The sequence below is a fragment of the Microcaecilia unicolor genome, chromosome 4 (assembly GCF_901765095.1).
Source record: "Microcaecilia unicolor chromosome 4, aMicUni1.1, whole genome shotgun sequence".
NCBI classification, from domain to species: domain Eukaryota; kingdom Metazoa; phylum Chordata; class Amphibia; order Gymnophiona; family Siphonopidae; genus Microcaecilia; species Microcaecilia unicolor.
The window spans coordinates 97,112,227-97,400,584 of record NC_044034.1 but is presented as its reverse complement, the minus strand read 5'-3'; the positions used below and the strand labels follow the sequence as shown (position 1 = coordinate 97,400,584).

General features: G+C 43.8%; 2 protein-coding genes across 5 annotated transcripts in view; both read left to right on the top strand.

Moving 5' to 3' along the window:
* SLC25A30 (solute carrier family 25 member 30) overlaps positions 1–113,922 on the top strand; it is a 133,296-nt gene extending 19,374 nt beyond the window's left edge. For all 4 annotated transcript variants that reach the window (XM_030200516.1, XM_030200517.1, XM_030200515.1 and 1 more), the window contains exons 3-10: positions 10,215–10,362; positions 30,668–30,762; positions 41,695–41,780; positions 61,577–61,672; positions 75,416–75,540; positions 87,477–87,615; positions 89,283–89,363; positions 109,650–113,922. In XM_030200516.1, coding sequence (XP_030056376.1) covers positions 10,215–10,362; positions 30,668–30,762; positions 41,695–41,780; positions 61,577–61,672; positions 75,416–75,540; positions 87,477–87,615; positions 89,283–89,363; positions 109,650–109,691 — 812 coding nt within the window. In that variant the 3' untranslated portion in view covers positions 109,692–113,922. The remainder of the gene's footprint in view (positions 1–10,214; positions 10,363–30,667; positions 30,763–41,694; positions 41,781–61,576; positions 61,673–75,415; positions 75,541–87,476; positions 87,616–89,282; positions 89,364–109,649) is intronic.
* Positions 113,923–128,629: 14,707 nt separating this feature from the next.
* On the top strand, positions 128,630–284,252 carry COG3 (component of oligomeric golgi complex 3). Its single transcript, XM_030200514.1, is given in 24 exon segments — positions 128,630–128,876; positions 151,552–151,698; positions 156,912–156,973; positions 159,658–159,823; positions 169,444–169,518; positions 173,736–173,828; positions 175,629–175,754; positions 176,609–176,689; positions 181,786–181,833; positions 193,730–193,855; positions 196,477–196,566; positions 197,328–197,329; positions 211,111–211,250; positions 215,415–215,575; positions 218,127–218,235; positions 222,963–223,084; positions 231,686–231,775; positions 240,129–240,249; positions 256,308–256,396; positions 256,507–256,641; positions 270,312–270,387; positions 271,353–271,480; positions 278,887–278,985; positions 282,285–284,252. Coding segments are annotated over 24 exon segments (2,463 nt in total). The 5' UTR covers positions 128,630–128,729; the 3' UTR covers positions 282,315–284,252.
* Positions 284,253–288,358: the final 4,106 nt, after the last annotated feature.

Genomic DNA, 288,358 nt, shown 5'->3' with positions numbered 1-288,358 from the left:
GCTTCGTCTGGAGTGCAGGTGAGGGCTGTCCATTCCCCTGCTGGTGGCGGTGAGCCTTCGGGTGGGTCTCCCCCTACCCTGAGGGCTCCTGCGGTACAGCCCCCCCCCGAGACTGACCTCCTTCGGCCTCGGCCCCGAGGAAGCGACGGCTGGATTCTACGTCCTCCTCGTCGGTGCCGGGAAGCTCCGGTGACATGCTTCGTTCCAAGAAGTCGAAGAAGCATCGTCATCGGTCTCCTTCCTGTGTCGGCACCGAGAGCTCTGGCAGTAGGCATCGGCACCGAGAGGACCGCTCACCCTCTGTTCAGGAGGTGTCGATGCGCTCCACTCTGGACAGCCCGGAACAGCCTCCACGCCCGGAACAGGTTCTGACGTCGACGCCTGCATCGACCTCCATGCCTTTCTCTGCAGCCGCTCTGAACGAGAGCCTCCGGGCCGTTCTCCCAGAGATTCTGGGAGAGCTGTTGCGCCCTACCCCTCCAGTACCGGCGGTGCTTGCGCCACTGGTACCGTCGAGCGTGGCGCCGGCTGGTCCATCGCCCGGGGTGAGGTCTCCGGCGTTGGTGCCGCGTGCGGTACCGGCTGCCGTCGCCTCCCAGGAGGGCTCCCCGACTACGTCGGCGGAGGGAGCTTCGCCGATGCGGGCGAGGGAGTCTACCTCTCGACGCCCCCATCGTGGACGTGGCTCCACAGAGTCGAGTCGGGCACGGTTGCAGACACAGGTCCGTGAACTTGTGTCTGACACCGAGGGTGAGGCCTCGTGGGAAGAGGAAGAAGACACCAGATATTTCTCTGACGAGGAGTCTGAGGGTCTTCCTTCCGATCCCACTCCCTCTCCTGAGAGACAGCTTTCTCCCCCCGAGAGTCTGTCTTTCGCTTCCTTTGTCCGGGAGATGTCTACGGCCATCCCCTTCCCGGTGGTTGTGGAGGACGAGCCCAGGGCTGAAATGTTTGAGCTCCTGGACTATTCTTCTCCACCTAAGGAAGCGTCCACTGTACCCATGCACCATGTCCTAAAAAAGACATTGCTGGCGAACTGGACCAAGCCTCTAACTAATCCCCACATTCCCAAGAAGATCGAGTCCCAGTACCGGATCCATGGGGACCCAGAGCTGATGCGCACACAGTTGCCTCATGACTCTGGAGTTGTGGATTTGGCCCTAAAGAAGGCTAAGAGTTCTAGGGAGCATGCTTCGGCGCCCCCGGGCAAGGACTCTAGAACCTTAGACTCCTTTGGGAGGAAGGCCTACCATTCTTCTATGCTCGTGGCCAAAATTCAGTCCTACCAGCTCTACACGAGCATACACATGCGGAACAATGTGCGGCAGTTGGCGGGCTTGGTGGATGCGCTCCCCCCTGAGCAAGCCAAGCCTTTTCAGGAGGTGGTCAGGCAGCTGAAGGCGTGCAGAAAATTCCTGGCCAGAGGGGTGTATGACACCTTTGATGTTGCGTCCAGGGCCGCTGCTCAAGGTGTGGTGATGCGCAGACTCTCATGGCTGCGTGCCTCCGACCTGGAGAATAGAATCCAGCAGCGGATTGCGGACTCGCCTTGCCGTGCGGATAATATTTTTGGAGAGAAAGTCGAACAGGTGGTAGAGTAGCTCCACCAGCGGGACACCGCATTCGACAAGTTCTCCCTCCGGCAGCCTTCAGCATCTACCTCTACAGGTAGAAGATTTTTCGGGGGAAGGAAGACTGTTCCCTACTCTTCTGGCAAGCGTAGGTACAATCCTCTTTCTCGACAGCCTGCGGCCCAGGCTAAGCCCCAGCGCGCTCGCTCTCGTCAGCAGCGTGCGCCTCAGCAAGGCCCCTCGGCTCCCCAGCAAAAGCAAGGGACGAGCTTTTGACTGGCTCCAGCAGAGCATAGTCGACATCCAAGTATCAGTGCCGGGCGACCTACCAGTCGGGGGGAGGTTAAAAGCTTTTCACCAAAGGTGGCCTCTCATAACCTCCGATCAGTGGGTTCTCCAAATAGTCCGGCACGGGTACACCCTCAATTTGGCTTCAAAACCTCCAAATTGTCCACCGGGAGCTCAATCCTAAAGCTTCCAGCACAAGCAGGTACTTGCAGAGGAACTCTCCGCCCTTCTCAGCACCAATGCGGTCGAGCCCGTGCCATCCGGGCAAGAAGGGCTGGGATTCTATTCCAGGTACTTCCTTGTGGAAAAGAAAACAGGGGGGATGCGTCCCATCCTAGACCTAAGGGCCCTGAACAAATATCTGGTCAAAGAAAAGTTCAGGATGCTTTCCCTGGGCACCCTTCTACCCATGATTCAGCAAAACGATTGGCTATGCTCTCTGGACTTGAAGGACGCCTATACGCACATCCCGATACTGCCAGCTCACAGACAGTATCTGCGATTTCAGCTGGGCACACGTCACTTCCAGTACTGTGTGCTACCCTTTGGGCTCGCCTCTGCGCCCAGAGTGTTCACGAAGTGCTTGGCTGTAGTAGCAGCGGCACTTCGCAGACTGGGGGTACACGTGTTCCCATATCTCGACGATTGGCTGGTGAAGAACACATCCGAGGCAGGAGCCCTGCAGTCCATGCAGATGACTATTCGCCTCCTGGAGCTACTGGGGTTTGTGATAAATTATCCAAAGTCCCATCTTCTCCCAGTGCAGAGACTCGAATTCATAGGAGCGCTGCTGGATTCTCGGACGGCTCGCGCCTATCTCCCAGAGACGAGAGCCAACAACTTGTTGTCCCTCGTCTCGTGGGTGCGAGCGTCCCAGCAGATCACAGCTCGGCAGATGTTGAGATTGCTAGGTCACATGGCCTCCACAGTTCATGTGACTCCCATGGCCCGCCTTCACATGCGATCTGCTCAATGGACCCTAGCTTCCCAGTGGTTTCAGGCTGCTGGGGATCTAGAAGACGTGATCCACCTGTCCACGAGTTTTCTCGAATCCCTGTATTGGTGGACGATTTGGTCCAATCTGACTCTGGGACGTCCCTTCCAAATTCCTCAGCCACAAAAAGTGCTGACCACGGATGCGTCTCTCCTGGGGTGGGGAGCTCATGTCGAAGGGCTTCACACCCAAGGAAGCTGGTCCCTCCAGGAACGCGATCTGCAGATCAATCTTCTGGAGTTATGAGCGATCTGGAACGCTCTGAAGGCTTTCAGAGATCGGCTGTCCCACCAAATTATCCAAATTCAGACAGACAACCAGGTTGCCATGTATTACATCAACAAGCAGGGGGGCACCGGATCTCGCCCCCTGTGTCAGGAAGCCGTCAGCATGTGGCTCTGGGCTCGCTGTCACGGCATGGTGCTCCAAGCCACATACCTGGCAGGCGTAAACAACAGTCTGGCCGACAGGTTGAGCAGGATTATGCAACCTCACGAATGGTCGCTCAATTCCCGAGTGGTGCGCCAGATCTTCCAAGCGTGGGGCACCCCCTTGGTAGATCTCTTCGCATCTCGAGCCAACCACAAAGTCCCTCAGTTCTGTTCCAGGCTTCAGGCCCACGGCAGACTGGCATCGGATGCCTTCCTCCTGGACTGGGGGGAGGGTCTGCTGTATGCATATCCTCCCATACTTCTGGTGGGGAAGACTTTGTTGAAACTCAAGCAAGACCGAGGCACCATGATTCTGATTGCTCCTTTTTGGCCGCGTCAGATCTGGTTCCCTCTTCTTCTGGAGTTGTCCTCCGAAGAACCGTGGAGATTGGAGTGTTTTCCGACCCTCATCACGCAGGACGAAGGGGCGCTTCTGCATCCCAGCCTCCGGTCCCTGGCTCTCACGGCCTGGATGTTGAGAGCGTAGACTTTGCCTCTTTGGGTCTGTCAGAGGGTGTCTCCCGTATCTTGCTTGCTTCCAGTAAAGATTCCACTAAGAGGAGTTACTTCTTTCTGTGGAGGAGGTTTGCCGTCTGGTGTGACAGCAAGGCCCTAGATCCTCGCTCTTGTCCTACACAGACCCTGCTTGAATACCTTCTGCACTTGTCTGAGTCTGGTCTCAAGACCAACTCTGTAAGGGTTCACCTTAGTGTAATCAGTGCATACCATTACCGTGTGGAAGGTAAGCCGATCTCAGGACAGCCTTTAGTTGTTCGCTTCATGAGAGGTTTGCTTTTGTCAAAGCCCCCTGTCAAGCCTCCTACAGTGTCATGGGATCTCAATGTCGTTCTCACCCAGCTGATGAAACCTCCTTTTGAGCCACTGAATTCCTGCCATCTGAAGTACTTGACCTGGAAGGTCATTTTCTTGGTGGCAGTTACTTCAGCTCGTAGAGTCAGTGAGCTTCAGGCCCTGGTAGCCCAGGCCCCTTACACCAAATTTCATCATAACAGAGTAGTCCTCCGCACTCACCCTAAGTTCTTGCCAAAGGTTGTATCGGAGTTCCATCTGAACCAGTCAATTGTCTTGCCAACATTCTTTCCCCGTCCTCATTCCTGCCCTGCTGAACATCAGCTGCACACATTGGACTGCAAGAGAGCATTGGCCTTCTATCTGGAGCGGACACAGCCCATCAGACAGTCCGCCCAATTGTTTGTTTGTTTTGATCCCAATAGGAGGGGAGTGGCTGTGGGGAAACGCACCATATCCAATTGGCTAGCAGATTGCATTTCCTTCACTTACGCCCAGGCTGGGCTGGCTCTTGAGGGTCATGTCACGGCTCATAATGTTAGAGCCATGGCAGCGTCGGTAGCCCACTTGAAGTCAGCCACTATTGAAGAGATTTGCAAAGCTGCGACGTCATCTGTCCACACATTCACATCTCATTACTGCCTGCAGCAGGATACCCGACGCGACAGTCGGTTCGGGCAGTCAGTTCTTCAGAACCTGTTCGGGCTTTAGGATCCAACTCCACTCCCCGAGGGCCCTGTTTGTTCTGTTCCAGGCTGCACTCTCAGTTAGTTGGTAAATTTTTTAGGTCAATCTCAGTTATGTCCTCGCCGTTGCGAGGCCCAATTGACCATGGTTGTTGTTTTGAGTAAGCCTGGGGGCTAGGGGTACCCCATCAGTGAGAACAAGCAGCCTGCTTGTTCTCGGAGAAAGCGAATGCTACATACCTGTAGAAGGTATTCTCCGAGGACAGCAGGCTGATTGTTCTCACAAACCCGCCCGCCTCCCCTTTGGAGTTGTGTCTTCCCTTGCTTTGTTTGCTACTTATGGGACTGACAAACACGAGCCGGTTCGGGCGGGAAGACGGCCGCGCATGCGCGGTGCGCATGAGCGCGCGAGGACTAGCAAAGGCCTTTGTTAGTGAAGTTTCCGATTGGAGGGGGCTGCCGTGGACGTCACCCATCAGTGAGAACAATCAGCCTGCTGTCCTCGGAGAATACCTTCTACAGGTATGTAGCATTCGCTTTTGTTCAAGTAAACATACAAACTTATAAAATGTGGTGGTGATAGAATTCAACATCAGCTAGTAGCTGATGCAGACCCAATTCAAACCGAATGGCATGTAGACAAGATGTGGCACTAGAAGAACATCTTGAGTGTCCCAGCTAGTCTTCTGGATGTGTGAATTAATGACGTCTATAGAGCAAGTAAGGGAAACAAGTAACCACAATCAAAATACTAATTAATCCTCTTGTAATTATATAACTTTTCATTTTCAGTTCTTATATTACCTAAAAATACAAACATACCGGCAGCGGGAGAAAGATATACAAAAACGTATGTATAGCAACAGGCATAGGGTCTCTTATAGCGCCAGCTATACCAAACCCATGCCACAAATTGCAGTGTTCTTATCGTATGTCAGAAAACTCCCATCAGATGAATAAACCTTTATTATAATTATAGGAATGTCTTTAACTATATTACTAGAGTCATTCAAAGAAGTCACCAAACAAAACTCGCACAGGCTACAATGCCTTATTGAAACAGCTCAAGAGCTGTCTTGCTGGCTCACTGTCTGCTCTCTCTGAACTCAAGCTTAAAGCTGCTCCAGCCCCAACATGATTTCAACTGGCAAGGGGTAGGACTTGCACAGCTGCATTTCCCTAGTCTAAGCTCTCGACTCCTGTGCTTAATCAGACAGTGGGTCTGCTGCTGACATTACTGTGGGAGCTGGCTTTGCTCCCTGCAGTGTTTCCAGTCCCTGGGGATGGGCTTGCCTCGACTGATTCTGCCAGACTATTTTCAAAGAGGCTGGGCTGAACAAGCAATCCTGCTAGTTGTGGTTGAGCAGGTGGGTGGGAAGGAACTAAAAGGGGTTTCACGAGGTTAAGAAGCAAGGAGAGTGTACACAGTAGAGCCACCGATTTTTCATATTCAAATTTAAATCACTATTTGACCAAATACGGTTTAACAGCTCTATTAATGAGGCTATTGGCCATTCAAATAGGTGGGAAAATGTGGGATACAAATGTGACAAATAATAATAATTCAACCCCGATATAGAGAAGTATGCAGAAGGCTTAAAATAAGCAAACTATACGATTCTAGAGGCCAAATTGATTTTGGTCTAAGATTCTCCCTAGATTATCTGTGCAAGATGCAATTTAATGCTAATTTTCCAATGGGATGTTTTAAGTAGAGATTCGTTGGATTTGTTTGAGATTTCTCCCTTTAAAAAGAAGAAACATCCACTGAAGTTTAAATCTCCTTCATTAATTGAAGGGGGTGTTACAGATGTCAAACAAGTGTAAAGGTTGGTGAATACCTTTTATATAACAGGCTCTGCTGTCTTTGAACGTCTTCCATCAGCAGATGAACTGGCAGAGTATTTTAAAAGTAAAATAATTAATATTAGGAAGGGTTTGTCTTCAACATAGAGGTAGTTGATTTTTTTTTTTTTTTTGAAGAACCAGATGGTAAATTGGTAAATATGAAATTGGTAACATACGAATTGGTATGTTAGTAGATAGAGGTTGCCTTCTTTGGCTGTAGTAAAATCTTGTCTTTTTGAAGTATTCAGCATCTTGTGTTTTGGATAGTTCTAATTACTTACTGAAAGATGCCACAGAATAATTTGTATTATATTTTATGCACTGCATCTATTTTATGTTGGTACAGGGTCTCTTTCCTATTGCTAAAGGTAAAATTGTGCTTACCCCCATTTTGAAGGATGTAGCAGATAGCAGGAATGATGTGACCAGTTAGACTGGTGGCTTCTGTACCTTAGATAGTGAAAGTTATGGAGGCTCTGGTAGCATTTCAACAGGTAGAGATTATTCTAGTTTACATAAATCTCAATTCAGGGTTTAGACCCTGATATAGTACTGAAGCTGTGTTGGCTACATTGTTGGCAGAGCTTACGAAAGAAGTTAGTTTTGGTAGCAATGTGATTATTCTCAGATTTGATATTTCCAGTGCCTTTGAAATTGTAGATCTTGAGGTGTTATTACTTTTGCATTCCTTGGGCATTAATGGTGTGATCCTTGAATGGTTCTATGGCTTTTTAGCTAGCAGGTCATATCAAGTTAAATTCAAGGGTCATTTTTCGTCTGAATGTGGCATTCCTCAGGGTTTGTCAATTTCTTCTATTTAATGTAGTTAGGTTATTGTTAGGGAGAAAACTGGATGATTTTGGCTTCTGGAGTTTTATTTATGCTCATATTACCATCTATATTCCTTTTGATAATGCGTTGGAGTATATTCTTTTGGAGGTTAAAGAGGGTTTGGAAAATTTGGAACAGTGGGCTAATGCTTTTTAAAGTGAAACCTAACCCCTCCCCCTTTAAAACCACACTAGCAGCTGCTGGTGTGGTAATGCCGATGCTTCCCATTCAAAGTGAATGAGCTGTCTGCATTACTGCACAGTTTTGTAAAAGGGGTTGGGGGTTAGAGTAAAAGCAATATTTTTGATAGCTAGCAGCCTATTCAAACCAGTTTTTGTTGACAGTTTTATGATTATTTGCTATATCCTACAAGGTGGTTAACTGTTTTTGGGGTTACTATAGATAATCATTTTTTTTTTAATGTGCATGTTCAAAATGTGGTTTCGAAATGTTTTTAAGACAGTGTGGAAACTTTGTAGAATCTGTCCTTATTTACCTTGTGGAATTTTTCACATGGTTAGTACAGTCTTTGATATTGTCAGCTACTGATTACTGCAGCGTTATTTATCTAGGTTGCAAAAAGTAAGTGGTAGGGTATGCTTCACTTCAGAATACTGCTGCTCGCCTAATTTTCAGTGTTTCTAAATTTGAACACGTCACCCCTCCTTTTTAAAATTGCATTTACCAGTAGAGGCCCGTTATCTTTTTTTAAGATATGTGTTTTAACTTATTGAATAGTGCAGGAGGCATAGAAAGGTTAACTGAGAGGATTTAATGTTGATTTTTTTTGGATTTAATTTTGCAAGGCTATTTATCTACAAAATAATATTCAGCCCATAAGCAGATATGTGCTGACACTTTGTTTTGCTCGGATGTGTGTACAGTACTAGCTGCCTTCAGCATAGGATCTTGGGCTCGTGTCTGATAGGCTTAACTCTGTTTAGCTGAGAAGGCTAGGGCTTTTCAGCTTGGAGAAGAGACGGCTGAGGGGAGATATGATAGAAGTGTATAAAATAATGAGTGGAATGGATCGGGTGGATGTGAAGCGACTGTTCACGCTATCCAAAAATACTAGGACTAGAGGGCATGAGTTGAAGCTACAGTGTGGTAAATTTAAAACGAATCCGAGAAAATTTTTCTTCACCCAACGTGTAATTAGACTCTGGAATTCATTGCCGGAGAACGTGGTACGGGCGGTTAGCTTGACGGAGTTTAAAAAGGGGTTAGATAGATTCCTAAAGGACAAGTCCATAGACCGCTATTAAATGGACTTGGAAAAATTCCGCATTTTTAGGTATAACTTGTCTGGAATGTTTTTACGTTTGGGGAGCGTGCCAGGTGCCCTTGACCTGGATTGGCCACTGTCGGTGACAGGATGCTGGGCTAGATGGACCTTTGGTCTTTCCCAGTATGGCACTACTTATGTACTTATGTACTTATGTAGCACACAAGTTCTGTGCACTTTGAATTTGCATATGATTAGCTTACTGCATTGGTGAGCAGTGAGCAAAACCTTGTTAGTTTGCACTAGAAGCCATGTGTTCAGCCATTGGCATACGGCGCTAACATGCGTCTTTCTGCATCAGCCTCTTGGTTCCACCAGTCTATTTCTAACAGTCTTAATTTTTCTTCCCGCTAGCCACCTTCAGCCAGCAGAATATCAGTCCTTCTCTCGTACTTTCTGGCTGTCACCACTAGACCAACTACTGTCTTAGTTAGCATCACATGGCTCTTATTGAGTTTGAGTTGAGATGGCATTGGAGTTCAGCAACCACATATGACTTGGATTGGTGCCTGAACTCCCATGCCCTGTCTCATGACTTGGATGCACACTATGTGGTATCTTATTGCAAAAACAGGCCAGAGCTCTTGTTTTGCAATACAGGTATTGAACTGGTATCTGTAGTGATGCAAGTTATTTTCTACTGATTTTTGTGGCTGCTACATAACAAGGCTGCTGCAGTTACAAGCGGGGTTGAAAGCTATTCTGTAGTGTAGACTCTTCAATGACACTTGCATACACCAGTTAAAAAGATTATAGTGAGGTGGCTAGGAAGAAGAGCGGTCACCAGGTGGAATGAAACTGTCCTATTTTGTTTAGGTCTGTGAAGGACAGCCCAGGAAAATCCAATTAACTTCTCAGGGTGGGAGATTTGTAGAACAGGAAGATGAGGGATGATGGGAAGCATAAAAACTAGGACAAGGCACCTTGAAAAATGAATAAAAAGAATTATATAGGAGACTGCACAGAGAGGAAAAGACATGACGGAGGTCTGAAACAGTGTTTATGGTGCTTGCTGCTACACAACTATTCAGCTGCCTTTGGAGTTCCCCCCTCCCCCCCCCCTCTTATGATGTGCTTAATGAAATAAGTAGGTCTTCTCTTTTAACTAATTTCCCTGTGGAGAGGTAAAATTGTATATTGTGATGTTTCACCGAGTAACACAGTCCTTTACCATAATTCTTAGAAGATGAACTCTTAAACTAGCTTTTATGCACCAGACTCTGTGAAAAGTACTGTGGGTTTTTTTTTGTTTGTCTAGCTAAACACTAATAGCTGTTTGATTATATATAGATGCAAATGAGTTGCAGTTCAGTATTCTGCTTGTTCAGATGCACATGAATTGTAGTTCTATATTCTGCTTGTTCAGTTTTTTTTTTCTTTAATGTTTCATGGTTTCAAAAATGTGTTCATGAAAAAAAACTTGTTTCCAAATCAATTTCACTGTAATATGGGGTGTTTTTTGTTTTTAAGGCACTTTTCCCATTGACTTGACGAAAACACGCCTCCAAGTTCAAGGTCAAATAAATGATGCAAAATTCAAAGAAATAAGATACCGTGGAATGCTACATGCACTAATGAGGATAGGCAGAGAAGAAGGGATGAGAGCACTCTATTCAGGGTAAATTCAACCTGTTAACAGAATTCATTTGTATTGCAGAATGCAGTATATTGTAACCATTTGATTAAATACAATATTTTATGGGACATGCTTGTAGCAACTGTTAGGTTTTACTTACATTGTAGACATCAAAATGCAAAGTCAGCTGTAACACACTTGTTTGAGTACAATGCTTTGCATTCAGAATTGAGCTTGAATTAAGAGTCTGGAAGGTTAGTTCATATATATATATATATATATATATATATATTTTTTTTTTTAAATCAGTAATGACATTTACTTTTTGGCTATTATGACACACTGGGCAGTGTGTCATTGGTGTTTAAAGCAGTTTGTTACAAAGAGGGCAGGATAATAAGAGTTGAATGGAAGTGATCTCGGGGTAATTCTAGATGTAGTCCCCAAAAGTGCTGAACTAGCAGGAAGTGAGCTCCTGTTTGGAGGTAGCATAGTAAGTACAGCAGATAAAGACCTGAATGGTTCATCCAGTCTGCCCAACAGTCACGTTCATTTTTAATTCAAGATTTAAATCAACAATGAACGTGATATTATATACTTGCTTATGGTCTTTCTTTGGTGTTTATGGGACATAGACCATAGAAGTCTACCTGGCTCTGTCCTTATGTTCCAACTACTGGAGTTACCGTCAAAACCCGCTCCAGCCTATCCAAATCTGTCATTTGTAGGACAAAGACTGTAAGTCAGTCTGGCACTGTCCTCACATTCGAAATTACTGGAGTTTCGTTGAAACTGTCTCCAGCCCATTCTAAACTGGATTGCTATATGCGGGACTCAGACCGTACAAGCCAACCCAGCATCAGCCTTAGTTGATGCAGCCAGAATCGCCATCTAATCACCACTTAACATGCAAACTCATATGTAACCCTTTAATTTTTTTTAATATCATTCATTTTCTAATTAGAGATCCTATGTGTTCGTCCCGCGCCTCTTTGAATTCTGCCACAGTCTTCCTTGGAAGGTCATTCCTGGCATCCACCACCCTCTCCGTGAAAAAGAATTTTCTGATATTACTCCTAAGTCTACCACCCCACAACCTCAATTTATGTCCTCTAGTTTTACCACGTTCCCTTCTCTGGAAAATATTTGTTTCTATATTAATACCTTTCAAATATTTAAACTTCTGTATCCTATCTTCTCTGTCCCTCCTCTCCTCTAGGGTATACATATTCAGGTCTTTAGTCTTTTCTCATATGCTCTTTGGCGCAAGCCCCAAATCGTTCCTGTTGCCTTCCTCTGGATCGCTTCAAGTCTTACATCTTTAACAAGATATGGCCACATCTTTAACAAGATATGGCCTCCAAAACTGAACACAGTACTCCAGATGGGGTCTCACCAACAACTTGTACAGAGGCATCAACACTTCCTTTCTTCTGCTGGTTACACCTCTCTCTGTACAGCCTAGCATTCTTCTGACTACGGCCACCACCTTTCACACTGTTTCGTCGCCTTCAGATCCTCAGATGCTATCACCCCAAGATCCCTCTCCTGGTCTGTGCATATCAGCCTCTCATCGCCTAGCACATATATCTCCCTTGGATTTCTACTCCGTAAGTGTACCACTTTGCACTTCTTTAGCATTGAATTTTAATTGCCAAATATTAGACCATTCTTCTAACTTCTGCAGATCCTGTTTCATGTTTTCTACTCCCTCCAGTGTCCATTCTGTCACAAATCTTCGTATTGTTGTAGGAGGTGGAAGGCCTCGGTATCAACCGCAAAAAGACAGACCTTACCTTCTAAACGTACGGCAATGTCACTCTCACAAATATATTGAACAGAATTGGCTCCAGCACTGATCCTTGAGGCACTCCACTACTCGCCTTTCCTTCCTCTGAGTAAATTCCATTAACCCCCACCCTCTGGCATCTCAGTATAAGATGCAGCAGTGGCTCAGAGCATACGTGACGGTAACAGAGTACCTAGAACCCTGTTTGCTGATGAGTGAAACAAAAAAATAATAATCCATACTGTTTGCGGAGAGGGAGGAGAGGCAGCAAGACAGTTCAGCACATGGAATGCATTCAGCTGTAATAGAGTAGCCCCCCCCCCCCACCATGGGTGTAGAGTGAATGAGGTCCAACAAAGCTTGATGGTTGTGTGCTTGGCAGTTGGAGTTCAGTTCCCAAAAGTGTAAGTTATGCATGATAGCTTATAGTTTGTTTAAGTTTGCTAGACCACTCTAGCTACCAAGGCATAACAGAGCGATGTACAGATTTGAAAGAGAAAAGAACTCCATTTAATGATAGGAAAGAGAGGGAGGCACACAAAGGGAGGCAAAAGCAAAATACACTATAAAACAATAAATGAAAGATATAAAAGAAAATAGAATAAAAGAAAGGAAATATTAAAAAAATAGAATTTAAAGAGTGTTAAAAAAAAAGTCTCTCTTCTGGTAGACGGCCCCAGTCTTGTCTAAACAACCAAGCCTTAATATTTGCTTAAAGTGATAATTCACTACGAAGCGAGATGGGAAGATTGTTCCACATATAGGGGGAGAGAGAAAAGAATGCACAGTGTCTGGTTGATTTATGGTGAGCAAGTTTTGGAAGTGGTGAACTAAACGATGATTGTTAACCGAATAGAGGATCCTAGCTGATGAATAAGGAATAGTGAGATGGGAAAGATAATCAGGAGTACCTATCCTAAGGGCCTTAAATGCTATTAATGCAATTTTGTAAGTGATCTGCAAATTGACAGGTAGCCAGTGATGTCGCGTCAGTAACTGTGTAGTGTGATCCAAATGATGGGCATGACTAATCTTATGGCAGTGTTCTGAAGGATTTTTGTAATTTTTTTTTAAAATAATAAAACAAGCTTTGTGTTGGGGTAACACAATGTAGGGGTCTTTTGACCAAAGGACAGCGTTTTTTCCTATATAAAACATGCGTGCTGGGGGTGAAGGGTATTTTGCAGACTTGGTGTGTAAAAGATGCTCCTACTTGGTGGCATTGGAAGCAAGTGATGCAGATGTTGTGCACTTGGGAAGCCTGCTCTGCTTTTTTGACAGCGAAGTGGAGGAAGTGGTTTTGGATGTTTTGGGAGCCCTTGGTACCAAGTCTCCTAGGGTACGTAGTCTCATACTTAATAACCTGCCCTTGTAAATATTGCTTTGATAATGTTCTGGCCCCTTGACACCTGACCTCATGATGGGGACTTTCTGTTAAAATGGGAGAGGGTGGGGAAGGGAGGGAGAAATTTGTTAAAATGGTTGATGACAGATCTTGCCATTCTTTGTTTTTTCTTTTTTGTTGCTGGCTTTACTGTACTTGATGTTTTTTTTGGATGTACATTATGGGGTCATCAATAAAAATGAACTATAAAATAATAAAACAAGGTAAGCCTGCATAAATGATATTGCAGTAATCCAGACGTAATATAAACAAGGAAAGAAGTGCAAGGAAGCTATGATAGGGATGGAAGACAGGGTGCTGAGACTTCTGTGCACCACCATAAAGATTAAAATGTGGGTAGAAGGTGAAAAATCCACAAATATCATCAAATATACAATGCTCAATCAAATAGAAATCTGTGTGTGCAGAAAGTCTATAAAAGAATAATTACAGTGGGTGGAAAAAGCCACAAAGAGCTCCAGGGAAGCCTCTTCAGAGCTAAAAACTCTTCATCACTGGCAAAAAACCCAAAAACCCACCACATATATAAGTGCAAAAACTACCTTCAAACTTGGGGCCCCTTTTACCAAGCTGCGGCAAAAGAGGCTGGCGCTGGTATCTGTGCATGTTTTACACGCGTGCCAAGGCCCCCTTTTACCACACCAGGTAAAAAGGAAGTCACTCTTTCTACAGGAAATGGCCGGGCGGCAAATAAAGCACTTGCCACGTGGCCATTTTGGGGGGGAGGGGGAGCCCTTTCCACCACCCATTGAGGTGGCGGTAAAGGCTCCCTCGTTAACCCGGTGGTAACCGGGCAGCACATGGCACTGCCCGATTAGCGCCGGGTACACTCTTTCTTTATAACAACCAGAAAAGAAGTGCTTGGTGACTCTTCTTTCAGGGTAGTGAAACAAAATAAGACACTAGGTCAAAGGGATGCTGAGGCATATAGGTAGTTGAGACCTCACCTATAATGTTGAACTCTAAAAATTATATCTCTAAAATGATGTAGGTAGTCCAGAGATGCTACAAAAGTGGTGCAGGAGCTGAGCTCTCTTGATCTCCTCACCCCAATCTGCCATTCTGTTTAGACTTAATGCTGAAACGGGTAATCCTGTACTGGGATACAGCCAAGGCCGTGTTTCGGGGAGACATTATAGTGTATTGTGCTGCTAAGAGGACGTCATAGGTCTGTGCTAACCTTAGGCTTGAAAGAAAATTGATAGGCCTTTTGTAGTCTCACAGGACATTCTTGTGCCCCGGGATGCTGCCAAGGCGGTGTTACGGGGAGACATTATAGTGTATTGTGCTGCTAAGAGGAAGTCGTAGGTCTGTGCTAACCTTAGGCTTGAAAGAAAATTGATGGGCCTTTGTAGGCTTGCAGGACATTCTTGCGCCCCAGAATCCCAGACACAATTGTTAGCGACTCAGGCGTTGCTTAAAAAGCTTATTCATCACAGGGCTAAGAAATCCGTGGTTTACTATCAATTATACAAACACAGGGACAAGCGTGGGCAGCTGTTAGCACGCTTGGCGAGACCCCCAGCAACATCGTCTAAAGTACTGTCATTTCGTTGGAATGGAGGACGTATGATTCATGGTATTCGGGGCATCACCAACGCGCTTACCTGCTTTTATCGGACCTTGTGTGAAGGGGAAGCCAACCAGGGCTTGGACCCGGACGTCTATCTCTTTAGTATTGACTTGCCATCCTTAACACAATCTCAGATTGATTCCCTTAACCGTCCTGTTGGAGAAGATGAGGTAGCTTGGGCTATAGGCCACAGTTCCCAGTTTAAAGCACTAGGCCCGGATGGCTATAGAACAGAGGTTTTTTTTTGTTTTTTTAAATATAAACTCATGGCTCTGGATATAGTTCAATCCCTTGCTGTCATGCTCAATGAGTTTATTGTATCTAAACTGCTCTTGGATTTCTTGACTATGGCTTACATCATAGTACTCCCTAAACCCCCTATGGAATCCTACCTTGCCTGCCTCATATAGGCCTATTTTACTTCTGTGTTTTGAGGCTAAGCTACTGGTCAACCGGTTGGTTAGGGAGCTAAGTTGGATTTGTGTGTGGTCGTCACACAGAGAAAAATATTAGATTTCGGCCTCTTTGGAGACAGTCCATGCCAGTCATGAGCCAACACTTCTTATTAGTTTTGACGCAGAAAAAGCCTTTGATAGAGTGATGTGGCCTTTTATGCTTAAAGTCCTGGAGAGAGATGGCATCCAGGGTGGGTTCTTTGATGCGGGGTGTGTGTGTGTGCTTTTACCATGCACCCAAGGCTTCCATACTGGTTAATGGCACAGTCTCCCCTTCCTTTCCTATTGGTAGGGGAATGACATGGTGCTGTCCCCGTTGTTGTTTGTCCTGACCCTTGATCCTTTGGTTTGGAAGATTTTGGCTAATCCTGAGATTAAAGGCATACGGGTGGGAACAGATGTCTTTTAAGATTTCGGCTTTTGCTGATGATCTTTTGGTACATATTGCCTCCCCCTCTGCGTCTCTTCTAATACTGCTAGAGAGTTTTCAGGAGTATGGGGAGTTTTGGGGGTTCCGGCTGAACATGGATAAATCAGAGACATTACTGACTACTCCAGCAATACAACGAGACTGGGTGGGTCCTTTTTCCTTTGTCTTGAGCTACAACTCAATTTACTTATTTGGGTGTCCAGCTCCTGGTTGACCTTGAGGGGCTATATTCAAAAAAACATTAAGAAATTATGTTTCAAATCTGTTTGTTGAAAAATTATAAATACAACAATATGAAAGGAACAAAAAAAATTTCGTGATCTGAAAGTCCAATCTCCCAACAGAACCTTCCCCCCATCCCTCCTCTTTGGCTGACACAATAAAGAAGTTACATTTTCAACAATCAACTGCGAGCAACTGGAGAAAATGTGTTCAAAAAGTGAGGCCAAACATTTTAAAAATGTAAGTCTGCAGGAGAAGTTATATCCCGGAGAGCGATGCGTTCTATCCGGAGAAGGGAGGTCATTTGGATACGCCATTGCTGCAACTTTGGAGTTGTGGGAGAAAGCCAGCAAAGCAAAGTGAGGGTTTTTATGCCGTTAATATTGACCTAGCTAAAAAAGAACTCCAAGCCACAAGGAACCCTTAAGCCACAAGGTACTGGAGGGGCAATGGTAGACTGATGAAAAAGTAACAATGGATCTTGATGAATTCTACAGTTCCAGATATTGAAGTTAAAAGCTTGTGCCAAAAAGCAGAAATGAGGGGACAACTCCAGAACATATGTCCTAATGTCGCTCGCGATGTGTGGCATTTTGGACAACAATCAGAAGTAGTTATATGCATACAGTAAGCTCTGTAAGGAGCAATATGCAATCTTAAGGCAAATTTGTACTGCAACAACAATGACGGCGGATACCCGGTACATATTCTTGAAAATGTGAGGTCGATAGTCATTGTAAGATCAGTGCTCCAGGCGGTGGACAAGTGACCATAGTCTAGTTCAGTAATTGAATCTCTGATGTGCCAATGATGGAAAGACAAAGGAACAACTTTCTGTGCTCCTAACGTATATACTGAAGACAATTCTTCTTGCACATCTTCACTCAAGACTTCCCATGTCAAGCTATTTATGTAATGTCGCAGTTGAAGATAGCTACATAGGTCCATATCAGACAATCCAAATTCCTGTTTTTTAAAGCAGAGAATGGTTTAATGTGGCCATGGTCAATGAGAACGTGAAACAAATAGGATATGCCTTTCTGCCTCCACTGTTGAAAGGGACCATTCTCCGGTGGAAATGCTGGGTTATTACAAATAGCCATAAATGTCACTTTAGAGCCATAAATGTCACTTTAGCTGAGAAATGATGGTTACAAATCCAGTGTCATACCGCCATAGCTGTGGGCAGTAAATGAGAATCTTGCAGAATGGTGGGCATCCAACCTCCCAGCAACATATGTAATAACTAAAATGAGTGTCCTCTGTCAGCTGGCTTTCCAAAGTAGTGACTGAAAAATCTGAGGTATTCTGGAACCAGTCATTTATGTCTCACTAGCCGTTAAGCCCGTTAAAACGGGCGCGTATTGGAATGTTTTTTTTTTCCCAAGGCCCCCCTCCCGTTGCAGCTGCAAGGCCCCCTGCCATCCTCCTTCCCTGCCAGCTCCAAGGCCCCCTCTGTCCCTCCCTCCCAGCTCCAAGGCTCCAGTCCTCCCCAGCTGCAGGGCCCCCTGCCCACCCTCTCTCCCTCCCAGTTCCAAGGCCCCCTGCTCTCCCTCACAACTGTAAGGGGCCCCATTCCCTCACAACTGTAAGGGCCCCCCTGCCTCCCCCGTGCCTTCTTCCCAGCCAGCTGGAAGGCCCCCTTCAGTCCAGCCATCCCAGCTCCAAGGCCCCCCCTCCTTCTGAGACCTCCCATGTCCCCTCCCCCCCCCCCAAGGTAGCTGCTACCGCCCCCCCACCCCGGAGTCGCCCCCGCCCCCGCCCCCTTCACCCGGCCCGGGCCCTCTCTTCGTTATTCAACTTACAGCAGCGCCAAAACAGCAGCAAGCAGCAGCTCCCGTTGGCCTTCCTTCACTAGCTGTGCCTCGCCCTCGTGTGACGTCACGTCGGCGAGGGCGGGGCACAGGCAGGGAAGGAAGGCCGACGGGAGCTGAAGCTGAGCTGCTTGCTGCTGTTTCGGCGCTGCTGTAAGTTGAATAACGAAGAGAGGGCCCGGGCCGGGTGAAGGGGGGTGGTGGCGACTCCGGGGGGGGGGGGGCGGTAACGGCTACCTTGGGGGGGAGCGGTAGCGACGTCAGCGGTTCCCTCCCTCCCCTTCCGCGCAGTTTCCCTCTCTGTCCTGCCCCCCTCCCCCCGTCATCACGTTTTGACGCGGGGGCGGGACAGAGAGGGAAGTCTCTACTGCGCATTTGCAGGTGAATCGGTCACTTGCCATTTATAGGTTTGATTCCACAAGCTACTGTTAGATGGTGTAGGCTTAGCATTCCCAGACGTCCACATTGTGATGGAGTTTGAATAGTTGCAATGGGAAGGCACTCTCTTCTCATGCAATAAATATCTCTGTAGCAAGCAATTGAGTTTTCGTTCATCAGATCTTTTAAAAAACAAAGGGCGGGGGGAGGAAGTGACGTCACGAAACGGCATGGCTGCATGCTAGCTGAGCTCCGTATAATCCGCGGAGATTTATAAGCTAAATAGCCTGTTTCAAGCGGCGAAATAACTGCAAAACACGAGCGGAGGAGAGCGCAACAGAGTGGGATTAAATTTCCGATGCAGACGGAGACGGAGAGACTGAATTTCTCCCGCTTTGCATTTACACCGTTGGCGCGTGGCGAAAACAAAATGGCGGCCGCAACATCGAATCGCCCGGAACGGGCGATCGCGGTAGCGGAACTGGTAGAATTAACACCCGCAGGGGAAGCACACACCAATAAAGATCAGGAGGAGCCTGAGGAAGAAATGGGTCCGGAGTGGCAGAAGTGGCTTCAGGAGATTCGGGCAGACCTGAAAGCAATGCGAGGTGAGCTGGTGACTATGGGGGCAGATCTCAAAGGTGAAATAAGAGAGCTAGGTTCTCGATTGGAGGAGGCAGAAAATCGGCTTGATGCCCAATCAGATGCACTCGAGACCTTAGATCAGCGAACCACGGAAAGCCAGCTGGCCCACCAGCAGGTCCTCGACAAGTTAGAGGATCTGGAGAACCGTAGTCGCAGATGTAATTTGCGGTTTCGTGGCCTGCCAGAGTCCCCTGCCTACATTGACTGTGAGGATACTATACAAAGACTGACGAGTGATCTGCTAACAGCTGGAGGTACAGCAATAGAACCAACCGCGATCCTCATTGAGAGGGCTCACCGGGCATTCAGCTCCCCACGTGCCAATCTGCCTAAGGACATAATAGTGTGCTTTAGAGACTTTAAGATGAAGGAGCAGGTGGCAAAAGCGGCACGACAGACCCCAAATTTTAAGTGGGATACATACACAGTTGAAGTGTATCAAGATCTGGCAGCCACTACATTGAAGCGCAGAGCGGAACTCAAACCAGTCACTAGAAGACTTCAAGAACTGGGGATCCGGTATAGATGGAGACATCCATTTGCGCTAGTATTTTACAAAGAGGGTAAAATGCAGCACATAAGAACACTTGCAGAGGCGAAAGAAGTGCTGCCAGAGGAAGTCGAGATGGAGACATCAACCCCGACGACAGCAGCAAAGAGAGGCCCAACCCGGGTGATACCGCCTAAATGGCAACGAGTAGGCAATGGTCAGCGACGCCTAAAACGCCAACAGTCGGCAGCAAAAGTGACCTGATTGAGAAGCACTTCACTGGGAAGCCTCGGTTAAGGAGCAATTGTTGAATTGGCAAAAAGACAGAAGTTGATTGAACGTGCGCTCAGTGGCAATGCTGCAAAAAAAGAAAAAGTTGGACCTTAGGAAGTGATTGGGTGATGTATTTTGTTTTGTTAATACTATGCAAACACCTGTTATGTTGTTCTGTTGTCACTTAAATTTATAGAAAGGTAAAAATTGCAAAGAGATAAGGCTTTACTCAAAGATGTAGGAGCCTCCGCGGAAACACGGACTGAACAGCTTACACTTCCTTCTAGAATGCCCTTAGTGATATACAGGGGCAGCTTTCTAAAGAGGGGAGGGGGGAGGGGGGAGGGAGGGAAACCCTGGGATAGGGACAAGAAAGAGGCCTATCAGGATGGTAAGGGGAGGGCTCATCAGAGGAAACCACTAGGAAATAGGCAAAGAAGCATAATGACTCAGAGATTAGCAGGCAATAGAGCAATTTATTATGACATCTTATGGCAGATATCAACCTACTACTGATTAATGCCAGAGGGTTGAATATCCCGAGAAAGCGACAACTCCTGTTTAGGGAAATGCTCCGTTTGCGAGCAGATGTGGTCCTGGTGCAGGAGACCCACTTGCTGTCCAGACATGAATATTTGTGCTACCATAAGAAATATCCCCATATATATTTTGCGTCCAATAGCGACAACACAAAGAGTAAAGGGGTAATGATGGCATTTGTAGGTGATAAACCTTGGAACATACTTAAAGTGACCAGAGACAAGGGGGGAAGATACCTCCTGGTAGTGTTGTCGCTGTTAGGACAGATCTTTACTATAGTAAACGTGTATGGGCCGAATGCACAGCAGGAGGGTTTTTTTTCAGAGTTGGACCAACTGCTCCAGAAACATGTAGAGGGCTCCCTATTGGTGGGGGGGGATTTTAACCTTACCATGCAGGCTCATCTAGACAACTCCTCGAGTAGCATACAATATGGCCGAAGAGATAGAGCAAAATTGTACGAATTTGTGAATCACTGGCACCTAATAGACCTGTGGCGGCGGGTACACCCAAGAAAGCGCAGCTATACTTACTATTCTGCAGTACATAAGTCATCCTCCAGGATTGACTACTGGCTAGGAGAAGCAGCGATAGCAGGATTGGCAGGGACACAGCAGATTTTACCTAGAACTTGGTCAGACCACTCTCCGGTTCTGATGCAGCTGACATTACCCAATACGCGAGGGAGACAGAAAAGCTGGCGTCTGGATGATGCTCTTCTGCAGGATCCGGCTAATCTAGTTAGCATTGAAACCAATATTAAAGAATATATCCAATTCAATGATAATGGGACAGTTTCACCGATAATAGTCTGGGAGGGATTTAAGGCAGTTATGCGGGGTCACCTCATAGCGCTGAAAGCACACACTAGGAAACAGCGGATGTTAAAAGAGGCGACGCTCCGGAAACAACTAGAACAGGAAGAAGCCAGGCTTCATAGTGGTGGATCGGAACATAAGCAGGCGAGCTTAGATAGAGCTAGCCGGCTGCGGGATCAAATCTGTGATTTGGAGCTGGCGGATATCTCCGAGAGTCTTCAGAAGGCTCAACAGACTCACTATGAATTTGGTAATAAGGCTAGCCGTCTGCTGGCCTATAGGCTAAAACAGCAAGCGAACCGCAACATAATTGCGAGCCTAAGGGATGAGGGAGGGGACACCCACACAGACTCTGATTATATAGAACTAGCATTCAAAGACTTTTATGAGAAGTTATACACCAGAGGTGAGGAGACAGATCACATAGAGATAACAGATTACTTAGAGGGGTTGGAGCTTCCAAGACTGACATCTAGTGCCACTCAGATGTTAGCGCACCCTATTGAAATGGAAGAGGTTATTCACGCTATTAAGGAGCTCCCGGCAGGTAAGGCTCCAGGACCCGATGGCTTCACTGGCAAATTCTATAAAACATTTGGGAAGCTGTTGGCCCCGCTGCTATTGCAAGTGTTTAATTCCCTAGAGGATAGTCCGGGGCTCCCCCCAACCTGGAATTTGGCTAATATTACGGTCATCCACAAGCCAGGGAAGGACCCACAGCTCTGTGGATCTTATAGGCCTATCTCACTGTTAGGGATGGACTATAAGATCTTCACAAAGATTTTGGCAACACGACTGCAAAAACATTTACCCTTTCTAGTTCATGAGGATCAGGCAGGTTTCGTGCATGGGAGACAGACATTCGATAATATACGTAGAGCACTACATTTGGTATACCATGCACAGGACACGCGGTCTCCATTATGCATTCTGTCACTAGATGCCGAAAAGGCGTTTGACAGAGTGAGCTGGTCCTTCTTGTTTGGAGTGCTAGATAAAATGGGATTCACTGGGCGTTTCCTCCGCTGGCTTCGTCTAATATATAAAACCCCTCAGGCCTCCATTAGAGTAAATGGCAGACTGACAGAGCCCTTCAATTTATATAGAGGAACAAGGCAGGGATGTGCAATGTCCCCCCTGCTTTTTGCCATTGTAATGGAGCCGCTGGCGGTTAGGCTTAGGGCACATCCAGAAGTAAAGGGGCCACGATTGGGAAGAATTGAAACGCGGACGCTTCTCTTTGCAGATGACGTCTTGCTGATGCTAAAAGATCCTGAGACCTCCTTTCCGAAAGTATTAGAGATGCTAAATGCATACGGGAAAGTCTCGGGGTTTAAGATTAATCTGGACAAATCTGAAGTGCTTGACATAAATATTCCCATTGAACAAAAATCCCGTCTGCAGCAGGCAACTCCGTTTCGATGGGCATCGCGATACATTCGATATCTAGGGGTTAATATTCCCAGAGACATCAAGGAGCTATACCAGGTTAATTTCCCCGAGATAGCGAAGCGTTTGCTACAAGACTTGCAAAGATGGGGGGGTCTACAGTTGTCCTGGGTTGGGAGGATAAGTGCAGTAAAAATGGTAGTACTCCCAAGGATACTGTATCTCTTTATGGCATTACCAATCTCCATCCCAGATAGCTTCCTACGAGGCCTCCAGAGGGACATCTTCTCCTTCATCTGGAAAAAAAAGACCACCACGAGTTAAAAGAGAAGTTATGTACCAACCAAGGCAGCAGGGAGGGATGGGGGTCCCCTCTATCACCCTATATTACCAGGCGGCACATCTTAGAACAATAGCGGCTTGGTTCACAGACACAGAAAAATTGAGTGTCAGGATGGAGCAGGGCTGGGTGGGCCCCTTCCCGCTTAGGGCTATTCCATGGCTAGCTAAACAGGAGTTGGATGAACTTATCAAGGGATGCCCGCCGCTGATGCAGTGGCCCTTGCACACCTGGAGTGGGGTGCGAGAACAGTTTTTTCCAGGACGTAAGTTTTTTCGGCACATGTACCTTAGATTTGCTCCACACTTTACACCAGGAAGACATGACACGGCCTACTGTGGCTGGGAAGATATGGGTCTGTGCACGTTGGGCCAAATGTGGGAAGAGAATACGACAATAGCGTTTGAAGAGCTCTGCAGGGAACATGGTTTATCCTCCTTACAGGCTTTCCAATACTACCAAGTACAGGACTTTATAAGGCGAAGGGCAAGAGATGAGCTTAACTTATCAGAAACTAAGATAGAAATGTGTATGATGAGAGGGGGAGGTAAGGGGAGCATATCAAGACTCTATGAAGCATTGCTTCTATACTCCAACCCCGTAGAACATTATTTAGCTATATGGAATGAAGCCTTGAAGGAAACATATACTTTTCAACAATGGAAATTAGCATTTAAATCTTTGCTTAAGGTCTCGATTTCTAGTTCTATGATTGAGAATGGACACAAGATATTATATTGCTGGTACTATACCCCGCATCGCATTGCAAAGATGTTTAGAGGATGCTCAGCTACATGCTGGCGACAGTGCGATGGAATAGGGGACATGTTCCACATCTGGTGGGCCTGTACACACGCTCAGACATACTGGACAATGCTTCTGAAATTTCTGACTGAGGTCACTGGGATAACCTACCCAATGAAGATGGACTATTGTTTGCTACATTTTAAACCCGAAGGAGTTCCAAATCCAATACACCAGTTTGCTGGACAACTGTTTGTGGCAGGCAAGCTGGTATTAGCAGCGGCTTGGAAACAACCATCACTGCCGGGCCTTCATAGAGTCCTGCAGAAATTAGACTACATTTGCCTTATGTCCAAACTCACAGCGCTACGGAATGGACATTTAATACAACATCAAAAGACTTGGAAGCTTTATGAACAGTGGTTGTCCTCCCGGGACACTAAGAGCCAGTAAATGTTAGGCACGCATGAGTAGGTCGAGAGGGGGGGGGGGGGAGGGGGAGGAGAGGAAGGGAAAGGGTGAGAGGGGTTCTGAGAAATTGAATGAGTGGAATTAGAAATGGGGAACAGCCCAGAAAAGGTGTTAAGCAATATGGTTGTATTAAAGTTGTTCTCTGTTTTGATATGTTTATATCTGAAAATAATAAAATAAATGGTAAAAAAAAAAAAAAAAACAAAGGGCGCATTTGAATTACATACAGCTAACGAGGCACCAAAATCATATTATATAGGTGAATTTTCCCTAGAAGTGAGAGTGGGTATGCCCGCCAGGCTTGTAAATGCTCCATAGTGCTTCTGAGGAGTCTCCCCACATTCACTGCATATAGTTGTGATTGACAGGAATTAGGACACCCAAATATTTAAGGGAATCCGTGGTCCATGTTAGGGGAAATTCACCAACCCATGATGTATGGGTGTGTTCTAACACTGAAAGGGCCTGCGATTTGGTTAAGTGTGAAACCAGAAAGTGAGTCAAAAGTATGAATTGAGTGTAACAACCTATCCAAGGAAATGTGGGGATCTGTTAATATTACCAATAAATCATCAGCATAAGCAAGCGTTTTGATTAAAACATCCAATACCTGCACACCAGGAATAGTCTGGTCTTGTTTCAGGGCATGCAACGGGTTCTAAGGAAAGTAGAAAAAGCAGTGGTGACAATGGACATCCCTGTCTCGTGCCCCTGTGGATGTCAAATGGAGCAGCTCGCACCCCATTATTTCAACAATTTTTATTGATGACATATTCCAAAACAAATATACAATTTCACTATATCGCATACAAAAGCATTGTATCACAAACGTCATCAGTATACATCCATAATAATTGTCATCAAAATTAATATTTTAGCCCCTCCCCACAACAGCTTGTTCCTTGTAGTCATCAAATTTTTTCCCCCCCTTTCCTCTTCTCCTCCCTCCCCCCACCCTCCCTCCCCTCCCCTGGAAACAGTGTGTTTGAACAATTCAATCAACTAAAACAATTTAACAGGCATAACTATATAGGAATACGTATATTCAGCTCACACTTATCTTCAAATTTCCAGCTCCCACTCCACCTCATCGATCGCCCACCAGCTGGGCATTATTGAGCCTATTGCGAGCTCAAGGTTACGCTGGAAACAAGATGAATATATACTTAAAACTCCCATCAATGTCTCTAGCTTATAATGTGTCCAGTATATTTTCCATTTAGCATCCTTTGTCTTTCCCCTTATTTCCTTTCCCTCCCTCCCGTTCCCACCCAATCGCCATCTCCCTGCATCAATTTTTATTTGACATTAAACCCCAAATCACTACCATCTAAGACACATCACACAAAAAAAAAAAAAAAAAAAGGAAAGGGGGGGGGGGGGACCTCATCCCCCCTCCTATACAAATCATTTGTCTTCCTGGAGTGTCCTCTTTTTAGTCCTACATTTCTCAACCCACATTTAGCAGCAAACTTCTTGCTCTATGTGGCAGAGAATCCACGTATGCTCCCCATACTTCATGGAATTGCTTCAACCTCTTGGGTATGTGTTTGGCATATCTATGTTCAAAAGCCATTAAGGCATGAAATTTATTTCTCCACACCCAAAAAGATGGGGCCTCATCTCCCACCCACACTCCTAAGATCACTTTCTTCCCTAGAACTCCTGCTTTCCGCATTAATAGCGTGTATGCTTTTTTCTCTAAATGATAATCTTCATAGCAATCTAGCAATATGGCCCTTGGTGAAAGCCTAACCACACATCCAGTTAACTGTGCTAAGTATCCAAATATCTCTTTCCAAAAAATTTTTGTTTGAGAGCATTCCCATAGGGAGTGAAACAAAGAATTAGTCTCTTTTTTACATTTTTGGCATATAGGTGAATCTACTGCTCCTATTTTAAATAATCTCTCCTGTGTAAAGTAGGCCCTATGTACAATTCGAAATTGACATTCCCTCAGGGTTGCATTAGTCGAAATCTCTGGAATTCTCTTTATTAGTTTCAATGGTTCCAGTCTCCCTGCTACTTCTGGAGTCCATCTGGCGACAAGGTCCTCAAATGTCCTTTCTCTAGCCTCCCTTTGTATTGCCCTATGCAACCCTGATATTGAAAGTTCCCCTTCTTGAAATGTGTCAAAGAACCCCCGTAATTTTAGTCCCAAAGACGGGATCAAGGCCCCTCCCTCTATAGTCCTTATGTAATGTCTTAATTGCAAATATGCCATCAAATCTTTATGCTCTACTTTTCCCGTTTCCAATAAAGCACCCCACTTATATAATTTTCCTTCCTCATCTATCACATGTTGTACTAAAGTGAGGCCTCTTACTGCCCATCTAGCAAAGCTACTATTGTCATTTCCCGGTATGAAATTAACATTTCCCCTTATCGGGAGTTGATCTGATACATCTGCTCGGCCCCCCAACAACATTGTCAAAAATTTCCATGTCTCTCTCATTGCTCTAAGTAATCTACTCTGTCGTAGTCTATTTGGCAAGGATACTTGTGGGCAGTGCAATAATGAGTTAAAGTGCCATGGGGAGTAGTATGCCGCCTCAAATTTCCTGGGCGTGTACTTTTCTTCTCCCAGGATCCAATCCCCTAGGTGTCGAAGTAGGCATGCATAATTATATAGGGATAGATCTGGAATGCCTATTCCACCATATTTCCACGCTCCTACCAAATATTTAAATTGCATGCGTGGTTTTTTTCCCCGCCCAGCAGAACCGCGAGATCAACCTCTGAAATTTCTTCAAATCTTTCCTCAGTATTTTAAAGGGTAACAGTTGTATAATGTATAACCATTTCGGAAATAGCACCATGTTGAACAACTGAACTCTGCCATGTAATGAAATAGGTAGTTTTTGCCAAGATGTCAAAGTCCTTCTGCAATGCTCCAATAGGGCATCTATATTTATTCTATATAAATTCCAAGTGCACCTCGATAGTTGAATTCCCAGATATCTAAACGAGTTGTATTCCCACTTTACTGGAAAAGATCCTAACCAGCTCGCTTTCATGGCATGCTCCGTGGGCATTGCAATGGATTTTTCTAGGTTCAATGTAAACCCCGAGTATTCGCCATATTCCTTGAAACACTCCATCAGCGCCGGAAAGGACACTCGGGGGTCCACCAGATGCACTAACAAGTCATCTGCGAATGCAGAGACCTTAAACATCTGTTTCCCTATCTCCACCCCTCTAATTTCTACATTGTTCATAATTTCTCTAATCAGGGGGTCCATTGTTAATATAAAAAGCATAGGCGATAGGGGACATCCCTGTCTAGTCCCCCGATGTATGTTAAATTCAGGTGATAGCATTCCATTCACCTGAACCCTAGCTCTAGGAGATCTGTATAGCACTCTCAGGGCGTCTAAGAAGAATCCTGAAAAGCCATATCTCTTAAGTATTGTAAACATAAATTTCCAATGTACACGGTCAAACGCTTTTTCAGCGTCAAAGCTGACCAACAAAGATGGCTTTTTCGTTACTTCTACATGTTCCATGGACAGCATTATTTGCCTCATATTATGCGCTACCGTGCGTCCCGCCACAAATCCCACTTGCTGTTCTAGAACTAGTTTAGGCAGCACTCTGGCCATTCTATCGGCCAGAATCTTCGCATATAATTTCATTTCGACATTTAACAGCGAGATTGGTCTATATGATGATGGTTTTTTTGGATCTCTCCCTGATTTCAGTAGCAATACTATCTGGGCCACTTGAAGTGATTGCGGTGCAGTACCATCTATCACAAATTGCTTAAAGTATGCTTGCAATGTCTGCATAATCAGGGGAGAGAGCAACTTATAGAATTCTGCTCTAAAACCGTCTGGCCCTGGTGCCTTGTATAATGCACTTTGTTTAACAGCCAGTTCTACTTCTTCTATTGTAATATCTTCATTCAGTTTGCTTATTTCCCTCTCTCCCAACTCTGGCAGAGTTAAATTATCCAAATACATATTTCCATCCATGGGTTCCTCATGGGTCCTACCATACAAGTGTTGATAATATCTACTGAATACTTCAGCTATTTCTTTATCAGTTCTCACCAATTCCCCGGTTGTTTTTTCTATGTGGGTAATGATCCTTGATCCTCCTGCCTGCCTATCAACCTTGACATGAGCTTGCCTGCCTTATTACTATGTAAAAACAGTTGATATTGATAGTATTTGACGGATTTCATTGTCCTTTCATGGAGAAGCTCATTCAAGCTAGTCTGTAGTGTCAGTAATAGAGCTCGCACCCCATTAATGAGCAGAGAGGTTTGTGGAGTACTGTAAAGGGCCAAAAGGGCTTGATAAAACCAACCTGTAAAGCCCGTATGCCACCCTCATTAAGATGGAGTCCATCCTTCCAGAATAGGCTCCCCCTTCCCCAGAATGTTGCCTAGTTCCTTACAATTCTGAAACTCTCCTCCCTGCACCATTGCCTCTTACACGCATTGAGACTCCATAGCTCTGCCTGTCTCTTGGGCCCTGCACGTGGAACTGGGAGCACTTCAGTGAGTGCTACCCTAGAGGTTCTGGATTTGAGCTTTCTACCTAAGAACCTAAATTTGGCTTCCAGAACCTCCCTCCTACATTTTCCTATGTCATTGGTACCCACATGTACTAAGACAGCTGGCTCTTTCCCAGCACTATCTGTCACCAGGCAGGCAAGTGACTTGGCGATCCTCGTCTCCACCAGCCACCCAGCTATCTACATGCCTAATAATCAAATTGCCAGCTGCAGCAGCCATTATGTCCCTTTCCTCCTGGGCATAAACTCCTGGAGACACATCCTCGTTGCGAGAGGATATTGCATTCCCTTGGTGGACTGGTCCTGGGTACCGGATAACTTCCAGCTTCACCAGGATGATACTCTCCTTTTAGAAGATAGCCTCTAAGGCAGCACAGGGCTGCCAGACTGGAGATGGGACTTCTCTACAACTTCCCTGTAGGTGTCCTCTATGTACCTCTGACCTTCCTTGGCCTCCTTCAAGTTAGACACTCTAGCCTCAAGTGAACGGACTCGCTCTCTGAGAGCAAGTTGCTGTTTGCATTGAGCATACACAAATAAACTCTCACCAACTGGGAGATAATCATAATGTGACACTCAAATGTAAAAGACTGGATAGCACCCCTCTTGCTGTCTGCATCTTAGTATTATAAGAGTTTTTTAATTTAAAACTTCTTAAGGTACTAGGGATATCAGATGAATACAAAGAGCCTTAAGATTATCTCTATATATAAAACGCACCTCCAACGTTCTAATGAAGCCTCAGCCGGAAACTTGAGGTGGCATAGATATCCGGTTTGCCCGCCTCGCCCTTGCGTCACAACGTTATGACGTCGAGGGCAGAGCACTGACACTCGAGGGGCAAAACGGACAAGGCACAGGCGCAGAGGTGGAGCAACAAAAACAAAACCAGCGTCCCGAAAACCCCCCCAAAATATACGGTATCACTGTTTCACAGACAAAGCCAGCCACAACGTGTGAGGTAAGGAGGGAGACAGCAGCCTCTCGAGTGCCGAAACACACAAGGCACAGGCGCGGAGGTGGACCAACAAACATAAACAGAGCGTCCCGACACAAAAAACCATCGCGAACTAAATAAGACACAGGGTAACAGTGATTCACGGAGCGAACCTGCAACAACGTGCGAGGGAGGGATGGAGGCAGGCAGGCAGGCAGACAGCCTGAACGTCTGAGAGTGGGAGGGAGGGAGACAAGTAGCCAGACAGCCAGCCTGAACGTGGGAGCCAGGGAGCCAGCATGAACGATGGTGGGATGGGAGCCTGCCTGACCGTCGCAGTGGGAGGGAGGGAGGGACAGTGGGAACGACTCTGAACGTGGGTGGCAGGGAAGAAGGAAGGAAGGGGGGGCACGACCATGACAGCTGGAGGTAGGGGAGCCAACCACCCTGAAGCTGGGAGGGGGACACACTCTGTCTTTCTCACACACACACTCTCATTCTCAGACACACAAGTCTCACACACACACTCACACATTCACTCTGTCTCTCGCTCTCTCACACAGTCACTCTCACACACACACTCTCAAACATACACACACAGAGGCACACCTTGCTAGCGTCCGTTTCATTTGTGTCAGAAACGGGCCTTTTTTACTAGTATGGTATAATATGTAATTTATTTGGTGTTTGCTTCTCAGAAACTAATTAAATGTAATTAAAACTCTGAAAACTCTTCTCTTGTTGTCTTAATTAGAATACTTGACTATAAATGAAAGAGTTGAGCTGGGGGGAGGGGGGTAATGAGGACTGAACTAGGCCCAGCTGTGCCTTCTAGAATATGTTGGTGCTGTGGCAGAAAATTCAAGTTTTAAAACTATGGGTAAAGGGTATGGAGACTAGTTAGTTTGCTGCCTTTTTTTAAAAAAATTCTGTGTTTTATCAATAACCTCTCTCTTAAACCCAATCTTTGTTATCAAGCACAGAGCAAAATGCCACTTACCCAGAGAAATGTCCTCTTCTCTCAGAACTTCTGGCAGAAACATTTTATGAAGTTGACTGAGGATATGCAGTCTTCTGAGTAGGCTTATTCTTTTGAATGTTTTTTTTTAATAGGATTGCACCTGCAATGCTACGACAGGCTTCATATGGAACCATAAAAATAGGCACATACCAAAGTTTAAAGCGCTTGTTTGTTGACCGTCCAGAAGGTGAGAATAATTAGTGTGTGTGTGTTTTGTTTTGTTTTTTTCTTGTGCATTTAATGTTTTGCTTACGTTTGTCATTGGTATTGGTTGCTTACGTGACTGTCAGCTGAAAGGGATAGTGTTTCCTAAATAATATTGCTTCCAATATTGATTGTCATTTTTGCCTGCTTTTACTTTGTGTCCACAATTTTTTTAACCATTTAATACACTTTTTCATCCTTTGATAATGTGCTTGTGGTGCTTATATGAATGTCTGATTAGAGTCCCACTTGGTTACACAATGAAAGGAGCAGTTAAATTGGTGACACTTAAAAGAAAACTTGATGCTGTTCTAATCATTTGAATAAAAACTGGACCTCTGTGACTCTACTGACCTGTAGACATCTGATCATTTGATTAGTTTAATAGCAACAATACTGTTTCTGTAGAGTAACTTATTTTGATTTGCTTAAAACTGTTTTCTGCCTTGCTGCCCTTTATTTAGTCATAATCACAGCCCTCAATCTGTGCAAGTAGAGCTAGGAGAGATTTTCTGCTTCTTTTTTCTTCTCTGGACGTCAGCTCACAAACTTGCCCCTCATTTGTAAATACCTATGATTATTATTATTATTTATTTATTTTTTTGTATCCCCCTCCTAACTCAATTAGCTTGGTCCTTACAGAGGTCTTCCTTGACTAGAGCTCGCATGCAAAAGCTACCTCTTTGGCATCCTGCATTCATGGGCCCCAAATCCAGGTATTCTTTAACCTCTGCAGCAGATGAATCCAGAAACTGATGGGTTGTGTCTATCTACCAGCAGGTGGAGATAGAGATATACTGAGTGAAAAAGGGTCTGGCCGTCTGGTACCACTGCCTTCAGTTTAGTAATCTATCTCCAGCAGGTGGTGGACGGCTTCTCACCAGCTCCTGGATTCTTCTGTTGTGGGACTCCTCCTGGGCTCTTTTGTCCAGTTGAGGTTTTGGGGGCGTTTGGCCAATCAGAGCCAGCTTTAGGGGCATACCTGGTAGCCTGGGTCCCTGCTTCACCCTGTGGTCCCCTGCCTCCCAGTCTTGTTAGTGCTGAGTTGTCTTTTAACCTTACTCACTTAAATATCTATTAAATCAAAGACTGCGCTATACCCTGTAGACTCACTCCAAAATGCTATACAGTGTTACATTCGGTTCTAAATTTTCACAATAATACTCTCCTTACTTTTTAGAAAAACATCCAACTGATTGGGGTTCAAAAAATTGATAATGTTTTGTGTGGAGTAGAATCCTACAAACACAAGGAAACTTCAAAAGAAAATTTGCACCTAGGGCAATAACTCTTGGGCGGAGAGCTAGAAATAATTTACGTCGTCTTTGGGTTTCCCTAGATAAATCTGGGAAAACCCTTACTTTTGAGCCCAAAAATAAAGAATTTAAATGTCTTAGGGAAAGCTTGAGTACTGCTTCTCTATCAAGCTCTAACGCAAAGGTCACTAACAAAGTACTCCTTTGTGTGACCACCTCCAGAGAAGATTCCAGAAACGCCGTTAGGTTCATTGCATTCTGAGGGTTTAAATTTTCTGGGACTTGCCCAGTAGTTTGAATATAATAAGCCCTTGTAATTGGTGGCAATGAATTTTCAGGCATTCCCAGAATATCAACAAGATATTTCTTAACCATCTGTATTGGAGATAAAATAGGTGACTTTGGAAAATTTATCATTCGCAGGTTGTCTCTTGGATTGATTTTCCAGATATTCCATGCGTCTAGAAGCAAAGTTCCTTTCCCTAATTAATGCTTGATCTATAAGTTCCATTTTTTCCATTTTTTGAGAGAGGTCTTTTACTTCAGTCGCATGAGTCTCATTAATTTGTATTTGTTTAAGAGCAGACTCTGCCAAAACTTTAATGAGTTCAGAGTTCTTCGAAATAGCAGACTGCAAAGATAGAAGAGTTGTGGAATTCAGATCCCAAAGTGACTCTAAAGTCACTACAGCAGGTTTTTCAAATTTCCCTATATTGAATACCAGGGGAGACGCTTGAACAGCTTGTTCCAGGATACTCACTATCGTAGAGTTCACAACAGGAGCAGCTTTCTTCTCTGGAATATTCATTTGTTCAAGAGATGATCGTTCTGCAACCGACAGGTTCCCTCCCTGCTCGCCTCCTTCTCCTCTTTGGGTGGACGCTGCAGGACTTGTCTGGAAGCTTGCTCTTCCTGGTTGAGGGGACGCTGCACGAAAGATGGCTTAGGGAAGCCCCGTCACCACTGTCGGTCAGCGCTGAAACGGTGACACCAGCTGCAGGAGTGGAAGTCATCAGAGCCCCAGACTCTATCCCAAAGTGCTCAAGCGTCGGCTGGGAGAGCGGGGGCACACCGCCAGAGCCCGAGGGAAGAACTCTAACTTTCCCACGTCGTTTACCCATCTCACCGACGGGTAACGTACCTCTCTCCTGCTGTGCTCAGACAACCTAAAATGCGTCTGATAGCGCTAAGTCACACAGTCGCCATCTTGGATCGGGTCCTGCTCTTTGATAGGGGTTCCTCCAGCGCTGCTAGCACCTGTGGGCTTTCCTGACTTGTTTTCCTGGTTTCTTGCTTCTGCACCAGGCTTATTTGTTAGAGGACCTTATCTCAGTCTCAGCCTCTGCCTATACTTCCCCCCCTCTGGAGACGACCAGGTTTGCTGCTCTTCACTGAGGATCCAGGCAGTTGGCTTCCACTTCTGAGGAGGGATCGTTGGGCCTCATGTCTGCCCCCCCCCCCCCCCCACACACACTCTCTTGCTACTTTTGCTGGGGACTCCTTATGCCTATCTAGGGTGGCTGAACTGGAGGAAAGGGAATTGCTAGCTGGATGACCCTTATGCAGTGCGCCTTTTTCATCGAGAGGAATTACCAACCCTTATTGGCAGTGTCCTTGGTAGTTTTGGAGTATGAGGCATGTAAAATTATTCAGTGATCCTTCTGTTTAGCAAGGAAGAAATGTTCTCCTTCATTTCTCTGGGCCATCCTTGGTGTCTGTTTTAAAAATCTACTCTAGAACGTATCTAAGTCTTTTGAAGGCTTTTTCCTTTTTAACTTCTGGGTGAGTGGAGGGTAGAATCTTGCATAAACTTTACCCCCTTTCTCTAGAAGATCACAAACGCCTCTTTTTGTGTGTGTGTGTGTGTGTGCGCGTGCTTTGGGTGGATGTCCCAGTTCTGCCATTATCAGAATTGGAAGATTTTTGGTGCTGCTGAAGCAGATACTTCCTCAGCAGCCTCTCAGGTGGCCATTGGTGGTGGCTCTAGCTTTGGTGGTAAGTGTAGAGGCCACTATGGCTCCTTTCATTGGTCTGCAAATACAGCTTTCAGTTCTCAGGTCACTAAACTTCCATATAAGAAAAAGCTATTTGGTGGGAGACAAGGATCAGTTGGATGCTAAACCCCAGAAATGATGTGAAGATGGAAGTGGATGAAGGTAACAGTGTAAACCAGTGACTCATGGAGATTGTATGGAACAGTTACTACCTGGATCTCACCACTTGCATTTGAGGTGCCTATGCAGAATCTCCCTGTAGTTTCTATGTTTTTTTGAGAGAGGTGGTAGAGTCCACCCTGGAAATGTTCCTGCAGTTAAAGGTGGTCACAGTAGAGGAGAGGGGTAGAGGTCATTATTCTGTCTACTTTGTGGTAGCAAAAAAGAGCTACTTTTTGGTTTGGTCTGTTCTGCCTCGGAGGTCAACCTATACCTTCAGGGTTTTCATATGAAACCAAATATATGGAGCCTGTGATCATGGCAGTCAGAGGAAAAAATTCCTTTCCTTCCTGGCGACTAAAATAATAATACTGTACACAGCCTTGAGTGAATTCCTGCAAAAAGGGGAGATATGATAGAGGTCTATAAAATAATGAGTGGAGTGGAATGGGTAGACGTGAATCGTTTGTTTACTCTTTCTCAAAATACTAGGATTAGGGGGCATGCGATGAAGCTACAAAGTAGTAAATGTAAAACAATCTCCTTGCGCTACTAAGCGCTAACCCGGAAGTCTCTCCTGCAGAGGAGAGACTTCCGGGTTAGTGCTTAGTAGCGTAAGGAGATTGAGCGGCAGCCGGTACTGGCAGGCAGCGTGTGGGAATCGCTGCGACTGCGAGCGGAGCCTGTGACTGGAATCGCCATCAAGAACTTTGCTGCTGGGCGGGCCTGACCCGAAATTGGGTGGGCCCGGGCCCGCCCGTGGCTACGCCCCTGCAACCAAGGTTGTTCTTTTGGGTAACAACTTCAAGAGATGACCCGAGAAACTCTGTTAAGTTCATTTGATCTGTTGACTCCCTAAACTCTTCTCAATCCCCTTATCCTGTTTTCTGGGACGTATTTGGGGAAGTCTCTGGCTAGCCATCCAGATGTGGTATGGTTTTTGCGGGGGACGAACCTTATTCATCCTCCTTGGTTCGTCTTTCCTCGTGGATCTTGATTTTGATGCTCTCTGTTCTTACGAAGTCTCCCTTTGAGCCTTTGTCTTCCTGTACTGTAAAAGATTTGACGCTCAAGGTGGTGTTTTTGGTGGTTATCACCTTGGCTAGGCGAGTCTCGGAATTGTAGGCTCTATCTTGTAGGTCGCCGTTTTTGGAGTTCTGTAAGGTTCGGGTGGTATTACACCCAGTTCATCCTTTCTGACCAGGGTTTTGATTTGGCTCCATTTGTCTCATCCAGTGGTTTTGACTGTGCTCTGTTCCTCCTTAGTGATGGAGGACCAGCGTCACTTGAAGTGTATTGATGTTGAGAGAGTTCTGCAACATTATTTGAAGTCTATGGAGGAATTTCATCGGACAAATCATTTATTCCTTTTGATCGGAGGTTCGCGCAAAGGACTCATGGATTATTTCCTCTTGGCTTAAAGAAATGATAGCCTCAACTTATCTTCTCTCTGGGAAGCCCATACCAGAGGGAGTCAAAGCCCACTCTACGAGAGGTTAGGTGATTTCTTGGGTGGAGCGTTGTGCCCCCTGTGGACATTTGTAAGGCGGTGACTTGATCTTCTTTGCATTCGTTTTCTAAGCATTCTAGGTTGGATGTCCAGAGTTGTCGGGAGGCTGTTTTCGGTACAAAGGTTCTCACAGCGGGGTTGCTTGGATCCCTCCCATGATCATACTGCTTTACTTTCCATCAGTCGCATTCTGGGCCGGTCCGGAGGGACCCTAAGGAAGGAGAAATTAGACCTTACCTGCTAATTTGCTTTCCTTTAGTTCCTCTGGACTGGCCCAAATCCCTCCCTCTGTGTGTTCTGTTTTTTCTATTTTTCAGTGGTTCAGGTTCCCTGGGAGCTGTGTTGTACGTTTGCTGTTCCGTTTTTTTTTTTTTTAACAATGTAACATAAGAATAATATTGATAATAATGAAGACATCAGTGCCTTCATGTCATTTGGACACTTTCATTACACGGGATGGGCTCTGTGTTAGCGAAGTGCCGGTGGCTGCTCAGGCTTATGGATGCACCGACGATTTTTACTGCTCTCTTCCTTCTGCATTGGTATGATAATACTGGATCTTTCTCTAGCTGGCAAGGGCTCTTATTGGCTCTCTCTCTAGTCAGTTTCTTAGTCTCCACCTGCTGGAAGGCGTGCACAACCCATCAGTCACATTCTGGACCGGGCCAGAGGGACTAAAGGAAAACAAATTAGCAGGTAAGGTCTAATTTCTCCTTTTTCCTTCTGATTTTGATTCTCCAGCTATTCAATCTTCTTAAGAGAACAACAGAGCTATATTAGTAACACGAAGGTTGGCTAACGTAGCCTCCAGAGATCCAGTGTGTTTGAAATGTTGCTCTAGAGTCTTACCATGAACAGCGATAGCTCCAGACACCTGATTCATCAATAGAAAAAGTTTCAGTAACCTTGAGAAAAGTATTGTTGACAGTCTTTAAGGCTTCACAAATAGAATCCATAATCACAACAGTAGATTTTACTAACTCCAACAACTTCAAAGGCATAAACAGCAACTCCTCCTCTCTTCAGCTTGTTGTATCCATTGCACTTCCTCTCTTGATGGCAAAACTTGCAAAGCAGAAATTGCTGCCAGGCAGTGGCGTACCAAGGTGGGGGTGGTCCGGCCCGGGTGCACGCTGCTGGGGGGGTGCCGCAGCGCGCGCCTGTCTGCTCCCAGTTCGCTACGCTCGGTAAATTCTCTCATTCGCTGCAGCTCCCTCCTTCTGCCCCGGAACAGGTTACTTCCTGTTCCGAGGCAGAGGGAGGGAGCTGCAGCAAACGAGAGAATTTAGCGAGCGTAGGAGCAGACAGGCGCGCGCTGCGGCACCCCCCCCCCCCCCAGCGGCGTGCACCCGGGGGGGGGGGTGTCATTTCGTGGGGGGGGGGGGGGGGCATCGATGATCCGCCTGGGTGCCGTCGAGGCTAGGAACGCCACTGCCGCCAGGGCTCCCTCTAATGAGTCTGGAAATGGTCCACTTCCAGCCAGCACTTGACTCTGTCCACCAGTATGCAATTGCTGGTTACGGAGGCATTTTCTGCACAATGGTGCTCAATGAAGCTCTGACCTGCTTCTGCCGTTGATTGAGTCTGGAAGAGGAACCAAAGGGGGAACTGGAGTGGAAGCCGCTGTAGCTTCTTCCTCTTTAACATCAGCAAAATTCGCCCTTTCCTCTCTGAGCACACCACCCGAACCCTCATCCACGCTCTCATTACCTCTCGCCTTGAGTACTGCAACCTACTCCTCACTGGCCTCCCACTTAACCATCTATCCCCCCTTCAATCCGTTCAGAACTCTGCTGCACGTCTTATATTCCGCCTGAACCGATATACTCATATCACCCCTCTCCTCAGGTCACTTCACTGGCTTCCGATCAGATACCGCATACAGTTCAAGCTTCTCCTTCTTACCTACAAATGCACTCAATCTGCAGCCCCTCATTACCTCTCTACCCTCATCTCCCCTTACGTTCCCGCCCGAAACCTCCGCTCACAGGACAAATCCCTCCTCTCAGTACCCTTCTCCACCACCGCCAACTCCAAGCTCCACCCATTCTGTCTCGCCTCACCCTATGCTTGGAATAAACTTCCTGAGCCCTTACGCCAAGCCCCCCTCCCTACCCATCTTCAAATCCTTACTCAAAGCCCACCTCTTCAATGTGGCTTTCGGCACCTAACCTTTATACCTTTCAGGAAATCTAGACTGCCCCAATTTGACAACCCCTACTTGACTGACTGTACACTTGTCCTTTAGATTGTAAGCTCTCTGAGCAGGGACTGTCCTATGTTAAATTGTACAGCGCTGCGTAACCCTAGTAGCGCTTTAGAAATGTTAAATAGTAGTAGTAGTAGTAGCACCTGAGCTCTCAATAGTCATCTGCCGTAATCTGGAGGGGGAGCGGGAGCAGAGGGAACCTATCACACCCCTTCCTCTTCCTCCCTATACCGCCAAAGCATCCAGGGATCAGAGATTGACCATGCACAGAAACAGCCTCAGTAAGCAGGAGCGTATAGGCAGTGAGACTTATGTTGCCGCCATCTTGGTTCCATCAACTGTTTCTAAATCTTTGATTCCTTTTTTTTTTTTTTTTATTTGAATTACTGTGATCTGACTCGATATGCCTTACTTTATAAAGAACTTATCCTTTGAGTCCAGTATCCTGCCTCCAATAGTGGCCAGTCCAGGTCATAAGTACTGGCAAATTCCTCCCCCCCCCCCCCCCCCCAAAAAAAAAAAAAAAATTCTCATAGCTCATTTCCAAGGATAAGCAATAACTTTCTCAAGTCTACCTGGCTTAACATTTTTATGGATTTTCCCGCTAGGAACTTGTCAGAAACCTCTTTTAAACCCTGTTATGTTTGACCAAGTCCTCCAGCAACAGATAACACAGCTTAATTATGCGTTGCATACTTGTGGTGGTTTACTTTTGAGGTTTAAAAAAAAAAATCACCCTGTATAACTGGATGTATGCCAAATATTTGTAGCAAGTTATAACTACTGAAATGTGTTCTGTAAAAAAGCAGCAATAGGAGACTGATTCAAGATGGCGTCACGATAGGACATGGGAAATGCACTCGGAGGAGAATTTTTCTTTAAAAAATATTTTCTTCAGCTAATATGTCTAAGAGGAAAGGGAAAGTTAGAGGGGGATTCTCCCCACCTTCGACAGAACTTACCCGACGGCAGCCTCCGATTACAGACTTCACGGTCCCAGCAACATCATAGGGCATTCCGCTGCCTGAAGCAGAGAGGAGCTCGGGCCTGGAGAGTGAAGTTTCACTCAGCCCCAGAAGTCCACGTTTTGTTCTCGAGGTAGGAGGCAGTGTCGACGGAAGTCCCGCCCAGCAGCCAGAGTGCGGAGCTGTGCAGCGTGGAGGGGAGAACTCCATCGGCGGTTTGCAAAAGCCTCACCTTGAGAGAACTCCGGAAGAACCGAGCCAAACTTCTACTCCCAAATGCAGCAGTGGAAATTTCTCCGAGCAGACTTCTGCTGTGCAACAAATGGCTGAAGCACAGCCAGTTCCAGAGCTCCAACTGCAGCCCTTGGAGAAACCGACGACGGTGACGTTAGATTCCCTTTGGGGCGCAATGGAATCTTTGCACAAGGTATGCCTGAGTTTTGTTAAGACTTCTAATGCAAACACGATAAAAATGGACTGTTTACAATCAGAATTAGCCTCCCAAGTGGCAAGTTTAAAACAAGTGGAACATTCTGTGACTCAAATAAAGGAACAAGAAAATAAACTACTTCAGAATATCTGGTACACAGAAAAATTGAAAACTTAGAGAATGGGGCAAGAAGCTTAAATTTAAGAATTTTGAATTTTCCTTTTCTTAAATTTACCCCTTTGAGAGACTCATTTAATAAGTTTCTTAAAGAAGTTTTTAAGTATTCTGAAGATAATTTTCCTCCCATTCAAAAATTGTATATGTTGCCTAATCGTGGTTTAAAATCAAAGGAACCAGTTTTAGAGACTTTAGATGTTTCTGCTCTATTGGAACAGTCACAAGAAGATATTGAATATAGATCTACTTTACTGGTGTCTTTTGTTTTCCTTATGGATAAAGAGGCTTTATTGAGACAATACTTAAGACAAATTTCTTCTGTTATATATATGGGCGAGAATATTCAGATTTTTCCGGATGTATCCAGAACCACGCAAGAAAGGAGGAAGAAATTTCTTCTTTTATGACAAGAGACAATACAATTGGGGGCTAAATTTCAGTAAGATTTCCGTGTAAATGTGTTGTATTTTTTGAAAATAAGACATACCATTTTTTTGATCCAATACAACTTAGATCCTTTTTAAATGCGAGAGTTCCAAAACCCCCTCAGGTATCTAACACAGGACTTTGATTTATGAGATGTAACATTCTTGACGCCTTATTTTCCTAAAATATATGTTTCTTTGTGAGATATCCTTATCCTCTGTATAAGGTTTATGTATATTCAGTCTCCCACGTTAGAGGACTATGTAATAAGGAAATTATTTTCTTTTTAAGGATTTTCCATAATAAGTATATTTCTTTGAAATTTCTTATATTTCTTGACAAAGTTCAGCTTTGGGTATTGTAGAAATATGCTATCACTTGCTTTCAGTGAAGTATAGGCAAAGGGCTCAGGCTTACAGCTAAGAGCCAGGCCTCAAAGAAAAAAATCAAAAACCATATCTCGCATGAATTAGGTCACTGCAGCTGAATTAAGCAGGGGGGGGGGGCAGAATTTGTTCTCTGTTCTCAGAGCAGCAGGTGCACAAGGAAATTAACAGGATGGTAATAAAAGTTAGGAGAAAATATATTTTGGCTTACCATAGTGGGTCAGACTGACATAAAACCGGAATATCCAGGAGGGGGGCTAAAAGGGAGACTTGGAGACATGTGAACTCATTATGATCAAAAGATGCTGATGTTCAGAAGCTATTAACGTGTGAGCTCATTGTTGTCACAGATGTTGAGACTTGGAAGTTACAGGCATGTGAACTCATTGTTAGTGGGGATGTTGATACTTAGAAAGTGGAAATATAATTATCAATCGATAATATGCAGAAACAGGTGGTGGGAGAGTAAGGTTCCATAGGAATGAATTGTGTCATGAGGGTATGAAAACAGTCTGCTAGGGGAGAGGGCATTAGGCTGAAGAGGGAAGACAGACTGCATCTACCGTATGAAGCATTGTTCCATCTTGTTCCAGAGATCAATGCCTAATTTGCTTGAACTGCTGTGTGCTGCTGTTGGGTAACATATTATCCAAGCAAATAAACTATATCATCATATCTACTGAACTCTTGAGTTTCTTTCTAATTATTGAACTTACTACTGCACAGTATGTGTGAAACTATCATGAGCAGATACAAGGTTGGGGTAATTGGGTGTCCAGAGGGGATGTGCAGTTCATTCCAGGATAGTGGAAAGCCCAGGGCTCCACTGCTGCCCAAACGGGTGAGGCAGATCCAATAGATAAACAGTATGTAAATGGGAAAAGATATAAATGAAGAATTAAAAAAAAAAAAAAAGCAGCAATAACACACAACCTTGGAGTATATCAACTGATATAATTCTCTCAAACCCACAAAAAAACAAACCTGTTCAGCTATAGTCTATTTTTTCTGGATTTGTTTCTGGATGGCTTTATTTTGGGCTGCTGTGTAAAACTTGTGTAACTTATGTAATTTGTAGGAGCATGACAGTCTTCTCAGGGTTTGGAGTACTACCAAGGAAGTAATTAACACCTTATTGGGTACAAAGTCTGTGCTTGCAGAGACTATAAATAAATACATTTAGGGTGTCTTGTAGTGTTTTTTTTTTTCTCCACACTTCTAACGTAGCTTATCAGTTCACCTGACTAGGTTGCAATACTACTTAAAAAGACGTTTTTTTTTGTTCTTGATCACATGAATCTAGAGTTTAAATTTTATAGTTGTTTTGGTGAAATGATAGTATTGTTACCCTATATAAACTATTTTTATTTATTTATTTATTTTTTTAATTCTTGTTTGGCTAGATGAAACCCTGGTGCTCAATGTATGTTGTGGCATTCTTTCTGGTGTAGTCTCTTCCTGCATTGCTAATCCTACAGATGTTCTAAAGGTAAGAAATGACTTGTCATGCTTTTATATCCCCCTAACTTATTTCCCTCCCTCCCCATCCTGTTTACTAAGCCGGGTGGCAATGCTGACGACCCATTCAAAGTAAATGGGTTGTGTTGGCATTAGTTCATGGCAGCCGCTAGTGCGGCTTAGTAAACAGAGGGGTTGGTTAGTAATTAAAGGTCAGAATAAAGAATAGTATTCAAAAGCTAGATGATCTCTAAACGTATATGTTTTTGGTGCCTATAATGCAATATTTGGACTTTGTACTGTTGAAAGCCAAAATTGTAGGCACCCCGGTAAGGCTGTTTTAAATGAATCTGTAAATGAACTGAAGCTAACACAACCTCTATGTGGTAGATATGTTTTGCAATCTTTATAGCAGGTGCAAAAGTTTAAACACCTTTCAGCCACATAGGGATGGGCAGCCAGAAAATGTTCATGTCTGTTGAACAAAAAATCATGAGTGCCCACTCTTAGAGCATGTATGCTGTTTGCACATAGTGCACACTTCGAGTTCACATTTGTTGTTGGCGAATGACACTTCATCGCAAACAGTTCATCCCTAGTGCCACAGTGTGTGTGAATATATACATACATACACACACACTGTGGCACTAGGGATAAACTGTTTGAGATGAACTGTTTGCGATGAAGTGTCATTCCATGTAACTGTTTAGCTTCTCACATTACTCTTGCATAACTCAGACCTGTTCTTTCATATGTAACTACATAAGTATTGCCATACTGGGACAGACTGAAGGTCCAGCAAGCCCAGCATTCTGTTTCCAACAGTGGCCAATCCAGGTCACAAGTACCTGGCAAGATCCCAAAACGGTACAATACATTTTATGTTGCTTTTTCCTAGAAATAAGCAGTGGATTTTCCCCAAGTCCATTTTAATAATGGCTTATGGACTTTTAAACTATCCAAACCTTTTTTTGAACCCTGCTAAGCTAACTGCTTTTACTACATTCTCTGGCAATGAATTCCAGAGTTTAATTACACGTTGAGTGAAGAAATATTTCTCCAAATCGTTTAAAATTTACTACTTTGTAGTTTCATTGCATGCCTCCTAGTCCTACTATTTTTGGAAAGAGTAAACAAGCGATTCATGTCTGCCCATTCCATTCCACTCATTATTTATAGACCTCTATCATATCTCCCCTTAGCCATCTCATCTTCAAGCTGAAGAGCCCTAGCCGCTTTAGCCTTTCCCCATAGGGAAGTTGTCCCATCTCCTTTATCATATTTGTCGCCCTTCTCTGTACCTTTTCTAATTCTACCATATCTTTTTTGAGATGCGGTGACCAGAATTGCACACAGTATTCGAGGTGTGGTCGCACCATGTAGTGATACAAAGGCATTATAACAACCTCATGTTTTTTCCATTCCTTTTCTAATAATACCTAACATTCTATTTGCTTTCTTAGCCGCTGCCGCACACTGAGCAGAGGGTTTCAGCGTATCATCGATGACACCTACATTCCTTCCCTGGTTGGTGACTCCTAATGTGGAACCTTGCATTATATAGCATTACATAGTGTCCACATGCATAAGAAACATAATGCAGGATTAAATGAGATAAAGAATACACAAACGTGAAAAAAAATCAGTAGTTCATCCTTAGATTAATCAGACTACAATATAAGGAAGGGGGTAGAAGCCAACTGAAATTTTTTTTTTTTCATTATGGCACCAAAACTGGGCCAAAATCCTTTTTCTGCCTGGTTTTGGTTTTGAACATGTTTTCAGTTTTTTTTGGCTGAAAATGACCACGTCTGGAGGTTGAAAAAAATGTGCTATGTTCTATTTTGTTTCCCGCCCCTCAAGTGCCCCCCCACCAAAAAACCCCCCCATAGGCTGCCCCTACATTACATAGCATCCTCTTAGGCAGTCTGACTCTAGACCAATAGGTTGTGTCCCTCTATCAGCAGATCGAGAAGAAAATAGTTCTTCTGCCTGTCATTAAGGGTATTTATGCAGCATATAATGTTCCGTATTTTCTCTGTCTCCAAGCGAATGGCTGACTAGCTAACATACCTTCTCCTGACCTGGTTGTAACTACTTTCAGTTGAGATTTCTTAGCATCCCGCCAGACCTGCTTAGAAAAATAGGTTATACACTCCTACTAGCAGGTGGGTGGAGACTGAACTACAGAATTCTGGTGTAGCCTATAAGTTAACTGTGCAGCCCTCCCAGAGTCAGTATTTCTCAGTCTCCTAGCAGGTGGGTAGAGGTATGCGTCTTTGCAGTCTTATCTAATCTGTTAGGCCTGGGAATTCCTAGTCCTAAGGGAAGAAAAAGGTTACTGGGGTCAGGAGTGTTTGTATTCATTCTGGCGCCTAATTTTTCTGCTTCTCTCCCTGAGGCTCTGGGGAACTGGGTTTGATTCCCACTGCAGCTCCTTGTGACTCTGGGCAAGTCACTTAACCTTCCATTGCTCCAGGTACTAAAACACACACACAACCGCAAAAATACCTGCATATACTGTGGACGGTAGTGTGAATGTCTAGTAGCACTATAGAAATAAGTACCAGTAGTCCTTCATTCACATAATTCGGTTGTTGCTTATTCTCTGGAGCTGCTCTCATTCTCCTGCGCCACTGTTATTTCCTTCTCATTTGAGCCCATGAAAGCCATGAGAAGAGTTTAGCCTTGTGGCTTCAGCTATTTTTGCCAACTTCTTCTGCTCAAGTTATTTGAAGCCTATTTTCTAAGCTTAAGATCATAGGTTCCGCTGAATTGTCTTCTCAGCATAGTTTCTGCTTTAGTTCTTCCAGGTTTACCAACTCGAGCTCAAGCGAGCTTGGCTGCCTGCTAAGGAAGGAGAAATTAAACCTTACCTGCTAATCTGCTTTCCTTTAGTCTCTGCAGACTGGCCTAGAACCTGCCCATACTGTTATGATCTGGTTATCTGCGTGGGGGTTTGTTTCGGTGTGCTTCATGAGGGGCGTGCTGCCCTTTGGATGGAAGTGCGTTTTTGTTAAAAAAAAAAAAAACAAACAAACCTCAAAGTGATAGAATGCGTTATACAGCTCGTTTGAGGCAGCAGGTTCTCTGTGACTGCTCTTGCTGTTTCCTTTGCAGCACAGCATTCCTGCACATCATGTGATATTTTGAAGCCATGGGAGAGCAGGGTTAGGGGAGATGTTTTGGTCGTTATTCTTTATGCTTATTACGTTCATACTGACTCTGGGAGGGACTGCACAGCTAACTTACAGGCTCCACCAGAATTTTGTAGTTCTCGATCTCCACCCACCTGTTGGTAGAAGTGCATAACCCATCCATCTAGTCTGGTCTGAAGGGATTAAAAGAAAGCAAATCAGCAAATAAGGTCTAATTTCTCCTTTAACTGCCCTTTTGGGGTTTTCTGCTCCTGAGCCAGTGTTGTACTGAGACTCAGTTGAGTTTAGAGGTGCCTATTTGGCTTGTTCTCCTGAACCAGTTTCTCAGCTTTGTTCCAGCTGAGTTGGGGTGCTCTCCTGACCCAGCTTAATGCATAGGGTTCAGTTGAGTTGGGATGCCTTCTTTGGCATAAGCTCCTGTTTCAAAAAAAGCAAAACAAAAACAGCTGTTCTATGGAGCTGAGGTACTTCTCAGAAATCTGAGATCCTGCTCCCTCTCTCCCCCACCAGCATCTCCTGTGGAAGTGTGCCTGCATTGGGTGAGCCTGTTCTGATTTATTTCAGCGATCTGGTTTTAGTGCCTCTGTTCCTTATTAAGCTCTCGCTGGTATCTGGCTTGACTTGTTCTCACATCAGGGATTAGTCACTAACCAGAGCCTTTGTTCTACCAGTTTCTATAAGTAGTGAAATGTTCTATGTGACTATCTATAAGCAGAAAATATTTCTTGGATTAACTATGTAAGAATAGCCATACTGGGTCAGACCAGTGGTCCATCTAGCCCAGTATCTTGCATCCAAGTGGCCAATCCAGGTCACAAGTACCTGGCAGAAACCCAATTAGTAGCAACATTCCATGCTACCAATCCTGGGGCAAGCAGTGGCTTCCCCATCTCCATCTCAATAATAGACTATGGGCTTTTCCTTCAGGAACTTGTCCAAACTTTATTTTAAACCCAGATACGCTAACTGCTGTTATCACATCCTCTGGCAGAGATTTCCAGAGCTTAACTATTCTTTGAGTGAAAAAATATTTCCTCCTATTTGTTATTTCCATACAATTTTGAGTGTCCTCTGGTCTTTATGAAAGAGTGAAAAATCAATTCACTTTTACCCGTTCTACACCACTCAGGAGTTTATAGAACTCAGTCATATCCCCCTCAGCTGCCTCTTTTCCAAGCTGACGAGCCCTAACCTGTTTAGCCTTTCCTGAAATGGGAGGCGTTCCATCTCCTCTATCATTTTGGTCGCTCTTCTTTGAACCTTTTCTAATTCTGCTATATCTTTTTTTTGAGATACGGCGACCAGAATGGAAAGCAATACTCAAGGTGAGGTTGCACCATGGAGCGATACAGAGGCATTATAATATTCTTGGTCGTCTTTTGCATCCTTTTCCTAATAATTCCTAGCATCCTGTTTGCTTTTTTGGCTGCCGCCACACACTGGGCAGAAGATTCCAACATATTGTCTACAATGACACCTAGATCGTTTTCTTGAATGCTGACTCCTAAGACGGATTCTAGCTTCAGGTAATGGATTCTGTGCAACATTAAATTTTCTTCAGTGTTCCAGACAGTTATAATTTTTCTGCCAAAATTCTTTTTCTGTTTGTCAGCTGGCGTTTTATTTTTTTCAAGTGTTCCTTAACTGTTTCAAAGAAATGTCTGGATTTGCTTAATTGGCTCTCCTTTGTTTTGTTTTTTTTAACTTGCACAAGCACTCCTATTCTTTGGTTCATTGCTGAATGCTAGAATTTGATTTAATTATGTAATTTCTGGTGCAGTCACCATAAAGTCACCAAAGCCTGAAACAGACATTGTACAACTCCTCCTCTATAACACATGAATCTTCTGAATCTTCTTCGACCACAATAACTCTTTGTATTTGTTTCCCTGCCGGAGATGGCGAACGCCTCTACGGTAATATGTAAGCCACATTGAGCCTGCAAATTGGTGGGAAAATGTGGGATACAAATGTAACAAATAATAATAATGGTTACAGTAGTTGCCTGAATATTAGATACAGATTCTACAACTTTTCTGTGTTTAATTTGAATATCAGGCTAAATTTGTTTATGTGCAGTCAGTCATTAATTGCAGTTAACTGCATTAAGTTAATTTGTAGGAATTCCAAAAAGGGAAAACTAATAATCTTTAACCAGCTGGCTATATTTGTCATAAATAGCCAAGCTTGCATTTTTGTCCACCATTACCAGTATTAAAAAAAAAAAAAAAAACAACAACAAAAAAAACAACCTAGTAAAAGCTGTACAATGCAACTCTTGGCTGTGTTACTTCTACCAGAATTCTTCACAACTGCGGACTGCAGAATTTGCACAGAATTCAGCACTTTTGCACAGAATTTGTGCTCAGGCCGTGGTAAAGGATGGCCAGCTGATAGGCCCTCCCCAGCTTCAGGGAAGGAAGGGAAGATTGATTGGGCTCCCCCTCCTATCTCCCTCCCTGGGCCTTACCTGAGCACGCTCTAGTGGCCTCTTCAGGGGCAGGAAAGAACCCCACTATTTCCTGCCTGCAGCTGCTGCTACTTCAAAATGGCTGACGAGACTTCAAGCGGTAGTCTTGTGAGACTGCCGCAGGACGCCTCAGGAGCCATTTGGAAGAAGTGATGGCACCAACCTAGAGCAACAGCAGTGGATAGGAGAGAGTGGGGTTCTTTTCCTGCCCTGAAGACGTACTCCTGATGCAGAGGGCCACCGAGATTCACAGCTGAGACCGGGGCAAGACCTCCAATGTGTCTGACTGCTCCTGTGTGCCAGGACCCAGATGATTGCATTAACGCGATAACCCGGGATATCGTGTTAATGCAATCATATGGGTCTTGTTTGGTAGGCAGGAGAAAGACGGACCTGGAAGAAGCTTGCCGGCACCAGCCTCCCTTTGGAGTCTGGGCCCGGGGAATCCCCCCCCCCCCCCCCAGTGGCCCTGCTGATTCAGCTTCTATCTCATGGGTGAGTGCGGGGACAGCTGAAACAAAAATACGGATAGTGTGTGGGTGCAGGGAGGAAGGGGGGGGGCTGTAATATTGGTTAAATTATGACACTTGCAGATTTTGTGCACAGAATTTTGTGGGGGAAATTTTTGCGCAGAATTCCGGCAGGGAGTATGGTGTTGCACCAAATTTGATGGGTGCACTCTGTTTCAACATGAGTTACTCATCTGGTTTTCCGGGTTGAGTATAGTTGCATTAGTATTTTTCAGTTACAGAAATTGTGCAGCCAAAGAAGTTTGATAGCCGCTGTTGATAGCCCAATTGCACAATTTTTTCATTCAACTGTGGTTCACTTTCACATATAGAGCAGTTCTGGACTTCTCAGCCCCTGTGTGTGTATTTGTCCACTTGGGTTGCAAATTGTACCAAGTACCTACATTGCACTGACTGCACCTCTGTTGTGTAGTTGCAACAGTCACTGTTGCTTACCTGCAATAAGTGGCTCATTCATAGTGCATCAACACTAGTACTACTCACTATAAGCAACTACTTATATTCTGGGCCTCCAACAACCGCATGGGTTGCACAGTACTGGTATTTGCAAGCCCCTACTCTTTCACAATTGGGGACATCAATGTCTGATAATTCAGATATTGCAAATTTATTAGAAGAATACAAAAAGAAGATGGCGGCTCGAGCTTGAGGCTCTGTGGAGGCTAACGCTGAGCTCTGTTCAATTATTACCTTTTTCCAATATGCCGCATACAAAGCGAAAAGGTGCAGTGAAGGGTGTCTTGCCGTCGGCCCAATCACTCCCTCCGGGCCAATGAACGCTCCTACAGTTTGCCACGAGCATCCCTGTGGATACTGGCATGAGGAAACCCGCTGTTGGATCCGCCGAAGGAGCGGCGTTTCCACTAGGGTCGGAGACATCGCTATCCCCGCCAGATCTTAATCCACCGCTTTGCCCTGCAGCCCTTCGGATGAGCGATGAGGACTCGATGGGACCGGAAGTCGGTAACCAAAGGGCCTCAGACGGTAGAACTCTTCCCCAGGACGCAGATGGTTCGAACATAGAGCTTCAAGCTCCCCAAGCGGTGACTCTACACTCTCTGGGCAGCAATTCAACAACTAACAACTACGGTCACAAAAACTTCTCGAGATACAGCATTGCTGGTAAGCTTGATTCTTTAACATTAACCTTAGAAACTGTTAAGACTGAACAATTTGCTAAAAAAACTGAAATAACATCGCTAAAATCTGTCACGGATGCTTTGATAAAAGACAAAATGAAATCTTCTTTAAAATTGGAACATTTAGAGAACTATAATAGAAGACTAAATTTGAGGTTACTGAATTTTCCTTTTCAAATTGGAGTTACTCCAGTGGATTTCCTTAAAAAATACTTAATGGAAGTTTTGGCTTACCCTCAATCAGCAATACCACCTATTAACAGAGTTTACTACTTGCCAGATAAAATCTCCAACGCGAATCCATGTGATAATAATCAAGGTCCAGAAATAAACTTGAAAGACTTATTAGCATTTCTGGAAGAATCTATTTCAGAGATAACTTGTCGAAGGACTCTATTAATATCTTTTGTTTTCGACCAAGACCTAAATGCATTATTAAGACTTTACTTCAAGAATGCTACTAAACTTTTCATGGTCAAAAAATCTGGATTTTTCCAGACGTGATAAAAACTACTCAGGATCGTAGGAGAGCGTTTCTAGCTTACAGAGAAGAGGTTAAAACTATGGGCGCTACCTTTTTGCTGGCTTATCCCTGCAAATGCTGTATCAAGTATTTAGGGAATAAATATATATTTTTTGAACCAGACCAGCTAAAAAAAGTTTATAGATGCTAAAAAGCTATCCAAGTAAATGTGTAGAAGACATTAAGAAAATGGAAAATTGACGGGGGAATATGAGCCAGGCTATTTACTTTTTGTCTATCTTCTTTTATGTCCTTAATTGCTTTATCTCTTCTACCTCCTTTTGATTGTTGTGGTCTAAGAAAGTAGACTATGTTTCATAGTTAATATCTGTTAGGTATATTGAAATACTTAGTTTGAGATTATGTTGAATTGTTTCATGGTAATATTAACCTATGACAATTTTACTGCTGTATTTCCATTTATAAGTCTATCTTGTAAAAATGAAAAATTCAATAAAGAAAAAATTAAAAAAAAAAAAAAAAAATACAAAAAATTAGCACGATGGGAACTCCACAGTAGAGTATTGCAAATTGGAAACCATCCCGAGAGGCCTACGGATGCAACGAGGCCCTAAATTGTTCCCGGACGATGAGGCTTTTGTCAAGAACTGGAATAGCATCTTGAATCAATGTTCATTAGATCTGATGCTACTCTTAATCCAAACATTACAACAAAAATTAAATTTAGAAAAACCGGACATAGAAGAACGTAAGAAAGTCATGTTCTCAAAAGAAGGATTAGAGAGATCTTTAGTAAATTTATCTATTTTGTTGTTAAAATCTTCCAAAGATCTTCAATCTGTTAAATTTAAGAAACTCATATAAGATATTACTCGGATGGATACATTTACACATGGATGAGACGAGAGTCAGTTATCTGGGAATAATAAACCCATGAGTGACTTATCCTCAAGTACATCTAGTGGAGATAACACAGTTGAGAAGTCGGGATTGGCAAATATTCGAGCAAGAGGATGCGGAAGAGGCACATGGAGAAATCGAGGAAGAGCAGTTGTCATTCAAACATATGAGGACACGAGGCAGACAATGAATGAGAGACAACTCCTTGTAATTAATCTAACTGGCAAATAATTCTCTACTATATAATTACAAGTTCTTGCAAAAGGTTTAACATTTGTACCTTCGTTCTATCATGATTCATTCCAAACAAGAGTAGATCTGGCTAAATCATCAGTACAATACAATTACGTGTTCATTTTGGTGACATACATTCAGAACATACAGGCTTTTCGAATGTCCATCAAAAAAGTAAATGGACTCCTCCGGGACCAATGGACCCGATAATTGACATGTTTTATCGTCATGTATTAGTGGATCTCCGAAGTTTGGAACAAAAAAGGACATTTGTTAGACATAATATTACGTTGCAAGAAAGGAATGCTATACAAACCCTTGCGAATGATCCAGATACCATAATTCGACGTGCTGATAAAGGAGGGGCGGTGGATTTATTGTAGTTGCAATATTCCCTTAGTCTGTCATTCCCCCTCTTTTGCAAAGGAAATAGCCAAGGCTATTCCATTTTATTTGAAGTGGAGAACATCCAGGTCTAAGATGCTCAAGGTCCTGGACTATGAATCCCTTCTTAGGGAGGCTGTGACTGTCCTTCTCAATGAGGTGCTCAAGGAAGTGCTCCGTAGGAACTGGGAGTCCCCTCTGTCGCTCCCTGTCCTGCCCAAGAAGATTGGCACAATGTCTCGGATCCACAGCACACCTGGATTTGATAGGCCCCAGTTGCGTCACAATTTTATGGTGGTGGAGTCTGCTCTCTAGAACTCCTGGCTCTCTTGAGAGCGGATGCCACCACCATGGACTATACTTCAGCCCTCCTAGGCAGAGAAGCTAGGACCTTGGACTCTTTTTGGGAGGAAGACGTTCCAGGCCTCCATGCTCGTATCCCGTATACAATCTTACCAGCTGTTTACGAGCATGTACTTGTGGGACTCTGTGCACAAGTTTTTGGCAGACTCTCTCCCACCATAGCAGAAGGTGTGTCGTACGTTCTTGGCTAGGGGCGCCAAAATTTTCAAAAGAAATTTGACAAAGTACTTCATGAAAGACTCCAGAGGAAATTGGAGAGTCGTGGGATAGGAGGTAGTGTTCTATTGTGGATTAAAAACTGGTTAAAAGAGGGTTAAATGGTCAGTATTCTCAATGGAGAAATGGCAGCTTGTAGGGTTCCCCAAGGGTCTGTGCTGGGACTGTTGCTTTTAACATATTTATAAATGATCTAGAGATGGAAGTAACTAGTGAGGTAATTAAATTCGCTGACAACAGTTATTCAAAGTTGTTTAAAGGTCTTCTTGTCAAGGCTATTCATTAAAGAACTGTGTTCCATTTTTAAAGGCCCGTGGTGCTGTTTTTTGTTTGGACTTTAGTTTGTACTTCGTTCCCTCTCTTTTGCTATATATATGCCTTGTACCTTGATGCGACCGCACCTCGAATACTGTGTGCAGTTCTGGTCACCGCATCTCAAAAAAGATGCTGGAATTAGAAAAGGTACAGAGAAGGGCAACGAAAATGGTAAAGGGGATGGGATGACTTCCCTATGATAGGCTAAAGCGGCTAGGGCTCTTCAGCTTGGAGAAACGACGGCTGAGGGAGATATGATTTGAGATCTATAAAATGATGAGTGGAACGAGTAGATGTAAATCGCTTGTTCACTATTTCCTCAAATACTAGGACTATGAAGATACAACGTAGTAAATTTAAAACAAATCGGAGAAAATATTTCTTCACTCAGTGTGAAACTCTGGAATTCGTTGCCAGAGAATGTAGTAAAAGCAGTTAGCGGGGTTTTAAAAAGGTTTGGATAGCTTTCTAAAAGAAAAGTCCATAAGCCATTATTAAAATGACTTGAGGAAAATCCACTGCTTATTTCTAGGATAAGCAGCATAAAATGTATTGTACTTTTTTGGGATCTTGCCAGGTACTTGCAACCTGGATTGGCCACTGCTGGAAACAGGATGCTGGGATTGATGGACCTTCGGTCTGTCCCAGTTTGGCAATACTTATGTACTTATGTCACATGCAGGGGGGGATAACCTTTTTGGACAGAAGATTGAGGTCTCTGACTAAATTTAAAAAACAAAACATTGATACGATCTCTTCTCTCTCCCGCCGGGCGCCTTCTGCATCAGCCTCCTCATCTAGGAGGCCTTTTGGCAATTCTAGGATGGATGCCTACTACCTACAGAGAAATAGATACGCTACCTCTTCTCACCAACCTGTTCAGGCTCAGCACACTTGTTCTAATCAATAGCGTGCACTTAAGACCCCTGCTGTTCCCCAGCAGAAGCAAGGAACAGATGTGGCGCTGGGCTCGCCACCACAGCATGTTCCTTCAGGCCACTTATCTGGCAGGCAAAAACAGTCTGGCTGAGCAGGGTTATGCAACTGCACACGTGGTCACTCAACATGGGAGTTGCCCGCGAGATCTTCTGAGTGTAGGGCGGTGGATCTCTTTGCTACTCAACTGAATCACAAAAAACCCTCAGTTCTGTTCCAGACTTCAGGCAGCCTTCCTCCTGCATTGGGGGGACAGATCTGCTGTATGCATATCTTCCCATTCCTCTTGTAGGAAAGATTTTGCTGAAACTCGGGCAATACCATGGTCTTGATCAAACCTTACTGATCACTGCAGATCTGGTTCCCTCTTCTTCTGGCGATATCCTCTGAAGAACAATGGAGATTGGAATGTTTCAGACTGTCATCATAAAGAATGAGGGATCTCTTATGCATCCCAACCTTAACTCTCTGGCCCTCACGGCCTGGATGTTGAGAGCCTAGAATTTGCTGCTTTGGGTCTGCCAGAGGGAGTCTCCTGGGTCTTGCGGGCTTCCGGGAAAGATTCCACTAAGAGGTGGTGGTCTTTGAAATGGAGGAGGATTGCCATCTGGTGTGAGGGCAATCCTGTTTCCTGCCTACACTGACCCTGCTTGAATACCACCTACACCTCTCTGAGTCTGGTCTCAAGACCAACTCCGTAAGAGTTCACCTCAGTGCAATTAGTGCTTATCACCATGTAGAGGGTAAGCCCATCACTGGACAGCCTCTGGTTGTTCACTTCATGAGAGGTTTACTTTTATCAAAGCCCCTTGTCAAACCTCCACCTGTGTCATGGGACCTCAGTCATTCTCACCCAACTGATGAAATCTGTAATTGGCTGGCAGATTGCATTTCTTTCACTTATGCCCAGGCTGGGCTGACCCTGAAGGGTTATGTCAAGGCTCACAATATCAGAGCCATGGCAGCATAAGTAGCCCACTTGCAGTCGGCCTCCATTGAAAGTTGCAAGGCTGCGACATGGTCACACATTCACATCTCATTACTGCCTTGAGGAGGATACTTGGTGCGACAGTCGGTTCGGGCAGACAGTGTTACAGAATCTGCTTGGGCATGGGGTCTAGAATCCAACTCACCCCCCCCTCCCCAGGCCTATATTATTCTGTTCCAGGCTGCACTCTGTATACGGTTTCAAGTTGATTGACCAATGTTTATTTTCGGTGAGCCTGGATGCTAGGGATACCCCACTGTGAGAATACATATGCCTGCTTGTACTCGGAGAAAGCGAAGATACTTACCTGTAACAGGTATTCTCTGAGGACAGCAGACCTTATATTCTCACAAACCCTCCCACCTCCCCTAGGAGTTGTCTCCTATTTTTTATTTTATTTTTTTATGCTGTAGTATTTAACTGTGGTGGGCGAGCACTTGCACATACGTGATGCAGCATGTCTCACACTCCACAAAGCTCTGTAAAGCTTTTTCCATATCATCAAGCTGATCAATCCATAGACTGGTGGGTTGTGTCCATCTACCAGCAGGTGGAGATAGAGAGCAAACTTTTGCCTCCCTATATGTGGTCATGTGCTGCCAGAAACTCCTCAGTATGTTCTCTATCTCAGCAGGTGGTGGTCACACACAGCAGCAGCTCTGGCTAGGCCTCCAAGCCTAATTCTTAGGTTTTGTTGAGTGCCTGGGGTTGAGGGCTCTTTTGAGCAAGTGCAAACCTGGTGGTGCCAGGTCCCTCCTTTTCTCCCCCCTCCCGCTGGCTCCGTTAAAAAAAAAAAAATTTTAAACGTCCTTAAAGGCGTTTATTTCGACGTTTATTTAAACGTTCATTGCAGCTACTCACTGGGACACCAGGTCGTTACAGCTCGGAGCGGACAGCAGGTAATTTTTACCTTTTTATAGCGGGCAGGGGGTTCCTCGATTCTTCTCCTCGTGGCATATGGCGTCGGAGGGCGAGGGCGCAAAGGGTCGCTCCCCGGATCGCTTGAGCGCTTCTAGAGGGGATGCGGGGGTCTTACAGCCTGATTCGCCCTTGTTGGGTGACAGTTTCGTGACCGATGAATGTCCCGGTCCTTCCTCCGGCGTGGCGGTTTTTCCCGCCATAAACGCCCATCCCCCGCTCCTCGCTTCCGCCATCTTGGCCGGCCACGCGGCTCGGACGGCTTCTTCGTGGGCCGCCCTTGAGGTTGGAGACATTAATGCCATGAACGCCCTTAATTTGGGCGATTGCACAAAAGCGGCTAAAGTTAAGCGCCGTTCTTCCCGCGCGGCTCCTTCGCGGAGTGTCGCGCCGGACGCCATTTTGGATGCGCAGCATGTCTCTCCCCCGCTCTTGCGAGCGCCGGTTGAGGGTGCGTCTAGGGCTGTTGCCCAGGCTGCGGAAGTACACAGTCTGGGGGGTTTCTCCCCCGAGTTGTTTTGCTGCTGCATCAGGCTTTCCTCATGCAAAACGCTGCCCCTGCTCCCTCGTCTGGTAAAGAGGTTGAGGTTCCCAGAGGTAAACGCCCTCGGGTTGATTCCCAGGCCTTGGAGGACTTTGTCTCCTCCGATGTAGATGAGGGCAGCGTGTCTGAGGTCTCCCAACGGTCCTTTGCGGATTCCTTGGAGGAGACGGATCCCCGCTCGGATGGAGCGGATGACCCCTCTGCAGCGCGGCTTTTTAGCCCAGAGGATTTGCCCAACCTGTTGTTACAGGCCATGGACACTTTGAAGATTTCCTCTCTGGAGGACATCTCTCCCTCAGCCCCTGTTGGCTCTGCCATTCTGCTGGGGACGAAGCGCCCGCCTAGAACCTTCCACGTGCATGATGCCATGCACACCTTAATTTCGGCTCAATGGATGTCCCGGGGAAGCGAGCCTTAAAGTGGCTAGGGCTATGTCCCGCCTCTATCCTTTGGCTGTGAGTGAACGTGAGGCCTATCTGTGGCCTACCGTGGATTCTTTAATCACTGCGGTGACTAAGGAAAACGGCGTTGCCGGTGGAAGGTGGCACGGCCCTAAAGGACGCCCAAGACAGAAGATTGGAGGCGGCCTTAAGGTCGTCCTTTGAGGCGGCTGCTTTAAGTTTGCAGGCCTCAGTTTGCGGCTCCTATGTGGCCAGGGCGTGCCTGACTATGGTGCAGCGGGCTTCCCTCTCGGATCATTCCTTGAGGGCTGATTGGCCGGCCCTGGAATCGGGCTTAGCCTATTTGGCAGACTTGCTGTATGATGTCTTGAGGGCCTCAGCTAAAGGCATGGCTCAGACAATCTCTGCGCGGCGGTGGCTTTGGCTGAAACATTGGTCTGCTGACCACGCCTCTAAATCCCGCCTGGCTAGATTGCCTTTTAAAGGCAAGCTGCTCTTTGGGGTCGAGCTGGACAAAATCGTGACCGATCTCGGCACGTCTAAGGGCAAGAAATTACCAGAGGTCAGGGCTCGGGCTAGTACTCGTCCCGGTACCTCCAGAGGACGGTTGCAGGAAGCCCGTCGGTACCGCCCGGGCAAGTCGGGTTCCTCTGCCCCCTCTTCCTTCAAGAGGAATTTCTCCCCCAAGCAGCATTCCTTTCGCAGAGACCGCCGTCCCGGAGGTGCTTCCTCCGGTCCTCCCCCAGGGTCTCGTACCCAATGACGGGGCCTTGGTCCACGCCCCAGTGCAGATTGGAGGACGGCTGTCCTCGTTTCTGGGCGAGTGGACCACAATAACTTCAGACGCGTGGGTGCTGGAAGTCATCAGAGACGGCTACAAGCTAGAGTTCTGCCGACCCTTAAAAGACGGGTTTGTACTCTCTCCCTGCAAGTCTCCGGTCAAAGCTGTGGCAGTGCAGCAGACCTTGGACAATCTGATCCGCCTGGGCGCGGTCGTTCCTGTGCCAGAAAGTCAGCTTGGCAAGGGACGTTACTCCATTTACTTTGTGGTACCAAAGAAAGGAGGTTCTGTCCGGCCTATCCTCGACCTCAAAGGGGTCAATCGGGCCTTGAAAGTGCGGCATTTTCGCATGGAGACTCTCCGCTCTGTTATAGCGGCAGTGAAGGCAGGAGAGTTCTTGGCTTCCTTGGACATCAAGGAAGCGTACCTGCATATTCCCATCTGGCCTCCTCATCAACGCTTCCTGCGTTTTGCAGTCCTGGGACGACACTTCCAGTTCAGAGCCCTCCCATTCGGGTTGGCTACTGCTCCGCGGACCTTTTCCAAGTAATGGTGGTCATCGCGGCCTTCCTACGAAAGGAAGGGATACAAGTCCATCCTTATCTGGACGACTGGTTGATCCGAGCCCCCTCTTATGCAGAGTGCGGCAAAGCTGTGGACCGGGTAGTTGCTCTTTTGAGCTCCCTGGGATGGATCATCAACTGGGAGAAGAGCCAGCTGCGCCCGACTCAGTCCCTGGAGTACCTGGGAGTTCGATTCGACACCCAAGTGGGCAGAGTGTTCCTGCCAGACAATCGGATTGTCAAACTTCAGGCTCAGGTGGACCAGTTCCTGGAGCCTCTCCTCTTCGGGCTTGGGACTATGTTGCAGCTGTTGGGGCTCTATGACGGCCACGATGGAAGTAGTGCCCTGGGCCAGGGCTCATATGAGACCACTTCAACACTCCTTGCTGCAGCGCTGGACTCCGATGTCGGAGGATTATGCTGTGCGACTTCCCTTGGACCCAGCAGTGCGCAAGGCGCTGAGCTGGTGGATGCAGACAGACAAATTGTCTGCGGGAATGCCTCTGGTGACCCCAGAGTGGATTGTCGTCACGACGGACGCCCTCTTTGTCGGGCTGGGGAGCCCACTGCTTGGGAAGGACAGCGCAGGGGCTCTGTCTCCTGCAGAGGCAAGTGGTCTATCAACCTCCTGGAACTCAGAGCCATTCGGTTGGCGCTTTTGGAGTTCATCCCGGTACTGGTGTGGAAGCCTGTACGGGTCCTGTCGGACAATGCCACGGCTGTGGCCTATGTCAACCGCCAGGGAGGTACCAAGAGCGCCCCTCTAGCCAAGGAGGCCATGTATCTTTGCCAGTGGGCGGAAGCGAACCTGGAGCAGCTTTCAGCGGCCCACATTGCCGGAGTCATGAATGTCAAGGCGGACTTTCTCAGTCGCCATACCTTGGAGCCCGGAGAGTGGCAGCTATCTGCTCAGGCGTTCTTGGACATCACGAAGCGCTGGGGCCAGCCGAGCCTAGATCTGATGGCGTCATCGGCCAAGTGCCGCGCTTCTTCAGCAGAGGACGGGACCCTCGATCCCTGGGAGTAGATGCTCTTCTCCAACAGTGGCCGACACAAGAGCTCCTCTATGTGTTCCCGCCCTGGCCCATGTTGGGCAGGGTGCTAGACCGGGTGGCAAAGCATGCCGGCAGGGTAATCCTGGTGGGTCCGGATTGGCCCAGGCGTCCCTGGTATGCGGACTTGATCAGGCTCTCAGTGGACGATCCTCTGCGACTGCCAGTGGAACAGGGCCTGTTACATCAGGGTCCCGTGGTGATGGAGGATCCCTCCCCCTTTGGTCTTACGGCCTGGCTATTGAGCGACAGCGTCTGAGGAAGAAGGGCTTCTCAGACAAGGTCATCGCCACTATGCTGAGAGCGAGGAAGCGCTCTACTTCTACTGCTTACGCCAGGGTTTGGCGTATCTTTGCAGCATGGTGTGAAGCAGGCTCTCTTTCTCCCTTCACTGCTCCAATTTCTTCAGTGTTGGCGTTCCTGCAAGAAGGTCTGGAGAAAGGCCTGTCGCTCAGTTCCCTTAAAGTCCAGGTAGCGGCTCTGGCTTGCTTCAGGGGCCGCCTGAAGGGTGCTTCCCTGGCTTCACAGCCAGATGTGGTGCGCTTTCTCAAGGGAGTTAATCACCTGCGCCCTCCTCTGCACTCAGTGGTGCCTGCGTGGAATCTCAACCTGGTGCTAAGAGCATTGCAGAAGCCGCCTTTTGAACCCTTGTCGAGGGCATCTCTGAAAGACCTGACGTTGAAAGCAGTCTTTTTGGTGGCTATCACTTCAGCCAGAAGAGTTTCCGAGCTCCAGGCGCTCTCATGTCGAGAGCCTTTTCTGCAGTTCACTGAGGCAGGAGTGACTATTCGCACAGTGCCTTCCTTTCTGCCCAAGATTGTTTCTCGCTTCCATGTGAATCAGCAGCTCTGTCTCCCTTCCTTTCGTAGGGAGGACTACCCAGAGGAGTACTCTGCTCTTAAATATCTGGATGTGAGACGAGTCATCATCAGATACTTGGAAGTGACCAATGATTTCCGGAAATCGGATCATCTGTTTGTCCTGTTTGCAGGTCCTCGTAAGGGTCTGCAGGCTGCTAAGCCTACAGTGGCAAGATGGGTCAAGGAAGCCATTGCAGCGGCTTATGTGGCCGCGGGAAGGTGCCGCCTATCCAGCTGAAGGCTCACTCCACGAGAGCTCAGGCGGCCTCGATGGCAGAGGCCGGATCCGTCTCCTTGGAAGAGATATGCAAGGCGGCAACTTGGGCTTCGGCTCATACATTCTCCAAGCATTACCGGTTGACTGTGGCTGCACGGGCGGAGGCCCGGTTTGGAGCTTCAGTGTTGAGGTCAGGGATTTCTATGTCCCGCCCTGGGTGAGTACTGCTTCGGTACATCCCACCAGTCTATGGATTGATCAGCTTGATGATATGGAAGGTAAAATTATGTATAATCATACCTGATCATTTTCTTTCCATTAATCATAGCTGATCAATCCATAGCCCTCCCAGATATCTGTACTGTTTTTATTCTGGTTGCATTTCAGGTTCAAGTTAGTCTTCAGTTACTTCAGAAAGACTTCGTGTTCAAGTTCTTCACCCAACGTGTAATTAGACTCTGGAATTCGTTGCCGGAGAACGTGGTACGGGCGGTTAGCTTGACGGAGTTTAAAAAGGGGTTAGATAGATTCCTAAAGGACAAGTCCATAGACCGCTATTAAATGGACTTGGAATAATTTCGCATTTTTAGGTATAACTTGTCTGGAATGTTTTTACGTTTGGGGAGCGTGCCAGGTGCCCTTGACCTGGATTGGCCACTGTCGGTGACAGGATGCTGGGCTAGATGGACCTTTGGTCTTTCCCAGTATGGCACTACTTATGTACTTATGTACTTCACTTGGATTCTTCAAGAGTTGAGACGAGTTTGTGTTACAGTGAGCTGCTGCATTCCTCTCCCCTCCGTTTTACGGGGCTGGATTGAGATTTAAATTCTGCCGGCACTCCCTCCCGCTTCGTGCGGCTGTAGGGCAGCTTTGTACCCCTCCCGCTTCGGCGGTGTTAGGGTCAGTCAACTCCTCCCGCGGTTGCAGGATAAGCCAGATCCCCCCGCATCGGCGGGTGTGGTGTCCCTCCCCCGCTCCGCGGGGATGAGCTGGACGGATTCCCCTCCCCCACTTGTGTGGGGATGAGCTGGGTTAATTCCCCTCCCCCGTTTCGGCGGTGGTGAGCTGGGCAGAGTGTCCCTTCGTGGGTGTAATTCTCTAAGTGCTGAGTCCTGCGGATGGAGCTTTGATATCGACATACTGAGGAGTTTCCGGCAGCACATGACCACATATAGGGAGGCAAAAGTTTGCTCTCCATCTCCACCTGCTGGTAGATGGACACAACCCACCAGTCTATGGATTGATCAGCTATGATTAATGGAAAGAAAATTATCAGGTATGATTATACATAATTTTACCTTATAAGCAATGTTGGTATCTAAGGAACTAGATCTAATATGTACTTTGTTTCCACCTATTCCTGTATCCTATTGAATTTTTTGTGTGCAAGCTAATGTTCCTTATTTGTATTATATTCTAAATTCAAATAAAGAGCTAAAGTTGAAAAAAAATGTTCAACTCCACAATTTTTATTTGCCCTTCACACACAATTTTTTTAATTTCATGTTTGGCAGACAAATGTTTTATTCCTTTAACACATATGTTAATAATGTCCCCTGTGAGAAGTTTATCTATGATCTTTAGAATGAAAGGCTAGAGAACAACCCTATAAGGCTGTCCTGAGTTTTTGCCTGCTATGAGTGTGCATGTGCAGTTATGCAAATATTGGGTCTTGTAACCTTCTCTCCCTTACCTTCCTTTTCTTACCTCCATCTCCCCTCAAAGCTCTGTTCTACTGTTTTCAGCTTGCTGCCACAACAACCTTTCCTGAACACTTGACTAGTTTCTCCCTTAAGCTCCTCTGGGCTGCTGCCACCTGCTGCTTCTTTATAGCCATGCAAAGGCTGATTAATGCAGGCAGCCTCTGCTGACATGTTTTTTTCCTGGTCTCTTGCAGGCTGCTATATTTTCTCTTTTTGGTGCCTGTACCAAAACTTATTGTGGCAACATTTTAACAATTCTATCTAGAACCGTAGTCGTCATGGCCTTTTGTGGTTGATAGGCAAATATATTATGTACAGGACAGCTTGATCTCCCTGTTGCATAACCTAAAGAATAGCAGAGGATACTCTGATTCACAGTACTAACTTGTGAGCTATGCTAAATGCTTGGCTTACGTGAGTAAGTCAACAAATATAATAGCTAGGCAAGGACTCAGCTGCCTCATTCACTACAGTTGGATAGTTTTGCTTAGTGTGATCCTAAAATCTGATTTATCACAGTTTTGTCATTTATAGTAATAGTAGTAGTGTAGTTACATAATCTGTTAACCCATGAACTGACAGAAGAATGGAGTTAATTAAACAATTTTCCATGGAGACAATGTTTATAAAAGAAACTGATTGCTTTATCTTATCTGATAAATCCATAGATAAGAATGCAGGCTCAAGGCAGCTTGATTCAAGGAGGAATGATTGGCAACTTCATAAGTATTTATCAACAAGAAGGAACTCGAGGACTATGGAAGGTAAACTTTTAAGATCACTTTAGTAGCATTTCCAGCATGTTCTTTTATATATTCTAGCTTAGATTTGGATATGGGATATAATTGTGCCTTTCTAAATCTGAGCTAAAGGTGAGTTTTATATTTAGGTACTGTGGGATAATTCCCTGCCTCAAAGAGCTCAGGATCTAAGGGCTAGATTGTGTTTGTAACACAAGCCTTCTCTGAGGACAAGCAAGACGTTGTATCTTACATATAGGTGACAATTTCTGGAGCCCTGGTGCGGACACCACCCAGTGTTCTCCATCTTTAAGAGGCCTTTGGCAGCAACGCACCATGCACGATGTGAACACACGTCTGTTTATCCATGTAGCAAGGTAGTCACGTTCAGTGAGTTCTCTTCAGTGCATTGTTTATTTTTCCTTTTTCAGTGTGCCTTCCCTCGTGGTATCAGGTTTTTTTTAAAATTCATTTATTTTTACTTTCTTACCTAAAAAAGCTAAGAAATTAAAGGGGTAAGGAGAAAGTATTAACTTTTCCTTTTTTTTCTCTGCAGCTCCTAAGACCTGCTTAGACCCAAGCACCAGCCGGGATAGCTTTTCTCTCTTTGAAAAGATCTCTTTCTATTCATAATTGAGACGTTTGATAACTATTTTTCCCTCGATATTACACAAAACTGCCAGTGGTTTTCCATAATGTAGCTTCCCATTATTCCAGAACCTGTGAGATAGTTTTCCATTCAGTCCAGCTCCTCAGTCCTTGTCAGCACTGAGGGACCTCTGGTGCGTGTTGAATGAAGGCAAGCACTGACATCAGTCCCCTTCAAAGCACAGTGCTAGGAGCCCCGGGTCATCGGTACCCCTGATGCCCGAGAAATGTTGGTGCTACTAGGGCTGCTCCTTCTCTTGAGTCTGTGCTGATGTGCTAGTCTCCTAATTGCTGGGTCCAGCCTTCCAGTTCAGCACCAGCATCTGTGCAGGCTGTCACCAAATGATACCGGCCATGCCTTTACTGATTTCTGATCTGAAGTAGGGGGTTTACCTTTGAAAGCTAATCAAAAAAAGTATTACATTAGTCCTCATTTTGTTTTATTTCTGCTTATTACTTTTTGATGTCTAGGATCCAGCTCCACCTTCCTAGGCCCTTTTTATCCTTTTCCAAGCTCCACCCTCGCAGCAAGACTGTACATAAGTTAAGGTTGATCGGTTTCTGGTTGGCCTTGCTGTTGCCCTATTGTCCTTGGTTTGTTTTTGGTGATCCTGATAGCTAGGGATTCCCATATGTGAGATACAATTTCCTGCTTGTCCTTGGAGAAAGCAAAGTTACTCATCCATAGTAGGTGTTCTCCGAGGACAGCACGCTATTTATTCGCATCTCCTCAGCTGTATTCTAGTTTGATATTTTTTTTTCCTTTGTCTTTGAATTCATTTTTATTATGTTCGTAATTGCATTTTTCGAGGTATTATGTTTGATGAAATTCTCCATGTGTAGTATTTGGGCTTCTTATGCTGTAAGCTAGCCACCTCGGACCATTAGTTGGGATTAGTGTGGTAAATAAGTCCTGCACTGTGTAGTATCTGCACCTGGACTTCGTTGGATGATGTCAGTCATATGTGAGAATACATGTCCTGCTGTCCTCAGAACATATGGTATAGATGAGTAAATCTGCTTTATTTTCAATGGGCCAGTTTACTAACAAATTGCATTCTTTGTTCCAGATCATTCACAGCGAGTGGGTTGTATGTACTCCTATCAGCAGAGGGAGGCTGACAACTACTGATTTAGTGACTTTAAATTAGGAGGTGTGCAACCCTCACCTCCTCAGTATTTCTCAGTCTCTCCCAGCAGAGGTAGGTGGTCTATGCAGCACAGCTTTCTTGTGTCTTTGTGGGTGCTCCTGCTTGGCCCCATTATAAGGACATTAAATTCTTTCAGGTCTTGGAGAGAGTGGGAACAGTTCTGTTTCCAGTGCAGAGTTTTTATTAAAAAAACAAAAAGCTTAAACCAACGCAAAAAAAACTAAAGCCTGCAGCCAAAGGAGTACTGGTTTCAGACTTGGGTCCCTACACCCCAGGGGTGCACATTCCGGTCTCAGGTCCATCCCCTGCCTCCCGTTGTGAATGTGGTGCCTGGGCTTCCTCCCCCGCATAGCCTGGGAGGTGGTTCTTCAGGCCGACCGCTGAGAAAAGGGAACACCACATGTCAAAACAGGAGGCAAAGAGCAGAGCAGAGATCCACTGGCAGAGAGCTCTGGGGGGATAGGTGCTAGCGCCAGATCTTTGGGGCAGGCTTGGGAGGGGGGGAAGCGGTTAGCTGGATACTGGTGGCTCCTGCAGAAAAGGCACGCTGCTGTGTGGCTACTGCCCTTCAGTCTATCCATAGGAGCGTGGACCTTCTGCAAGGTGGTGGTGGCAGCTGTTCTCCAGCAGGAGGGCATTCTGGTTCATCCTTACCTGAACGACTGGTTGATTTGGGTGAAGTCTGTTGAGAGTCGGGCAGCAACATCCCGGGCGGCCTAGCTGCTATATCATCTTAGCTGGGTAGTGAATTTGAGCATGAATTCTCTTTTTCTCTGAGCTAGTCCCTGGAGGGAGGGGGGGGGGGGTTGAGACTCCAGCTGGGAAGGTGTTTGTTTCAGAGTTGTGCATTCTGAAGATCCAGTCTCAAATTCGGTGCCTCCTCTTCTCTGGTTGTCCATCAGCCCAGGATATTTTCCAGGTGCCGTGTTCCATGGTGGCCACCGTAGAGGTTGTTCTGTGGATGAGGGCTCACATGAGACCTCCTCCTCTTCAGGCGGCACTGTTGGCACGGCCAGTGTTGTTCTGGTAAATTTTTAACAGGCTCTCCCCGGTCCACCTCTGTGCCCACCTCCTCCCCCCCTCCCCCCCCAAATTGCAGAGCTGGCTATACCCGGGGAGAGAGCCTGGGGGGCAATACATTACTCCGAGGAAATTTTTTTTTTTTTTTTAATGCTCCCAGGTTCCAATCTAATTCATGTTTAATGTGGGATAAAATGCCATAAATAAGTAAATAGATAGAAACTCTGAACGTTGAGCACCTGATTCCCATAACATGTCTGTTTTAGAAGCCCTTTACCAGGAGAAAAAAAAAATCTCTGCACCAATAACAGGGTTAGGTGTCCCTTAGTACTCTACCTATGAAAAGTTATTCCTTTATTATACTTCCGCTGTGTATATCCCTATGCACAAGATGGCGGCATTTTTACAAATTTAACTTTTTTTTTTTTTTTACAGTATCCTCCCCACCTCACCTACCTATTACAGACCTCCTCCCTGCTCCCCCGAGCCGAAGGGTCTCACTTCCAGCTCATACCTGAAGGCAGCGTCCCTGGTGGTCTAGTGGATTCTTTGGGGCAGGAAAGATAACCAGTCTTTCCTGTCCACTACTGGCACTGACTCTCCTCCTGCCGCATCTTCTTTAAAATGACTGCCGAGACTTAGAAGGGCGGCCTCGCAAAACATCTCCTTCCTGTTTCTTCCCTCCCCTCCATCCATACGCATCTCCTTCCTCTCTCTTCCCTTATCCATCCACTCCCCCTTCCATGATCCATGTCCAACATTTTCATCTCTCCTACTCTCCATCCATGTCCAGCATTTTAACTCTCTCCCTTCCATCCATGTGCATCTCCTCCTCTGTCTTCCCTCCCCTCCATTCATGTCCAGCCTTTCTAGTTCCTCTGTCTTCCCTCCACTCCATCCATGTCCAGCATTTCTCCTCTCTCTCTCCTCCCCTCCATCCATGTGCATCTCCTTCCTGTCTTCCCTCTCCTCCATCCATGTCCAGCACTTCTCTTGCCCTCCCCTCCATCCATCCATGTCCAGCAACTCTCCTCTCTCTCCTGTCCTCCCCTTACATCCATGTCCAGCGATTTTCCTCTGCCCTCCCCTCCATGTTCAGCGATTCTCCTTTGCCCCAGAGTTCCAGTTCCAACCCCGGCGCTGGCTCACCTGCCCGACCTCAGCTCCCCAATAGCCCTCCTTTCTTTCCTGCCGCCACCCTGGGTTTAAATCTTTTATTTTACCTGAAGTCGCGGTGATGGCAGTGAAAGCAGCAGGCTCGGCTCGCCTCCGTCCTTCCCTTCCCTCTGTCTCTCACCGCCTCCTGATATATTTCCTGTTTCTGTGAGGGCGGGACACTGAGAGGGAAGGGAATGCTGGAGGCGAGCTGAGCCTGCTGCTCTCACTGCCGCCACCATGACTTGAGGTAAAATTAAAAGATTTAAACGCAGGGCGGCGGCAGGAAGGAAAGGAAGTCTATCAGGGAGCTGAAGGCGGGCAGGTGAGTAGGCACTGGGATGTCTGTGACCCTGCAGCTCGGGAAGAGGGGGGAGGAGAGAGGCAAGCTGGCTCGCCAGGGGCGTAGCGAGCCTGAGGTGGGGGGGGGGCACAGTTTAGCCCCCCCCCCGCAGCTGCCACCCCCCCGCCACTTTGGACCCCCCCCCCTCCGTCGCCAGGTACATTTGCTGGTGGGGGTCCCCAACCCCCGCCAGCTGGTCTTCAGTGCCGGTCTCCGGGCTGGCGCCTTTGCTGATGATCTGTTTCTGACTCCTGATGTCCTGCGTGCATGTCCTGTATGTAGCCCCGTGCAGGACCAAGAGTTCTCAGCTGGCGCAGGAGACGGCAGCTCTCATGGACTGGGCAGAGCAACACCTTCAATTGTTGTCCATAGCTCATGTGGCAGGGTTCAGCAACCTGGAAGCATATTATCTCAGTCGTGATGTCCTGGATCTGGGGGAGTGGTGTCTGGCTCCTTTCATGTTTCGGCTCATTGTAAATCAGTTGGATCAGCTGGAGATGGATCTCATGGCCACAGCTGGGAATGCAAAAGCCCCAAGGTTCTTCAGTTGTCGACTGGAGCCATTAGTGGAAGGGCTGGATGCTCTGGCTCAGCCTTGGCCTTGGCAGGGGCAGTTGTACATCTTTCTTCCGTGGCCTTTCATAGATCATGTTCTTCAGTGAATTCAGTTTTGCACAGTTTGTGGTGTTGGTGGCCCTGGACCGGCCATAGCATCCGCAGTATGCAGATCTGATATGGCTGTGCGTTGGAGGCCGTTGCGGCTTCCGGTAGTGGAGAAGATCTGCTTCTTCAAGTCCCGTTCGGATGCTGGATGGGGCTCAGTTCTCACTTATGGCTTGGCTGTTGAGAGGGTGCACTTGTTGAAGAAAAGTTATTCACCCAGTGTCATCCACACGCTGTTGAGTTCTAGGAAGCAGTCCATTTCATTGGCGTATAGGTCTGGTGCATTTTTTTTTTCCAACTTTTTTATTATTATAATTTTATCGTACATTGCAATGATACGTCACAGTACAGCTTATCATCTCATTGAACATCTTATGTTATACCTAACCCTTCCCATCCCATCCTCCCCTCCCCCTCGTATCATGGTGGTGCTACTTGCTGTTCCTGAAATTGTTCATAAGGTTGCCATAGTTTGCCAAATGCTCCCACTCGCCCTCTTCTGATGGCTGTCAATTTAGCCATTTGATACATAATGTCCAGTCTTTGCAGTACTCTTTGTATATCCGGCGGTTGCTGCTGTTTCCAGTTTCTTGCTATTGCTATTTTGGCGACAACCAGATACTGTGTCGCTAGCCTATGCTGCAGGCCTGTCGTTGATGCTGGCTTGATGTGTAGCAAACAGTTTTCCGGCTTACAAGGATATGGCCGCTGAATCACTTCAGTTATCAATGAGGTAATTGCCCTCCAGTAGTCTGTTATTTTGGGGCAGTCCCACCAAATGTGCATAAATGTCCCCCTAGCTCCACAAGTCCGCCAGCATTCTGCTGATACCTCTGGGTAAATGCGATGCAGTCTGTCTGGTGTATAATACCACCAGTAATAGATTTTATAGCCATTCTCAATTGCACTCTGAGCCAGAGATGGTTTGAAGAGATAACGATATCCTCTCTTCCAGCTCTCTTTAGGTATTGTGGTTTGTAATGCTGCCTCCCATCTATTGACATACACTGTCTGAGGGTCAGCATGACTTAACAAGGCTAGGTACAGACGTGATATACTTCCTCTACCCCCTCCCTTTCCTAATGCAATTTCCAGAGCTGTCTCCCCCAATTCCAATTCCTCTCGTGCCTTGCTAAGCATATAGCTACGAATACAACAGTAAAATACTTGATCTCTGGCCTGCAGCCCATACTCCTCCTGCCATACTGAAAATTCTACCATTTTGTCCTCATCCCATAATTGACCCAGTGTGTGTAGCCCTGCACGTGCCCAATGTTTGTAACTAATCTCCGTCCCTCCTAACGGAAACCCGGGAGCCCTACCTATCCCTGTCTTACGAAAGTATATTCTTTCTGGGAACCAGATCCTCCTAATTTGATACCATGTGGTCAAAATGTGCTTAACCCCTATGGGAACCCTTCGTCCTATATTCCTAAGTTCCTTGTCCGGTGTCCACATGAGATCCCCCACTTCTCTCATCCCCAGCCAGGCTCTTTCCCAGTGCAGCCATTTTTTATTAACAGCCGGGTGCCAATCAACTAAAATTCTTAATTGGGCTGCCTGATAGTATAAGAAGAGATTGGGCACTCCCATCCCTCCTCTGTCGTTTGGTTGATACATTATATTACGTTTCACCCTCGGTGGTCTTTTACGCCAAATAAAAGCAAACATTTTCCTGTTTAGGTGTGTAAAGAAACTACGAGGAATAGGGATGGGTAATGCCATGAATAGGTATAGAAGCTTTGGTAATAAGATCATTTTTATCGCATTAATGCGCCCCGTCCAGGATATATTCAGGCCTTCCCATCTATCCAGCTCATCAAACAGCTCTCTCACTTTCTGAGGATAATTGGCCTCATACAACTCCTCCACCTTGGGAGTAACCTGTATCCCGAGATATCTTATAGATTTAGTGGCCCAGATGAATGGGAGCTCTGTTTTCAGTCGCACTACCTCCTGCTTAGGAATTGTGAGATTTAATATCTCTGTTTTATTAATATTTACCTTAAAGCCTGAATGTGCCCCATATTGCCTCATTACCTCTATGGCCTGTTTTATGGAAGATTCTGGGTTTGTCAGTGTCAAAAGGATATCATCCGCAAATAACATCAATTTGTGTTCCCTTTTCCCTCGCACTATCCCCTTGATTCCTTCCTCCCTTCTAATGTTACAGGCCAGTGGCTCCATGGTCAGTGCGAACAATAATGGTGATACTGCACAGCCTTGCCTAGTACCTCTTTTAAGGTGTATTGGCTCAGAATAGGAACCATTGACTTTCAAGATCGCCAAGGGAGCCTGGTATAGGAGTTGTAACCATTTCAAATATCTCCCCCCCACACCGACCTTATCAAGGGTCGCAAAGAGGAAGGGCCATTCTACTCGGTCGAATGCTTTTTCCGCATCGACCGAGAGAACAACCGCTGGCACCTGCTCATCCCTGGCCTGCTGAATGAGATGTTGTAAGCACCTAGTATTATCAAAGGCCTGGCGCCCTGCAATAAAGCCCACCTGATCTTCATGGACCAGTTTGGGCATCACTACTTGCAGTCTGCTGGCTAGTATTTTTGTGAATATTTTATAGTCCACATTTAATAGGGAGATAGGTCTATATGACCCACATTCCTGAGGGTCCTTCCCTGGTTTAAGTAATAGGGTTACCGCCGCCAGTCGCCAAGTATAGGGCAATTCTTGCGCCTGGTCATAAGAATGAAAGAGTCTTAACAGAAGTGGCGCCAACAACGAGGCGAATAGTTTGTAAAGTCTGGCGGGGTACCCATCTGGCCCTGGAGCTTTGGCATGTGGCAAATCCTTAATTGCTTCCTTTACCTCATCCACTCCTATGGGCTCCGACAATCTCTCTCTCTCTCCCTGCGTTAGCTGGGGTAACTCTATCCCCTGCAGGTAGTTATCTATATCCCCGGGGGTAGCGTCCACTCCTGATTTGTAAAGGCTTGTGTAGAAATCATGAAAGGTTTCTTGTATATCCCCTGTTTGCGTGACGGCCTGGCCGTGTTGTGTTTTGAGACTATGGATATGGTTTCGTGTCATCTGCTTTTTCAGCTTGTTCGCTAGCAACCTACTTGCTTTATCCCCCAGCTCATAATATTCCTGTTGAACTTGTTGTAATTGGCTCGCTACCTCTGCTAGCTGCAACTCATTAAGCTGCATTTGATATTTGTGGAGCTCACTCTGGAGTTTTATATCCTTAGGATTCATTTTATGTTGCCGTTCTGTCTGCGCTATCACCTCCCTAAGTTCTCTCTCTTTAGCTTCTTTTACTTTATTCAAGTGAGCCTTGAGGGATATTAGCTGCCCTCTTAATACCACCTTTAATCCCTCCCATAGGCTCGCTGGGTGGATGTCTTCCACGTCATTAAACTCAATGTAATCTTTTATATATTGTTCTATCTTTCCCACATTTTCCGGATCATGTAATAGAGCTTCATCTAGCCTCCAGTACCTTCTGCCTCCCGCTGCATTTCCACTCCTAAGAGTCAACCGGACTGGGGCATGGTCAGACCATGTGCGAATGTCTTGCTACCTTCTGTACAGATCTAGCCACCATCCCATCCCCAAGCCAAAGATCTATCCTCGAGTACGAGTTATGCGATGCTGAATAGTATGTGTAGTCTTTTTCCTGCATGTGTGCTACCCTCCATAAATCTATTAGGCCCCACCTATGCAGAAAACCGTTCACCATTTCTCTATCTTTTCTAGCATATCCCGCCTGCCCCTTTGAATTGTCCAGTACCGGGTCCAGTGTCAAATTGAAATCCCCGCCCATTAATAATTGGCCTTGCATATTGTCTTGCAGCACTGCTTCAATTTCTTCTATGAATTTGCCTTGCCCTTCATTGGGTGCATACACTGTCATAAATGTATATTGAGTGTTATATAATGAGGCTATTACCAAAAGATACCTGCCCCCCTTATCCGCTACTGTTTTGATAATGTGCCAGGGCAATGTATCTGAGAAGGCTACCAACATCCCTCCCTTTTTATGATGATGTCTGTTAGTTGAGTGGTGTATTACTGGATATCTTTTGTGAGCTATCATTTTCTCATGATATTTTTTTAAGTGCGTTTCTTGTAACATAATTACATCACCTTTCATTTTTAACATCTCTGAGAACATACGCTTACGCTTAATTGGTGAGTTGAGGCCCTTGACATTCCAGGTCACACAATGAAACATGTTATATAATGCTTTCCCCCATGACCTAGCCTAATCAGCAACCACCAGATACTCCCATAATGCCCCCCTCCCTTCCCTCCCCCCCTTCCCTCCCTTTCACACGAAAGACATGACCCAATCACCTCTGGATACATGCCTCTAGCTGAGAGGAGCAACGTCTTCCCCGTCTCTCAGCCCGCTCTGGTTACTTCTCCTTCCCCACATGCTGATTCAGTTCATCGCTGATCTGCTCCAGTGATCAATCACACAAATTCTTTTAGATCAGTCTGTTGGTAGCTTCATTTTCCCGCTTGCGAATGTACTTGCTTGCCGGAAATTTGTCGTCGGAGGCGTCCGCGGCCTTGCGAGACCCTTTGCCATTTGGGTTTTGAGGGGCGAACTACCGCTCCTTGCTCATCATGAAGAGGGTCTTCTGCATTCTCCCTTCGCTTCAGGTATTCCTGCGCGTCTTCCAGTGATGCCACTCTCCTTTGCTTTCCCTCTTGAAAAAAGGTTAAAGCGAATGGGTATTGCCATTTATATGGGACTCCTTCCTCTCTCAACTGTGCCGTCAAAGGACGGAGCTCTCCCCTTCGCTTAAGGGTTAAGGCTGAGATGTCCTGGTACAATTCAATCGGGTAGCTCTCCCACGTTATGGGGCCCGCCCCTCTTGCCTTCTTCATCACTTCTTCTTTCACTTTACACTCTGTGAAACATGCCACTATATCTTTAGGCTGGTTCTGTTTTTGCATACCCAACGCCCTATGGGCACGTTCAAGGCTAATTGTATTTTTATCATAGCACTCAGTCTCAGTAGATAATAATTGCGCTTCTATAGATCGTACCACCTCTTCACAGTTGTTAAATTCAGGCGTCTCAGGCACCCCACGGACTCTTATATTGGAGCGTCTGCTCCTATTCTCTAAGTCCTCAACTTTGTCCAAGAGGTACCTGGATTCACTTTTCCTCTCCTCCAATTGCTGCTCCATAGCTTTCATTGCCTCTCCTTGCTCTTCTTGGCCATTTTCGACCTCCATCACTCGGTTTCCCAGCTCAGTGATTTCCCCTCGTAATTCCGCGCTCAGCTGGGCAAAGTCTCTTCGCACTTCTTTGAGGTCCATTTTAATCTCTTGAAACCATGAGCAGAGCTTCGCCCATATCTCTGGTTCAACCTCCATTCTTTCAATTGAAGGTTCATCGTGTGCTCGCTCCGTGTTTTTATGGTCCCCTCTCGTGGTGTGAGCGCCATTTTGTTCCGCTCTTCCTTTCTGCTGCTGATAGGAGAACGCTGCTAAATCTGGCAGTTTTGCTTGAGACATTTTTCGATTTCGCTCTTTTTCTCCTGCCTGTAACTACGCTTTTCAGCCGAATTGCGGGGTCAGGAGTGCTAATTAATTGCTTTTTTTAGTGCTGGTCGACGAGAGCTCCATTTTCACTGCTCCATTCGGTAGCGTGACGTCACTTCCTCCAATCGGTCTGGTGCATTTTTGAGGCATGGTGTGAGGAAAAGGGAGGTGGTTGATTGAGCCTCTGTAAGTCACATCTTGAATTTCCTCCAGTGTGGTTTGGAAGAAGGCTTGTTTCTCTTCCCTGCGGGTGCATCTGGCAGTGCTGGCTTATTTTCGAGGTGTCTGTGGCCGGTTCCCTCTTTTTCTGCCTAAGGTGGTTTCCTCCTTCCATGTCAGTCTGTAGGTTTGCCATCCTTTCCTAGAGAGTCACTGTGGGAGTTTTTGCTTCTTGATGTCTGCAGGGCTCTGCTGTGCTATATTAGCCGGACCATGGAGTTTAGGCAAACAGGTTTTGTGTTTGGAGGGCCATGCAAAGGAGAGGTGGCATCTTAAGGCCTCTATAACCCATTGGATCAAAGAAGCTATCATCTCGGTATATTTGGAGTGGTAAAACAGTTCCAACAATGTTGAAGGCTCACTCCACAAGGGCACAGGCCTCCTGGGCGGAGCATTCTCTCATTCCTCGGCAGGACATTTGCAGAGCGGCGATGTGGTCATCCCTTCATTTGTCAAACATTACAGATTGGACATTCAGGTGAAGCAGGACTCTGATTTTGGGGCTCCAGTGTTGACTAGAACTTTCCTGCCCCTGGTGAGTACTGCTTTGGTACTTCCCATTCGTTGGGAATGGTCTGGAGCAGGCGATATTTTTTCACGGAGAGAGTGGTGGATACTTGGAATGCCCTCCCGCGGGAGGTGGTAGAGATGAAAACGGTTACGGAATTCAAAGATGCGTGGGATAAACATAAAGGAATCCTGTTCAGAAGGAAGGGATCCTCAGAAGCTTAGCCGAGATTGGGTGGCAGTATAGCACTGCGTGGGTCTGGTAGCGCTTTGGAAATGTTGAGTAGTAGAAGTAGAGCCGGTGGGGGGAGGCGGGGCTGGTGGTTGGGAGGCGGGGCTAGTGCTGGGCAGACTTATACGGTCTGTGCCCTGACAATGGCAGATACAAATCAAGGTAAGGTATACACAAAAAGTAGCACATATGAGTTTATCTTGTTGGGCAGACTGGATGGACCGTGCAGGTCTTTTTCTGCCGTCATCTACTATGTTACTATGATAAGGAGAAATCAGATCTTTAGATCTTACCTGCTAATTTACTTTCCTTAAGTCTCTCCAGACCATTCCTGAATCCACCCAGCAGCTATAATCAGGTCATGGGGCGTGGGAGGTTCCTGGAGCTTCATTGGGTCTGTCTTGGTTTTCTGCTCAGGGTTCCTTTGTTATTCTGGTGAAGAGCTGAATTCTTTATTTTGGTGCTCCCTTTTGCCTTTGGTCTTTTGGGGAACTCTGCGGTTGGTGTTACTGTTCCTCTTTGTGTTCTAGTTGTTACTGTTTTTACCTCTTTGCTCTATTAAGTGAAATACTGAGGGGGTGAGGGTTGCACAGCGCCTAATGTAGGATCACTAATCAGTAGTTCTCAGTCTCCCTCTGCTGGTAGGAGTGTAACTCACTTGTTGGGAATGGTCTGGAGAGACTCAAGGAAAGTAAATTAGCAGGTAAGATCTTAATTGCAAATAATGTGCATTAGTGCAGGACAGTAATTCTACTAGATGTGTACCCGAGGCAGTGACAGTTGAAATGACTTGGCCATGATTACAAGGAGCATAAATGGGAGAAGTTGCATCGGAGTCCTTTCTTTTCCTGATTTGCATCTAAACTTTGGTGTAAACCAATTTAGTACTGGAATATTTGCTACCACTTGTCACTGAAGACTATAATGTAACATAAGTAACCTTGTATATTGATATGAGAACATGCTTGCCATTAAACACTCTGTGTAGATTTTTGGACTTGTAGAAGATTTTTAGACTAGTAGAAAATAATTTCCAAACTGTTGTTGGATACAATTATAAATACTGTATCCAAGGCCAGAAAGAAAAGGTTCTTGTTGATTTGGGAACCCTACCTGCAATCTCTCCGTCCATGGGGCCGGGGTTTGATTATAGACGCTATAGACCGATGAGATCACATGTTAACATTTGTTTCTGATGTCCTGCATTATTATTCGGGTAGGGGGGAGGGGTTATTGGTGGTAGGGAGACTTCTGTAGATGCATTATAGGTTGAGAAGGCTATAAGAGTACAGGCTTTTGATAGTCACTATGGAGGAGACACAGCTAAAATATTTTTAGGTATACTAAATGCAAGAAGCCGGCAAAAGAATCAGTTGAACCCACTAGATGACCAAGGAGCAATCAGGGAACACAAAGCCATAGCGGAGAGATTAAATGAATTCTTTGCTTCGGTCTTCACTGAGGTAGATTTGGGAGAGATACTTATGCTAGAAATGGTATTCAAAGCTGTCGGAGAAACTGAATGAAATCTCTATAAACCTGGAGGATGTAATGACTCAATTTCACAAATTGAAGAGTAGCAAATCTCCTGGACTGGATGATATTCATCCCAGAGTACTGATAGAATTGAAAAATGAACTTGCGGAACTATTGTTAGTAAAAGCAGTTAGCTTAGTGGGTTTTAAAAATGGTTTGGGTGGCTTCCTAAAGGAAAAGTCCATAGACCATTATTAAAATGGACTTGGGGGAAAAAAGCAGCATAAAATGTATTGTACTTTTTGGGATCTTGCCAGGGCCATTGCTGGAAAAAGGATGCTGGACTTGATGGACCTTCGGTCTGTCCCAGTATGGCAATACTTATGTACTTATGAGACTGCTTTTGGGGAGTGGACGAAAGGAGTAGGGGGCGTTGTAGGGATGTTACATGGTTTTCTTATGCAATAATACAAAATGATGGACACTTATGTTTAATGGTTTAATGCATTAAATTAAAATTGTTTATATATAAAATACTGTATCCATTTTTTTATAATATGGATGTTAATTTTAAGTACAGTATAGCTTCAACAAGAAGTGAGGAATACGGATCTCTTCTACATAATTGCCATTTTGTTTGCTTGTAGTTGTCTGTCTGGAATTTATGTATAATTTCTTTTTTAATGTAATTTGCAATGTAGCTATATGGGTGAAATTGGAGGTCCACAATGTGTTTTTAAAATTATTCTTAGTTATCAGAAAATAAGATATGCACACCATGTAAATTTGCATTCCCCTCCTCCCCCATTAACAAAGTTTGCTTGTTTCCTTAGGGAGTATCACTTACTGCTCAGAGAGCTGCTATTGTTGTTGGAGTGGAGTTACCGGTTTATGATATCACTAAAAAACATCTCATTATGTCTGGCTATATGGGAGACACCATATACACTCACTTCCTGTAAGTTTTTAAACTCTGGGTTAAACTATTTAGTACTGGAGAATTCATTACTATTTTGTACTCTGAAGACTATAAGTTTTAATCCCCCTTATTCCTTGCACGGGTAAGTTCTGTAGAAATTTACCTAGGGCCCGATGCACAGAGGAACACTGGCTCATTAATGAGTTGGAATTACTGAATAATGCTCAACACTAACAGCATGCAAATTCTATGCACAGTTTTAGTTTTGAGCATTGGTCAGTAAAAGGGTTTGAGTGCTCTTGGTACATACCCACAAGAGCTGTGCAGTAGGCGTAGCTCTTGGTGGGCAAGTTCAGGGATGATCCTAATCCCTTTGCCCCCCCCCCCCCCCCCCCCCGCTAACCTTTAAAACTCCCTGGTGGTCCGTCAGACCCCTCCCCCCCCCCCCCCCCCCCCCCCGCAACCAAAAATTACTGGTGGTCAAGTGGACCCCCTCTTGTGCCCCCTCTCACCCCAACCTGTGCAACTCAAACTCTGTGGTGGTCTAGTGACCTGACCTCCCCACCCTTCCCCTCCCGTTCACATACTTTCTAAGTGTTGTATCAGGAGGATAGGAGCAACTACTACTACTATTTAACATTTCTAAAGCGCTACCAGGGTTATGCAGCGCTGTACAATCTAACAAAGAAGGACAGTCCCTGCTCAAAGGAGCTTACAATCTAAAGGACAAAAAAGTGCAGTCAAATTGGGGGCAGTCTAGGTTTCCTGGATAGAGGTGCCGAAAGCGACATTGAAGAAGTGGGCTTTGAGCAAGGATTTGAAGATGGGTAGGGAAGGGGCTTGGCGTATGGGCTCAGGGAGTTTATTCCAAGCATAGGGTGAGGCGAGGCAGAAAGAGCGGAGCCTGGAGTTGGCGGTAGTGGAGAAGGGTACTGAGAGGAGGGATTTGTCCTGTGAGCGGAGGTTACGAGTAGGAGCGTAAGGGGAGATGAGAGTAGAGAGGTAATGAGGGGCTGCAGATTGAGTGTATTTGTAGGTTAGTAGGAGAAGCTTGAACTGTATGCGGTACCTGATCGGAAGCCAGTGAAGTGACTTGAGGAGAGGGGTGATATGAGCATATCGGTCTAGGCGGAAGATAAGACGGGCAGCAGAGTTCTGAACTGATTGAAGGGGGGATAGATGGTTAAGTGGGAGGCCAGTGAGGAGTAGGTTGCACTAGTCAAGGTGAGAGGTGATGAGAGAGTGGATGAGAGTTCGGGTGGTGTGCTCGGAGAGGAAGGGGCGAATTTTGCTGATGTTATACAGAAAGAAGCGACAGGTCTTGGCTGTCTGCTGGATATGCGCATAGAAGGAGAGGGAGGAGTCGAAGATGACTCCGAGGTTGCAGGCAGATGAGACGGGGAGGATGAGGGTGTTGTCGACTGAAATAGAGAGTGGAGGGAGAGGAGAAGTGGGTTTGGGTGGAAAGACAATAAGCTCGTTCTTGGCCATGTTCAGTTTCAGGTGGCGGTTGGACATCCAGGCAGCAATGTCAGATAAGCAGGCTGATACTTTGGCCTGGGTTTCCGCAGTGATGTCTGGTGTGGAGAGGTAAAGCTGGGTGTCGTCAGCATAAAGATGGTATTGGAAACCATGAGATGAGATCAGCGAGCCCAGGGAAGAGGTGTAGATTGAAAAAAGAAGGGGTCCAAGGACAGATCCCTGAGGAACTCCAACAGAGAGCGGGATGGGGTGGAGGAAGATCCATGAGAATGTACTCTGAAGGTACGGTGGGAGAGATAAGAGGAGAACCAGGAGAGGACAGAGCCCTGGAACCCAAATGAGGATAGTGCAGCAAGATGTAAATTATGATTGACAGTGTCAAAGGCGGCGGATAGGTCGAGGAGGAGGAGGATGGAGTAGTGACCTTTGGATTTGGCAAGGAACAGGTCATTACAGACTTTAGTGAGTGCCGTTTCTGTTGAGTGTAGAGGGCGAAAACCGGATTGAAGCGGATCGAGGATGGCATGAGGAGAGAAAATCAAGGCAGCGGCTGTGAACGGCGCATTCAAGTATCTTGGAGAGGAAGGGTAGGAGGGAGATGGGGCGGTAGTTGGAAGGACAGGTAGGGTCTAGTGATGATTTTTTGAGAAGTGGTGTGACTACAGCATGCTTGAAGGTGTCGGGGACAGTTGTAGTGGAGAGAGAGAGGTTGAGGATATGACAGATGGGGGGGGGTTGATAGTAGGAGAGATGGTGTTTAGTAAGTTGGTGGGGATGGGATGAGAGGAACAGGTGGTGCATTTCGAGGAGGAGAGAAGGTGGGCGGTTTCCTCCTCAGTGATATCAGGAAAAGAGGAGAAGGAGGCCTGGGTTGGTTGGTTGAGGGAGTGGGTTAAAGGGTGAAGAGGAGGAAGTGGCTTGGTAGTGAATTCTAGGTTGATCTTCTGCACCTTGTCACGGAAGTAGTCAGCTAGTGATTGAGGAGAGAGTGAGGGGGGGTGGGAGCAGAGGGCACTTTGAGGAAGGAGTTAAGGGTGGCGAAGAGACGACGAGGGTTGGAGCCAAGAGAATTAGTCAATTGGGTGTAATAGTCCTGTTTGGCAAGGAATAGGGAGGACTGGAAGGAGGATAGCATGAATTTGTAATGAATGAAGTCGGTATGGGTGCGAGATTTCCTCCAGAGGCGTTCGGCAGGTCGGGCGCAGGAGTGAAGGTATCGGATGCAAGGGGTCAGCCAGGGCTGGGGATTAGTACGCCTTGTGGGACGGGAGATGGATGGTGCAAGTGTGTCCAGAGCAGTGGAGAGAGTGGCATTGTAAGCAGAGACAGCCTTGTCGACAGACTCAGAGGACATGATGGAAGGGAGGAGATTAGAGATGCTAGAGGATAAGGTGGGAGGGTCGACAGCCTGGAGATACCTGAAAGTAGTGGTTAGTGTTGGGCGGGACTGAGGGGGAGGGTGATGAAGTGTGAAGGTGATCAGGTGATGATCTGAGAGAGGAAGAGCAGAGGCGCAGAAATTGGAGGGTGAGCAGGTAGAGGAGAGGAGAGGACAAGGTCAAGACAATGGCCAGTTTGGTGAGTAGGGGTGGTGGAGCTCAGCTGGAGGTTGAAGGAGGATGTCAGAGTGAGGAACTGAGAAGCGTAGGAGTCGGATGGGTCATAGCGTGTATGTTAAAGTCTCCAAGAATGAGGGACGGAGATGAGGGTTCAAGAAAAACGGAGAGCCAGACATCGAAATCGGTAAGGAAGGAAGGGAGGGACTTATCAGGGGGGCAGTAAATGACTGCAACTCTGAGTGGCAGTGGGTAGAATAGACGGATGGAGTGAACTTCAAAGGATGAGAAGCAGTGAGACTACGGTAGGAGGAGGGGTTGAAAACTACAGGAAGGTGAAAGTAGAAACCCGACTCCTCCTCCGCGGCCAACTGGGCGGGGAGTGTGGGAGAAAAGATAATCTCCATGGCACAGGGCCACGACTGAGGCAGAGTCGTCGGGGGTGAGCCAGGTTTCAGTTAGGGCGAGCAGTTGAGGGAATGGGAGATGAAGAGATTGTGGGTGAAGGAAAGTTTGTTGCAGACCGAGCGGGCATTCCACAGGGCACACGAGAAGGGGAGGGAAGGGGGGGAGGAGGGGAATAGAGATGAGATTGGAGACATCCTGGAATAGTTTGCATGGATAGGACGAGGACAGGTGTGGGGGACCTTGTTTGGGATTGATGTCTCCCGCGGATAGCAGGAGAAGGAGCAAGAGAGTGCGGAGGAGGGTGTGGGAGGTAGGGCGACGAAGGCAGGATGTGCTTAGGAGGAATGGGGATGGGTTAATGGCAGGAAGGAAGTGATGAAGGTTGAAAGCTAGGCAGGAGGAGGGGGATAGGAGAGGTGGTAAGGGACGGGGGTGGGTAGGGTATTGTAATAGTGAGCAGGACGGGAGAGGACATGGATGGGCAGTGAGTTCCTGCGGTAGACAGCGGGAGGGGGAAAAGATTAGGAAGGGACAGGTCAAGGAAAAAAATGTGTATAGGGGCCATGAGTAGTGACTGAGGTGGGGTGCGTATGTAGTGACTGAGGTGTTAAGCAACAGATAGAGTAACTGGGAGAAAAATAGATGTAAAAAGAAAAATGCCCCGCGCGGCACCTAGAGCGGTGGCCCTGAGTGGATCGGAGCGGACCTGGGATTCATCCCGGAGAAGGCTGAAAGGATATGCAGATGAGCTGCAAGTCCTCTATAGCACCTGAAAGGCAGCCAGTGGTAGAGCTGGGCACCTCTCAGCTGAGGAAAAGGCTTACCAGGGGTTAGGCCGAAGCCAGTATTCCTCCCCCTCAGGGTCGCCTACTACCTCCTGCCTCTGGGCCCACCCTTCTTAAAATGGCATCGCTCCATTGGGAGAATGATTGGTGGGGGCGTTTTCTACTAGGAGATAGTTTGTCATTTCCCTGGGCTTGGTTGGGATAGGAGTATGAGAAAGAGAGGAGATTGGGGGGAGGGGGGAGTAGTGAACTGGTTGGAAACAAAGAGCAGTAATTATATGATAGCACAGTTTTTGGAACATGAATATTTTGTGCCCCCGGAATAAGAATATTTTCTTGGCCTTGAATAACAATGGTTTGTACTTACCTGGTAGGGGGGTGGGAGGGAATTTTTTGGGAGGGGGGAGGAGTAATTGGGTTTATTGAGAGGAGAGGAGGGGGGCAGTTGAAGTTCAATACCAGCACTATTAACATGAGTGAATTGTTTTTCACTTGGTTTAATAAAAATGTATGTAGTTTAAACATATTCACTATGAAGGAGAATATGTTCGGCCACAGAGATTGAGTGAGGACTGCAGTTTACCCAGCAAGATAATTATAGTTGAGAAGTTACTGTAGAAAATGTGTTTAACAGCAGAACAATATTAGAAGGGGGTGGGGATAAAAGTTAAGTTTGATAGTGGTATGTATCATTCTGTCCATAATGAATACTTTTTCCTATTTGAATCTTTGTATATTTACCCTGTGGATGTGATTCCTTTGTACTGTTGTTAATAAAAAATGTTGAAATTAAAAATGGCATTGCTCAGCACTTGCCCAGTGCATCCCATTTAAAAATTTGGCAATGAGGATTCAGAATGGATAGCAAGTGGAAGCAGGTTCCAAAGAGTAAGAACTAGCTACAAAGGATCTCTTTGCTCTTTAGTAACTAATCAATTACTAGTTCCTTTACTAAGGAAATTGTTTTTTTGCTTCTTCCTGGGAATCGGTTTTTGTTGTATGGCTTTTTCTCTTTGGAGTTTTAAATAATGAGAGCACTGTCACTGAGCTTGAGACTGTTCCAAGACTCCCCTGAAGGAGAGAAAAAGCCATACAACAAAAACTGATTCCCAGGAAGAAGCAAAAAATCAATTTCCTTAGTGAAGGAACTAGTAATTGATTAGCTACTAAACAGCAAAGAGATCCTTTGTAGCCAGTAAGAAATAAGAAGGGAGTTAAAATATAAAGGGGAACCAGTAGAAAGGACTTTGTGAACAAAAAGCAATATTTTGTACTGAATTTGATATTGAATATGTAACCAATGTTCATTATATAAGAGAGATGTTAAATGGTTAAAAAAATTTTTTTTTAAATTATAAATCAATTTCTCTGCAGTCGGTGATTGACTATTTGGAGGCATCTGAGTGTAAAGTGGAACATCAATGAATAGAGCATTGCAATAATCCAGGCAATTAAGTAGTAACGCATAGTTTTCAATGCATGGATTTCCAGAATTGGCTTTAAAAATCTAATTTTCTGTAAAGAGACGCAGGATTTTTGTGATTTGAACAAGACAGAATTATCTAACATGACACTCGGGGACAAGAGTTTATCCTTGATCAGGATGATTATCTGATTAAACACTATACATGGTGGACTAGAAGAGTGGTAACAGGAAAACTAGAGAGCATCAGTTTTACCCATATTAAGAGAGAATTTATGGTCTTGTTATCCACAAAGCAATCTTTTAAAATTTATTACTAAACTCAATCAAGAAATTGATATCCCAGTAATCACATGCTATTAGTAACTGAATATCATCAGCATATAAACTCCAAAGCCTAAAGATTGGATAACAGTAGCTAAATGGGCAAGAAAGAGGTTGAACAATGAAGGGGAGAGGATAGAGCCTTATGGAATTCCATATCCAGAGAGTAGGGTTCTGAGTAGGATGAGTTTAGAGCAATTACAAATGAGCGAGAGGAAAAATAAGAACGAAACCAGTTTAATGCTGATCCATGAATATCCAATTCCTGTAGATGATTAACAGTTCATGATCAATTAAATCAAAAGCAGCACTAAGATCTAATTGAAGCAACAGTACTTCGCACCCTGCATCCAAAAACAGATGTCATTAACCATAGAAACAAGGGCTGTTTTCAGTGCTATGATTATCACAAAAGCCCGATTGATATGGGTGGAAAGAATTGATGGAGTTCCAAAAATCAAATAATTGAGAGAATTGTTTTCTTACAGAATTTTAATAGATAAGGTTAACAATGGGTTAAATCATGAGTAAATTGTAGGATCCAATCCTGTTTTTTTTTTTTTTCAAGATGGGTCTAAGAACAGATTGTTTCCAGTAGGAGGGAACTATCCCTTCACTTAAACGGGAATTGATTATTTCTTTAAAAAAAAAAAAATTGGTAATAAAATTTGAAGAGCTATTTCAGAAGCCAAGCAAGAGCACCATCAAATGGAGAGCCAGAGGGCTGAACAGAAGAGATGAGTTTCTGAAATCAATAGCTGTTAGCAGAGAGGAGAACAGATCATTCTCAGTCAGACAACTAGGTTGTAATGTATTACAGCAAGCAGGGAGGAACAGGTTTACATCTCCTATGTTGAGATGTTCAATTTGTAAGTGGGCCATTTTTTAGGGAATGCCTCTAAGGGCTACATATCTGGCAGGAAACAGTCTGGAAGCAGGCTGAGTCAGATTCTGCACTCGCGAGTGGTCTTTAGATGGGGGTGTAGCCTACCAGTCCTTTTGAGAGCAGGGCATCTCCTTTGATGTACTCTTGCTACTCACTACAATATGTCTCTCAGTTTTTTTCCAGACTAGACTCGCTCATCATACTAGCCTCCAATGCCTGCCTTCCTCCATCGGAAGCAGGGCCTAGGTTACACATCTTATGAAGCTCGCAGGACTGAGGAACAGTTGTTTGCTTAAGCTTGTGTGTTTGTTTCTGTTATGTTGAATTATATATGTACTGATTGTGAGCTGCCAAGGATTTTTAGATTTGTGCAAGTTTAAAAAAATAAAATCAAATCGATTCTGATTTCCATTTTACTGGCTGAAGATATGTTTACTTTTTTTTTTTTTCCCTCCTGAAGTTTCCCTTCAGAGAATTGCAGGCTGGTTTGTTTTCCAGCACTGATCACTCAAGATCAGGGAACTGTTCTACATCCTGACTACTAGTCCTTAGCTCTCACAGTTTGGATATTGAGTGTGTAATGGTATTTTCCCTGAATTTACCAGACACTGTGTGTCAGGTTCTGTGTTGGGTTCTAGAAGTTTCCATTGGAAGGACTTACAGATTTAAATGGAGGCTTGCCTTCTATTATAAAGACAAGGCCTTAGATTCTTTTTCTTGTTCCACCTGTAGACTGCTTGAATATTTTAAATGTATCTCTTCAGAGTCCGGTCTGAAGACCAACTTTGTTAGGGTTCACCTTTAGTTCACTTTATGCGAAGCTTGCTTCTATTGAGTTTTCCCATCAAGTCACCTGCAGTGTAATGGGATCATGGTGTTCTCTTTAATCCAGCTGATGAAAGCTCCTTTTGATCCACTTGATATCTGCTACCTGAAGTACCTGACCTGGAAGGTCCTTTTCTTTCTGGCAGTTACTTCAGCCTGTGGATCAATGAGCTCCAGGCCCTAGTAGCTGATACACTGGGGTCTACATGTGGTAATGAATGTATCCTGCATGCCCTTGGAGAAAACAAAATTACTTACCTGTAGCAGGTGTTCTGAGGACAGCAGAATACGTATCCTCACATGCCCACCCACCCATCCACCCTCCCTCCTGCTGTTGGAGTTAAATTCAAAAGCTAGAGACTCAACTAGCAAGGTCCTCTGCAAGAGTGATACGAGGAGTAGGGAAGGGGAGGTATGCACCTCTGCGGTAGAACATTCTCAAGTTTTTGGAGAGTTGTTCCTTTGCTGGGCTCTGTCAGATGACATCACCCACACTTGAGGATATGTATCTTGCTGTCATCAGAATATCTACAGTAAGTAATTTTGTCCTACAGAGAGAATCTACTCGTTTGGGCATCATCATGTTCTATATAAAGGTTCAAAAGGTTTTGAGTAGTCATCACCATAAGACTGGGTTCTCAACCCAGTCTTGAGGACATACCCAGCCAATTAGGTTTTCAAGTTAGCCACAAAGAATACACATGAGATTTCTCTTCTGTGTACTTATTATACATATTATACATAATTGACTATTGCTCATGTTTGATCTATTCTTACTGTACACCGCCTTGAGTGAATTCCTTCAAAAAGGCGGTAAATAAATCCTAATAAATACATATTCATTGTGGTTATCTTGGAAACTTGCGGAAGACAACCCAAAACAGACCAAAAACAAGGGAGTTAGAGCGCCAGAAAAGTTTAATAGGTCCTATTAAACTTTTCTGGCGCTCTAACTCCCTTGTTTTTGGTCTGTTTTGGGTTGTCTTCCGCCTTTTTTTTGTGTGGTGTTTTGTCTTCACGGGAGATTTGGACTTCTCTTTTTGTATCTTGGAAACTTGACAGGCTGGGTGTGCCCTGAAGTGGGAGCTCATCCTGTCCTGATTTTTTATTTATTTATTTATTTTTTTTGGGGGGGGGGGGGGGGGGGGGGGGAGACACGTTTACAGGATCTACAGAAAAAGATGAGCATTTCTAAACACTTGGGGCTCCATTGTTCCACAGTCTACAAATGGAAAAGGTTGAAGACCACAGTAACACTACCCCAGGAGTGGTTATCCTATCAAGCTTGATTGATATCATCATGTGGGGCTGCTTTGCTATGTCAAGACCAGATGACTTGTCATTAATAGAACAATGAATTCTGCTTTATATCAGAAAATTCTAGAAAATGTCAGGCTGTCCATCCGTAAGTTGAGCCAAAAGTGGACCATACAGCCAGATGTAAATGTATTACAGAGTGGCTGAAAAACAGATTTATATTGTAGATTGGTCAAGTCAAAAGTCCTGACCTAAACAATATTGAAGTGTTGTGTCCAGACCTTAAGCAAGTAGTTCTGGCAAGGAAGCCTTCAAACTTGTTAACAGTTTTATATGAAGTTAATTGCTATTCAAGGAGGTGCCATGAGTTATTGAAGGAATAGTGACCATACATTTTTTTTACATGGGTATTGTATCTTTTTGTTAAATAACCAAAATGTATACTTATTTACGGAGGAGGTGAGGTGATGTTTTTTGTTTTTTTTTTAATATTGGGTTAGATTAGGATCTGATCATATTTTTATAAAATCTGCTAAAATATAGACCATCCTGGGTTTTCAAACTTTTTTTTTCTTAGTACTATCTTCTTGAATTTTTATAAAGGTACTGAACATTTTAAAATGACATTTTCCTCTTCAAAATGTGAAAAGGGATGTAGCAAATCTGAGAAGTTCATGAAAGTATGATATAAGGGTGTAACATTTCACTTATGGAAGCCTGTGGCCAAAGGTGTTTAAGACTTCTAAACAACTAGAATTCTGACAAATTTAGTCAAGCCATATTTTTGAGTGATGGCTTTTACACTATGCAGTGTTTTTAGTGAAAAATGATTTACCCCTGGATTCTGGATAGGTTGCTCAGTTTTAGGTGTAACTCCCAGATCCATGTGTAAATACTAAGTCAATTATTGCAGTTAAGGACTTGGCATTAATTAGGAGCTACACATGAACATGCCCTACGTCCTTTTCTATAACTTGCATGCCTATTTTCATAGTGTGCAGCTCCAAAGGGGGCACGACTATGGGATGAGCATGGGCGAGTCAGGGCATTCCCAGAAATTGTTATAAAATACCTGCATTTGCTCGCCTAACTGCCATTAGTTGGGCATAAGCATTTACACCAGTCTTTGGCAAGCTTAAATGCTCACACCCAAAGATAGGCACAAAATATGCACTAAGCTAGTACTCTGTGAAGAAAAGGATGCCGCCACTTTTGTAGAGAAGGCTAGACGAATTTCATATTTAATATAAACAGTTTATTTACAATTGTTCTGAATAGCTCAATGGGCTATTGCAGGAAGCATTTCTTGATAAGCAATATACAAGCCAGAATGAATGATCAAAACAAAGCAATGTAAAGCAAAGAAATCAGGATGCTATATACAGACAAAGAAATCAGAGACAGACAAAGAAAAATTCAAAATGCTTGCTACCTCTTTGTTTCCCTCTAGTTTTATACCGGGCCTCTGACTAATTCTCTCATACAACATTCCTGTGCAAGTCTCTGAATACCACAAACTGTTAATCATGGGCAGAACATGCTACATCTGTTTTCCCTTATTCCACAGACTTTCTGGAGCCTGCCTTTAGCTGATGTGGGCCCCATCATGTCCCAGGAGATTTTAGTGTTGAAACAGCTAGCTCTGCATGTTCTTTGAAGCTTTCCACTCCTATTTTTTTATGCTTTTGTTCAACATCTGTAAGGTTGTTGTCCAAGGACAAGCTGGACATTGTTTCTCGCATATGGATGATGTCATCTGACAGAGCCCAGTGTGGATGCTGCCCAGTATAATTTCTTTAAGAGGTCTTTTGACATTGTGCCACCGTACATGAATGGGCACCTTTCCACCTGAAGTGTGAGCACAGGAGCAGCAGTCTTTCATTTTCTGTGTAACAGAGGTTACGTCCATGATCTCTCCTCAGTGTGTCAAATGTTTATTTTTGTGGTGCCTTCCCTTGCAGGTTTTTGCAGTCCACATCTTTTATATTTTTCTCCCCTCTACTTCAGTGTGTGCCCTATTGAGTTTTGTGAGTTTCTGATATATTTTTTTTTTTTTTTTATTTTTTTCGGTCCTAAGACCTTCTTGGGCCCAGGTTGCGCCAGGTTGTATCACCTGTTTTTAGGCATAATTTGACTTTACTCACCTCACCCATTGAGCCCTTTGATTTGAGCCATTTTCCACTATATGTCCCAGATGCCACCATCGGATTTAATCGTTGCTTGGTGCATCAGGGCACTGACTGACCCCCCTCCCCCCCCCCAGTAGCTGGTGTGTCCACTCCTTGGGACCGAACTACCGTGGTCTTAATTGTTATATACTTTTCCAGGGGTTTATTGCGAGTTTCTCTTGGCCTAATGTTGCTTTCGCTGAGCCTGGTAGCTAGGAATTCCAATATGTGAGAAACAATGTCCTTCCTGTCCTCGGAGAAAGCAGTTACTTGTAGCAGGTGATCTCTGAGGACAGCAGGATACATGCCCTCTCACTTCCCCTTGCAGTTGTATTCCTTTAGCTATAGTATTGTACTGCTGGTCCCATGCTCACACATCAGGTAGGAAGGCACCCAAGAATGCATGGTGGGACTCTGCCAAAGGCCTTTTCAAGAGATTTCTGGGCAGCACCCATACTGGGCTCCATTAGATGATGTCGCCCACATGTAAGATCACCTGTTTCAGGTATGTAACTGCTTTCTGCGCAGAGCGCCCTTTACAGAATAAAAGAAGGGGAAAGGAATTGGGATGGGGTGGCAGTTGATATATACCACCTTTCTGCATGTACAATCAAAGCGGCTTACTTATTAAAATACGAGTGATTTCCCTAGAGTTGAAAGGGAATCAAACCCAGTTCCCCTGGTTCTCAGGCCACTGAACTAACCATTAAGCTAATCCTTCACTCCACACACCCAGCTACTCAGGTTTTCAGGATATTCACAATAAATACTAGTTTAGTGTAGATCATCCCAGCACCTAGCTTTTCCCCCTTAATGTAATTCTCTCTCTTTTTTTTATTTTTTATTTTTTTTTAAACTTAGATCCAGCTTAGCTTGTGGTTTGGCTGGTGCTCTTGCTTCAAATCCTGTTGATGTTGTACGAACACGTATGATGAACCAGAAGGTTGTCGTGGATGGGTCATTTATAGGATACAAGGGCACAATGGATTGCTTAATGCAGGTAAGAATTTACATTTACCTATATTTTCTACTGTGCTACTAGAAGATAGAGATTTGTGTTTATACTGAATCTCTATTTCTGTATTACTTAAGTAAAATAAAACTGAATTGTATCTAGGAATGAAAAAAAAGGTACTTTAAGACCTTTGTTTTCTTCCTCCCACCACCTCTAATCTAGCATGTTTGTGATCCCTGCTTAAACCTGAGGGAGGCTTGATTTATCCTGGTGGCAGTACAGCTTGCTGCCTTGCAGATGCTTCAGGCCCTGATTAGACCATCTAGTTCACTATTTAGGCAGTATTCAGTTCCCCGAGGAAGGCACCCTAGGTCTCACAACAATGTTGTTGTATTTGTATAGCACTTCATTGCTTTTCACCTTGCAGTATTGAGTGTATAAATGGAAAGAAATTTGTCAGTTGTGGCCATGATTCATTAATCATACATAACAAGTTCTAAGGGATCTGGGAATTAACCCCTACAAAACGGACATAACTCATGTCCATTAATGAAGGTCTGTGGTAATACTATCTCAACTATGACAGTGACATTTGCCATTTCTGCCATTAAATAGCAACGTATGGACCTGGAGCACATAACTAGGTAGAAAGCTCAATTGTACAGGAAAATTAAACTTGGGCAACAGTAGCCCTCTTCAAGGAAAGCTGCCTCCATCGGCATCTTGTATTCAGCCACGGGGTGCTTTTCTAGTGACTTGGCTGTTTTGTGGACTGTCTATTCAAATTCAACCTCATATATAGGAATTAAACATGAATTTCCTATGAAACAAGCTTTACTTAAGACCGTGTCAATATACATTGTGGCAAATTAGTTCTAATATTAGGAGTTGGCTGAGAATGCAAAGTGGTAGATCCTTTGAGAGGATAGGTGGGTTTATGCATTTATTCATATCAAACTTTGGTTAAGTAGATCAGTATTTCCTAAGTCTTTCCTGGAGTACCCCCTTGCCAGTCAACTTTTCATGATATCCACAATGAATATGCATCACATTGATTTGCATACACTGCCTCCATCGTATGCAAATCTTTCATAAGAACATAAGCGTTGCCATACTGGGACAGACCGAAGGTCCAAGCCCAGCATACTGTTTCCAGCAGTGGCCAATCCAGGTTACAAGTACCTGGCAAGATCCCAGAATAGTACAATGTATTTTATGCTGCTTATCCTAGAAATAAGCAGTAGATTTTTCCCAAGTCCACCTTAATGGCTTATGGACTTTTCTTTTAGGAAGTTATCCAAGCCTTTTTAAAACCCCACTAAGCTAACTGTTTTTACCACATTATCTGGCAACGAATTCCAGAGATTAATTACACATTGAGTGAAGAAATATTTTCTCCGATTTGTTTTAAACTTACTACTTTGTAGCTTCATTATATACACTCTAGTCCGTTGTGGATATCCTGTAAACCTGGCAAGGGGGATACTCCAGGACCGACTTGAAAAAAAAAAAGTAGATAATATTTGAATCTAATAACTTTTTATATATCAAATTTTTAATGAATATTGTACGGTCCAATATAGACAGACCCCCCTGTGTAGAATAGTTTTGCTCATGTACAGGTGTTTTGTTTTGGGTTCAGTACTGAATTTTAAAAAATATATTGTTTTTTAATGAACAATTGAACTTTTTAAATGTTTTAATCCCAACAGACATGGAGGAATGAAGGTTTCATTGCCTTATATAAAGGATTTTTTCCAAACTGGTTGCGACTTGGTCCTTGGAATATTATTGTATCCTTTATCTTTTAAATTTTGTGTGAGTGTATAATTTTAATTAGCTGGTTTGAGATAATAGGTGTTGTCTGGAGATTTGTTTACACCATTAAACTGTACTGAACATAGTGGGCTTTAAGGCAGGAGAGGCTCCTATCTGGTTAAATCACATTGACCATGTTAAATACTGATATTCAGCAGCACTTAGCTGGATAGTGCCCCTGAATTAGCACTATTGCTTCACTATCTGGTTAATGCTGGGGCAGATTCAGGGTGGACCTGGAAGATATTCAGTACCAGTGCCTGGATAACTAACTTGCATATTGGACCACATAAAGTGCAGTCCTAACTGCTTGTTAACTATCCTGGTCTGACACTGAATATTGGCTACAGATAACTTCCAGGTGCCACCAGACACTCAGATATTGAGTGCTGGTATGTGGATAGGAGCTGGCATTGAATATTGGGGGGGGCCTAATTTTGCCCATGGTGGTCAGTGCTATCAAAAATGCTGACTGCCATGAGGTGAATATATGCCAGAGTGAGCTCTCTTCCTGTAAGATCCTTTTTACTGGCATGTCAAACCCAGTGTAAGCACACTGAAAATATAATTTGTGAACAAAAAGGAAATGTAGATGGAAACTACTGAGATGTTCCTGGCTGGTTGATCTTTTTTTTTTTTTTTTTTATATTTTTATTAAGGTTTTTACATATTTATAACAAATGCTGATAACCACAACTTAACCATGCTTCAATTGGATTGCCCCCCTCCCCCCACCCTTTCTATAATATAGCTAATAACCGGTATAGGTACATAATACATCTTTACTCTATAGCTAAATCATGGAGCTGTCATTAACCTGGGCGCATCCAAGTCCACTCCATCCATCAACCTCCAGGCTGTATAGCTGGTTGATCTTTTTTAGTATTTACAAGATACTGCAGCTGCTTGACTCCTGTTTATAACAGATCATTACTCATCAAAATCACACATTCTCCTTCAACAAACAGGACTGAGTCTGGGGATGTCATCCATCGGCAACAGGACAGAACTGCTCTCTAAGAGCTCAGAACTTGGGGGAAAATTTGCAGGTTTTTTTTTTCTTTTTTGTAATTCTGCTCTGCTGAGTAGATGTGAAACAAAGCTCTCCCATACAATTTTTTTTTTCTGAATACTTCTCACCATTGTTTGTTTTCATCAGTTCTTTGTTTTTGAAAAGGAGAAAAATAGCCCTTCAAGTTGAAATTCAGAATTTTAACACTCATTACAATTCTGTCTTAGGCTTGGGTCCTGACCACAATCAAGAGGAGTGCAAACACTGTATGTACCCAAATATTGCCATGAGCATAGATATCTTGAATTGCCTTCAGAAGCATTTTCAATCTTTGGGCCCTGTTTACTAAGCAGCGTTATAGGCGTGTTAGCATCTTTAATGTGTGTTCTGTGTATGTGCCTACAGTATCCATATAGGTGCCTACAGAGTTGTGCGCGCTGATTGTAGGCACATTAAAAATGCTAACACGCCTTAAACAGGGCCCTTAGATACTATTTGGAAAATTACACAAAAAACTTCTCTGTGCATATCAATTAGAATCTTTGGAAAAGCTATCGACCTTCTAGGTGTAGTGATCTTTAGAGTCTATTCGCCCAAAGGAACTGCCAGACTTTGCTCAGAGGAGAAAGTACCCCCTGAAGTTTCCAAGCTCACAGTGCAACAGCTTCTGGAGTGCTTGCAAAAGCCGGAGTTAAAACCATGTTCATCGACCCTTGTCAAAGTGCTGATGAAACGCACACACACATCAGCGCAGAAACTCCAGTTGCTAAGAGGATGTACATTGCCTTTCTGAGGCACACCAGCAGTGCAGTGTTTTTCAACATATTTTCTGTTAAGCCTCTTCACATTGTGAAAGACGTGTTCAGTGCAGGCCAGCCTATCTGTCTGCAGTCCTTTGCACAACAGACTAGTGTTGGTTACAGTAGTGGTTAAATCTTCATCTTTGGTATATCTGAAGATTGGAGGGTGGCCAGTGTAACGCCAATTTTTAAAAAAGGATTCCAGGGGTGATCCTGGAATTTACAGACCTTTAAGCCTGACGTCAGTGCTGGGTAAAATAGTGGAAACTATTATAAAGAACAAAATTACGGAACACACACGTTTAATGGGACAGAGTCAGCATGGGTTCAACTAAGAAGTCGTGCCTCACCAATTTGCTTAATTTCTTTGAAGGCGTAAATAAATATGTGGATAAAGATGAGCCCATTGATGTAGTGTATCTAGATTTTCAGAAGGTTTTTTTGACAAAGTTCCTCATGAGAGACTCCTGAGAAAATTAGAGTCATGGGTTAGGAGGCAGTGTTCTGGTGTGGATTAGGAATTGGTTATTGGACAGAAAACAGTAATTTCTCTCAATGGAGGAGGGTGAATAGTGGAGTGCTGCAAGGATCAGTACTGGGACTGGTGCTATTTTAACATATTTATAAATTGATGTGGAAGTCAGAACAAGTGAAGTGATTACACAAAACTATTCAAGATTATTAAAACACGTGTGGACTGAAAAATTGCAAGAAGACCTTAGGAAACAGGAAGACTGGGCATCCAAATGGCAGATTAAATTTAATGTGGACAAATGCAAAGTGGTGCATATTGGGAAGAATAATCTGAATTATAGTTAATCTGATGCTAGGGTCCAACTTGGGGGTCAGCACCCAAGAAAAAGATCTAGGTGTCATTGTAGATAATACACTGAAATCTTCTGCTCAATGTGCGGCAGTGGCCAAAAAAGCAAACAGGATGCTAGGAATTATTAGGAAAGAGATGGTAAATAAGACCGAAAATACTATGCCTCTGTCACTCCATGGTACAAATTCACCTCAAGTACTGCGTTTAGTTCTGATCGCAGTATAAAAAAAAAAAGATAGAGGAATTAGAAAAGGTTCAAAGAAGATCAACCAAAATGATAAAGGGGATAGAACTTCTCTCATACAAGGAAAGGCTAAAGAGGTTTAGGGCTCTTTATCTTGGAAAAAAGACGGCTGAGGGGGAGATTAGGGTACACGCAAAGTTACATGGAAATACGTTTAAAGCAAATAGGAGGAAATGTTTTTTCATTCAACGAATAGTTAAGCTCTGAAACTCTTTGCCGGAGGATGTAGTAATGGCGGTAGCGTGTATCTGGGTTTAAAAAAAAAAAAGGTTTGGACAAGTTCCTGGAGGAAAAGACCATAGTCTGCGAGATGAGACATGAGGAAGCTACTGCTTGCCCTGGGATTGGTAGCATGGAATATTGCCACTATTTGGGTTTCTGCCAGAACTTGCAACCTGGCTTCGCCACTGTTGGAAACAGGATACTGGGGTAGATGGACAATTATGACACAGTATGGCTATCCTTATGTTCCTGACCATTCTCATTGTCTTCTACAAAAGATGTTTTTGTGAAGGGTTTTTCAAAAACCTATCTGAATCAATCCAAAGCTGAGGATCCTTCTCTGAGAACAAGCATGGTGCTAATATTGCTGGTGGATGACACTTCTGACAGCTCAGCACCATAAATGCTCCCCATTGTTTTTTCTAGAGGTGTCTGGAAGCGCCCCACCATGCATGTGCTTGTCTTCCCATCTTCTGCTATTGCACAGGACCAGCCCAGTTCTATTTTTCTGCAAAGTACATTACATCAATGTGCTTCTGACCAGGTCCAGGCTTTAATAATCTAGTTGTCACACTCTTCAGTAATAGTTGAAGCAGCTATGAGAAGTGAAAAAATGCAGGGATTTCTGTAACACTCCTCTGAGAAAGGAGAGGCTCTTATGTGTTAGATAATTTAGGAAAGAGTTTGAGTGTCATGCTTTTAGATGCTACCCATCAGCTCTGTGACTTAGTACGTGTACCATCTTTTAGAAAGTACGGGGTTTTTTTTGCATACTCTTTCTGCATAATTTCAAACTCGGCTAGTACACCGGCAGAGGCTGATGTGTAGCAGTCACATCAGAACAGCTTATGATATCTTTTGAAACCTTAGACTTTATGCTTTTCCAATGCAGCCAGATACTTGATGCGATTGCGAGCTTCTGGTTTGTGTGACGTCCACTCAAGTTTTTATAAATTTTATTCAGTTTCAAAATTTGAAGTTACAAGCATATCATTTGGTGTAAATAGAGAAGCAAACAATAGTAGTACAAAATATACACATGCCAATAGATCTTGCTACAAGCTCCTCAATCTCTCCATTCATCTCTTCCTACACCCTTCTCCAAGAACTCTATTCATCAGATAAGTAACTCTTATCGCTGTCAAATCAAGACTTCTTTCTTTCATCTTACTGCACCATATGCCTGAAACCGACTTCCTGAGTCGGTGTCTTGTCTCTGACCCTTTTCGTATTCAGGCTAAAAACCCTCCTTTTTGTGACTGCTTTTAATTGTTAACCCTGTGAAATTCTGTATTCACCTGTTCAATACCCATGTTTTAATCCTTTCCTATGATAAATAAAACCCCAAATCCCTTTATTTGTCCTGTTTGTCTTTAATAGATCGTACGCTTTGTCAAGTGGGAACTGTCTTGCATGTTTGTGTTTGGTGCTGCATATATTTAGTGGCTCTATAGAAATGATTATTAGTAGTAGGTCTGATTTCTAGTGGCTTGCTCAGTCATGGGCCTTGACTCTGCTGAAGAAAAATGGCTCTTTTTTTTTTTTTAGTTGATTTCTTATCAACTTTCAAAAATTCCACCCTACATCTAACCAACGTCATTTCCTTTTATAGGAGATTTTGGATTGGGTAATGTTCCAAGATTACTTTCTACTAGAGGATAGGATCCAGCTGTTGATGGCCCATGTTTGTGCCATATAGTCATTGCACATAGTTGCAGTCGTAGACTATTTATAGATGCTGAGGCACATTCGTGCAACAGTTTATATCGTTCATTTAGCCCATTTTCTTTAACAGGAGTACTTCATTAAATATTACAATGGAAAACCAATATACAATATAAGCAGTAAAAACCCAGATACGATACAATACAGTAGTATACCTAAGCAAAGCGTGTTCTTCCATAATACAGTGAAGGTACTCTGCATAATATCAACTCAAGAAGATTGTTTGTAATTGTTATTACTGATTAGTTATTCTCCGAGGACAAGCAGGCTGCTTGTTCTCACTGATGGGTGACGTCCACGGCAGCCCCCTCCAATCGGAATCTTCACCAGCAAAGGCCTTTGCTAGCCCTCGCGCGCCCATGCGCACCGCGCATGCGGGACCGTCTTCCCGCCCGAACTGGCTCGTGTTCGTCAGTCTTCTTTTGTCCGCGCTCGGGACGGTCGTGTTTTGCGCCGTTTCGTGCCCCTCAAGTTGACCTCGCGCATCTTCGCTTTTTTCGCTTTAAAAAAAAAAAAAAAAGACCGTTTAGGTCTTTACCCCTTTCCCGTGTTTCCAGCTTTTTCCCCACGTAAGTTTCCTTTCGCTTTCGGGACCGGCCTATTTGGCCTCGGTACGGGTTTTTTTCCCCCTCCCTTCTTTTTGGTGCCTTTCGTCATCATCGCGAATTTTGATTTCACCGGCGTGATTTTTCCGCCCATGTCATCGAAGTCTTCCAGCGGCTTCAAGAAGTGCACCCAGTGCGCCCAGGTAATCTCGCTCACTGATAGGCACGCTTCGTGTCTTCAGTGTCTGGGGGCTGGGCACCGCCCGCAGGCCTGTAGTCTTTGTGCTCTTTGAAAAAGAGGACTCAGGTAGCGAGATTGGCCCAGTGGAACGTGTTGTTCTCGGGCTCTTCGACGACAACAGCATGGGACTCGTCGAGTGCATCGACGTCGACAGCATCGAAGTCTTCGACCTCTGCATCGGCATCGACTGCATCGAGGCTTCTACCTCCTGCATCGTCGGTACCGAGACATTGGAAGGCTGCGTCGACGTCGGTGGTACTGGGACCTCCGCTATTGCTGATGTCGTCGGACGGTGGTGCTTCGTCTGGAGTGCAGGTGAGGGCTGTCCATTCCCCTGCTGGTGGCGGTGAGCCTTCGGGTGGGTCTCCTGCCCTGAGGGCTCCTGCGGTACAGCCCCCCCGAGATCGATCTTCGGCCCCGAGGAAGCGACGGTTGGATTCTACGTCGTCCTCGTCGGTACCGGGAAGCTCCGGTGACATGCTTCGCTTGAAGAAGTCGAAGAAGCATAGACACCGGTCTCCTTCCCGTCTCGGTACCGAGAGCTCTGGGTCGCCGAGGGAGTTGGCACCCAGTAGGCATCGGCACCGGGAGGACCGCTCACCCTCTATTCAGGAGGTGTCGATGCGCTCCCCCTTGGACAGCCCGGAACCTCCTCCACACCCCGGAACAGACTCTGACCTCGACTCCTGCATCGGCTTCTCAGTCTTTCTCCACAGCCGCTCTGCACGAGAGTCTCCGGGCCGTTCTTCCAGAGATTCTGGGAGAGCAGTTGCGCCCTTCTCTTCTGGTACCGGGGGTGCTTGTGCCTCCGGTAGCATCGGGTGAGGCGACGGCTGGCCCTTTGCTCGAGGTGAGATCTCCGGTATCGGTACCGGCTACGGCTGCCTCCCAGGCAGACTCCCCGATGACGTCGGCGGAGGGAGCTTCGCCGGTGCTGGCGAGGGAGTCCACCTCTCGACGCTCCTACCGTGGCCGTGTTTCCACGGAGTCGAGTCGGGCACGGCTTCAGACGCAGGTTCGTGAACTTATGTCTGATACCGATGGTGAGGCCTCGTGGGAGGAGGAGGAGGACATCAGATATTTCTCTGATGAGGAGTCTGATGGCCTTCCTTCTGACCCCACTCCCTCCCCTGAAAGGCAGCTTTCTCCTCCCGAGAGTCTGTCTTTCGCGGCCTTTGTCCGGGAGATGTCTACGGCCATCCCCTTCCCGGTGGTCGTGGAGGATGAGACCAGGGCTGAGATGTTTGAGCTGTTGGACTATCCTTCTCCACCTAAGGAAGCGTCCACAGTACCCATGCATCATGTCCTAAAAAAGACATTGCTGGCGAACTGGACCAAGCCATTAACTAATCCCCACATTCCCAAGAAGATCGAGTCCCAGTACCGGACCCATGGGGACCCAGAGCTGATGCGCACTCAGTTGCCTCACGACTCTGGTGTGGTGGATCTGGCCCTAAAGAAGGCTAAGAGTTCTAGAGAGCATGCTTTGGTGCCCCCGGGCAGAGACTCCAGAACCTTAGACTCCTTTGGGAGGAAGGCCTATCATTCATCTGTGCTCGTGGCCAAGATTCAGTCCTACCAGCTCTACACGAGCATTCATATGCGGAACAATGTGCGACAGTTGGCGGACTTGGTGGACAAGCTCCCTTCTGAGCAGACCAAGCCGTTTCAGGAGGTGGTCAGGCAGCTGAAGGCGTGCAGAAAATTCTTGGCCAGAGGGGTATATGATACCTTTGATGTTGCGTCCAGGGCCGCTGCTCAAGGTGTGGTGATGCGCAGACTCTCATGGCAGCGTGCCTCTGACCTGGAGAATAGGATCCAGCAGCGGATTGCGGACTCCCCTTGCCGAGCGGACAACATTTTTGGAGAAAAGGTCGAACAGGTGGTAGAACAGCTCCACCAGCGGGATAACGCTTTCGACAAATTCTCCCGCCGGCAGCCTTCAGCATCTACCTCATCAGGTAGACGTTTTTATGGGGGAAGGAGGGCTGTTCCCTACTCTTCTGGTAAGCGTAGGTACAATCCTCCATCTCGACAGCCTGCGGCCCAGGCTCAGCCCCAGCGCGCTCGCTCTCGTCAGCAGCGTGCACCTCAGCAAGGCCCCACGGCTCCCCAGCAAAAGCAGGGGACGAGTTTTTGACTGGCTCCAGCAGAGCATAGCCGACATCAACGTGTCCGTGCCGGGCGATCTGCCGGTCGGGGGGAGGTTGAAAGTTTTTCACCAAAGGTGGCCTCTTGTAATCTCCGACCGTTGGGTTCTTCAAATAGTCCGGCAAGGATACACCCTCAATTTGGTTTCCAAATTGCCCACCGGGAGCTCAGTCCTACAGCTTCCAGCACAAGCAGGTACTTGCAGAGGAACTCTCCGCCCTTATCAGCGCCAATGTGGTTGAGCCCGTGCCATCCGGGCAAGAAGGGCTGGGATTCTATTCCAGGTACTTCCTTGTGGAAAAGAAAACAGGGGGGATGCGTCCTATCCTAGACCTGAGGGCCCTGAACAAATATCTGGTCAAGGAAAAGTTCAGGATGCTTTCCCTGGGCACCCTTCTTCCCATGATTCAGGAAAACGATTGGCTATGCTCTCTGGACTTGAAGGACGCCTACACGCACATCCCGATATTGCCAGCTCACAGGCAGTATCTGCGATTTCGTCTGGGCACACATCACTTCCAGTACTGTGTGCTACCCTTTGGGCTCGCTTCTGCGCCCAGGGTGTTCACGAAGTGCCTGGCTGTAGTAGCAGCAGCGCTTCGCAGGCTGGGAGTGCATGTGTTCCCTTATCTCGACGATTGGCTGGTGAAGAACAATTCCGAGGCAGGAGCTCTACAGTCCATGCAGATGACTATTCGACTCCTGGAGCTACTGGGGTTTGTGATAAATTATCCAAAGTCCCATCTTCTCCCAGTACAGAGACTTGAATTCATAGGAGCTCTGCTGGATTCTCGGACGGCTCGTGCCTATCTTCCAGAGACAAGGGCCAACAATCTGCTGTCCCTCGTCTCCCGGGTTCGAACGTCCCAGCAGATCACAGCTCGGCAGATGTTGAGATTGCTTGGCCACATGGCCTCCACAGTTCATGTGACTCCCATGGCTCGTCTTCACATGCGATCTGCTCAATGGGACCCTAGCTTCCCAGTGGTTTCAGGCTGCTGGGGATCTAGAGGACGTAATCCACCTGTCCACGAGTTTTCTCAAATCCCACTGTACTGGTGGGCGATTTGGCCCTTTCCAAATTCCTCAGCCACAAAAAGTGCTGACTATGGATGCGTCTCTCCTGGGGTGGGGAGCTCATGTCGATGGGCTTCACACCCAGGGAAGCTGGTCCCTCCAGGAACGCGATCTGCAGATCAATCTCCTGGAGTTACGAGCGGTCTGGAACGCTCTGAAGGCTTTCAGAGATCGGCTGTCCCACCAAATTATCCAAATTCAGACAGACAACCAGGTTGCTATGTATTACATCAACAAGCAGGAGGGCACCGGATCTCGCCCCCAGTGTCAGGAAGCCGCCGTCAGTATGTGGCTGTGGGCTCGCCGTTACTGCATGTTGCTCCAAGCCACATATCTGGCAGGCGTAAACAACAGTCTGGCCGACAGGTTGAGCAGGATTATGCAACCTCACGAGTGGTCGCTCAACTCCAGAGTAGTGCGACAGATCTTCCAGGTGTGGGGCACCCCCTTGGTAGATCTCTTTGCATCTCGAGCCAACCACAAGGTCCCTCAGTTCTGTTCCAGACTTCAGGCCCATGGCAGACTGGCATCGGATGCCTTCCTCCTGGATTGGGGGGAAGGCCTGCTGTATGCTTATCCTCCCATACCTCTGGTGGGGAAGACTTTGTTGAAACTCAAGCAAGACCGAGGCACCATGATTCTGATTGCTCCCTGTTGGTCGCGTCAGATCTGGTTCCCTCTCCTTCTGGAGTTGTCCTCCGAAGAACCGTGGAGATTGGAGTGTTTTCCGACCCTCATCACACAGGACGAAGGGGCGCTTCTGCATCCCAACCTCCAGTCTGGCTCTCACGGCCTGGATGTTGAGAGCGTAGACTTTGCCTCTTTGGGTCTGTCAGAGGGTGTCTCCCGTGTCTTGCTTGCTTCCAGAAAAGATTCCACTAAGAGGAGTTACTTCTTTCTATGGAGAAGGTTTGCTGTCTGGTGTGACAGCAAGGCCTTAGATCTTTGCTCCTGTCCTACACAGACCCTGCTTGAATACCTTCTGCACTTGTCTGAGTCTGGTCTCAAGACCAACTCTGTAAGGGTTCACCTTAGCGCAATCAGTGCATACCATTACTGTGTGGAAGGTAAGCCGATCTCAGGACAGCCTTTAGTTGTTCGCTTCATGAGAGGTTTGCTTTTGTCAAAGCCCCCTGTCAAACCTCCTACAGTGTCATGGGATCTCAATGTCGTTCTCACCCAGCTGATGAAACCTCCTTTTGAGCCACTGAACTCCTGCCATCTGAAGTACTTGACCTGGAAGGTCATTTTCTTGATGGCAGTTACTTCAGCTCGTAGAGTCAGTGAGCTTCAGGCCCTGGTAGCCCAGGCCCCTTACACCAGATTTCATCATAACAGAGTAGTCCTGCGCACTCACCCTAAGTTCTTGCCGAAGTTCCATCTGAACCAGTTAATTGTCTTGCCAACATTCTTTCCCCGTCCGCATTCCTGCCCTGCTGATCGTCAGCTGCACACATTGGACTGCAAAAGAGCATTGGCCTTCTATCTGGAGCGGACACAGCCCAACAGACAGTCCGCCCAATTGTTTGTTTCTTTTGATCCCAACAGGAGGGGAGTGGCTGTGGGGAAACGCACCATTTCCAATTGGCTAGCAGATTGCATTTCCTTCACTGGCTCTTGAGGGTCATGTCACAGCTCATAATGTTAGAGTCATGGCAGCGTCTGTGGCCCACTTGAAGTCAGCCACTATTGAAGAGATTTGCAAGGCTGCGACGTGGTCATCTGTCCACACATTCACATCTCATTACTGCCTGCAGCAGGATACCCGACGCGACAGTCGGTTCGGGCAGTCAGTGCTTCAGAATCTGTTCGGGGTTTAGAATCCAACTCCACCCCCCTAGGCCCATGTTTATTCTGTTCCAGGCTACACTCTCAGTTAGTTGGATAAGTTGTTAGGTCAATCTCAGTTATGTCCTCGCCGTTGCGAGGCCCAATTGACCATGTTTGTTGTTTTGAATGAGCCTGGGGGCTAGGGATACCCCATCAGTGAGAACAAGCAGCCTGCTTGTCCTCGGAGAAAGCGAATGCTACATACCTGTAGAAGGTATTCTCCGAGGACAACAGGCTGATTGTTCTCACAAACCCGCCCGCCTCCCCTTTGGAGTTGTGTCTTCCCTTGTCTTTATCTTGCTATATACGGGACTGACGAACACGAGCCGGTTTCGGGCGGGAAGACGGTCGCGCATGGGCGTGCTAGGGCTAGCAAAGGCCTTTGCTAGTGAAGTTTCCGATTGGAGGGGGCTGCCGTGGACGTCACCCATCAGTGAGAACAATCAGCCTGCTGTCCTCGGAGAATACCTTCTACAGGTATGTAGCATTCGCTTAATCTTTCATGGTTGGTTTGCTGTGCTTTCCTATCAAGTACTGGATTTCCTAGATGTTATTATATGTGTTTTATATGTTTTATTTCTTTTATGTAAACCATTCTGTTTTGCTATAGCAATAAGTAACGGTATAGTAAATAAATAAATGATGATGATGATGATAAAGCAAAAAGGAGAGAGGGGAAAAGGGGGAAAAACAAAAGGGGGAGGGGGGAAAAAACCCTTCAAGTGAATGGACAGATCAATCACATCTCAAGCAGTAGAGATGAAGTGAAGCAAAGAGACTAAACACAAGTTCTAGTCACCCACAAAATTTAAGTTACCAACAGAGCCCCATATTTTTTCCCATGTTTTGAAGTTATTGTGCCTAATAGTTGTAAGTTTCTCCATTATATACACACAATCTTATATTTCCATGTAGCTATCAAAGGAATGTCCAGACTCTTTCAGGCTGCAGCCAAGGTGAGCTTAGCTGCATTTAACAGATATCTAACCAAAAGAGTCTAATGCTTATGAAACCTCGGAATCTCCCTGTTCAACAGGTAAATCCCAGGATCCCAAGGAACTTTCAGTCCAGTAATTTACATTATGTGGAAGCGAATAATTTCCAAAAGGTTATTGCCTTCAGACAGGCCCACCAAATATGTCCCATAGTTCCTGTAGCTTCACACTGTCTCCACCACAATGCTGAGGATTGAGGAAACCATTGTCTAAGACTATCTGGAGTCAAATACCAGTGATATAAAATTTTAACACTATTCTCTTGAACATTGAAGACGATAGCTATTTTCACTAGGGATTGTTCCATAGAATCCCATTCTTCTAGTGCATATGTTACCTATTGGTCCTGTTTCCATTTGTGATTGTGACTCACATCAGGAGCTCGAAAATCCTGTTAAGTAACCATACAATGTACTTGCCAAAAACCTTGTGGATCTAAAATCCTCTCAGACATCCTCCAAAAAAGTATAAGAACCTGTGGTCTAAAGCATTTGGAAGTCAATAAATGTACAATCTGCAAATAGGCATAAAGATGAGATTGCGGGAGATCATAGTCCTAAGACAGGGCTTGAAAGGAGAGCAAAGTGTCATCATCATAAAGTTGACCCCACCTGCTTGATTGCTTTTCTTCCCAAACTCTATAAACTGAAGGAACCAATCCTGAAAAACTCTGGATTATAACAAATAGGAGTGTATCAAGAAAACAGTCCACCACAGAGCTCAGGAGATCCCAAATTTCAAAAGTATAAGCGATTGTCGGAGAAACAGCCTCCTGAATAAATCTTTGTCTCCGAGGAAGTCAAAGCATATAATGTAGAGGGATTGGTCCTGTCTGCATCTGTTCGATTTGCACTCACAATTTATAGTTATGATATTGAAACCATTTAATCACTGATCTAGCTTGAGCTGCTCTGAAATAATTCCATGGATCAGGAACCCTCAGCCCCCCACGTTCAGAGTCTCTAAAAGGAACTACGAGAGTGTAAGCTTTCTGTCACATCAAATTAATTTATGCAAAATTCCATGAAGAGAGGAAAGAGCCTGATGGGGAACGTTCATTGGTAACACAAGCACAACAATCTACTTAATACATTCATCTTAATAGCTGAAATTCTATCAAACCAAGAGTCTGTTTTTTTCCAATGCTCCAGATCAGCCTTAATAGCGAAAAAGAGTTTAGGATAGTTTGCGGCCTTTAATTGGGAATATTCTGGCTTAATTCTCCAGAAACCCATCTAAAGGGAAAGATATCTTCAACCTCGATAAGGTGGGTCCATCTATACTGAAATTAAGAGTCTGTGTCTTACCCATATTTATCTTAAACCCTGAAACTTGAGAATAGGCCTGCAAAACGGATATCAGATGAGGCAGCGTAGAAGTAGGTGATGTTGGGGACAATAAAATATCATCCACAAACAAACTAATTTTAAACTCAGCATTATGTATCGGAACCCCTGTAATATTAGGATTAGAATGTATGGCAGAAGCTGAGGGTTCCCTCAACAGGGCAAAAAGCCCTTTAGCTCATTTTCTCCGAGGACAAGCAGGCTGCTTGTTCTCACTGATGGGTGACGTCCACGGCAGCCCCTCCAATCGGAATCTTCACTAGCAAAGGCCTTTGCTAGTCCTCGCGCGCCCATGCGCACCGCGCATGCGCGGCCGTCTTCCCGCCCGAAACCGGCTCGTGCCGGCCAGTCTTCTTTTGTCCGCGCTCGGTACGGTCGTGTTACGCCGTTTGCGCCCCTTAAGTCGACCTCGCGCGTCTCTTTTTGACTTTCGCTAACTTAAAAAAAAAAAAAAAAAAAAAAAAAAAAAGGATTTTGGAAAAGGACCTTTTCGGTCTTTTTCCCTTTTCGCTATTTCCAGTTTTTGCCCCGGTAAGTTTTCTTTCGTCTTCGGGGTAGGCCCTTTTCAGGCCTCGGGTCGAATTTTTTTCTTCCCCTCTTTTTGGTGCCTACCGCAATTACGAGTTTTGATTTCGCCGGCGTGATTTTTCCGCCCATGTCATCGAAGTCTCCCAGCGGCTTCAAGAAGTGCACCCAGTGCGCCCGGGTAATCTCGCTCACTGACAGGCACGCGTCGTGTCTTCAGTGTCTGGGGGCTGGGCACCGCCCGCAGGCCTGTAGTCTGTGCTCCCTTTTACAAAAGCGGACTCAGGTAGCGAGATTGGCCCAGTGGAACGTTTTGTTCTCGGGCTCTTCGTCGGCATCGGGAGTATCGAGTGCATCGACGTCGACAGCGTCTAGACCTCCGTTCTTCGGCCGCGACTGCATCGAGGCATCGACCCTCTGCATCGGGGCTGAGACATCGGAAGGCTGCGTCGGCGTCGGTGGTACCGGGACCTCCACTTCTGCTGATGTCGTCGGACGGTGGTGCTTCGACTGGAGTGCAGGTGAGGGCTGTCCATTCCCCTGCTGGTGGCGGTGAGCCTTCGGGTGGGTCTCCCCCTACCCTGAGGGCTCCTGCGGTACAGCCCCCCCGAGACCGACCTTCTTCGGCCTCGGCCCCAAGGAAGCGACGGCTGGATTCTACGTCCTCCTCGTCGGTGCCGGGAAGCTCCGGTGACATGCTTCGTCCCAAGAAGTCGAAGAAGCATCGACACCGGTCCCCTTCCCGTATCGGCACCGAGAGCTCTGGGTCGCCGAGGGAGTCGGCACTCAGTAGGCATCGGCACCGAGAGGACCGCTCACCCTCTGTTCAAGAGGTGTCGATGCGCTCCACTATGGACAGCCCGGAACAGACTCTGACATCGACACCTGCATCGGCTTCCACGTCTTTCTCCACAGCCGCTCTGCACGAGAGTCTCCGGGCCGTTCTCCCAGAGATTCTGGGAGAGCTGTTGCGCCCTTCCCCTCCGGTACCGGGGGTGCTTGCGCCACCGGTACCGTCGAGTGAGGCGCCGGCTGGCCCCTTGCCCGGGGTGAGGTTTCCGACATCGGTGCCGCATGCGGTACCGACTGCGGTCGCCTCCCAGGAAGGCTCCCCGACGACGTCGGCGGAGGGAGCTTCGCCGGTGCGGGCGAGGGAGTCTACCTCTCGACGCTCCCACCGTGGCCGTGGTTCCACGGAGTCGAGCCGGGCACAGCTTCAGACACAGGTCCGTGAACTTGTGTCTGATACCGAAGGTGAGGCCTCGTGGGAAGAGGAGGAGGACATCAGATATTTCTCTGACGAGGAGTCTGAGGGCCTTCCTTCTGATCCCACTCCCTCCCCTGAAAGGCAGCTTTCTCCTCCCGAGAGTCTGTCTTTTGCGGCCTTTGTCCGGGAGATGTCTACGGCCATCCCCTTCCCGGTGGTTGTGGAGGACGAGCCCAGGGCTGAAATGTTTGAGCTCCTGGACTATCCTTCTCCACCTAAGGAAGCGTCCACAGTACCCATGCATCATGTCCTAAAAAAGACATTGCTGGCGAACTGGACCAAGCCACTAAGTAATCCCCACATTCCCAAGAAGATCGAGTCCCAGTACCGGATCCATGGGGACCCAGAGCTGATGCGCACTCAGTTGCCTCACGACTCTGGAGTTGTGGATTTGGCCCTAAAGAAGGCTAAGAGTTCTAGGGAGCATGCTTCGGCGCCCCCGGGCAAGGACTCTAGAACCTTAGACTCCTTTGGGAGGAAGGCCTACCATTCTTCTATGCTCGTGGCCAAAATCCAGTCTTACCAGCTCTATACGAGCATATATATGCGGAACAATGTGCGGCAGTTGGCGGGCTTGGTGGACAAGCTCCCCCCTGAGCAAGCCAAGCCATTTCAGGAGGTGGTCAGGCAGCTGAAGGCGTGCAGAAAATTCCTGGCCAGAGGGGTGTATGACACCTTTGATGTTGCGTCCAGGGCCGCTGCTCAAGGTATGGTGATGCGCAGACTCTCATGGCTGCGTGCCTCCGACCTGGAGAATAGGATCCAGCAGCGGATTGCGGACTCGCCTTGCCGTGCGGATAACATTTTTGGAGAGAAAGTCGAGCAGGTGGTAGAGCAGCTCCACCAGCGGGATACCGCTTTCGACAAGTTCTCCCGCCGGCAGCCTTCAGCTTCTACCTCTACAGGTAGACGATTTTTTTGGGGAAGGAAGACTGTTCCCTACTCTTCTGGTAAGCGTAGGTACAATCCTCCTTCTCGACAGCCTGCGGCCCAGGCTAAGCCCCAGCGCGCTCGCTCTTGTCAGCAGCGTGCGCCTCAGCAAGGCCCCTCGGCTCCCCAGCAAAAGCAAGGGACGAGCTTTTGACTGTCTCCAGCAGAGCATAGCCGACATCCAAGTGTCAGTGCCGGGCGACCTGCCAGTCGGAGGGAGGTTGAAAGTTTTTCACCAAAGGTGGCCTCTCATAACCTCCGATCAGTGGGTTCTTCAAATAGTCCGGCAAGGATACACCCTCAATTTGGCCTCCAAACCTCCAAATTGTCCACCGGGAGCTCAGTCTTACAGCTTCCAGCACAAGCAGGTACTTGCAGAGGAACTCTCCGCCCTTCTCAGCGCCAATGCGGTCGAGCCCGTGCCATCCGGGCAAGAAGGGCTGGGATTCTATTCCAGGTACTTCCTTGTGGAAAATAAAACAGGGAGGATGCGTCCCATCCTAGACCTAAGGGCCCTGAACAAATATCTGGTCAAGGAAAAGTTCAGGATGCTTTACCTGGGCGCCCTTCTTCCTATGATTCAGGAAAACGATTGGCTATGCTCTCTGGACTTGAAGGACGCCTACACTCACATCCCGATACTGCCGGCTCACAGACAGTATCTGCGATTTCAGCTGGGCACACGTCACTTCCAGTACTGTGTGCTACCCTTTGGGCTCGCCTCTGCGCCCAGAATGTTCACGAAGTGCTTGGCTGTAGTAGCAGCGGCAGTTCGCAGGCTAGGGGTACACGTGTTCCCATATCTCAACGATTGGCTGGTGAAGAACACATCCAAGGCAGGAGCTCTACAGTCCATGCAGATGACTATTCGCCTCCTGGAGCTACTGGGGTTTGTGATAAATTATCCGAAGTCCCACCTTCTCCCAGTGCAGAAACTCGAATTCATAGGAGCTCTGCTGGACTCTCGGACGGCTCGCGCCTATCTCCCAGAGACGAGAGCCAGCAACTTGTTGTCCCTCGTCTCGCGGGTGCGAGCGTCCCAGCAGATCACAGCTCGGCAGATGTTGCGATTGCTGGGCCACATGGCCTCCACAGTTCATGTGACTCCCATGGCCCGCCTTCACATGAGATCTGCTCAATGGACCCTAGCTTCCCAGTGGTTTCAGGCTGCTGGGGATCTAGAAGACGTGATCCACCTGTCCACGAGTTTTCTCAAATCCCTGTATTGGTGGACGATTTGGTCCAATTTGACTCTGGGACGTCCTTTCCAAATTCCTCAGCCACAAAAAGTGCTGACCACGGATGCGTCTCTCCTGGGGTGGGGAGCTCATGTCGATGGGCTTCACACCCAAGGAAGCTGGTCCCTCCAGGAACGCGATCTGCAGATCAATCTCCTGGAGTTACGAGCGGTCTGGAACGCTCTGAAGGCTTTCAGAGATCGGCTGTCCCACCAAATTATCCAAATTCAGACAGACAACCAGGTTGCCATGTATTACATCAACAAGCAGGAGGGCACCGGATCTCGCCCCCTGTGTCAGAAAGCCGTCAGCATGTGGCTCTGGGCTCGCCGTCACGGCATGGTGCTCCAAGCCACATATCTGGCAGGCGTAAACAGTCTGGCCGACAGGTAGAGCAGGATTATGCAACCTCACGAGTGGTCGCTCAATTCCCGTGTAGTGCGACAGATCTTCCAGGTGTGGGGCACCCCCTTGGTAGATCTCTTCGCATCTCGAGCCAACCACAAAGTCCCTCAGTTCTGTTCCAGGCTTCAGGCCCACGGCAGACTGGCATTGGATGCCTTCCTCGTGGACTGGGGGGAGGGTCTGCTGTATGCTTATCCTCCCATACCTCTGGTGGGGAAGACTTTGTTGAAACTCAAGCAAGACCGAGGCACCATGATTCTGATTGCTCCCTGTTGGCTGCGTCAGATCTGGTTCCCTCTTCTTCTGGAGTTGTCCTCCGAAGAACCGTGGAGATTGGAGTGTTTTCCGACCCTCATCACACAGGACGAAGGGGCGCTTCTGCATCCCAACCTCCGGTCTCTGGCTCTCACGGCCTGGATGTTGAGAGCGTAGACTTTCCCTCTTTGGGCCTGTCGGAGGGTGTCTCCCGCATCTTGTTTGCTTCCAGGAAAGATTCCACTAAGAGGAGTTACTTCTTTCTATGGAGGAGGTTTGCCTTCTGGTGTGACAGCAAGGCCCTAGATCCTCGCTCTTGTCCTACACAGACCCTGCTTGAATACCTTCTGCACTTGTCTGAGTCTGGTCTCAAGACCAACTCTGTAAGGGTTCACCTTAGTGCAATCAGTGCATACCATTACCGTGTGGAAGGTAAGCCGATCTCAGGACAGCCTTTAGTTGTTCACTTCATGAGAGGTTTGCTTTTGTCAAAGCCCCCTGTCAAACCTCCTACAGTGTCATGGGATCTCAATGTCGTTCTCACCCAGCTGATGAAACCTCCTTTTGAGCCACTGAACTCCTGCCATCTGAAGTACTTGACCTGGAAGGTCATTTTCTTGGTGGCAGTTACTTCAGCTCGTAGAGTCAGTGAGCTGCAGGCCCTGGTAGCCCAGGCCCCTTACACCAAATTTCATCATAACAGAGTAGTCCTCCGCACTCACCCTAAGTTCTTGCCAAAGGTTGTGTCGGAGTTCCATCTGAACCAGTCAATTGTCTTGCCAACATTCTTTCCCCGTCCTCATTCCTGCCCTGCTGAACGTCAGCTGCATACTTTGGACTGCAAGAGAGCATTGGCCTTCTATCTGGAGCGGACACAGCCCAACAGACAGTCCGCCCAATTGTTTGTTTCTTTTTATCCCAACAGGAGGGGAGTGGCTGTGGGGAAACGCACCATATCCAATTGGCTAGCAGATTGCATTTCCTTCACTTACGCCCAGGCTGGGCTGGCTCTTGAGGGTCATGTCACGGCTCATAATGTTAGAGCCATGGCAGCGTCGGTAGCCCACTTGAAGTCAGCCACTATTGAAGAGATTTGCAAAGCTGCGACGTGGTCATCTGTCCACATTCACATCTCATTACTGCCTGCAGCAGGATACCCGACGCGACAGTCGGTTCGGGCAGTCAGTGCTTCAGAATCTGTTCGGGGTTTAGAATCCAACTCCACCCCCCTAGGCCCAATTGTTATTCTGTTCCAGGCTACACTCTCAGTTAGTTGGATAAGTGGTTAGGTCAATCTCAGTTATGTCCTCGCCGTTGCGAGGCCCAATTGACCATGTTTGTTGTTTTGAGTGAGCCTGGGGGCTAGGGATACCCCATCAGTGAGAACAAGCAGCCTGCTTGTCCTCGGAGAAAGCGAATGCTACATACCTGTAGAAGGTATTCTCCGAGGACAGCAGGCTGATTGTTCTCACAAACCCGCCCGCCTCCCCTTTGGAGTTGTCTCTTCCCTTCTCTTTGTCTTGCTACATATGAGACTGGCTGGCACGAGCCGGTTTCGGGCGGGAAGACGGCCGCGCATGCGTGGTGCGCTTGGGCGCGCGAGGACAAGCAAGGGCTTTTGCTAGTGAAGATTCCGATTGGAGGGGCTGCCGTGGACGTCACCCATCAGTGAGAACAATCAGCCTGCTGTCCTCGGAGAATACCTTCTACAGGTATGTAGCATTCGCTTTATACAAATGTTTTAAAACATGAACTGTCTACAATGTTGCAGTGATAAATTGGGAGTGGTCAAGCAAGGTACAATCTATATAGCACTGATTTTTATTTTAATATTGCTGCTTGTATAAACTTGTACTAATTCAGTTCTTGGGTTTAGGCTTGCAACAGGCTTTTTCACATGTGTGTACTTTTTGGACTTTTCTTTTTCTGCCCAAAGCTGGTAAATCATGTCTGTGCCCATGTACTCTGATTTGGAAAGTCGAATAATTCAATCCAAATCTGCCAACCTGCTTGTCAGACTTCTTATGAAGAATAGAATTAACTGCCTTTCCCCATAGCTCTGTTTTAAAGGGGCCCTTTTACAAAGCATCAGCAAGCCCAACGTGGGCTTACTACATGCTAACTCAGAACTACCGCTGGCTGAGTGTGGCTGCTGGTGGTAGTTCCGCCTTCAGTATGCACCTTTTTTTTTTTTTTAATTATATATAGCATGGTGCTAACCTGGTGGAAATCTGGTATCACAGCACGCTGCCTGGTTACCTCGGGAGGTCTTACCGCCGCCTCAGTGGTTGGCGATAACTGCTCCCCACCACATGGTCATGCGGTAAGAGCCACCTTTACTGCTTGACCATTTTTTTTAGGGGCTTTTACCTGCTGGAGGAAAGAGCCCTGGTGTGCGGGGAAAAATGGCCCCGCCTCTACTGCATGGCTCTCTTTTTCCTGCAGCTTAGTAAAAGGACTCCTAAACGTTTATGATTTTGATTTGGTATTTATATATAATCAATGCTTCTATAAGCGTTAACTGTTTGTTTATGAAGGTGGTTCCAAATGTTTTCAGTAGCTAAATAGAGATTTATTAGTTTCCTCAGATATGCATTGTCTATTTACCTTAACTAATCTCTTTCCAGTTCTTTGTAACATACGAACAACTAAAGAGACTGGACTTGTAAATACAGAATTTCAACAGTACTTCTGGACACAGATCACTGAATTTACAGTTTTAAAGTAAAGCCTGGCATGCTGCAGTAAGAAGTGAGAGTATCTTCAAGCATGTGTAAATCAAAACTGCATATGACTTTTGCAAGATGACTTAGAAGCTACAGCATAATGGATCCTTTCAGAACACATACTGTGTGCAATTTATTCCACTGAAAAAAGCAGATGGAGTTTCGGTCTTCAAATCCTTCAAACAGTACTGTCAAAACTGTTTCACTATGGAGCCTTCAGTTTGCTGATTGCTTCATGAAGATTACTCTGAATACTTTGGGGTTGGAATCAGAGTGATTGATGGCTATTCTAGTTAGCTTTTGAGCAGACATGTTAATGTAAATGACTATAACATTGTAATAGCCACAAGGGTAAGTCAATGGAATGCATAATTACCACTGGAAAAAACAATGGTGTGGGATTGCTGAGTGTGCAAAGCCAAATATAATTGAAATGGCTTCTCTTGGAACCAGCACATAAAGTGCATTAAAAAAAAAGTAGAACATTTAAAGCTGCACCACTCCAAAAAGTATAAAATGTGGAGTGTATATATATATATGTATGTATGTATATACATATACGCTTTTCTTCACATTTTATACCTTCTGGAGCAGTGGAGCTTTACATTTTCAACTTTTTTTTTAATGCACTTTGTTAACTTAATATGCTTTCTTTGTTAGCTTCACCCCCTCAATCCTCCATTCCCTTGTGTTTCCCCACTGAAAGTTCCTCCTGCATTTTTATCTTTCATGGTCTGGGGCTGCCCCCTTCAATTTGCAATATCTTAGCTGGTAGCTTGATGGGTCCTCCCCAGACTGCACTGGCAGTTGAGCTTGAGGCCACGTTATGCTGGAGTGAAATTGCATACTGTATTCAGGGAAACCTGGCATGTAGCAGCTTTTGAATTTGGATGACCAGATACCTGGAATTTTCCATCCCCAAGTCCCATTATGTAAGTTTTAGATTTCATGTGAAAGTTGATTTTTATTGTACCAATTAAGATTTTATTTAAAAAAAAACATGCACAAGACACTTTGTGGCACCAATTTTTAATTTCATGTGGTTTAGTTTTCTGATGGTGTGTTTGCACACTTGTATATAGAATGCTCTCTAAGGAATTAGAGGCACAAGTGTGTTGCTTCCTTGCTCATTTTATAACATAAAAATGGTACTTATACTGCTGCTACCATATAATTCTAAGCAGTTCGCAAATCCAAGAAATACCAGGACATACTCATGGGAATTACAGAAAAAATACATTGTAACTAAAATGCAATATAAAATAACTGCTATAATTTTCTATAGAAAAAAAGTCAACAAACAAGTTGTATGGGTTAACTTCTATTGGACTAATTTAATGCCATGTAAAATTTTCACACCCTGTATACACTTCATTTTGTAGTCTTAAAAACTGCATTTTTAATTGTATTAAAGCAGGTGTTTTTCTACTGATCTACACTTTGTGTGAAACAACAACTATAGAAATATTCAAATGGTAATTATAAAAGAAATCAAGAAGTCTTGATTGCATACCTAAGACTTTACACACATTGATTCAATACTTGTAGAAACCTCTTTTGCAACAATAACAACCACAAGTCATTTAGGTTAAGTGTCTACTAAATTACACAGCAGGATAGTGTAGTTTTTGTTCATTCTTCTTTGAAGAATAGCTTGAGCTCTTTCAGATTGGTTAGGAGATTGATTGTGGATTGTGGTCTTCAAGTCTTGCTACAGATTTTCCATTACATTCAGGTTTGGGCTTTGGGCCACAGAGGCATTTGTTTTCTTCTTACTGTGCCCACTATATCATTTGCTTTCTGCTTAGAATCACTGCCCTAATGACAGGTGAATCTTCTCCCTAATATCAGGTCTGGGGCAGACTTGAACAGGTTTTCCTTCAGGATCTCTGTATTTTATAAAATCCTCTATCTTACTATCTTCATAAGCCTTTACATCCTCACAAAATAATGCCACCTTCATGCTTTACTTTAGTTATATGCTGTATTTAGTTCTTATGCCACACATTGCTTATTGAGACCAAAATGTTCCACATTGCATGCAGAAGGGAACAAGGTTTTGTGGTCCGAGAGAAGTGTGTGTGTGTGTGGGGGGGGGGTTCTTTGTAAATGCTATATGGCGCATTTTCTTCAGCAGTGACCTTGTTCTTCCACTTGCCTATATGGGCCATGTATTTAGAACCTTGAAATTAGTGAACAGTCATCATTTTCCCCAGTTTTAGACAGAGGACTCTGCTTTAAAAAGTACAGTCTTAAGCCTCATAAGGACCTTCCTAACTGGTTTCTTTAACCCATGGCCACTGACCTTCAATTAGGCCACCCTTGAGTGTCTGTCTCTACTTTAGAACGATGGACCTAATGGTGCCCCAGAAGTATTCAAACATTGGCTTAAGATTATTCCAGTCTATTATTTTGAATAATGTTATCCTGGAGTTCATTCAGTAACTGTGTATTTGGATTACTTAGATCTTTGCTTCAAGTTCATTTCAGACAATAGAAATAACTTGAGCTTTCATCCAGGAGTATAATTAAATCAGTTCAGGTGCTGTGGGCTCTACTATTTAACTTATTGTTAAGCCAATTTTTAGAACCAGAGCTAATTGGGTTTTCTGTGACAAAGAGTGTGAAGACTAAGGCAATAGACTTGTTCTTATTTACTTTCTGAATATTTCTATAGTTTATTCCATGTTGATAGGTAGACTGTTGTGTCAATCAGTGATTTTCCTATTTTAATGTATTGTGGAGTGCGTTTGTAGAGGGCAGAATGTGAAAGGTGTACAAGGGTGGTGAAGATGCACCTTTAAAAAAAAAATAATAATGCATTTGTGGCTAGCTTTTATAAACTGTCAGATGAGGGTCATTGAAGGGTAGCCTCAGTGTACATATCAAGACTAATAAGGTTCACTTCCTGTTTACAGTATATATATATTTATGGCTGTGTTAAACCAAAATGCTGCCTTAAGTTGAGTGACGAGGTACCCAAGGTTCTTGTACTGTATGGCTTGAGGCTGTATAAGAAGTTGTACACTGGTAATTATAGTAGCATTTAGCTTGTCCTGCCAAGTGACATAACTTAGGGCTCTGATTACAAAGGCGTGCTAGTGTTTTTAGTGCATGCTAACCGTGTAGATGACCATAATATTCCTATGGGTGTCTACATGGTTAGTGCGTGCTAAAAATGCTAGCTTGCCTTTGTAAACAGGGCCCTTAATGTTGTGTACCATGGTATATTGTAGATTTTAAATTTGAAGTCCCACAATTTCAAAGAGAAGAGTACACCACTGTAGCCAATGAAAAAAGGCAAATAAGTTGTGTCAAACTCAAGTCTAAACTAAATTTTTTGTTCTGGTATTTCAAGAGAAGTTTTCTAGATAGAATTCCTTTTTCACTATAATGAAGCAAGAGTGATGGTGGCTAGTGTTCAGTAGTGCCAGTATGGATTGCTATAATTCCTAAAGGCCTGAAGATTTTTTTTCTAAGTAGACTAGGGGCCCTTTTACTAAACCATGGTAAAATTTGCAGTTTCTGTGGCTTTACTGTGTGTTAGTTGCAAATTTAACGTGGCAACTGTAGGGGTGTTTGCAACTACCACACGGTACTTTGCTTGGAGTTGGCATCTCATATTTAGGAGGCAGTAAGTGGTCCCATGCTAACAGTTTCAATTAGCATGCAATATTTGCAGCATGCTAACTACAAAACGCCTTCCACACACGCTCTCTGCCCATAACATGCTCCCTAACACAAAAAGTACTTAACACATGATTTACTGCATAATGACTGCAAAAATACTGCGTGTTAAGGAGGTCTTTTTTTTACAAAGGTACGCTAGAGTTTTTCCTAAGGGCATCTTCACAATTAGTGTGAGCTAAAAACACCAGCGCACCTTTGTAAAAGGGACCCTTAGTGCTTTATACAGCTTAGTAAAAGGACCCCTTAGTTTTTTGGTTCCAAATTGTGTATTGGCCTGACCATGCAACTTTAATTTTTTTTTTTTAACTTGGAATTAAAATAGTACAACAGTGTTACCAAAAGGTTAAGGATTGTCATTGGATTGGATTGGATACACAATCTGTGTCAGCAAATGGTTTATATGAAGAAATTTGCTAGGTTTAAACAGAGCTTCAGTTCTATATGCCAACAATAGAGAGAAATAATGCACTGAGAGGCCCTTTTACAAAGGCATGCTTAAATTTTTAGCATGCACTAAATGCTAGAGACATCCATATATTCATATGGGTATCTCTAGCATTTAGCACACACTAATTAGCACATGGTAAAACTGCTAGCACGCCTTTGTAAAAGACTCCCTGAAGTTACAGAGAAACTGTAACTGTTCACTTATGTGGTATTGAAATTGGTTCTGTGCATAACTTTGTTGTCAGATGGCAGATAAGTATCTATTTTGGTAAATTCAGTACTTTGCTTGTTTCTCCTGTTTCCAATCTGGTATTATTTTATGGTACTATGAACCATTTTGAATATTTCATCATTAAAAGGTACACCTTTTAAAATAGTGGCTAGGTAAGTCAGATGTATGCAGTTCCATACCCCAGATTGTGGTTATGAGACCTGAATAATCTATGAAAACTCTCTCTCCTGTTACACTAAATTGGAAGGACAGAGAATGCACTTGGTTTAGACTTGTATCTTTGAATCCAAATATTTTAGAGGTATGATGCCGGTATCATGATTGTAGTTAAGTCACCAATAGTTTTTTGAGATGGGGGATGCCAGACTTTAGTCAGTGGTGGATGAAATATTAGAAAAACTATTGCAAGTCTAAACAGATGCTTCTGGTTTGCTAGCATCTGCATATAGATTACTTCAGACAACCCTCCCCCCCCCCCAAAAAAAAAAAAAAAATTGCTTTGTGGATGTCTAAAGATTTTCTTCTGTTTTAATAGTTGTATTTATATATTTTTTGAAGTATTTTTATGTGAAGCTAGTTATTTGCCTTTGAAATGAAGATACCCAAAAGATAATCATGATACATAGTCAAGAGAAAACAACATGCTGTAGAGCACCTTGTTTCTAAAACCTTGGCACCATTTATGTTTGCTAATGGAGGTTCCCCTAGGTCTTGGAAAAAATGAAAAACAAGAGATTATAATGAAGCAAGCGTAATGAATAAGCTAGTTCTAAGATTACCATCTTGGCTGAGAGGGAAAGGGCTCAAGATTTAACAAAAAATACATTTTTGTAATATAAATGTTTTGCTAGGCCTAGTTGAGGCTGGTATTCTAGTTTTATGCTGCACCATAGATTTTTGATGGGCACAGTGATTCTCAAAGCATAGAAGTGCCCTTTCCTCTGAAAGGATGTAGATTTTCACAACCATTGCATTGGCTTGAGCCTTCTGTTAAATGCTTCATGCAGGACATTGACACCATTGTGCTGCAACTAGTATTAGATTAAAAAAAAAAAGGCAAGCCAAAAGGAGTATGAATATATACAAACTAGTAATTGGATACCTAGTAAAATGTAATTTTGGATACTTATCTGTGATCTTGTACTCCAGAAAAATAGAATATAACTGAACAAGACAATTTGTATAATTCCATTGTCAAATGCTGCCAGTCATAAATTACATGGTTGACTTTGCCTGTAGAGTAAGAATAATCAGATGAAAACTGTTTCCTACTGGGTTTGTACCCCCCACCCTTCAATCAGTTTTGTATTAGCTACTCCTACAATAAAGCTTCTTCAAGGTTTGGTAAATGTGTTGCTTTTGAGAATACAAAACTACACATCTTAGAAAATGTCAGCTTGTTGGCTACATGTTTGTTACAAACCTTCTCAAAATTAAGCATTTACCAGATTATGTTGTAACTGCTGGAGACAAACAAACCATGGATGGGCTAGGGAAAGGTGTAAGGTGCATTTTCTGGGTAGCTGTAATTAAGATTCATAGTGTTAGCCAATACACTGTAAAAGATTGAGTTCGAAAACTAAAAATGCAGGAACAAACTGCTAGGCCAAAACTACAATTTTAGAAAATAAAGGATCATGAGGAAAAATTCAGCTTCTGGGTGTTTTCCATGGTAGTCATGCTTCCAAGTGCTGCAAATGTTTGTTTTCCAAGATAGCCAAACTATGCAAATATGCCTTGTTCTTGCATGCAGTTGATCCATCTCCAACAGTATTCAAATAGATCAGACTTTCAGGATTTCTAGCACTTAAATGCAGGGACAGAAAACTCCATAACTCATGGGATATAGATTCATGGGTTATAGTTGATTATGTCAATTAACTAATTCTCAGTGAGCCTTGAGTCCCACCCAGCCAGTTTGGTTTTTGGGATATTCGCAATAAATGTATAGACTGCCGACATCAATGAAAGAACAATGTATACAAGTACATCTCATGTATATTCATTGTGGATATTTTGAAAGCAAGAATAGGCTGCATGCATGTTGGTTTTCAGTTTAGATTTTTTTTTAAACCTAGTGCTTAGTAATACAGTTTAGAATGGTTCATATACTGTACACTCCATATAGATGGTATTGTTTGGACCACTGCAAATGTACATGCTAGGTGCCAATCTTGAACAAAGCTTTTCACATTGGGCTTTTTAATATTTAAAAAAAATTTGTCAAAAGGTATTTTGGTCTTAATTAAGATCACAAAAAAAAGGATACAAGTTGCTGTTTTCAAGTTCTATTGTATTACATTTTGTATTTTGAATGCTAGGTCACAAAGCATATGGTATTCTGCAGGGTGAATGCAGACTTCTGTTCTGCACATTATGTTGGACAGCATTACCTGTGTGTGTTTTTTTTTTTTCTGTTAAAGGCAAAATGCATTTGTTACAAAGGAAAGTCGACAAACTTTCATAAGCTTTTAACTTTTTGTATTTAAGTGTTTGGATACAAAAAAGCATACAATGTGCAATTTTTCTGTATTTGGATAATAAACACAAAGGAAGCAAATTGGGATTTCAATCTTATAACTAATGATAAGCAATTTTTTCATTACTGAAAGCCTATTTAATAATTTGTTAAACCTACAAATATTTTTTTAAAAACCTATATTTTAGAGCTTTTAAAAAAGATTTGAGAATAGTAAAACTCATTTATCAAAGAGAGAAAAAGTTAATACAGGCTACTGTTAAGTCAGTCTATTTTACCACAAGTTGAGCTATTTTTGCAGTATCCCATTTTATGTAATGAGACCCTGTGCTAAAATAACCTGATTTAAGGGTCCTTTAAGCTGCAGTAAGCACTAGCGCGTGCTTACCGCAGCTTGAAGGGCTTACCATGGGAAGTGCTCAAACATCCTACAGTAAGTTCCTAATCTGCATGCACAAACCACTTGCTAGAAAATATATTTTAATTTTTCTGGGAGGGGGTGTGTCTCCACTCATCTGTTAGCACATCTACATTACTGCCTGTTGATTAACGCAGGGCTGGTGTGTGAGCCCTTACCACCTAGAAAATAGGTATTGGTAAGTGCTCACTTACTAATGTTTTAATGGCTGTATGCTAATGTCAAAATTAGCACATGGCCATTCATTCATTAAAAAAAAAAAAAGAAGAATCTGCCATTGTCTGGGTGCGGTAAAAATGACCTTAGTATGGGGGAAAGACCCATATAAGGAAATGCTAAGGGCACTTTTTTACTGTGTTTAGTAAAAGGACCCCTTAACTTGCCCACATTGATAACTTGGCCCCGCCCCCCCCCCCCCCCCCCCCCCCGGAATTCAAGCAAGCACTTTAGAAGCAGGAACATGTCAAGAGAAAGAGAAACAAGAGGTGTTGGAGATGCATTAAAAAATTAAGCATGTATGGAAATTTTGAAAAGTAAAGGAGAGAAAATGTATATTACAATACATAAAATACATGCACAGAATAGAAGCTCAAAGTACATAATACACAAACACAATCATGAGGATACATAAAACTGACCTAATAGAATCAAACCATTTACATATAGCAATGACATAAAGTAACAGAAAACAGTGCATTGAATATTGGGATATGAGTAGGTAGGTAACAAACAGCTAAATAACCAGGCTTCCATGTTTCAATGAACATCCCATTGTAGAGGTACTTAGGTGGGCAGAGAATTACTAAATAGCAATTATTCTGGATTTGTTTGCTAAGGATGAGAGTACCTAATTATCCCTTAGGCTCTGCTGAAAGGCTGCACTAATGAAAGGAATAATGCCAAAATGAAAATATTTATTATAGATATAAAAATAATATGGCAAAATGCAAAGCAATTTACAAAACTCTGTACACTACCAAAATATATATTTTCATATATCTATATATAAGTAATTATACAACTATACTATCGTGAAAAGATTACCAACAGCAGTAGAATTAGGCTACTGACCACCAGTCCTAAGACGGCCAAACTAAAACCTGAGCTATAAGAAGAAAATTCCTGCTTCCCTCACTGTTGTGGTCCCAAAGTTCTGGTAATGTGCAGAACTGGATTTCTTCCGGCTCTAGCAAAGTGCATCTGTGAGCCTTTGTAGATAAGGAAAAGTCCACAGTTCCTGCTCCATGCAGCTGGTTACGCAGTTCATAGAAAGCCACAGAGCTGCTTTTAAACTGTACTTCGTGCCAGGCAATCTTTTTCTCTTCTTCCCTCTTTCTCTCCTGCCCAGCATTCTGGGTCCAGGTGCCATCTATGGACCAATCACAAACTGTGTACTTCCGTCCAGCACAGTACCCCCCACCCCCCCCCCCCACCCCCGTCATAACAATGAGGCCTTATGAGCTTCCAGCAAGAATACCTTATCAGTCACAAGCCTGGTAGTAGCAAATTCCCCACCATGGTTCCTGGTTCAATTCCAACTGCTCCCTGATGGTCAGCAGTGGATTGAGATCCTGGGGAGCCAGATTCAATTCCCTCTGCAGTTCCATGGGACCCTGGGCAAGTTACTTAATCCTCTGTTGCCCAGGTACAACAGTAGTAAAATGCAGTACTTAGACTGTGAGTCCACTAGGGACAGTCCCAGTACCTGTAAAATGAAACTGTAAACTGCTTTAGATCTAAGCAGTATATAAATACATATTCATTCATTACCAAAATCTTCTATAAACAACTCAGTTTTTTTTTCTCCCTAAAACACATGGTTATCAATACATGACCATGTTAGGGTAGCAAATACTGTATTTCAACCAAGTATCAAAGTTGAAATTTGAACAGATGAAGTAATTCAAAAAGACCAATGTACGACTCAAGAGGGTGTTCTATGATGCAGCCAGAGAGCATTGGTTCAAGCTTAAGTTCATATTCCTTATCTGATTTTGAATGAAACAAAGGGATTAAAGTGTTGGACACCTTTCACGCTTGGGTTGTTATTTGATACATGCAAAAAGGATTTTGAGGATCAGGTGATGTCCCTACATTAAGGGGTCCTTTTACCAAGCTGCAGTAAACACTAGAACATGCTTACCGCAGCTTAAAAGGGGTTACTGGGGGGGGGGGGGGGGTGCTCAGGTGTCCTGCGGTATGCGGTAAGTTCTGGGTTAGTACGTGCACACCATGTGTTGTTATTTTTATAGTGGAGGGGGGCAGAGAGTGGGTGATTCTGTGATAATCAGCGCAACGTGAACCCTTATCGCCTACAAAATAGGTGATGGTAAGGGCTTGTACTAATCTTTTTTTTTGTTTGTTTTTAATGGCCACATGCTAATGGCAATATTAGTGTGTGGCCATTACTACAAACATCTAAAAATTGGCCATTTTACTGCTATGCTAAAAATGGCCTTAGCATGAGAGAGAGGCTCACATAAGGGCGAATTAAGGCCACTTTTTAGTGCTGCTTTGTAAAAGGACCCCTAAGACTGGTGCACTACTTAAAACCGGCATTGGTTGATGGCCACAAGGCTGGCAAGACTCTTCACCTCTGGGATGATCTTTTTTCACCTAGAATAGCGAGAGCGCTTAAGTTCAATGCTTAATATCTGTACAGGCCCCTAATGAAGGCCTGCATGCTGAAACATGGCCTGTGTCAGGTTTTGCCTGTATCCATTACTGGTGAATAAAGATTTTAGAATATTTTAACAACATTCCTTGGAACGTGTGGTCTTTGAACTTGTGTATTGGTGACTTCCGCCCCTTTTTTGCTCTTGCACTGCATCATACCATTACAGTCTTTGAATTGCAGACAGATAGTCCTCTTCACACATCATTTAGGGGCCCTTTTACTAAAGTTAAGCATGCACTAAATGCTGCGTATCCTATTTTATAACTATGGGACATGTGATACTTAGGGGCTCATTTTTGAAAGAGAAAAACATCCACAAAGTGTTATAAGGCAGCATTTGGATTAATTTCTTCTCAAAACGGCCAAATTAGTATTTTTTAAAAAACCTGTTTTATAGACGTTTATCTATGCAATTTGTTTTTAGTGCATCCAACTCACAAGCGAGTGTGCTGGAGGTGGGACTAGGACATTCCTAACATTTGGACATTTTACAGCCATAATGAAACAAATCAAAAACGTCTAGACCTGTTTTTAGAACATATAAGGCACACAAAGGTGCCCTAAATGACCAGATGACTGTGGGAGGGAATCAGAGATAACTCCCACCCTCTTACTCTCCCAGTGATCATGGACCCCCCTCCTACCCACCAAAGATGTGAATAAAAATATTACCAGCCTCTCTGACAGCTGCAGATGTTATAGCCAGTTCTTTGAGAGCAGCAAGCAGGTCCCTGGACTAGTATGGCGGTCAGTACAGTGCACTGTAGAGAGGGGGACCCAGGCCGATATCCTACTCTACCTGTTACACTTGTGGTGGAAAGTTTGAGCCCTCCAAAACTTACCAAAACCCTACTGTACCCACATATAGATGACCCCTTCACCCATAAGGGCTATTGTAGTGGTGTACAATTGAGGGTGGTGTGTTTTGAAGAGCTCAGCAGACAAGGTAAGGTGGTAACAGTGAAATGTGTACCTGGGAGATTTTATATGAAGTCCACAGCAGTGCCCCCTTGCTTTACTGGAATGTCTGTGTGATCGGTCTACTAAGAATGCTGGCTTCTCCTACATCCAAATGGTTTGATTTTCTCTGTTTTCCAGATGTATGTTTTTCCCCCCCCCCCCCCCAAATGGACTAAACATATAAACGCACAGTGCACAAAACCATGTTCCATGTGGCTGTTCTTGAAAAACAAAAAAGTTTTGCTTGTTCGAAAATGGCTATATTTCCTATGGATTTGGATGTTTAGTGCAAAACATCCAAAGTCCGACTTAGACGTCATATTGAAAATGCCTCTCTTAGTGTGTGCTAGGCTTTAGTAAATGGGCCCCTTAGTGTATTGTTTAGGCTTACTGGTTTTATCATAAGAAGAATTTACATTTATTTCCTGTTAGATGTATTTAATTTTGGTTGGGATATTACAGGTTGCCCCCTTTGTTCTCTTTACACTTATATTCAACCACATCCAGCCACTTATCATAAGGCAACATCACTACCAGTGCTGTGTACAGAATGTTTAGAAGTAGGCAGAGTGTATCTATGCAAACTGGGAGTGCACATGTTTCCCAGCTTTCTGTTTCTTTTGACCCAAAGAGGATGTGTTTATGTTATCATTTCTTAAAATTGCCTTTTTCCCAGCAAAAATCAAGTGTGATAAACATAATAGTAAACAATACAGCCAGAAAAGAACTCCTTATGAAATATAGGAAAGCAAAACAACAGGCTTTGCAATCAGCAAATGCACATTTGCCAAGTAGCTAGCATACTGCATGCATCTCTTTCACTTATACCTTGCCTGGACTGACTCTAGACAATCATGTCACAGCTCTTATCAAAGCTATGTCTGCAATGGTAGCCCACTTGAGTGAGGTGATGAGGTGTTAATGTGTTGTGAAGAATATAGATGGGACCTATGTATGTATCACTGTATGTTGGTTTTATATTATGAATGTATACACTGTTAATCGCCAAGCACATTTGGATTGAGCAGAATTAAAGTTTTTTTTTAATAAAAAAAATTGTCTCCATAGAGTACAGTTTAGAGAGCTGCACCATGGACATCTGCTCCACACATTCACATCCCACTACTATACATCTACAACAGGAACTCTCAATGCAACAGTACATTTGGCCAGACAGTCCTCCAAAATCTATTTGGGGAACAGAATCCAACTCCATCCCCTCTAGGCCCTTCTCTTTCAGTTCCAGGCTTCCTTAAAAAAAAAAAAAAATGCCTTTATAACTATTGGTGTCTGCCTATTGCAGTAATATTTGTTTCACCTTTTTCTGTTGAAGGTAGCTTTTAGCTACAGCGTCCCATGTGTGAAGATTCAGAGTCCTGCTTGTCCTTGCAGTAAGCAGCTAATGTGAGTTTTATCACATGGTGGACTGTAGGACAAGCCCATGATACTGTTTCCTGTATTAAAATAGCAGCACACAGTAAAATTCCCATGTTAACTGCCTAACATGAGAGTGGGTGGGTGGTGGTCATGACATGGGTGGGTGGAGTGGCCACCTGTGACAGTGCATGGCTCAGTACTGTGCACTAAGTGTCAAGACTGCTGTTAGTACAGCTACACTTACTGCCACTTCAATAGGAAGCAGTAAGTGCAGCTACACTACCATCAGTCTGGTAGCATCCCCACCCCTGTGTATCTGATCCCCTTCCTGACACCCCCAACAGTAACCAAGAAGCCCTGATTCCCCTCAAAACACTTAGTACACCATGTATTTCCAATCCCCCTCCCACTACACTAGCTTCCAATCACTTTCCTCTACCTGCACTGCGCCCCTGTGATCTACAGGAGTCTCCTTGGTGGTCCAGTTGCACCGGGGAGGTACATGAGCACCTCTGATGCTTGTACTTGGGTCCAAAATGGCTGTCATGACCCCTAGCAGTAATGTTATGATACTTCAGTTGGTAGTAGGGGAATTGGAACTATCTCTTGTGTTGTTGGAGTGCTTGGATCGTTGGGAGGGGGAATAGAGCTCTGTGTGTGGGGAAGAGGGTGATATTATGGCAAAAGGCACATTTTTATGTTTATAAGGTAGAGGATGTTCTGGATTTCAACAAACAACAAATTCCTCATGGCTCATTAGTAGTTAAATCAGCTATGAGAAAAAAAAAACTCTAAATGACTTTACAAGGATGTAATGTCTCGCAGATTTTTTTTCAATCGGCTATGCTGTCTGCAAAAATCTCAGTTCATACTTTCCATCATATAGAATATCTATACACCAAGCTTGGAGATGCATCACCTCAGGATAATATCCCTGCTTTTTACATCATGGCTAACTTGGAGGAATGCTCCAAGCATATGATTAGGGCAACTCATGACAATTATGATACCGCCATTCGAGGTTCAGCTTCAGCCATAGCAGCTCGTAGGATAGCATGGTTAAAATCTTCAGCTTTCAGTGAAGACATTTTTTGAAAAAGTCACAGATGCCCCCTGTGTAGGCGACTCCCTCTTTGGAGATAAAGTAAAGGAACTGATTGAGGGTCTTAGGGATGACTGCACTTCCTTGGACACCTTGGAGACAAACAGCTACGCAGAGCAAATTACAGAAAACTACCTTATTTTTCATGTAAGTCTCATTTTCAGCAAAGAAAACAATACTCGAATCCACGTTCATCCTACACAGAAATTGGGACACCAATGTCCATCTCACCAGTCTAGTACCCCAAGAGGCGCCCTCAGAAGGTAGTTTCTACAATCCAGCAGAAACAACCACCTACTTTTTGACCTTCCCCAGTATCCCAACATATCAGTAGGAGGCAGACTTCAAAGGTTCAATGATGCATGGTCACAAATAACTACAGACAAATGGATTCTAAGAATCATTCAACAGGGTTATCAATTAAATTTTCACACTCGACCACCTGTCAAGACTCCATCACATTATCAAGTAACTCCACACTCAAATGCTCTGTTAATCCAGGAAGTACACAGATTACTCTTGGCTCAAGCCATCGAGTGTACCTCAGACACAGAGAAACACAGGATTGTATTTGAAGTACTTCCTCATTCAGAAAAAGGGAGGAGGAACCAGAGCAATTTTGGACCTGCGGATGTTGAACAAATATATACGAAAAGAAAATTTTCAAATGACTACACTGGCAGCAATCATTCCTTTTCTTCAACAGGACGTATGGATGACATCAATAGATCTTCAAGATGCCTATCTGCATATTCCTATCCATCCTCAATCCAGATATTTCCTACGTTTTGTGGTAGACCATCAACATTATCAATAAAAAGGCCTTCCGTTCGGTCTGACTTCAGCTCTCTGGGTATGTGTAGTGGCACCAGTAGTCTACCTCCATCAACAAGGAATAATGTTGAATCCCTATCTAGACAATTGGCTAATTGTAGCAAAAACTCCACAATTAAACCTTGCAGTGTTAAATCTTATATGTTGTCTCCTTTCCAGGTTAGGTTTTCTAATCTTCAGTTTTTAGGAGCAGATTTAATTTAATCAATTCCACTATTCCGTTTACCATTAATCAGATTGGAAACAATATTACGGCCTGTTCTTCACATCTAATCTGTTGCAGTGACCACAGCCAGAGCTCTATTAGTTCTTTTAGGTCATATGGCATCAACAATGACTGTCATCCCATTAGCTTGTCTTCCCATGAGACCTCTACAATGTTATTTAAAACACAGATGGATTTAGTGGCTACATCCGCTGTCAAATGTTTCTAACTCAAAGAATCAAAACATTGTTATTATGGTGGTCAGATCTAGCCAACTTACTACTGGGAGCACCATTTCAAATTCCAAATCCTACCAAGGTTTTGACAACAGATGCATCTAAGCTGGGATGGGAAGCTCCTATAGACCATCTATCAACTCAGGGAGTTTGGACTCCTCAATAATCTCAATCTTCCATCAATTTTCTCGAGCTGAGATCAATAAAGTTAGCAATTCAAACTTTTCATCAATACCTCTCCCATCAAGTCATTCACACGGACAACCAAGTGGCGATGTTTTACATCAACAAGCAGGGAGGGATAGGATCTTGAACACTCTGTTCCGAGGCAGTCCAGATTTGGAACCTAGTTCTAGCTCTCCACTGTTATATGCATTCCCTCCATTTCCACTCATTTCAAGGATGTTGAGAAAAACAATTCAGGACAAGGCATCAATGATATTGATAACACCATATTGGCCAAGACAACCTCAAATGCATCCTCAGTGTCAGGATCTGCTAACACAGCAAGACAACACTCTTCTGCATCTGGACATACATACCCAGACTCCACTTAGCAGCTCGGCGTCTCCACATCACAGAATGACATCACCTATATTTTCCAAACCAGTCATAAATGTCTTATTAGCTTCTATGAAACTCTCCACAAGAAAATCTTATGCTTCAAAATGGCATAGATTTGTCGTTTGGTGTACTTCTAAACATGTGGAACCATTCACATGTTCCATTTTGAATGTCCTAGATTATCTTCTTCATCTTTCCAACAGTGGATTATCGGGTTCTTCGATCAGAGTACACTTAGCAGCACTTTCAGTTTTTCACAATCCTATTCATGATACTACATTATTTTGTCATCCTATAACTAAAAGATTAATGAAGGGGTTATTAAATCTACACCCACCTATTCAACAACCACAAGTAGTCTGGGATCTTAACAAGGTCCTTAATCAACTTATGCATTCACCCTTTGAACGTATGCATTCGTTGGATTTTACATTTGCAACTTGGAAAACGGCTTTTCTCCTTACATCTGCATGGCGTATTGGAGAAATTCAGGCTTTGGTATATTATCCTCCATATACCCAAATTTTACATAAAGTTGTTTTACGTCCACATCCAAAGTTTCTTCCACAAGTGGTTTCTCCTTTTCATATAAATCAATTATTTTACCAGCATTTTATCCTCCACCTCATTCTTCACCGAGGCATGGGGAATTGCATACATTGGATTGTGTTTGAGCGCTCACTATTTACTTGCAACATACTATTTCTACTCATTGGCCATCTCAGTTATTTTTCTCCATTGATCAAGATCATCCTTGTCAAGTGTCTAAACGTACCATCTCTCACTGGATTGCGAACTGTGTTAATTTTTGTTACCAAAATTAATCTTCTTCTCCATTGGAGAAAATCTCACGTGTTACAGCACACAGACAGTGAACCATGGCGGTTTCTATAGCACATCTGCATCAAGCATCTTTAATAGATATTGTCACGTTTGCGACCATATTCCATGCTGGGCTTGCTTTGGGGTAGCTCCAGTCAAGTCTGGCTGGCTGGAAAATCCTGAAGCCTGGGGGAAAATCCTGAGTCCCATTCCAGTCAAGCCAGATCCGGTCCGGGATCCTGTTCTTGCCAAGCCATGCTTTGCTGTCAAGCCTCACCCTTCTTCATGACCTCAGCTGGGAGTGCCTTTATCAAGCACCTGGGAACTTTCTGGTTTGCCTTTGCAACAGAGGTCCTCAGAGGAGTTTTCCTTTGATGAGAGTTAGTTGCAGTGCTTCTTCTTGTTTTCAGCTTTGACCCTGCTAGCCTTTTGGATTACTCTACTGTCTGCCACCTGCCTAGAGACCCGGCTTGGTTTTGGATAATTCTACTGTCTGCCACCTGCCTAGAGACCCGGCTTGGTTTTGGATTATTCTACTGTCTGCTGTTTGCCTAGAGACCCAGCTTGCTTCTGGACTTTTCTACTGTCGGCTGCCTGCCTAGAGACCCGGCTTGGTTTTGGATTACTCTACTGTCTGCTGTTTGCCTAGAGACCCAGCTTGCTTCTGGACTTTTCTACTGTCTTCTGCCTGTCTGGAGACCCCAGCGTGTATTGCCTCAGCTGCAGTTCCTGTCCGGTGGTTCCTGGTCTGGGATTGACGGTACGTCTATTTTACCTTGTCTTGTGTTTGGGTGATTCTCCTGCTGCTGTCGCTCTGCGGCAGTGGTCCAAGGGCTCACTACCCAGAGGTTCTGCGAGAAACCTGACAGATATTTGCAGAACAGCAACATGGTCATCAGTGCCTATCTTTACTCATCACTACTGTCTAGAGGTTGCTTCAGCTGCTGATTCCAGATTCAGACAAGCAGTTTTGGAGGCGGGTATTTGACTTGACAATTTGCCTCTTCCTCCAGACACAGGTTACCAGACTTCTTTATTATTTGTTACAAATACTCTATACTATATGCTTTTTAGTCTTTTACCTGTGTATAGCTAGTGAGTATTAATCTGTGTGGCTATCTGATCTTCAGCTCTATGGAGAAATGAGAGTTGCTTACCTGTAACGATAGTTCTCCGTGGACAGAAGATCACATAGCTACACAGCCCCTCCCTCCCCATAGTTGTTGATTGCTATTCATAAAACTGACGGGGGCGTGGTTATGGGCTATTTTAACTCAGTGACAGGAGCGAGAAGTTAGGGGAATGCGCAGTAAAGTGTTTTTTAAAAAACTATTTTATTGAGTATAATTGAAAGTCAAAAATATATAGTAAATTCAGGTATAAACAATTACAAATGTATAATAGTAACAAGAACAGTACAAGTACTACAGAGAAAGCATGAGTATAGTGAGTGTATATCGGGATCAAAGTATAAATACTCTCGGATAACAAAGTGCTGACCTTTGTGAGTTACTTACTAGATAAATAATTATCTAAAGTTTTCCATTTTAACAACAAATGAAATTTCTGGAATGTACAACTTAAATTATTTTCATATTTCTTATACAATGTAACCCAATTCCACCATATATGTAACAAAGCGTTTAAGGGCAACAGATATTTATTTTATTTATTTGTTACATTTGTACCCCACATTTTCCCACCTCGTTGTAGGCTCAATGTGGCTTACATAGTACGGGGAAGGCATTTGCTGACTCTGGTGTGAACAAATACAATGTGGTTTGTGGTAAGATAAAGTCCATGTGGCAGAAGTCACATTAGGGGTCATAGAGCGGAAGAGTTGTGCTATGTTCATTACGTGCTTTGATTTTCTTGTGTAGCCGAGATCAGGCATGGAAGTTGGATCGGTGGGGTATGTCTTTTTAAACAGGGTGGTTTTTAGTATTTTCCGGAAGTGTAGGTGGTCGTGCGTCTTTTTCAAAGCATTTGGTAGCTCGTTCCACAGTTTTGTACTTATGTAAGAAAAGCTGGATGTGTAGATAGATATTAGAAAATCAAATAGAAATTTGTCTGATTCATTAGATATTTCAGGTAGGATAATTGATTTCCATGTAATAAGTTTTAAGGAGATAGTAGTTGATAAGGGAAGGATATCAGATATTTTACTCCAAACCTCAGCCCCCAAAATTTGGAGATTGCTACAGTCAAATAACATATGTGAAAGCGTACCAATTGCTTTGGAACATGACCAACATTGACCCGACTGGGATTAACCACTGGCCCTTGCTTTTCTGGGAGTCCAACGTGAACGATGATAAATGAAATATAAGGATTGTGTGTAAAGTGTTTTAATGTTTTTTTATTTTGAGCTTGTAGAAGGACCGGGTTGGCTGCCTCACCGTGACGTCTATTCATCTGTGTGACTATATGATCTTCTGTCCATGGAGAACTACCATTACAGGTGCAGTTTTTCTAGTGAAAAAGGTGCCGGTACTCAAATGCCAGGCCACCTCTTCATGGGTGGAGTGATCACTAAGGGACCCACCCCACAATCGCCAGGCCCCCTGCAATTAGTCACAGAATCTATGACAAGGCATAATTGGTACGTAGAGCCTGAGCTCTTTCATTAAAACTTGGTGACCATGGGTCAATTTTAGCAGACTGTGGAAAAGGTGCCGGTACTCAGCACCCTCAAAAAAAGCCCTGCAAAGCAACTCTCACTTACAGGTAAAGCAACTATTTTTTCTCAAGCTAAAACCTCCTTGGTTCCACACCTCTCTGTGACGGTGAACAGCGTGACCCGGATCTTCTCTTCTGCTTCCGCAGCGGTGTGTTTTGTGACGTTGACAGCTGCCTTTTTGCAAGATTGGAAGTGCTTCCGGATGAGAGTATCGCGACGGCCTCGGTTCACGGAAGCGGATCTTGCCGGAGTGGCGCGATGGCGGAAAGCGCCGATAGAGAAGCCCGTGGGAGGCTGTCGCTGTGGGAGCGCAGGGCCGAGCCCACTGCCCCGCTCACTGAGCGCCAGAGCGATTCCGTGCTGGACCTTAAGGAGGCGGCTGAAAATCTGCCGGTGCCGGCGGAGGTGAGAGCTGGGGGAGCCGCGCGTGCCGGTTCCCAAGGGGGGCGGGACTCAGTCTTTATCGTCTTCGTGTGACCTGTTAGGTTCTGTATGAAAAAGGTCCGAAGAATCACAGATAGGGTAGTCCCAAACCTTGCAGAGGTTCTGAGGAAGGATGTTTTAGGCTTCAAACGCCTTGTTTCTTATGTTAATCTAATATATGTTTTTTTTTAAAATATGTATTAATTTTTAAGTGGATTAACCCGTCTACAGTACGCGAACCTTGCCCCAGCTGTTTCCAGCCGGTCTGAGCCGCTTTGGTTGTGTGCGCTAACTGCGGCTCTTACTCTTCTCCCCTGTCCACTTCGGAAGTGTCAGCCTGAGGCCAGAGGTTGCTTCTCATGCTCAACTTGCCAAGTAGAAATTCGATGGTAATTCAAAGATAATCAGGCATACAAAAAAAGCAAGCATTTTTGTGCTAGAAAAGTTTTAGAACAAGGGGTCATGGTATGAAATGAAGGAGAAACATTAGAAAATATTTATTCACAGATAGGTTGATGGATGGATTCATGGAGTAGACTCATGGTGAAGATGCTGAATGCCTTAACAGTATTAGAATTAAAAAATGGCTGAGATAAATATAGAAGATTATTAACTGAGAAAGTGATGGTGAAAAAAAAGACCAAGTCAAGTGTCGGTAGTATGGGGAAGTAGGAAGCATGGGTGCAGAACTCCATAGGGACTAGTTCTCCAATCCTTTGTGTGGATTAGTAGGGGTGCATATATGAGCTTTCTTCCCCCAATCTGGCATGGATCAAGGGCAGTAGGGTGGACTTCTCTCCCCCCCCCCCCCCCCCAACTTATGCATTTTCTCATGTACCTTCACATCTTCTCGTCCTTCCATAGCAATTAGTTATTCCTGAGTCTGAATTTGAATGCTTGTCCCATGTTACTATTGGGCATCTAGACGAAAGTATTACTGTCTCCACAGGGTAGCTCCCACCATTTCTTTTGAAATGGCTATAAGAAAAAGTTCCATGGGCTTTCTGTGCATGATGAAAGACCATCCACTTACAGCTTCCTAGTAGAACTACCACTAAATTTATTTTATTGTATCATTCAGATTTTTCTATGTCTGGCGCCCTTTACAGGATAGGTCAGAATTTTAATATAAATCTTGCATGCCCAGTTCTGTAACACGTACTTCACATTGCTGAACAGTGGAGCTAGGATATTTCCTCTTACATTATATAAAAGAAGTCTAGAATTGTATAGCAGCTTCAACAAGCATGTTCTGATTCTGACTTACACATTTGTGTCCTGCAGTTGCTCATAGCTGGTTGGTTGTGTATGTATTGTAGGGAAGAGGGGTTGACATTACAGGACGTCTCTCCCTTGCACCGTCTCCACGCCAGTTGTCCCAGTGATCCCTCTCATTGTCATTCTGTCTTCATTCCTCATGCTCTTTTTTTTTTTTTTTTTTTTTTCCTTCTGAGGCACACATCTCACCGAATGCTCTGTCCCCCCACCCCAGTGCTGCTCCCTTTTCTTCCAGGCATCCCAGCACATGCTCTCTTTCCTGTCTAGTCTGCTGCTGACTGCAGAACAGATAGCATTTAGAGCAGTGATTCCCAAACTGGGTTTCACAGAACCCTCTTCAGGGGTTCTTCAAGAAATTTTCTATTGTAGAATCTGTATGAATAGATATAACTTTACATAAATTGAGGGTTTCTCGGTGTATGAAAAAAATACTTTAGAGGTTCTGCCATAGGAAAAAGTTTGTGAGTCATTGATGTAGAAGGAGGCTTCAGAGCAGACAGTAGCAGCAGATAAGGGTTGCATAACATAGGAAGCTCTACTCTTCCATGTCTTCAGTTCGAAGGGCCTGGAGATTCCTTCAGACTTTATTTTTTCTGGTGCCTTAACCTTGCTCAGTGAGGGGCCCTTTTATGAAGCCGCGTACACATGCCCTACATGTGTAAATTTTGAACTACTGCCCGGCTACCGCATGGCCCGGTTGGTAATTTAATTTTTTGCGCGTGCCCACAAAATTTCCGGTACGCGGTGCTAACTGGGTGGTAATCGGCATTGTATGTATGCGCTTAGACCATTACTGCCTGGTAAACTTGTGAGACCTTATCGCTAGGTCAGTGGGTGGCGGTAAGGTCTCAGGCCCAAAGTGGACACGCGCCAATCTTTATTTTGCCACATGTCCGTTTTCGGCCAAAAAAAGGCCTTTTTCGCAGGCGCGCTGAAAAATGGACCTATGTGCGTCCAATACACGCGTCTACAGCAGTGCAGGCCATTTTTCGGCGCACCTTAGTAAAAGGACCCCTGAGTGATGCAGGAGGCACCCCTCTTAGCCTCAGGTGTCCATCGAGCTGCGCTACACAATAGCCAGCCCTGACTGGATGGGCCTGGTGGTTGTTATTTGCCATTCATTTGTATGTTACTAAGGGATGCTTGTGATCATGTAATAATATATGAAACTTGAGGTAGCAGCACAAGGTAGACTCTTCAAGATAGTTTTGTTTGCTTATTTTTTTGTTATATTTAGGGCTTCTATTCTTAGGTGTTTATACATTGTAAATTTAGATGCTTATTTTCCAGTGAATTGGGAGTTCTTTAAAAGTACAAAAAGACAATGGTTATCCATGTTTTTGTGCCACAGCTATTATTCCTGGGCACCTCTTCCTGCGGAATTAAACAGGTACTTTTCTGCCACTTAGGAGTTCAATTACCCGCATATAGACTGGGGTAATGTAACATCTGTACACGCAAGGGACATAAGATTTCTTGATGAAATCAAGGACAGCTTCATGGAACAGCTAGTTCAGGAGCCGACAAGAGAAGGAAAAATACTAGACTTAGTCCTTAGTGGTGCTCATGATCTAGTGCAGGGGGTAACGATACGAGGGCCGCTTGATAACAGTGATCATAATATGATCGGTTTTGATATTGGCATTGAAGGAAGTGAAACTAGGAAATCAAGTACGCTAGCGTTTAACTATAGAAAGGGTGATTACGACAAAATGAGAAAAATGGTGAAAAAAAGACTGAAAGGAGCAGCTCGCAGAGTAAAAAACTTGCATCAGGCGTGGATGCTGTTTAAAAACACCATCCTGGAGGTTCAGGACAAATATATTCCACGTATTAGAAAAAAGGGAAAAAAGACTAAACGTCAGCCGGCGTGGCTAAACAGTAAGATAAAGGAAATCATTAGAGCCAAAAAACAATCCTTCAGAAAGTGGAGAAGAGAACCAACTGAAAGTAACAGGATAGATCATAAGGAATGCCAAGCCAAATGCAAAGCGGAGATAAGCAGGGCAAAAAAGGACTTTGAGAAGAAATTAGCGTTGGAAGCAAAAATACATAGTAAAAACTTTTTTAGATACATTAAAAGCAGGAAACCGGCCAAAGAGTCGGTTGGGCCGCTGGACGAAAATGGTGTTAAAGGGGCGATCAAGGAGGACAAAGCCGTAGCGGAGAAATTAAATGAATTCTTTGCTTCGGTCTTCACAGAGGAGGATTTGGGGGGGACACCGGTGCCGGAAAGAATATTTGAAGCGGGGGAGTCGGAGAAACTAAACAAATTCTCTGTAACCTTGGAGGATGTAATGGGTCAGTTCAGCAAGCTGAAGAGTAGTAAATCACCGGGACCTGATGGTATTCATCCCAGAGTATTAATAGAACTAAAAAATGAACTTGCGGAGCTACTGTTAGAAATATGCAATCTGTCCCTAAAATCGAGTGTAATACCGGAAGACTGGAGGGTAGCCAATGTTACTCCGATTTTTAAGAAAGGTTCCAGAGGAGATCCGGGAAATTATAGACCGGTGAGTCTGACGTCGGTGCCGGGCAAGATGGTGGAGGCTATTATTAAGAATAAAATTGCAGAGCATATACAAAAACATGGACTGATGAGACAAAGTCAGCACGGATTTAGTGAAGGGAAGTCTTGCCTCACCAATCTAATGCATTTTTTTGAGGGGGTAAGCAAACATGTGGACAATGGGGAGCCGGTTGATATTGTATATCTGGATTTTCAGAAGGCGTTTGACAAAGTGCCGCACGAAAGACTCCTGAAGAAATTGCAGAGTCATGGAATCGGAGGTAGGGTATTATTATGGATTAAGAACTGGTTGAAAGATAGGAAGCAGAGAGTAGGATTGCGTGGCCAGTATTCTCAGTGGAGGAGGGTAGTTAGTGGGGTCCCGCAGGGGTCTGTGCTGGGTCCGTTGCTTTTTAATGTATTTATAAATGACCTAGAGATGGGAATAACTAGTGAGGTAATTAAATTCGCCGATGACACAAAATTATTCAGGGTCGTCAAGTCGCAGGAGGAATGTGAACGATTACAGGAGGACCTTGCGAGACTGGGAGAATGGGCGTGCAAGTGGCAGATGAAGTTCAATGTTGACAAGTGCAAAGTGATGCATGTGGGTAAGAGGAACCCGAATTATAGCTACGTCTTGCAAGGTTCCGCGTTAGGAGTTACGGATCAAGAAAGGGATCTGGGTGTCGTCGTCGATGATACGCTGAAACCTTCTGCTCAGTGTGCTGCTGCGGCTAGGAAAGCGAATAGAATGTTGGGTGTTATTAAGAAGGGTATGGAGTCCAGGTGTGCGGATGTTATAATGCCGTTGTATCGCTCCATGGTGCGACCGCACCTGGAGTATTGTGTTCAGTACTGGTCTCCGTATCTCAAAAAAGATATAGTAGAATTGGAAAAGGTACAGCGAAGGGCGACGAAAATGATAGTGGGGATGGGACGACTTTCCTATGAAGAGAGGCTGAGAAGGCTAGGGCTTTTCAGCTTGGAGAAGAGACGGCTGAGGGGAGATATGATAGAAGTGTATAAAATAATGAGTGGAATGGATCGGGTGGATGTGAAGCGACTGTTCACGCTATCCAAAAATACTAGGACTAGAGGGCATGAGTTGAAGCTACAGTGTGGTAAATTTAAAACGAATCGGAGAAAATTTTTCTTCACCCAACGTGTAATTAGACTCTGGAATTCATTGCCGGAGAACGTGGTACGGGCGGTTAGCTTGACGGAGTTTAAAAAGGGGTTAGATAGATTCCTAAAGGACAAGTCCATAGACCGCTATTAAATGGACTGGAAAAATTCCTCATTTTTAGGTATAACTTGTCTGGAATGTTTTTACGTTTGGGGAGCGTGCCAGGTGCCCTTGACCTGGATTGGCCACTGTCGGTGACAGGATGCTGGGCTAGATGGACCTTTGGTCTTTCCCAGTATGGCACTACTTATGTACTTATGTACTTATGTACTTATGTCAGTGCAGAAAAGGCACAAAATTGAGAGGAGGATATCAAGGAATTGAGGAAGGTCAGTTGTTTCCATATTTATCTAAAATGCAAATGTTTAATGCAGGAGCCCATGCAAAACATTTTTGGATATTCATTTTAATTCCTGAGGAGATCCTGCTGTTTAAAGATTGTCACAGCTCCTCCCCTACTGTTGGGCTGGAGCCATCCTACTCTTCCATAGCACAAAGGTTGATAAATGGGCTTGGGAAAAGATTGTTAAAAGCAACTAGTGTGGCCACAAGAAAGCACACATCTTTTGTTCCAGAAGCACAGACATAACGAAGCATTCCAGATTACAAAGGAGACTTATAGCTATAAATAGAGGACTTCTGATTTTTGGTAGTAACTGATAAAATACTAATAAACACACCTGATGTGTTTATTGGTATTGTTTAGTGTTACAGCTAAAAATTAATAGAGGTTCTTATTTTCGTTTCATTTTTTTGGCCATTGTGTACTTCAGTCCACATACGTGGTAGTTCGTGCATGCACACTGCTCAGCTCTTATTTTTTTGAAAAATATTTTATTGAGTATAATGGTAAATAGAAAAATATAGAGTGAAATTAGGTATAAACAAGTTACAAATGTACAATAGTAACAAGAACAGTACAACAAAGTACTACAGGGAAAGCATAAGTACATATAAGTAGCCTGATCTGAGTTCTGCTCAGATATGACAGATTCTTCCCATTAAAGTTTACATTTGTAGAAGAATTTGCCATTCTTCTGCCCTCTATATAAAAAAACCCCCAAACAAAAAAAAAAAGATAGATCTGGACAGAATTTGGCAGATTAGGTGAAATGTTTCTGTTGCTGCAGTTTGGGAACCTCTGGCTTAGGGGATGTGTGATATTGTAAAATTCTTGTTTAAGTGAAATAGTTTACTGTAACAGTCTATGATGAGCTTCTTGAGTTGTTAATGAGATGGTGTTTATGGGATGGGTTAGTGAATATTTTTGTTGCCCAAAGTCTTTTGAATCCTCTTTTACCTACGTTACAGCTGTTTTTATTGCTTTATTGCATCCAGCTCTGCTCTCACTAGATATCGCACATTGGGGACCCTTTTACTAAAGCTTAAAGGCATGCACTAAGGAAACCCATAGGTATAAAATGAGTTTCTTAGCAATTTGCATACACTAAGCTTTAGTAAAAGAGTCCGTACTATGCCATACTTTGTACTGTTATATTTGAATATTTTTACTGCTGTAATTGTCTGTTGCTCATGTTTGATTTATTCTTATTGTACACCGCTTTGAATGAATTCCTTCAAAAAGTCGGAAAATCCAAATAAAGTAATTCCCACATGTAAGTGACCTGTTATAAAATACTGCGATTGATGTAAAGGTACATGCCAGCGACACTGACTGCTGGTGGTCGTATACAGGGCCGGAATTTGGGCAAAGTAGGAGTGAAGTTAGCATGTGTGCTCTTAGATTATGAAATACTTTAATCTAGGGTTTCTCAACCCAGCTAGTTGGGTTTTCAGGATCTTTACAGTGAATAGGCATGTTCTCTAGTACATACACTAGTATTCTATAAAGGCAATTAGGTGCCTACTATGCAGGGCCGTGGAGCTGGTACATCAAACCTTCTACTCCTCTGTTTTTCCACTGTCCTACTCTGACTCCAACTCCAACTCTTACTGATATTAGGCTTTAAATTTTTTGTTCTGGATCTCTGTAGAGAACAGCGCCAGAAAAACACAAGAGTCGGAATTACCAACCAGTGCTCAACAGTAACAGCATGCAAATTATACACTACTGTTAGTTTTGAGCATTGACTGGTAAAAGGGTCTGAGCATTCCTAGTGCATGCCCACAAGAGCTGTGCGGTAGGCACAGCTGTTGTGGACATGTTCAGTGATAATGATAATTATTTGTTACATTTGTATCCCACATTTTCCCACCTATTTGCAGGCTCAGTGTGGCTTACATAGTACCATAGAGGCGATCACAGATATCGGTATGAACAAATACAGAGTGAGGTTGTGGTAAAGTACATGCTTGACAGATAGGTTGAGGAATCACAAAGGAGGAAGAGTTAAGTGATGTCCAGTACGAACTTTGATTTTGTTGCAGGGTTGAGGCATTTAAGTTGGGTATGCCTTTTTGAACAGGTTGGTTTTTAGTAGTTTCCGGAAGTTTAGGTGGTCATATGTTGTTTTCATGGCGCTTGGTAGTGTGCTCCATAATTGTGTGCTTATATAGGAGAAGCTGGATGCATAGGTTGATTTGTATTTGAGTCCTTTGCAGCTTGGGTAGTGGAGATTTAGGTATGTTCATGTTGATCTTGATGTGTTTCTGATTGGTAGGTCTATGAGGTCTGCCATGTATCTCGGGGCCTCGCTGTAGATGATTTTGTGGATGAGGGTGCAGAATTTGAACGCAATATGTTCTTTGATTGGGAGCCAGTGTAGTTTTTCTCTTAAGGGTTTTGCGCTTTCAAATCTCGTTTTTCCAAAAATGAGCCTGGCTGCTGTGTTTTGGACAGTTTAGAGTTTTTTATGATTTGTTCTTTGCATCCCGCATAAATTCCATTGCAGTAGTCTAGGTGGCTTAGAACCTTAGATTGTACCAAGTTACAAAATATTTCCTTCGGGAAAAATGGTTTCACTTGTTTGAGTTTCCACATAGTAGAACATTTTCTTTGTTGTAGCTTTCACTTGGCTCTCGAGTGTGAGATTTTGGTCGATTGTCACTCCGAGAATTTTCAGGCTGTCTGAGATAGGGAGGGTGTGGTCTGGGGTGGTTATGTTGGTGGGTTTGTTCGTGTTATATTGGGATGATAGGATGAGGCAGTTTTTTCTGTGTTCAGTTTTAGTTGAAATGCATTCGCCCATGAGTTCATGATGTTCAAGCTGAGTTTGATTTCTTTGGCGATTTCTGTTGGGATGTATATTGTGACATCGTCTGTGTATATGAAAGGGTTAAGGCCTTGGTTGTTTAAGGACTTGGCTAGTGGGGTCGTCATTAGGTTGAAAAGGAGTGGTGATAGTGGTGATCCTTGAGGTACTCCACAGTCTGTTTTCCTTGGTGATATGTTTGAGTTTGATATCACTTGATATGTTCTAGTAGTTAGGAAACCCTAACCTTTAGAACTCCCTGGTGGTCCAGCAGATCACGCCCTACCCCCATGACACAAAATCTGTCGTGGTCCAGTCGACTCCCTCTCAAGACCCCCTCCTCAGCGCACAACTAAAAAAAAAAATCCTCTGTGGTGGTCTAGTGACTCCCACCCCTCCACATACCTCTTGTGAGAGTTTGAGGCAGGAGGGCAGGAGCAATGCCTACTTCCTGCTGCTTCTGTGCCTGCCATTCTCAAAATGGCGGTAAGCTTTGTGCATTGGGCCCTGTCTTACTATTTATCCCACATCCAGTTTTGTTCAGTCGGTTCTAGTCTTTGTTTAATGCAGGTTTTGTGTGTTAAAATTGTAGTACAATTCAGTGAATTAGCTCCTTAGTTTTATTTCAAAGTTTTTATTTTGTATTTTTACAAAAAGCAGCTATATAAAAAATATAGTGGGGGTGGCAGACGTGGAATTAACAGGCATTCTTTTTATTATAGCCTTGCTGCCTTGTTTTAAAACTCCCTCTTTGCAGTCCATTCTTCATTTGTTCATACTTTCTTTCTCTTGCCTGTATGGAGGTATAGAGTTCTTTTGGAGCAGGGATTGTAAAACATTTGAAATTCCCTATCATCAAGCTGATCAATCCATAGACTGGTTGGTTGTGTCCATCTACCAGCAGGTGGAGATAGAGAGCAATCTTTTGCCTCCCTATATGTGGTCATTTGCTGCCGGAAACTCCCCAGTATGTTCTCTATCTCAGCAGGTGTGTGGTCACACAGCAGCAGCTCTGTCTAGGTCTCCAAGCCTAATTGTTTACGTTTTGTTGAGTACCTGGGGTTGAGGGCTCTTCGTGAGCAAGTGCAAACCTGGTGGTGCCAGGTCCCTCCTTTTCTCCCCCCTCCCGCTGGCTCCATTAAACAAACAAAAAAAAATAATAATTTTTTTTTTTAACGTTCAAAAAAGACGTCCATTTGCAGCTGCTCACTGGAACAAGTCGTCGCTGCTCGGAGCAAGAAGCAGGTAATTTTTACCTTTTACTAGCGGGCAGGGGGTTCCCTGAACGGTCTCCACGTGGCTATGGCCGCGGATGGCAAGGGCGGGAAAAGACGCTCCCCGGAACGCGTTCGCGTGCCTAGCGAGGAAGCATGGGGATCGAAGGTAGAGTCGCCCTTTTTGGGCGCCCTTTCGGAACCGGGAGAGTTCACCGGCTTTTCCTTCGGCGCGGCGGCCTTTCCCGGCTTAGGCGCCCATCCCCCGCTGGCCGCCCTCCCGGTCGTGACCGGCCACGCGGCTCAGTCGGCTTCTTCTTGGGCCGCCCTCGAGATGGGAGACGTTAACAGCATGGTCGCCCTTGAATCGGGCGACAGTAAGAAGTCGGCGAAATTAAAACGCCCTTCTTCCCGCGCGGCTCCTTCTTGGAGTTTTGCGCTGGACGCCATTTTGGACGCGCAACACGCCTCTCCCCCGCTACTGGGAGCACAGATGGAGGGCCTCTAGGGCCGCGGCACAGACTGCAGAAATGCACAGACTGGGGGATTTCTCCCCTGAGTTCATTTTGCTGCTGCATCAAGCCTTTCTTATGCAGAACCCTGCCCCTGCCCACCTCTCTGATCGGGGTGATGAGGCCTCTATGATTAAGCGCCCTCGGGTGGATCTTCCACCCTCGGGGGACTCGGTCTCCTCTGATGTGGATGACGGCAGCGTGTCTGAGTTCTCCCAGAGATCCTTAGCAGAATCAATGGAAGAGATTGATCCTCGCTCGGATGGAGCGGACGACCCCTCTGCAGCGCGCCTTTTTCGCTCAGAGGATTTGCCCAACCTGCTTGTGCAGGCCATGAGCATTTTGAAGATTGCCTCTCCGGAGGAAGGCTCTCTCTCAGCCTCTACTGGTTCCGCCATTATGCTGGGAACGAAGCGCCCGCCTAGAACCTTCCACGTTCATGAAGCCATGCAGACCTTAATTTCAGCGCAATGGGATGCCGCTGAGGCGAGACTGAAAGTAGCCAGGGCTATATCCCATCTGTACCCCCTTCCTGAGGGGGAACGGGAAGCCTTTGTCTGGCCCACAGTAGATTCCTTAATCACTGCCGTGACTAAGAAAACGGCGCTGCCGGTGGAAGGTGGCACTGCCCTGAAGGACGCCCAAGACAGGAGAATGGAAGCGGCCTTAAAGTCGTCCTTTGAGGCGGCCGCTCTGAGTTTGCAAGCCTCGGTTTGCGGCTCCTACGTGGCTAGGGCGTGCCTGACTGTTTTGCAGTGGGCTTCCCCCTCGGACCCTTCCTGGAGGGCGGAATGGCCGACCCTGGAGTCGGGTTTGGCCTACTTGGCAGACTTGCTATATGATGTTCTGAGAGCCTCGGCCAAGGGCATGGCTCAGACAGTCTCTGCGCGGTGGTGGCTCTGGCTTAAGCACTGGTCTGCTGACCATGCCTCTAAATCTCGCCTAGCCAAGTTGCCTTTTAAAGGCAAGCTGCTCTTTGGGGACGAGCTAGACAAGATCGTGATGGAGCTCGGCATGTCCAAGGGCAAGAGGTTGCTGGAGGTCAGGACTCGGGCTGGCAGTGCCCGTCCTGGTTCCTCTAAGGGCCGATTCCAGGAAGCCCGTCGGTATCGCCCGGGCAAGTCGGCCTCCTCTGCCTCCGCTTCCTTCAAACGGAACTTCTTCCCCAAGCAGCATTCCTTTCGTAGGGACCGCCGTCCCGGAGGTTCATCCTCCGGCCCGCCCCCAGGGTTGCGTACCCAATGACGGGGACCTGGTCCATGGCCCAGTGCAGATAGGAGGAAGGTTTTCCTCGTTTCTGGGCGAGTGGACCAGGGTAACTTCAGACGCTTGGGTTCTGGAAGTCATCAGAGACGGCTACAAGCTAGAGTTCTGCCGACCCCTAAGAGACGGGTTTGTAAACTCTCCTTGCAAGTCTCAGGTCAAAGCAGCTGCCGTGCAGCAGACTTTGAGCAACCTGATCCGCCTGGGTGCGGTGGTCCCGGTGCCAGTAGATCAGCTTGGCAAGGGGCGCTACTCCATTTACTTTGTGGTGCCAAAGAAAGAAGGATCTGCTCGGCCTATTCTCGACCTCAAGGGAGTCAATCAGGCCTTGAAACTTCGGCACTTCCGGATGGAGACCCTCCGCTCCGTAATAGCTGCGGTGAAAAAGGGAGAATTCCTGGCCTCCCTGGACATCAAGGAAGCTTACCTACATATTCCCATCTGGCCGCCTCATCAGCGCTTTCTGCGCTTTGCAGTGCTGGGCCGACACTTCCAGTTCAGAGCCCTCCCGTTCGGGTTGGCTACGGCTCCGCGGACCTTCTCCAAAGTAATGGTGGTCATCGCGGCCTTCCTCCGCAAGGAGGGAGTGCAGATCCATCCCTATCTGGACGACTGGCTGATCCGAGCCCCTTCCTATGCGGAGTGCGGGAGAGCCACGGACAGGGTCATTGCTCTTCTGAGCTCCCTGGGATGGATCATCACCTGGGAGAAAAGCCAGCTGCGCCCGACTCAGTCCCTGGAGTATCTGGGAGTTCGATTCGACACGCAAGTGGGCAGAGTGTTCCTGCCGGACAACCGGAGTGTCAAGCTTCAGACCCAGGTGGACCAGTTCCTAGCCTCCTCTACTCTTCGGGCTTGGGACTATGTGCAGCTGTTGGGCTCCATGACGGCCACGATGGAGGTAGTGCCCTGGGCCAGGGCTCATATGAGACCACTACAGCACTCTCTTCTGCGGCGGTGGACTCCAGTCTCGGAGGATTACGCCATACGCCTTCCTTTGGATCCAGCGGTGCGAAAGGCGCTGAGCTGGTGGCTTAGGCCAGGCAAGCTGTCCGCAGGAATGCCTCTTACGACCCCGGAGTGGGTTGTCGTCACGACGGACGCCTGCTTGACGGGCTGGGGAGCCCACTGCCTGGGACAGACAGCACAGGGGCTCTGGTCTCCTGCAGAGACGAAATGGTCCATCAACCTCCTGGAGCTCCGAGCCATTCGGTTGGCGCTTCTAGAGTTTCTCCCGGTACTGGTGCTGAGGCCTGTACGGGTCCTGTCGGACAGTGCCACGGCTGTGGCCTATGTCAATCGCCAGGGAGGTACCAGGAGCGCCCCTCTAGCCAAGGAGGCCATGAAGCTATGCCTGTGGGCGGAAGCAAATCTGGAACAGCTGTCGGCGGCCCACATTGCGGGAGTCATGAATGTCAAGGCGGATTTTCTCAGTCACCATACTTTGGATCCCGGAGAGTGGCAACTGTCTGCTCGGGCGTTCTTGGACATCACAAAACGCTGGGGCCGGCCAAGCCTGGATCTGATGGCGTCCTCGGCCAATTGCCAAGTGCCGCGTTTTTTCAGCAGAGGATGGGACTCTCGATCCCTGGGAGTCGATGCTCTTCTCCAGCAGTGGCCGACACAGGAGCTTCTCTACATGTTCCCGCCCTGGCCCATGATGGGCAGGGTGCTAGGCCGGGTGGCAAAACATCCGGGCCGGGTGATCCTGGTGGGTCCGGATTCGCCCAGACGTCCCTGGTATGCGGACTTGGTCAGGCTCTCGGTGGACGGCCCTCTGCGGCTGCCAGCGGAGCGGGGCCTCTTACATCAGGGTCCCGTGGTAATGGAGGATCCCTCCCCCTTTGGTCTTACGGCCTGGCTGTTGAGCGGAAGCGGCTGAGGAAGAAGGGCTTCTCAGACAAGGTCATCGCCACTATGCTGAGAGCGAGGAAGAGCTCTACTTCCACCACTTACGCCAGGGTTTGGCGTACCTTTGCGTCGTGGTGCGAGGCAGGCTCTATATCGCCCTTCACTTCTCCAATATCTTCAGTGTTGGCGTTCCTGCAAGAGGGGCTGGAGAAAGGCCTATCGCTCAGTTTGCTGAAAGTCCAGGTGGCGGCTCTAGCTTGCTTCAGGGGTCGTCTGAAGGGGGCTTCCCTGGCTTCACAGCCGGATGTAGTACGCTTTCTCAAAGGAGTTAATCACCTGCGCCCCCCTCTGCACTCGTTAGTGCCTACGTGGAATCTCAATCTGGTACTACGGACCTTGCAAAGGCCGCCCTTCGAGCCCTTGCCAAGGGCATCGCTGAAGGACATGACGTTGAAAGCAGTCTTCTTGGTGGCTATCACATCAGCCAGAAGAGTTTCTGAGCTCCAGGTGCTCTCGTGTAGAGAACCGTTCCTGCGATTCACTGAGGCAGGAGTATCGATTCGCCTAGTGCCTTCCTTCCTGCCCAAGATTGTTTCTCGATTCCATGTGAATCAGCAGCTTTACCTACCCTCCTTTCGTAGGGTGGATTACCCAGAGGAGTACCCTGTGCTCAAATACCTGGATGTTAGACGGGTCATCATCAGATACTTGGAAGTGACCAATGATTTCCGGAAGTTGGATCATCTGTTCGTGCTGTTCGCAGGCCCTCATAAGGGGCTGCAGGCATCTAAGCCTACAGTGGCACGTTGGGTCAAGGAGACGATCGCGTCAGCTTATGTGGCGGCAGGGAAGATTCCGCCTATTCAGCTGAAGGCACTCTACTAGAGCACAAGCAGCCTCGATGGCGGAGTCCAGATCTGTTTCCTTGGAAGAGATTTGCAGAGCGGCTACTTGGTCGTCGGCTCATACCTTCTTACGACATTACCACTTGGATGTGGCCGCTCGGGCCGAGGCCTAGTTTGGGGCTTCAGTGTTGCGTTCAGGGATTTCCATGTCCCGCCCTGGGTGAGTACTGCTTCGGTACATCCCACCAGTCTATGGATTGATCGGCTTGATGATAGGGAAAGTAAAATTATGTATCATACCTGATAATTTTCTTTCCCTTAATCATAGCCGATCAATCCATAGCCCCTCCCAGATATCTGTATTGTTTGTGTTCTGGTTATATTTCAGGTTCAAGTTCAGTCTTCATTTCCTGTTCACGAGGACTTCGTGTTCAAGTTCTTCCAATTGAAGTCTCTTCGAGTTGAGACGAGTTTGTTACAGTGAGCTGCTGCTTCCTATCCCCCCCGTTTCAGCGGTGGCTGGATTGATAACCAAATTATGACGGTGCTCCCTCCCGCTTCGTGCGGCTGTAGGGTAGCTTTGTATCCCTCCCACTTCGGCAGTGTTAGGGTAAGCCAGCTCCTCCTGCGGTTGCGGTTGCAGGATAAGCCAGTTCCCCCCGCGTCGGCGGGTGTGGTTTCCCGCCCACCGCCCCGGCGGTGGTGCGCTGGAATATTTCCCCTCCCCCGCTTCGGCGGTGGTGAGCTGGGCAGAGTGTCCCTTGGTGGGTGTAATTCTCTAAGTGCTGAGTCCTGTGGATGGAGCTTTGATATCGACATACTGAGGAGTTTCCGGCAGCACATGACCACATATAGGGAGGCAAAAGATTGCTCTCTATCTCCACCTGCTGGTAGACGGACACAACCCACCAGTCTATGGATTGATCGGCTATGATTAAGGGAAAGAAAATTATCAGGTATGATACATAATTTTACCATATGGGTGTTAGCCATAAGCAGTGCCATACTGAGACAGACTGAAGGTCCATCAAGGTTTCTTTGCATGCCTCTTAGTCCTAGTATTTTTGGAAAGAGTAAACAAGCGATTCACATCTACCTGTGCCACTCCACTCAGTATTTTATATACCTTTATCATTACTCCCCTCAGCCATCTCTTCTCCAAGCTGAAGAGCCCTAAGTGCTTTAGCCTTTCCTCATTGGGAAGTCGTCTCATTCCCTTTATCACTTTTGTTGCCCTTCTCTGTACCTTTTCTAATTCCGCTGTATCTTTTTTGAGATGCAGTGACCAGAACTGCACACAGTATTGAAGGTGTGGTCACACCATGGAGCGATACAAAGGCATAACGTCCTCATTTTTGTTTTCCGTTCCTTTCCTAATAATTCCTAACATTCTATTTGTTTTCTTAGCCGCCACTGTACAATGAGCAGAGGGTTTCAATGGGGCTGATTTTCAAAGCACTTAGCCTTACAAAGTTCCATAGTAACCTATTGAACTTTGTAACGCTAAGTGCTTTGAAAATACGCCTAAATGTATCATCAACGATGACACTTAGATCCTTTTCCTGGGCAGTGACTCCTAATGTGGAACCTTTCATCACATAATTTTGGACACATCCACCCTTCCCTTCTCTCCCCTGGTTTCCCTGTTCCTTTCGTTTCTTCCCCATCCTCTCCTTTATTTCTTATATAGGTTACATGATGTATTATTTTAATTTACTGCATTGGTGGCCGCCTTTGCAGTGTGATGTAAGCCACATTGGGCCTGACACAGTTGGGAAAATGTGGGGTATAAATGAGATAATAAATAACTATGGCTTGGGTTCCTCTTTCCCACATGCATCACTTAGCACTTGCTCACATTAAGGGCCCTGTTTACTAAGCAGCATCACAGGCACGCTAACCATGTACGTGCGTTAACCATGTATGTGCCTACAATATCCCTATTGGTGCCTACATGGTTAGCGTGTGCGCTAATTGTAGGCGCGCTAAGAACACTAACGCACCTTAGTAAACAAGGCCCTAAAAGTCATCTGCCACTTGGATGCCCAGTCTTCCAGTCTAGTAAGTCCTCTTGCAATTTTTCACAATCCTCTTTCGATTTAACATTCCTTGTCATCAAGCAGATGAAGCCATTACGTATGGGTTGTGTCCATCAACCAGCAGGGGGAGATAGCGAGCACTCAACTTTTCACAGTGCCTCATGGCCAACCAGCTCCACTGCCTCTCAAGTATTCTCTATCTCCCCAAGCAGGGTGGCTGCAGCTTTTTCGAGCTCCATCAAAAATCTGCCTGGGGGTGACTCCTGGCTTACCAGTTGTTAGCCGGGGTGTTAGAGGCTACAGCAGCTTCACATTCAAGGCACATAGGTCAGCCCTTTCCCTGCCTTACCCATGCCCCCGTGGATGTGGACATATTAGCTTGCTTTTCCCTGTCCTTTCCCACTCAGTGGATGCAGGCACATTGGTTCGCCTTTCCCTGCCTTTCCCACTCATCTGAGCCTCCGGAGTTCTTATTACCTCTGCTTTCCTCACAGTGTTTAAAAAAAAAAAAAAAAATGGAACAGAGGTTTTCCTTTGATTCTTCTATGGGACCTGAGCTGTGATACTCGGTCCGGTGAGGTAAGAGTGTTTTCTAACTCCTCCGGGGTGGGCCCGCGATCGGGGCGTTTTTGGCATGAAACCGCCATTTTGAATTTTCCCATTTTCGGCGATGGCTGCAGAGAATGTAAAGCGCTGTTCCCGGTGTGGCAAGCGCAAATCAGCAGCGGGGCTCTGTAAATCATGCTGTACAAGTGTAAGAGCCGGCCCGAGCATGGCGAGCGATGATTCTTCCTGCTCAGAGCTGGCAGCGGACGCCACTTTGAATTCTCCATAGAGGCAGAGAGCCCTGAGCCCGGGGGGGGGGGACCTCGAATTGAGGCTATTCAGGGAGTTTTTCTCCCCTTATTTTGTGTTGTTATTGCATAAAGCATACATGCTGAAAAGAGCTCTCCCTCAAGGGTCGTCTGAGGCCCCTTCTATTGTCCCCCCCCCCCCCCCCCCCCGGTGGATTCTGGCCTGGGACTGCCCGCTGAGGCTATTTTCCCTGATAATTGGCATAAAGAAAAGCGTAGAAGGGCTAATTCCCCTTCAGATTGTGGTGCACCTCCCCCCCCCCCCCCCCCCCTGTGGTCGGGCTGTGAGGATTTGGAGAGTTCTGGCAGGCCTTCGTGGTCTGAGGAGCCAGAGTCAGGTGCAGAATTACCACAGTGTTACAAGAAATTATTTATTTTGGGGAAAGAGCTCTAGAGCACTCGCTACTGTTTATAATTTAAGAGCAGGTGCTGTATTTATAAGTTTTAGGATATTAATTTCTCCACCAATCACCAAAGATGATAATTGCAATAAATTAAATAAATTAAGTATATATAACAGATACCATATACTCAGAACACAAAGAGACCGTATTTTTAGCTTCAAAAAGGTTGATTTAATATACAATTGCACACGAGAGGTAGGTTTTAAGAGATCTTTACAGATAATCTATGCTTAAGTAAGGCAAGGTAGCAGGTCTAGATCAAAAGTTATGTTACTTACAAGTCCTTGTTACACAGTATGAACAGCATTAGGTAAGCACATGTTTGCAGGACAGGAGAGCTTCTGCAGTGAGTGGATCTGAGTTGCTTGCAGTTGAAGAGAATCTGAATCTTGGGGAAACAGCTTTTGCTTTTATATCTTGCAAGCTGCAGGAGGATATGCCATGTGGATCTTTGTCCTGGTTTTCCACACGACCCTTGGGCATTTGCAAAGCATTGTGGTATCTTGGTCTCATGTCTTATGACATCACAAGACTTGCTGTCTGGATCTTGCTGGCAAATGGTCTTTTGATGTACAGGGCTTCCTGCTTGATTCTCTGTGATAGATAAGATTTGTCTGGGGCAGCCAGCAGGTGCCCTTTGTCTTTAAGTTGGATTTCACACCTTTCCCACCTGCTTGTCTCCTTGCCTCTACTGGTTAGGTCCAATCTTTGTTGTGTTGATCAGAGGAATAGAGTCAATTTAAAACTTTAAAGCAGTCTTAAGTCTTTTGTTTAAGGAATGAGAAAAGGCAAGGTGAGGTCCCTGCAACTGCAGCAGTACCTTTGTCTTTTAAATATTCCCCAAAGGGAGAGGGAAGAGGGCTTTTGGAATGAAAGCCAGTTCTGCTGCAGTGTATTTTTAAAAGCTGCACAAATATATTGGTGTATATATATGTATCTGATCCAACACAACATCATGCTACACATTTAATTCTGATGATTGGCTTATACCATAACAGGATCTGGATGATCCCTCCGCGGTGAGGATTTTCCACCGTGATGAGCTGCCAGCGCTTATTTCAGATGCCCTACAGGTCCTTTCTATTGAAGAGCGTGACAGTGGCACAGCCTCCTCTGTGAATCCTAGGATGGCTAGTACCAAAAAGCCTGCTCGAGCCTTTCCTTTGCATGACTCCATCCAAGAGCTTATTTCTGCTCAGTGGGCTGACCCCGAGGGACCTTTGAAAGTTTCCAGAGCTATGGGGCAATTATACCCTCTGCGTGAGGAGCATTTGGCTCGCTTTGCAATGCTTAAAGTCGGTGACAAAGAGAACTACCCTCCCTGTGGAAGGAGGAGTTGCCTTGAAGGATATACAAGACCGTAGGCTGGAAGCAGCACTTAAACGGTCCTTTGAAATTGCAGGTCTTACTGTTCGGGCGTCTGCATGCAGTTGTTATGCTGCTAGAGCCTGCCTGGCGTGGTTGCAACAGGCAGTGGAACAGCCCGGAGATGGAGCGGAGCCCTTCTCGGATGTGGCTCCGCGGCTGGAGTCAGCCTTGTCCTTTTTGGCTGATGCCCTTTATGATATTGTCAGAGCTTCGGCTAAACAAATGGCAGTAGCAGTGGCGGCTCGCCGTCTTATTTGGCTACGACATTGGGCAGCGGACATGGCCTCTAAGCAAAGGTTGGTGAAGTTGCCCTTTCAAGGCCTTCTCCTATTTGGTGAGGAGTTGGAAAAAAAATTGTTAAAGGCCTGGGAGATCCTAAACCCCAGCGCTTGCCCGAAGATAGACCGAGGCCTTCCTCCAAGGGCCAGGGGGTCCACTCCTCTTATAGACCTCGCTTCCGTGAAGCTAGAAGGTACCGCCCGGGGCGTTCTGCTGGGTTCACTTCTCGTGCCCGTTTTTCAGCAGAGGAACTCCTTTCGCTCGGACAAGCGTTCCGCAGCCACCGGCTCTAGGCCTGGAGTTCAGGGGCGACCCTCTCAATGATGGTGCGCCGGCCCCCTCCTCGCTTCCTGTCATCGGAGGACGTCTTTCCCTCTTTGCCAAGGAGTGGGCCAATATTTCCTCAGATCAGTGGGTTCTGGACCTGATCAGAGATGGCTACAGAATAGAATTCAACGCCCCAGTAAGAGACGTGTTTGTGGAGTCCCGATGCGGTTCTGCCGCCAAACGGGTGGCGGTAGAGGAGACTTTGCAAGGTCTGATTCAGTTAGGGGCTGTGTGCCCGGTACCTCCCGCCGAACACGGCTTTGGCCGATACTCCATCTACTTTGTGGTGCCGCGAAAAGGTGGGTCTTTTCGCCCTATTCTGGACTTAAAAGAATTAAACAAGTCCCTGAGAGTGCGGCATTTCCACATGGAAACCCTGTGCTCCGTCATTGCTGCGGTACAACCAGGAGAGTTTCTCATGTCTCTAGACCTGAAAGAAGCTTACTTGCACATACCAATTTGGCCCCCGCACCAGAAGTTTCTGAGGTTTGCGGCGTTGAGAAAACATTTCCAGTTCCGGGCCTTGCCTTTTGGCCTCGCCACAGCTCCCCGAACCTTTTCGAAGGTAATGGTGGTAGTAGCTGCTTTGCTCAGGCGAGAAGGTATCAGGGTTCACCCGTACCTAGACAACTGGCTCATCAGAGCAGACTCTGTAACAGAGAGCTATCAAGCTACAGCCAGAGTGGTCTCAGTACTTCAATCTCTAGGCTGGGTCGTCAATATGGCCAAATGTCACCTGACCCCCTCGCAATCTCTAGAATATTTGGGGGCAAGGTTCGAGACAGACTCGGGCTATGTATACCTACCGGAGCTAAAGCGGTGCAAGCTTCAGAATCAGGTCCGTCTGCTCCTGAGGATGCCCCGCCCGCGAGCTTGGGACATTGTCCAGCTGCTGGGATCGATGACAGCCACATTGGAAGTGGTGCCCTGGGTGAGAGCGCACCTGAGACCTCTACAGTATTCCCTACTTCAAAGATGGTCTCCAGTTTCTCAGGATTATCAATGCAGACTTTCTTGGCTCCCTGCGGCCTGACTCAGCATGAAGTGGTGGCTCTCGGACAGCATGCTGCGGCGAGGAATGCCGCTGGCGCTCCCCGATTGGTGTCTAGTAGTGACAGATGCCAGCCTGAAGGGCTGGGGCGCACATTGCAAGGGGAAGCATGCCCAGGGTCTATGACACCCGAGGAGTCGGAGTGGTCCATCAACCGCCTGGAGTTGAAAGCGGTGTTTCAGGTGCTTCTGGCCTTTCAAGTGACCCTGGAAGGATTGGCTGTCAGAGTGATGTCGGACAACACAACAGCAGTGGCCTACATAAATCGACAAGGCGGCACTCAGTGCAGAGCACTGGCCGCGCAGGCCGAACAGATTTGCCCAGGCCGAACAGATTTGCCACTGGGCTGAGCTGCATCTTCAGTTTCTGTCGGCAGCTCACACTGCAGGTCAGAGCAACGTGCAAGCCGATTATCTAAGCAGGCATCAGATCGATCCAGCAGAATTGGAACTAGCAGATGAAGTATTCCTGCAGATATGTGCCAAATGGGGCAAGCCCGTGATGGATCTTATGGCGACAAGTTCAAATGCCAAAGTCCCGTGCTTCTTCAGCAGACGGAGAGATCCTCGCTCGGCAGGGTTGGATGCCTTGACTGAGCCCTGGCCTCCGGGCCTACTATATGTGTTCCCTCTGTGGCCCTTGATAGGGCTCGTGCTCCTGCGGATTCGGCTGCACCCAGGAGAAGTGGTCCTCATCGCCCTGGATTGGCCCAGGAGGCCTTGGTATGCGGACATCCCATACGTAATGGCTTCATCTGCTTGATGACAAGGAAGGGAAAATTAGGTTCTTACCTTGGTAATTTTCTTTCCTTTAGTCATAGCAGATGAAGACATGAGCCCTCCCTGTATGATTGTCTGTATGCTGTGAATCTGTTTCAGGTTCTGTTCTTGTTTCCTGAAGTTCCTTCCTTGGGAGAAAGTTGGAAAACAGTCGTCAGGATTCATGTTCACTTATAGGAGGATGAGTCCATTCCCTCCAGTTTATGTTTTGGAGGATGAGTTTATTCCCTCCAGGAGGTTGTGTGTATCCCCTTCAGTTATACAATAAGGAGGATGAGTTTATTCCCTCCAGGAGGATGGGTTCATTCCCTCCTTTTGAGTTCATGCCCTTGTTAAGGGGCCATCGTTTGCTGTGAGGAAAGTTCATGTTATTCCCATTGCGGTTTGCCATACTGCGTTGGAAGCTTCAAATACTGAAGAGGCAGTGGAGCTGGCTGGCCATGAGGCACTGTGAAAAGTTGAGTGCTCTCTATCTCCCCCTGCTGGTTGATGGACACAACCCATAAGTAATGGCTTCATCTGCTATGACTAAAGGAAAGAAAATTACCAAGGTAAAAACCTAATTTTCCCACTTTGAATAACTTTGTGACATTAACAAATTTATTTACTTTACTAGTTATTCCCTTCTCTAGATAATTTATAAAAATGTTAAAAAGCAGCGGTCCCAGCACAGACCCCTGGGGACCACCACTATCTACTATTCTCCATTGAGAATACTGACCATTTAACCCTACTCTGTTTTCTATCTTTTAACCAAAAATTCTTAGCAGCCAGGGAAACTTTATACTTTATTCTTTTTGTTACTTGTTTTTATGATTTGGGAGGGGTTTTTTTTATTTGTCTTTTTTTTTCTCAAAATGTTTTTGTTTTTCCTTTCTTTCCCAGTCCAGTGGCAATATCAGTAGGCGTTCTCTCTCTCTCCACCCCTCCCTCCAAATCAGTCTGGCCCCTGTTTGTTGCATGGTGGCTGTATCTCTTTCTAGGGAATACTGGCTATTGCTTTGGGGGGTGGCGGGGGGGGGGGGGAGAAGCTGTTTCTTTCCCAAAGTCCTTATGGTGTCTTGTGCTGAATTTTAGGCACCTCATTGACTTAGCACTGTGATTTCTTTCTCCTCCCCTGCATTGTTGAGGTATCAACACCACTGTACCCCAGTTTACTTTCAGCTCAGATTCATGGTGGTGGGAGGAGCAGAATAAGGAGAGTGAGCAGCAAAGAATGAATAGTAAAGGGAAGGTGACTTAGGGCTTACCATCCCTCTTTTTTCCCGTCAGGTTAATTTGGCAGGACCCATGGTTTTTGTAGCTCACTGTTTACCCCCTCCCCCTTACTTTAGAACCCCTGTACTTGGTAGAGGGGAGATATTTTATTTGACAGAAGTTGGTATGTGTACCAATAACCAGTAAGTTAAAATTGTCAGACTGATTTTTGGTTATTGATATGTGCAACCCGGAGTGTGGGCCTATTTTTAGTAGTACTGTATGTGGAGAATCTAATACCTGGTATCTTATATGGGTTTTCCTTTTATGTGTTAAGCTTGATTAGTATATTGTAATATATTTTTTTGGATCTGTTGTACATTTCTGAATATTGTTGGAGCTGATCTTAAATTGTTTTATTTGTTACTATGTTATCTTAAATGCCATCTTGCATGCAAGTTGCAAAAACAGGTTAGAGAATTAAGAATTAAATATTTAAAAAAAATCCATCTTTTAATATATTTATTTTTTTAATCCTTTCAGCTGCCTATTGAAGATTTGTGCAGTTTGACGTCACACTCATTAGCTATTGCACTGTCTGCAACTGTGCCAGAGTCCACGGAAGATGTTTTGTGTAGGGGTTTCGCTGCATTGGGCATGGAGGATGAAAAGATTGAAACTGCACAGCAAGTAAGTAGCTCCCAGTGGGCTGAATGCATGACACTGTGGGTCAGTTCAGAGTGTTTGAGGACTGTCACAATAAACCATGCTGTTTTAAGATATTTGCTCAAGAATTCTTCTGATGCTTTGAGGGTATGTTTGGACATGCTCTAGCACTTGCTGCTTTTGGGAAGGCAGTGAAAATCTTATTCAACATTTCATTGTCAAATTGGCTTTCTTGGTAGTATTACTACACCTCCTATGCAGGATCAAGCCATGTACATGCAGCCTTCAGATACTGCGAACCTGATTTACATAAGTATTGCCATACTGGGATAGACCGAATGTCCATCAAGCCTAGCATTCTGTTTCTGACAGTGGCCAATCCAGGTCACAAGTACCTGGCAAGATCCCAGAACAGTACAGTACATTTTATTCTGCTTATTCTAGAAATAAACAGTGGATTTTCCCCAAGTCCATTTTAATTATGGTCTATGGGCTTTTCCTTTAGGAAGCCATCCAAACCGTTTTAAAAACCCGCTAAGCTAACTGATTTTACTACACTCTCTGGCAAAGAATTCCAGAGTTTAATTACAATTTGAGTGAAGAAACATTTTTTCTAATTTGTTTTAAATTTACTACTTTGTAGCTTCATCGCATGCCCCCTAGTCCTAGTATTTTTGGAAAGAGTAAACAAGTGATTCACGTCTACCCGTCCCACTTCACTCATTATTTTATAGACCTCTATCTTATCTCCCCTTAGCCGTCTTTTCTCCAAGCTGAAGAGCCCTAACTGCTTTAGCCTTCCTCATAGGGAAGTCATCCCATCCCCTTTATCATTTTCATCATCCTTCTCTGTACCTTTTCTAATTCCACCATATCTTTTTTGAGATGCGGTGACCAGAATTGAACACAGTATTTGAGGTGCGGTTGCATCATGGAGTGATACAAAGGCATTATAACGTCCGCATTTTCCTAATAGTACCTAACATTCTATTTGCTTTCTTAGCAGCCACCGCACACTGAGCAGAGGGTTTCAACGTATCCTCAATGACGATGCCTAGATCCCTTTCCCAGTCAGTGACTCCTAATGTGGAACCTTGCATTACGTAACTATAATTCGGTTTCTTTTTTCCCACATGCATCACTTTGCACTTGCTCACATTAGACATCATCTGCCATTGAGATGCCCAGTCTCGTAAGGTCCTCTTGTATTTTTTTCACAATCCACTTGCGATTTAACAACTTTGAATAACTTTGTGTTGTCAGCAAATTTAATTACCTCACTAGTTACTCCCATCTCTAGATCATTTATAAATATGTTAAAAAGCAGCAGTCCTGGTACAGACCCCTGGGGAACCCCACTATCTATCCTTCTCCATTGAGAATACTGGCCATTTAACCCTACTCTGTTTTCTATCTTTTAATCAGTTTTTAATCCACAAGAGGACACTACCTCCTATCCCATGACTTTCCAGTTTCCTCTGGAGTCTTTCAAGAGGTACTTTGTCAAATGCTTTCTGAGAATCCAGATACACAATATCAACCGGCTCACCTTTTTCCTCATGTTTGTTCACCCCTTCAAAGAAATGTAATAGATTGGTGAGGCAAGTTTTCTCTTCACTAAATCCATGTTGGTTTTGTCTCATTAATCCATGCTTTTGAATATGCTCTGTAATTTTGTTCTTTATAGTAGTCTCTACCAGTAATTTCCCGGATCACCTCTGGAACGTTTCTTAAAAATTGGCGTTACATTGGCCACCCTCCAGTCTTCTGGAACCACGCTTGATTTTAAAGATAAATTATATATTACTAACAATAGTTCTGCAAGTTCATTTTTCAATTCTATCGGTGGTACTCAGGGATGAATACCATCCGGTCTAGGAGATTTGCTGCTCTTCAGTTAGTCAAATTGCACTATTATGTCCTCCAGGTTTATAGATATTTCATTCAGTTTCTCTGACTCGTCAGCTTTGAATACCATTTCTGGCACTGGTATCTCTCCAAAATCTTCCTCAGTGAAGACCGAAGCAAAGAATTAATTTAATCTCTCCACTATGACTTTTGGCTTCTTTGATTGCCCCTTTTACTCCTTGGTCATCTAGCGGTCCAACCGATTCTTTTGCCTGCTTCTTGCTTTTTAATATACCTAAAAAATTTTTTTACTATGTGTTGTTGCCTCCAACGCAATCTTTTTTTTCAAAGTCCCTCTTTGCCTTCCTTATCAGCACTTTGCATTTGACTTGCCATTCCTTATCCTGTTTCTTACTATTTTCAGTCGGTTCCTTATATTTTCTGAAGAATTTTATTTTAGATCTAATAGCTTAATTCACCTCACTTTTTAACCATGCCGGCTGTCGTTTGTTCTTCCTTCCTCCTTTTTTAATACACGGTGAGGTATATTTTCAAAGCACTTAGCCTTCCATAGAAACCTATGGAACTTTGGAAGGCTACGTGTTTTGAAAATGAGCCCCAGAATATATTTTGCCTGGGCTTCCAGGATGGTATTTTTGAACAGCATCCAAGCCTGATGTAAATTTTTGATCTTCACAGTTGCTCCTCTAAGTTTTTCTTTCACCGTTCTTATTTTATCAGTCTCCTTTTTGAAAGTTAAATGCTAATGTATTGGATTTCCTGTGTGTACTTACTCCAAAACCGATATAAAATCTGATCATATTATGATCACTGTTATCAAGCGGCCCCAGCACCATTGCCTGCTGCACCAGATCATGTGGTCCGCTAACGACTAGATCTAGAAGTTTTCCTCCTCCTTGTTGGATCCTGTACCAGCTGCTCTATAAAGCTGTCCTTGATTTCGTCAAGGAATTTTACCTCTCTAGCATTCCCTGGTGTTGCATTTACCTAGTCAATATCGGGGTAATTGAAATCACCCATTATTATTGTGTTGCCCAGTTTTGTTAGCCTCCCTAGTTTCTAATAACATTTCTACATCTGTCTGTTCATCCTGGCCAGGTGGATACAGTCCTATCACTGTCCTTTTTCCCTTTACACATGGAATTTCAATCCAAAGGGATTTCAAGATGTGTTTTTTTTTTATTCCTGCTGAATTTTCAATCTATTGATTCAAGGCCCTCCTTAATATGCAAAGCTACCCCTCCACCAATTCGTTCCACCCTATCACTACGATATAATTTGTACCCCGGTATGACAGTGTCCCACTGGTCATCCACCATGTCTCACAGATGCCTAAGAGGCATATTTTCAAAGCACTTAGCCTTCCAAAGTTCCATAGGTTTCTATGGAACTTTGGAAGGCTAAGTGCTTTGAAAATATGCCTCTATTATATCTAATTTTTCATTTAGTGCAATATATTCTAACTCTCCCATCTTATTTCTTAGGCTTCTGGCATTTGCATATAGACATTTCAAACTATGTTTGTTGTTCCTATTTACATCTTGCTCATTTGTTGACAGTGTTAATTTGCAGTCTTTTGCCTGATTTTTACTTAAGGTCACCTGATCTACTATGGTCTCGTTTGCAACCTCGCTATCAGGATACCCTATCTTCCCTGTTTCGGTGATATCTTTGAAAGGTACCTTGTTCCGAACTATGCATTTTTGAACGACTGTCGGCCTTCCCCTAGGTTCAAGTTTAAAAGCTGCTGTATCTCCTTTTTAAATGCCAATGCCAGCAGCCTGGTCCCACCCTGGTTAAGGTGGAGCCCATCCTTCCGGAATAGGCTCCCCCTTCCCCAGAATGTTGTCCTGTTCCTTACAAATCTAAAACCCTCCTTCCTGCACCATCGCCTCATCCATGCACTGAGACTCCGGAGCTCTGCCTGTCTCTTGGGCCCTATGCGTGGAACTAGTAGCACTTCTGAAAATGCTACCCTAGATGCTCTAGATTTGAGCTTTCTACCTAAAAGCCTAAATTTGGCTTCCAGAACCTCTCTCCGACGTTTTCCTATGTCATTGGTACCCACATGTACCAAGACAGCTGGCTCCTCCCCAGCACTATCTAAAATCCTATCTAGATGACACGTGAGATCTGCCACCTTTACACCAGGCAGGCAGGTAGGTGACCAGGCAATCCTCACGTCCGCCAGCCACCCAGCTAGATGCTTAATAAATCACCAACTACAACAGTTATCCTAACCCTTCCCTCTTGGGCAGTAACTCCTGGAGACGCATCCTCTGTGAGAGGATATTTCATCCCCTGGTGGGCTGGTCATGGCTACAGGATTGCTTCCAGCTGCACCAGCGTGATGCTGTCCTTTTAGAAGACCTCCCTCCTCCAAGACAGCATAGAGGCTGTGGTGGGGTCTTGTCTACAACGTCCCTGTAGGCCTCCTGTATGTACTCTCTTTCTCCCTCAGCTCCTCTAGCCTCAAGAGAACGGACTCGTTCTCTGAGAGCTAGGAGCTCTTTACATCGAACACACACATATGACCTATCACCAACTTGGAGATAATCATACTTGTTAACACTCAATGCAAAAGACTGGATAGCACCCCTCTCGCTGCTGGACCACTGTCTGCATCGTAGTATTATAGAGTTGTTTAATTAAAAGTTCTTAAGGTACTAGGGATATCAGGTGAATATAAACAGCCTTAAGACTGGCATAATTTATTTAGTGTTTGCTTCTCAGAAACTAATTAAATAATTAAAACTCTTATGAAAATTCCTTGCTTGTTGTCCTAATTAGAATAATTGACTACAAATGAACAGTTGAGCTAGGGGTGAGTGGGTGGATGGGAATGAGGACTGAACTAGTCCTACTGTGCCTTCTAGAGACTATATGTTAATGCTGTGGTAGAAAAAAGTTTTAAAACTATGGGGAAAAGGGTATGGAGACTAGTTAATAAAGTTTGCATTTTTTTTTTTTTTTAATTCTAATTGTGTTTATCAATATCTTACAATATCTCTTTTAAACCCAATCTTTAAGTTACCAAGCACAGAATAAAATAATGTCACTTATCCACAGAAATGTCTTCTCTCAGAACTTCTTAGAAAGCAAGTGAAGGGAGAGAAGCAAGGAGCCACAAGTGATGGGAATGTTTTTACTGTATTAAAGCCTTCTGCTTGGTTCTGTTTATGTTCTATTTTGTATTTGCTTACATTGTAGGTCTGCTTAATGTCTATTTGGTGATGGGTGAGCACTGAGATTACCCTTAGGGAGTCTTAGTTTGCCTCCTCTACTTTCTGGTCTGCCAATGTTGTAACGTATGTTCTGTTTTGAAATTTTGTGCCATCCATATTAATAATTTAAATACTCTATTTCAGTTCTTTTCATGGTTTGCTCAGCTACAGACCCAGATGGATCAAGATGAAGGTGCAAAGTACAGGTATGCTTGTTGTCAGATCTTACCTTCTTCACTTATTAGAGCAGGAAATCAGGAATACATCTGACACATCTGTCTCCATCATGCAGGATGAAACCTTAATGGTTTTGATTTTGTTTGAAGATGTTTACATGCCTCCATCATTATTGTATCCACATTAAGGCAGTAACTTTATAAAGCTTTTCCGCGTGTAAAGCCCGTTTTACATGTAAATGAGAGGGCATGTATAAAATTATGCGACTGTATATATGCGTAAAAAATGCATGCATGGGAAGTGTATACCTACTTTTATTTATTTATTTATTTTACATATGTGCTTCCAGGGTAGAGCCTGACCAAAATCAGTATGTTCGGTTTCAGCCGACACCGAATGTGGAGCTGAAATTGGCCGCTTGGTTTCAGCCGAAACTAAATCTGGAAATGAAAATGGCCTGGTCCCAGCCTACCCTTATATTGGTGGGGTAGTGGGCACAGGAGTGATCCACTTGCTCCCACATAGAGCTGGCTCCTCCTTCAAAATAGGTGCTGGGACTTCCAGCGGCAGTCTCGCCCCTGAGCAGGAGTGAGTAGATGGCTTCTACTTCCATTACCCCACCAACAAAAAGGTGTCTCCAGGAGGGGGTCTGCTCAGCATTTTCAGTTTCACCCGAAAATACAAGGTAGTTTCAGGGCAGAATGGAGTTGGTGATGCCATTTGATTTATTGATTTTGATATACTGCTTTTTACAATTAGTATTAAAGCGGTTTATAACTAAATAGTATAAAGCACATTTTATGATATAAAATCCAATCAAAAACATGTCTACATACAACTGTAAAATATGATAATACATTTTCTGATCCAACTCTTCAAGATATTACTGAACTCGGAAATCTCTGAAGGCATTTTCAAATATCCAGGTTTTCAAAATTTAGTGGAATCTGAAATAACTGGATAAATTGTTAATAGTAGTGGGTATAGAGTTCCATAAAGGTGGTCCAACACAACTAGAGAAGATAGTTTTATAGTTTATTTACTTTTGATATACTGCCTTTAACTCACAGTTCAGAGCAGTTTATAATAAAAAGTAACATAGCAGGAAAGGAGCTACAGTTTTGATGGAAAGATTTTCAATCATACCAGAAAACAAGCAAAGTCAAAATAAAAGAAGGGAAAGCGAAGAGAGGGGCAGGCAGGGAAGGGGTAGACTGACAAACATAGAGGCAGTACTGCTAGGGCAGGTTCTGTTCCTAGTAGAGGTCAACCTAGGTCAGATTCTATTCCTAGAAGAAGTCAGCCTAGCCAATTTCAGTGATGGAGGTTGTAACAAAATGTGTTGAGAAGATCACAAAGAGCATTACTGTTTTTTTAAAAAAAATCAACATCTGAATTTAGATACCCCCCACCGAAAAGCCTTAAAGACCAAGCAAAGCGATTTAAACGTGATCCTGGCTAAGATGGGCAGCCAGTGCAGGTCTCTTAAAATAGGAGTAATATGATCTGATCTTTTCCATTGTGTGGGTATATTTGATAAAATATGCATGTACATGTGTAGGTAGAGCACACACACAAATTTACAACGTTTTGGGAGCAGGTATAAGTTTGTGTGTCGGCATTTGTGCGCAATTGAGATTGGTTGTGGAAGCCTATTTTATATAGACAGATGCCTATGTTCCTTTTTGGATTCCTCTCATAGGCATCAGTTTATAAAATGAAGCCTAAAAGACCAATTTCAATTCTTTTGTGAGAGGTTGCCATCCTCAAACAGATGCTAGATTTAAATCAACAAGAACAATGACTGACAAGCAAATTCTGCATCTCAGTGGCTGGGTTTATTTGTTCTTGGCAGTTGAACCCATCTGCATTTTCTCCTGAAGCAAGGCAAATGAGATGACATCATGTGGCATGGAGGAATAGCAGCCTAGTCATTACAGCAGCAGACTGAGAACCAGGAAAGACAGGTTGAAATCCTGTTTCTCACTGGTGCCTTTGGCAAGTTGCTTCACTCTCCATTGCCTCAGGTGCAAACTTAGATCGTAAGCCCAACTTTGATCTTCTGTCTCTGTGGTTGTGCCCATTCTGTGAAAGCACTTTTGATGTAAACCAAATGTGATGAATATTTCCTACTGTTATACTGCTATTTTAACATTTTTAAAAATGCAAATACTATCAATTGATTTGTAATGGTTGTTGAGTTCTCTGTGTAGGTGCTTTGATCATTTCAAAAAAATAAAATCTAGCAGGGTACGAAAAAACAAATTGAGCTTTATTTGTTCATTTTGGAGGTAGCATGGAGATCCTTTTTTGGAATACATAAAAGCCATATAATTTTCAGCAAACCTATTTTCCAGAATAAGCAACGATTCATACTAACTAATTGATCAATTTAAATGTCTGATAGTACCTTACAGCTAACGTCTTTGTGGTATCCAGTCTTGTATATGATATTGTCTGAGCTGAATATCTTTTTATCTAGATAAAATTGTGTGTCATGAATTGATGTGAATTAGCAAGGTAAGACTAGATGAAATACTTGGAGGAGTTAGCCCTTACACAGACTTTCATTCCCAGTGGTGACCAGGTATTGTGTCTTGGAATATCAGTGCTGGGGAGTGTCACTGTGTTATGTACACTGTGTTGGTAGATACGCATCAAGGTAAAAGGTGTAGGTTTTCTTCCCATTTGCCTTTTTTGTTTGTTTCTCTAGAGAGCTGAGGGATTACTTGTCTGGGTTTCAGGAACAATGTGATGCCATATTAAGAGATGTGAACAGCGCCCTCCTGCACTTAGAGTCGCTCCAGAAGCAGTACCTCTTTGTGTCTACCAAGACAGGGACTCTGCATGAGGCCTGTGAGCAGCTGCTGAAGGAACAGGTACAGCAGATCTTAAAATCTACATTTTGTAGAGGCATCCAGAGCTCTGAGCCACTTTGTGTATTGCTGTTTAAAGCTGTAGTATTAGCTAAAATAACAACTTACTGTATTATGACTTTCTTGCTTCCTTTTATTGCCAGATCTTTTTTTTTTTTATTATTATTTAATTATTTAAATTTTCCAATATATCACCACTTAAAGTGAATATGCAATCGGCATTATTTAACATTAGGAAACAAAAATGATAAGTTTATATCTTTACAGCCCATTTGTCCACAAGTTGAAGAAATTTGATTCCAAGATTAAGGAAATTAAAAAAAGAAAAAAAAAGAAAAAAATTAATAATCAATAGATGCTTCCTCTGGTTCAGACCCCAGCCTGCTAAATTAGGGAAGGTTTACTATATTCACATCAACTCTTGCATCAATAAACTCTTTCATCTGTTTTGGATCTACAAACTGAAAATGTTTACCCTCAAGCATCACATTACAAAAACAAGGAAATCGCAAAACAAAATTTGCTCCCAATGCCACCACCCTGGGGCGAAGTTCCAAAAAGGCCCTTCGTCTCACCTGTGTAGGCCGTGAGAGATCTGGAAAGATACGGACCTTTGAGCCCAAAAACAGATTTTCTAAGTGTCTCAACGAAAGCCGTAGTACAGCATTCCTATCAGGCTCCAACGCAAAAGTGGCAAGCAGAGTTAACCTCTGAGTAACTATTTCTAATGAGCTTTCTAGGAATGAGGTAAGATTCATTCCCTCCCCTATTACGGGGGGGGGGGGGGGGGGAGGTTTCCCACCACCACCACCACCACCACCACCACTCCAGTACTCCCGATGTAATAAGCCCGTGTAATGGGAGGGAGTGAGTCCTTGTCCATTCCCAGGATGTCCACCAAATATTTTTTTGACCATCTCCAAAGGAGAAATTAACGGCGATTTGGGAAAATTAAGAAACCTAAGGTTAAGTCTTTTAGTCTGATTTTCAAGGTATTCAAGTCGTTTATGTAGGAAATTATTGTCTTTAACCAAAGCTGTTTCTATAGATCCCATTTCTTGAATTTTGATATCCACACGTTCCAATTTCTGGGTTTGCTGTGCAGTCACTTGTGCTTGAAGCAGGGCAGCCTCAGAAAGAACTTCAATATCAGAAGAATTCTGCTTTAAAGTAGTTTGCATAGAGGTTTGGATATTGTAAACCATATCCCATAGTGACTCCAGCATCACAATTGCTGGTCTAATCACTCCACTAGCCACAGGAGGAGATTGAGATAGACTATCAGCCTGAGCTAACTTGGAAACAATAGCGTGAGGCAATACCTTTGAAGCCTGTTGTAGTAATGTCTCCCGAAGTTGAGAATCTAACTCCGTTGCTGCAGTCACACCCTCAGACAGGACCAGCAGAGCCACTTCGGCGTCTGTCTCTGTTTGAACAGCAAGCAACTCTCTTCCAGGCTGGGGAGGTGCAATTCGCTCCACAGGGCTCAAGGAAGCCCCGTTTCCACTCTCAATCGACTCCGAAGGGCCGAGAGCTGCAGTGGGGGTCGAAGTTTCCTGAGGACCCGGTTGCTGCCTGGGAAATTGCAGGGTTGTTTGTTTCAACGTCGAGGAGGTCACAGGAACCGAGGGAAATTCCTTTACCTTCCCCCTCCGCTTCCCCATGGTTAACGAGGCTACAGAGGCACCGAGAGAAACTCACAAACACAGCAGCCTCCAGGAGCAAACACAGGTGCGTCTATTCACAGCGCCATCTTGGAATCTGCCAGATCTCTTTTAATCACTTTTGTCCAAACATTTTTTTTGTATTTTTACAAAACTACTCTCCTGTTTCAAACTTACTTTCCTGATCCATTCTTCAGTTCTTTAGGCTGTTCCTTGTGCTTTGCATGTCTTGATGCCATGATGTATGGGCGTCAAAGGAGGATAAGCACAGCGGTGTCTTGATTTACTGAGTCACAACAGGGGAATGGTTAATTAGACATTTCAAAAACATCCAATACTAATATTTTCTTCCTTGTCATCAGCAACAGATGAATCCAGAGACTTGTGGGTTATAACCATTTACTAGCAGGTGGAGATAGATTACCGAACTGAACTCTGCCACATAGGACAGTATGTACCTTGATCAGTCAGTATTCTCCATCTCCAGCAGGAAGTGGACAGTCTAACACAAGCTCCTAATTCTTCCTGCTTATGTGGCTCCTGTTTCAGGTTCCCTGGTTCAGTTGAGCTTGGGGGTGTCTAGACCAGTAGAGGTGCCTTACTTGAGGTACACCTGGTGGTGCCGGGTCCCTCCCCCCCCTTTCACCCTCTCCTGCCACTTCCTTCCTCCTCACAGAACTTTGGAAAAAAATAATGCTGAAAGATAGCAGATTTCTGCTTATGTGGCATTCTGGAGGAGAGGGGATGTCTCTGCGCTACTGTAGCTGTCTGAATTCATCCACCTAATCGGAGTCAGAAGACCTGTGGGGTACCAGTAAGGCTGACAAAATTGTGGGTATGAAATTCATTCTTTTCCTCTTTTGGGTTTGTTTCTGTACCTGAGGTGGTACACTATTTCTTTTTGAGCAGCATAAGTTGGGGTCTTTCTTGTGTTTTCGGGACCGTACTATTGGGGCAACATGGGAGCAGTTTTGGTGCGCTTTTATACAGTTCCTCGCTTCAGTGGGCGACAGTCATTTATGTCACAGGCTGCAATAATAGATTACTCTTGCGAGAGCAGTAGGGAAGTGGCATCTACCCATATGGTGAGAAGAGGGCTCCTGATTTTAGAGGTGTTCCTGGTAAGAGCAGCGCATTTGGACCCTTTTATGTCATCTTTAGGGACCAATTGGGAAGAATAAAGTGCAGCTGTTCTGGGACCAATGAGAGAACAGGAGGGAAGTGGCACCTACCCGTTCGGTGAGAGGTCTCCTGGCTCCAGCGGTGTGTCTGGTGGAGAGCAGTACAGTTGGCTCTGTTATGTCATCTTTAGGGGCCCACAGGGAAGAATAAAGCATCCGTTCCTGCAGGCCGAGTTATAGACTGCATGAAACGGAAGCTCTAACCCAGTTGATTGTCAGATCTAGAGTGAGCTGTAAAGAAAGTTATGAAGCTGACCGGGAGAATAGTTTTTAAAAAACAGCTGTAAGAACTGCTTTGAAGACAACTGCAATTGGGTCCTTGTGAAAGTTGTGAAGATGGCAATGAGAACAGCCTTCAAAAGCAGTTTTAAGAACGGCTTTGTGGACAACTGCAGTAAAGTCCTTGTTCTTTTTTCTTTAATCCTGGGGAGGCAGCTCAGTTTTTGCTTGGGACGGGGGCTTTGAGATAGTTTTTGTTTTTTTCCAGAGGCAGTAGGCGATTTGGCAGGTTTTCTCTTCGTTTTTGTACGTTTTTGCTTTTTCTATATTTTGAGATTGTAGGATTTTCCATTTTTTGGTCACTGTAGAGTGAGTATTCATTCACCTGTCCCTTAATTGGATTGAAAAGAGGTTTTTTTGAATCACCTGATTTTCTTCCGAATGTGGAGTTTTTGCGGCTGATTTTTTTTTCCTTTTGTCATGAAGGATAAGGACCAATGATATTACCTTGCTTCCCTTTATAGTAGTGGATTTTTTAGTACATTTGGTATTTATCCCTACTGGGAGTTTTGAGGTTCCTTTTGTTAAAAATTAGTTATACTAATTTCGCTATTGAAATTAGTGGGACAGAGTGTATGATTCACTATACAGCAGTATATGTTCAAACGTTTTTTGGATTGGTTAATTTGAAATCCTGACAGCGTTCTGTGCTTATTCATGTTTCGGAGTTGAGGGTGACTCTCAGCGCTGTCCCACCATTGTTGACTGTGGTGGTATCCACATTTCCATTTCTATTAATCATCCATTGTTTCCTCCATTCTTTGGGAGAAAAATCATCCTAGGAGTTTATATTGCAGTCATCGTGGGCCTTTCTGGTAACTTCAGGCCACCAGTGGATGTCTGGGCATAGTCTCTCGTCCTGCTACTGGTGGGCCACAGTCAGGGCAACACAGCTTCATATGCAGCCATAGCTTGCTGGAGTCAGGTGCCTATTGCTTGGGCATATGTCCTCCGGGCTAGTCTTCTCTTCATTCTCTTCTATGAAGGTCCCCTACGTGGTCCTTGTGACATGTTTTCCAGACCTTGTCCGGTTGATGGTTTTGACTTGGTCTAAGGCATCCTTCGGGGCATCAGTACTGTCTGCGTCTGTGCCTGGTTCTCACCCTACTTATGGACTGCTTTGCTACATCCCACAAGTCGATGGATCCATCTACTGCTGATGACCGGGAAGGGAAAATTTAAGTCTTACCTGGTAATTTTCTTTCCTTTAGTCACAGCAGACCAATCCACAGTCCCACCCTTTAATGAGGTTGACATTATCAGTTCAGCCTGTTTCTCTGCTTAGGTTTCTTGCTTTGGTTGCCTGTGCATAGTTCTGCTAGTTGACAAGTTTATGCTTCATTTCTGTGAGGCGGGAGAAATGTTTGCCCTTATTATTCCTTCTGCTTTGTTATGAGAAATACTGACTGACTAAGGAGCTTACTGTCGATTGTGACAGAGTTCAGTTTCAGTTTGGTACTCTCCATCTCCACCTGCTGGTCATAACCCACAAGTTTTTGGATTCATCTGCTGTGACTAAAGGAAAGAAAATGTATCAGGTAAGACTTAATTTTTCCTTTTGATGATGAAAAATCACTACGGGAAGCCTTAATAATCCCTAATAGCTAATTGAATTATCAAAAAATTATTTTTGTTAGTACTGCTGTTGAGAAGAGAGAGATTAAAATTCAGTTGACTCCAGAAGTTTGTTTGTTTATTTATTTATGTGCAATAACTTCTATACCGCTCTAGCTGAAAGGCAGAACAGAACAGTGTACAGGCTAAAACATAGGAAACAAGAAAAGAACTCCATTAATGTATAGGAAAGCAGGGTGTTAAGTTTAGAGACATAAGCATTGCAAAAAGAGGGTAAAGAAAGCACACAAAAGGAGGACAGGGTCGAAGGGTAACACTGGTAATTTCAGCAAACTGTTTCACCAAAAGCTAAGCCAGGTTTTCAGCTCAGTTTTAAAATCCTTAAAAGAAGAATTGCTACACAGAGAAAGGGGGAGATTGTTCCAGATATGAGGAGCCAGAAAGAAGAATGTGCTCTGATGGGTTGATTCCAAGTGGGCACATTTTGGATAAGGCAGAACTAAGCGGTGGTCGTTTAATGAACGGAGGGTTCTGAAGGGGCAATAAGGACTACTTAAACAAGTGAGATAGGGATTCCAAGTCTAAAGGCCTTGAAAGTGAGGGTGGCAATTTTATAAGTGATCCTTTGCTCAATGGGGAGCCAATGATATTGTTTCAACAGAGGTGAAGTATGATCGTAGCAATGGGTATCTCAGAGTTATCTGATGGTTGTGTTCTGGAGCGATTGAAGTTTCTTTAATGTGTGGCTAGGTAGACCAGCATAAACAACATTACAATAATCAAGATGGGAGGTAAAGAAAAAAAGAGAGGATTAGCGCACGGAATTGTGAAATATCAAAGAGATGATGAATTGCACGTAGCTGTTGGGAAAACTAGTTTTGGGCAAGTGAGAGATCTGTGGTAAAAAGAAAGTGAGGAATCGAGAATAATACCTAAATAATGAAAGGTATGTACTGGTGTAATAGACGTGCCAAATAGAGTGATGGGGGGTGGAGGAGGGAGAGTTGAACCAGAGAACCAACAGGTAACTATTTTATCCGGATTTAGCACTAATTGATGATCGCTTAGCCAGCTAGCAACTCGGTCAAGACAGATCTGTAAAGGAAGGAGAGGAAGAGGTGATAGAAAAGAGCAGCAGAATGTCATCAGTATAAAGATAAGCGCAGATGCCAAAGGATTGTATGAGAGCAGTGAGGGGACTCAAGAGATTAAAAAGAAGAGGAGAGAGTATAGACCCTTGGGGTACACCCTGATGTAGTTCTGTGCACTCATATTTTGCATCAGAGAGAATGACCTGAAATGTGTGATGAGATAGAAAGAAAGCAAACCAAGAAAAAAACTGTACCAGTGATGCCTAAGGAAGATAAATATGAGCGAAAGAGTTAAAGGTCAACCAGATCAAAAGCGGCAGAAAGGTCTAGCGAGACTGCCAGTACCTTTCTATGCTGGTCCAAGTGGAAATGAAGTTCACTAATAAGCGCTGCCATTATGATTTTTGTACTGTGGTGAGACCTGAAGCCAGATTGATGGGGATGTGTAGCCAAACTTTTCTCAGAAAAGGATGTGAGTTGGGTAAACACAATTTTTTCTAGAACTTTTGACATATAACAAAAAGATTTGAAACTGGGAGATAATGACTAGGAATAGTAGGATCGAGGGCTTTTTTAACATGGGACAGACTACTGCTTGCTTCCAGAGATCAGGGACTTGGCCTGAAGAGAGGTTGAGATTAATCAAGGACAGTAGAATGGGTATTAATTCTAATTGCGGTACCTTAAGCCAGGAAGAGGGAAGGAATCACAAGGGCAGTAGTTAGTTTTCGTGGAAGACTTAATTAAACATTTTTTTTAAAGGGAAAAAAGAGTTTGTTTCAAAAGAGGACAAGGTAGAGGAGCCTGTTTGTGAATCTGTTAACAAAGGTTCAAGATAGGAGGTGGGGGAGGTCACCAGAAGGTGCAGAGGGTCCAGATAGAGATTTCATTAGGTTATCTATTTTATTAATAAAAAACAAGGAGAGGGTTTCTGCTGAGGGAGGCTTGAGCGCAGTATTTGCAGATTTGGGTGTGACAGACTGTCGATAGATGGAGAAGAGGTCCCTAGAGGGATGAGAAGCTTCCTGGTGATACACACTTTCTTTTCCTTCTTTAATTGGAAGTTGTAATCACGATGAAGGAGGCGGCATTTTATAAAGCTAGATGAGGACATTGACTTCTTCCAGGTCCTTTCAGCTTGGTGATATTGGAGCTTCAGGAGCCTCAGATTTGAGGAATACTAAGGATTCCTATTAGCAGAACTATGCTGATGGAAGGACCTAGGAGCCACCTTATCAAGGCCTTCAGACAGAATAGAGTGCTAGGATTTGGAGGCAGATGCACTAAACCTTAACGACCCTGTAATGACCCCCTTGACGAAGAAATTTTGAACCATAGCATGCATTAAAGGCCATTTTCCGAAGACGTTTGCAGCTAACGAAAACGGAATGCAAAAGAGTAAACTACCATTGAAATGTGGACAATTTGGAATGCACTAACCATACTGAAGATTGCAACGATTCATTTACCGTCTACAATTTTACGTGAGCTCAGACCTGTCGTTAAGGCCTGAGCTGTCATCTCTCCGCTTCCCCCTGCACCTCAAAACAAGCTGGCAAAAAAAAAAAAAAAAGATTGGGAGGGGGCAAAGGCGCTCGTCAGGAGCGTCCTTCATGGACGGCCTTGCCCCCCCCCCCCCCCCCGCCCGAGTTCACCGCTTCCCCCTGCATCCAAACAGATAAAAATCCAAAAATCAAAACTTTTGAGGCTGGCCCGAGCCCCCTCCCTTTCTCTCTTTCCCAGCCCCGCCCACCATCCTCTCCCCGCCCCCTGCCGTCCCCCCTGAGGTCATTGCTGTCGTTCCCCTCTCCACTGGGCCCCCCTCCCTCCTACCGGGACCGCACAGCGCCTGTGAGGCAAGAAGAAAAGCAAGAAGAACAGCTCAGCTGATGCCTTCCAGTCTTCGGCGTCTTTCCTGTGATCCTGGGCCCGCCCCCGTCTGACGTAAGTAATCAACGTAGGTTACTTAAGTCAGACGGGGGCGGGCCCAGGAGCACAGGAGAGACGCCGAAGACTGGAAGGCATCAGCTGAGCTGTTCCTCTTGCTTTTCTTCTTGCCTCACAGGCACTGTGCGGGCCCGGTAAGAGGGAGGGGGGCCCAGTGGAGAGGGGGAATGATAGTGACGACCTCGGGGGGGGGGGCGGCGGGGGCGGAGGATGGCGGGCGGGGCTGGGAAAGAGAGAAAGGGAGGGGGGGCTTGGGCCAACCTTAAAAGTTTTGATTTTTTGATTTTTATTTCTGTTTGGATGCGTGGGGGAAGCGGCAAACTTGGGTGGGGGTGGGAAGGGGGCAAGGCCGTCCGTGAAGGACGCTCCTGATGAGCGCCTTTGCCCCCTTCTTTTTAAAATTTTGTTTTCATTTTTTGACTTTTTTTGGCATGCGCAGAGCAGCCAGCATAACGCTTGGCTGCTCTGCGCATGCGTTAGGGGCCGATTACCGACGGGGATTACACAGGTTTGATGCATTGTACTTTACAGTACCGCACCGAACATGTGCGACTTTTGTTTTTGGTGCATCCTTCATTTTTTAAAATTCGTTAGGGACTTTAACGTTTTGGATTTTTTAACGTTTGGTTGATGCATCTGGCCCTTGGTTTGGCCATTCAGAGTTTTAGAGGAAAAATCCAGGGGGAAGTGGGAAAGTGAGGGTGAGAGAGATGACATGTCAACTTAAAAAAGGGCCCTAGCCCAGTAGCCATTGGATACTGGCTGTGTGAGAGACCATGAGAGAGGGAGAGTTTGAAAAGAATGAGATAATGATCAGTCCAGGGAAGGGTGGAGAAAGAAAATGTTGTTAGGCAATCATGAGAATCCTGCATAGTAAGTACCAAATCTAGATTCTGTCCAGTTACATGAGTCAGAAAAGAGATCCACTGACGCAAAGAGAGATTGGAGAGAAGAATCACAGAAGAATTTAGCACGAGGATTATTGGGATCTTCTACATAAATATTGAAATCTCCTAAAATAAGTAAATTAGAAAAAAGAACAGTAGCTTCCAATAGGGCTTGTTGGCAAGTTTCCCAACCTTCTGCAGAAAGAGAGGGAGGACAATAATATAAATGAATATGTAGTGGTGTATCTGCGCCAACCTTAATAATCACAAGCTCTTGGTAACGGAATGGGGACTAAATTTCACCAACTTTCAAATTAGTGTAATGTATTATTTCCAAATCACCATCCAGTTTTGAAGACAGTGAAACTGAAGGGGAGGTAAATCCTAGAAAACGCAGCACAGCAGTGGCAGCATTAACAAGCATTCAGCAGCAAATAGTTTAAGTGACACAATGAAAAGAGAGCCCTTAATATAGTGCACTGAGAGCTGACCCAGGAACAGGAAATCATACACGGTCAGGTGATCAGAACGAGGCACTCAGGAGGAGAATGCAGCGTCTTGAAAACACCAGCAAGGGAGGTGATCAGAATGAGGCACTCAGGAGGAGTTGACTAGGTTTAAAGTGCTTCCCACAGCTGTACAGCCCTAACATGTAAATTCCATATGGCTAGTGAGAAGAAAATAAATTTCCACATGAAGCAGAAGGTAGGTGAGGTGCCATACTTTGTTTAGAAGTTGTTGTTGCCTCACAATCTTCTTGATAAGCAAAATCATATAAAAACAATGTAAAGTTCATCTGTGATGTTTACTAGCATCGGTTTGTAACATTTCTCCGGGAAGAATGACTGCATTCCATTTGTAAAATAACCTAAGAGTCAGAGGGAACGGTTTCGTCCATCATGTAAAATTAGCAAAGTGTCTTGTCATGGAGAGGAAATGCTTTTTGAATGCAGCAAATCAACCTGGATCTTATGGTTTTTCATTCTTTTCTTTTAATAGTCTGAGCTTGTCGATTTAGCGGAAAACATTCAGCAGAAGCTTTCCTATTTCAATGAACTAGAAAATATCAGCACTGTAAGTATTTGATATCTATTTTTCTTTATTTTCCTTACACTATTCCAGAACTTACGTCCATCGATCAGCAGGAGGAGATAGTGAATACAGAAATGAGCTGAAGCTTATAACCCTAGCCAGGAAGCTCAGCCCTTTAGTACTTTCTATCTCCATCAGGTGGAAGGACATAGCTTCAGCCCTGAGCTCTGGTTAGGCTGCTTCTGGTCCAGTTGGTCATCTGGCTCCCAGTTGAGCTAGTCGGGCTTCTGCCTTCTAAGGAGGCCATCCCTAGTGGTTGCAGGACACTGCCTCCTGAAGCCTGTGGGGCCCCCCCCACGTTGATCTTTAGCAAGGCTTAGTGGCTAGTCTAAACTGGCTGGAAAAAAACGTGAATGGTTGTTTGTTGGATCAGTGAGAGGAGCGAGGCCAGTGGAGTGCAAAAGCGGTAGTCTCCCTTCTGATTTTCTTCACAGAGTGGTGAACAGGACACATCTACAAGCTTTCCTTGGTAGGGAGGGAGGGTGGGCTCCTGCTGGACCACAGTAGAAATCCCCATTGGGGTGCAGCTGTTTTGACTGTGCGATGGCGGCCCCCGCTGCAGAGCCAGCTGCTGCTTGTCTTGTAAGTCTGGCAAGTCACAAGAAAGGGAGACTGGCTGTCAGAGGAGTGTGGGCGACGCTGTGTTTGCCGTGAATATCGGATTCCCCTGTTAATGGGATTGAAAGTGGGTAGGGCCATGGTCAGATTGTATTCCTTGCTTCCAAAGGAAAAGGAGAGATTCCAACAACTCGGAGTAGACTCGCTGGTGTTGGCAGTAACAAAGAAAACGACTCTTTTGGTGGAAAGGGGTAGACACAAGGCACAAAAATTGTCAAGGCACATCACTGGAATTTAACTCATACCCGCCTGTCCCTGCTAAGATCTCTTCCATCCCTACAAGTAATCTCCATCCCCACCCATACCTCTAACCTTCAAAAGTAGTTATTTCATTTAATTACGCTACTGAAATACAATAGAGCACCAATATACCTGCTACTGGGAAACTGGAGCAGATGGATGTTAAAGATTCCTACACAGACACCATACACCAGCAGAATCCTTCACTTCAGTTGCAAATGCAAACATGACTCTCACTTGATGCAAAATAGGGAAACGCATATAACATGCAGACAAAACTGAAAGCAGAGATATCGGACTCTACATGCTTTGCAACACCAGAAAAATAGAAAGAAACGAATGTCCTCCTGTAGAGTACAAAATAAAACAGACAGATGTAAATTCTCAACACCTGCATAATTCAATCACTAAATATTTTTCCTTCCTTTGGTGATTTTATTATTCCATTGTTCTTAATCTTTGTTTCTACTTTCTTCTGTCTGTGCTCTTAACTCTGTTTCCAGGGCCTCCTTTTCATTTGCAGCTTATTTTCTCACCGCCTGCCCTATGTCTGTTTGGCAGTGATCTTTCGCGTTCAGCTTTCGATTTCTCTGCCTCCTCCTCAAATCTATCTTGTTTTTCCTTTCTCTTCCTTTCATGTTCAGCCGGTCTCACCTCTTCCCTTCACGATATGTGCAACATTTCACTCAATTTCCGCTGTGGTATCGTCTCTCCTCCTCCTTCTTTCCCCCCAGGTCCTGGAAGCTCTCTTCTTCTCCCCCCCCCCCCCCCCCAAACGTCCAGCACCTCTTTCCCTCTCCAATCCCCCTCTGTTCTCCTAACTCATTGGATCTCTGTGTTCCCTAACTGACCTCCTTGCCCCTCATGCAGAACCTCTCTCCCTCCTTGACCCCTTGTGTCAGTCTTCAAAAGTATTTCCCAGGTTTGCTTTTGCATTTCTTCTCTCTTGTCTTCTTTTCCTTCTCTACATCTGTCTGCCACTGATTTGTTATTTTTTCCACTTTGCCTTTACATTTACCTATTTGATTTTACCCTAATTCTCTCTCTCATCCTCTTTTTAGTCTCCTCCTTTTTACCTCTCATCTGCCTAATCGTTTTGTCCATATCCCTCTCATCTCCTCAAACATTTCTCTTGCTCCCTTAGTGTCTCTGCCTAGTCCTCTATTTCATAGTAACATAGTGGATGACGACAGATAAAGACCTGAAGAGTCCATCCAGTCTGTTCAATATCCTCTGTGCATTCACTCTCAACCCTCTCCTACCCTGCACTGCATCTCGTCCCCTCATCAGTTCTAGCTCCATCCCTGTCTCTCTATTCTTCTCTTGCCTCCATGCTATGCTTTTCATTTCTTACTCTTTATCCCACTCATATTGCCTCTCTTTCACCCCCTTTTTAACCCAATTTCCACCCCCACTCAACCCTTTCAGAGACCCATCATCCTCTTTCTCCAATACCCCTCTTCAGGAACCCCATCCCTTTTCAAGGCCTCTCGTCCTCTCTCCAGTCTACCAGATCATTTACATTATGTTTCTTCCTCCCCTCCACAGTCTCTTACTCCCAGCCATTTCACACCCTCACTCTTTCTCCTAACCCATCAACACCCCCTCACTTTTACTAATTGCCAGATCCTCACTATCCCCTCAAAAGTCTCTCTCCCATCCATAGCCCCCCCCCCCCCCAAACGCTCCTTAACTTAATCTCCAATTCCCAGTCATCATCTGCTCTGAGTCCCGTCTTCTGCTCTATCCAGGGTCTCTAGTCCACTTGACATTTCTTTTTTTTCTCCATGTCTGTCATCATTCCCTCTGCGTCCTGCCCACTGTGTCCCTGCCCCTTCTACTGGCCAGCTCTTTCCCCTCATCCAAGGGCTGGCATCTGTCTTGATTTTTCTCATTCCATCTTTGGGTCCATCGACTTTTCCACTCTTCTCTATGCTCACCTGCATTCCCTCCTCAGCATATCTCTCCTTCTTTCTATTACTCCAGCCTCTGTCCCACTCTTTTTCTCACTACTTTATTCAATTTCTGTCTTATCTCCAGGTCTCCTCCCCCTCCCCAGCATCTCTTTTCCTCCCTGCCTCGTGGTCAGTCATCTTTGTTTCCCTGCCCACAATGTACTGCTCTCCTCCGCTCAACTGATGGGCAACATTTTTCTCCTTTCTTCCCCCTAAGTCCAGGCATCTTCTACCTGCGCAGCCCCCCCCCCCCCCCCTGAACCAGCATCTTCCACCTACACCCCTCCTCCCCGAAGTCCTTCAACTATTTTCATGCCTTTCTTACTCTCCCTGATGCTCTTCCAACCTTCTAATTTGGTGCCAGCAGCATTGGCAGTCCATCCAGGCAGGCCACTCCCTGAAGCTTTTTTCTGCAGCTCCCTCCTATGTGGGGACAGGAAGTTGTCAGAGGAGGTGGGAGCTGCAGAAAGACAGTTTCCAGGATCAGCCTGCCTTGATCGCTGACACTGCTGATACTGAATGAGAAGGTTGGAAGAGCGTTGGGGGGAGGAAGAAAGGAATAAAAAGTTGGCGGACCTCGGAAGGTGGCACGAGTGAAAGATGCTGGTTTGGGCGGGGGGCATGCAGTGCAGGTGGAAGATGCAGCATATCTCTGTAGAGGATCCCCATGGCACCCCTGCAGCACACCGATTAAAAAATAAAACGCTGCTCTACAGGATCTCCTGGATGGATAGATTGAAGCAATCCTTTGAGGTGGCTTCCCTGGGGTCTTTAAGTCTGCAATTCTTTTGTAGTGCGAGGACTTCAATGAACATGAGGAGGACAATTGTTTTGGACAGTAGCTTTACTAGTTTTGATAGCTGTGTAGATTATTATGGAACTTGATAATAAGATTAGTTTGCTGGTTTTGTGAATATGATAACATTTTGAAATCCCGACCTGTTGCTGTTACCTGGCCGAAGTGTGGTATACTGTTAGAAGGCATTCTTAGGTTCAGTATTGATGATATTAAAAACACGACTAGTATAAATACTTGTTGGCCAGCAGCATTTTACATTTGTGAGGCTATTTTTTTCTCCTCTGCTATCTGTCTGTGACTGGTTCAGTTCAAGCTGTCGATCTATTGTAATTAGGAAAAAGGGTATGGGATACACATAGGTTATCTGTAGGGATCCAGAAGCCTATAATGAAGAAACTACTGTCACAGCTGATGCCAGAGGTATAAAATGTACTCCCAGATCATACCACTTTCTTTGTGCCTTTTCAATAATGTGGCTGTCAATGTGACGTGTACTGGAGACCATATTTTATTTTTTTTGTTCAGTTTTGTTTTTGGTTTTGTTTTCATTTTTATTTTAATGAACCTCACATATTTCTTCTTTCCAGAAACTGAATTCCCCTACCTTGTCTGTGAACAGTGAAGGATTTATACCAATGCTCGCAAAACTTGATGACTGTATAGCCTATATTTCGTTACATGTAAGTCATTTTGCTAACTTATTTTGGTTTGTGTATGCATATGAATTATTTTTCTTCTCTTGGTATAAAAGTGCTTCTGAAGCATGGTGAAAAGACATGAATGAATGATTCACATTTTAATAGCACCCTTTTTCTCCCCCATCTAGCTCAGCCATTGCAATGACAGAGCCACAGACCTTCGCTTCTTTCGGAAAACATTACATGTGCACCAAGTCTGACCACTAGATGTCACTATTGTATAGTGTTTTGAATATCTTTCTCATATTTAGGAATTGTGAAGATGGTCTCTGCAGCATTCCCAACACAAGGCCTTTAGATTTGAATCTATCTCCCACATGGCAGATCCTAATGCCATGCAAATGTGTTTGAGTTATTTTAAAAGCTTATTCAGCTTTTGGTGATACATACATTCAGAAAATATAGTAAGACTGTAGAGGTTAAATTTGCAGTGAGTAGTCAAGAGGTTAAGGTAGCAGGCACAATGTTACAGAGCCAGTTACAATGTCTCTAATTCAGATATGGCTCTTTGAAGGCGACTGCAAAGCATTAACATAAATAATGTGATGGTCTTTTTGAAAAGTGTGATATCACATACCATGTAAAATGGGTTTATCTTGTTGGGCAGACTGGATGGACCGTTCAAGTTTTTATCTGCTGTCATTTACTATGTTATGTGAGATTCCAGTGCCATAGATCTGGCACCTCAAATGAGCATTACATTAGGAAACTTACCAAAGTGGTATGTTGTTACATTTAATTTCATTTACTAAGTTTCTATTCAGTCATATCCTTAGAAAAGTCCTAGATGGCTTATAACTTATACTCATGCATAGAATACAAACATTACATAAAATTTAAAATAAGTCACAATGGAAAAAATAACATACATAACAATGGAAAACATATTGCATACAGATCATAAGTCAAAACACCTTGGTGTGTGTTTAATACAAAACTTCTCAGGTCTCTCCATAAGTCTGACAGAGTAGAGACATTTTTAACTTTTTTTCCTGAACACTAATCATTCTACTATAGATTAGCAATGTGTTCCAAGCAGTAGGACAAACCACAAAGAAAGAAAGCCCTTCGTGTGTAAGGGACCACTAACTCAGCAGATCTGTTTGATCCTAGATTCAAACACCACTAAAACCTCACTCAAATAACCAGGCCTAAGCCCCTCAAAGAGTTTAAAGAACAAATCTTAAACTACATTTGCTGGCCCATTGGGAGATGGTATAGAAACATAGATGGGGAGTAATAATGATCTTGGAAGGGGCACCAGGTCACCAAACAAAATGCTGAATTTCAAATCCATTAAGTCAACTTAATAACAGTAGGGTAGCCTAGATGTTTTCTTGTTGTACTTTGAATGCATTTCTTTGTGTATTGCTTTGATTTATTCATTCATTAATACATGATTATTATTGCAGTGTGTGTCATGATAAGAGAAGATCAAGAAGTAAACATTTTGCTCTTATTTTATTAAAAAAAAAAAGGAAAAGTTAGAAGGAATTAATTTGGACCTGAGAAAATGCTGCACAATTGGTCTTTAGCAGCATATGCTCCTTATTGTGGCCTGGGATGCCCCCTGGTTGGGGAACCTAATGAAGAGCCTTGAAGTAGCTTCTGGCTGGGGAGCCAGCTGCCTTCCATTTCCAGAATCCAATTAGTTCTTCAACTGAAGCTTTTTTTTTTTTTTTTTAATTCTAGCAGTAGGAAAAATTCATGAAACTATTTCAGTTTTGGAACTTATTTTTTTAATTTTCTATATTCAAATGATTTCTCTTTTTTTTTTCTCAGCCTAATTTTAAAGATTATCCCGTGTATCTAACAAAGTTTAAGCAATGCCTTTCTAAAGCTATGCACCTTATGAAGATGTACACTGTGAACACTCTACAGAACCTCACAAATCAATTGCTGAAAAGGGTAAGCTACAGAGAGAATGCAGCGGTCGCTGGCCAGACTTTGCTCTTTAACTCTAGCCAGGCTAGCTACTGTAGCAAATCTTTTATAATGTTGCAGTCAAAAAAATCAGTAGAGAATCCACGAGCTGGAGAACTCAACGAAGTCCCACGGATAATCACAATACAACAAGGCAGTGGGTAAAGAACCAGGAGTCCCAGAGTGGAGATGAACCAAACTTTATTAATCAATATATTGACTTGACAGAACGTTGTGTTTTGGCCAAAAGGCCTACATCAGGAATCTAAGTGCCGGAGTGGAGAATGATAGCGATGATCCAGATTAAAGCAGTACTGGAAATTGAAGACTGTTTTGCAGTGGTCTTGAAAAAGACCTTTGTATTAAAATGTTGGCCGGATCACTCGCCAAGACGCTCACGCGAGTGATCCGGCCAACATTCTAATACAAAGGTCTTTTTCAAGACCACTGCAAAACAGTCTCAATTTCCAGTATTGCTTTAATCTGGATCATCACTATCATTCTCCACTCCGGCACTTAGACTCCTGATGTAGGCCTTTTGGCCAAAACACAACGTTCTGTCGAGTCAATATATTGATTAATAAAGTTTGGTTCATCTCCACTCTGGGACTCCTGGTTCTTTACCCACTGCCTTGTTGTATTGCAGTCAAAAAAATCACAGGGCTTACATTTGTTCCTAAAATTTTAATTGTCCACAGGCTAATATGTAAAAATTAATTTACTGGGCTGTACTGGGTAGCTAAATAGTGAATTCCTATTAAAATTACTGTTTGAGGAGTAACAAAACAAGTTAACTAAATGAGTGCATCACTTGTTTTGTCATTCATTTCTCTTAATAGGATCCTTCTGCTGTCCCAAATGCTGACAATGCCTTCACACTATATTATGTTAAGTTCCGCGCTGCAGCTCCCAAAGTCAGTGTAAGTATGTTCCTTAAATATGTGTTATATATATGGGACCCATTATAGTGCCTTTGAAAAGGCTCCATATCCTTGTACGTTTTTCACATTTACTGTCTAAAGAAATGCAATTTAAAAGGCATTAAAGTAAGAGTTTGATTCACTGATCTATGCAGCATACCCTTCACTTTCAAAATGAGAGACAAATTATAGAAATATTTAAAAAGTAAATAATAAGAAACCAGAAAGTCTTAGTTTCACTTATCTGCACACTCCTTGACTCAGTACTTGGTAGAGGCCCTCTTTGTAGCATAACCAAACAGGAGCTGTTAGGGATAAGTGTCTTATTAACCTTGCACAGTGGGATGATGCAGTTTGTGGCCATTTTTCTTGACAGAAAAGCTCTTTCAAATTGACCAGGCTGCAGTCTTCAAGTCTTATAGTAACAAAGTAAATGATAGCAAGTAAAGACCTGAGCGGTCCATCCAGTCTGCCTAACAGTCACACTTATTATCAATTCATGATTACATCAAAAATGATTGTGATATTATATACTTTCACTTTGGTGTTTCTGGGACATAGACAGTGGATGTCCTCAAGGCTCTGTCCTTATGTTCCACCTATCCAAATCTATTTTGTCATTTGCGGGGCCCATACCTTAAAAGTCTGCCCAGCACCGTCCTCGGTTCCAGCTACTGAAGTTGGCATTGAAGCCCTTTCCAGCCTATCCCAAACTGAATTGCCATACACAGACCTACAAAGTCTGCCTGGCACCGGCCTTAGTTCTTCACAGCCGGAGTAGTCGTCCAAGTGTCACTCACACATCCACTCCCTGCAGCCATTTAATGGTTTTTATTTTCTAAGTAGGGTTACTCTGTGTTCATCCCACGCCTTTTTGAATTCTGTCATTGTTTTTGTCTCTACCACCTCCCTTTGGAAGGCATTCCAGCCATTGACCACCCTCTCCGTGGAAAAGAATTTCCTGACATTAGTCCTAAGTCTTCCATCCTGCAACTTCTGTTTGTCCTCTAGTTTTACCATTTCCCCTTCTCTGGAAGAGATTTGTTTCTATATTAATACCGTTCAAGTATTTAAATGTCTGCATCATATTTCCCCTGTCCCTTCTTGCTCTAGGCTATACATATTCAGGTCTTTCAGTTTCTTCTCATGTCTTATGGCATAGGCCTCATGTCATTTTTGTCACCTTCCTCTGGACCGCTTCTAGTCTTTTTATATCCTTAGCAAGATATGGCCTCCAAAACTGAACACAGTACTCCAGGTGGGGACTCACCAAAGACTTGTACAGGGGCATCAACACCTCCTTCCTTCTGCTGGTTACTCCTTTTTTGATGCAACCTAGCGTCCTGGCTATGGCCACTGCTTTGTCATACTGTTTTTGTTCACTTTAAGGTCCTCGGACACCATCTCCCCAAGGTCCATCTCCCCATCTGGGCATATCAGCCTCTCACCTCCAAGGAAACTCCCTTGGGTTTCTACTTTCCAAGTGCAATATGACATTATCTTAGATATTCTGACTGTGCCACTCAAGGATATTCACTTTCTTCTTGCAGAGTCAAACTGTTGGCATTTTGCTTTGTGCTTAGGATCACTGACCTGCTGGAGGATCCTAGGTCTGCGGACTGTAACAGGTTTCCCTCTGTAATCAGCCTTTACTTTATACCATTCATCTTTCCCTCAGTCTTCATAAGCCTTCCTCTAAAGCATCTCCACAACACAATGCTGTCATCACCGTACTTTATGGTACAGCTGGTGTTAGCAGGGTGCTGTGTGCTGTGCCTTACCAGGCCACAAAATCTATACCTACACACGTGCAGGGTCCCTTATGGCTTTTCTTCAGCAGTGACATTGCACCCTCCCATACAGGCTGTTTGTGGACTAATCTTGAAATCGTTGAACAATCACCATTTCCCTGTTCTCAGCCAGAGACGACTGTATTTCTTTTAAAATAATCTTAGGCCTCACCAAGGCCCTTCTCAGCAGTTCACTTAACCCATGGCTACAGACCTTGGAGGGACAACCTGAGGTAGTGTCCTGTGGTGCATAAGTACATAAGTATTGCCATACTGGGAAAGACCAAAGGTCCATTAAGCTCAGCATCCAGTTTCCAACAGTGGCCAATCCAGGTCACAAACACCTGGCAAGATCCCCAAAAAGTACAAAACATTTTATACTGCTTATCCCAGAAATAGTGGATTTTCCCCGTCCATTTAATAATGATCTATGGACTTTTCCTTTAGGAAGCCGTCCAAACCTTTTTAAAACTCCGCTAAGCTAACCGCGTTTACCACATTCTCTGGCAACGAATTCCAGAGTTTAATTACCCGTTGAGTGACGAAACATTTTCTCTGATTCGTTTTAAATTTACTACATTGTAGCTTCATCGCATGCCCCCCTAGTCCTAGTATTTTTGGAAAGCATAAACAGACGCTTCACATCTACCCATTCAACTCCACTCATTATTTTATAGACCTCTATCATATCTCCCCTCAGCCACCTTTTCTCCAAGCTGAAGAGCCCTAGCCGCTTTAGCCTTTCCTCATAGGGAAATCATCCCATCCTCTTTATCATTTTCATTGCCCTTCTGTGCACCTTTTCTAATTGCACTATATTATAAAGCTTCCACTTTATAATGCTAGACGTGACAGTGCTCCCAAGGGATATTCACATTGAAATTTTCTTAGTTCTATCTTTCCCCAATCTGTAGCTTTAAGTAACATCCTAGCGTTCCTTAGGTGTTTAGACCAATTGTTTTCAATCCAGTCCTGAAGATTTACCCCAGTCAGGTTTTCAGGATATCCGCAATAAATATGCATGAGAGAACTGCATTAGAGAATGACATGGGGACAAAGTTTATCCCCTTTCTCACAGGCTCTGTCCCCGACCTTGCCCCATCCCTGTGGGTTCTGTCCTCATCTGCAGAAGCCTCAAACACTTTTGATTTTGTATTTAAATCTTTTTTTAAATTCTGTGCAACTGTTTATAAATCACAAACAAAAAAACAATAATAACGAGCAATTATAATAACCAGCCCCCCAATCACCACCCTCTACTCTTCCAACCCAAAAATAGCTGACTTCTTCTTCTTTTTTTTTTTGAATTATCTTTATTAGCATCAGTGCAGTACAACCATGTGTTCTGTTCATTTATATACAAAAAGTAACACCATTGCGTTGAACAACATTTATACTCTGAATAAAGATGTGCAAGTCCCCTCCCTCACTCAGGACTGCACTGACTTTTTATTTTCCCCCCCTCCCAACTGTGTCATCCCCCCATCAATTCCCTATATGTTATACCATTCAAAGGGAAGAAAAGAAAAGTAGCATCCAAATATGTCCCTTCTCCCCTGCCCACCCCTCCAAACCCCCCCCCCCCATCCCTTCCTCCCTCCCTACCCGTCTGCAAGTGAAATTAGTCCCCCCCTGAAGCATTGTGTAGTATCAATTCTTCAAGTTTCTGCCACAATTGTGCGTATTGCCTATTATCTGTGAGTGGTGAGTGTTTATATAATAAATTCTCATGCTGTGCCAATTCTAATATTTTGTTCAACCAGCAGCGATACGGCACCGGTTCCACACTAGTCCAAAACTGCAGTATTACTTTTTTAGCTGCCAATGCAGTCATATACCCCCTGAAGGAAACAAATTATCTAACTGGTACAAGATGGTGAAGCTGACTATACCAGCAGTGAGAGAGGATAATGCGGTTTCTAGATGGAATAGGGACTTGGGCACACAGTATACCCAGACCCAATTTAATGATTTTTTTTGTGATTTTAGCTGAAATGGTTAAATCTGCGGAATGGCAGGAAACCCAATTTAAATTACTACATAGGACCTATATTACCAGAGAGAGAGGGATAATAATGAAATTATGGGATTCGGATAAATGTACCAAATGTCAGGCCAGTGTGGGTACCTATTTACCCACTTTTCTGGAATGTCCTAAGCCGACCCTGTGGAATGAGATCTTTAAGATACAAAATAAGGTGCTTCAAACCACAGTAGATTGGTCTCCCCAATCCTTAATGTTGGGAGATCAGACAGACCTGATTGAGCAGGGGCTTTCTCAACCACAAAGCTGACTTCTTCTACCCCAAGAACCCTAATCCACTCTGTTAAATATACAGGGGTACAAAATACAACCCGTTCTGTATTCCCTATTAGGGGAGAAATTATGCTCTACGAAACATTGTTATGATTTTTTAAATCTGTGGATGAATAATAAGTCGTCAACAACCTCAGGGTTCAGTCTAGCTATCCTGCAGTAGAAAATGTCTTCTCAGAAGATGTGCTGGTAGCAGGAATGCACAGGATCCCCCGTTGAAATTTTGCCAGTTGTGGCCATCACTTTTGCTTGTTTTTCCAAAAAATGAAAACATTGTCTTCATCACTCGAACATAAGTAACTGTCCAATTCATTAACAGCCTTCAAAGTAGAGAATGACACGGGGACAAAGTTTGTCCCTGCCCCCATGCGCTCCTTCCCCACAGGCTCTATCCCCGTCCCCATGTCATTCACTAATCTGCATGTACTGCTTCCACTGTATGTAAATATATCTCATGCATATTTATCATAGATATCCTGAAAATCTGACTGACTCATGTCCCAAGAACTTTTTGGGAACCCTTGGATTAGACCTTTGCTCTAAATTCACCGTATTCAGCAGAAACAACTTGATTTTTCATTCAGGGATATTCAGCTCAGCAATAGTGTTAAGACACAGGTGGCTTCTATTTTATTATTAGGGGCCTTGTCAATGCAATTTTTTCAATAAAGCTAAATTGGATTTGTTATGAGAGAACATGAAGATTTGTTAATGAAGACTTTTTAAATAATTCTGTAATTATTGTTTCACGTTGGAAGTGTAAAATACATTGGTGAAACCAACTCCTACACTATTTTATAGACAGTAGAATTTGAAAAATATACAAGGCTGTGAAGATTTGCAAGGCAATATAACATTATTTGAGTCTGTGGATAACGTGAGGTAATAAAACTAGTTATAGTGGGTTGAGGCAATGAGTAATTAAAAAAATAAACTTAAGACAACTAATCTCTTGCTGTTCATCCTTTCCTCCTTTTTTTCTTCCCTAGACACTAATTGAACAAATAGAACAAAGAACTGAGAAGATATCGGAGTAAGTGTAAAAAAAAAAAAAAAATTGAGTAGTCTCTCTCTCTCTCTCTCTCTCTACATCAATAAAATGGTTTATTCGGTATGTTTTTCTAGCAATATCATCTTTGTGTCTGCTGTAATGGTTCTCTTCTCGAGTGTTTTAATTTTTACTTGGCATATATAGTAGGAGTAATTAAGTCCAATTTTTTCAGAGTGTTGCGTTGATCTGTATATTAAGGTGTATCCTGGGGATCAAGATATCGGGTTATTGACTGTACTAGTTTTTTTCAAGTTTACCCACATGGTTATTGCTTCCCTTGCACGTTATCATTGCCACTGTCAGCACCACTCGAGCACCTTTTTATACTGTTGGGGGGTGGAAGAAAGTTTCCTTACGATTCTTCTATTTGTAGCTGCCTTCTTCCCGTCCCCCAGGGGTTAGTGATTTTTGTTTCCTGTTGCAAAACTGAAAGGTAGTGAATGTAATGGGTGGAAGTGGAAGAGCATGTGTTTCTCAAGGAGCATGAGAAGCATATCAAGAACATAAGATGTTCGAGATGGGGCCATAAACAATTATTAGTAATGTACATTTGAGAAAGCCACTGGTTATTCCTGGGAGTGTGGAACAAAGAGGTGATGGCTGTTCTTACAGAGATAAGTACACCTCCCCTCTACCATGAGTTCTTTTCCCTTCTCTCTCCTAGCAATTTGGTGCGTGGAGAGGTTTATTATAGAAAGAAAAGAAAATAGATGATAACAGAAGCAATGTTTATTCAGTACAGTTAAAGTACAAAGACTTCTACTGTCAAGCTACTAAGTTCTGACTTATACACACTATAACCAAATTATCAGTTTAACTCCTGACTTTTGCTTTATTAACTAAAGAGCATTGTCTTCTAACCCCATAATTTTTCGAAGTTTAAGATGAACCTGCTATTCAGCTTTTTAGCGGCTGACAAGACACCAACTCCTGATCTGAACAGGTCCTCTGGCCCTAGATAGAATTGGAGTGTTTCTTCACACAGAGTACAAGCTGCCTTGATCCTTAGACAGTGAATTATGTGACAGCTGAGCTGACCACTGGCCATCGAGGTGAACAGGGTTGAAGATAAGATCTCAAAGTTGAGCACAGGATGCGATTTCTTTAGGGCAGGCTTGTCCAACCGTTTTCTATCAGGGGTCACATTGTATATTTTGTAACACACGTGCATGCATGTGTTCATCCTCTCTGGAAAATAAAGTGATAACCTTTTAATTGGACTAACATTACATTTTTAACTAGTTTTCGGAGACTAAAGCCTCCTTAAGTCAGGACAAGTGTACTATAACACTATACTGTCCAGACCTGAAGGAGGCGGTTTTGACCTCCAAAAGCTAGTCAAAAAATGTATTTAGTCCTATAAAAAGGTGTCACCTTATTATCTATTTTTTCTTTTATTTATATTTATTTTTAAAGTAGATTAACATAGCTACCACATTTCTTCATCCTAAATTTAACAATAAAATTATTTTTTCTACCTTTGCTGTCTGGCCGTCTAATTTTTTTAAAATTGTGTTGGCCCTGTCTGCCTCTCTTTCTGACCCTGGCATACAGCATTGCCCCGTCTCTCCCTGCACCATTTACCATTACCCCATCTCTTTCCTTCTCTCTCCCCAAATCCAACATTGCCCCCTGTGTGTCTCTGTCTCTCTCCCCCATCCATCATCTTCTCTGTCTCTCCTCCCCCTCCCCATCATCCAGGATTGCCTGCCTGTCTTCCCTGCAGCATGCAACACTGCCCCTGTCTCTCTGCCCGCCTCCATTACACCATTCAGCATTGCCCGAGCCTATCTCTCTTTTTCCATCCAGCATATTTCTCTCCCTCCTCCTATTCAGTGTTTTCTCTCTGTTGTCTCTCCAGCCCATTCAGAATTGCCTGTTTTTCTCCCTCACCTCCTGTTCACTAGTACCCTGTCTCTCTCTCTTCCCTAATGTAGCATTGCCCTGTTCTGTCTCTTTTTCTGCCCTCCCATCCAGTCTTACCCTGTTTCTCTTTTCCTTACCACCCATCCAGTCTTGCTCCATTTCTCTCTCTCACCTCCCATCCACCTCCTTCATACAGCTCAATTTTCCTTCCTCCTGTTGCACCTTCGCCTGGTCTGTACTAATAAACAACCAAAGGAGTAGCGAGGGACCACAACTCTGTACGCTGCTACTGCTTCCTGTGTTGGTCCTGTCTCCTCTGATGTAAATGGGACCTGCACAGGAATTAGTAGGAACTGCAGAGAACCGCAGTCTCTGCTCCTTCCTTGGTTGCTTATTAATGGTGTAGACCTGGGGCAGGTACAGCAGGAGGGAGGAGGGCCAGGAAGGTTGGGGCTGAGGAGGTGTAACCTCCCTATGCCTCTTATACAGGGCGCCTTTGGACTCCCCACCAGAGGGGAGGCATGACCAGCCCTCTGATTTTTGGGGGGCCCAGAGGTGGACTCGGGGGGGGGGGATCATATTCCCTTCACCACACCCCCAAAAATGAGGAGCTCCCCTGTGGCTATGCCACTTTGCCCCACTATCTCAGTAGTATTAATGGCAGTTTCAGAATGAAATGCCATGCTTTGTTCTTTCTTTTGTTCCTCTGACCCTCCCTCTCCCCAATCCCAGTTAGTTTTTTTGTTTTTTTTTTTGTCTATATGTTGTACCTACATTTTGAACACTTCTGTCTCCTCATTGCCTTTTACCTAGTGTCTGCCTGATTTTCTCTTTCTCTCTCTCCTCCTTCTGCCCTATCCTTTACCCATTCTCCCTCATATATGTACCCCCCTCGCCTTCACCCTGTCTCGTTCTCCTCACCCAAATGGTTGATGGATCTTTGCTTCTCCGAGGACAAGCAGGCTGCTTGTTCTCACGACTGGGTGACGTCCGCGGCAGCCCCCACCAACCGGAAAGAAGCTTCGCGGGACGGTCGGCACGCCCACCGCGCATGCGCGGCCGTCTTCCCGCCCGTGCGCGACCGCTCCCGCCAGTTCCTTTTTTTCCGCGTCTGGAGAGAGTCGTGCCTCGCCGCTCTCTCTGTTCAGCCGCCGGATTTCGATCGCGTTTACGCTGATCGTGCTTTTTTCTTTGTTTATTTCGGTCTAGTTACCGTCCGGTTTCTTTTTCAAAAAAAAAAAAAAAAAAGAAACCCTGCGCGTGTGGAGCACGCGCTCCCCTTTTTCCCTCGCTTCCAGCGGGGACGCTGCGTGCGGCCTAGTTGGCCGCACGGTCGTTTTTCCTTTTCGTGGTGTGATTTCAGCCACCATTGACGACTTTGACTTCGCCGACGCGATTTTTCCGTCGATGTCCTCGAAGGTCCCGAGTGGATTTAAAAAGTGTGGTCGCTGCGGCCGGCCGATCTCGCAGACCGACACCCACGCTTGGTGCCTCCAGTGCCTCGGGCCGGAGCACAATATCAAGTCGTGTTCTCTGTGTCTCGGTCTCCGGAAACGGACTCAGGTTGCGAGGCAAGTTCTGCGGGACCGTCTTTTTGGAACTTGCGCCGGCCCCTCGACGTCGACCTCGAAGGCATCGGTATCGACGCCCGGCCCTTCGGTACCGGTATCGATGCCCGAGACATCGGCACCGATGGCAGCGACCCCAGGAGAACAGGTCCCGTCGGCCCGCCGGTCCTCCGGTGAGAGTGGGGGTGAGAGGCCGCGTGGGCAGTCGGCCCCGGTCACTCCCTCAGCTCGTGGGCCACGGGACCGAACCCTGTCTGACCCGGTACCTCGAGACCGAGGGGGATCGACCTCCTCCTCCTCCATGCCCTCCGGCGCCGGTGACGGGCATCGGAAAAAAGACAAGAAGCGTCGTCACCGGTCGCCCTCGGTGCATCCGGATATCGGAGAGGAGGCGACGCCGAAGCGTCATCGTCGAGAGGAGAGGTCTCCGTCGGTTGTGGAGGTACCGACGCATCGGGGTTCCGGCACCTCGGTGCCGTCTCCTGGCCCCCAGCAGCTTCTGGCGCCGACACCCCTACCGGCCCCACCGCCTTTCCCGGCAGCGGGCCTGGACGAGTGCCTCAGAGCCATCCTTCCGGGGATCCTGGAAGGGCTGATGCGCCAGGCTGTGCCGGCGCCGGGGGTGCTTGCGCCCTCGGCGCCGATGACTGTGGCGCCGGCGAGCTCTAGCCCGGCGCCGGGGCTGTCGACACCGCCGCCGCTTGCGGTGCCGGTCTCGACCGCACGCAGGTGGAGTCCCCGTCGACGTCGATGGAGGGAGCTCCGTCCCCGCCGGCGCGGGAGTCCACCGCTCGACGACACCGAGACCTTGGTGCCTCGACGTCGAGCCGGGCCCGGTTCAGGACTCAGCTACATGAGCTTATGTCCGACACCGAGGATGAGGACTCGTGGGGGGAAGAGGAGGACCCTAGATATTTCTCCTCAGAGGAGTCTACGGGCCTTCCCTCGGACCCCACGCCTTCACCGGAGAGGAAACTCTCGCCTCCCGAGAGTCTCTCCTTTGCCTCCTTTGTGCGGGATATGTCTATCAGCATTCCCTTCCCCGTGGTCTCTGTGGAAGAGCCGAGGGCCGAGATGCTCGAGGTCCTCGACTATCCATCACCACCTAGAGAGTCCTCCACGGTGCCGCTGCACAATGTCCTTAAGGAGACGCTGCTTCGGAACTGGGTGCGACCATTAACTAACCCCACCATTCCCAAGAAAGCAGAGTCCCAGTACAGGATCCACTCCGACCCAGAGCTAATGCGGCCACAATTGCCCCATGACTCAGCGGTCGTGGATTCTGCTCTCAAGAGGGCACGGAGTTCGAGGGATCCCGCCTCGGCGCCCCCGGGGCGGGAGTCTCGCACTCTGGACTCGTTTGGGAGGAAGGCCTACCAATCCTCCATGCTCGTGACCCGCATCCAATCATACCTGCTCTATATGAGCATTCACATGCGGACCTATGTGCAACAACTGGCGGACCTGTCGAGAAGCTCCCGCCGGAGCAGTCCAGGCCTTATCAGGAGGTGGTCAGGCAGCTGAAGGCGTGCAGAAAGTTCCTGTCCAGGGGTATCTATGACACCTGTGACGTGGCATCTCGTGCTGCGGCCCAAGGTATAGTGATGCGCAGGCTTCTCATGGCTGCGTGCCTCTGACCTGGACAACCGCACCCAGCAGAGACTGGCCGACGTCCCTTGCCGGGGGATAACATTTTTGGTGAGAAGGTCGAGCAGATGGTGGACCAACTGCATCAGCGGGAAACCGCTCTCGACAAGCTCTCCCACCGGGCGCCTTCAGCATCCACCTCCACAGGTGGACGTTTTTCCCGGGCCCGGCAGGCTGCACCCTATTCTTTTGCGAAGCGTAGGTTCAACCAGCCGGCCCGAAGGCCTCGTCAGGCACAGGGACAGCCCCAGCGCGCTCGTTCTCGTCAACAGCGTGCGCCTAAGCAGCCCCCTGCGCCTCCACAGCAAAAGCCGGGGACGGGCTTTTGACTGGATCCACGGGAACATAGCCGCCCTACAAGTGTCCGTACCGGGCGATCTGCCGGTCGGAGGGAGGTTAAATTTTTTCACCAAAGGTGGCCTCTCATAACCTCCGACCAGTGGGTTCTCCAAATAGTGCGGTGCGGATACGCCCTGAATTTGGCCTCCCTGCCTCCAAATTGTCCTCCGGGAGCTCAGTCTTTCAGCTCCCATCACAAGCAGGTACTTGCAGAGGAACTCTCCGCCCTTCTCAGCGCCAATGCGGTCGAGCCCGTACCACCCGGGCAGGAAGGGCAGGGATTCTATTCCAGGTACTTCCTGTGGAAAAGAAAACAGGGGGGATGCGTCCCATCCTAGACCTGAGAGGCCTGAACAAATTCCTGGTCAAAGAAAAGTTCAGGATGCTTTCCTTGGGCACCCTTCTGCCAATGATTCAGAAAAACGATTGGCTATGTTCCCTGGATTTAAAGGACGCATATACTCACATTCCGATACTGCCAGCTCACAGACAGTATCTCAGATTCCGCCTGGGAGCACGGCACTTTCAGTATTGTGTGCTGCCCTTTGGGCTCGCCTCTGCCCCACGAGTGTTTACCAAGTGCCTCGTGGTGGTAGCGGCCTACCTACGCAAGCTGGGAGTGCACGTGTTCCCATATCTCGACGATTGGCTGGTCAAGAACACCTCGGAGGCAGGAGACCTCCGGTCCATGCAGTGCACTATTCAGCTTCTGGAGCTGCTGGGGTTTGTGATAAATTACCCAAAGTCCCATCTCCAGCCAACCCAGTCTCTGGAATTCATAGGAGCCCTGCTGAATACCCAGACGGCTCAGGCCTACCTTCCCGAAGCGAGGGCCACCAATCTCCTGGCCCTGGCTTTGAAGACCAGAGCGTCTCAGCAGATCACAGCTCGGCAGATGTTGAGACTTCTGGGTCATATGGCCTCCACAGTTCATGTGACTCCCATGGCTCGTCTTCACATGAGATCTGCTCAATGGGCCCTAGCTTCCCAGTGGTTCCAAGCCACCGGGAATCTAGAAGATGTCATCCGCCTCTCCACCAGTTGCCGCACTTCACTGCTCTGGTGGACCATCCGGTCCAATTTGACACTGGGACGTCCATTTCAAATTCCACAGCCCACGAAAGTGTTGACGACGGATGCATCTCGCCTGGGGTGGGGAGCTCATGTCGATGGGTCCTTCACACCCAGGGTCTGTGGTCCCTCCAGGAAAAGGATCTGCAGATCAACCTCCTGGAGCTCCAGAGCGATCTGGAACGCACTGAAGGCTTTCAGAGATCGGCTGTCCTGCCAAATTATCCAATTCGGACAGACAATCAGGTTGCAATGTATTACGTCAACAAGCAGGGGGGCACCGGATCTCGCCCCTGTGTCAGGAGGCCGTCGGGATGTGGCGTTGGGCGTGTCAGGTTCGGCATGCTCCTCCAAGCCACGTACCTGGCTGGCGTAAACAACAGTCTGGCCGACAGACTGAGCAGAGTCATGCAACCGCACGAGTGGTCGCTCCATGCCAGAGTGGTACGCAAGATCTTCCGAGAGTGGGGCACCCCCTCGGTGGACCTTTCGCCTCTCAGACCAACCACAGCTGCCTCTGTTCTGTTCCAGACTTCAGGCACACGGCAGGCTAGCGTCGGACGCCTTCTCCTCCATTGGGGGACCGGCCTTCCTGTATGCTTATCCTCCCCTACCTTTGGTGGGGAAGACCTTACTGAAGCTCAAGCAAGACCGCGGCACCATGATTCTGATAGCGCCCTTTTGGCCCCGTCAGATCTGGTTCCCTCTTCTTCTGGAGTTGTCCTCCGAGGAACCGTGGAGATTGGAGTGTTTTCCGACTCTCATCTCGCAGAACGACGGAGCGTTGCTGCACCCCAACCTTCAGTCCCTGGCTCTCACGGCCTGGATGTTGAGGGCGTAGACTTCACTGCGTTGGGTCTGTCTTGAGGGTGTCTCCCGGGTCTTGCATGCCTCTAGGAAGGATTCCACTAAAAAGAGTTACTTTTTCAAGTGGAGGAGGTTTGTCGTGTGGTGTGAGAGCAAGGCCCTAGAACCTCGTTCTTGCCCTGCACAGAACCGCTTGAATACCTTCTGCACTTATCAGAGTCCTGGCCTCAAGACCAACTCCAGTAAGGAATCTCCTTAGTGCGATTAGTGCTTACCATTATCGTGTGGAAGGTAAAGCCATCTCTGGAGAGCCTTTAGTCGTGTCGATTCATGAGAGGCTTGCTTTTGTCAAAGCCCCCTATCAAGCCTCCTACTGTGTCATGGGATCTCAACGTCGTCCTCACCCAGCTGATGAAACCTCCTTTTGAGCCACTGAATACCTGCCATCTGAAGTACTTGACCTGGAAGGTCATTTTCTTGGTGGCAGTTACTTTCCGCTGGTAGGGTCAGTGAGCTTCAAGCCCTAGTAGCTCATGCTCCATATACCAAAATTTCATCACAACAGAGTAGTGCTCCGCACCCACCCAAAGTTCCTGCCGAAGGTGGTGTCGGAGTTCCATCTAACCAGTCAATTGTCTTGCCAACATTCTTCCCAGGCCGCATACCCGCCCTGCTGAACGTCAGTTGCACACATTGGACTGCAAGAGAGCATGGCCTTCTACTTGGAGCGGACAACAGCCCAACAGACAGTCCGCCCAATTGTTTATTTCTTTCGACCCTAACAGGCTAGGGGTCGCTGTCGGAAACGCACCATCTCCAATTGGCTAGCAGATTGCATTTCCTTCACTTACGCCCAGGGGGCTGGGCTGGACTCTTGAGGGTCATGTCACGGCTCATAGTGTCAGAGCCATGGCAGCGTCGGTGGCCCACTTGAAGTCAGCCACTATTGAAGAGATCTGCAAGGCTGCGACGTGGTCATCTGTCCACACATTCACATCTCATTACTGCCTCCAGCAGGATACCCGACGCGACAGTCGGTTCGGGCAGTCGGTGCTGCAGAATCTGTTGGGGTGTAAATCCAACTCCACCCTCCAGGACCCGAATTTATTCTGGTCAGGCTGCACTCTCAGTTAGTTGTTCTCGTAGGTCAATTTCTGTTGTACCCCTCGCCGTTGCGAGGTTCAATTGACCTGGGTTATTGTTTTGAGTGAGCCTGAGAGCTAGGGATACCCCAGTCGTGAGAACAAACAGCCTGCTTGTCCTCGGAGAAAGTGAATGATACATACCTGTAGCAGGTGTTCTCCGAGGACAGCAGGCTGAATGTTCTCACCTACCCTCCCTCCTCCCTTTGGAGTTGTGTGTTTCATCTTTTGCTAGTCATTCAACTGGCGGGAGCGGTCGAGCACGGGCGGGAAGACGGCCGCTCATGCGCGGTGGCGTGCCCTGCGTGGCCGACCGTCCGCGAAGCCTTCTTTCCGGTTGGTGGGGCTGCCGCGGACGTCACCCAGTCGTGAGAACAATCAGCCTGCTGTCCTCGGAGAACACCTGCTACAGGTATGTATCATTCACTTTCCCTGCAGTGAGTGGCCCACAGAGGCTCCAGGGGATCCACTTCTCTGCTGTGACTGGTTTCACCTCGAGGTTGAGCCATGCTGTACCAGAAGTTGAGGTTGGTCTCCTGGTGTTGTCTTGCGAGATTTGATACCGTGGGAACGGCCTCAACTTCTGGTGCTATGTGGCTCAAGCTCCTGGTTAGACCAGTCTCAGTAGAGAAGTAGATCCCATTGGAGGATTTCACCCGGAGCTTCTGCGGGCCAATAAAATGAGGGCGGGCTGAGTTCTGGCCCACGTGCCATGGGTTGGACAAGCTGCTTTAAGGTGTCATGTTCAATTGTGAAGCGCTGCGTATGACTGGTAGCGCTATAGAAATGATTTATAGTAGTAGTAAGGTGTCACCTTAGAGAAAGACATGGCAACAGTAAGCTATCAGGGGTAAGCAACTGTGAAGAAAAAAGGCCGAAACCAGACAACTAGGGCAGAAACACAAACAGAGCAAAAGTGCAGACAATAATGCACCTGGTCCCTTCTCCCTCTGCAGAGCAAATTAGTAGATTTCAGCCATCTGTGCTGTTGTCTTCATCGTACTTCAGTGAACTGACAGGATTCAAATCAGGCTGACACTTCCACATGGGATAGTGTCTGCACATGGAGAGACTAGATGTCGTAGAATGCCACGTTTTTTTCTTTCAAAGCTAGTCCTCATAGGTAAAGGCCGTCTTCAGGCGAGAAGCTTCAGGTTGGTTTATACCAGAACATAATAGAGGAATAAACACAATGTCCGTGATCTTTCACACACTGCTACATGGCAAAAACTGCTATGTAATAAGTTGTATTTGCTCAACTATGGACATTGTCTTCAGATTAAAGTTCATTTCTTTCATAAAGCGAGGCAGGTGAGGGTGACTTCTGCTGGAGCCAGTTAAAGTGTAATGTATTATATATTCAAGAGGTTATTTGACATCAGCAAGATAGAATAAAGAGGAAAATAATGTGAAAAAATATTGGAAACAAAGGATCAGCAATAAGAAGCAAAGAAATCATTCATAGGCGATAATTCTATAGCAAGGGGGAAGCAGAAGAAGGAATGCCATGGACAGGAGAGTATGAGAAAAATGAAAGCTGGAAGGTAAACAAAGGATATGATGGCAGTTGGTACTGGTGGCGGATGGGAGGGAGGTTGAGGAGACTGGTCTGAATAGAGGTCACAAGTAGAAGCCATTGGATAGGCAGATGGACCAAAGAGAGAAGAAAAGGTGGGTAGTGGTGCTTTGTATGATGAAAGAGAGAAGGTAGAAGTCCAGTTAATACCAAATGCTGAAGTCCAGGCGTGAAATAACCATGGCATGGTCAGAGTTTTGACAGCAGCAAATCAGTAATGGAAGTTGAAGATGTTTAAAAGTTGGCAACAAGAAAATTTTATTTTGGAAATATGTGCAGAGAAAGAAGGGTGAAACCTCAAATGGTACAACATCATCAATAAAGCACGTAGACCAAAGAGCTGGGGCAATTTGAAATAATAGAGAAAGTAGGCTGAACAGGATGAGTGAGAGGTGAGGAGTGTAGGCTGTTCTCAGATTACCTTGGGAAGGGAGTCTATCTTTTAGTGGAATTAGTAGATAAGGAGGTATAAATAGAAGAGGTGACAAAAAATGTAAAAGGCGGGGGGAGGGGGGGGGGTAGTAGAAGTGTCCATATGTTATCCACATGGAAGTAACACCACATGATGCTTATAAGCTAATAGCTAGGTTCTTCTGTTGTTGGAAAAAGTTTATGGCAATGTAATGTTTTACAAAAGGAAGTACTTGGATCAGTCCTGAAGAATTCCATCAAAGTCCTGTTAACGATGCCTCAAACTACAATAGCATGAGGTGCCAGCAACAAACATAGTTCCTGCCCTACTTCCACACTTCACGCTTGCAACCCTGGTCCTTCAGCGTTTGTCTGTTTAGACTTAATTACCTACATGCCTTAAGCTTGAGTTTACAAAGGTAACAAATACAGTGCGTAGGTCCCTGACTGAGTACTTACAATCTAAGTTTGTACTGGAGGCAATGGAGGGTGAAGCAACTTGTCCTAGTTTGAACCCTGGCTTTCCTGATTTCTTTGCCCTCTGCTTCAACCACTAGACTGCTTCTCAACTAAATTGTAAGCTTCAGTGAGCAGGGATGTTCTCTTCCATGTCTTTAGCAGAGATGTTCTCTTCTATGTCTGCACAAAGAAAAAGTGGGAAGTGGACCAATGACTCCAGAGACTGGGACAACTGTGTCAAACAAGTCAAACTTTATTACAGACTCGACACAGATCTGTGTTTCGGCCACAGGCCTGCCTCAGGAGTCTTAATAATCTGAGCTCGGGTATGGAGTCCTTGTTTAGGAGGTGGTCTTGTGCTTGGAAATCAAAAGCAGCGCTGAACGTCGCTCACATCCACCTTGATATAAATGCTTCCTCATTTCTTTTCATTGTATTTTTGTTCCTTTTCCTTCTCCTTATCTCTCTTCCTTGCACCTCTTTACCCTGTGCCTTTCTTCTCTTCCTCTTTTGCCTCCCTCCAGCCTCTGTTCCAGTCTTACCCTTTCCTTTCCTCTCCTCAACTTCCTCTTTCTCTAGCAGCAGTAGCAGCTCCGTTTCCTGGCAGTGTGTGCACACTCTCTCATCCCGTGATCCTCATCATTGTATAGATAAATCTCTCTCATGCTACAGCTACTGTTCTCCCACTCCCCCCCCCCCTTGCTCTGTAGACAGGGCTCATCTTCCGCCGATTCTGCAAGTGGCCGCTTCCTGTACTGTCAGTTTCCTTCCGTGTGCTACTGCATTATCCCGCTTGCATTTAGAATGCTTATGAATGGGATTCTTGATAATTTCAGTCAACTATCATGGGATTCCTCTGCTGAACGGATAGGGAAGCTGCCTGTTGTGCATACAAACTGTCCACTATTGTACACTCTGTGACTGATTGTTAATAGAAAAATGATAACAAAACTTGCTTAGAAAATACTGTTAAATTTATTGTCTTTTTTTGCCCAGGTATCAACATTGCTAGGTGAAATACATCAGTGCTATCTTGATCAGAGGGAACATTTACTGAGCCCCAGTATTACTATGACAATTAGTGACCTGACCAGTCAGAACAACAGAGATCACTGTGCTCTGGTAACTTTTGTTTTTCTCAGATTATTTCAACTTGGAAATCCTTTTTTTTTTTTCCCTTAACATCTATACTTTCTTCCTATTAACACATTTTTTGGAAAAGTTTTATTTTTAAATGTATTCTTGTTGCAGACTTTATTCTGGGCAGTTATTTACTCTTCAGGTTTGGTATTTACAAATGCTTTCCAATTACATAGTTAAAAGCTACTAGTAGTACTGGTTTAATGGCAGTGCTATATGCTGCCTCATGAAGATTGAGTTGATTTTCCACAGTCAGAACCAGAGAAAAATCCTATGTAGATGGAGGTCCAAAAAGAAAAAAAAAATAGGGCAGGAGAATGGCAAATCCACAGGAGCCAAAAGGGAGATAAAAAAAAAGGTTTATTGATGAAGCATCACAACTGAACAGACCCGACACGAATCCGTGTTTCTGCAAAGGCTACCTGCCTCAGGGGTCACAGAATCTTATGAAGTGCTGTCAAATTGTTCAGTGCTGTGCTATCAGAACAGCTCTATGTATAATTCAAAAATGTATACACCACAAAGCTGAAAGCTTTTTAGGGTATGAGTTGATTCCCAGATCAGGTCTTGTACTCCCTGTGTCAGCTGGGGATGAGAATGTTGGGGAGATAGTTCATAGCTTTTGATGATGAGAAGTCCTCAGAGCCATTGTGTAATGGTGACTCCTAGTGATGAGATTTAGGATCCAAGAAGGAACCTTTGTGCATGGCCCCTGGCTGAGGACTCATGGAGCCAAACTGAGCTATGGAAGAAGAAATTATAAAATCAGTTGTCACTAGCTGTAATTTTGGCTCAGTGCTTAATCATATGAAATAAATGTTTGCATTGTCTTGACTGAGTTTTGTTATAAGTACGTAAAATAGTTCTGTTCATAAATGTTACATCCCATAGCAGAGGTCCTCACATCATCAGAGGCAGTACAGTCTCCTTATACAGCCTGTTTATAAAACATTACCCTCAAAGGCTTGATCACTTCTGATACTTCTTTTTGGAAACAACATTTAACCTGAGGTTTATAATGCCCATAAATTCAGTATGTATGTTAATTTTTAAAATTTAAAATTCTAGAGGCAATTTGCAAAGCAATTTACTTGTGTAAATATTGATTTATGCACATAAATCTGCAGTTTGAAAATTGTGCTCCCTCAATGCAGCTAAAACCTTGTAGCTGCATTGAAAAGGCATTCCTGAGGCTGCGTTAGATCACCTAGATGTACTATAATTTGTAATGGTGATCAGTGATCTTAAACCACCTGATTAAAAAAAAAAAAGTGGATGTGTGATTGTACTTGAGTATAGCAGTATGAGACGAGATGCTTGATCAACCTCTGTAAACACCTTCTCCTAGGAGTTAGCTTCAAAGCTGTTTCTTATTTCTGTACATGTGAAGGGCATCTACTGTTTCAGCTGCCAATTGGACCCTATTCTGGAACCCAACCTGAAGCTCATAGGAGCCTCTGACTCCTGTTTTAGCTGACATTCCTCTTGTTTGCTTAGCCCTGCTTTAGTAACAAGTAAAAGGTATCTAGTGTAGTGCCTATGTTGATCAGTATTTCCCTAGCTGTATTCACTTCAAGGCAAGTTATTCTTTTAGGGTAGATCTCATTTAAATAATGTTTGATCTGCACCTTGCCTGAAAAGCACATGTATCTTGTCTCAAACATACTATCTGAAGTTTGACAACTCACATGGTAGATTTAAAACAATAGGAGAGAGTTTTTCTTTACTCAGCGCGTAGTTAGACTCTGGAACTCGTTGCCGGAGAATGTAGTGACAGCAGTTGGCCTTGCTGAGTTTAAAGGGGGTTTGGACAGATTCCTGAAGGAAAAGTCCATTGAAGATTATTAATTTAAATTTTTGTTTTGTTTTTGGGTTTTTGCCGGGTTCTTGAGGCCTGGATTGGCCACTGTCGGGAGACAAGATGCTGGGCTTGATGGACCCTTGGTCTTTTCCCAGTATGGCGATGCTTATGTTCTTATCTATAAGTGTGCCAAGTGTTTTTAGTTTCATTTTGAAATAACAGAGATAGTACACCAGGACTTTTCAGTCCTGTTCTGGTGACTCCACCGCCTTTGAGTTACCAGGATATCAACAATGAATATAAAGTTGTCTACATTAGAGACACCATCTTTTGTACATTTATCTCCTGCGTATTTATTATGGCTATCCTGAACCTTCATGACATATGGCTTACCACAAGCTCTGCCCTGTACCAGCCATTTCACCCACCCCTCTCCTAGAGTTTGGTTGTGTTTTCGGAGTACAACATAGAGAAATGGGGGGGAATCAAGGCTTCCACAGCAGTTATTTTTCCTTTTCAAGAGTAGCCATAATGAATATAAAAGAAGTAAGTAGGTGCATACCCACAGAGGTCTTCAGTGTATCCAATTCTTTATGAATATCCTGGAAAAGGTCTGATTAGGTATACCTCCTGGACTGGGAAATGCAGTTCTGTGCTATCAGTATTGGGGGCTTTCTGGAACACATTTACTGACTTTATAGTACAGAAATATTGGAACAGCACTGTAGCTATTTTTTTATAGTAATGCTTATAAAATATAGATTTTATTTTGCTCATAAACTATTAATACTTCTTGATACAGGTACGAAGTGGCTGTGCCTTTATGGTTCATGTTTGCCAGGATGAGCACCAACTGTACAATGAATTTTTCACAAAGCCCTCTCCAAATAGAGTAAGTGGTAAATGTTATACTTTGTCATGTTTTACCTGGTGTGCATTATTAGATTATTTATCATGTAACAGTTCAGTGCTAACCCTAATTCCCAGTCATGCCTAACACTGGGGCTATTAAAAGAATCTGTCAAGCACTGCCTATGCACGTGTGCATGTGTCCTTACTATGGCAACCTCCCTTCTGCCAGCTGGGCTCTCACATACCTCTCTGAATTCATCTGTGGTTCCTAGGGACACTGGGATACCACACTTCCTGAAAATTACACCTACAGATCAAACACAAATAGATTACTGTGGTTCACTAAGAAGTTTATTAACAAACAGTCTGAAATGGTGAGACAATAAAATATTATTTAATTCTGCAAACCACCAATAGGTAAAATAATAAGACTTCATACATTTGTAACTATCACAGTATTAACCAGTGACTGGGGAGGTTCAGGATAGGCTGTCCTTACTATGGTCAGTAGAGCTCTTTCAGGGCCTTAGCACAGATCTGCTCCCTTTTGTGCTCTCTCAACCAAGACCCCGGAGGGTTCTAGCAAATTCAAGATTAGCTCTCTGAGGGTGTGGTCTAAAGACTAGTAAGGGCACAAAGTAATGGTTTTCTGAACCACTGGCACTTCACAATGTTACAACTCCCAGGGGGATGCTGGGAAACATGCCACTGGAGCTCATTCTGAATTAGTGTTGCAAGAGCCAGAACAATAGTTTAGGGCTAGCTTAAGCGAAAAGAGACTGTCTCCGCTGTCAGTTCAAGGAGTGCAAAGGAAGGTGAATGTAATTGGAAAACTAAAATATTTTTCATTCTCCTTTACCTGCATCCCCCCAATATTTTTATATAATTTTAAGCAGAAAATTATGGGACTCTGAGGGCAGCTGCTGTGTCTTCCCCAACATACTCTTGCCTTTGCTCCTTTTGGTCTCTAAAAGAGGATGATTTACTTAAATGACTGCTTAGTACTCTTCAAATTGCTTTGAAAAATACAGGACAATACATATCTCAGGACAAGCAGTAATCTGAGTTCTTTGGCATCCTTCCCATCTTTCCAGGACTTGAGGAATGTGTGTGTCTGTTGACCAGCAGGTGTAGATGGAGCATAGCAGAATTCTGTATTCTTTATAAGCCCCAGTGTGTAGCTTTAGGAATTCACATTTTTCTATCTCCAGCAGGTAGTTGGATGTGCCCTCACATCTCCAAGTTCTAGAAGTTCGCTCCTGGTCCAGTTGGTCAGCTGGGTCCCAGATGAGCAATGGGGGTGTTGGATATTGCCTGGAGTCATATCTAGAGGTCTTTAGATTACTGTCTTCCCTTTTCCCAGCCTCATTCTCAACCTTTAGGCAGCAGCTCATCCTTCGGGGGGAAAAAGAAAGTAAAGACAGTAAACTGGGAGGCAGTTCAACTGTCTCCCATTTTATTTATATTTGTGTATGGCCTGTTATGGATGTCATTGGATTAATTTGGATTCAGGCCTTATATTTATGCTGAATGACATACAGATCTTTGCATAAAGTAGCCAGGATAGATCATTGTTGCTACAGAATGTGGGTCATTGCTTGCAACAACTTAAGGAATGGCTAGCTTCTAATAAATTCTTGCTTAATATATATAAACCCTTCCCCCTATTCTCTATGGGATAGCACCACTCTTTTGCCATAAGGCCCCTGTATTTAAAGACAACCCTGGAGTTGTTTAATTCTTTTTTTCCTGGCAGAACGATTGTAGACTGGTTAAGACAAATCTAGAATTTCTTCAGGGGCAAGTCTAGATATGTGGAGTCCGACATCTTTGAACTAATAATGATCCAGAATAGGAGACCTAGCTATTTGGAGGGCTTTGGTTGAGTGAAGACATGTGCATAAGTTGATGGTTTTTAGAATTGTATTTGATTTAGTCTTGTTTATTTAACTATGTGCATATATTTGTGTTTATTTTGAAGTTATTTTGCTTTTCTGTGTAATCCGCCTTGAATCCATCAAATTGAAAAGGTGAACTATATATTTGGACTTAAATTATGTCTTTAATATTTTCCTAAAGGCTAAATCAGAAGAACCTTACATGGTAGACTTCCATAGTGAAGGAGCTACATATTCAAATATATTTTGCCTTGTACTGCATAGATATGTGTCTTAAGAGGGCTCTATCAAATGTGCCTCTTGAGAAGGTGCTAAAGGGCAGACAGGACAGTACTAGTTCAGCCTATCTTCCTATCTTTAACGCAGGCTGTTTGCATATCTCGTAAGGCGTAAAATATAAGATTTTAAGCAAGGTCTCAATAGAAATCAAACAAAATAAAACATGGAATTTTGTTTGATTTCTATTGATAACCTTTAAGAGTGGACTAACACGGCTACCACACCTCTCTACTTAAGCAGGATCTGAATTTGATAGGGAAGTAATGTAATTGTGGCAGTGTAAGAGTCCACATATTGGACAGAATTTGATCCATTCTTAATTCTCTGTCTCATAAAAATTAGATGGAGTCATCTGATTGTCCATTAGTACTTAGCCCCATAGAGCAAATAAGCAGTTGTCTGCTATCAAGATTAGACTAGTTCACCCTATCCAAATTCTGCCTAATATGTAGAACCCTAGTAATGAAATGCTGAAGCAGTGCATTACATGGAGAGAGACTTAGGGAAAGAATTTTTTTTTTTCAGAGTATAGAAGTAAATATCAGTGTCAATAACACAAAACTGCAGTAATGCAGTATATGTTTCCAAATCCACAGGAGAGACAGTATATAAAGTAATATATTCACAGGCCATAACGGTACTAGCACTCCTATTAACAAAGATAAATTCTCAATAATATGTAGTGTTCTTTACCTTTCTAAGAACCTTGGAGAAGAAACTTTTTTTTTTTTCAGTCAGGATTGCATGTTTTAGTTGGTAGATGTAGCAAAATCATTGAGCCTTGTCTTCAGTGAAGAGCTTTTGCTGCATCTGCTTTATAAGTATTAGATTTGTAAACCAAGGGAACTTCTCTCCACATAAACACTACTTGTTTTTACCGTTTCACAGTTTTCCCGCATGCCACATGAACTTATCCTTAACCAAAGTAAGAGATGAGTAAGACCTCTGGCATAGAAGAGCAACAAGAGTCTTATTTCAATTACTCCTAAATATAACCTCATTCTTTAGAGCTTTCTGGTCTAAAAGGGGATGGATGGGGTTTGATACACCATCTTTCTGTGATTACAATCAAAGTGGTTTGCATATTATATACAGGTACTTATTTTGTACTTGGGGTTAAGTGACTTGCCCATAGTCGCAAAGAACTACAGTGGGAATCCAACCCATTTCCCCTGGTTCTCAGCCCACTGCACTAACCATTAGGCTACTCCTCCATTCCACTCCACTCATGTTAAACTGGAAAAGGATAACCAAATGATTTAGCAGTTTGCAACTAACAGATGATGACTCCTTAAGCTCCTCTAGGTAGAAGATAAGGTTGAGTATATGGGTTGGACCATCTACATGTTGGCAGAATGCTAACATAAACATTTCTAAAATCTCTATCCAAACAAGGCCTCAATCCATTTCTCTACGCAGATGACATCACCATCTATATTCCCTTCAAACAGAACCCCACAGAAATCACCAAGGATAATAAACAGCATGACCATCATGGAATCCTGGGCATCGGCATTCAAGTTAAAACTCAATAGAGATAAAACCCAAATTCTCATTCTCTTGTCCCAATACAATAATGTTCCCCGCTCGGCAATTAACACACAGGGTTCATCCCTCCCAAACTCAGACCACTTGAAAATCTTAGGCATAACAATTGACCACAACCTAATGCTAGTAAGCCAAGCTAAGAACACGACCAAGAAAATGTTCCACAGTATGTGGAATCTCAAACATATAAAACCATACTTTCCCAGAGATTCATTCCTCAACATGCAATGATTTTGCTGCATATGTCAACAAAGTGAAAAGTCTCCACCAGGATTTACAGGCAACCCCACCCAGTGCCCAACCAGTCAACCAGGGGTGCACAAACTCGCCCCCTCCTAACAGAGACAGATGGAACACTTTCAACCTAATGACAGAGGAGAGCCTTGACAAAATCCTAAGAGACCTTCGACCAACTACCTGCTCCCTCGATCCCTGCCCATCAAAGATAGTGCAGCAGGCAAGTATGGGCCTTATAGAAGGCGCCACAAATATTGTGAACACCTCTCTTTCTAATGGGCAATTACCAACAGCATTAAAAAGGGCAGTGGTTCGCCCTCTGCTGAAGAAAAACAACCTTGACCAGGACAAACTTGAAAGTTACAGGCCGGTATCCAACATCCTGTTTCTAGGCAAACTCATAGAACAAACAGTCTGTGTTCAACTTAATGAATGGCTAGAAAAGAGTAACTGGCTAGATCCATGTCAATCTGGATTCAGACCTGGTTATGGAACAGAAACGGTCCTCATATTCCTGCTAGATGATCTTCACAGAAACCGAGAAGGGATTTGCCTCGATGTTAGTACTGCTAGATTTCTCAGCAGCTTTTGACACTGTGGATCATGATATCTTGCTAGCACGACTGACAGAAACAGGTATCAATGAAACAGTATTTGCCTGGTTCAGATCCTATCTATCAGACAGGCAACAATCCATAATAATTGGCAGCAACTCATCACCACCATGGACACTGACCTGCGGGGTACCACAAGGATTGATACTGTCACCTATTCTGTTCAATATCTACCTCAAGCCACTAGCTGAGCTGATCCGGTCAATGGACACTCAGTTCTACATCTATGCGGATGATGTGCAGCTACTCATACCCATTGAACCTGACTTACCCTACAGCCTTGAGTAAACTGATCACTTGTCTAACATCAATTCAAGAATGGGCTAAACACAACAAACTTTGCCTGAACACAAGTAAAACCGATCTTCTCTGGGTCCCTAACACAAGTGGATACATACCTGACATCAAAATCCCTTTTCAGAAGTATGAACGCCCCGTCAAATCACAAGTCAGGAACCTTGGAGTACAATTAGATTCAACACTTACTCTGATTCCCCAAATCCAAGCAACCTTCAAGAGTGGCTTCTACTATTTGCGACAGCTACACTGCCTCTCTCCTTACATCGAGAAGGTAAATCTTATCCCAGTTGTGCATGCCATGGTAACATCAAGACTGGATTACTGCAATGCACTATACAGTGGTCTGACTACAAAGGGCCTGCACCAGCTCCAGTTGATTCAGAATGCAGCAGCAAGACTCATAGAAGGTTGCAAGCGACGTGACCACATCACACCATTTTTGCAAAAACTTCATTGGCTAAATACAGGGCTAAATTTAAAACTCTATGTCTGATCTTCAAGGCCCTGAAAGGAAATGGCTCCGAGTATCTGAAGAATAGGATGATCCTCCACACACCGCCAAGGATACTAAGGTCTTCCCAAGGACTTTCACTAACTACACCCTCTCCAAAAGACATTACACGATGTGATACCCGCAAGCGAGCCTTCTCCGGAGTAGCCCCCACACTCTGGAATGCATTGCCTGAAAGGCTGTGCTTAACACAAGACTACTTCTACTTCAGGAAGCAGGTGAAAGCTTGGCTCTTCAACCAAGCCTTTAACGGAAGAAGTAACTAACTTGTTAGTCTCACTCACACACACAAGGATTGATTCGGGCTGCACATACTGCAGCAGGACATGTTTATCCACTCCTACCCTAGCTGAGATAATATTTAACCCTTCTCTCTGACCTCACGTGCAACTTTCTTCAAATCAATCACCTTACTTTCTAATTCTTCCTACTTTCTTACTCATCTGTGTGTTACAACTTTGCCTTACCCTTCACTACCAATTGTAATGTTCTAGTACATGTGGAGGGGCATAATTGAACGAAAACGTCTATCTCCATGGGCGTTTATCTCCGAGAACGGGGCGGACCGAACCGTATTTTCGAAAAAAATAGACGTCCATGTTTTATTCGACAATTTGTGAGCTGGGCGTTTTTGTTTTTCAGTGATAATGGAAAATGAAAGCGCCCAGCTCAAAAACGAATAAATCCAAGGCATTTGTTCGTGGGAGGGGCCAGGAGTCGTAGTGCACTGGTCCCCCTCACATGCCAGGACACTAACCGGGCACCCTAGGGGGCACTTTTACAAAAAAAAAGGTAAAAGAGCTCCCAGGTGCATAGCACCCGTCCCTTGTGTGTTGAGCCCCCCAAATCCCCCTCAAAACCCACTGCCCACAAGTCTACACCATTACTATAGCCCTAAGGGGTGAAGGGGGGCACCTACATGTGGGTACAGTGGGTTTGGGGGGGTTGGACGACTAAGCATTAAGCAGCACAATTGTAACAGGTAGGGGGGGATGGGCCTGGGTCCACCTGCCTGAAGTCCACTGCACCCCCTAACAACTGCTCCAGGGACCTGCATACTGCTGCCAGGGAGGTGGGTATGACATTTGAGGGTGAAAATAAAAAGTTGTGAAACATCATTTTTTGTGGTGGGAGGGGGTTGGTGACCACTGGGGGAGTCAGGGGAGGTCATCCCCGATTCCCTCTGGTGGTAATCTGGTCATTTAGGGCACTTTTTGGGGCCTTATTCGTGAAAAAACAGGGTCCAGGAAAAGTGCCCTAAATTCTAGCTACAAACGCATACTTTTTTTCCATTATCGGCGAAAGGCGCCCATCTCTGTTCGGGTGATAACCAAGCCCCAGTCCCGCCTTCACCACGCCTCCGACACGCCCCCGTCAACTTTGTACGCTTCCGCGATGGAGTGCAGTTGAAAACGTCCAAGTTCAGCTTTCGATTATACCGCGTTATTCGTTTTTGGGAGATAAACGCCTATCTCCCGATTTAGGTCGCAATATAGGCGTTTTTGTCTTTCGATTATAAGCTGGATTGTGTTGTCATTACAAGTAGTATACCATGCCATACTTTGTATTGTTGTTCAAATATTTTTACTGCTCTAATTGCCTCCTCATGTTTGATCTATTCTTACTGTACACTGCCTTGAGTGAATTTCTTCAAAAAGGCGGTAAATAAATCCTAATAAATAAAAACATGATCCAAACCATGGTGCTAACCCATGTAGACTACTGCAATAGTATTTATGCAGGCTGCAAAGATGGAATCATAAGAAAACTACAGACAGCACAAAACACGGCTGCCAGAATCATCATCGGAAAAACACGCTTCGAAAGCACGAAACCCCTCCTAGGGCGCTTACTTTGGCTTCCTATTAACGCTCGCATAACATTCAAAATATGCACAGTAGTCCACAGAATCATCTACGGACTCGCACCAGATTACATGATGGAACTTATCGATCTACCAATAAGAAACGTGACGAGAACAGCAAGAACCTACCTAACCCTTCACTACCCCAATTGCAAAGGTATGAAATACAAATCTTCACATGCCGCCAGCCTCTTGTTTATAGGCACACAACTTTGGAGCTCACTACCCAAAGACCTGAAACTCAGAAAACTACCTACAATTCAGAATAAACCTGAAAACACATCTTTTCAAGAAGTCTTTCCCTCCTGGATCTGCCTAATCCCACACCACCTTGCATCACAAAAAGTTCAGAAATGGAAAACAATAATATTAACCTCTCTCACAATATGCTAATATATCAACCTAAGTGTTTATTGTACTTCTGTATTATGTACTAGACTTCTACAGATCTAAATTTTGTAACCGCCTTTTTAGCAATATGTAAGCCACACTGAACCTACCATACGGTGGGAAAATGTGGGATACAAATGCAATAAATAAATTATGAACCAGTCTAAAAGTATAGATAAAATCACTAACAATTAGTAAGTTAGAATTCTGTGAAGAGATTATTCTAATTAAATTGAGTAAATCAATTAACTCTTTCCAATTATTTTAAGGGGCACGATAAGTTACAGTGCCTTCTTCATTTTTCATATTATACTATCTAGAACGTAGATTTTAAAATGAATTCAAGTAAGAGTTTGTTTTACTGATCTACACAACACACTCTACACTTTGAACTTGATAGAAATATTCAAAAAGTGAGTAAGAAACCAAAAAGTCTTTCTTGCATAAATCTTCACACCCTTTCACTCTATGCTTGGTGGAAGCTCCTTTTATAATGATAAGTAGCCATGAGTTATTTAGGATAAGAATCTATCAACTGTGCACCATTGAAGGGAGCAGATTTTGCCTATTCTTCTTTACTGAATAGCTCAAGCTCTTTCAAGTTGATTGGAGATCATCTGTTTACTTCAGTTAGTCAGGTTTGATTTTTGACTGGGCCACTCCAGAACATTCTCTCTCTTTTTTTTTCCCTCTTCCTGAGCCATGCTATTGTTGCTTTGCTTTGTGCTTAGGATCATTGTCTTTCTAAGAAGTGAATCTTCTTCCCAATCCCAGAGCTGTGACAGACTGGAACATGTTTCTCTTCGGGGCTTGCCTGTGCTTTTCGCCATCCCTCAGTCTTCAAAAGCTTCTCTGTCCCTGTTGCTGCAAAGCATCCCCACAACATAATGTTTTTGTTGCAAAGTTTCATTGTAAGGTTAGGTGTGGCAAGATGATGTGCAGTGTTTGTTTTATGTCACACTTCTCGCAAAGCATTGAGACCAAAATGATTCACTTTAATCTCATCAGATCACAAAAAATTCTCCCTTATGCATGCTTCATCCTCAGTCTTTCTTTGCAAAGATTGTATGGCTCATCATATTGTTTTTCTTCAGCAATAATTTCCTTCTTGTTACACTCCAATGCAGACCACCTTTGTGGACTAATCTGAAATTGTCAATATTTTTCCCAGCCTCAGCTAAATACTTCTGTAATTCTTTTAAAGTAATCTTGGTCCTCACAGTGACCTTCCTTAGCAGTTTGCTTAAGCTATGGCTACTGACTTTGGAGGGATGACTTGATCAAAATAGTAACGCCAAACACACCAAGCAGTATTCCCTACGAAGGAAGATGCTGTCCAAGGAGTAGGGAAGGGACGTCGGCAACCAATCCAGGCGGGACACCAAAATCTGAGTAGATAAAATCTTTGTCAACGACCAGATATAAAAGACTGTACATGGTTCAGTGTTTCAGCAGATGGTATGCCTGCTTCAGGAGTCAACGTATCTGAGTCAATTGTGGATGTATTGTCAGTTGTAGTCTTGTATCTAAGAAGCTACCTTTGCTAAATAGTGACACCTCAAAATCACAGCTCCAAGAATATCACTTAAAGCGTGTTAAAAAAACAGAAATGCCAAGCACACCAAGAAGAGTTCCCTATGAAGGAAGATGCTGTCCAAAGAGTAGGGAAGGGACGTGGGGCAACCAATCCAAGCGGAACGCCAAAAGTTGAGTAGATAAAATCTTTATTTGCCAATGACCAGACATCGTGTCTGTGCTGTGCTTTTAGAGGTGTCACTGGACGATTTAGCAAATGTAGCTTTTCAGCTACGAGATTGAACAACTGAAAATATATCCACAGTTGACACAGATATGTTGACTCCTGCCTTCGGCCTATCCAAGAAACCGCTTCTGTGCAGTGTCCTGCATTTGCAGGAACAGGAAGTTGCAGAGAAGGCTGCTGGAGTAGGCCATAGGAGGAATTTGTGGTTGAGAGAAACATTGCGAATTAATTTTTGATGCTGATAAAACAGGTTCATTGACTTCGACATTAGGAGGCATCGGTCTACATGGCTTCAGGAGCTGTATCAGACCCTGGGTACACATAGATATCAAGTGTGTCTCAATCACCCTCTATTTCAAGCATTGGGGTTGGTCATCATTTGATTTCCATCTGAAAAGAGGAAGGATCCATCCTCATCAGTTCTGAAGGACAAAGATGCTGAACATAAGATGGAGGCTGGTGTGTAATGATATCAAGTCCTTTTGGAGCACTGAGGCCCTGCGATCATTGCTGCCCTCGAATCACAAGTACATAAACACTGCCACGCTGGGAAAAGACCAAAGGTCCATCAAGCCCAGCACTCCGTCTCTGACAGCGGCCAATCCAGGCCCCAAGAACCTGGCAAAACCCCAAAATTTAATAACTATCAATTGTCTTTTCCTTCAGGAATCTGTCCAGACCCCCTTTAAACTCAGCAAGGCCAGCTGCCGTCACTACCTTCTGTGCCCTTGATGTGAGGACCACTCCTTCTCCGTGGTTTTGGAGGGGGTGCAGCAGCCTCCAAGTAACTGGGACCTTGCTTCTGATACACCCCAAGTGACTCAGGAGGACGTGGCCACTCCAACTGTGATACCTTCCTCCTTTCATTAATGGCAGCTTTTGAGGAGCAGCTCATGAAGTTCGAGGATTGTATAGAACACTTCTTTTCTTGATTTCAAGCTGTGGTTTTGACAGTGTCTATGTCAAGGCTTGAGGTGATAAGCCGATACTTAAGACCCATGTGCTGCCTCCTGGAGATGCATTGACACCGAAGGGGTTTAAACTCTGTGTCATTCTTCAGTCCACCGAGAGAGGAAGCTTTCCTGGTGCATCAAAGATTCCCAGTGTCTCATTGCCCTTGGCTTAGGCCAGACCAGGAAGTCAGACATCCAGACAGGCAGAAAGTCTCCTGTGTAGAGTACTTAGTCAGACACGGAGAACCCCTGGGATTTTGAAGACAAACATAGGAGCCCTCTTGGAGGAGGACTCTTCTAGTCTCTTATCAGAGCCCTCCCTCACCAGGGGAGAGGCAAGTCCTCCTCAGAGGAGCTCTTGTTTACTCAGTTTGTTTGGGAGATATCTAAAGCTGTTCCATTTAGAGATGGAAGAAGAAAAGAGGAATCCATGGCACACAAAAGGATATCCTCCATTCTCTCCCCCCCCCCCCCCCCCCCCCCATCAAAGCTGTGACAGCACCTGTTCACAGAATCCTGAAGGGTTCTAAATGAGATTGCGGGAGGTTCCCCCACTACCCACCCATCCTCCACATCCAACCTATTAATAAGAAGGTCAGCTCTATGTACAGAGTTCAGAAGACTCTGGGATTCGAAAAGCTCTGGTGGCTTTACTGTTTCATGGTGGTCAAATCTGCTCTCAAAACAGCCAAGAGTTTTTAAGACTCACTCTTTGGTGCCCCCAGGGAGAGAGGCCAGGGCTTTTGGAAGAAGATTTCATAAATGTTATGCTCATATCCCACATCTATCAGCATTGCAAGGGCACGTACTTACCGAACATAGTACACAGTGCAGTGGAATTTGCTAACACTCGCCCTCAGGAGAAGGCTGACAAGCTTCATGAACTATTAGCCAATGGAGAGACATGTGGAAAATATATGATCTGTGTGACGTATGATATTTTTGGTACAGCATTGAGAGCCCTTCAATGGGGATTGGCACTCGCAGACTTGCCTGGCTTGGGGCCTCAAGACTGAAGTGCAGGAATAACTTGCTGTTGTTATCTCTTCAGAGATGAGATGCAGGGGGCTGCCACTCTAATCATGCAGCACTTGAATACTCTCCCCAAGCCCGCTTCTGACCCGCCTCCTCTTCTAGGAGGTTTTATAGCAAAGAGTAACTGAGATCCTACTACTCTCAAAGGTTTTACATATCTTCCACTCCAAGGAGGTTTAATTGACAGGAGACTGAGTCATGTGACAAGGCTGAAGCTGTAGCTGCCATCTTGATACACTCAAACCAAAGCAAACTATTGGTCCACGCCAAGCTATGTGTAGGCTGTTCTTATTTCTAATATGTGTTTGCTATTGTTTTGGGTAACTCAGTATGGCGACAAGCTCACTCCTTCTGTCTCGTTTCGATTTAACCTCCTTGCTCCAGCTTCCTGCTCTTCCCAATCATCGACAGGGATCTCGCTCATGAACCAGGCAGCCAAGAGCCCAAAAATGCCAGCCAGCTTCACAGACAAAATCAGGGACAGGATTTTTTTTTTCTTTGTTTTATTTATATTTAATTCTTGTACACCTAAACAACTTAGCCAGGTTCAGCTACATTTTTTTCTGGCAGTCAAATAGAAACAGCAGCCAGCAACAGCAGTTGAGTCCTCTTGGCATAAAATATGGAAAATCATAAGATGGAGTGGGTGTCAGCCAAAATGGGTGATAAGCTAAACAGGTTTGAGAATATCTGGCACTCCCTTTTAGAGTACAAGGAGATTCTAGTCTGGTGTAACCAAAAAGCTTGTTTGGGAGTAATGATTAGATTTCAGAGCTGGGGTTTCTCCATGTACACCCCCACTAATTGGGGGCCTTTCAGTCACGCGTTCATTCAGTCAGGGATGGGATTTTGACTGTCTCCAGCAAAGCATAATTTCAATCCCCCTAATGGCCTTGGATGACCTTTCCATAGGAGGGAGGCTGACTCTTTTTGCAGTAAGATGACCCTTTATAATCTTAGACCAGTGGGTTCTCAAAATACTGCAGGAAGGTTACCTTCTGTTATTAGAGACCTTTCCTCCAAATTGCTCACTGAGAGCATCAAAATTTTAACACCAGTAATTGCTTACAAAGGAACTCTTCTCTCTCGCAAGCCAGTGCTGTCCAACCTGTTCCACCAGAGGAATGGGGGCATGGATTTTATTCCAAATACGTCATAGTAAAAAAAATGGCGAGGCTTTTGTCCCATTTTAGACATGAGGGCCCTAACAAGTTTCTATCCAAGTAAAAGTTTAGGATGGTTTCCTTAGGTACCCTTAGTCCCATTCTTCAAAAAAGGGGATTGGTTATATTTGCTGGATTTAAAGGATGCGTACACCCAGTATGGAGATGCTTCCTATGAGATGGATGTATGTGGTATTTGTTGTAGGGAAACACCTCTACTGGTGGTGTATACTGCCATTTGACCTCATATCAGTACCAAGAGTATTCACAAAATGACTAGCGGTTGTTGCAGCACTTTTATGCAGACTAGGGGTGCACATGTTTCCCTGCTTGCACAATTGGCTGGTGGTGAGCACATCAAAAAAAAGAGCAGAAGAGTTGATGCATATGACCATTCGGGTGCTGGAGCAATTAAGGTTCATAAATTATCATCACAGCTCAGCCTGTCATAGAGACTGGAATTTGTAGGAGTCTTGCTAGACATGACTGTGGCATCCACATTTCTCCCACAACAGTGAATATTGACTTTCATATCTGTAGTAGAAGAGGTGTGCTACTGGCCAAATTTTGAGGACGCTAGACTACATAGCCTTCACAGTTCATGTGACTCCTTTGGCACATCACAATTTGAGGCAAGCTCAGCGGACCCTGTCGCTCCGGTGATCTCGGGCTGTAGGTGCTTCCAGGAGATCATTTCAGTCACACCTCCTCTTTGGGACTCGTTGTCCTTGTGAATGATTCAGTCCAGTCTGGTGAAAGGAATACCTGCACTTGAAGTACTTGACCTTAGAAGGTCCTGTTATGATGGTCACTGTAGGATTATACCACTGGTGATACTGATTGGAGAAATCTTACTTCAATCCACAGGGGTAGTGAGCTCCAGGCCTTGGTAGCAGATCAGTTGTATATGAGGTTTTACAATAATAGGGTGGTCTTATGCACCCATCCTAAGTTTCTTCCTAAGGTAGTATCAGCGTTCCATCTTAACCGATCAGTTGTTCTGCCAACATTCTTTCTAATACCTCATGTCCACAAAGGTGAAAGTGCACTGCATATTTTGAACTTCAGGAAAGCCTTTGCTGCCTTCTGGAGCAGATTAAAGCCTATAGGAAGTCTTCCCAACTTTTTGTTTCTTTTGATACAAACAGGATGGGGGCTGCTATTGGCAAACACACTCTTTCAGTTGGCTAGCAGACTGCATTTCATTCACTTAATGCCGAGGCTGAGCTGAATCTAGCGGGCCATGATTATGGCTGCCTCCATAGAAGATATTTGCAGAGCTGTGATGTAAGCCTCTGTCCCTACATTCTCTTCACATTATTGCTTAGAATAACACTCCTCATGCATCAGTCAGTGCCAGATAGTCCTCCAGAATCTTTTTGGGGGCTAGAATCCAACTACATCCCCCAGAACCCGGCCAATTATTTTCTGTTCCTAACTGCCTTCCAATAAAAAAAAAAAAAAACACACGTTGCACATATTTTCTCCTCTGCTTTCCCCAGTTGTGAGGTTTATGTTCTATTTCTCCTTTTCTTATTGAGGGCAGCCTGCAGCAAGGGAGTCCCACATGTGAGGATAAGTGAATCCTGTTTGTCCTTGGAGAAAAGTTACTTTCCTGTAGCAGGTGTTCTCCGAGGATAACAGGAGATACACCTCCTCACATACCCTCTCTCTTCTCTTGAAGCTGAATTTTAAAAGCCAGTGACTTGACTAGTGAGGTTCTGCACAACGGTGGCAAACGGGAAGTTGTGCACATACACGGTTAAACCCACTCAGAGGTTTTTCTGGAGAGTTGTTCCTGCTCTAGTCTGTCAGATGATGTCGCTCACATGTGAGGATGTGTATCTTGTTGTCCTTGGACTTGTTTTCTTATCCTAAGGGTGTATAGTACAGTTTATTGCTGACAGCCTGGATTACTTTCAAGTTGCTTTGAGTGAAAAGATGCTTTAAATGTATTTATATTCAAGTGGACATTCTGGTCTAGTATCTTCTCTTTTAATATTTCCCTTATTTTCTTTTTTTTCCTACAGTGAACTTTTGGAAAAGCTGTGCTTGTCGCTGTATGATGTTCTCAGGCCACTTATCATCCATGTTATTCATTTAGAAACTTTGTCAGAGCTTTGTGGGATTCTCAAAAATGAGATGCTTGAAGATCACGTTCAGAACAATGGTAAATTATGAAAAGGGTTTTGACAGTGAAAACCATGCAAGTGATACTGTGATACTGATGTAGGTGTATCTAGTGAACTGCTTGAATTCTCCAAGCTATAATATAAGATATTCTAAATTATACTTAATTTTTAATATGATAACTGTGTAAGGTAGATATTTTGGTGGAGGAGACTTTAATTTTTTTTTTCTTTCCAATAGGGATCAACATTAAATTGCTGTAAAACAGCTATACAGTGCAGGGAAGGTTGTGTTAATTTTGCTTGCTTTAAAACAGTGTCATTCATTGTGATTATACTTAAATACATGAAGTTAGCAATGATATTTTCTCTGTCTCCTCTTCACTCTTCCATCCTTGAGTAAGGGTCCCTTCCCTTAGCCTGCACTTTAGAAACAACTAGTAATTCCCAAGTTTTAAGAGAAAGCAGGTGAAACCAGAGAAGCAAAACCTATATAAAGCTAAACAGAAAAGGCACCTCCCTTATCCATGCCAGATTAGTACAGAGAAGTGAGCTATGTCCCCCTGCTAGCAGATGAAGACAGAAGGAAAAAAAAAGGCTAAGAGCTGATTCAAACCCTTTATAAGGGGGTGAGGCTGCCCTCTGCTCTTCCATATTTTGCTGTACCCAGGGTGTGTCACAGTTTTGGATAGAATTTAATGATTCACCATTGGGAGTTTACCACATGAAATTGTGCTTTGATATGAAGGAGGTTTTTCTGACTGATGATTTGAAAAGTACAGCCCCAGCCATAAGCATTTTGTGCTAGTATTGAGTTGGGTGTCTGAGGTCTTTTCCTCCTTTATTCTTATAATTACAGCATTTAAAGTGGTAAAACATATATCAGCCACATGATGACAAGCTCTTCTTGTTTTTTTGTGGTAGAACAGGGACTTGTAAGTGTGCTTCCGGGGCTCCAGTCTCTAGTAGAGCAGGTGCTGGTAAGTATTCTTCCATAGCTTCTGCTTATGGTGGCCTGAGCTGGTGCAGAGAGTAGGGCAGAATTCAGGAGGCTTAGATCCTACTTCCCTCCCTCCTTCCACTTCCTCTGCTTCTCCCTTTCTATGCAAGATAATCCTTAAAGTTTTATTGGGAAAATTGAAGAGAATCTAGGGGATTGAATGGACTATGCATTCTTTGAATTACAGATGCCTGATGGGGAGGAGGAGCTGTTGCTCCTTAGACCAAAGCTCTCACTTTCTCTTCACAGGTGCATTCTCACACTTCTCCCTCTCTTCCCACTGAAGTGATCTTGGGCTGGGCCAGGGCAGGATTGTTGTGGTTGGAAGGGTTCTCTTGAAGGGAGCCTTGGGGGAAAGAGAAGGATGAAAAGGTGTAGTCTAATAAGCTTCTTGGCGAGTTTGGATGGAAGAGAGCTTTCCCTCTCTGAAGGGATGTGTTATTTGTGTATAGGCTTTTCAGAAAAGATGAACTTGTTTATTTTGTTAGCCAGGTGGTCTCCTTGTTTCCTACTGCTTCAAGTTATTAGAGAGAGGGTTTTCCTAGAAATAGGAAATGCCAGTTTCCAGTCTTAAGGTGGACAAGCTGTTTTTATTAAGTCTGCAATCCTGGTACTGGAGGAAGCAGAGTGCTCAGAATTCTCTGCTTAATCAGGTTTTCAGTTTTGGTTGAAAAGGCTCCCTCTTTTTAGGCAATGGTATTCAGTGGCTGTGTGACTGAAGAACTCTTGTGTTAGGTTGAGCACCCCCAAGATGTTACTATAGGGTCCTCTTTGCAGGTAATAGTATGCATAGTTTGGATGGTTTGACCTTTCTGTGTGGGAAATTGCTTCTGGATGGACCCACACCAGATGAATCTTACAGCTAAATAATATCAAGGAACCCCTTTCATCAGGTGCTTCAGGACCTGACCTGGTTCCAGTGCAGGTAAATCCACAGGGAGTACAACCAAAGTTCTTGGAAGTTTCTTTACAGAGCAGTGGTTGCAGCAAACTCAGCCTCATTGATCAGTTTCCTTATGGTCTAGGGGGGATAAGTGCCTTCTGGAAATGTCTTGCAAGCTCATTTTCAAAGCACTTAGCCTCCCAAAGTTCCATAGAAACCTATGGAACTTAGCCTCCCAAAGTGCTTTGAAAATATGCCTCTTGGTCATTTTAATGGGCTGTGAGTTAAACTGACAAATTGCTTCCTTCCTTTTTCTTTGTAAGGTGGCCAATGTGAGTTGGTTTGTCTGGGTCTGCCCTCTCCATGTTGTGGATGATGAATTGCCAGGCATTGTCTTTCAGGACACCATCAAGATACTTAATTACTGGATTGTACAACACTACTTATGGGTACTTATGACTGACAAAATGACAACATTTGGCTGATTAATTCAACCGCAGATTTAGTGCCCTATTTCTTTATTTACTTAAGGCACTCGGCATAGAAGTCACTTTGGCAATTCACAAGACAATGAGGTAGGGAGAGATTTATCACGGTCCTAGGCCTTTATGGAGCATTCCCATGTCTTCCCTTCAAAGATTACCACTAAATGGTTCTCGGGTGTAATCCTCATGATGTAACAGAATGGTAGTAGTGGCCCCCTTATGATGGGCAAGTCAGAACATCAGAGTTGTTTGGCCCTACCTACTGTCTGAGAGGATATTTTCCTCTAGAGAGGAAAGCACATGAGAATCCCACTTTGAGTGGTCTTCCCTTCTTGGGACCAGTCATTTGACCTCCCTTCCCCTTGGGCCCCACAGGATACCATCTCAGTAAGTTTTGTCTTTGGAGGGTAGTATACCTTTTCTGCATGAATTTAGGCTCATCATTTCCAATTGTAGAAAAGTCAGGTAATGACAAGTACCACTATGCTCAAGTTGGACGTAGGCTTCCCTTTTAGGGCCCTTCTGAGCTCAGATAGGCGCATTTGGCTATGAATGGCTCGTGAAAAGGCACAGTGATATCTAAGGCATTGATCTTCAGAGGTGTCAAGAACATAACTGCTTCAAGCTTCACCAGCAAGAGTTTGCAGGCAACAGAAGGCCAACATGCCACTTGAGGAGGGCACAGGAAATCTTGTAGACAGAATCTCTCTACAGATGATATTGGCAGAAGAGAGGCCTTGCCTCCATTGCATTCTAACTCTAAGTACATAAACTTTGGTGTTCAGGCAGAGAGAGTATATACCTTGGTTTGGATCATCCTGAAAGGAGTTGTGGCTTCCTCTCACTTGGTCTAAGTGGAGATTAGGTTCTTCCCAATTGTCTGAACTGATCTGGCATGAACAGCCAGGAAGCTGAAATTTAAACTTGCCTGTTAATTTCGTTTCCTTTCCAGACCAGTTCAGAACCCACCCAGGGAAGCTGTGGCAATTAAGAATAAAAATGACGACAATGTTACCCATTCTTGAAGTTATTTGGGACTAATTTTACTCTTGGTTTTGAGTCTTATCTCTGTGGGTATTGACCAAGGAGAGACATTTTTGGTTGCATCAGGTTTGGTTTTGATGATTTGGAAGCTTGATAAATGTTTTTGGTGATTTTAATGTTTTTTTAAAATCTTGGATCCTTGGCTTTGATATAGGTATACTGAAGAGCAGAAGGTAACACCAAACCCATATAAGAGGCGTGAAATCAGCTATGAGCCTTTTTTCTGTGTCTCCATCTTCTAAGAAGGGGACATAATCCATTTGTCTGTACTGGTCTGGTAGGACTCGAGGAACGGAAGTCAACAGGTAAATTTAAATTCCACCATGCAAAAAAGGACTTACCTGCAGAAAATGTTAACATGTTCTTCATTTATATCACTTTTGAAAGGATACCTGTTGTTGGGAGGAACAAGGTAGGGAGAGAGGGATTTTATGGATACTAAAATGTAAGGATGGCAAGCAAATTAACCCTAACCTTGATTAGCGGTCAAAATGTTTGATTAGAACATTTTGTTTAATACATAGATACATATAACATCATAACATTGTACATTTTTTTTTATTCACTGTGACTGGCTTTGTAGAAGTGCATTCCCTGTATGAGTGGTTCTTTAAATATTTGCTATCTCCTCAATAGTCATATCTGATGTGTATGATAATACTGTGGTATGTATTCTCACATTATTCTAGATTACTGACATCTTACTTTCTTAAAATATCATGACTTTTTATTTAACTTTTGGGAAGAATTCATTCATATACAGTGGTTGACATTCTTTAATTTTGGTTACTAGCTGAACAACTGGCTGCATTTGCAGCTGTGATCAAGCAGATGTTGGAAGATGTCCAGGAAAGACTTGTCTATAGGACTCACATTTATATTCAGACAGATATCATAGGCTACAAGCCTGCTCCTGGAGATTTGGCATACCCAGATAAGCTGGAGATGATGGAGGTATGGGATCTGCTGATTTTGCTATGTGTGTGTGTGTAGGGGGGGGGGGGGGGATGTTGTTATTTTTAATTTCTGTTTGCAATTCAGAGGTCATACCTACTGGTAAATATTTTATTATCCCATCAATAATGCATTGTGTATAAAACAATTTAAAGGGGAATCATGTTAAAATTCTTGGTGGATAATCAGCCAGTCAGGTAAATGTATTCTGTGGCTGATTAACTTTTTAAACGGAATCCTGAGCAATTTTACCTTGAAGAGAACTGCTGTTGCTGAGTATCCATATTGTCCAGAACAGTGAGATCCTCATGTTCTCCCTATGGGTGGAGGTGGGAGGAATAGGATAATATCTTAAACTGGTTTCTGCTCTTGACACGAAATGTGTGTTACCGGAAGCAAGGTGACCTGGACCAGAAACTTGCCACCCATCAGGTTAATACTTTCCCTGAGATCATTAGTTATCTTGCATATAGAAGCTGAGAAGAATTTTGTCCAAGTGGTTATCACATCAGCATTTGGAGAACATGTGACTCCTTAGTATAATTCACCATTTTCTTTGGTTTGCTTTGGGGATAGAGCCATGGCTGGTAACAGAATGATTTAACCATTAATTTTTGTGGAGCTGTTAGCCAAAGCCTTTATTTGGAAGGAAGACTGTAGGTTCCAGAAGAGAGCATTATTTATGCAGAAGAAAGGATAAAAGCTTCTCCATTTCAATAGTATTGTGAAAAATAGAATCCTATATAATAAAACTCACCCTCAACATTCTGAGGACACTGACGTCACTGCAGCCAAGCCACTGACATCACTTCCTTCATGAAGGGGTCATGGTGGTGAAGCCACCGAAAGCACCGTCTCTGGGCCCCGCCCTCGCGTCAAACGTGATGACGTCAAGGGCAGAGCAATGGCATCACGCATCGAGGGCGGAGCAATGGCGTCAGTGGCTTCAGAACCAAGAAGCTGATGAAGGTGCGTTCACGAGGTGCGGAGCAATGGCGTCAGTGGCTTCAGAACGACGAACGGGTGGGGTAGGGAGGGAGGGGGGGTGTTGGGGAGGAAAACCTTGCTAGTGCCCGTTTCATTTGCTCCAGAAACGGGCCTTTTTTACTAGTGCTGTTATATTATTAAGAAAAAAAATTAATCTTTTTATCTTTGATTTTATTTTTATTAAAAATATATAACTTGATTTATTCTTTTTAGAATTTTAGCACATTGTGTGTGACATAATGATTAATTTGATAGTAGAAATGTGCGTGGGCTATTTTTAAACTCCTGGGCGAGTTTTGTGCAAAACAGTTGAAGTTCTGTGCACAATATTTACTTAGAACTCTGCCCAGTTTAATTTTAATTTTCTTGTGTAGAATTCTCCCCATTATAAAGACTGGCTTCTCCCCCTAGGCATGAAATACCCCCACCCCTCACTACCACCGCAGCAGTTTCCCTCCAAGTTCCACCTTCTCCATTTCTCTTTTAGCCTGTATCCCTTCTCCTGGTGAGTTCAGCCCCCAGCATTCTCTGCCCCTACTCCAGAGTGGCTACCTATGTTTTTGAGCCAGGCTGACCTGTTCTGTGCTGCACCACAGCAGCAGCGTGCACAGAATTCTGTAGAGGTGGGGAATTCTGCGCAAATTCTGCAATGCACTGTTGCGTAGAATTCCGCCAGGAGTAATTTTTTTTTTTTGTATCGAGAACCTTTTAAGACTTATACATACTCTCCCGCTCATTATATAACAGGTCACCTAAAGTTATGTGCCAATTGTGTGTGTAGGTTATAGAATACTAGTACATGTGCAAGACTGATAGTTATAGGTGTAAATGCTAGTTGGATATTAAGCTACATTCTATAACTTTAGTGCACAACTTGTTGCATAAATGTAAAAGGGCATGCATATGGCGGAAGCACATAGGCGGGCCCACATTATGCGCTTAAATTACAGAGTATGATTTATTTTGGGGTGTGTAGGCCAAAATTGTTTTTACTTTCTTGTGTGATTTATAGGATTTTTTTTTTTATTTAGGTTTTTGACTTTTTTCATTTCGAGGTTGTACTGTAGATGAGAAGGAAAAAACCTGAAATTGAGTGTGCTTTTTAAAAATCAGTTTTGAGTTTAAAACAGTATGTGATAGGTTGTTAACATTTTGACTGTTATTCCAAATGAATGCACATTCCTAGTTGTTAATGCAGTCTGTTTTAGCTCCTTAGTAAGTGCTGTGGGCAGATCAGATTGTAATATTGAGGTATTATGCTTTTATATTTTTATGATGTATCCAATTTTCTGTTTGCCATGCCGCCTATTTTTGTATACATTGGTTCTGTTGTAATAGCTCTCCTAGTTTGCTCCAAAATTGTCAGAAAAGAGGCTTCACTGATTGATTTAAAAACTGAAAGAAATCAAGACTGCTTCATGCGTTGACTTATCAAAAAATATCTGGCGCTCTCATCCTTGCTGGAGGAACCTACATAATGATGGGTTATCAGCAGCACCTTTTGCACTGCCCTGCTGTCAAGCAGAGTTGGGATAAGCTTACTGTGTTGCATATTGTCTTACAGCAAATTGCACAGAGTTTAAAGGATGAACAGAAGAAAGTGACCTCAAGCGATGCCTCTTTTTCCGATGTGCAGCTTGAAGATCCTGAAGCCAATAAAACACTCAAGTCTGGTATGTGTATAAATTATTGCAGTCCCAAACCTTTCATGGGGTAATGTATCCAAATGGGTTAATTCTGCACATATCATGATGGGAATGAACTTCACCCATGTGCCAGGGTATGTTGTAGATTATCTCAGTGGCTCAGATTTACTAATAATGCTCATCCCAGCATGTGCATTGATCTAAAAAGAACCTTCCCCTGGAGTTCATAAGCTATGATATGCACAGGCAATATATCAAGATACCCTTGGAAATTCTTTTTAATCATTCAGTGTTGAAGCTGTAGTGGCATTAGTAAATTAATTTTCATTCTACAATCCTGGTTTCAGTTTAATTCAGCTTCCTGGACTGTGAGGGTTTTTTTCCTTACCTTAAGCTGGGTGATGGAGTACTGACTTGTTATATCTTGAGATCTGTGGTCTCATCTTCTTTAAGAATGCAGAATGTAGCTCTTTGTTTTAGTAAAGTGAGGGAAGAGGATTCCAGTACCCATATGGCTCCTGCCCAATGGGACACATGAGATGCAGATCCCAGGAGCCCTATAGGCTTCTCTCGACCAATTCTTATCTAAGTTTACTACTGAGAAACCTATTGGGATTATCATTTGGATGCTAAATTTGTGGGCTTTGGGGCCGGTGGGTTTTATGTACATAGGTTTTGCATGTACACTGTGAGCTGTATTTTCATAGGTCTGTGCTGTGTGTTAATCACAATATGTGCACCCTAAAATGGACCCCAAAATTGCTTTTTAGTGACAGCTTTTTTTAATAAGGTCAAAATTAAAAGTTCATATCATTTTGCAATGGGAAGTATTCTGAATGAGTTTGTGCAAGGCAAATTACATTTTGCATCATAATTAACAAGGCTGTGATGAAGGCTGCTAGTCATTCACTTAAGAATAAGAAGTGTTTTGGAAATAGGACCTGGTGTCATGATGAAGGAAAGCGAACTCCATCATCAGCCAGGCAAGACATTCCTGCAATGCTGCTTCCTACGATACAGAGAATTTCCTGGCATCAGTCTCTGAGACATTATAGCAACACTAGTGGAACCATGACCGTTTCCTCAACAATGACACGAGATCCTAGGAAGGCTGTGATGTAAGCTTTTTTTTCTCTCTCCCCTGCCTGTCCTCCCCTCCGTGTCCAGTGATTTTCTCTTTCCTGCCCTCCCATCTGTGTCCCGCGATTCTCTCCTTTACTGTCCTCCCATCCCATCCATGTCCATCAATTCTCCTCTGCCCTGCCCTCCCCTTTCCTTCCTCCCTCAATATCCCGCGATTCTCTTCTCCCCTTGATTTGTACCTGAACATTCTCTGGCTGGCTGGTGCTAGCTTCCGTTCCGTTCGTAACATCCCTCCTGACATCAGCTCGCTTCCAGCATTTCCTTCCCTCTCATTGTTCCGCCCTCTGATGTCATTATGTCTTGACGCGAGGGTGGGACAGTGAGGGGGAATGGAACGCTGGAGGCTGGCTGACGTCAGGAGATGTTACGAACCCAGCCAGCCAGCCATGGAACTTTGGAGGTGCAAATTATTATATAGGACAAAGGGGTGTGTACAGGAAGGGAAATGTGTGGTACATGAAAATAATTTTATCATTCCATATCATTAAAAGAAAAAAAGATCTGAAATCTTCTGCCCAGTGTGTGGTAATGGCTAAAAAAGCAAACAGGATGCTAGGAATTATTAGGAAAGGGATAGAAAATAAGACAAATAATATTATAATGCCTCTGTATCACTCCATGATGCAACCACACCTTGAGTATTGTGTTCAGTTTTGGTGGCCGTATCTTAAAAAAGATACAGCACTATTAAAAAAGGTTCAAAAAAGGGTGGCCAAAATGATTAAGGGGATGGAACTATTCTCGTATGAGGAAAGGCTTAAAAGGTTAGGCCTCTTCAGCTTGGAAAGGAAGCAGCTGAGGGGGATATGATAGAGGTCTACAAAATATTTAATGGTGTAGAACATGTAAGTGTAAATTGATTTTTTACTCTTTCAAAAAGTACAAAGACTAGGGGACACTCAATGAAGGTACATGGAAGTACTTTTAAAAGAAATAAGAACAAATATTCTTTGACTCGACAAATGGTTAAGTTCTGGAACTCGTTGCCAGAGGATGTGGTATTGGCGATTAGTTTATCTGGGTTTAAAAGGAAACGTTCATAGTCTGTTGTTGAGATGGACATGGGGAAAGCCACTGCCTATCCCTGGGATCAGTAGCATCACTCTTGCTACTATTTGGGATTCTGTCAGGTACCTGTGACTTGAATTGGCCACTGCTGGAAGCAGGATACTGGGCTAGATGGACCCTTGGTCATTGGTCTGACTCAGTATGGCTATTCAAAAAAGCATTGTATGTTACAAGCTAGAGGTCTTTTGATTTTTATGGTGTGGGATAACTTTAATATTTTTATATATAGCTGGCATGCGGGTGTGCATATTTTCTTTTCTTAATAGGGTTTAAACCATTCTTTCCCAACATGTGCATCAACCTCATCCAGAAAATCAGCTTTTCAGAGAGTATCCTTAATAAATGGCTTATTTTGTAAAAGGGTGTCTGTGTGAAAAGCCGAATAAAGGCCCCTATTTTGTGCCCATTTTGTAAATGAATATGGGTGTCTATGTCCTTATTGTAGAACTCTTATTTTATGATACCCCCCCCACCCTCCAGTAGCACTGCTAAAATATCAATGTTTTATCAAAAATTATATTGGTTTCCAGTCGAGGGATGGATTATTTTTAAATTGTGTCCTTCATAAGGTTTTATATGATTCATTGCCCTCTTATATGCCCATTTTTGAACTGTACTGACAGGGCTTAATTGTAGAAAATATTAAGTTTTTGCATTGCGTTACCTTCCGCTAAAGGGATAAAAGTGTTTGACTCTTATTTCTTGCTTCTCTAGCCTGTCAGACAGCCAAAGTATGGAACGACCTTCCAGAGAACTTAAGATCTGTAACTCATTATCAATCTTTCAGAAAACTTGCTAAAACATTTTCTAAAAAATTTTTTTTTAGAAAATGTTTTAGCAACAACATCTTGAATTGTCAAATTTTACATGATGCTGTATTGAATTTGTTTTTTGTCATTGTTCTAGTTGATTTTTTGTTGTATTCCACTTAGAACTTATATTGGCTTTAGCGGAATATAAATTCAAATGTTATGTTATTCTGTCACCCAAATTTATACCGGTCCGAATGTGTAAATGTGTGCATATATTCTACGCACAGACATATAAAATATGTACATATATTGCAAATTTGCCTTCACTCCGCTGAAATTACACCTCTGGGAACATCTACACTTGGCATGCCTATAAGTGTGCTCCTTCTTTTCAGTACATGCATTTATATATCTATATATGGCTGTGCAATTTTCTGAGAGTTCTTTTCTGCATGTAAAAGCAAGCTGTACTTGTGGGAAAATCTTTATAACCGTACCTCCTAAATGTGCATGAGGTGTATTTGCTTGCATTCCAAAGAATACAGATATAGCTCTTGCATTTTTGGTGTGGGTATCCTGAAATGTGGCCCTGTTGGGTGAGGTCCAGCGATTGTGTTGGGAAGTACTGGTTTATTAAACTAATGGCCTCTGTTCATTGATTAGATGGACTAAGTAACCTGGCCCTTGTTTGAGTCTTAATTACTGGCATGCTTTCACTGTGTTTGGAATTCTGTTAACTAGGCTATATTAAAGCACACCTTTTGAGAAATGCCTTTTAGAATAAATCGATCCTGTGATTTCACTGATGTGTTTGTGATGTTAAAGTTCATGCTGAAAAGATTATTTCACAGAATCTTTGAAGCACTATTGCTACAGACTGTCTCTTATTAAACTTTTAAGATATAATGCAATGGGAAACACACGTCTGATGCACAGTTTAAAATCTTTGAAGTAATCAAAAACTTAAATGTGTTTAAAGCAAAATCCAGGCTCGTACGTAGGCAGGCTGCATTGCTTCTGCCTTAAGCACTCCCAGTGGATCTGTGTAGCCATGTGAGCAGTGCATTAGAGGCAGGTGTACAGCCTTGGGTGAAACCGTACACTTCTATCCAGTTTCTAATCACCACCTTGGGAGTATTTTGGATCATTCTGAAAATGCAGCTAAAAGCCTATTTGCCATTTTTTCCTGACAGGTAAAAAGCCTACAAATATAAAATCAATAAGCACATAAAATTCTTGCATTTTTGCAGAAGGAAAGGAGAGTGAGCAAATCTAAAATGATTCTTTTGTTTGTGGAAACTCTTTAATGTTCTTTGCGGGTGAAAGTTTAGGTATATGTAACTGAAATCTAGCTTTTAGTTCTATTTAGTCCCTTTTTCCAGCATATTTTCTTTTCTGTATCTTCTTTATACAGCAAACACAACACAGAAGAATGGGATCTCTTTAACTTTACACCCACTCTGTTTTCATTTGTCATTACAAAGTATAGTGTGTTTTAACAAGTTAACTTGCTCTTTTGGTCCAACATACAGTGTCTCTCATCCAGTTTATTATCTTTTTGTTTGTTTTTAGTTACAAGTTTTTCTGATTTAGCGTTTGTATTGGGCTCAGTTTTTGCGTTCAGATGCCTTTCACAAGGAATTCATACAGTGAACCCTCCAACAAACACTTTTTTGAAATATATACACTGATGTGGGACAGCAAAAAGAACAGTAAGGAATGAAACCATAAGCAGAGAATCCTTCATTTAGAAATCAGAAGTAACTGCATCTGCTTTCTGCTCTGCTTCAGGTGCTTCAGAAGCCTTTAATCCAAGAGCACAGATGGTTTCCCCAGCAGATCTCCATGGTATGTGGTATCCTACAGTTCGGAGGACGCTGGTGTGCTTGTCTAAGCTATACAGATGTATAGATGTAAGTATAAAAGCTTAGCTGGAGTGCCTAATTTTCAAAAATGTGAAGAAACAAAGTGTATACACCTATACAGAATCTGATGTCTGAAGATCTTCTTTAGGCATTGTATTGGGAAGTTTTGTATTGTGAGTGGGTATGTATTGCATTTTGTGTGTTAACATGTAAACTGCTTAAGTATAAAGTTTAAAAATAAATAAAGGCTACAAAACTGAGTACACTGCCCATTTTTTTCTTCCTATTAATGCTGCAGTCATCTTTAAATTCAACTTTGCTTTCACTCCACAACAATAAACAGAAGGGAAGAGGGAAGGGATTTTGAATTTTCTCAATAGTAGCTCAAGGTGAGTTACATTCAGGTACAGTAGGCATTTCCTGTCCTCAGAGGGCTTACAATTAAAGTTTGGACCTGGCTCAATGTAAAGTTAGGTGACTTGCCCAAGAACACAAGAAGCCACAGTGGGATTTGAAACTATCGGTGTCGGGCAAAGTGGTACAGACTATTATAAAGAACAAAATTACAGAGCATATTCAAAAGCATGGATTAATGAGACAAAGCCAACATGGATTTAGTGAAGCGAAAAGCGAAATCTTGCCTTACCAATCTATACATTTCTTTGAAGGGAGAACAAACATGGATAAAGTTGAGCCGGTCGATATTGTGTATCTGGATTTTCAAAAGACATTTGACAAAGTACCTCATGAAAAAGTCCAGAGGAAATTGGAGAGTCTTGGGATAGGAGGTAGTGTAACTAACTGATTAAAAGATAGAAAACCGAGTAGGGTTAAATGGTCAGTATTCTCAATGGAGAAGGGTAGATAGTGGGGCTCCCCAGGGGTCTATGCTGGGACTGTTGCTTTTTAACATATTTATAAATGATCCAGAGAGGGGAGTAACTAGTGAGGTAATTCAATTTGCTGACGACACAAAGTAATTCAAAGTTGTTAAATTGCAAGAGGACTGTGAAACATTACAAGAGGACCTTTCGAGACTGGGCATCCAAATGGCAGATGACTCTTATGTGAGCAAGTGCAAAGTCTTGTATGTGGGAAAGAGAAACCCAAACTATAGCTACATACTACTACTACTACTACTATTTAGCATTTCTATAGCGCTACACAGGCGTACGCAGCGCTGCACATAACATAGCAGAAAGACAGTCCTTGCTCAAAGAGCTTACAATCTAATAGACAAAAAATAAATAAAGTAAGCAAATCAAATCAATTATTGTGAACGGGAAGGAAGAGAGGAGGGTAGGTGGAGGCGAGTGGTTACAAGTGGTTACGAGTCAAAAGCAATGTTAAAGAGGTGGGCTTTCAGTCTAGATTAAAGGTGGCCAAGGATGGGGCAAGACGTAGGGGCTCAGGAAGTTTATTCCAGGCGTAGGGTGCAGCGAGACAGAAGGCGCGAAGTCTGGAGTTGGCAGTAGTGGAGAAGGGAACAGATAAGAAGGATTTATCCATGGAGCGGAGTGCACGGGAAGGGGTGTAGGGAAGAACGAGTGTGGAGAGATACTGGGGAGCAGCAGAGGGAGTACATTTATAGGTTAGTAGAAGAAGTTTGAACAGGATGCGAAAACGGATAGGGAGCCAGTGAAGCAACTTGAGGAGAGGGGTAGTATGAGTAAAGCGACCCTGGCGGATGACGAGACAGGCAGCAGAGTTTTAAACCGACTGGAGGGGGGAGAGGTGACTAAGTGGGAGGCCAGCAAGAAGCAGATTGCAGTAGTCTAAACGAGAGGTGACAAGGTGTGGATTGAGGGGTTTTGGTAGAGTGCTCGGAAAGAAAGGGGCAGATTTTACGGATGTTGTAAAGAAAGAAACGATAGGTCTTGGCAATCTACTGGATATGAGTAGAGAAGGAGAGAGAAGAGTCAGAGATGACCCCAAGGTTTTGAGCTGAGGAGACAGGGAGAATGAGAGAGCCATCAACAGAAATAGAAAACGGGGGGAGCGGGGAGGTGAGTTTGGGGGGGAAAATGAGAAGCTCTGTTTTGGTCATATTTAATTTCAGGTGGCGTTGAGACATCCAGACAGCAATGTCAGACAAGCACGCTGAAACTTTGGTTTGGACGCAAGGTGAGATATCAGGGGTAGAAGGTAGATTTGGGAGTCATCAGCATAGAGATGGTAGGAAAAGCCATGGGATGAGATTAATGAACCAAGGGAAGAAGTGTAGATAGAAAAGAGGAGGGGACCAAGAACAGAACCCTGAGGTACGCCGACAGGCAGAGGGATAGAAGTAGAAGAGGATCCACCAGAGTGAACACTAAAAGTGCAGAGGGAGAGGTAGGAAGAGAACCAGGAAAGGACAGAGCCCTGGAATCCAAGTGAGGACAGGGTATCGAGAAGTATGCTGTGATCAACAGTGTCAAAAGCAGCGGAAAGATCAAGAAGAATGAGGATGGAATATTGACCTCTGGATTTAGCCAGTAATAGGTCATTGGAGACTTTAGTAAGCGCAGTTTCGGTTGAGTGGAGGAGGGCGAAACCAGATTGTAGTGGGTCAAGAATAGCATGTGAGGAGAGAAAATCAAGGCAGCGGTGGTGAACAGCACGCTCAAGTAATTTGGAGAGAAAAGGAAGGAGGGAGATGGGTCGATAATTAGAGGGACAAGTAGGGTCGAGTGAAGGCTTCTTAAGGAGAGGTGTGACCACAGCATGTTTAAAGGCAGCAGGGACAGTCGCAGTGGAAAGTGAGAGGTTGAGAATGTGACAGATAAAAGGAATAAGAGCAGGAGAGATGGCATTAAGAAGGTGGGTGGGAATGGGATCAGAGGAACAGGTGTGTACAATTGAGGAAGAAAGGAGAAGTGTAGTTTCCTCAATAGTAACTTCAGGAAAGGAGGAAAAGGAATGAGGGGAAGGAGAGAGAGGGGAACGGACTAGTGGAGGGAGAGGTGGTGAGGTAGAGAAAGCAAGGTTTATCTTTTGAACCTTGTTGTGAAAGAATTCAGCAAGGGTCTGAGGAGATAATGAAGGGGGAGTTGGGGGAGGGGGCACCATGAGGAGAGAGTTCAATGTGGTGAAGAGAAGTCGAGGATTAGAGCCAAGAGAGTTGGTCATTTGGATATAATAATCCTGTTTGGCACGTAAAAGAGCAGATTGGAAGGAGGTCAGCATGAACTTAAAGTGTAAGAAATCAGCAAGGGCCCGAGATTTCCGCCAGAGGCGTTCGGCGGAGCGGGTACAGGAACGTAGGTAGCGGATATTAGAAGTCAGCCAAGTTTGGGGTTTTGTATGCCTTACAGGGCAGGTCATCAAAGGTGCAAGAGTGTCTAAGGCAGAGGATAGAGTATTTGTTGTAAGAAGAAAGCCTCGTGACAGACGTGGATGGTGCCACAGTAGAGAGGAGGTTTGAAATATGGGAGGACAGAGATGAAGGGTCAATATCATGAAGATTCCTAGATAAATTAGATAAGATAGGACGGGACTGGGAGGGAGGAGATTTAAGTGTGAAAGTTTTATAAGATGGTGATCAGAGGAGGGAAGATCAGAGGCAAGGAAACTAAAGGGGTGAACAGTTGGAGGAGAAGATGAGATCAAGACAGTGACCATTTTGATGAGTGGGGGAGGTGGAGCATAGTTGGAGATTAAAGGAGGACGTTAAAGCAAGTAACTTGGAAATATAAGAGTTGGAAGGATCATTAGCAGGAATATTAAAGTCACCAAGGATGAGAGAGGGGGAGGAAGGATCATGGAAGAAGGCAAGCCAGGCGTCAAAGTCACAGAGAGGATGAAAGGGACTTATCAGGGGGACGATAAATGACCGCTATTCGAAGAAGGCAGAGGAGAGAAAAGGCGGATAGAGTGGACTTCAAATGTAAGGTTCCACATCAGGAGTCACCGGCCAGGAAAGGGTGCTAGGTGTCATCGCTGATACGTTGAAACCCTCAGCTCAGTGTGTGGCGATGGCTAAGAAAGCAAATAGAATGTTAGCTATTGTTAAGAAAGGAATGGAAAACAAAAATGAGGACAATATAATGTCTTTGTATTGCTCCATGGTGCGACTGCACCTTGAATATTGTGTGCAATTCTGGTCACTGCATCTCAAAAAAGATATAGTGGAATTAGTGGAAAAGGTATAGAGAAGGGCGACAAAAATGATAGAGGATGGGACAAGTTTTCTATGAGGAAAGGCTGAAGTGGCTAGGGCTCTTCAGCTTGGAGAAGAGATGGCTGAGGGGAGATATGATAGAGGTCTATAAAATAATGAGCGGAACGGAACGGGTAGATGTAAATCGCTTGTTTACGCTTTCCAAAAATACTAGGACTAGGGGCCACACAATGAAAGTAGTAAATTTTAACTGAATCGGAGAAAGTATTTCTTCACTCAGCGTGTAATTAAACTCTGGAATTTGTTGCCAGAGAATGTGGTAAAAGCAGTTAGCTGAGTGGGGTTTTAAAAAGGTTTGGATAGTTTCCTAAAAGAAAAGTCCATAAGCCATTATTAGAATGACTTGGGGAAAATCCACTGCTTATTTCTAGGATAAGCAGCATGAAATGTATTGTACTGTTTTGGGATCTTGCCAGGTACTTGTGATCTGAATTGGCCACTATTGGAAACAGGATGCGGGTCTTAATGGACCTTTGGTCTGTCCCAGTATGGCAATACTTATTTACTTATGAGCTGGTTCTCCACCCACTGCTCTAACCATTAGGCTGCTGCTCCACTCCTTTTTCCATATCCCATACTTTCTTTAAATTTCAATACTTTTTTTCACCTCCACCCTTTCCATTGAGAGGCTGAAGACATTTTCTTGTGTTTACCTTTAACTCTGGCTCATTCCAACCTCATGCTGGTATTTATTCTAGAACTTCCTCTAAAATGTTTGCCTTGTGCTTTATTTAGTTGTTTGAAATATTTTAAATATGTCTATGGTATTGCAACTTTTTCTTCCTTTCTCTTAAGAAGTATGTATTTAGGTCTTCAAGTCTCATTTCGTATGGTTTGTAGTGAAGTTCTGCTCTCCTTTGGCTGCCTTCCTCTTGTCTTCCTCTGTATGTATCTTTTATGGGGATGCATTTTTCAAAATAGGATACACTTTCAGATGAGGTCTCACTAATCTGTTTAGAGGTATTATCATATCTTCCACCCCCACCCCCTTTTTACTGTGGCACTCATCACTTCCAGTGAAACATTGAAAGCTCTTAGCAAGTAATTTCATGGTGTGCCTGAGAAATACTGTATTCATTTTTTTCTGGAGTAATCTTCAAAGCTTGCCAAATATAAGATGGAGGGTAATTTTTAGCCCTGGCTACATAAGAGGATGTGGCAGGTGTACATGTAAAATGTCAGTGGTTTAGAAAAGGAAAATGTTTTTCCTTCTAAAATTACCACTTACACATGTATCTAGAGTGGCATCTGCATGTATTTACATCTTCATTGGACAGGCATAAATGTGTGTAACTCCTGGGAGTTTAGGAATATTTTGCATTTTATAAAATATCCATGTAAACCTTTAACTTCACCTAACTCTTTCTTTGGGAATTCTCACTTAAAAAGAAAGTTAAGTGTGCCTAAGATTGCTGTCTACACATATTTTTTATACATGTATCCAGGACATTATTTTAGAAGTGACTTCTGAGTGTAAAACCCAGCATTTTGGATTTAGAAGCATCTAAATGGCACTCTTCCACGCTTAAAAATCATTTTAGTTTCTAAGGGGTTGTTTATGTAGGCATATTCAGCAGATATAAATATTCTGTTGTGCATGCACTGGTGCTTTTTTATACCAGGGCAAAATATGCATCTGTTGCAGGCCTGAGTTTGGCAAAAGTGGTCAGTAGTAGAAATGTCTCACCCTTTATACCTGTATTTGAATGCCAATATCAAACGCTGTATATCAAACTATTTAGAGAATTTAAGAGCCATCATATATGAAGCAGAAATGCATTTCTGCATTATTGCTTCTTTAGTCTAATCATCAATCAAGATTTGCTGTATAGTTTGTCATTAAAAATATATTGTTTAGCTATCAAAAATAAGTAATTGTCCATATAATATCCATAAGTAGCATAATCAAAAATTTACAAGTTCAACACTTATCTAGCAGTGAGTGTCAACTTCATCAAGGGTACTAACAGATATGGTTGTGTTGGGTAGCTGCTAGGGCAGTGTGAAATGAAGATGTGGGAAGCTGTCTGGTCAGTTTATGTTGGAGATTGGAGAAATTTGTAGTCTACTGAAGATTGCATCCAGTAAATCAAGATAAGAAAACTTTTTGATTATGCTACTTATGGACATTATGGGGGTAATTCTATAATGACACCCAAAGTTAGGCACCTGGGAAGATCTGCGCTAAACTAGTATTCTGCAAAGGGCTCTCTGTGTGGCGTGTTCTTTATAGAATACTAGTAAAACATGCCTGTTTCTGGCACAAATGAAATGGGTGCTAGCAAAGTTATCCTCCGAGTTCCAGCTTGGCACCCTCCTTCTCCTCCTTCCCCCCCCCCCTCCTCCCCTCCCCTCTGAGTTCCATGCCCCCTCTCCTCCGAGTTCCAGATCCCTGCGCCTCCCTCCCTCTCTCTCTCCCTCCCCTCAGAGTGGCATCCCGCCCTCTTCTCCCAGTCCTCCGCCTGCCCCTCGCCTTCCTGCGTGCCGCTCAGAATTTAAAAGTTCTTACCTCGGGGTCCGGCGGCAGCAGTGAAAGGCAAGCAGGCACGGTGCTTCAGCCTGCCTTCCCTTCTGTCTCAGCTCTGCCTCTAGTCCCGCCCTCATTTCCTGTGTCCGGAAGGGCGGGACCAGAGGCAGAGCTGAGAGAGAAGGGAAGGCAGGCTGAAGCACCGTGCCTGCTTGCCTTTCACTGCTGCCGCCGGACCCCGAGGTAAGAACTTTTAAATTCTGAGCGGCACGCAGGAAGGCGAGGGGCAGGCGCGGAGGACTGGGAGAAGAGGGCGGGCAACGCAGGTCGGGCTGCCACTCAGAGGGGAGAGAGAGGGAGGGAGGGAGGCGTGGGGGGCATGGAACTCGGAGGGGAGAGGGAGGAAGGGAGGCGTTGGGGGGCATGGAACTCGGAGGGGAGGAGAGGGAGGGAGGGGGCCTGGGAGGAGAAGGAGGGCCTGGAACTTGGCGGACAGGGGGGAGGGAGGGGGGGCAATTATCCTGCGATTCTATCCTCACCTCCAACATAGTAACATAGTAGATGACGGCAGAAAAAGACCTGCATGGTCCATCTGTCTGCCCAACAAGATAAACTCCTATGTGCTACTTTTTGTGTATACCTTACCTTGATTTGTATCTGCCATTTTCAGCCAACGTTCTGTGGCTGGCCGGTGCTGGTTTCCCTTCCCTCTCACTGATCCGCCGTCTGATGTCATCACGTTCAGAGGCAAGGGCGGACCAATGGGAATTGTGTTATAAACCCAGGCATCCAGACGTAGAACGTTGGAGGTACAAATTATTATGTAGGATGACTAGATTAGCGTGGATCTCATGCCTAATTTTGGGTGCAGCACTTACACCTGCTGAAACCTGAAATAAATGCAGGTGCACAGCTAATGCCAGTTGGGCATGTAAATGACACTATTCTGTAGCATTGTGCTTAATTTCCGGTCTGCCTATGCTCCATCCATGACCACGCTCCGCCCTTTTGAGTTGCACCTTATAAAATTTACGCCTGCATTTTATAGAATAGGGCACTGGGCTGTTCTGTGCATAAACCTAAATGACTGCCAATTAACACCAATTATTGATTAACAGCTTATTAATTAGTTTACACACATCTGGGATCTGCAACCAATTTTGAGTCCAGGGGTATATGGACAATTACTTACTTTTGATAGCTAAACAGTAGATTTTTAATTCCAAACTATACAGAAAAATTGCACTACTGATTAGACTAAGAAGCAATAATGCTGAAATAAGTTTCTACTTCATTTATGATGGTCCTTTAAATTTTCTTAATAGTTTGGTTAGAAAGTTTGAGAGTGGGTTTGTAGTGTTTGATATTCCCTCAGTTTTTTGGCTGGATTGTTTGTATTTGGGAATGGGACTTGATATACCGCCTTTCTGTGTTTTTTACAACTACATTCAAAGTGGTTTACATAGTATATACAGGTACTTATTTGTACCAGAGGCAATGGAGGGTTAAGTGACTTGTCCAGAGTCACAAGGAGCTGCAGTGGGAATCAAACCCAGTTCCCCCCAGGATCAAAATCTGCTGCACTAACCACTAGGCTACTCCTCCACTCCACATTTGAATGCCAGCATCAAGAATTTTTTAAGACTTATACCTGCAGATCAACCATGCAGAGTTCCAAACATTTTCCGACTTTCGCAAAATTCAAAGGATCTGATATTCAGCTGCATTTCATCCAGGTAGGAGAATTCCTACCCAGATAAATTCTGCTCACTGTGGCCGTACCCAGATTGCCAGCGACGTAATCTAGATAATGTGGTTGAGAATCCCAGCACTGATCCAGTCTACACAGATATTCAGCTGTGATATCTGATATCAGCCTGTGTGAATGTTTGATATAGCATTAAATGTTGTGGGTCATTAAATAATGGGGGAAAAGTATTCTACATTCTGCACATGAAGTCGCTCTTGCTGAGAGTTGTATTTGTTGGAGCTGTACATATTACTTTGTTTTCTCTTGTAGAGGACAGTGTTTCAAGGTTTATCCCAGGAAGCCTTATCTGCCTGTATCCACTCATTACTGGGCGCTGCTGAATCGATTACAAAAAACAAGGTTAGTCAAATTTGTATTATGGTACTGTTTAAGAACACATCCTCTTCTACTCCAGTACCTGCAGCTGCTTTACAGACAGGTTATGTCAGTGTTTTCCAAGTTGTAGGGCCTGCAGGTCATTGGGACAGAAGCCACTTCGGGGTTCTTTCAGACTTTCACTGACATCCCTGCTCCCTGTTACGTTTCTCTTGTTGAATCCTAGTCCTTCTCTTATTTTGTATTATGTGATTTCTCTTCCGCTGTTAACCATAGCAATGTAAACAGGTTACAAAATTATCAAAAGGGAATCCCACTTGGATAGAATTTACAAATATATAAGCAATTTGTAGTCTTTATATTAAATAATCAGATCTAATATTAATCAAGATTAAGTGCTTTGTGAAAAGAAATATATGGTGTAATATGATGAACAGGGATAGCATTCCAAATCTTGGTGTCCTGTAATACAAAAGAACGTTCCCAAATTGACTTTGAGGTCTAATGATACATTTTTCCAGCTTCTGAGCTGACTTCTGTTGTTTGCAAAGCTCACCCATTGATTCTGAGTTAAGGCCATAAAAACTTTTATATATCAGACAAGCAACTTTAAAATAAATGCAAGATTAGATTTTTAGCCAGTGTGAACTGTTCAGTAAAGGAATAGTTTCATTAAATTTACTTAAAAATTAATCTTGCAGGTGTATTCTGCAATAATTGGAGTCTTTTCTTTAGCTGTTTGTTGATAGCACTGTATAAAGAATTACAGTAGGCCAGATGTGGTGTCAAACTGCCTGAACTATTATTCTAAAAGGACTTAAAAAAAACTGTAACAGCCCTCAATTTGCACAAATTAAAAAAGAACCTCAACTTGCCTGATAGTTTGGAATCTAAAATTATTCCCTGTACCCTAGATCTAGCTTCAAATTTCAAAGAAGCTCCTGATGGTAAAACAATTACCTCTGAGGAAACTTTTTGTTGATACTGTCTTAATGTACAATTTTCAATATTGAAAAAGTACTTTCAGTGGAGTGACAATAAAAATATGTTCTTATCTTTTAAATAACCTTTTAGATGACTCATATACACATTGAATAGTTGAGGTGACAGTGGTGATCCCTGAGGGATATCACACTCTGGCTGTCAACTTTATAACTTGGTGCCATTTTTTTACAAGATTATACTGTCTATTCCTCAAAAAAGCTGTAAACAAACTGCAGTTCTAATTATAAGATTGTAACTTTTCCCATCCTTTTCCTCTCTGGTACTTTGTATTTCTGTTGTTCATTGTATTTCTTACCCTTCCCTCTCCTTCTCTGTTTTCTTTTTTTCCATGTAATGTTTGTTTATTACTGCTTTTTTAGTTCTTAGTAAACTGCCTTACTGTGCACTCAAGAGATTGTACATCATATGTGTCAAGTATTTTAAAGTTAGTAGCCCTGATAAGGAATTTGACATTTCATTTTCATTTATATCATTTATTTTGATATCTGTAGCTGGAAGTCCATGGAGATCTCCATCTCTCTGATTTGCCTAATCCAGGGATAGGCAGACACTCACAACTTCTACAGCACTGAAAAAAAGTTTTTTCTGACCCCAGATAATGTTGATTGGCTCAGAATTTCTTGATTAGCATTTTATGTACAGTAGCTGTATTGTTAGTAAGTAAGCATTTTGAATATGTGAATACCAACTAAACTAGAAATAATATAGTGACTCTGAAGAATACCCACATCTAGCTTGTAATATCCCACTTGAATAACTATAGAATTTGGGGATTCTTTTTGTGCTCCTTAGGTTTGGAATCTCTCATTAAATAGGCCTGGATAATTATCTTTTACAAAAAAAATAGTTTTGGGAAGGGGTAGGGGGGATATCTTCCCATTCCCTTCCTTTTCATAACACAGGAGCACTTGCAGGCCCGAGGGCTTCTATGAAGTTCCTCGAATGCTGACCTATGCTTCTTTTTGTCCAGGGGTTACTGTGCTAGCAGCCACCTGCCCTCCCTCTCTGAATGATACCCCTGAGTCCTACCAGTCCCATTTGACACCATATTCTTAACACAAATGTTCTGTGCTTACTGCTTAGTTTTTGCAGCCAATTCATAGAGCTTGTCTAATTTATTCAGGAAAAAAACCCTTTTCTGTTAGTACTGAGAAAAATGGCAGTAAAAACAATGGTCTTGATCATTTAACTGTGGGTATAGCTGCCTTTGTGGTAAGATTTCAGGGGGAAGAGAGAACATGAATGTTTCAGCAGAGTTTTCTCTGGTAATTTTATTCCCTCTACCGCTACCTGCAGAGTTTCATGTGACTGGCCTCCAATTTTAGTGATGCTGAAGTGCCACTTTTAACTTCCCATTTGCTGCCAAACAGCACAAGACCTTCAAAAGTTAAATCCCATTTAACCAGGGTCGTGGAGTCGGAGTTGGTAAAAATGTACTGACTCCGACTCCAGCTTAAAAAATATATATATATTATACATGGTAAATTCATTTTATACTTATATACATATATCTTTTTCCTGGATCTAAAGTTATATTTACCAGTACTTTAGATCTAGAACAAAAATTTCAACCCTAATATCTGTAGGTGCTGGAGTTTCAGTTGGAGTCAGCCAATAGCAAAATAAGAGTTGCAGTTGAAGGTTTGGTGTACCAATTCCCCAGTCCTGCATTTAACAGTAAACCAAAAACGGGACTTTTTACTTCAGCTTTTTTTATTCAACTCACCAAGCATCTTACTGAACATTACAAAATACATAAAAGTCTGGAGAAGAAAAGACCTTATAGTGAAGTATTTTTCAAAACTGCAAAGTGTTTTTCTTTCAAATATCAGTCTTTTGTATAAACCAGTGGTTCGCAAACCTGGTCCTGGAGGCACCCCAGCCAGTTAGGTTTTCAGGATACCCACAATGAAAATTCATGAGAGATTTGCATTCACTACCTCCACTGCATATTCTTTGTGGGTATCCTGAAAACCTGACTGGCTGGGGTGCCTCCAGGACCAGGTTTGGGAACCACTGATATAAACTGTAGCTAAGGGAAAAAAAAAAGATTTGAATTAACTAAACCATATACCTTTTCTTGGTGAAGGTACTACAGCTGGAAAAGCCCTCAACCCTCTAATACTGGCCAGAGAATCTACCTGCAAAACAGATCAGAGCAATATAAAGGCTGTCCTAGAAATAGCTTCTATAGAGCCAAATAATTAGCCTTGAGTGACTGCTGTTTAAAATTCTTTGTATCAAGTTTTTTGATCTTTTTTTTATGATAGCCGTTCATCACTTGAAAGTCTGCTGTGATAAAAGGACTGTATTGTCTTCCTTCTCTTTTGAGTCTGATTGCTTGAGCCATGTTCTTTTGACTGTTGGCATTCTTTTCCATCCTGTTCTCATTTTAATGGAATTGTGAACCACTTTGACCTATGTGCCAAAAAAGGCAACGTATCAAATGTTACTAACATAAACAAACTATATAGCTCTATTTTATTGCTTTTTGCTTGTTGGAGCACATGTTTAGGACTTCTGTTGTGTTTTCTGTATTAAATGCAATTATTCGCCTGACACAACTTGGTAAAATACTTCTAGATGAAGATATTTTGGACTAAAGCATAGCAGAAAAAGTTTTCTCATTAGATGTGATTTATTGTGCAAGTTCACGGTGTTTCCACTGAGAGGTAGGTCCACAGGAAAACATTTTGCAAAGCTAATTTTTCCCACTAAATGCATCCAGTGCTTCACACATACAGTATTTTAGCAGTCAGATTCATCTTTGTTGTAAAATGCCACTTTTCCACAGCTGATAAAATAAGGAGGGAGATTTGTGTGCGTTATGTGACTTCCTTGAAGCCTATTCTTAAAACCCTAGCAAAGAATATTTCTATATAGAAATACTCTGTAAAAATATATTTTTTATTTATTTATAGGGATTTATTTACCGCCTTTTTGAAGGAATTCGCTCAAGGCGCGATGTACAGTAAGGATAAATTAAACATGAGCAATAGACAATTACAGCAGTAAAAATATTCAAATAACAATGCAGTGTGTGGCATAGTATACTATTTACAATGTCAACACAATACGTAATAGAACATTTTAATTGACATTGTAGGGTGTAAGCAAAGATGGAACATATAGATAAGAGAGTAAGAGGAGTTAGAAAGTAAGGTGACTAATTTAAAGAAAGGTGCACATGAGGTCAGAGAGACAAATATTTATACATTTCATTTTATCCTATTTCCCTGCTTTCCTATAAGTCTCCCTCTGCGTGGACATCTCACAGGTCACCTTGAGTAGCATAAGGTAGGAGGGAGGAGCCTGATTATAGCTTTTCAGTATTGGTATGGATGTTATCTACTGAGAGTATAGAACTTAGAATAAGAATACCAGTACACTAGACCAAATAACTCTACTTTGTGACATGCTTTAGCAGATACTAACGTCACCCTGTGCATTAAGTATACATCTCAAGTTATATGAGGAAGGCAGTTAGCATTGAGACCACATCATTCACCTCCATAGACTACACTGGTATCTCTTTCTTAAATATTATCAGAAGGCCACAAGACACTCATTAGTGGTAAAGTAGGTGATGAGAAATAGTTACAATCGCGTGTCATTTGAAATTGAGTGGTTGTCACTCCTAAGGAATTCGGGTTCTTGGTATGAGTATTTTGTTTCTCCGTGGACAAGCAGGACGTTATTTCTCTCATATGGATGATGTCATCCAACATTGGGCCTGATTGGCTGAGTTTGCTCCAGACCCAGGGACTGCACTGGCATTAACATTGACCACTGAACTGGCGCCCTGAGACCAGCCGTTCTGGCTGAAAACCGTGGAGTCATGTGGGTTCCATGTTGTCCTTATCGGTACAACACAATTCCTAGCACCGGCACAATGCAAAAGCAAAGACGCATCGACATCGCTTCCCCTCAATGTACAGTACTGGAAGCTCCAGAGCATTGCCAGTCCCCAAATATTGTTGGCACCAAGTGGACCGTTGTCCTTCCTTGGTGATGGTTCTGACCTGCCGAACGCCCTCTGGCCGTGACCTGACCCCTGAAGGCTATTTCCACTAGCTCCCTAGCCCTTTACTTTTGCCTACCTTCCATGATGAGATCCAGGCCATGCTGAAGGAAGAATTTCTATTTATTTATTTACTTATTTATGGCATTTTATTTTACATTAAACATGAATTAGATTGGAACCTGGGAGCATTTAAAATCTTTTTTTTTTTTCCTATGCCTACAAAAAGAAAAAAGATGGCATGTGGGAACTTGCTCCTTTTGCTTTGTGGAATGCAGTGATATATTACAAAAATGCACTTGCTTTTTTTTTTATTACTACTATTTCACAGAGAAGGTATTAATTAATGAGGGAAGGGTTTCCTTCTTGCAGGTTCAGTCTAAATGTGCCAACATTATCCAGTTCAGCACACTATTAGCAGCCAAGTTCATACAAAGTTAATTATGTTCAGTGGAAAAGAAATCTGTTGGCTCAGAATGTTTGCTATGTGAATATTCAGTCATTGTTTCATATCAAAATTTGTACTTCAGCGCGACAACTGTCTCCTTTAGTTTCTTTGATCCAAGGCTTTTAATCATGCACCATGATATGGCATTTGAGGAGAGAGAGAGAGTGATGCATTGCCCTTGCAGTCCACCTCTGCCCCCACCCCCCCAAAAAAAAAAAAAAAATTGCACGGTGGGGAGAGAGCCTGTTGTTAAACATTTACCGGCACACCACTGCTCTTGGTCTAATGTTGTTTTTGGTGAGTCTGGTAACTAGGGATTCCCATATGTGAGAAACAATGTCCTGCTTATCCTTGGAGAGAGCAAAGTTACTTACCAGTAGCAGGTGTTCTCCGAGAACAGCAGGGCATGTATTCTTACATCCCCTCTTACCTCTCCTTGGAGTTGTATTCCTTCAGCTTTAGTATTAGGAGTGGAGGAGTGACCTAATGGTTAGGGCAGCGGACTGAGACGCTGCTAAAGGCCTCCTAAAGAGATACGCTGGGCAGCGTCCACACTGGGCTCAGATGATATTACTCTTATGTGAGAGTACATGTCTTGCTGTCCTTGGAGAACACCTGCTACAGGTAAGTAACTTCGCTTTCTCTCTGCTGGTTAGTTCAATTAATAATAATTATTATTTTAAATTAAAGCATTGTGAGTGAGTGGTTTGGTACTTATTGATGTCATTTATGACTAAAAAAAAAGTGCAGTGAGTTCAAACGCCATATTAACCACCTACAAAAGCAGGTGGTACGCTTGGCAAAAACGCCATAACTAGTACTAGAGTTTATCAAGACTATGTCTCCTATTTTTGCATATCCTCTTTAAAGACCTGCAGTAAATACATTTTAAATATGTTAATTACATTGCTAGTTTTTGGTTGCAGGTGCAATTTTAAAACATGATTTGTCCAAAAAAGCATGTTCCATCTCTTTGAGATTTTTCTGTTCTCTCTGTGCTTGTTCTTCCACATAAAAGGCCTGTGTACTCTTGTCCGGTACAGGGGCTTAACGTGGTCATTGATCATCTTGTCAGGTTCTGTTTTTTTATGGACTCTCCTGTGACAGCAGCATCATTTGAAAAAGCACTCTTGCAGAACAATTACTTTGTCATTTCCACCTTAGTGGTGCGTGCTTCCTAAAGGTCATGTCTTTGGGGTGGGCACCACAGCCTTGTCCAACGTAGTAAATGTTGCTAACACTAATATTGCTTTTGATAGCCAGGAGAATTTATAGGAGAGGCATTTATCTTCCAACTGCCAGTTCCAAAGCAGCACTGCTTGTGCACAGCTAGGACAGAAATCTACGGCAGTATGCCTTGCAATCTATAATCAAAACCCAGACTGTTAAAAGGCAACGTGCAGAGAATGAGCTGGAGAGTCGTTGCACGGGCAGTCTGGTAGTTGAGCAATCTGCTGCATCAGGATACAAGGAAAACACAGTCCTCTCCTAGGACTTTTTAACAAAGGCTGAACTTAAAGTGCTCTTTTTATGCTCTGGCCTTTTTGGGATATTGATTGTATTCCATATGTGCCAGATTTGCTTAATCTAATTGTTATAATTGTTGTGCTTTATCGCTTTAAAATCTAGCATCCTCCTCCTGATCAAATACTTTTAACAAATTGTTAATAGTGACTGTCAGAATCCAGTACCATATTTAGCACTAATAAGAGAGGAAGAATAATTTAATTTAAAAAGAATTTTCTGACTTTTGAAGTAACAGATTTCTTATATAGTGCTTCTGAGCATCTCAGGAGTATTAACTGTGGAATACCGACACTATATCTGTGCTAGCATTGCATTTGTGCAGTTAATACCTGTTTCTCTAAGGGTTAAGAGGTATTATGCATGCAGAGAAATGCTGACCTCTTTGTGTTTACCAGATTGATATGAGTGCTGCTTACAGGTGATAGATTTTCAGGAAAACCATCTACTAAAAATTAAGTTTATGCATTGTATTACTCTTCCAATTCTGCCCTGCTTCTCTGGAGCCTATTCAAAACCTACAGAAGGTCCTTACAGCATTAATGTAGTTGGGCAGCCATGTATTAAATGTTGGTAAGGATGGGAGGGAAGAGGTTCAAATTTTGCTTAGATAGAGAGAGATGCCAAGGAGAGCAATTTACTTGGGACATTTTGCCACTTTCTCTCAACCTAGCCAGTGATCCACTCTTAGCTTAACTCCCTTTGCCACTTTTCTCTGCCAGCACTGTGACTATGAATAGTTTCAGATCTCACAGCTAATGCTTCCTGCATGTTGATTTAGCAGCGGGAAGTGTTGGCTGTGAGATTGGTAGTTGCTTGTAGTTGCATGCAGGCAGAGAAGAAACTGAATGGTTGCATATGAGTCTATGCCAGTGATTCCCAAACCTGGTCCTGGAGGCATCCCAGCCAGTCAGGTTGTCAGGATATCCACAGTGAATATTCATGAGAGATTTGAATGTACTGTCTCCACTGCATTGAAATCTCTCACGAATATTCTTTGTGGATATCCTGAAAACTTGACCAGATGGGGTGCCTTCAGGACCAGGTTTGGGAATCACTGGTCTATGCCCATCCTAACAAAGTGTTGATTATTGGACTGAGTGCTTTAATTTGTCAGTAATTTGGAATATGAAATATTTTTACAGGGTAGGGATGCAGAGATAACGATGGACAATTTTTATGGTTACCTATCAGAGAATAAATTAGCCTGATGCACAATAGTCTGTGCAGGACTTTAGTGTTGTCAGACTGGTTCTAAGACCTTGCATTATTCTGATACTGTGTATACACAGTATTTCAATGGATTATATGGTGCATTTTTGCTCATCCTGGTTGCAGTTCTAAATGTGATACTCATCTGTTTTCTTTCTTTAATCTAGACACAAGTTGATGGACAGCTTTTCTTAATTAAACATCTCTTGATTCTTCGGGAACAAATTGCGCCATTCCACACTGAATTCACTATTAAGGAAATTTCCCTGGATCTTAAGAAAACTCGAGGTACAAGCAGCAAAGCTGAGCAAGCTAGTGCTGTGCCACCCCTGCATAGCTTGTGGTTTATTGTATGTTCATATGCAGTGACCTTCATGTTTGCTGCATGTACTTGCTGGTTCAGATCAGAATGTTCCAGTGACTAATCCATTCTAATAGTTACCATTGAGCAGAGCAGATCAGGATACTTTTCTGTCACCATGTTGTGTTGTGATTTTTTGCTTCCTGAGTCCTGACTTGTTCTGTTTGTTTATGTCCTCCTCTTTATTCACTTTGTAACATTTTTATCTCCACTGACCTGTCCATTTTTTCCCTGGTACATGTAGAGTTATCAGCTGGCTCCAGTTTTTTTTCCAGGACAGGCTGATTCAGTCCTGGGGTCTACTTTTTTTTCTTGCCTGGACTTTGTAGTCCTGCTTTTCTTAGCAAAATTAGAACTACACATGCCTTTATGCAGTGGTAACAGGGAGGGAAAAAAGAAAAACAGAACTGGATCAGCAGCCCTGAAAAAATTTGAGTCAGATGACAATCTTGATTGTATGGGTATCTTAGCGAAATGAGTACTGGCAAAAGACCATTACAAAGCTGTTCTGTGCAGCTATGGTGATATTGTAAATCCTGTGACTGGAGGGCTGCTTGTCATCATTAATCCAGCCTAACTTTATGGGACCTTTCTTGTATTTAATTTATACATTGTCCTGTCCTGCTTTTACTACTTCACTCCTAGTGTCTTTTATTTGGTGCTGTAATTTGTGACCTGCTGTCACTATCGGTTTTTATAATTTGCTCTTGGCTATTAAGGAAGGCTCTTCTAATACATGGGCACTTGGATAGATATGAAGTCTGAGTAGCTAAAATTATAATGGTGATTAGGAATACTCACTTTTTTCCTTTTTGATGTATTCAGATGTCTAGCACCTGAGAGGCTTAGAGGAACTGGGAGAGAGATTCATGGGAGGGGAAGAGAGCAATGGGAGCTGTTGGTGGAGGACTTACAAGAGCTGTATTTGATGGAGGATTGGATGTATGAAAGGATAGGGGCAGAGGTTTGGCAGCCAGTTCCATTGGTACTAGAGGATTTAAATCTGTACACAATACTTAACAAAACATGGAATGCTAAGCAAGGACAGTTATTTAACTTACGGGCTTGACTGATGTCAGGGACAGCTTCAGCATCACTCATTATCTTTGAATGTAATGGAGACCTGCTCATATGACTTTCCATCTAATGTTTGTATAGTCAGAAGGTGGTGTAAGCTTGATTTTCTGTAAGGAAACTGATATTGCAAGATCATTATCTCTCTGTCCTCCTCCCCTCTCCAGTAATTTTTGCCATCCAGTCAGTTTTGTTTGACTTTGTGCCAGAGATGAGTCTGCCTAGTGTAGGATTTTGTAACCAATGCTAGAAATACCATGGCCAGTTGGGTTTTTAGTATATCCACAATGAATAACGCGTGAGATAATTTACCCCATGCAGACACTGAAAATTCTAAAAACCTGGCTAGCTGTGGGGTCACAAGGGCAAGTTTGGGAAGTCTTGCTCCCTCTCAAGTTCTTCATGTCTCTCTGATAGCCCTGACACTTTGTTTCCTTCTTTCCTAGAGGAACAGGCTGAAATAAATTCAAGGTGAATACAAAATTAATAAATAGATAATAATAGTGAGCTAGCTAAGTAAAATATTTAATCCAAAAATGATTCTAAAAAAAAATAAGCCAAACAGACATACTCAACAATACACAAAATAGCATATACGAGTCAGTTGCCATACATGTTTCGATACTAAGCCTTCCTCAGGGGACTTGGTTTTCTCCAAGAACAAGGACTGCTAAATACTGTGATATGGAGTGGCGTTACCAATGGAGCCTAGCGCAGGAAGCGCTACTACAACAACTTTTCTAGAAGCCTTTGAGAAGGCTTGGTGTACATGCATGCCTGTTCTGCTTCTGCTGTCAAATGGGACCTCCGTAGTCATAATTTTTCTGTGGAGCTGATCTGATACCCTTTTTCAGTCTTTTAAGTCCTGCCACATGGATTACTTTATGCTGGGCTCTTGATAGTGCCCACAAATGCATGCTGAATGCCAATTCTATAATGGCAGCTGGGCGCACAAAGTTAGGTGCACTCATGCTAAGTCAATGGCAGGAGTAACTGGGCATGGCTAAAAGCTGCATTTCACACGTGTAACTTAGTATTCTGTAAATTAAATGCATAAATGAGAGATATGCCCATGTCTCACTCGTGTATGCCCCCATGCAGCTGTACGCTTGTGTGCTACTTCATATTTTTGACACGTGCACAGTTATAGAATTGCCCTTCAGATGTTTATTGGTCATTGCAGCATATCTACACAAACTGTGTTTCTTTATTCGGATGATTGGCTGGTAAAGCATACAACTCAGGAAGGGGCAGAAAGATCATTTGCTCTACCATTTATGTGCTGGAGTTGCTAGGGTTCGTCATAAATTTTCCCAAGTCATACCTAAGTACAACATCCATTGGAATTCATAGGAGTCTTACAAGACACGACTCAAGCAACTGCTTTTCTTACACAGCAAAGGATTCCCAGGTAAGTACCTTTGGCTTTTTTCTCATAGTTGATACTGAAAAGGGACAGCCAGATAGTATTTGTGGTATTTTGCAACTACATTTAAAGCGTATCACATATATACAGGTACTTATTTTGTACTTGGGGCAATGGAGGGTTAAGTGACTTGCCCACAGTCACAAGGAGCTGCAGTGGGACTTGAATTCAGTTCCCCAGGATCAAAGTCCACTGCACTAACCACTAGGCTACTCCTGCCCCCCCCCCCCCCCCCCCCCCCCACCGGTCTGGCATTACTCCTCCAGCTCCCTCTCTGCCAATCCTCCACACTACAGGAGACTCTGCCATGTCTGGAGCGATGCTGGACCTGTGGGGGGGGGGGGGGGGGGGGGGACAGGTGCATACAACGTCAGGCAGCCTCTATCTACCATTGTGTGGCCCCGGGCCCCTCCCCTCCCTACACCCTTCCACTCTGCATCCATGATCTTTCCCCTCTTCTACAGTCTCACTCTACCTTTGTCTCCTCGGCCCTTTTTTCTTTTGCTTTATTGCAAACTGCTTTGCTTTGCATTCCAGCTAATGGTGGTATATCAAGTTCAGGTAATTAATAAACAAAAATAACGGGTTGAGCAAAATTTTTGTTTCCATCATTATTATGAGAAGAACACATCGCACATTTATATTGACCTACAATGAATGGGGATGACTTTGTATTTAGAAGGGCAGAAGGAACAAACATGTCTCAGATTGCATTCTTTTTTTGTAGGATCAATAGTTGCTTAAAACCAAGCCTTGCATTATGTGCCAGGGTTCATGTAAAATAATTTTAATTTCACTAGAGATGAGGAAAACAGCTTGCACAAGAAGAAACAGCCTATTGGCCCATGGCTTTGTCACAGGCTTTATATAACACACTTCTCTAGGTATCTTTTGTCTAGAAATCGCAGTCTAATATTAGTAGCCTATCATTCAGACACTCTACCAGTGCTAGAGCCTTCTTAGCCTTAAGAACTGACTGATCTTTAAGGCTTCTAACATGGTAGCTGTTGTGTAGTTTCTTTGTCAGTGGTTTTCCAAAAATTGTATCAGACCGTCCTGTTTTTTTTTTTTTTTTTAATTAAAAATATCAAGGCACGGGATTCCTGTTGAGCTATAAGTCATTTGGAATTTTAGATGCTCATCCAATAGATAAAGCAATGCAAGAAAATCATTAAGCTGTTGATGATTCTCCTCCTGTATCAATAGTATATCATCTATTTAGTATTTCCATAAAACAATATTTTCCAAAACGAATGATCGTTAAACTTTTGTGACAAACTTCAAAAAAATGAAAAAGAAACTTAAAAATAACATTAAAAAAATCCTTCAGTGGACAAGGTGCATGTTTTCTTTTTCATCATTTAAAATTTTTCCATTCCTTTCCCCATCCCATTTTGAACGCCTAGGTTTAACCACCCAATATAGCCCAACAATAAACAATCTCACTGTCTCTGGGCATAAATTGTGTGAAAAATCAAGTCCCCTGAGGCAGGCGAGTGCTGAACATGTTGGGTATTTGATTCAAATATGGATGTTTCTAATTAATTTGTATGTAAATAAGTGGATGCTGTTTTATATATATATTGTTGAACATGTGTGGGTTTTCTTTTTTTTTTTTTTTAAATCCTAGCTAGTTCATTGATGATTATTTATCACTAGTAAAAGAGGCCCGTTTCTGGAGCAAATGAAACGGGCGCTAGCAAGGTTTTCCTCCCCAACACCCCCCTTCTCCCTCCCTACCTACCTACCTGCCGACCCCTTTGTCGTTCTGACGCCATTGCTCCGCACCTCCTGAACGCCCTCGGTGTGTGACGCCATTGCTCCGCCCTCGACGTCATCACGTTTGACGTGAGGGCGGGGCCCCGAGACTTGGCGATTTTGGTGGCTTCACCACCACGAACCCTTCAAACCCGTCTTGAAGGAAGTTACGTCAGTGGCTTGACTTCACTGACGTCAGTGTCTTCAGAACATTGAGGGTGAGTTTTATTATATAGGATGTGTGTATTGGCTTTGTATTCCCCATGCTTTTTTGTTTGTACATAATCACCAGTGCAGCAGGGTTAACTCTTTTTATTTTCTTTTTTTCCCCCTGTCTATAAAGGAACAGGCACGTTCAATTCTGTTAAACTCTCAGTGAACGTTGTCAAAAAATCCCAGAGGGAGAGACAAAATGTAGAAACTGTACTGAAAGAGTCAATCCCTGGTACTGTGAACCACAGGGAAGGGATGTTGAGGGAGAACGTACTGCAAGCATATTATTTCTTCTAAATTTTAAATTTTGAAATAGGGCAGAAGCGGAGGATTCAGTGTAGGCTGAACCAACAGCCAAGCAGAATTTCAGTGAGTCAGACTGCTAAAAGCGGCTCACCTGAACAGCTCTACACATCATGATTTATCCTCCCCAAATGTCACCGTATTTTAAATATTTTTTGTATATATTGAGTGAATGTCAAACCTTTTATTCACAAAACTAACTTATAATTTCAGGAAGTATTTTTTCACGGAGAGAGTAGTGGATGCTTTGAATGCCCTCCCACAGGAGGTGGTGGAAATGAAAACGGTAACAGAATTCAAACACGCGTGGGATAAACATAAAGGAATCCTGTTCAGAAGGAATGGATCCTAAGGAGCTTAGCCGAGATTGGGTGGCAGAGCCGGTGGCGGGAGGTGGGGATAGTGCTGGGCAGACTTATACAGTCTGTGCCAGAGCCGGTGGTGGGAGGCGGGGCTGGTGGTTGGGAGGCGGGGATAGTGCTGGGCAGACTTGCACGGTCTGTGCCCTGAAAAGGACAGGTACAAAAGGTAGCACATATGAGTTTATCTTGTAGGGCAGACTTGATGGACCATGCAGGTCTTTTTCTGCCATCATTTTACTATGTTACTGAGTTCTCCCTAAACATACCTAATTCCCCAGAGTTCACATGGAGGAAACAATTAAGTAGTACAAATTGCTGAAAGCACAATCAACACAATAAAGAAAAAGTGAGCAAGCTTTGACTGCTGCAAAGCCTTTTTAACTCTCAAAACACGACACTGATATAAGAACCCCACAGGAACCAACTTATCTGAGCTGCAAAGATTCACTGTGGGATTCAGACGCGTCCAACAGAAATTCCTGATTCAAAAAAAGTTCTTTTTTTTTTTAGCTGAAAATGGACATGCGGCAAAATAAAAATTAGCGTGCGTCCATTTCGGGCCTGAGGCCTTACCGCCACCCATTGACCTAGCGGTAAAGTCTCGTGTGTTAACCGGGTGGTAATTGGCAGGTCGTGAACAAGTCTTATTACCACCTGGTTAGTGCCGCACTCCAGAAATTTTCCGGGGCGCGTAGTGGGCGTGCGTAGAAAATGAAATTACCGTCCGGGCCAATCTAATTTAATACCGTCTGGGCGATAATTTAATATTGACGTGCATAGAACGTACGTATGTGCCTATGCAGCTTAGTAAAAGGGCCCCTTTATGTCTGAACAAAAATGCTTACCATATAGGATCCTGTGTCACAGTCATATGGCAGTATTTGAAATGTGGAACACAAGCTGCACTTACTGTATTTAGCTTTGTCTCATGCCATATTGGTAAGTTTGGATGAGATACTGATTAAGGGGCTTGTATATTGAGCTATGCTAAAAATTAGCTATGGAGAGTGTATGAATTACTAATCTTAACATGGCTTATTTTGTGTGGTATCAACTTACAAAAAGGCATTCACGTGGTAACACACTTTAAGTTCAGGGCTGGCTTAGCTATCAGGCAGATCAGGCAGTCACCTAGGACTTCTGCTGTTGGTAGCAGCAAAAAGCAGCTGCAGTGAAAAAAAAGCCTAGCAGATCCTCACAAACTCAAAGACCTGTCAGAGCATACTTTTACATGCAGGGATGGCGAGCAGTTTTCAGTTGGCCCATTTGCCCAGGTAAATAGCTTTTGGAATTATCCTCATTGGAGCTAATTTTACATCCGGGTACCTTGTTTCTCTTTGTTTATTTATTTCTTTTATGTACTCTTTGGACAACACAAGATCCCTTTATCTGGCATAAAGCAAGTACAGGATTCCACAATAAGAACACCATACCAAAGTCAAACATAGTAGATGACGGCAGAAAAAGACCTGCACGGTCCATCCAGTCTGCCCAACAAGATAAACTCATATGTGCTACTTTTTGTGTATACCCTACCTTGATTTGTACCTGTCCTCCTCAGGGCACAGACCGTATAAGTCTGCCCAGCACTATCCCCGCCTCCCACCACCGGCTCTGCCACCCAATCTTGGCTAAGCTCCTGAGGATCTATTCCTTCTGAACAGATTCCTTTGTTTATCCCACGCATGTTTGAATTCCGTTAGAATTCAAACATGCGTGTTAGAGTGATGGTGCAGGGATGCTCTGCAGTCTCAGGACCTGGAAAACTTGCCATTATTGAAGGAGCCATGTCTGCACTGTACCAGAAAATTCATAAGGAGAATGTCAGGTTACCTGTCTGACCTAAAGCTGAAGCTTAATTGGGTTATGCAGCAAGACAGCGATCCAAAACAGAAAAACAAGTGTGCAACTGAATGGCTGAGGAGAAACAAAATTAGTTTTGGATTGGCCTAGTCAAAGTCCTGATGAGCCCAATGGAGATGCTGTGGCAGGACCTGAACTGAGCAGTTCATTCATGAAAACCTATGAATGTATTTGAATTATAGCAGTTCTTTAAATAAGAGTAGGCTGATTCCTCAACAGCAATGTGAAAGACATACCAAATATAGGAAGGATTTTGGTTACAATTGTTGCTGCTAAATGTGGTGCAAGAAGTTAAGTTTGACACATAGGTGATATAAATGTTTGACAGCTTTGTTCATTAAATAAATGAAGTAATAATTTAAAGACTGTTGTGTTTTACTCGGCTTCCCTTGTCTAATATTAAAGATCAGAAACAATTCAGTGTGACACATATTGCAACAGTGGCATAGCCAAGGGTGGGCCTAGGGCCATCCACGTTGCGCTGAGGCCCACCCAGAACTGCACACCTATGATGTGGCTGGCAGGGATCTCCAAGCCCTACCAGCTGAAAATGCCCAACAATTGTCCCTCCTACATACCTTTTAAATAGCATATCTTCGCCTGCAGTGAGCAGCGACTGATACATACTCCTCGCACTGGAACCCACAGCCTTCCTTCTGATGTATTCCTTCTATGCGAAAACAGGAAATTGCATCAGAGGGAAGGCTGTGGGGCCAACATGAGCAGTGTGTATTTAGTTGCTGCTCGCTGCTGATGAAAATCTACTATTTAAAAGGTATGCAGGAGAGGAGGATGTTTGAGGGACTATATGGCATGCAGGCAAGAGAGGGAGAGACCAAATCACTTGTGGGCCAAGGTGAAGTTCTGTCCACCCAAAATAGGGTGTCTGGCTACGCCCCTGTATTGCAATAATAAGGGAAATCCAGGAAGGGGGGAGGACGACAAAAAGTTGTACACATCACTGTTTGTACATGTGGCTTGCACTTATCTGGTTGAGTGCCAGTACTCGGCCCTTAACCGGTTAAGTTAATCCAGACAAAGATAGGACTGTTATTTATAAGGTTTTATTTGTCCAGTTACCTTAACTTCCCATAAGATATAGCTGGTTTCTGTTTTGATCTTTAAGAGGAGATGTTTAGTGGCACTATCGGGATAAGTTCCACTGAATATCCCCAGATAGCCAGCTGAGCGCCATTTAACTGTGTAGGAGCCTTTCCTACTTGGTTAAATGGTTTTGAATATTGGCTACAGTTTTAAATTTATTCCAGTATTGTACTGGTAGCCAGTGAAGATTTTGCAGAAATGGTATGATGTGATCACATCTCTCATAACCTCCTATCAGTTGTGCTGTGGTATTCTGAATGAATTGTAGCTGGTGCAAACCCTTTGTACAAAAAAAAAAAAAAAAAAAAAGCAAAAAACAAAAGAAATAACATTTGCAAAGCACAAACAGAAGAAACACAAATGTAAACGTGACAAAGAGTCCCAACAAATGAACCTTGATGATTATGTTGAGTGAAAGACTCGACTCTATACGAATTCATGTTTTGGCCAGAGACCTCCTTCAGGAGTCTAAAATCCAAAGAAATTATAAACATATTCACACCAAAATGAAATGGACATATAAAAACACTGCATAAACTCTGCATATACAAAGTATAAATATATAAAATACAAAAAATTCTAATACAGAATTAGAAATAAATATATAAATAAACATCCAAGACTAACAATAACAAAGTAAACATACCTGATCTCGCAACTCTTACTTAAAGCGCTGCTAAACATGCGTATACACCTTTGGGATACTATACATCATAAAGACATATAAAGATTGATGAGTACCAAGAATTACAGAAGAAATTATTGTATAATATATATGTGAACCAATTGTGTGTGGCATGTAAAAACCAGAAATAGTGATGAGTGATTATATGTAAAGTGTGCAAAAAATGGAATTTAAACAGCAAAAGATGCATGACACCGTTTATCTGTGAAAAAGATGTGTATTGCAAGAAAGATATAATGACTGTGTGGTTGTGGGCATAAAGAATACATATGTATACATGTATATAGAGCCAAAAAAGATGTTGTCCTATCAAGCACAACTAAGAGGCTACTCACCATAAATTAAGACCAAATTGAATGAACGGTTTTATGCAATAGGCTAAAGAAAGACTGCTGAAAAAAAGTAACCAAAGCAAGTGCAACCAAGTCATTATAAAATAGTAAGTAAATAAATGTGTTATAAAAAAACAAACAATGTGCACATGGTGTTCTTTTGTGTTATTACTGTTTTAAGTGTTTTTATTATGTATGTGAATTTTGTGACCCGCTTTGGTCTCAGGCAGGATATAAAAACCTACATAAATGTTATGGCATGAATCCCTATGACATGACTTGTCTTCTCAATGTATAGAGAGACAGCATACTTGCTGCACATAATAGAGAGATCTCCCGAAGGTTGTTTGGATTTGGAGGATTGGTGTAAGATTCCTGACTTGTGATTTAAGGGGGAGCTTGTAGCTCTCAAAAGGGATTTTGATGTGAGGTATATGACTGCTTGTATTAGGGACCCACAGGAGCTCAGTTTTTGTTCAGGCACAGTTTGTTGTTTTTTGCCCATTCTTTGAATTGCTGTTAAACAGATAATCAGTTTATTCAGGGCTGTAAGTAAGTCTAGTTAAATGGGTATGAGTAGCTGCACGCCATCTGCATACATGTAAAATTGAGTATCCTTTGATGGAATCAGCTTGGTTAGTGGCTTAAGGTATATGTTAAATAGAATAGGCAATAATATTGTTCCTTGTGAGCACCCTACAGGCCAGCTGACATGATGGTGATGAGGTGCTGCCAAGCAGTATGGACTGTTGGCATTTTGCTAGGATCTGAACCAGGCAAGTACTGTGCTGTTGGTATCTTTTTTTTTTTTTTTTTTTTAGTAATGCTAGCATGACATTGTGGTGCACAGTGTCAGAAGCTTCTGAGAAATCCGCATTCTCTGAGAACAAATAGGACATTGTTTCTCACATATGGGTGATGTCATCTGACGGAGTCCGGTGCGGACACAGCCCAACATATCTGTTTAAGAGGCCTGTGGCAGGTTCCCACTGTGCATGCACAGAACTAGCAGTCTTTCATTTTCCGCAGAGCAGAAAGGTTGCATCTGTGATCTCGGGATTTCACACATTTCTTTTTGTGATGCCTTCCCTTGTGGGTTTTTGCACTCCTTCACATCTTTATTTTCTCTAGTTCAGTGTGTGTCCTAGTGACTTTTGTGCATTTCTGACTTAAAAAAATAAGTTTTGGCCCTGAGGCTGCCTTGGGCCCAGGTTGAGCTAGTTTGCATTGACAGTTTTCAGACATAGTCTAACTTTACTCCCCTTACCCACAGAGCCCTTTGATTTGGGATGTTTTCCACTACATGTCCCAGAATTCACCAAGCAGATTTAAGCATTGTGCTTGGTATGTCAGGCTTATTTTGGGCAGTGACCCCTGTATCTGGTGTCTCCACTGCTTGTGCTTCACACCATGGAGGAGTGTGCATTCTACGTCTGTAGTGCATGTGTCCGAGGACCGGCACTGTGCATCTCAAAGAGGCATTGCCATTGCTTATCCTCAGTGCATGCTACTGGGAGCTCCAGAATATCAGTATCACTGGTCTCTGAAAGGCGCCGGTGCCAGGAAGATCGTTAACCCTACTTGGTGATGGTGCCGAACTGCCCGGTGCCCGCCGGCTATGACCTGGCCCCTTCGACATTGACAAATCTGAAGGTTTTCTCTGGGCCAGCTCACCAGTCATTACTCATGCCTGACCTTCATGAGGAGATCCAGGCCATGCTGAAGGAGGAACTGGGGAGCTTCTGCAGATGCAGAGTGCTTGGGCATTGAGGGAGCTTGCACCAGCCACAGTGGAGACTCAGTCTGGAGAAAGGTCCCAGATACCACAAAGTATTTAGGCATCGAGTGTGCTTGCACCAGCCAGCCACAGCACAGTCCCACATGCCCGAGGAGGATCAGACCAGAGAGAAGTCCTAGTTGCTGGTCCCGAGTTGGGCATTGGGGTCAGCGAGCACACGACCGGTGCAGTCCTTGATATCGGAGGAAATTTCTCCAGGCTCTGAAGGCAGACCTGTACCTCAGCATTCTTCGATGCATGGCCATCAGTCTGGCAGGGAAGCACAAACTCGTACTTTCTGTGATTTAGGCCTTTCCTGGGAGTCTGCGGGGGATCCACAGATCTCCTGTGTAGAGGAGTCCTATGATATACTATGATCCCTCCCAATCACAAGAAGGATGTAAGTTTCCTCCTGATGGATATCTTTTGCGAGCTTTGTACAGGAAATGACGGAGGCCATTCCTTTTAAATTGAAGACTTATTGATTACTGTTCTGGACTATAAATCTCCATCTAGGCGCTTCTGTCTGTCCAAGTGGCACCTCATTAAATAGAGACTTTTTTACAGAAGCCAGAAGGTCCAGTTACCACATCACTCTTTGGTGGTTGAGTCTGTCCTTGAGAGAGTGCGGAGTTCAGTGTCAGTCTCATAACTCCTGCCCCTCCAGGCAAGGTGGCCCAAACCCTGAACTTTGGGAGGCAGCTTTATCAGACTTCAGTGCTTGTCATTTGCGCTCTTGTTAGCAGACTTTCTCCCCATGGATAAGGCTGCTGAGTTGGCAAGCTGAACAAGAAGCAAGTTTGTAGATAATATCTAACCAGAGGCACCTTTGATGTTTTGACATTATGTCCAGACTCTCCACTCTGGTGTGGAAATGCGCACATTTTCCTGGTTGCACATCTCATATCTTGATGTTCCCTGCTGAGGAAACAATCTTTTGGAGGACATGGTAGAAGAGGTCGCTGACCACATTAAGAATTACACAGACACCATAAAGTCCCTCTTTCGACTGCCTCCAGTTGTGTCCTGGGAGATTTTTGGGTGGGCCTAGAAGCAGTGTAGATTTACCCTTTCTTCCAATTCTCCTCATCATATTCAATTCCAGCTCTCTTGCCCGCCTCTTCAGTGTACCCAGGAGGCCCAGTCTGCTCCCCAGTTTTAGCAGGGAGCAAACTTTTGACTCTCTCCTGGAGAACATTGCTGCCATAGAAGTAAAGTCCCAGATGATCTGCCAGTAGGTGGGAAGCTGAATAATTTTTCCAGGAAAGGTGGGCCTTTGCAGCCTCTGTCCCTTGGGTTCTTTAGATAGTCCAGTTCAGATAGGCTTTGAATTGGCAAAGGAGACCATAAGCTTGCCCACCAGTACCTTCATAAATCAGCTGTCTACACAAAGAAGAATTTGCAGAGCAGCTCTCTGTCCATCTCAAGGCTAATGCTGTAGAACACATTCCACCACAAGAGTGGATGGGATTCTATTCTAGATACTTCCTTGTGACAAGTAATAACAGGGGAATTTCTTCCCATCCTGGGCCTCGGGGCCATGGACAAAATATCTAGTCAAAGAGAACTCCAGGATGATTTCCCAGATTATCCTTCCTCTCATGATTGAAGTCACCAATTGGCTATGCTCTCTGGATTTTAAGGAAGCATGCACTCACGTTCATATTCTTCCGAGCCACAGGAAGCATCTTAGATTTTGGGTGGGACAATATCACTACCAGCTGTGTTTGACCATTTAATCTTGTGTTGGCTCCCAGGGTGTTAACACTTCCCACGTTTATAATGATCCGCAATGAAAGGGGATGGCTTTGTACTTAGAGGGCAGAAGGAGATCCAACAGTACTAAAACTGAGGCAAATTTCCTGTCTCAGTTTCTGTGACGATCATCTAGTAGGAATATGAGGACTGTCTCCTTTTCATAACTGGGTCTGAATCCAGATTGGCATGGATATATAGAGGCATATTTTCAAAGCACTTAGCCTTCCAAAGTGCCATAGGTTTCTATGGAACTTTGGAAGGCTAAGTGCTTTGAAAATATGCCTCTTAGCCAGTTTCTCTCTTCTAGCCAATGGTTGAGCTGAACGTTATACTCAGACTGTTTGTTCTATAAGTTTTCCTAGCCAATCCTGGTTAAGGTTGTACTTTTTTTTTTTTTTAAATAGCAGAGGATGCACCACTGTCCTTTTTAACGCTGTTGTTAATTGCCCATTAGAAAGACAGGAATTCTTATTTGTGGTCCCTTCTTGCCTACTACAGTGTCTTAAGTTGTCGGCTAGTGAAGGATGCATAATAGGAGGTGGTTACTTTTTCTTGGTTATAGCTCTCTTTTTAAAGGTGGATGGATGTGGCGGGGATCTCCTTTATGATTGCTTATCCAAGGATGGGAGTCCAAGACCTAGGCTGGTGGGATTTGTTCTGTAGAACTGTTTCTTACCCAGGGACAGAAGAGAAAGATCACTGTCTGCAGTAATCCTTTGGATGTCTGCCAAATGCTCTGTCTTCAGATTCTTCTCTACTTATCTCTGCAGTGAGATGCTGCTGCTTCCCATCTGCAACACTGAAAAACGTGTTCTTTTCTTTCATTTTCAGTTATGAATATGTTAAATAGCCCTGGTCATAGTACAGTTCTCTCTTATCTGGAAAATGGTCCATTTTAGACTGGCTCTGTTTCCTATCTTAAAACCCATTTCCAGCAATGCTAGGACATTACCCCTTGCTATGGCTTTTTAATTTCATCAGGCATCTCTTATGAGAGAGTTTAACAAATTAATTTTGGAAATCCAAGTATACTGTATGAACCAGCTCTCCAACAATATGTTTACGCCTTCAAAACAATCCTAATAGTTTGGTGAGGCAAGACTTCTCTTTGCTATATCCGTATTGGTTCTTAATATGTTTGTTCTTATGTGAAATAGTTTTCTTCTTAATAGCTTCCAGCAGTTTTCCCAGCACCAATGAAAGGCTCAGAGATCTGTAGTTTCCCAGGTCATCCCTAGAACTGTTTTTAAAAATTGGTGTTAACACTTGCCCCTTTTTAGTCTTCAGATACGCTGCCAGATTTTAGTGATAGATTACTAAACTGGTAGTGGTGTCTGTGCTACAGGGTCTTTCTTTACCATTGGACCAAAATGCTACTTGTAGGAGTATAAATCTAAGGGATGGAGCTTGTGCACACCCCTATTTGTAAATCATAAATAAAATAAATGAAAATAAAGAATATGTGCATAGGGGTAAACTGGGTTTTCTTTGTATATTGTGTGCAATTTGCTTTTGGTTTAAGACTGTTTCTCAAGCTGATTTTAGCCAGTCTGTTTTTAGGATATCTGCTCAGTATGTGTACAAGATTTGTTTGCACTGCTTTCACTGTACATGTAACTCGTAAGGCATATTAAATTGTGGATATCTTGAAAACTGAATGGGCTGGAATGAGGGTACTCTAGCAACAGCATGAGTGACACTAGAGTACTATATAAATGCTATAATAATGGAAGAGAAAAGGCCACTGAATGTAATCTTTTTAAACTATAAAAATGAGTAAAACTCTTTATTGTGATTATTGTTGATGCAGTTTTTTAAAAAAGGGCAAAACTACAACATCCTGGAGACAGACTAGAAGCAACATTTGTGGCTCCTCAAGGAGGCCAAAACACACTGTCTTCTGTAATTGCATGTAAGAGCCACTTGCATGATCAATACTTCAATCTGGCACTTTGTAATGTGTTGTTTTATTATGTATATAATTCTGTTCCTCGCTTAGAATTTTATGATAATGCAGGCTATAAATAAAATTTTAATATTATTTGTAAAATTCTTATAGGAGTGGAAGGTAGTCTTATAGTTAGAGCAGCAGACTGAGAACCAGGGAAGCCAGGTTCAAATCCCACCACTGCTCCTTGCGATTTTGTGACAATCACTTAACCCTCCATTGCGTCAGGTATAAATGTAGAGTATAAGTCCTCTTGGGAGAGGAAAATACATACAGTACTTTGAGAGTAAATTGCTTTGAACTGCTGAAAAAGGTGCCAGTTAAATCCCTACCCCTATGCAAACTAACATGACAAAATTAGAATGAAATCAACACTTTGGGGGGGGGGGGGGGGGGTTGGCCTGCAATGTGTCAACAAGATAGTGGCATATCGATTCTTAAAAGGATCATTTTTAATATTTTGGTAAGAATATTGCTGTACAAATTAACACGATCATTGCTTACCATAGAGAGCTGATTTTGAAAATGTTTTAAACTTTAATTCTTTCCTCTATTTTTAAAATGAAATTCTTGAAACTTATTCTGTTGGTACTATGTTAGTAGACATTTTGTTTCAGGCATCACTTCAAGAATCGGGAGCTTTGTGTGCAGTGGCATCAATGCAAGAAGTATTTTTGCAGATAATAACATCATAGTTGTGGTACCTTGTTTGAAAGAAAAAGATTATTTTTTAAAATGTATACCTTTTCTGAAATCACCACTTATTGTAGTAAGTGGATGCAGTGTTATATTACAAAAATAAGCAATCTTGTAATCCTTGTCCAGTGTCCCAGTGAAATTGCATGCACTCTGTCAGTTTTCTATAGGCAGGATGTAAATCAGATCACCAACAAAAAGCATTGAAGGAGGGTTAAAATCGTCCTACCCTCCTCCTCCAAGTGGGTACTATAGAAAATGTTCCTCTTTACCTCCTTGTTTCCCTTTTCTAGAAACAAAAGGGTTTCCCCAGAGTGATGAGGAGAGATGCTTTATCCAGGTAGTCAGCATAGCCAGCTGGTCTGGAGAAGCAGCTAAGACCATTTTCTAGTTGATGCTTGAGCACTTGAGATGTTTTATAACAGCTATATAAAATGCCTCGCAGTTGATTGTTGTGTGAAGTGATGGGACTTTTGAGTGTTTAGACTTTGTCAGAAGGTGCTGTTGAAGTGGGTGACTCTCTGAATGGGCATCATGTGTGTTTCCACTTGCATTCCATCTCTTGTGATAGTCGACATTTTGTTTAGTACTGCACTGTTATCGAGGGGAAACCAGAATACCTTTGTTGTAATTATGTGTTAGGATCCTGTATGTTTCCACCTTTGACTGCTCTGTCTACTTCACAGATGCAGCATTTAAAATCCTGAACCCAAAGACTGTTCCGAGATTTTTCAGGCTAAACAGCAACAACGCACTGCTTGAGTTCTTGCTGCAGGTAATATGGAGCCTTTGATATTTGCCTTTAGAAAGGAAAACTCATTCATATGTGTACATATCCAGAATGTAAAGATGACAAAAAAGGACTCAGATTTATTGTTATTCCAGGGCACCCCGGAGATAAAAGAACATTATATTGATTCTAAGAAAGATGTTGATCGCTACCTCAAGTCAGCTTGCGAACAGTTCATTCAGCAACAAACAAGACTTTTTGTAGAGCAGCTGGAGGCATTCATGACAAAGGTACAAACTGGCTTTACAGTATTCTGTGTCTGAAAATTAGATTTATTTGCCATCTTTTAACCTGTTACATAATGCCATTGCAGTATTTTATCTACAGTAGGTCTATGTCGTCCCCCCCCCCCCCCCTTTTTTTTTTTTTTGCATGCAGGGAATTCAGTTTAGAGAAAACTTAAGTAATAATGTACATAGTGAGGTTTAAAGCTAAAAAGTTTTTAGTTTGGGCAAGTTGTGGAGTGGAAGTGATATCACAGAGCCACATGGACGCCTGAGTCTGGGGCTTCTTGTCCTACTGGTGGAATCTGTAATCTGGCATTTTACTACCCTATTTTTAAGCACCTCAGCAGGAAATCTTCTTTTCACTGGGCTTTTGACCCAGGATGGTGACCAAATGAAAAACGGTGGATTTACAGGAGTTTGCTTGTCAAGGCCTCTCTCAGCTACGTGGGGAGCAGAGCAATATGGCCACGATTCCATCGGTTTCGTATGATACCAGTTTCCTGGACTCACAGTTGGATTGAGATGGTAGTGCTGAGCAGTCATCATCAGCGCTGGTGGAAATTAGAGGACTGTTTTGCAAGCTGAATGCTGAAATAGCTGCATCCTGGGTGGACTTTGCAGTTCTTGATAAGGAGTTGCAAGTGGATATAGCAGAGCTAGGACACCGCATTGAAGAAACAGAATTTGATTGGAAGAGCAAATCTCACAAACTCAGGAATTGGTGCAAAAATCTGTTAGCATGCAACAACAGTCTCTGGAACTCGCAGAGCACCTTCAGGATCTTGAGAACCAGCACCTACAAAACAACCTGTGTATTAGAGGTCTGCCAGAAGTGCCTAAATACACTGACTGTACCTTAGTAGTGCAGAAGTTCTCCACTGCACTTTTGGCACAAGATGGGGTTACATTGATGGCCTGCAGTGCCAAAGTTGATAGGGCTCATCATGCATTGGGACTGGCGTGAGCCATTCAACCTAAGGACATTTGTGGTTTGTTATCACCACTTTGTGCAAAAAGAATCCATCTATCGGACAGTGCGCAAGCAAGATAACTTCACATGGGATACCTGCCTGGTGGAAATCTTTCTGTACCTATAGCTCATGACACTGAGAAGGCACAGGGTGCTTCAGAATGTAACTGCGAGGTTGTGGGATGAGCAGGTCAGGTACAGATGGACTTTTCCTTTAGGGCTTGCCTTCTGGGCTAAGGACAAGACTTTTTGTGTGACAACTAGAGAAGAAGCAATCGCTGCCTTAAGATCGCTCGCCGGTGGGATGGAGATGATTCTTCCATGTCTGCTTCTCCTGTTAAGCAACTACTACCTAAATGTCAGCGGTTACCAGCAGGCTGGGGATGGCTGTGTAGCCAGGCAGGGATTTGTTCCTTTTCCTCTCTTTTTAAAAGTTTCTTCTTGAGGCTTTTCTTGAGAGAGTTTGCTATTGAGGCCTTTATGATTGACATTTATGGACACGAGTTGCTTAGTAACATAGTAACATAGTAGATGATGGCAGAAAAAGACCTGCACGGTTCATCCAGTCTGCCCAACAAGACAACTCATATGTGCTACTTTTTGTGTATACCCTACTTTGATTTGTACCTGTGCTCTTCAGGGCACAGACCGTATAAGTCTGCCCAGCACTATCCCCGCCTCCCAACCACCGGCTCTGGCACAGACCGTATAAGTCTGCCCAGCACTATCCCCGCCTCCCACCACCGGCTCTGGCACAGACCGTATAAGTCTGCCCAGCACTATCCCCGCCTCCCACCACCGGCTCTGGCACAGACTATATAAGTCTGCCCAGTACTATCCCTGCCTCCCACCACCGGCTCTGGCACAGACCGTATAAGTCTGCCCAGCACTATCCCTGCCTCCCAACCAACAGTCCCGCCTCCCACCACCGGCTCTGGCACAGACCATATAAGTCTGCCCAGCGCCAGCCCCGCCTCCCAACCACCAGACCCGCCTCCCGATCTCGACTAAGCTCCTGAGGATAACGTGTGATTATCTAGACATGCACACTCTGATGAGAATGTGTTAACCTTGTATTATGAAGGGTATGTTTGTGTTTTGCTTACATGCCTGGTGAGGATGGGGTCCTTCCTCCTGCTACTAGACTGTTGCTTAGGTGATGGCTAGGAGCTGGCATGGGCTGGGAGGAGGGGGGGGTAGAGGTTAGGAAAGGAGGAGAAGGGGGGTGGGGAAGGGTGGGGGAAATGATTTGTGAAATGGTCTTATATACATAGTCCTGTTGATGTGAGTGCATCCCTCCTTTGTGGGGTTGAGGCTTCCTTTATTCAGGTTCTTATGCCTGTTCATAAGGTAGTCTCCCTAAATGCCCATGGTCTAAACTCTCCCTATAAGCGACAGTGCTCACTTAAAGAAGTGGCTCCTACGTTTTTTCTGCAAAAAAACTCATTTTCAAAGGAGAGCGGCGCATTTGCTTAAGTCGCCACTTTTTCCTAATTGTTTCTTTTGCCTTTGAAAAAAAAAAGGTTAATGTGATGGACATTCTGTTATAAGAATATGAATATGCTTGTTAGATTACAGTGCGAGACCCTGATGGTCACTTCATTTCTGTTTATTTGGAGTTGCTGGGCTGCAAATATAACTTGGTGTTGGTGTATGCCCCTAATCAGAATCAGAAAGTGTTGTATGAACTATTAGTAACCAAACTATTGGCCCTTCCGCCTAGAATCTGGTTATTGGGGGGTGATTGTAATTTGACTTTATCTCCCTTAACAGATAGTACCTCTGTATCTAGGGCAGGGGCAGCAGATAGGATGGCATTGAAAGTTCTGTTGTAAACCCTGGGTTTGGTGGATGTGTGGAGGGAGCATCATCCTAGGACTCTTCAGAGCCCCATCAGGTCCTATTCTAGGATCAATTATCTTTTTACTGATGGAGCATTTTTGTTGCAGGTTAAGGGAACATAAATTGATGCCATCATGTGGTCTGACCACGCGCCATTAAGGTTTGAATGCTCCTTTGAACCTCCAGATAAAAAGCTACAATATTGGAGGCTAAATGAAAGTATCCTGCTGTGGAAGAGGAGGTGCTGGGGATTTAAAACTCTCATTCCTGAATATTTTTTTCTCAATGTCTCTCCCAAGGTTTCTTTAAGTACCTTGTGGGATAGTTTTAAGGCCTACGTTCATGGACATCTGATTAAGTGGTCTAGTAGACTGAAGAAAAGGAAACTGCGGCAGGAGTCCCACCTCAGGGATCAAATGTGGAGGCTGGAATTCCTCAATCTCCATTTCCCCAGTTGTAAAGGTCTAAAGTACAAACTAATGCACGCATCAACCTTTTCTTATATGAGTGCACAACTCTGGAACGAACTGCCACGTAACCTGAAAGCAGTCTACAAACTGACCAACTTCCGGAAACTGCTAAAGACCCATCTTTTCGACAAGACCTATCACAAAGACCAAGTCATCTGAATTTCCCACATATACCCTGAATGTAAATTATTGCCTTCTGTTTTTTTCTTCCTACTATTATGTATTACATTACCAAGCAACCCAATTCCTTTTGTAACACCAAATGTCTACTCTCCTCACATTTCCACTATCCATGATTTATTGTAAGCCACATTGAGCCTGCAAAGAGGTGGGAAAATGTGGGATACAAATGCAATAAATAAATAAATAAAATAAATTAGAGCAACGATTGAAGGCCAAAATACAATTTTTCATTACGACTTTAAAAAACGATCAGGGCCTCTTGGTGACAGATCCTGATGCCTTACGAGATAGCTTTATGAAATTCTACCAGAGGCTTTATTCTTCTGAAGTAACTGTAGCAGTTACTGAGATAGATGACTGTCTTTCACATCTAGATCTGGTGAGACTTAGGGAACCAGAGGTTGCCATGTTGGAGGGTGATATAACATTAGATGAGGTGGGGTGAGCGATCAAATCAGTTCCGCCTGGGAAATCACCAGGTTTGGACTGGTTGGTGGCAAAATTTTACAAGGTGTTTGCCCCTTAGGTGGCACCAGTCCTAGCTCAAGTATTTAATTCGGTATTGCAGGGCTCTCCCCTGCCTCTGTCAATGATGGAATGACCAGTGATGGAGGCTGGAGTGCCTAAGCCTAGCAGAGATCCTATGGCCTGTGAGTCGTACAGGCTGATATCCCTTTTAAACCTGGATGTCAAGTTGCTGGCTAAAATTCTAGCAACCCAGTTGAACCAGGTTATTGGGGAGCTGTTTCAGGAAGATCAATCCGGCTTTATTCTTGGTAGAACTACAGGTGACATCAGGCATACCCTGAATCTCATCTGGTACGCTCAGAGGCATGACATACCCATGACTCTTTTGACCATTGATGCTGAAAAAGCATTTTATTGTGTGGAATGCGTGTTCATTCTGCAGGCCTTACATCGCATGGGCTTCATTCCACATTTCTGCTTGTGGATTCAGGCTTTGTATGCTGATCTGACAGCTCATATCTGAGTTAATGGGGGATAGTCAGCTAAATTCCATCTTAAATGGGGTACTAGACAGGGGTGTGCCCCCTTTCCTCGTTGCTGTTTGCCCTAGTGGTTGAGCCACTGGTGGCCAAAATTAGAGGAAATCCACGTATAAAGGGGGTCAGTGTAAGGCAGGAAGAATTTAAAATATCTCTCTTTGCTGATGACATCTTGTTGACAGTAGGGTATCCCATAATATCGCTTCCTGTGTTTCTATCAAAGCTATACCAATATGGGAAATTCTCTGGGTTCAAGATGAATACCTCCAAATCGGAGTTGTTGAATATCACGTTAACTGCTGATCAAGTTTCCCCAATTATAGTGGACAGTCCCTTTTGGGAGGGCCTCGTATCATATCTTGTATTTGGAAGTGTGGATTTCAGCTAGGCTGGGTAGCTTGTTTAAGCTGAATTATGGAAAGTTACTTCTTAGCTTGTTTTCTAATTTAGACTGCTGGCATCGTATGCATCATTCCTGGCTAGGCAGAGTGGCTGTCAGTAAGATGATGGTTTTTCCTAAAGTGTTATACCTATATCAGGCATTGCCCTTGGCTATCCCGGACAGCGTGCTTAAATTGCTTCAGAGGTGCTTATTTTCCTACATTTGGAAGTGTCAACCGCCCAGGTTGTCTAGGCGAGTCATTTATGCCAAGTCCCAGGCTGGTGGGATGGGGGTGCCGAACTTTGAGAAATATTTTTATGCTGCTCAATTACAAGACCTTTTTGAATGGTATAATTGGTTTCTGATGGGACATCTGCACTGGGCTAATTTAATTTGGCGCCTATTGAGTCACAGATTATCTTGTTGTGATCTGCCCACTTCACTGTAATTAGTGCTAAAGATTTGGCATAGGGTTAGGAAGAGGCTACTGAAGGGTAAATCCTTCTCCCTGTTGGTCCCCCTGATGGCTTTATGTCTTTTTGTACAGTCGTGGCCTGTGTATCTTTTGGAGTCTTGGGAGGGTAAAGTGTCACGGTGGGTCATCTGTTCTCAAGGGGAGTACTCCTATCCTTTCAGCAAATACAGCACCAGTATCAAGTCCCACCTAGGGAATTTTACTTTTATTTACAGCTGTACCATCTGCTTAATAGTCTGGTCACCCGGGATGAGTTGGGGTCGGTGAGAACTCCCTTTGAGGGTCTCCTGGACTTCAGAGTTACTCAACATAAGCTGATTTCTTTGTTATATAGCCTCTTATTGGAAGCTCTCTCTCGGGATTCATCATATATTACCTGATGGGAAAGGGATCTTGCTGAGCCCTTGCTTAAGAAATCTTGGGAGGCTGTATACCACGATATCTTTAAGCTTTTGATATCAGATAATCTGGTTGAAAATGGGCTTAAGCAGTTATACCACTGTTGGTATTGCCCTACTAAATTCCATCGTATTTCCACCTGCCACTCATTTCTCTGTTGGAGGCATTGTGGAGGAACAGAGGTCCTATAAAAACTTTTGGTGGTCATGTCCCATTATACAGCAGTTTGGGGCCTTTTAGTGTCCAGTTTCTTCCACCATGTTACACCTCCAAATTTCTTTAGAACCTAAATTGTTCCTCCTTCAATGTCGGCCAAGCTACATCTCTGAGAATGTTGCTCGAGTGTTATTCCCATGTCTAGCGATTTTGCAGAGAAGGGTGGTGCGAATGTGAAATACGAAGATAGTTCCTTCTGAATCTGTTTTGCGACTCCTGTTATGATGGCAGGGTTATTATCTAAGTTATCTAACTATGTAGAAAAGGGTACACAAAGCAAAGTCTGAAACCATTTCTTCCTTAGTATGATTCTGGGCAATCTTAGCCACCAGACTTCACACTGAGCCACTTTAGGGGTCATGTTTTTCTATGTTCTGGTTGTCTAAGCTGGGATATTTTTACTGTTGTGTAGGTTACTGGGGTGGGAGGGGGAGATTGTTCTGTTATTTGCTCTGTTTCCACTACTTTTTTGAGGCAGTGGATTGTTCATTGTTATACTATGATGGATGTTTTGTTTTTGGACACTGGGGAGATTGTTCCACCAAGGTGGGATATGGACTTCTTTGGGAATTCTATTTCATGGGGAGGGAGAGGGTTTAGGGGATTTATTGTGTATTTCCACATTTTTTTTTTTGTGCTTATGTCATTTGGGGTTCTTGTTGGGGGATTTGTACAAATGAAAATTTTAATAGAGTTAAAATGAAAAAAAAAAGTTTATTTTGGTCAAGAGCTAAAATGTTATACTGTTTTTGACTTGGCAGTGTAGATCCTGATGTGAACAAGATAAAATAGATATGATGTGGAAAGATATATGGATCATTGTTGACTGGCTAGTATGAAATGCTTCTTGAGCCTAGCTAAGCCAGGTTAGCCTGCTCTGTATCCAGTACTTACAGGATTTAAGGACCTTACAGAAAAGCACTTCTCCCTACTCTTTGTCTAGCAAAGCAATCTTTATTGAATAAGGCTCTAAACGTGGTATGAAAAGGAACAAAACAAGGAGTTTTCTAGTGGGTTTCAGGATGTTAAAATACCAAAACCAAACCCCCTGATTCCAGGTGTACATTCCAGTCACATGCAGGTTTAAGCATAAATAGTAAATTCTGTTATTTTCTATTATATTTAATACCCTTACTAATCAAACCCTGAAGACTGCCCTAAGCAGTTGCAGTGATTGAAGAAATATGCTTCTTTGTCTATGCCGAAGAAGACCAGATGAGTGGGTTATATCCCTGTGCCAGCAGATGGAGCCAGAGAAAAAAAGCTCAGAGGTGTTTGATCTGATTGTATAATCTGACTGTGTTTCAAACTGGTTTATTGATATCTGTGAATCTGAAAACTAGATTTCTGATTTCAAACTGCCAGCAAGTATTAGAAATCTTTCTTTTGCCAAGTTTCTGAGCTCCTTCCTTCCCCCACCCCATCTATCTCAGTTCACCTGGTTTTTTTTTCTGCAGCCATTTTAAAAGCACAAGTGTGTTTTCTGTGGAGAGCTGTGTTGCTGGTCTCTGGCTGGGAGAAACTCAGATAAGATTTGTGCTGGCTATATTTGTGGCTTTTCCTACCCTAGAACTGTGGGTTTTTTGCACATCTCTACCTACTATCCTTGTCCTCCCCTTGTCCCAATCAGCTTTGTAGAAAAGAGGCTTAATACAGGCCTAAGATAGGTTTTACAGCAATCACATTCCACAAGTTTAGGTTTATACCCACCCACCCCAAGACTGACACTTCCTAAATCCCTATTCTAACTATACTACTTATCACAACTTAACTCCACCCGAATTACAACTGTCTCAAATTGCTGAGGAGTAAAGTTAATCTTGTACACTGTCAAGCCTCATCATAAAATACCTATTCATACCCATTCAACAAATCAAGATGACTTTTATTCTCTGTAATAATTGTGGAGCTTTAGTTTCAAGGCCAATCATCTGGAAACTTAAGGCTTGTCCTATCTGTAATCAGCTCGCTAGTTTAAAACAAGAGATCAGTAAATTAAAGCAGGAATTAGATGCACTTAAAGCAACTTCTAAGACTGCACAAAATCAAACCAAATTCACACCACTGCCTCAAAGGATAAAACCTCCTAAGAATAGATGGTTCACAGTAGGCTCAGGCAGACTTCGTCATGTGACACAGAGGCATACACCCTCACAAGTGTTACCCCTACAGAATTCTTTTGCTCCATTAGAGCTCTGTGAGGTTCCTAAAAATAGAACTGAGCCAGAAGAAACACCAAAAGAAATTAAGGTGGAACAAAAAGATATGGAGGGACCCAAAGACAGAAAACACACCAAAATATCAAATGTTGAAACACATACCAGGAAATGTAAATGGAAAGTGATGACCACAAATGCTCACAGTCTTGGTAACAAAGTTCATGACCTTCAAGCCCTGATGTTGGAGGCAGACTTGGACGTTGTTGCAATCACAGAGACATGGCTCAATGGTTCCCATGAATGGGATGCAAACATACCAGGCTATAATCTATTTAGGAAGGATAGAGAGGGTCGTAAAGGTGGAGGAGTAGCTCTATATGTGAGAAATGATATCTCAGCAACCGAAATGACAGGGACCTGGGGTAAGGAAGAAGCGATATGGATCACCTTAAAAAGAGATGATAGAACCTCTGTCCACGTGGGTGTTGTCTACAGACCTCCAACACAATTGGAAGAATTAGATAAAGACCTGATCGCAGATATTCAAAAGTTGGGAAAGAAGAGAGAGGTGCTGTTGCTGGGAGATTTCAATCTGCCGGATGTAGATTGGAAGGTTCCGTCTGCGGAATCGGAAAGAAGTAGAGAGATTGTGGATGCTTTCCAAAGTGCTCTGCTCAGACAAATGGTCATGGAACCCACGAGGGAGGGAGCGACGCTGGATCTGGTGCTCACAAATGCGGATAGCGTGTCAAATATCCGAGTGGGTGCCCACCTGGGCGGCAGTGACCATCAAACGGTTTGGTTTGATATGACGGCTGGAGGGTGGCCACTCAAAACTCAAAGTCCTGGATTTCTAGCGTGCTGATTTTAGTAAAATGGGGGAATACCTAAGGAGGGAGCTGATGGGCTGGGAGGATGTACGAGAAGTGGAAGGACAGTGGTCCAGGCTGAAAGAAGCTATAAATAGGGCCACAAACCTTTATGTAAGGAAAGTAAATAAAAGCAAGAGAAAAAGGAAACCGCTATGGTTCTCCAAGCAAGTGGCTGAGAAAATAAAGGCTAAAGAGTTCGCATTCCAGAAATACAAAAAAACTCAAGACGAGGAACACGGGGAGGAATACCGGAGGAAACTGAAAGAAGCCAAGAGAGAGGTACATCTGGCGAAAGCGGAAGAACAAATGGCTAGAAAGGCAAGGAGGGGTGACAAAAATTTCTTCAGGTATATTAGTGAAAGGAGAATGACTAAAAAGGGAATTGTGAGACTAAAAGATACTGCAAACCGCTATGTAGATAATGATGAAGAAAAGGCAAATTTGCTAAATAGATACTTTTGTTCTGTTTTTACTGAAGAAAATCCGGGAGAAGGACCACGATGGACTGGCAAAAGTTCATTTGAGAATGGAGTGGATATAGCACCGTTCACGGAAGAGAGTGTGTATCAACAACTAGAAAAACTAAAGGTGGACAAAGCCATGGGACCGGATGGGATTCACCCCAGGATATTGAGGGAGCTCAGAGAGGTTCTGGCGGGTCCTCTTAAAGATTTGTTTAATAAATCCTTAGAAATGGGAGAGGTTCCGAGGGATTGGAGAACGGCGGAGGTGGTCCCTCTTCACAAAAGTGGTGATAGGGAAGAAGCTGGAAACTACAGGCCGGTAAGCCTCACTTTGATTATTGGAAAAGTAATGGAAGCGATGCTGAAGGAAAGGATAGTGAATTTCCGGGAAGAAAATGAGTTGCAAGATCCGAGACAACATGGTTTTACCAAAGGGAAATCGTGCCAAACGAATCTCATTGAATTCTTTGATTGGGTGACCGGAGAATTGAACCGTGGAAGTGCTATAGATGTAATCTACTTAGATTTCAGCAAGGCTTTTGACACGGCTCCCCACAGGAGGCTCTTAAATAAACTGGATGGGCTGAAGATAGGACCCAAAGTGGTGAACTGGATTAGGAACAGGTTGACGGACAGGCGCCAGAGGGTGGTGGTGAATGGAGTTCGCTCGGAGGAGGGAAAGGTGAGTAGTGGAGTGCCTCAGGGATCGGTGCTGGGGCCGATTCTGTTCAATATATTTGTGAGTGACATTGCCGAAGGGTTAGAAGGTAAAGTTTGCCTATTTGCGGATGATACTAAGATTTGTAACACAGTGGACACCCCGGAGGGAGTGGAAAACATGAAAAAGGATCTGAAAAAGCTAGAAGAATGGTCTAAGGTTTGGCAATTAAAATTCAATGCGAAGAAATGCAAAGTGATGCACTTAGGGAGTAGAAATCCAAGAGAGGCGTATGTATTAGGCGGTGAGAGTCTGCTAGGTACGGATGGGGAGAGGGATCTTGGGGTGATAGTATCTGAGGATCTGAAGGCGATGAAACAGTGTGACAAGGCGGTGGCCGTAGCTAGAAGGTTACTAGGCTGTATAGAGAGAGGTGTGACCAGCAGAAGAAAAGAGGTGTTGATGCCCCTGTACAAGTCGTTGGTGAGGCCCCACCTGGAGTATTGTGTTCAGTTTTGGAGGCCGTATCTTGCTAAGGATGTAAAAAGAATTGAAGCGGTGCAAAGAAAAGCTACGAGGATGGTATGGGATTTGCGTTACAAGACGTATGAGGAGAGACTTGCGGACCTGAACATGTATACCCTGGAGGAAAGGAGGAACAGGGGTGATATGATACAGACGTTCAAATATTTGAAAGGTATTAATCCGCAAACGAACCTTTTCCGGAGATGGGAAGGCGGTAGAACGAGAGGGCATGAAATGAGATTGAAGGGGGCAGACTCAAGAAGAATGTCAGGAAGTATTTTTTCACGGAGAGGGTGGTGAATGCTTGGAATGCCCTCCCGCGGGAGGTGGTGGAGATGAAAACTGTAACGGAATTCAAACATGTGTGGGATAAACATAAAGGAATCCTGTGCAGAAGAAAGGGATCCTCAGGAGCTTAGCCTAGAATGGGTTGCAGAGCTGGTGGTTGGGAGGCGGGGCTAGTGTGGGCAGACATATACGGTCTGTGCTGGGGCTGGTGGTTGGGAGGCGGAACTAGTGCTGGGCAGACTTATACGGTCTGTGCCGGGGCTGGTGGTTGGGCGGCGGGGATAGTGCTGGGCAGACTTATACGGTCTGTGCCAGAGCCTGTGGTGGGTGGCAGGGATAGTGCTGGGCAGACTTATACGGTCTGTGCCAGAGCTGGTGGTTGGGAGGCGGGGATAGGGCTGGCCAGACTTATACGGTCTGTGCACTGAAGAGGACAGTACAAATTAAAAAAAGTAGCACATATGAATTTATCTTCTTGGGCAGACTGGATGGACCGTGCAGGTCTTTTTCTGCCGTCATCTACTATGTTACTATGTTACTATATTCCCCTTATAGGGGACTGGCCCTGCCTTCAGCTCCTCGGTACTTCTTTGATGGCAGCAGATGGTTCAGACATGTAGCCCGGTGCAGCAACTCTGGGGAAGGCTTTAGGTCCAGATTTCTTGTGGAGCATAGACCGAGTCCAGGGTTTATTGAAGGCAACAGTCCTTTGGGGGTGATTTCCCTCTCCCCCTTGGGAACAAGCCTCAGTTGGGGGCCTGAGTTCCCTCACAAATGGGTCCAATACCAGATGGTGCCGTATTACATTTTTACCCCTTGTGGGTCCGACAGCAGAACAGCCTCTTCCCAGATTGCTTCCCACTCTCTAGTGCTGTCTTCGATTTGGACTTGGTCAGGAGGTTTCAAGTAATCACATCCCCCCTCCCCCCCCCCCCCCCCCCCAAAAAAAAAGCACTTGTTTATATTCAGCTCCATTTTAGAAAAGATGTAGAAGTTGGAATTGAGATGTCTAGGTCAGGATGTCTATTGCATTTCAGAACAAATCTGCCAACACAGAGCTTGTTCTGAAATACAGGAGAAGTTGACTTTCTATGCACTTTTGATACTGTTGCAGAGATTGATATTCCTTTGTCAGTTTGCCTTTTGGGGGTCAAAAACCACTGGAGGATTGAAGGGGCAGTCTCCCCTTATCCCTCCAATGGAGTGATGCTCAATTGGAACAGTTTGCCAAAACCTGAATGTGCTCAGTAAGAGGTGTAAACCCAACGTCTATCTGTTAGGACATTGACACTTATTCCCCTTCTGAAATGGGGAATAAGCACGTATCTTATAGGCATATTCTAGTCCTGCCCAAAACATGCCCAGATCATGCTCCCTTGCCATTTGCACTCGTTTGTGTTTGATGTGCATATCCAGCTTTGTAAAATGGGAACCTAGATGTTTAAACATTTATGTGTGGATTTCTGCACATCTTAATGCAAATAGCCCTTCTAAAATGACCACCACTATGTCTTGAGATGGGAGGGGGTGATATGTTACAGGTAAGAGATGCTTGTTCAGTGTGCTAGATGATACATTTGGTCTGACTTGGGAGCAGGCAGGCAAGCAGGTGCCAGGTGGGCAGGTCAATCAGTGGAAGTTTATCATTCAGCCAGAAGCAAAGATGGAGGGGTTCTCCAGATTGAGCTGTGACCAGTGCTGCCCAAATAATATTGCTGACTTCCAAGTTTGCATCAACCAGTACTTGAAGGAGGAGCTTTGCATGTGTACAGCACTGCGTACGTCTAGTAGCGCTATAGAAATAAGTAGTAGTAATAGCAATCAGCCATGATGGTCAGGGGCTTTCAATCTGACAGATTCAGAAAGCTAACAGTGAATATGTTGTAGCCCACTATGAAAGTTGCAGTACTCTTGGTGTATGGAATTATCTCATTCCTGGATTAGTGACTATGACATAACATTTTTGACCTTTGGTGGTGAATCAGAAACCCAAAATATAATAGTTGCCTTTGGTTGACTTAACATTGATATGGGATGCTGAGGAGCTGAAGGCAGAACCAGCCCCTCTGTAAGAGGAATGAAGGCAACTCGGAGCTCTTTTTTTTTTCCTCCCCTGTGGCTCCATCTACTGGAAGGGGGATGTACCCCTCTTGTTTTGACTGATCTGAAAGGCTGAAGGATAGAAAATTAACATGTAATGAAATTTCACCATTCCAAAATCATTACAAAACTAATATGCAATTCTACAAATAAATTTCAGAAATAAAAAAAAAACAACATTTAATGTAATCCTCAATAATAATGAATTAGTGTTGCTTATTTTCTATTATAGAGAATGGTAGAAACATGCCACAGAGTTTGTGGATTTTCAGTTCTATCTCTTTAATTCAGCAGTGCTAACATTCAGCACTGAAGGGGTATTTATTTATTTTTAAATTTGATTTTATAATGGAGGCAACATACTTTGAATAAAGCAGAATGCTATATTACTGGGCTGGGCTGTGTTTGTATCATAGCATAATATGTGGTGAGCCTGTATAAAATCTTTTTATTTATCTGTGGAGTGCCTGGACCATTCTTAAGTATTGCTTGTTAGGCTTTAAGCAACAGCTAGAATGTGATTTCCTTTATTAGGTGAATTGTGCGCTGAATTCTAATAACTAAAAGTTGAGTGTTTCAAAATATTTGCATTATCAACAAATAATACAACTTTTTTATTAATTTATTTAATGAAAAGAAATTTTCTGATTCTTGATTTTTCAGGTTGCTTCATTAAAGACGATGGCCAGTGAGGGCGGTCCAAAGTATAGCCTTTCACAGCAGCCTTGGGCACAACCTGGTATACAACATATTTTTCTATTAGTTTTTATGCCACAGAAAATGTAATTAACTGGTTTTATATCTATTTGCATTACATTTAATGTTGTTCAGTCAGTGGTTTGCATGGTTTAAGGTTAGCTTATTCCTGTCAAGTGGGTAACTCACAGACATATTAATAAATATTTTGACTATGGTTGGTTGAACATTAAAGCAGGCGACTTGCTAGAGAACTCAGGTCTGGGCTAAGACTGAAATTTCAGTTATCAGTCGTTTGAGTCTATTATGGCATGCATGAAGAAAAAACCTATTTTATCCAAAATCAATTAGATTTTGGATAAAGCTATAGCTATGCAGTGCTGTCCATGACTAGAACAGTTGTCAGGGAAATAGACTGCTGGAGGTAACTTGTTTTACAATGCATACAAAATTTCTTTACAACTGATTTTCTGACCTTCCATTTATTCATCTTCACTGAGCCTCTAGGCTCACCGTGCTGAGACTTCCCCAGCTTATAGTTGCTTGTCCTGGGTACTAAGTGAGAATCTGGTAGGAAGTTTGCAGAGAAAACCACCTTGAGTGGTAATATACACAAAAATAAAACTATAAGTCCTCAATCTAATTACTAAATACTCTGACACATAATCATCTTTTGAGTTTGACCTTGAATGATTCCAGGCTCTGGATGGATTTGTTGTGGTAAAGAAATTCAGTTGAGAAGGTATGATTGTCTGCCCATTAGCAGCAGACAGCAGTGGGTGGAGGTGGGGTCATTTAAATGGTTTGTCATATAAATCCTCCTAGTGCCTGGACTGTTTGGGTTATTCTGGTACAGCAGAACATTAGCAAGAGGCAGAGAGAAGAAAATAAATAGCTAATTTGTCTTGTGTGTTGTCCCTTTTGTATTTCTATGGTGAAAACATGTAACTCCTAGAAAAATGACATAAGATCTTCCTAACTGCTTCTGATCTATGTGGTTCTTTGCAGCAAAGATAAATGATATAGTGTCTTCCACGTACAAGATAATAAAAACAAAGCTTCCCACAACACTACGAAGTATGTCTTTATACCTCGCCAACAAAGATACAGAATTCATCTTGTTTAAACCTGTTAGGGTAAGTATTTGGAATGAAAACAGAAAGGTACCTCATAGAGGGAAGGGGATAAAAAGAAGCTTGGAAATGCAAACAAAGTAGCATAGAGCTGCATTAGAGGTGACTGTGAGCTGCACCTTGCTTTGTAGGCTGTAATTGTCTTGTAAATACAAGAGAGATGTCTAAGAAATATAGGAAAATCCTCATGATGCTTCCGATGGGAAAATAATAAGAAAGAAAGGTCTTAATGAAAAGAATATACAGGAAAAAAATCCCCAGATCCTGAATTATTGTAGTTACGCCCCAAATTTGGTGGGGCTTGTTTGCTAAAGTGCAGTGAGATTTTGCAGCTACTATGGGTTAACAGCCAAAATTAACCCTCAAGTAATTGCAAAGTCTCCATGTTAACTGCTGGGATCATACCCAACATTTTGCAATTCAAGTAATGCAGCATCCCAGTGCACATTCGTGGGGGCCTTCCTGTCCAGTGCGTGAGTGTAGGTCCAGCAGTCTTTCATTTTCTGCGGAGCAAAGGGGTTGTAACTGTGATCTCTCCTCAGTTTGTCAGTTCTTTATGTAGTGTTTTTTGCGCTCCTTCATCACATCTTTTTTTATTTTCTGTACTTCAATGTGTGCCCTACTGAGTATTGTGTTTTTGACCTTTTTTATTTATTTTATTTTTCCTGTCCTAGTTTTTGGACATAGTTTAAATTTATTCCCTCTCACTCATTTAGCCCTTTGATTTTGGGCCATTTTTTCATGATAAAAATGCACCAAGCATATTAAAGTGTTGTACTTGGTACATCAAAATTATTTTGGGCACTGACCCCCATATCTGGTGTATCCACGGCTGGGGACCCAACAACGAGGGTCTTCGTTGTGTCTCAGACTGGTCTTTTGACGTTGGCCTCAGTGACATCAGGTCTGATAACTGTTGGGCCACTGAACAGACGCCCTGAGACTAACTGGTGTCAGGCTCGACACTGTAGAGACGTGCGCATTCCACATCCTTGTCAGTACCACGTGTTTCTGAGAACTGGCACCATGCATGGGAAAAGAAGCATCGACATCACTAACCCTCAGTGTTTAGTGCCGGGAGCTCCGGGTCATCAGCATTGCTGGTCTCTGGAAGCTGTCAGCATTGAGAGGATGGTTAGTCTTGTTTCATGATGGTGCCGAATACTGATGCCCTCTGGCTGTGACCTGGTCCTTTCTTCAGCACCGACAAATCTGCAGACTTTATTTGCGCCAACTCCCCAGTCTTTACTGTCCTGCCTCTCTGATGCAACTTCTGTGGTTGGGATGCAGCAGAGGAAAGGCCCCACCGGACAGAGCAGCTTTGAGCGCTGCAAACCTGCTGCAGTGTTTGGAGAACCAGCGTGGGGGAGGGGGGTGCGGGTAGACAGATGCCGGATCCATGTGAGCACACAGGAGGGGAGAGGGGAGGAAGGGAGAGTGCAATTTCAGGTGACCCCCTACCATTGGGCAACCCTGGGCATTTTGCTGGGCTCGCTCAATGGTAGCTATGCCCCTGTATTACAAATAAGTCAAACTGGTTAAAAAAAAAATGTAATGTTAAACAAAGGGAACCTGAGTAAACATATAACGGTTTTTAAATTATTGCTTCATTTAATTAAGGAACAACACCCATGTCACCCATAACAGTAACTTTCCTCTAAACTTAATAACTTCTTGCACCACCTTTAACAGCAATAATTGCAACATATAATTTGATATCAGCTTTTCACCTTGCTATTGAGGATTCTTAGCCCCTCCTCTTTGCAGAATTATTTTGATTCATTCACATTTATGTTTTATTTTAATTTAATATACTGCTCTTACTGAAAACATTGTAGAGTGGTTTACAATTGTAAAATCAATGTAAGAACATTCAAGAAAAGAACACCATAGTAAAATAGGAAAGGAAAGAAATCAATCACACAAAAGAGAAGGGAATGAGTCTACAGTACAAAATAAATTTAAAGTACAATTGATTCAAAAGTCAAATCAGAAATCAAATCAAAACAGAATGTGTTTTGTGTTAGTTTTGCCGTATGTGCACACCAACCTAAAAAGGAGGCATTAAGAGCTCCCATAATAATTTATTTTTCAGCAGCCACACGCTAATGCTATAACATTAGCACACATCCAGAAAATGAAACAATTGAAAAAGGTTGAATTTATGGCCACACTAGAAATGGGCTTAGTGGAAAAGTTCTGCATTAGGACTCGCTAAGCGCATTTATTATTATTATTATTACATATGTATCCTACATTTTCCCACCTATTTGCAGGCTCAATGTAGCTTACATTATACCATGAAGGTGTTCGCCAAGTCCGGTAGGGAGACAGATACAAGGCGATGTTGTGGTAGAATAAGGTACGCGTGTTTCAGGTACTATGGGGGTTGAAGAGAGGAAGGTTATAAGGAGGCATATTTTCAAAGCACTTAGCCTTCCAAAGTTCCATGCTTTATGAAAGCATTCTAGTCCTCTTTTAAGTTGTCATTTTCTTCCTCTACTTTCTGAGGTCTTATCTGGAGAGAGATAAGAACTTCAGTTACCCCAGTCGAAGCTTTATAGGAAATTTCCACCACATTAGTTAACAATGGCACCATGCTAAGTCATAAGAACCTCCCAGACTGAGTCCAGGGTGATTAAGTCTAGATTAGAGACTAGGTACTTTAAAATTGTATTTCAGGAAAAAAGAAGAGAAATTTATGAAATAAAATTTGTCTTTCTGGATGTTGCTGAGGCCACACAGAAACATAGAAAGCAGCTCTTATTGATGAGCACAGTTCTGGTTGAACCTTCCATGCACATATATGCTAAATTGTTTTCTTTGAACCTCATCACTTATCTGCTTTTTGCCAGCCAAGGATTCTGTCTGGTGAAGTAAAAGAGGCTATTACATCTAAAAGATTGTCCTTCAAAGAATGGAAAAAGGACCCAAATGAAGAAAATAAAATCAACATAAGCACTGGCAAGACAGATGCAAAGCAGTAATTAAGAAGGCTAAAAGAGAATATGAAAAGAAACTTGCCGCACAGGCTAAAACTCACAGTAAACAACTTTTTCAGATACATCAGAAGCAGAAAGCCTGTGAGGGAATCCGTGGGACCATTAGATAATGAAGGAGCAAAAGGGGCGTTCAGGAAGGACAAGGCCATAGCGGAGAAACTGAATCAATTCTTTGCTTCGGTCTTTACAGAAGAAGATAAAAGAGATCTATCTGCCTGTACTGGAAGTGGTTTTCAAGGGTGATGATGGGGAGAAACTGAAAGAAATCTTGGTGAAACTGGAAGATGTACTGAGCCAAATTGACAAATTAAAGAGTACTGAATCACTTGGAACCAGATAGCATACATCCAAGGGTACTGAAAGAACTCAAGCATGAAATTGCTGATCTGCTGTTGGTAATATGTAACCTGTTGTTAAAATTGGCCATAGTACCTGAAGATTGGAGGGTGGTCAATGTGACACCGATTTCTAGAAAGGGTTCCAGGGTGATCTGAGAAATTACAGACTGGTAAGCCTGATTGATGTAAGTGCTGGCCAAAATAGTGAAAACTATTATAAAGAATAAAATTACAGAACACATAGACAAACATGGTTTAATGGAAGAGTCAGCATGGGTTCAGCCAGGGGAAGTCTTGCCTCATCAATTTGCTTCACTTCTTTGAAGGCATGTGTAAACATGTGGATAAAGGTGAGCTGGTTGATGTAGTGTATCTAGATTTTCAGAAAGCTTTTGATAAATTCCTCATGAGATACTCCTGAGAAAATTAGTCATGGGATAGGAGGCAAGGTTCTGGTGTGGGTTAGGAATTGGTTATTGAAGAGAAAACAGAGGGTAAGGTTAAATGGTCATTTCTCTCAGTGGAGGAGAGTGAACAGTGGAGTGCTGCAGGGATCAGTACTGGGGCCGGTGCTATTTAACATATTTATAAATGATATGGAAATCTGAACAATGAGTAAGGTGGTTAAATTTGCAGATGACACAAAACTATTCAAGGTTGTTAAAACATGAGCAGACTTTGAAAATATTGCAGGAAGACCTTAGGAAATTGGAAGACTTGAGTATCAATATGACAGATAATATTTAATGTGAATAAATGCAAGTTGATGCATGTTGGAAAGAATAATCCGAATCATAGTTACCTTATGCCAGGGTCCACCTTTGGGGTCAGCACCCAAGAAAAAGATCTAGGTGTTGTCGTAGATAATATGCTGAATGTTTTGCTCAGTGTGTGGTGGCGGCCAAAAAAGCAAACAGGTTGCTAGGAATTAAGAAAGGGATGGTGAATAAGACCGAGAATACTATAATGCCTCTGTATTGCTCCATGGTGCAACCGCACCTTGAGTATTGTTTCAGTTCTGGTTGCCATATGAGAAGGGTCAAAGAAGAGCGAACAAAATGATAAAGAGGATGGAACGCCTCTCGTATGAGGAAAGGCTAAAGAGGTTAGGGCTCTTCAGCTTGGAAAAGAGAGAGATGAGGGGAAACATGATTGAGGTCTACAAAATCGTGAGTGGTGTAGAACGAGTAGAAGTAAATTGATTTTTCACTCATTCCAAAAGTATGAAGACGAGGGGACACTCAGTGAAGTTACATGTAAATACTTTTTAAAACAAATAGGAGGAAATATTTTTTTCACTCAACGAATAATTAAGCTCCTGAACTCTTTGCTGGAGGATATGGTAAAGTGGTTAGCATATCTGAGTTGAAAAAAGGTTTGGACAGGTTCCTGGAGGGGGAACATTCCATAGTCTGCTATTGAGACAGACATGGGAAAGCAACTGCTTCCAGTAAATAAAGAGCACAGGTCATGCACCATGGAACAGGGCCAAAGGGCAAAAACTGATAAGCATGTGATTAAAAACATTCCCCTGGGATTTGTAGCATGGAATGTTGCCACGATTTGGGTTTCTGCCAGGTACTTGTGACCTGGCTTTCACCACTGTTGGAAATAGGATGGACTATTGGTCTGACCCAGTATGGCTACTCTTGTGTTCATATGTTATGTCCCAAACTACCTCCCCCTCCGTTCTTCTCCAAATTGAGCTCTGGGGTTTAGGTAGAATACCATGTCAGCTAATTTCCTTTAAATATTTACATGGAATTTTGAATTTTTTTTTTTTTTTTTCTTTTTGCTGAACAAGCTATAAATGCTTAGATTCTAATAGTATAATAGATTATTGGGTAGACACTGGAAAAACACTGCTTTTAGTGCTATCACACCTTTACCCTGTCTTGAATCAGCCACTCAGTTTTTGTTCTTTTTGTGCCCTGAAGGACACATATGTGCATATTTGATTCCACCAAAAAATATGCTCAACTGTAGTACTTTTGGCATGAAAACAGCAATAAAAACCAATTTTTTGTACACTCAAAGAATTAGCTGGAAAATAAACACCTAAACTTCAGTAAAAAAAAAAAAAAAAAAGACAGCTTAGAATAAAACCTCTAATTATATGCTTGTGAATAGTATGAGATCATCTGATCATCATTTGATGGTGGCTAGATTAACTTTAAAAAGATAACATAAGTTTACTTTGATATATTAATGAAAAAGTGAGACAACATATGATGAAAAGAAAATAGAGACCATTCTTGATTTAGTACTGCAGTACCTGCCCATTGACAAGTTTTACCCTTAGTCTCATATCTGTAAGAACATAAGCATTGCCATACTGGGGTAGACTGAAGGTCCATTAAGCCCAGTATCCTGTTTCCAAAAGTGGCCAATCCTGTGTTAGCCTGCTAGGAGATTCATCGTGGTTTTTGTCAGCTTGAGTGTGGCATTCATGTAGAATTTAGGGCCCAAAGTGAGGATATTCTTATGGAACATTAAAAGGATAGAATTTTTCAATTAATGGAGGCAGACTTATTGCCACAGACACTTGATATTGTTTTATATCATCAACGAATACTATTTTTCAAGGGACAAATTTTCAAACTGTATTGGTGCAAATTCCATGCAATGCTTTAACCTGTGGTTTTTCCACCAGTTTTCAAAGGGAAATTACAAGAGCTATGACTCTGAAAATTACTGGAGATATAAAGTACTCATTCTCTTGCACCTTTTCATGCAGTTAGTTTCTCTGAAAAATACATGCTTAGTAATGGTGGTGTTCAGAAAGGTGCCAGGTCTGTGACCGGGCAGAAAGTTGTTGTTGGCATGTTGATTTGGGAATGTAATCTACACATTTATTTCGTTTATTTATTTATTGGGATTTATTAACCACCTTTATGAAGAGATTCACCCAGGGCGGTGTACGGTAGGTATAGTTTAACATCAAACGTACTTTGTCCCTTCCTGACCTAAATATACCCCAGGATTGCTGCTGCTTAATGCAGTAAAAATTGTGAAAATGTGGATTTACATGGGTACAACACTTAGTAAATAGTATTGGAGGGGAACATAAAGCAGTGTTAGTTGATTAGGATGGTGATTACAGCTGCTGCGGCTACTACTACTATCATCACATCTATAGGGTTATTAGATGTACGCAGAGCTGTATGCAAACAGGCAAGAGGCAGTCCCTGCTTAACAGAACTTAACACAGTGCCTTGAGAGTGCATAGTAATTTGATGTGAAAACAGCTAGTGAGGAAGGGGGGGTGTAGGATTACTGAGTATTGTGCCTCACAGTTAAACCCTTATCTGTCATATAATATATGTGTAGTAAATCTTTTTTTTTTTTTCTTTATGTTAACTGAATGGGAAAATGTTGGGAATGCCCTCAGTAGTTAACATGAAGCCTTTGCAGTTACTGCACATTAATTTTGGCAATTACTGCATGGTAACTGCAAAACCTTGCTTCACTTAAGTTGAACATTTATGAAATCTATTTCCTAATCATATATTCAAATAACTGTATCTATTCATATTCAAATCATGTTTCACATGAGAATTGTTTTAACATTTCTGCTTCTAGATAGAGAAGTAAATAAAGATATAATTGATATTGAACATATGCATTGATAATTTTTATAGGCTGTTACTTGGTATACAATATGACAAATCAATAGACCATTATATTTCATAATGATGCATTTTGATTTATTGTGTTTTACCCAGTCAGCAGGTTTAATAATTGAATTCTTTAACTACATGTGCTCCACTACCATCAGAACAACAAAATTAACTTGGCAACTTGTTTCTGGTGTTGGTGCTGTATGAAAACTTCCAAAGGTGAAAGGGAAGAAAGAGCAAAATAGTAGCCAGTTGCAACTGGGTAAACTCTGGTGTAGTGGGGTGCTTACAGAGAAAATAGGTGACAGAAGGGAAATGCCAAGTTCCCTTTCAGAATTTCTGCTCATGTCTAGGTCAGAGCTGTGACCATTAGTCAACACTGCAGTTTTTATATTATATAATACAACTGTGTGGCTTTTTTTTTTTTTTTTTTGCTTTCCTTCCTTAAGAATAACATTCAGCAAGTGTTCCAGAAGCTCCATGCTATGCTAAAGGAGGAATTCAGCAATGAAGATCTGCAGATCGTTGCTTGCCCTTCCATGGAACAGGTATCATATGCAGAGAAATCTTATTCAAAGAAGGTTGGACCATTTGTTTATTGTGCAGTGTTTGAGAAGTTCATGATAACCTCAGTGGCGTACCAAGGGGGGGGGGGGGTGGGTGCGGTCCGCTCTGGGTGCACGCCACTGGGGGGGGGGGGTGCCGCGTGCCTGTCCGCTACGTTCGTTCTGTGCTCCCTCTGCCCCCGGAACAGGTTCCAGAGGGAGCATGGAAACGAACTAAGCGGACAGGCGCGCGGCACCCCCCCCCCCCCCAGCGGCGTGCACCCGGGGGAGGTTCTTTCGCCGGGGGGTGGGGCGCATCGGCGATCTGCCCCGGGTGTCAGCCCCCCCTAGGAACGCCACTGGATAACCTAATTAAGCGGCTCTTTGGTTACTGAAGTGCAGTAATTTTTGCACGTATCACACAGTTAATGTTGAAATGATCATACAGTAAGTACAAAGTCTTTGTGGTAAATGCAGTGGGGCATGGACAGCATCTGCCTGCACTGCACAGATTTACTTTCTGCTGATCTCTATCAATTCAATAACTTTTAGTGCTGAACTCATCTTAAAAATGTGAGTGTCCAGAAACCAAAATGTGCCAAAAGTGTCTGCAAAACATAGACACTCCATTTCCATCATTGCATGTTGTTCAAATACTGTCCTCTTACTCTGTTTATCAAAAATATTGTAGTTAGCAAATATAATACACTTATCTGCAAACAGTTGTCACTGTCTAATTTAATATTCCAATTGAATCCACAATATTCTTCAGAAGCAGTACTGCACTAATTCCAATATGGGCCCAATAGAAGGTTGCCTCAACAAAACATTAATGGGTCTGAAATTCATCCTGACAAGGATCCCAGTTTCACCATCAATGGCTTCTTCAGGGGGTATATACTTGCAAAGTAGGACTTCACCCTACTCCATAATTAAGATGAAGAAACTGTTGATGGTGAAACTGCGATGTGGACTTTTGATAATGCAAAGTTGAACATGACATCTTTCTGTAATTACTAATGCAAAATTATTTGCTGATTTTTAACATACAATAATAAAGTGACATGTGCAGAAGTTTGGACACCCTTTCAGTTGATTTGTTAGTGCTTTACTTTTGTTTTCAAGTTGTAAATGAGGGCCAAAAATTTGATTGAACTATTAGGCCTTCACTTAGATACAGATAATTTCATAGTAGAATAATTACTTTGACCCTTCTAACCTCTTAACTTGTCATTTTTTTGTCTGCTTTCAGCAAGCATGGGCTCCTCTGAGCTGGCTGAGCATTTGAAAAAGAAAATAATTCACTTTTACAAAGCAAGGAAAAGCAAAAAAACATAACAAAAATATACCAATAATAACATTTTTAATAATTGGAAATGAACTGAAGATCTGGCAAATCAACTTAGATCCAAAAAAAGATCAGATTTCTACACAGTACCTACAGATCATTGAAAACAATCTGCTGAAAAGTTTAGCTGACACTGGAGTAATTGTCCACAGGTCCGTAGTACTGTGTTGCTATGTAACGATGTTAGAAGGAAACCTATCAATGATCTCATTACAAACACCACCATCAAAATAAACCTTGATAAGCCTGAAACATTTTGGAATAATGGGGCCCTTTTACTAAACCATGTTAACCACTTATAGCGCAGTTTACTATGCAGTAACTGCTAGCGCACAACCACATTAAGGAGCTTTATGTTGTTTTTGAAATTATTACATGGTAAATCATGCATTAAATGTTATTTATGTAAACAGCTTGTTATGAATGGAGAATGGGCATGGAAGGCATTTGGTGATTAATCCACTACAAATAACATGAGCTAATCGTCACATTTGCAGTTAGTGTGGGACCACTTGCCACCTCTTAAATGAACAGTGCAGAAGTTATTAGGAGGGAAGAAAAACACAGCGGGGACGGCAAGGTGATCCTCTAAGGCTCCCGATGATTGCTGCATTAAATTTGCAGTTATTGCATAGTGAAGTCTCGTTAAGCTGCGGTAAGAGCTTTTTGGACTGATGGAATGAGAATTGAATTGTTCAGTCACAACTGCTGAAGATGCATTTGGAGAAGAGAGTTAAACATCTGAAGAAAAGAACACCTTGCCAGTCATTAAGCACAAAGTGTTGAATTTATTGTGGTTTGGGATTGTTTGGCAGCCAGTGGCATAGGAAATATTATGTAGGTGGAAGGAAGTTAATATCTCACAATAATGAAATTGAACAGTCTAGCTATTTCAGCTTGGTAATGATCCAAAATACATCTCAAAATCAGTCATGAAGTACTTATAGGAAAGAAAGATGAAGGTTTTGACTTTTATTGGAATTCTGTGGAATAATATCAAATAATGCAGTGAATACAAGGAGACCTAAGAATATTTATTAGCTAGAAGATTTTGGCATTGGAAGAGTGGGGAAAAAAATTGACAGCAAGATACAAGACTCTTTTTTGGCTACAAGAAAACGTGTGGAAGTGGTTATTTCTGCCAAAGTTGGTGATAAGGTAGTGAAGGGGTTTCCAATCTTGTGCTTACTATATTCAGTTTTTCCAATGTAGAATTAAAAAAAAAAACACTCTGCAAATAAATAGTAATTAAGCTTGAAAATTACAGAAATATGTCAACAGCTTCTGTTCACTTAAGGATTCATTGAAATATACAGGGGTCCTTTTACTGAGCTATGCAAACCACGCACCAAAAATTATTTTCAGTGTTTTGACAGAGGGGGCATGGTCAGGGGGTGGAGTGGGCGTGTTAGCACTGATCAGTTACAGTATAATTAGCGCCTACAAAATAGGTGTTGGTAAGTGCTTATGAGCTAATTTGTGCTAATGGCTGCACATAAATGGCAACATTAGTGCATGGCCAAAATGACCATTTTACTGCTGCAGTAGAAACTGTCCTTAGCGAGTAGAACGAGGCCACACTAAGGCCACTTCCCCCATATGTTTGTAAAAGGATCTCAAAGTTTGATAAGTTGCATTTAAATTCAGAGTATATGTCCATCGCTGCTCTGTACAATTCAAAACATACTCAGTGTACTTTTTCAGAATGTTCTCCATAATAGTACAACATAGACCACATATAGGTAACAGACTGCCTCAGGATGATGGGCTTCTCTCTGTCAAATGACAAGAAGCTAACCAACTTATCCAGTCTAGTGTGACAGCCCCTATAGAATACAAGTGTATCAGAAGTTCCCCCCTCCCCATTTTTCCTATATTTTATAGCTGCTCTTTTTTGTGTTGCTTTTATACTTGGTGTCTTTTGTTTCAGCCTCATATTCTATTTATTTTTCAGGTGAATTTATTGTTGTCACTGTCTAAATAGCGCATTAGATGATGTGTTGAAAAAGCCAGTTTTGAATGTGTTATTGAAGATGAAGCAAATTTGGAACAACTTGAAGTTAAATAGTTCATCTGTAGGTGTGCCTCGTGCGACTCCCTACGTGTTGTGTTCAGAGTCTTCATGCAGTTCAGCATCTGATGCACAATGACTGTATGGTTTGCACTCTACAACTGGAGCAATTGTTCTTGGTTTCAGAATTTTATTCATCCTGCCAAAGAGTTACTTCTGTTCAAAGAAGACCACAGACTTTTCCAGGTCCTCCAATCGCCTGTGCTCTTTAGTTTGAGCATCCAAAGGAAATGTAGCATTGCTAATTGCTTCCAGCTTGTACATTGTGTATAAGATCTTTATTGTAATAAAAATGTAAACAAGCTAGGGGATGTGCATTGTTGAAGGAAACAATAGGAACAAAAATCTTAACTCTTCTAGTAGAGGGAGTAGTGTGACCATGAGATGCAGCGTAAGCCCTGGGATGTTCTCAACATGCATTATGCTTTCATAGTATAGGTGTCCTGTCAGGCCTGATCAGTTAGGATTTGGGGTTTCAGAGAAGGCAGTAGTGATCAGAATACTGGAGTGCCTTCTATTTTCTGTAGCTAAGAGGCCTTTGAGAAGAAGCAACTATCAGACAATTCAGTGTAGAGGCAGGATGTGTAATGCTACTGTACATTCTTCCTCATGTCTGTATAGAAATAGGGACATGCAGTGCAGCAGGACTGCAATGCGAGGTTTTGGGTTAAGAACTGCAGCCATAGTGAGCAAGAGCCTTTATGCAGAAAGGATTAGAGGCTGTGGTGGTCAGAACTGTGTACAGAGAACTTTCAGGCCACGTGGATGAAATGGACCAGAGGTAGGAAAGGGATGTGGGAAATGCAGTTGTATGTACCTTTATTTTATTGTGAGTGCATAGAAGAAATAATGAGAGAGATCTTATTCTGGATAGACAGAAAAAAAGACAGTGAAACTATACAATAAATAATGAAAAAGGAATAGGGTATGATTGAACAGATGTGAAGCATGATAAGGGTATGGACAAATGCATGTACTAGATTGCTTAATAATTGCGATTAGACAGTGTTGCACAGAAAATGATACTATATATAATGTTTCTATGTTCCAGGATGCTCAAAAGTTGTTTTTAATCTAAAGATTGAGAAACTTGATTGTAGAGTGGGTAAAACACTTGACGACGTTAAGAGAGATTTTTGAATACATCCAATGTAGGTGTCTAAGATCAAAGATCAGTGCCAGATCAGAATCCAATACTCAGATTACAGGGTTGAGGGCTGATAGCATCATACAAAAATATTATTAGACAGTTGTTTGTGTTGGAGACATTAAACAACTTCTACATGATATTAATTGAGGAACAACTGATGACCGCAGTAAACCTTGAAAATGGTTAACCTTGCAGTGTAAAGATAAGTTAAATAGCTTTTCCTTATAGAGGCAAAGGGCATTGGTATTTCCCTAAACATGCCTTGCTTCATAAATATCTTCCCAAAAGTACAGACTGTAAAATATTATTCAGTGCCTTGTAAATATATATATATATATGATTTATTTTATATTGCTTTCCTACAGAGATGAGGGGATGGTTCCTGTATAAAGCTTCTATTCACTGTACAGAAAAAGTATGTGTAATTACAAGGTTTATTAGAAGGGTTCAATTCACTTTCTTGGAATCTTTTCACTATCAAAATACACAACTGTAAAGCTGCACAATGGCTGTGTGAATTGGTTGTAGACTCTAAGGTAGAATAAAGATTTGTTCTAGTGTTGTACAGTTTCAAATGCTTACATTCTGATACAAATAATGTACATAATTTCAAGAGATTAATTTAAGATACTTTATATTCTCTAACTATGAACATGCTGTTTTAATATATGGGTTTTTTAAAATAAAGATTTTGTCTTCTATCTGGTCTTATGTGTAAGTAATTGGATATCAAAGCTGGGAAGCCTTCATGTTGTATGTCTTAGGTCTTGATTGACATGCTTTTCTTTCAGAGAGAAGGATTAGGAAGTTTTCAAGATTGCTGAGTGGCACTGCTGTGTCTCATGTTGTTCTTTGCATTCGGTGGTATTGGTCAGCACAAGAAATTGCCTTGGTTTAGGTGAGATGGTCATAATGGATGTGGGAAGAGCATGATGCATTTGCTAGATTTAGGAAACTGGGATATGGGGCCTGGAACTCCAGAGATACTGAAAAAAAAAAAGTGGTGTGCAAGCCATTAAGTCTGTGCAAAGACCCAAACACCACAGACATTTGATCACACGTCCCCATACCATCTCAATTGCAGGAGTAGGCAGCCTTTAGTCATATATATTAATTTCAGTTTTATGTTTTGTGTTTTGGGTGGATATCACTAATGAATATCCATCCCTCCCTAAAGAAGTAACTACAAAATCTCTTTTCTATACAATTTTATTTGCTTTCAAAAATATTCTTTAAAAAATCCTTTATATAATAATTCCAATACAGTTTCCCCTTGCTGATTATATCAAATCCACTCATACACACTCTCACAATCATTCACCCTTTACCTAAACTAAAATACTGTCACACTCTTTCCCTTAAAGTGATGATTTGGACATACTTATATAATGCATTCACTATACAGAAAATTAAATGTTTCAGCTACATGCCATAGAATCCAGTTCTTATAAATATCTCACAATAATAATCTGTCCATAGATGACTTGAACAGAACTTGCTGGCAGTAACCATAATCAAATAAACTCCACAGGCTTGCTTGTTCCAATATCGAGTAATTTGTACTGTGCCAGTCCATTTCAAGGTCCAATATTCATCAACTCCTACAGTAATAGAGTGATATATTTAAAGCCTCCAAATGATATCCAATACTGTGGTGGTTCCACTTTACAACACACTTCTCAAATCCCCCGAATTGCAGAAGAATGAGTCCTTGGTAATCTCCCATGCTGATAAAGGGGGAGGAATAATAATTCAAGATTTGTAGAACAAGCAGAGAACCGGTTGGGGGATAGGTCCTTTTATGTTGAATTGGATAAGGATCCCATCTTGGAATATCAATTCAATATGGGGCGGAGTGGAGGAGTGGCCTAGTGGTTAGGGTGATGGACTTTGGTCCTGGGGAACTGAGGAACTGAGTTCAATTCCCACTTCAGGTACAGGCAGCTCCTTGTGACTCTGGGCAAGTCACTTAACCCTCCATTGCCCTATGTAAGCCGCATTGAGCCTGCCATGAGTGGGAAAAGTGCGGGGTACAAATGTAACAAAAATTAAATAAATAAATAAATAAATATACAAGGGGTATTGAAAAAGGCTAATCAGGAAGGAATCATCATAAGTGAAGAATTTAAATATTTGTATAGACGGTTCCCTTCCATCCCATACATCTATTTTATTCCTAAAATCCATAAAAATATTAGGGCCCCTCCGGGGTGACCCATAGTGAATGGTAGAGGCTCCCTACGGGGGGGGGGGGGCCTTTATCACAATATTTGGATTTCTATTTGAGCTCAGAGGTAGAGAAGATACTTTCTTTTGTAAAAGATTCTGCCCATATGTTACAACAGCTTGATGAGCTCCAGGTTTCAGAGGATCAATCTATCATCCTTACTACATTAGATGTGAATGCATTGTACACTCATATTCCAACAAGCAGCGCTGCAAATGATAGATTTCATTCTGAATAAACTGGAATTACTGGGATCACAGGTTACATTTTTTAATTACTTAGCTTAATTGGTTATTACTAAACAATTATTTTACGTTTCAGCAAAAGTATCTTTTTCAAATATTAGGAGTGACCATGGGGGCCCCTAAGGTCACGTGCCTTTATATGTCTCTATTTGAAGAGCGGTTTGTGTATAGTCAGTTTATTATCTCTTGGAAGAGATTTATAGATGATGTTCTGTTAATCTGGAGTGGTAATCAAGAACAGTTGGAGGGATTTCTATGTTATCTGAATCATGTAGATGATGATATTTTGTTTACAGCTCATATAGGAGGTCAGGAGGTGGAATTCTTGGATATGCAGATAAAGTATGATAGAGGGAGATTTAAAACAAAGGTTTATAGAAAACCCACAGATAGAAATACCCTGCTCCATTATAGGATCCATCATCCATCTATCTTGAAAAATAGGGCAAAATTTGCGAATTTGTCAGTTATGTTCTAAGAAGCAAAATTTTATCTCTCAAGTAGAGGATATGAAAAAACACTTTGAACAATGAGGTTACCCAAGGAAAATTATTAATAAAGTGTTTGAACGGGCTTACAATGCACACAGAACATGTTTGATGCAACCTGTAGAGAATTTTACTAAGGAGGACAGTCTGATGTGCTTTGCTGTATGGACCACGATCCATTTTGGTAAAAAATATAATTAGCAAATATTGGCCTATATTGGGTATTCATCAAGGCTTTGAGGGTATGCCTTGTTTTGCATACACAAGGGGGCAGAATATTGGTGAGAAATTATCAGTTAATAGAAGTAAAAAAAATCAAGCTTTAGAATTTCACGCTAAGCTTAAAGGGATGTACATATTGTCAGTATGCTTTGGAAACCAGTTGGATGGACATCCCAAATGAAACTAAAAATAAAAATGTTTTTTGACATCTAAAATGAATTGCAATTCAGATATCAAACATATAAATGGCAAGTGACCGACTCACCTGTAAATGCGCAGTAGAGACTTCCCTCTCTGTCCCGCCCTCGCGTCAAGACGTGATGACGTCAGAGAGTGGAACAGAGAGGGAAACTGAGTCGGACGCTGCCGCTGGAGCCTGGAAACGAGCATCACGCGCACCAACCTCCACCCTCCCCCGTCCCTGCCGCCGCTCCCGCCCCACTCCGTATCGGGCCCCCTGCACTGACCTGACAGCGCCTCTCATCTCCGTGTGGAAGTGCTGCAGGCAGCAGCAGAGTGATCTGGATAGGAGGGTTGCTGGATAGGGGAGGGGGAGGACGGTGGATGGGGTGAGGCCAGGGGAGAGAGGAGGGCTGCTGGACATGGGGGGAGAGCAGGGGAGAGAGGATGGTTGCTGGACGGGGGGGGGGGAGGCCAGGGGATACAGGATGGCTGCTGGACATGGGGGGAGGGCAGGGGAGAGAGCAGGGTTGCTGGACATGGATCGGGGGAGGGGAGAGAGGAGGTTTGCTGCACATGGATGGATGGAGGTGAGAGTTATTACATTTTGCAAAACACAAATCTCGCCCGTTTTAACGGGCTTAACGGCTAGTGGTGATATATGCTATTGTCTGCCCATGTGGATTATGGTGTATTGGAAAGACAGTTAAAAAAAAAAAAGTAAACATAGACTGGCTCAGCATTTAAGTAACATATTATCAAAATTAGAATCTCCTTTAGTAGAGCACTGGCTTACTAATAAACATGAACTCACTGATTTAAGGTTTATAGTTCTGATTCAATTTGTCTCTAGTAGTAGGGGTACTGGAAGAACGACGATTGATTTTTGAATGGCAAACAGTAAGCCCGTTAGGTTTAAACAAAGAAGTGGAGTTGCTAGGGATGTGCACCTGCCAAACTCATGCTCATGATGCTTTAAAGCTGCGCTGGTTGTATGCACAGTGCGTGCTCTAGCGTTTGATAGTGGAATGCCATTGCTCCTGGCACCTGTTGGAGGTCCGCTCTGGTTGTGTAACCAAAAAGTTCTGAATCTACACTAAGGTTTACAAATGATGATTTTGTGATTGCAAGAAGAGTGTAGGTTTTATGAGGGTATCTGGTGTCTTCCATGTCTTTTTATTTTTGTGTTTAGTTAAACCCCTGCTGACACTTGTGAAATGCAGTGACTGCGTCAGGTTTGATGCCAGCTTTAATCACTAAAAAAATTCAACAGGGAATTTGAGAAGAGTGCTGTAAAGTGGAACCACCACAGTATTGGATATCATTTGGAGGATTTAAGTATATCACTCGATTACTGTAGGAGTTGATGAATATTGGACCTTGAGATGGACTGACACAGTACAAGTTACTCGATATTGGAACAAGCTAGTCTGTGGAGTTTATTT